This window comes from Myotis nattereri, assembly GCF_964212035.1.
Source record: "Myotis nattereri genome assembly, chromosome: 1".
NCBI lineage: Eukaryota > Metazoa > Chordata > Mammalia > Chiroptera > Vespertilionidae > Myotis > Myotis nattereri.
The window spans coordinates 17,027,907-17,316,264 of record NC_138075.1 but is presented as its reverse complement, the minus strand read 5'-3'; positions in this window follow the sequence as shown (position 1 = coordinate 17,316,264).

Sequence of the window (288,358 nt, the reverse complement as noted above, 5' to 3'; positions counted from 1 at the left end):
CTAGTATATGAAACATACAGTATAGATACAATTATGGAGGGAGAAAGTGTTTTGTTTTTTTGGTTTTTTGGGGGATTTTTTTGGCTAGAGGAGAGGCATGAGAATGACTGCTAATAGAGGGAAATTTTGGGGGGTGATGAATATGTTATAAACTTACATTGTATTATTATTTGCACAATTCTATAAATGATGAAAATTTTTTCTAGGGTTCACTATTTGTTCCTTAGGGGAAAATGGGGGACATCTGTGATACTCTCAACAATAAAGATAAAAGAGAAAATAAAATATAAAGTATATACCAAGTAAAAAAAAAAAATGAGGTTGAGCCTGCCTGGTGGCTTAGAGCTTGAGCATACACTCAGGAACCAAGAGGTCACCAGTTCGATTCTAGGTCAGGGCACATGCCTGGGTTGCAGGTTTGATCCCCAGTGGGGGCTGTGTAGAGGCAGCCAATCAATGACTTCCTCTCTCATTGATGATCCTGCTCCCTTCCTCTCTCTCTCTCTCTCAAAAAAAATGATATTTATATCATTTGAATATATATATATATATATATATATATATATATATATATATATTCGAAAAAAGAATGACAAAGCAGATTAAAGGCTTTTTAGTTTGTTGTGGCTTCCAAGTATTATTTTTTTAAAAACTAAGAGACTGGGTTGATGAAATTCGGGATTGATACTGAGAAGTTTCTACTCTAAAACTTTATCTAATAAGAAATTCAGGACTTCTCAAACACTATTTAAAGTGCTAGACAAGTATCTTTATACTAGGGGCCCAGTGCATGAAATTCGTGCACTGGGTGTGTGTGTGGGGGAGTGTCCCTCAGCCCAGCCTGCCCCCTCTCACATACTGGGAGCCCTCAGGCGTTGACCCCCATCACCCTCCGATCGCCTGATCGGCCCCTTGCCCAGGCCTGACGCCTCCGCCAGAGGTGTCAGGCTTGGACAGGGGACCCCCATCTCCCCCAGATCACTGGCTCTGGTCCCCGCCCAGGCCTGAGGCCTCTGGCCCAGGAATCATGCCTGGGCAGGGGACCCCCATCTCCCTCTGATCGCTTGCTCCACCCCCCGCCCAAGCCTGACGCCTCTGACCCAGGCTTCAGGCCTGGGCAGGGGACCATCATATCCCCCCAATCCCTGGCTCCGCCCCCCACCCAGGCCTTATGCCTCAGCCAGAGGAGTTGACCCTCATCACCCTCTGATCACCAATCACCGGATCGGCCCCTTGACCAGGCCTGAGGCCTCCGGCAGAGGTGTCAGGCCTGGGCAGGGGACCCCCAGCTCCCCACGGTTGCAGGCTCCGCCCCTGCCGAGGCCTGACGCCTCTGGCCTAGGCGTCCGGCCCGGGCAGCGGGGACCCGCAGTGGCAGTGGGGGGCGCTGCGATTGTGGGCTTCGCTTTGGGCCCAGGCAAGGGACCCCTAGCTCCTGGGACTGCCAGCTTCGACCGTGCCCAGCTCCCATCGCTGGCTCCACCCCTACTTCCTGCTATCACTGGCCAGGGCGGCAAAGGCGTCTGATTCTCCAGTCATGGCTGGGGGGCAGGGCAAAGGCGGCCCCAGGGCCGCCTTTGCCCTGCCCCCCAGCTCTTAGCTCCCCCCTGGGTTTCAGATCACTGTCAGTGGCAGGGGGCTTCTTCCTGCTTTCCCTTTCACCTCCCTGCCTTGTGCCTACATATGCAAATTAGCCGCCATCTTGTTGGCAGTTAATTGCCAATCTTAGTTGGCAGTTAATTGCCAATCTTAGTTGGCAGTTAATTTGCATATAGCCCTGATTAGCCAATGAAAAATGTATCGCCGTACGCCAATTACCATTTTTCTCTTTTATTAGTGTAGATGAGACTTAGCATTGAAAACATTCTGTGACGAAAGCTTTCTACAGTCTAGAAGAGATATATATAATTAGTAAATATTTCCTGAATCTTGGCTGTTTTTTTTTCTGACATTTCATATGATCAATTTTTTAAAATTATTCAAGTGGTTATTTTTTCCTCACACTGATAACATTCAAGTTCAATATTTGATGAGAGTTCTTACTCTGGGCCCTAGCAAGTAAAGACTTCGTTTTTATCTTTGTATTTTAGATTCCTTTATCACAGATGACTCTAGTCATGGGTGAATCCAATATTTTTAAGAAGAAACAAATGTTTATTCTGTAATATCTACTCAATATCTGAACTGGCATATGCCTTAACATTTAATTTAAATTGACATTGTTGTTCCAAAGCACAGAATTAGCTTCTATTGTGATTTTAGAAACCCTTCAGCATGAAAAATCAATATGATACGAAAAGGTTAATATTCTGTAAATTATATTGTTATGATTTGGCCAAAAAAGGTACTCCATAACTTCATTCAGTTTCTGCTCTGAAAACAAGTCAGATTGACACACAGCCAAAAGCAATGCTATGTTTATTTACAAAATCATGAACCACAAAAAATTGTAAATTGACTCACCAGTACATGATTTAATTAAAAAAAAAATAAAACTTCACATATTTTTAAACCTCTCCTTAAAAATAAAACTCCAATTTATTTTCTCACAAAGTCAAGGTAGTTCTTGAGTTTAACAGTAGTATACTCTGTGGGCCATAAAACATTGTAGAAAGAGTATATATTTTAGAAGTAAATAGGTATTGTTCAAACACTGTATCTTCATCTTAGCATATTTAATCGTGAAGAAATTAAACGTATCCTCCTTCTTATAATTTCTCCAAGGTATTGTGTGAAAGAATAAGATAAGGACACATTTATAAAATATTGAGCATGTTATGTTGAATAGCCATTGAAAAAATGTTCAATTTTCTTCCCTATTTATTTTGGGGTAGTTCTCTTCAAATTTTATTTCTTGTGTTTCATTGTGGTTTTATTGAAATTTTGTAGGATTTTATAATTTTTTCCTTTGCTTAAGTACATAACTTGCTTTTAGAATTTTCTCATTATTTCTAGCTTCTCAGGTGAAAAGAGTGGGTGCCTTTGAAAGAAGGAAAGGAAAAAGTAGAGGTGGCAAATAAAAACCATATCGAATTGCAGAAAATTGATTGAAACTGAACTCTGTCTTCTAAACAGACCCCGTAGTTAAAATATATGTTTTGGGGAATATTGAACAGTTTTATGTCAGTCATTATTTCTCTGAGTTCATATGTGAAAAGGAGTTCATCTTGCAACAGAGCAAAGTCAAAATCCTCTGGGAGAGAGGTATTCTCTGATTTGAGCTGCCTGTCTATAAAATGCCCTTGTAAAGCCTGTTGCAATCTCAGTTTCAGCAAGTCCTGCAATCCTGACCTAATGAAGATGCTCGGTATACTTCCTGTCATCAGTGAAACACCCACAAAGAGATCCAAAAGTAATCAAGAGGCCATCAGATTAAGTATAAAAACAGAAATGAGTAATGTTGAGGCAGACTGTATGGGGAAGTTTCTACCTGGTTTTGCCTTTTCTGAGCCCAAGAATATTGATTTTGTGGTCCTGGTAGGCCAAGCGTTATATCTTCCAGTTTTCTTTTAAATTAAGGCTCAAATTAACAACAAATATATATTTTTTAAAAATTAATAAACATACTTTGAAATTTTAAAAAAATCATACAATAATGTAAATCCACATATATTTTGATACTACCTTCTTGCTCCTTTTAAGTAAGAAACTATTAAATTTTCCAGTTTGACTAAAGTATGACTTTACCACTTCTGTATATATTTTTTTCTATTGCTGCCCTCTGAGAATTTCTCAGTCTAGGAAGAACTGAGTTACTAACAATTTTACTTGTCAACATTCTTCTACTTACCCAATCTATCGATCTTTCATTACCAATATCATGCGTTGTACTTCTAAATTAGGCAAACAGCTGACAAGCATTTAACACATCCTAGTTTCATAGTCTATTTTATTTCTTGCAAGATACAAAACTTCAAGAAGTAGGTGTCCCACTTGATTTACAAAGATGCTAACGAGGCCAGGGAAGTTAATAGATCTGTTCCAGAGCCTAATTGCATGAGTCAGATAGTCCGAATTTCAACTCCACAATCTTCTCAGAAAGTATAGGCTCATTCTACTATTGTACTGTCAGCATAATTGTATAGAAAACTACTATTTATTGGAGGCTTACTCATTGTTAGAAAGTGTGCCTCATTTTGGGGAAATCCAGGGAGAGGACAGGGTAGTATGATGTAGTCAGGAAGTATATCATATTCTAATTTGGAGAGAAATTTTTATACATAGATATGATAGTTCTGAGTGAAATAAAATGTTCTTTTTGCATCAGGTTCTGTGGTGATAGAAGGAGGCAACTACATCTGTGTGAGTATGTAGGAAAGGTTGCGAGAACATATGCAATGCTTTATTATAACTTGTATTTTCCACACTAGACTGTGACTCTTGTATCCCATGTACCAGGTTCGTGGTATATGCATAATAAACATTTGTTGAATAAATTAATGATAAGTGAATCAAAGGGTCAACCATCAGCTAGATTTTACAGAAAGGATAGCAAAGATTAGCCTGGTCCAGAAAATAGAAAGTGATTTTCAAATAGAGAATAGCATATGCAAAGGTAAACAAGGAATATATCAATTTTATTGCAAGGATGGGATTCAAGCGAACAACTTATTTATCTAGTCAGCTACCCTTTATGCAGTGTTTACTATGTTCCAGGAACTGTTAAAGGCCTCAGCAGTGAGCAGTGCACAAATTTCACTGTGTCCAAATGATAAAGTCCAGGGGGAAATGGTAGGAAATGATAGCTAGGTGACAGTTTTTTGACATGAACATCAGGGTAATGAGTTTTGATTTATACTGAGAACAGCATGAAGCAAACTCGCATTTTAGGAAGTAACTTGAGATTAAATTAAAGCTGGATTTTTTTTTAATGTACTTCATTGAATTTTACTTTGCAAAGTATATTTTGCCATGAGAAAAGTAAATACACTGATCACCAAAACTTTAAAAATAGATGAGCGAGAAATATTTGATATTTAGAAAAGTAACATGTTGAGTTGGAGGGAGATAAGCATGATAAGAGCCTCAAGTCAGACTGACAGAGTCTGGCAATCATCCAGTTACGAAATGAGGAGAAACTGTTAACAGGCAATTGTTGCCAAGTAGGAATAATTCTGCAGACGGTCCTGCGATATGATTGAGGTGATTGGATGACTGCCTGGCTATAGTGGGGCAATATGGAAGTTAAAGGAGGGAATGAGTTGTTGAGTTGTTGTTTTTTAGGATTTGTTTGTTTGTTTGTTTATGCAACATTGGCTGTGCAGAGTGTGGAGACATGGGCTCCGAGTGTGGACCCAGAGGAAAAAACAGACATGGGTTCAAGGACAGAAGAATAGCTTGTTTTAAATTTAGTGGTTTGAGTTGTATTTCTGTAGAGAGCTAAAAGTACAAGTGGGAAACGTCTGAGAAAGGCTGATGCCAGAAATGTACAATTAGACGTCATCATAATAGAAATTTTAGCAAAAGCCAAGAAGGCAGATGTGTCCACCCAGGAGACAGTGAAAAAAAAAAAAAGAAGGGAAATCAAAAGCATGGAAAGCGAAAAGTTAATGAGAGAGGGGAAGGAGACTGGAAGTGAGCGGGCAGAGAGGAAGGTGGCATCCTCCAGGGGCCTCTGCAGAAGGCACCTGATTAGATTCTTTTACAAGCCTGGCGGAGCAATAATTAATGCTGATGCGCTGAGTTGCTTGCAGATCACAGACAATGGTGTGCCCTTGACACTGGGAATTACAAGGCTCCCCGAAGATCTGGAAACAAAAAGCAGCCTCTGTGGAATTCGAAAGCCAACTTTATGAATAAAGCACTCAAGTTAGTCTAAATGGAGTCTGGGGACTTGCTTCAACCCTTTTCAAACAGGAGATTATTTTTTCTAGTTGCTGCTGATATCCACTTTCTTTTCCATAATCTGTGTTGCAAATGATTAAGACCAGCAATGACTAAGTAAAAGGGGTTCTTTCCAAATTGACTTGAGAAGTGGACATTATCTTTTAACTCTTTAATCAGTAGCTAAAGAAGGGAAAGAGACTGTGTGTGTCTCAGACAGATGAGCTCTATTATTATCATTTCTTTCCCCCGCCTTCCTAATGATGCTGGTTGATTTAGTTCAGAATAACTCATTAGTTCAGCATAGCTCATTTCCATAACAAACTTCTGTTTGTTTACTATTATGTAAACATTTTTTTCTCAGCATTTTAAAGCTCCCACCAATTTATTATCCTCCTAGAGGCCCTATGCACGAAATTCGTGCAAGGGCCTTGGCCCTGGCCCTGCTCGCCGCTGCTGCTGTTGCCGGGGCCTCTGCCAGGGCACCTGCCCGCTGTGGCTTTGTCCAGTAGGAAGGATGTCTGGTCTAATTAGCATATTACACTTTTATTATTATAGATTGGAGAAGACATTCTACATCTAGAGAAAAACTCCAAGGAATGCTCAGATAAAAAGAATCAATGGCTGCTCCTAATTCTGTGCCAGGTACTGTTGACAATTAGGGACAGTCTAGCTGCAATCATGATAAGCCAACAATTTATGAGTATAGATGTGTTCTCTTTTCTAACCTCCCCTGGGTCAGCATACCTACAGATAACCAGTTTGGCTGTGCTTTAAATTGAGAGGCTCTATTGAATCTGGTGCCAAAAGACCTAGGATTCACCACTTAATTACTGTGTCCCTAGGCAGGTTACTCTATCTCTTTGTGCTTTAGCTTTTGTTTTGTTTTTATTTTAATCTGTAAAATAGGGATGTAAAAAGATTATAGTAGGGAAGATAAGATTCTGTGTTCTAGCATTACATGAGGAGTAACATAGGTCATACATAAATACATTAAATGATTCATCTGTGTCCCAGTGCCATACAGGCATCATCAGTATATTCTAAAGCCTTCTGTATTTAACCTCTTGGTGTTTTTAAAATAGTTTAGATAATTAATCTTTAGATAATTTGAGCTGATTTAAAAGAAGGGGTTATTATAATTGTATTTAATAGCACTGACCTTCTATTTTCTTGTTAAATTCATTTTGGATATTCATTTACATAGTGTGTTTGGCCAGGCTGGGCACTCACAAGCTTCATAGTTTCTGACACATTTTTAAAAATTGCTTCTTACAGTTTTATTTATTTCATATTTATATCACTATAATGTTACTGTCTTAAGAACAATATATCGGGAATTTGACCATGTAGATTTCCACCCTGGCTCCTCTGTTTCTAAGGCCTTTGAAATTAAGGAAGTTATGAAAATCTCTTTGCCTCAGTTCTCTCATCTACAAATCACTATGATAATAGTAAGTATTTTGAAGACTAAGTGACAGCATAAACAAAGTGCTGAGAAAAATGCCTGGTATATGTGTTTGCTATTTAGTTTTATCTTTAATGAGTAATGACTTTTATTGCAGGATAGATAGAGCCACCATTTCAGTAGTACTTTGGGAATAAAGATGAAGTCACTGTCATGCTACATTTAAACTAATTAGTATGACTAGTAGTTCTAAAAATTTTAAGTATTTTGAAATTTCTTTTCAAATGGAGAAGAAAGAGTTTATTCTCAATGATAATGTTGGGATACATACTTGGTTTCAAAGCCCTAGGTCTTTGGGTTACTTAAAAAAAAATGAAGAATTAATATATTAATTTCAAGAGATCTGATCACTGATAAACACTATTTGGACCAAATTGTTTTTCAAATTCCTTTATTTCCCTTGAAAATATGCTCAAATTATTTATTTGCAGAGCCATTAATTTCAGGTGGGTAAACTCAAACTAATTTTTCTCCTGCTCACTTTTTAATTGGCAGATACTTCTAATGTTTGTTTTATATTTCTGACTTTATTATTTTCCTGGAGTCTCTACCATTTTACTAAATAAAAATTATAAATAAATTAATAAAGACCAAAAATGTTGAATTGATTAGCATTAACTACAACAAAGAAAATATGGCAAGAGCCAGGTAAAAATGTCCCCTCAGTTCACTCATTTATCATTAATAATTTTTCCTATGGTTAAATTATTTTGCTAAATTGCCCATTCGTTTGCCTCCTTACTTTTTATTTCTTTTTATGGTTATATGTCCTTGTTTCTCTTTCATCCTATGCTCTTGAAAAAATATACAGTTATCAATTTTGAGATGTAGAAGTGTCATTCAACACTGTCTGGCCCAACCTTTTTATTTTAAAATTTAAAATTTCATCCAGAGTAATGTTGTGACTAACTCAAAATCACGGTTGTTGTTGACTGCAGAACCATCAGTAGTGGCATCTGGGTCTCCAGACTTCAGATCTCATTTTACCTCTGGTCACTCATATTCTTCTTATGATCATTGTTTTTAAAATCTTAAAAAAAAATGTTTTGTTGTTTTTCCTTTATTATTTTTTGTATCCAAAATCTCTGTGAATGATTGACACTGATGAATTTACTCTTCAATAGAAAATGCAGTTATGGAAAACAGAATAAAAAATGACAAAATATAGATTTTTTTTTCTATTTCCATGTTTAATCCTTCACTCATTATTGATTTAAGCACCCTTCTGACAAAGTTTAGGAATACATCTGTCATTCCCTCCACATGAGAATTCTTTCTGCAGTTTGAAAAGCCCATGAATATGTCTGTTGCTACTTTTATTCATGAAAGAAAAATGCAGAAATGTGAGTATTTAAATATATATTAAATTTTAAAGAAAGTGTTCGTCAATAAGGTTTTCACACTCCGCATCTAGTTGACCAATATAACTCTGTGAATAATTTTTAAAAACTTAAGCCAGTGAACATAAGACATCAGCCAGATGATGAGAAGAATTCAAACACACACAAACACATAGGCATGCGACATTGTGAGCCTTCTAAATATAGTGAGGTTAAATCATGGGTCTATCACATTGTCAGAAACCATAGCCTGAGGAAGATACTGAGTTTCTTCAAGTTTAATTAGAGAATTTGGTGACTATTTTAGGAAATGTATAATTCAGTATAAGTTAGTTTGCCAGGATAGAGTTTTGAACTTTTAATTACTCAGATTAGTTTAGAAAAAATGTTAAATTTAATTTTTAAATTTGTTAAATTTAGATTTAACAAATATACAATGTTTTGGGTTTTGGGATTCACTATTCACGTCTTCAGTTCTACTAAAAGTATATGATGCAAATTTTCTGAAAGGTGGGAGCTCTTTTTTCTTCACCTAGGTCGGTATTTCCAGCCTATTATTTCCAAAATCACATTTTTACTGGACTTTCCTTGAGAGTGATTTGCATAAAGTATACATGTAATACATTATTAATTAATTGACCTCAGGTAATTTTGGACCTCCTGGCATGGACATTTTTGAAAGAAATGTCTTTTTTCCTCTGGATAGAGTTTTACTAGATCTTTAACATACTTTTGTATGTTAATCATTGTGTAGATTGTTAAGGGAAAATAATGGTACAGATGCTCACTTACATAGCGAAACACTTATGGACACAATTTATGTCTCCATATGACATTAGACTAGTGGGTAATGAACCATACAACAGATCACAAATAAAGGCAAGTGTTCAAATTTCAAATATAAAGTATTTATACATTTACATTTTTATACTTAGGATAATATTTTAAAGATAATGAATATATTTACTTTCCTCATATGTGCTTAAAGTTCCAATATACACAAAATAACTCATATTCATTCTTTTTATTAGAAAACAGTGATTTTTTTAACTGTGTCAATTAATTGTTTAACAAATAGACTCACAGAAATTCAAGAGTACTGCATTTGCAAACTAGAAGAATCAGGAAAGAATTTTAAAGTAGAGTATAATACATTAGCAGCTCTTTAAAATGTCTCATACTAACATTCTTCTCCAGAATCTGGCCCTCACTGAATTTTAACATTACTTAATTCCAATGAAATCCATTTTAGTGTATGTCATTTAATTTTTGTTTACATATATGCTACCCTTTTTTACTCAACCAAATTATAAGATGCTTGAAAGTAGAATCTGTGACTTACATAGTATTTCTTTTCCATTTTTCACAGTACTTAGCATAATGCATGACTTAAAAATTGCTTAATGACTGCTTGGAAGTATACTGGTGTTTGGCCTAAAAGTTACCTTAGGGATCATGTACTCATTCATAAAACATTTCAATGTTTATTGTTTTTAGTGTAGCATTAAGGAGTTGGATTCTGGAATTATGGATAATGGTTCTGTCATTTTTAGTTGCAAGACCTTGGACAAGTTTCTAAATAACCTATTCCCTCCATTTCACATGCTCTAACATGGGGGCAATTTAATACTTTTAAGAACCAATAGGAAGGCTCATTATTGATACACTATGTGAGGTTGATAGAACTGAATATCTCTTACATGATAAAACACAATAAAGTTACTCTTCTGTGACCATGATGATGTGTGATGATGATGTCAGGGACTGAGTATATATAGACTAAATTGTCCTTTTTTTATTTTAAAGAAATTTACTATCTGGAAGTAAGACCAAAATGGAGACCTCAAAAAAAAAAAAAAAAAGTACAATGTGATAAGCTATAATACAGGAATTTGCAAGTAAAATGGAAGCCTGAGAGAAGGGCACATATAGTTACCTAGCGAAATCAGTAACTGCCTCTCATATTGAGGGTACATTAATGAGATTCTTAAACAGACCAGCAATTTGGCAGGTGGAGAGACTCTAAGTCCTTGTAAAATTGGGTAAGTGCCTTCAACCAGAAAGAATGACAGTTGCCAAATATGGAGTATGGAGAACATGAGATATTCTGAAATCCAATACATTTAGTATCACAGGATCATATTTTAAGAAAGGTTGTCTTGTGAAGTTAGATTGAGGTAGGTATGGAGCAAGAAAGTAAAAATCATAAAACCAATAATAACAAGGACATAACTATCATTGATGGATCAGTTACTACTCTAAGGCACTAGTCTAAGTACTAGCTATACATAAGTTATTTCATTCAATCCTTATAATAACCCAACAAATAGATACTTTATTATTTATATTATAGAAGGGGAAACCACTGCTCATTAAAACTGAGTGATATACTCAAATTCATACAACTTTAAAGTGATAGAACCATTTTGAAACTGAGCAATTTGGTTGACATACAAAGTAAGGATTCACAAATAGAATAAAGTGTCTATACTACATAGTTTCTAAATAAAGACAATAGGGGGGTAAGGGCATGAGTGGGGGGGGGTGGAGGGTAATGTGGGGATAAGGACACATATGTAATAACTTAATCAATTAAATAAATAAATCAATATTTTGCTGAAAATTCTGTTAACAATACCAAGTAAGTATTAGAAGTCATTAATTTGGATCTTAAATTTGAGCCTGTGTTCAGGTTGTTAGGTTGCCATCACTCTATGCAAATATAAACCTTAAAAATATAATAATAACGATATCATTAATAAAACTTGAAGATTATAGAAAGCCTTAAGGTAGAAAGAAGAATACCTTTCTTCATTTTTCATAGCAATGAATCACTAAATACTAAATATAAAATATGAGTTTAAAAATTATAATGTGAAGCAATCTTTTAATTTTTATTAATCCTTCTTTTTATAAACTTACTAGTGGCTCAGATGCAAAAAATCCGTGCACTTGAGGGGATCCCCCAGCCTGGCTTGTGCCCTCTCAGTGCGGGACCCCGTGATCAATCAATCGCCCCAAAGAGGTAGGCCCCGCCCACCCATCCGGGACTCCTTGATGGATTGCCCCATGGAGGTAGGCCAGAGTCGGAAGTCCCCTGGTAGGAGCCATGCGGAGCAGCCACCAGGACCTGCCCCTGTGCTGTGCATGCAGTGTCAAGCCTTGCCCACCCTGGTGATGGACTGTGATGGTGTGAGGGCATCACGGCGTGAGGGCATGACTACCACCTACCAGTCGTCGGCAAACTGTGGCTCACAAGCCACATGCGGCTCTTTGGCCCCTTGAGTGTGGCTCTTCCACAAAATACCAACTTCTGCGCATGGGCCACGAAGTTTCAATTGCACTGTACATGCGCACCCGCATGTGGTATTTTGTGGAAGAGCCACACTCAAGGCGCCAAAGAGCCACATGTGGCTCCGAGCTTCAGTTTGCCGACCACTGACCTAGGCTATTATTAGTATAGATATGTTAATACTTACCATTTAATATTGAGTCTGTGGTCTTTCCTGAGCAGGATGCAAGGGTGGTTTCTTTCCTGGGTTCTTGTCCAGGTAGATTTGAAGAACGAAGCCACGGACAAAAGGTGGTAGATGAAAATGGGTGGAAATTTATTGGAAGCAAATACAGACTCCCACGTAGAGAGGGGCTCCCAAAAGGGGTAACCCACTCAACCCCCTTTTCCTAAGGTTTATAAAGGCTAAAGTTCTTTGTATCTTGATGTTGCCTTCGAATTGGTAGAATATCAACTTCAAAGCTCAAAACCCACATGATATCCCCCTATTTCTCTCTTCCTTTAGGGGCGGAATTCTCTGTCTCCTTTTTAAAATCTGTTTTCCTCTTTCTCCCATTTGTCAGCATTTCTCTATCCTCTGTGAAAGTTTATTTCCTCTTTCTCCCTATTCCCTGTGCCTTTTTCCTATCTTATGTGAAAGGTTATCTTCCTCTCCACTTATCCTGTGGCACCTCTTTTTTTTTCTCTGTGAATGTATGCCTTTTGGCAGCTCCAAGCCTCCACCTATGGGCTCCAAACCTCCCTCCCCTATAGGCCCTTTTTATTTCTAAAACTCCCTAAACCTGCCTATTTTACCCCCTAAATCTCCTTTCAATATCTATTTTTCTCAAGACATTTTCTATAAGGAGGCCACTGTTTTCTTTAGTTTCTCTTTAACTTGTTTCTTTGGTTAGTGAAATTAAATTTGATACTTTTATAATAATAGCTTAAGAAATATAATTACATTATGCAATGTTTCTGATTGTTAATATTTCTATTTGCCTTTTTTACAAGAAAACACATCTGGAATGATGTTCTCCAACTGTAAACAATTCAACAGACTTAAAAATTATTGTCATTGGCAAGCTTGCTTTGTTTGTCTTTGAAAACTTCGCATTGCTCGTATACTTTGTATGGCGAATATGCACACTTTGATACATAATACATTTATTTAAGAAACTTTATATCTAAGGTAGAGATTGAATACCAAAAAAAAAAAAGTAGTCCCTATCACTTATTTTGAGGCTCTGCTGGGTGGTGAGAGTGCACTCACTCTTCCTGCCCTGGCAGGTCTGTCTCCCAGAGACCCAGCAAGGGGCTCATCTCTGGCAGCTGCAGTAGACAGAGGCAGGCGCACGCAGACCTTAGGATTCACTCTTTCATTCATTCTTTCTCTAACTTCACACCAAATCTTGCATTGTCACTAATGTCAACTCCCAGGACTTCCTCAGGGCTCCATCTCTGTCTGCCCTCCAGGGCGATTATTAATCCCCCACCAGTGCTGAGCTCCCTGGTTCATTACCATCCCATCCGAGGCCTCCTTCTGTCAGGAGGTCTCATCTAACACTCACGATGTTTTTGCCTTCATCTATTCTTTGCAGGTGGCTTCAGTGCTCTGCCTCTCCCTGCTGCAGACAATTGAGTGTTACAGCTGGAAACAGTCCACAGACTTTGAGGGGGAAAGGTGGCTTTTGTTTTCATACCTCTTAACATCCAAGTCTTCCTCCGGTGGTGCCTGCCTCACGCGGTAGACCTGATTAGGCCCACTGTTCTGCAGCACTAACCACAAGAGAGAAAGAGTTGTAAAACTTTTGAGGTTTTCTCTTTTTTCTTCCTGTCCTCAACTCACATCTATAAATGCTTGAGTTTTATAATAACAGTGGTAGGATAATTAAAAACAAAAACAGCAGGAGCACACTATCCATTATTTCTTTCCTCTGTGACTCTGGGTCACAGTTATACTCAGATTTAGTATATTACTTGCAGGGCCAGAGCTTCTGGGTAGGATAAGAAATTCTCCAATCAGAATTAAGCTTGAGAAATTTGCTGCAATTATTTTTTTTTTTTGCAAAATTATTGAGATTGCCAAATTAATCCACAAATGACTTCAAAGGCTTTAGGGGGAAAATAAGAATAAACTTACTTCACTAAACCACACCTGAATTCCATTGAAGGACAGAAATGTCTTTTTTTTTTAATGTCTAACTTAGCTGAACTGAGTTAGATACTAAGGCTGCAGGGATATACTATCTGATACAGACCGGTTCTCAAAACCTCATATCCAATGGAGACAATTCCAAGGGCAGACAATTAAAAAATGAAATCCAAGGGGATAAGAACAATAATGAAGAATTCAGATCCATGGAGAAGAGCATGCTAACAAAGCCTGGGAGTCAGGCGTCTTTCCAGGAGAGGTGACCACTCAGCTGAGTCTGAAAGCTTCCATGGGAATGAGCCAGGTAAAATCGGATGAAATCCTCAGTGAGGAGATTATGTTTAAACTTCTCAATAGAATCCTCACAAATGGAAGTGCTACCTCTTTTCTTTTTGGAGCTTCGCTTCTCCCTGAGGCAATTATACAAGCAAATTTTCCTGTGGAAAAAAGAAGCAACAGGGCTTGGTTTGTAACTTGGCTGGATCTCAGTAAACCTGCGGCCACACCTACAGCTGGTGGAACCCTCCAAGGATGGGGAGGGTAAGATAATTGGGCCCTGGGCTGTTACAAGATGACTATTCCCGGGGCAGCCACAGAAATGCTGAACGAAGTGGCTGAGTTATCAGTGCTGGGAATAAATGGTGTCAGCCTTGACATTTTCTTGCTGGCAGAGACAGACCACCCTGAGGAAAAGACACTGATCTTAGTTGTGTTTATTCAATTGGGGGGTGATGTCTTGCCAGATCTTGATAAATGTGTTTAGAAAGTGAAAGGGATACGGTTATTGTGCAGCTTCTGCTTATTGCAAGTCGATGTTTCTTGCCTGTGTTTCACAGTGGGTCCCGAGTGGTGCATATTTAATACACATACCACCAGGAAATAATCACTGTGGCCAAATGCCTATTAAAGTATGCCTAGCGATGCCCCTCACACCTTCTTTATTCATTAGCCAGGCCGGGCTGTATCTGTTTCTATAGGATTTTAAGAAAGGCACCTTGTTCCCTGTAATGGCTGGTCACTGATGTATGAAATTCCTTTAAGTGAGATAAACTTTTTATTCTGCAAGCTGTAGCTGAGGCTCAAAATGCGAATGGCCCTATGGAGATAAAGCTTTTCATTTTAATACTTGCCTGTAAGTTTACTGAAATCTTATATTTTAAGAGCAAAAAATTTTAATGTGTGTAAGGACTGTGGATTCTTGTATGTTTGTCTGGATATGAGAGAGGAAAAGAAAGAAGACAGAGAGCAGAGGAAGGGGGGAGAGGAGAGGGAGAGAGAGAGAGAGAGAGAGAGAGAGAGAGAGAGAGAGAGAGAGAGAGAGAGAGAGAAGAGAGAGAGAGAGAGAGAGAGAGAGAGAGAGAGAGAGAGAGACCAAGTTGCAAGAGTAGAAAGGTGAAAGGTGAGGAAGGGTCTCCTGGGAGAAAAGACTAACACCTAATTATGAATCTGAGAAGCCTTGAAGCTTTGAAGCTTTTTGGGTAAATAGAGTTGTTGGTCGGGTGTCCTGGGCCATTTTGCATATAAAGAGAGGTAATAACTAAAAATACAAAAATAAATATATAAGAAACCTATATTGGCAATGGGGTTTTGTGGAGAAAAAGGAAGATTCTGTGGACAAATGAAGCTGTTGGCAGTGTGGGTACCTGTCCACGTTATCACCACCATCCTGTCAATGGGAGGTCTTCAATATACTCATTTTTTTTTTTGGGGGGGGGATAATTGATAGTAATTTGGTGTCAACAAAGTTTACAAAGAGGGCAAGGTGAGATCATTGAGTTACAATAGTAATATACAAGATGCGGACAATTCCAAAGAAAGCAATCTGTCTCATTCCAAAGTGAAACTTCCCACCCTAGCCAGTTTGGCTCAGTGGATAGAGTGTCAGCCTGTAGACCGAAGGGTCCCGGGTTTGATTCCGGTCAAGGGCATGTACCTCCATTGCAGGCTCCTCCCCAGCCCGGGACCTGGTCAAGGCACGTGCAGGGGGCAACCAATCAATGTGTTTGTCTCACATTGAAGTTTCTCTTTGTTTTTCCCTCTCTCTTCCACTCTCTCTAAATATCAATGGAAAAATATCCTCGAGTGAGGATTTAATAAAAAGCGAAACTTGCCGAAAGCTAACCTTGTGAACCATTTTGTTTGGCATCATTAAATGAGTGGCCCTAGAAGCAGTGAGGCATCAAGAAAATTCTGTGGCTTGAGAGTTAGGCAAAACTCGATTTAAACCTAGATGCCTCTACTTACTATGTGTGTGACCTTGAACCTGATTGCTAAATGATCTAGTTTTCAGTTTTCTTATCTTTAACATAGATATAATACTATTTTGATCATGAGAATGTTTATTGTAATAATATCAAAAGCATTTAGCACAGGAAGAAATAGATCTAATTTAATTGTTGTTGACATCATCATCATCATCATCCTTGTCATACAAAAAAAATCATTAGAAAAGGTCCATGGACTTCCAGCAGTGCTTCTGCTGTGTTCTGCCAAGTAGAGCACAGCCAAATAATAACTGATGGTTTTATTTGAAGAGTGAATGTTGATGCTCTGCTCTCCTGGGAGCTGGCAGAATGAAGGAGGCAGCCAATGCATGTTTCTCTCTCATCGATGTTTCCTTCTATCCTCCTCCTCTTCCTCCCTCCCTCTCTAAAATAAATAAAAACATACTTTTAAAAATAAAACAATTAATTATAAGTTTGTACTTTTGAGTCAAATGGGCTGATCCAAGTCCTGATACCACCAGCCTAAATGATTTAACTTTGCTATGCCTCACCTTTTTTTAAAATATAAAGATGTTTAATAATAGTGGAATTTTATAGAGATTAAGTGAGGTGATACCTAAACTTGGCATAGAGTAAGCACAGTAACATTCATTATTAATACTGCTGGGCTCTGTGTCCTGTTGCCTGTTTAAGAATAAACTGCAAAATAATTACATTGAAAGATTAAACGTATCCAATAGCAAGGGGGCTGTACTGCCAGGAAGATCTGTGCTCATAGATGGTGGTGGTTTACAGTTTCCAAGCTCCAGTTTTCTGATCTGTGAAATGGGCCTACTGACAAATAATATCTGCTTTGGGATATGGGAAGTGAAGGAACCTGTCAGGGATCAAAGAAGTGGGACAAGAATGGGAAGGAAAGGCAACCAATGAATGGAGAAATGTCACCTAGTTACCACTATGGGAGGCTAAAGCTTAATCCTGCTGGGGGAATTGTGGAGGTTTGTATAAAATGGACTCAAAAGGATGGGCAAGGGAGCAGATATAGGTACATGAACTCCTGTAAGCCATTGTTTGAGGGCTGTTCTGGAGTCATTAATTTCTTGCCCTTGTAGCCTGTCAAGCAGGTAGCAGAGCTGGCTCCAGAAGCATGACAAAGCCCCCAGGCACTGAAAAGCAGGTGGAGTTGTTGGAAGTTGGGCATAGCACAGTGCCCTGATGCCAGCAGAGTGGGGATGTGGGTGGGTAGCATCTGCCACGTAGAGTCTTTCTTCCTCTTTTCCCTTGGAATGGCAAACACACATGTGATAAATCATATCATGAATTATTAATTTATCTGCAAATTTTTGTCCAATTTTAGATTTATAAATATTTATAAATATTTCATTTATAAACATCTGAATTTTGTTGTTGCTGTTGTTATTGTTGCTGTCTGTGTGTTTTAATTGATCCACTAGTAAAATCTTACCTCTTTCACATTGGAGGGAGAGAGTGAGAGAATGAATTCAGGGTGCTAATATCAGGGTATTTCAATAAAACAGTCAGTTCTATTGGCTCTAGAATTCAAAACAAAACAAAACAATGCAATCAAAATTCTCTCTCTCTGATAACTTTATAAATAATTAGACCTGCTGTGTGTACGTTTTCTTTTTGTGTGTGTGTGTGTGTTTTTTTGTTTGTTTTGGTTTTGGTTTGTTTTTCTGGCTGCTGAGTACCATATTGGTATTTGCTTCTTTACACACAGGTATTTTTACAGTATTTTAGGGCCTTTTAATTGTTGGTTAGGAAGTTAGACCACAGGAGAGAATTAGTCTTGGTTTTAATACTGAAATTTGTAAAATATTACTTATAATACAATATAATTTACAAACATTGGGCTACAGTGAAGAAGTCTGGGAATAAGTGTAAATGTGTTAATAATAGGAAATAAACAGCTGCTGATTAAGACTGAACAGCTATGAAACCCATATGCAAATACGTTCCAGATCAAAAGCAATGATTCTCATAAATTTAACATATTTTAACGTTACATTTTAAAGTTTGATTTTTTATTTTAAAGGGGTGATCAGCAAAATATGTCCCATGAACTAAATCCTTTCTGCTGCTCATTTTTGTGAGGCCATAAAGTCTTACTGAAATGCATTTACATCCATTCCTTTATGTGTTGTCCATGATGCCACAATGGCATAATCAAAGAGTTGTGCTAGAGACTGCAGATTGAATATAATTACAATCTTGCCCTTTGCTGAGCTCTGTTGAGGGAGAATATTTTGGGAAGGACTATGCTGACTAAAACACACTCATGTTTCTTCTTTCAAAACACTATGCTCTCAATAGTTTTGGTCACCAAATGCGTGCTACTGTTTATTTTCCCCAGTCACGCCCAACAATCCTCCCATACAACTGGATGTCCTAAATTTAACTCTGTTCTGACATTAGACCTGGATATAGCATCAGATCCCACAGGTTAAGGGCTCAATAACTCCACTCTGCCTCCATGTCAGACGCCAATCCAAAGTACAGGTTGTCACTTGGGTTTCTGACTGGCTATAAATGGGAGAGTCCTATGACCCTCTCCTGGGGTAATTTGCTAGAATAACACATAAAAATTGTTAAAAAAAACCCAGTTTACTTACTAAATTATTGGTTTACCACTCATGAATAGGCAGACAAAATAGATACATAGGGCAAGGTATGTGAGAAGGGGGTGGAGTGTTCATATCTTCTCTGGGTATCACACCCTCTCATCATCTCCACATGATCACCAACCTGGAAGCTGTCTGAACCCCATACATCAGGGATTTGTATAGAGGCTTCATTATGTAGGCGATAATTATTGAAATTATATACAATTATCTTAAGGTAAACAACTTCTGTCACCCTTCATATGTTAAATCTGGGGTTTCCCAAAAGTATTTGAGCTGAGAAATGAGACATAGAAATAGACCAACGGTTTCCTAATATAGACACCATTCTATATGTATGTTTAAGTTGTGCAAAAATATTCTGACTAAAAAAGGCAAAGGGCTCTGAGTGAATTTTTGACTTCTAGAACTATATGCATATGGCTGTCTCATGACAATCTATACTTATGAGGCCATAGCACTAGGAAAATAAAGGTCTGTAGTGGAAGCTGGTGACATTTTCCACTGAGTTAATAGTGGTGAAGCAGTTGGTAGACAATGCAAATATTACATTTGTGCGAGTGTAATTGTGCTCGGAGGGTCACAGATACTTAACCACACAGGATGACACAGAAGAGGTTCTGTTAGCAAAGCAACCATCTGTAAAAGAATTGACATTAGAAATGTAGAAAATTCTAGTTGCAAATGGTCAGATTATTTATATCTCTACTTTTGTTTTTCTCTCTTATTTTTTATTACACTTATTTGGGGTGACATTGGTTATTAAAATTATATAGGTTTTGGATGTACAATTCTGTAATATATCATCATTTAATGAGAAAATTTACATTAGTAATGAACATAAAGTGCAATAATTTCAAATGTTTGGTTCAGTGAATGTTTAAATATGTACATACACATTTTACTAGATGCAAGATCAAGATGTATATTTCTGGCACCTAAAAGGGATGCTTATACTCCTTTTTATATCAGTGTTCCCTAAAGGAGCCATTGTTTTAACTTCTATTGCTATAACTTGTTTATGCCTGTTCTTGATATTCATATATATTAAGACATGTTATATGTAAGCTTTTGTCTGACTTATTTTGTTCAACATAATGCCTGTAAGTGGCAGAAATTGCACCTGTGTTTTTGTGTATTGCAGGTTATTCTTTTTAAAATTATTGTACAATATAAAATTGATACATACCTCAATGTATCCATTCTACTATTTGTGAATATTTTATTGCTTTAGTATCATCAGTGATTTATTTAACCAATTTTCTCTTAAATTTAATTTGTTTCAAAATTTTAGTATTGTAAATTGCATGTAATAAATGTCTTTACACATAAATCTCTGCCCATATTTCACATTTATTAGTAAGAACAGATTAATTAGGAATTTCCCTGTGAAAGAACTACTAGGTTCTTTTTTGATGATAATTTGAGTTCTATAATATTACCTACTTCTACCTTTAATTTGGTTGATTCATTTATGCCATAGCACTACCAGGAAAGATGATAGATTCGTTTTTTATTTACCTGAAACTCTTTGGAAGTGAATTGGATTTTTAAAAATAATAGTTGAAGTTTAAAACTCCAAATATCATGAAAGGAAAAATCATGATAATCTCTCTTTTGAATATTATCTTTCTAAAAAATATTTTATTTACCTTTTTTCTTAAATGGAATTTAATGGATAAATACTTACAACTCCCTTCATGACTCATTATTATGGAAATCAATTAGTGGTCTTTAGTTCCCCTTCTTGGGAGACAGCCAGCACTGTGAGAGCACCTTTATTCTACGGCTGATAGCCGTGGAATCTGGGAAAAACAACCTTTATGGAATCTCCTGTCTTTCTTCTCTGTCAAATGGAGACAATAATACCTACCACAAACAGATGATATGTGGATTAGAAGTACTTGTGATACCTATGAAATACTTAAAATCATGGCAGATGGCAGACTACTTACAGATGCTATAAATGACAGCTAGGAAGATTTTGCACTTGAAAACTATAAAAAGCCTGGGCTGTTTTTCACCGCAATAAATCATGTTTTTACTTTATCATGACTTTAAGTGATATGTTTATGTGTGTGTATAAACATGTATATTTATGCCCATACCTATAGATAATGTTAAATATATATAGCTTGTATGTGTGTTTGGTAATAACCAACAGCAAATTACCACATTTGCTGTTGGTAATAATATCTCCTGGATGTTAGCAGTCTCTTAAGCAGTCTCTCCTGAAAGTCTGGAAACTAAAGTCCCCTTAGCAGTATTGTGTTTAGAATAAGAGTAAATAAAAAGTCATTAAATGATGACATGAGAATAAGACCTCTGAGTAAAGTCATTAGACTCTAATGAAAGTCATTAAGCTCTAAATGACCCATACTTACTTTAGTAGTTAAGGGTCATTTTTACTTCGCTTCTTTATCTACTGGTGAGAATTTTGAGTAAGTAAGGTTGTAAGATAGCTGGTTTCCAAATGAATGCTATTAAACTGTAAATATTATGATATCTAAGAATTTGTTTATTTTACTTGGGTATTTATTTTTTAGCTCCTGGAAAGTCAGTGCTCTATGAAAGTCATTTGTCTCTAACTTTAGACCAAGAATAAGAAATTAAGGGTAAGAGTTTATTCAAAAGTCTTCTACAGATTTCAGAGCACTGTTTCTGGAATGGTTTAACTCTTCATTTATTTCTTTTTTTCCCATCAAGTCTTAAACCAGATAGTGATCATTATCAGTTAATACAAAATTTTAAACTAAAATTTTCCCCAATATTAAATTAAGAATACTCAATGGAAAGCAATGGGACCATCAGCGCAGCAGAAGAAGAAATGAATGGGAAATCGAGGTGACCCTACACCCTGTTTTAGTTCTTAGTGTGAGATCCTCCTCCAGAGCAATGCTTAGCTGGGGCCCTGTGTGCATGGCCAAGACAGAAAACACTAGACACTTATACCCCAGCACTGGGGAAGCAGGACTGGCTACATAACTTGTGGAGTCCAGTGAAAGATGAAAGTGAGGGGTCCCTTGTTCAAAATTATTAGAGATCTTGAAATAGTGACAGCAGAGCATGAACTCAAGCATGGTTGTCCATAAAGCTGGCCTGTGAGGAAGCACTTCCTTACAGTGGTCCTGGGGGTGACTTTACACCAGTGTAAGAGATGAGCTCTTCATCCCTTAGCTGTTTTCTCCTAAATTAGATCTTGCTTAAAGGAAAGGGGAGGGACTATTCTTTATTGATCTTAACTATGTATCCACAGAATTCTTGCATCTTATTTAATTCTCATAGTACTAGTAATTCTGCTAGGCAGATGTGGTCACATTTTTATATATGTCCAATAGAGTCAGGATATTTAAGTTTTCAAGGTCCTAAGAGTTTCGCACTCTGGATCTTTGGCTTCCTTCACCACACACCCTTTTCTTCTCAAGCATCTGCTGAGCTGGTCTTTCATTGACAAATGTGCGCATCTCTTAGAAAATGTTCTGGATTGTTGGGAAGCAGAGTGAGGCTTGGATAACACTGTAAAGTTCTTTCCATCTCTGGGTTTAGGTGATTTTCAAATATAGAACAAAAAACAAGTCAGCTCAGAATCTACGTTACAGTATTCTGAAGTTTTTCTTTAGGCTGGCCACATATGTAATTACTTAGCAAAGATCTACTTAGTGATTCACACCCAAAGCCCACTAGCAGTCCAGGCTTTGTGTCCATAAAAATAAAGTAGCATCTATTTATTATTTTCTAAAGGGTCCCTAAGATTTCTCATCCATTTCTATAAATGATTCTTAAATTCCCTCAATGAGTTAGAAAACTCACTTTTGAAATTATTTAGGAAACTATGTAAAGCTAAATCATTTTTCTTTCTTTTTTTTTGGATAGATACAAATTCCTGAGTTTATATAATTCTAAAGGATGTCTCTACAAAATATCTTTTTAAGAGGACTAAATTAAATAAAACTCAATATTACAAAAATTAAATTTTAAATGAAAATAATTGTGAGTAGGACAGAAATGAAACTATTCTATTATTTTTCTATTTCTGGCCTATACATATGATAGATCCAGTAAACTGCTAAAATTATCTAAAAATGCTGAAGGACACATTCTAAGTTACTTGGTAAGAAAAAAATGTAATAGAGAGTATGCATCTCTATCAAATGAAATAATAAGATACACTTTCATGAGTGTTTGTACTCCAAATAAGTAATTTTTTAAATTAGCTAAGTATTTTAGTACTATATGGAAATATTATATGATTGAAAAATGAGGTAAGACCTTGACTGAAATTTATCTTATTTTTTATTTTTTACTTTGCTCAGCATACAATAGATAAGATGAACTACAATAAGTTTAGTTGTTGGGAGTCTTTGTTTGGTATAAATATTCTGCTTTATTTATTTAGCTTTCAGAAAAATCCTAAATTGCTTTCAAGTCCACTTAAAGTTTATAGATTCCTTTGGAGAATATGTCTTTGTAATGGCTTTGGATGGTAAATTCTCTCAGAGCTCTTGAAAAGTGAGAGTAAGTACCTAGGATAAACTTTCAGAAAAAACAATGTACTAGAAGACACTCACCCTGATTTTTACAAAAGACTGTCATTTTCTGAATGAGACTAATCAGCTGAAAATAAATAGCATCTTTCTAAGTATGAATGGACGGTTTTAAAAATTGATATGTTTGTTTGTTTTCAGTTTATTTTCAATTATTGTCCACATAATCTTAACTTCTACTGTGAAAGAAGTAGAAGTAGAGATAATAACAATCTAATAAAGAACAGAACATTAAAATTTTACTCATGGATATGCCATTATATTCATTTACTTAACAACTATATATATTTCCTTAATTATTTATTTTAATCCTCATCGAGGATATTTTTTAGAGGGGGGAGGGAGAGAGAGACAAAGGGAGAGAAAGAAACTTTGATGTTTCCCTGACTGATCACTGATGTGTGCTTGTGTTTCTTTCCTAAGCCCCTCTAGTGTGGATTGTTTTGGAGTTCAGGGAAACAGATTGTGTCTCCAATGTCAGCACTTTTCTAAAATGTGGCTTTGGGGAAATAATTGAATCCTGCTGTCTGTGAAATGGGTGTCAACATTTCTTTCCATAGATCCCTTGAGAAAATTGTGCAAATAAGTGAGACCGCGTGAGATGGTTTATACTTCTTGAGGAATAGAATGCATAGGTTGGAAATGCAGGAATGCTGTTTCTGAAATTCATGCAAGTCCCCTTTGTCACTCATGGTTCCTTTTTTACTTAGGTATTCATTTACTTCCTGGGATTTATGGACAGTAGGTAGGCTTTTGTACAATATCAGTGAATCTAGCACCATTTTTTTTTTTTTTTTAGTTTTATTGATTTTTTAGAGAGAGAGGAAGGGAGATAGAGAGGTAGAAAAAATGATGAGAGAGAAACATCACCCATTGGCTGCCTCCTGCATATCCCCTACTAGAGATGGAGCCTGAAACCTGGGCATGTGCCCTGACCAGGAATTGAACCAGTGACCTCTTGGTTTCTGGATTGATGCTCAACGGCTGAACCATACCAGCTGGGCTTGAAATTCTTAATGGGCAATCCACCTTGCTGCCTCTCTTGACCACTTCTGTTAGGACATTTGCTGCTCTTTCACTGGGTGAGACTTCTGTTCTGCCAGTTAGTGTTGATTTTGATCGTTTTTAGTCTGTTGAGCTTGTTAGAGTGTTGTATATTAAGGAAATGTATATCAGTCTTCAATGATCTCATCCTTAGAATGAGGCATTATAGGTTCCTAACACCTTTCCTTCTGTCTCTATCTGGCACCCTGCCCTCCCTATCTTTCACTTTCAACCCAACATGCTTTTAAATACATCTTTTTTCAAGGCTCACACAGATTGAGCTGTGTGTGATCTGTAGTTCCATGTTGCATTAGCTTCTGATACTATCTGCTTTTATTTGCTTCAGCGAGAGATACCCGGAATAGGTTATTTTTGATGTGTTGTTAGTTACATTAAAGAAGGAGAAAAAAATAACAAAAGAGACTGAAGAACAAAATGGAAAAAGAGCCCCTGACAATGTGAATGTGCTTGTACAACCTTTTTCGTTTGTTGACAAATTTAAATGAAAATCTCAAGCTGCTTTTCTAAGTAACTGTCCATGTCTCTGTTTTCCAGTCTTCACATGGCCTGTTTCATTCCTCTTGACCCTTATCACTTGGTGTATGACTTCTCTATCCCATATTTCCCCAAGTATAGTAAGCACAGAAAGTGAATGACTACAACAACCATGGATTGTAGTAGGTGGATCAATCCTAGTACAATTGATCACAAGAATCCAACTTCATCAGCCTTCTAACTACCACCTCTTCCTCTCATCCTCCCACCCCCTTGCAATAAGAAGACCAACAATGAAGTGACAGCTTTCTTTTGACCTTTTTCTTTAAAAATTTCACTCCCCCAGTTGAGGAATATATTAGAGTGACCAATCTTCCAGGTTGGCCAGAGAATTTCCCAGACTTACCATGAATAGTCCCATGTCCTGGGTACACAGAGATGGTTGTTCAACCTACTTCTGATTCATTAGCAGGAGAACATGAAGTGAATGTTATGTCATACTGGGCTGCATTCAGTCTTTTTAAATATATTTTTAAAATTGATTTTAGATAGAGGAAGGGAGAGGGAAAGGGGAATGGAAACATCAGTGATGAAAGAGAATCATTGATCAGCTGCCTCCTGCACGTCCCTTACTGGGGACTGAGCCTACAATCCAGGTATGTGCCCTGATGGAGAATCTTACCATGACCTACTGGTTCCTAGGTCAATGCTCAATTACTGAAACAAGCTGGTTTGACTGCATTCAGTCTTTTAATTGAAATCAAGGTTGTGTCTTCTACCAGGTAGATAAACAATAGTCCATTAGTCAAATTCAGCCTGGAGCCTGTTTCTGTACAGCCATGACTTAAAAATATTTCTTATATTAATAAAGAGTTGTTAAAAAATGTGAGTATATGACAGACTGCATGTGGCCTACAGAGCCACAAACATTCACTCTGTGGCCCTTCACAGAAAAAAGTTTGCTGAACCACAGATCAAGCATGTCTTCCTTTGTTGTGCAACAACAGGGTTTGGGATGCTCAACCCAAGTCGATTTTTCTAATGAGGTGCAGGAAGAATATAGTGACTTTGATTATTGAAATCAGATTCCATATATGACTCTCATCAGTCCTTTAATTATTAATATTTTCAGTATTCTGGAGGGAAAGATAAGCAATGTATAAGGAGCACAAATGATACAGAATTTTGTTAAAAATAAAAATGTCGCTTTTAATTAATCTTAACAATAGTGACTGAATATAAGGAGCTAATAGTTTTCTAGTACATGTTGTCGATGATTTCCCTGTATCCATCTGCTATAATTGATTAGCTTAAACCAGCAAGCCTTTCCTGGTCCAGGGATAACTTGTATCCTAAATTGGCCAAGAGTGAAGGAAAGGACTTACCTTCCATGGACATTAAATAAAGGTATATGTGCCTGATAAGTTGAATGATTTTCTCTGCTTAGCCTGTGAAATAGTTTTCCTTCCTTCCTTCCTTCCTTCCTTCCTTCCTTCCTTCCTTCCTTCCTTCCTTCCTTCCCTCCTTCCTTCCTTCCTTTTTTTCTTTCTTCCTTTTTTCTTTTCTTTGTTCAGAGGAAGGAGGGAAATTTTGAAATCTTAGAATCTGTAACTTGTTGAGAGAGCTGACTTTCTGTTGCAGCTGGTAGTGGGTCACATACAGTGTGATTTATATTCTTAAATTTAGAATCATCCTTACTGGATCAGATAATCTTTTTGCCTCCTTACATTGGAAAAGGGTAATTAACTCTTTGATAATTAAAATCTAAGGACTTTCCTGTGTAGCTTTTCCCTTATTAAGATAACTGTCGGAATACTGAGAAATGAAATATTTGGCTGTCATACCTGCTTCATTTCATTTTATATTCTTTTCAGGAGAATATTTTAAAAATCACATACAAATCTCAAATGTTTCCATTTGTTTTCTTTTGGGACTAATAGCATTCTTTTTATTTGAATGGGAATATTTTAAACAATAGAATTATGAAGATGGATTCTGTTTATTGCTCTTTGGAATATATAGCCTATCTCCATTTCCGGTAGAATATCCTTTCCTGATGCTTAAAAGTGGCCTTGTTTTTGACAATTCTCAGCATCAAGATGACCCATGTGTGTGAGACTGACCTACTTTTCTACTTCTACATACCCTCTAGGTAAAACTTTTTTCGTTAGGGTTGAAAATTACATTAAACCCAGCTTAATACAGAGACCATTAACTAGTGGTCAGCTGATTCCTTATAAATTCATAAATGGGTTTGAAGAACTGTCTTGAAAATATAAGGTGTCCCCCAAAAATGTATGCACACACTTTGAATAGTTATAAAGGCAGTGTTCATTAAAATACACATCGTTTTCAAAATTGAGCTATCAGCTGTTAAAGTGTATATACAATTTGGGCGGCACCCTGAAAATGCATTGAATAGGTGGAAGAGGAAGAGGGTTGAGCTTTGATAACATTTTGAAGGGGAGCCTTGCTAAACGATAATACAAACATCTATGCATTCACTCTATAGACAGACAAACTGAGGCACCAGTGGTTATGGGAATGATCATGATCATAACTATTTAGAAGGCCGGTGTCAGGATCAAAATGAAGGACATCTGGCTTCCAGTCCAAGGCTCTTGCCACTTGATGAAAACCTTTGTCTGGGTGTTTTGTGTGTGAGTGTGTATGTGTGTGCATGTGTGTGTGAAGGGGGATGGTAAAACAGTCCTCAGACATGTTCTTGCCCCAAATCAACACGACTCTCTCTGTAGGGTAGGCTTTCCAGAAATGTGATTGATTTTACCAAGTGGTTTGGGAAACCTTTCTTGTTCTTCTGTGTGTCCAACCCTGATATATGACAGAGTTGGGCCCATATTATAGTGAATAGATTAACAGAGGATGTCATAATTTTGAATATTTAAATTTAAAACTATGAAACTTAGCTTGAAAATTAACTATCATTTAAGTTGCCATCTGTGAATACGTTGAAACCAGTGCCAGTCTAATTAGCAATCAGGAATATGATAATTGCTTTTGGCATATGAGCATGGAAAACTTCTCTGGAGTAAAATTATGCCAAGTTGTACATTTCTGAGTCTTTATTTCTTTCAAATTGACAGTGTTAATATTCTAATACTATATTACTTGGCATTCTGAGGATTTTAAAAAGTTTTGTTTTCATTTTTGAGCAAAATATTATCTATCTATCATCTATCATCATCATCATCATCATCATCATCATCATCATCATCATCATCTACTGGTCTCCTTAAGTCTAGAACAGTGTTTCTCAACATGGATACTATTAACATTTTGGAACAGATGATTCTTTGTTGTGAAGGACAGAGCTGTACATTTAAGGATGTTTAGAGGCGTCTCTGGCCAATACCCATTAGCTGCTAGAACCCATTCCCCGTAATCACAACCTTAAAAAATGTCTTTAGACTTTGTGCTGGGGTGAGAACACAGGTATTAGAGGATTTATTCCATATACCGATTTCTCGAACATAAGAGAACACATGACTAAAGCTTCTGAAAAAACGGATTCCTAAAGTTAACAGAAAGATTTTAGGGCTCATGCTTAGTTCATGTGCTGGCCAGGACATGGAAATGTTCCAAATATCTCCTGACCTCCCACATAGCAATGTTCAGCTATTTGCCTATAAAAAAGTCCCTCTTTGGAGAGTAATTTCATCTTTCTTTGTGTCACCTTGTTTGAGGAGCCATGAAATGCAATTATCCTTTGCCATGATTTGTGACGTAGCAAATGGAGTTGACATCTGTTTGGCAAATTCTGCAGACAGTCCATTTTTATTTTGTCCCCTTTGGAACTAAAGTCATCACCAATTTTGTCCTTTGGCCTTCTGTTGGTCTCTTGTTATAGTCTAAGCACGTTTGGCTTAAGAAACTAAAAGGAGAGAGACAAGGGGAGAGATCAGATCTGGCTAAACAGCCCTGGCTGGTTTGGCTCAGTGGATAGAGTGTCGGCCTGTGGACTGAAGGGTCCCACGTTTGATTCCAGACATGGGCACATGCCTGGGTTGCAGACTCGATCCCCATTAGGGGGTTTGCAGGAGGCAGCCAATCAATGATTCTCTCTCATCATTGATGTCTCTCTCTCTCCCTCTCCCTTCCTCTCTGAAATCATTTTTAAAAAGGCTGAACAGAAGCAGTGTTTGCCCCCAGCATTTTAATGCGAGATTGGGATATTTAAACAACCAGTGTTTTTATGGCAAGCTATTCACTTACTAATTCAACTATATTTATTGAACCTCTATATTGTGTGAGGTGTTTTTCTAGGTAGGGAGGGATGTGAATAAGACATATAATTTCTCTACTCTCATGGAGCGGCTAGACAATTAAAAAGTAAAGTAGTGTATAGGCATGATTATCCCTGAGAGCGGAAATTGCTCTGAAGAGTGTAAGAGAAGCCACCACGATAAAGAGAACAAGTGATGTCCCTTCAGGGGACCCAGAAACAACATTTAAAGTGGGTTCTGAATAGGAAGGAGCCAGCCCTGCAAGTGCTGGGGCAGGCAAAGGGGGCCGGAATATGTTGCTCCAAAATATGCCACTTTGGCATAAGGATTCTTTTGAATTGAAGGCAATTGAGAAACAGCAGAAAAGGGAGAAGTCCCCACCCTTCTCCTTTGTGCATAAAAGCAGGACACCAATTCGCCTTTATAAATGTGGCGTACATTTCCATCTGTCAAGGTGTTTTCCTGTTTCATATCAGGAGAGGAAAAAGCCTTGTAATCTCTGGAGAAGACTCTTAGACTAATCACAGGAGACAGCACCAGTCATCTCTGCATAACGCACCTCACTAAGCAATCCTAATCTACCATACATTTCCAGTCGCCTTTTCACAGCTTACCTCCCTGGGAGCCCACACTCTTTCTTTAGCTTTGTCTAGTCACTTTTACACAATGTATTGCCATTTGTTAAAGTGTTTACATAAGCTTTTGCTTCTAACCGCTTCTTAAAGTGTTAATTTCTTTTCTGTGAGGCCTCTCTGTATATAAAATTAAAAATATCAATTACATATGTGTGTTTTTTCTGCCCGGCCAGTATTGCTCAGTGGTTGAGCGTCAACCTATGAACCAGGAGGTTAAGGTTCCATTCCCAGTCAGGGCACATGCCCGGGTTACAGGCTCGATCCCCAGTGAGGGGCAGGCAGGAGGCACATGATCTTTGATTCTCTCTCATCATTGAAGTTTCTATCTCTCTCTCCTTCTCCCTTCCTCTCTGAAATTAATAAAAATGTATTAAAACATGTGTGTGCCTTTTCTCCTATTAAATTGTAGCTTGTTTGTTTAACTCCCAGTTCCTAAATACGGAACTTAAGAGAGTAAATGAAGAATTTTTTTCTCCCTTCCAACAGGGGAACATTCCTAAGAGAGAGAAATAGTGAGTTCAAAGTCTCTGAATCAAGGGCTACCCTGACATGTTTGAAAAGAAATTCAGTGAATGGGGTTTGCAGTCTAGGAAGGGGCCAGATTATGGGTGACTTTATAATCTATAGAAAGAAATTTGGGTATGTATGTATGTATGTATGTATTTATCTAAAGGGTTTGTTTGGCAAAAGTATCTTTACAGTTGTTCCTATGGAAAAATAACACAATAATAAATAATAATACAAGAATAAACTGTTTCACATACTCACAACTGTAAACATACTTTTGCTTCACCTTGTGTATGTGACAAGAAACTATTAGAGAAATAGGAGAATAACATAACATAAATTTTATTTATCTTAAGACATCTCACTGTTCTGGAAAGAATGATGATAGGGGATGAAAGGGCAAGGAGGGAGAGGATTCTGGGAAGATGACAGCAGTGTGAGAACAGGGTTTCCAGTCTTGCCAAATTGCCTCATAAAAAAAGTTAGAGCAACTAGATACCAAAACAAAACAAAAAACAATGAACAATATTTAAAACAATATTAGATGACAAGTTGTCCCCAAGCACCTCCAAATATAAAGGAGTAAAGACAACCCCCACACCCGCTGGTAGCATGTGCTTACAGAAGGGAGTGGAGGGAAGCAACAAGGTAGGTTGATTTTAGAACAGTAGCTCTGGATGAAGGGGTTTTCTCTCTCTACTACTGGGTGAGTACACGGGTCTACAATGAGAATGGCTAGAACATTCTAGTCCCTCTCAGTTGACTTGTTAGGTTCCTTCCTATGACGGCCCTACACTGAGGAGAACTGCTCTAGGAGTGGAATCAAAATCAAGCCATCCAGGGACAACAGAGATGAAGGCAGGAAACAGTTTAGCCCAAAATGATGGAGAGGAGCAGAGTGGGGACATCTCAGAAAGCAAAGTCACAATGCACTTTAACCCTGTGCACTTAAAACCAAGGGTGGAGGTCTGTAAAGCTAGAGAAGCTTTTCTCATTCCTGCCTCTTTTTAAAAAGTTCTCAAAAATGAATTTTAAATAAAATTATTTGTGCTGATAGAGAATATGGAGAAAATGTAGGTGATAATGATGCAACCAATGACATAGGTGAGTTTTCAATAAATAGTGGTCAAATGAGTCTACAGACCAAATGCTTATTTAGATAAATCCTAATGTATCAAGAAAAATAATTGATTTATTGATGTATTTACCTGGGCTCCTAGTAAGTTGTAGTTGCGAGGAACTGCCCTATGTGGTGCCTTTGTAGCCATTGCACATCCTAGCATACTCTTTTGCTGAGCTATAAATTCGGTTTTTAGAGAGAAGTCTGTGGAGGTTTGCACAGCATTTACATTTACCTTTCTTTCAATTTCAGCAACTTTTTAGCCAACCAAGTATGCATCACAGAAATCCTTGGCAGTGTAAGCTAAGGAAAGCGATGTTTGTCTGTTTTAATGTGCACTGTGTTGCGCTTTTAGATTTTTGACAAAGCTGAAGTGTGTAGGTTTGAAAATCAATCCCTACATTAAGTGATCATCATTTGAATTTCTTGTCAGACTATTTTTGTCCCTTTTGGCCCTACATGAACTGTCTAGTTGTGGTCTTTTGTTATATGCTGATTAACACTTTCATACACATTTTTTTGTTACAAAGCCTGTAACACGAGTTTTCCTCGAAAATGTTCCACCACAGAGTAAGCACTTCTTAAGCTACTGGGGGGGGGGGGGGAGCGCGGGTGTGGAAAGAGGAAATTTAAGAGAGAAAATAGGAAGATATAAAAATAAATGCTAGATATTCTCTTATTTAATAATACTTGATTGTTAGCTTTCAACTTAAATAAGCAGACAGCTACTTGTTGAGTCAGTTCTACCCAATTTCTGTGCCTTACATATGTGTTCCCAGGTGTCTTTTAGAGGAGCACCAACCCCTGCTATCAAGGGGCAAAGAGAGCTAATGGAATGATGCTGCCTTCCCAAGGAAGCCAATGGCTTTGAGGCCTGGGAACCAGCACCTCAGGGATTGCTCCCTCTGCTGGGAGCTATGGCCAGCATTTCCATCCTAGGGACCAAACTTTATCCAACTCCAATAGCACTAGTTAGAAGCTCTGACTCACCAAACTTTCTTATCCCACGGAGAGTGGTCCTTGCTGCTCCTTCTTACCGCTATTATCTTTCTCTGTCTCATGCCCTATGCCTGCTTCTCCTCTGAGGTTTTGCTGTAAACAGAAACCATTGAATTTCAAACACACCATCATTTATCATGTCAGGGGAACACCATGTATCCTGACTTTTGATTCAGAAAATGTGCTCATTCCACCTCTGGAATCCAGTCAGTATGAACGAAGGGGAAAATCTATTTATATTGTGCTGTGGAAAGTCTGAGCCTTTCTTGTTAGTGGAGGGAAGATAAGGGTCCATGAGAATTATCCCTGGCATTCCCTTTTGGAACCTGGGATTCATTTTGCCATGAAAATTAAAATGAAATTACTTTTAGTTAATTTGGGTGTTAGGGCTTAGTTAAATTATTTTAGTTAACTAATTTCTCCTATGCCATTATTTCTAAGAGCAAATGTGTTTTAAATTCTAAGCAGTAACTTATCAAACACCATTTGGAAGGAAGCCCGGTCATTGACTATAGGCTGCTTCTAAGAAACCCCCAATCTTTTCTGTGTCTCCTTCTTGTGTTGAAAACATACACACTGATGTCACATATGTACTCTAAATGTATACAGGGCGGAAGTTCAAATAATTATTCTTTAGTTAAATATTACCAAAGACTAATTTTGTAACCATGCAGGAAATATATGGATGAATAAAGATTTTAGCTCTGTCTTCAAAGAGCTCGTTTTGTGGGGGAGAAACTTCTTTCAATAGACAATAGTAGAAGGAAAGGGAAATCCTAAACCAAGTACAGTTTGCTATGAGAATTTACTCAATGGGGGAATAGTTCTGTCTGATGGGGCTGAGGAAAGCGCTAGAGAGAAGTTATATAAGCTAAGTGTCCAAGTATAAATGTGATTCTACTGGGAGGAAGGAGTCAGGGGGGCAGGCTATCCTGGGCATGAGCAAAGACAGCAAAGATGGGTCTTCTGTTTAAAACGTTGAGTGATATTCAGTTTCTGCTATTCACATCCCACATTTTAACTCTTTACTACAATCCAAAAATGGTTGTTTTCCTCTTTCATCCAATCTTTTGTTCAAATTTCTCAGTGCCTCTACATGTTTCAAATAGCCAAAGATACCGTCATGCTGCATCATCAATGCTGATGTCCCTGACATATCATTTTCTAGAAATAGCATGAGCATAAAAGGCATTAAGGTGCTATTCTGCTTCTGTTCACATTTCCCTACCAAAGCCTCCAAGGATTCTGCTTAGATAAAGGCAGGAAAGGTTGTTCTCACTGAGCATCCTGCAAATCTAAGTTCTATCCATTCTGCATTGTTCTCAAGCAGCAGCATGAACCGTACTTCTCTCCCCAAGATTTTGCATAACCTGTGCCTTCTGCCTTGAGCATTTTCCATCACCACTTAGCCTAGCTTATTCCTTTTTATTATTCAGAATTTAGTTTTGATGTGTAGCCTTCTCTGAATTTACAAGCCTATCAGAACATTGCATATTAGTTATCTCTACTTTATGCATGTATTGGGTGTCATATTTCTCCTATCAAATGACTCTGTGTTACAGTTGCTTGTTTAATTGTCTTTACTGCAAATGCCTTACAGTAAAGACAATTTGTCTTTAATTCTCAGTGTCTACCTATAAAAAGTAACTTCTCACTAAATATTTGCGGAATAAGTTAAGGAAGTTTGTATAATATCTTTGATTTATTCACCATTTGTTACTGCCAGATCCTTTAAATATATTATCTCATTTTAACTTAGTTTTCAGTATAATAATTTGTGAGAATTATTATTATTATCCATAGTTTTAGGTAAAGAAACTGAGACAAAGAGGAAACTTGCCAGAGATTTCACTGTTTCACATGGGGACACTTCGGCAGCTTGGTAAAGGTTTTTTTTATTTTCCTCCAATATAATTCCCTTTATAAGTCATTTCGCCTAATATCATTGTGTTGGTATACTCTCTGTAAGAGTTCTTTGTAAAATCCATCTTTTCTTTCTTTTTTTCCCCATTTTTTTTAAGAAATAGGAAAGTGCATTTGCCAAGAGCCAATAAACAGACAACTCGAGTGGTTTAAACTTGAAAGGTGGACCTCAGAAGCTTTAAGAAATTTTTAACCTTGACATTCTCCCAACCTAATTGACAAGCCTGGTGTTGGTTACTTGCTGAGAGAAGAGGGATTCTCAGTGTGTAATGTACAGGTCACTGGTTTTCAGTTGGGTCCATTATAATTTATTGGAGTCCTGACAGTTCTAGGTGATATAAAGAAGAAAGATTGGCTTTATTAGGTGATTTCTCCGTCTATGGTAGTGCTACTTTAATAGATAATAATGGTTAACAACTTGATGACATTTCCCTGGTTTCATTTTAGCATTTGGAAGGTGATGAATTCTAGGACTCACTAACGTTGAAATGAGCTCATTGTCCCGAATAGTGAGTCAGGGAGTCACAAAAAGTCCATTTTTCCTAAACTTTAGCCCTATGGCTTTCATTCCATGCCTCTCCAAGTACAATCTGACATTTGTGTCTGATTGGTTGAGAGCTCTGAGAAGCAATTAAGAGTATACTTGGATACCCATCTAAATGTTCCAACTTAATACATATCTACAGAAAGCCCAAGTGGTTTGCCAAATTCAAGAAGAAGGCTTTGGTATCAATTCATATTTAGAGCTAACCTTATGTATAAGCATCTTGGTGACCCCTTATTTGATTAACTTTTAGGGGCAACTGCAAGTACCCTGTCCCCCAAAAGCTCCTCTAATTTATTCCAAAATTCCAGAAATAAAATATGGGAAAAACTTTCCATGTCAAGATTTGAGGTTACAAATAGATGCAGAAATACCACCTTGGCTTACCATTATAATTTGACACATGTAATTGTAATAGTTCTTTGCTTAACTTCTTTGAGAGGGCAGGAGTGAAGGACATTAGAACCCTGGCCACGTGGAAGCAGAAAGGGGAAAGCTGGTTCATGGAAGGCAAGATGGTCATTTCATACTTGTTCTAAGAATACCCCTGTCCACTCCCATTTAGCTCCCGTCGTTCTTCCTCTCTTCCTTGTTTGGTCTTGGCATCATCTCTCCTAAAACTCTCTGCAAATTTTAATATAGGGCTTATTCATCACTCCAAAGGGCTGATATGGTGGGCAGAATTCCAAGAATTACCCTCAGTACCCGTGCCATTTGAGTGTAGGTGAAACCTGTGGAAATGTATCATTCCCTCAATTATATTTTCACATACAGTAAAGGTATGAACCTAAATTAATAACATGAGCACTTTAAAAGCAGAGTTTTCTATAGCTGGTGGCAGAAGGTAAAGTTAGAGATTCAAAATACTGAGGGGATATGGTGCACAGTTGCTGCCTTTGAATATGGAGGGAGCCACATGACAAGGGATACTGGTGGCCCTTTGGAGCAGTGAGTAGTTCAAGGCTGACTGCTGCATGGAAATGGGGTGCTCATTCCTAAAGTTATAAACAACAATAACAAAATAATTTTTAAAAACTGGGTTATGTCAACAACTGGAGAAACTTCTAGGTGGCTTTTCCCCCAAATCCATTAGATTAGATAAAAGCTTATTCCAGTCAACAACCTTGGTTTCAGCTTTGTAAGGCCCAAAGCAGAAAGGCCCAGTTGAACACACCTGGACTCCTGACCTACAAAACTATGCGGTAAAGAATGGATATTGTTGTTTCAAGTTGCTGAATTGGTGGTAATTTGTTATGCAAAGTCTTCTAACAGAATCTCACCTCACTCAGTAAAATCCAGAGTCCTCACTGTGAACTCTAAGGTCCTCCATGATCTGGCTCCTGTTATCTCTCTGTCCTCATCTCCAATTGCTTTCCTGCCTTATTCATTTTGCATCTACTGTAGTAGATTTCTCCCTCAGGGTGTGTGCACTTGTTAGTCCCAGCCTGAGATGTTTTCCCCAAGATATCAGCTATGTAATCACAATCCCACCTCCTTCAAATCTTTACTTGAAAGAGTAAATGAAGACCTTCCCCAATGCTCCTCCCTGATACTTCTAGCATGCACTGCACCATTTTATTTTGTTGTGCTTAATACTGCCCAGCCTATTTTTATTTATATTGCTAAGTGTTTGTATCTTCCACTGTGATGAAAACTTTATGAGGGCTAGGAGGATTGTGTGTTTTGTTCACTGCTGTAGGAGACAAATTTTTAGATTCATGAATTTAATAAAAGAATGGATCTTCAATTTATTTATGAACAAACTTAGGCTCATGGTGGTAAAGTAACTTTTTAAAGGTCATAAAATTAGTAAGGAAGTGGTTGAATGGAGAGGAGCAGTGTAACTAGATGAAGGTTTGGGCTAGTAAGGACATTTACAGCAGTGTGAACAACTCCAAGGAATTTGGACAATGGGTTGTTCATGAGGGATCATAAGGAATTTTGTCATGATGAGGGACAGAGATAGGTAGAACACCTGCTAGGGAGCTGAGACTAAGACATAGCAGAGGGTGATAAGAAGTGGAACAAACTAGTTTTGGTTGTGCTGGAAAAAAGAAAGTGATAAGTTTTGTTTGAACATGCTAAGAGGCAACTTTTATGAGTCTGTTTGGTAGTGTGTTTTATTTTGTTTTCTGATCAGGATAGAGGATGTATGAAGGAGAAACATAGCAGTTTAGATATTATGCAATTGGCTCTGTGCCTTAAATAAAAATACAGCCGTCATTTTTTTATGTTGTGATCACCTTATTTATAGGAAACTCAGGCTTTCCAAAATGTTCTCATTCTTACTTTGCCTGCCAATACACTTTCAATAACTTGCATTGGACAATGAAAACAGTGCTACAGCCTGGCTGGTGTGGCTCAGGGATTGAACATCAACCCATGAATCAAGAGGTCATCAGTTTGATTCCTGGCCAGGGCACATGCCCCAGATGCAGGCTGGATCCCCAGTAGGGGCCTGCAGGAGGCAGCCAATCTGTGATTCTCTTTCATCATTGATGTTTCTAACTCTCTCTCCTTCTCCCTTTCTCTCTAAAATCAATAAAAATATATTTTTTAAAAAAGAAAGAAAATAGTGTTACAATTATCTTGTTGAGCCCTTAGTGCCTCAGGGCTACCAATACTATGGGTCTTCTTAACTCTGGTCACTGTCATTGCTACTGCTAAGCTTGAATCTCAGGTGGTGGGCTGTCTTCAGAGATAGATATATGGTTGGGGATGGGTTGTATATGGTTCATTCTTCCTTTTGTAAAATGATATTCGCATATATGCTCTGAGTTCCTAGAATTCTCTTCACTGTTGTCTCAATATTGTTGTAGGTATGGGATACATTTTGTTGACAAGGATGAGAACTAGGGTTTCATCAGAGCCCTTTAGGTCTTCTCTACCATTATCATTGTTGTGGTGCATAGATTCCCTGACTTCCCTCACCCTTGCATCACCAGATAACTCTTTCCTCCCAGTATTGTTCTAGAGCCTCGGTTTTCAACCTGTGGGTCGCGACCCCTTTGGGGGTCGAACGGCCATTTCACAGGGGTCGCCTAAGACCATTGGAAAACACATATATAATTACATATTGTTTTTGTGATGAATCACTATGCTTTAATTATGTTCAATTTGTAACAATGACATTGGGGGTCACCACAACATGAGGAACTGTATTAAAGGGTCGCGGCATTAGGAAGGTTGAGAATCACTGTTACTAGAGTCTTAAAGGAACTGGGAAAGTTCCTCTCCCTCTTTCCAAAATCTCCATTCACCTTTAGCTTCCTGTTATTCCTTCAACCACCCAAACTCTTCTGAATCTCCATCTTTCCTTGGTACTTCTGAATTCCTCAACCCAAATTTTCCTTTAAGCTCGTCCAACCAAAGCTCAATTATCCAGATACATAGAAAATATTAAACTATGAGTATTTTTTTTAACCTGGCTTTTAGCATCACCCAGATACTCAACTATTCCCATCCTTCCTCCATCCCTTCATGCCTCAATTCTTTTTAGGATGTCACCAAAAAATTAATTAATTGAGAAAACATCAATTTGGTACTAACTATTCTGCTTGACACTTAAAATAAAAACAAACAAAAAAACCCCTAAAACCTTGCCATCCTTTTAAATGAGAGTCACCTTTTAGCTAGTAACATTTAGTTATTGCTTTACAGCTTACAAAGAATTTCCACATACATAACTATATATTTTTTTTCAGTTAACTACTAGCTGAAGCAGTTAATGCAATGATTATCTGTTTATCCCCATGCTATAGGTAAGGAATCTCAAGGTCATGAAGAACCTCTGCCAAATGTCACTCAGTTAACAAGCACCAGAGCTCAGACATGGCAAGGATGCACCTTTTATTATGTGGCTCTGCCTCAGCCTTGGAATGTAGAAAAGGAAATGCTCAGTGAAAGGTCTCAGTTAAACAGAAAATGTGTGCAATAAGGTCCAATTTGATGGGTTTTGTTTTTTTCAAAGGAGAGACAACAGCATCCACAGAAGTTTAATTCAGGGACTTGGATGACAGCATAATACATCATGTTTTCCCTTTGTTATCAGTAGGCTGCCTTGGCTGTCTGTGTTCATGGCTTGGATGGGGATTTTATAGCAGTGTTTACCCCACCCCGTATGTGTAATGTTTTGTGCAAGTCGTTTACTTGTGCTGTGAGATTCGGCATGGCACACTGTAGGTTACACACCTAAACTCCCCATAGCCTTACTGGAGAAAACTTCAGCATGATGAAGGCCCTCCAATCCCCAGTAGTTTCACCCGAGACATAATGTCAGTAGATTGGAGCTTCATCAGGGGCTGTTTCCCGTTGCTGCCTAGCAGGGGATCCATTTATTTTTCAGGCAGGAGACATGAATCCTCTGACAATAGTCTATTATGATGTTATCTCGAACAAGGTAATTTGATTTGATAGATGCAAATGCAGAAGATTGGCAGTTAATACATTTTCTCCCTTTTAAAAGGTTTTGGAGTTTTAAAAGGAACTCAGTTTAGGTGGAAAATTTAGGATTGCCAATCTCTTTAGTACAAACAGTAATGTTGTGAACGTCTTGCTATTCTGAATCCCAGGAACTAGTCTTTGTTTTTCATTTAAGTAACTCTTCTAAAACCTAATGTGCAACTATATAACATTCCCAATCAATTCAAGGAATAAAAATAGAAGGTGTAAAATGGGCTATGCAATATTATTCACAGAAAAAAAAATATAGTAACCCTGTGAGCAGCTGTAGGTTGCATTGTGGCTTTAGTAACTAGTGGTCATAGTATGAAGAAAGTAAAGAAAATTTATATATTCCCACATCCTGGGTTTCAGATACCACAGTGAAAATGTCTTAGTTTAGAGACTGGGAACGGGAACTGCTAATGAAATAGAAATAGTCACTATTTTTATCTCTGAACTTTTCATAGTATTTGGCAAACGTATATTTATTGAAGTAATTTTTTCATATTTTCAATTTCTAAAAAGTAAACTTATATTAGTAACTGTCAAATGATAACTTATTATTTGATGGCAAGAAGGAGACTTTGCTCATTTTACTTTGTTCCCTGGTTATGCAGATAACAGAGCTAAGTCTGAGAGATAGTGGATGATTCGTCCAAAGTCATAGGGTTTGTAGGAGACTGAGATGGAATTAGAATCCAAATGTTTGGCCTTAGCAAACTATGCAGCCCTAAACTACTGAGGCAGAAAGTCAGCCCTTTATTTAATAACCAGTAGCAGGTTATTAACATGTCATTTTTATAGACTCTCATGGTGGAACATATTAGAGGTGTCTGCTGCCTTCTTAGTTCTTAGAGTTTGAAGTCATCTAAGATTGTCCTATAATTTCAATAAGAAATAAAATATCCATTTAAAAATGTACATGATATTAGAGGGAACAAAGAGTTTAATTCATGGTTCTCAATTTTTCTTTCCATTCAACTCCTAAAATTAAGTTTTATTTTATTTAATGCTCATTTTTGGGATAGTTCTTTATTGTTATCAACACACTTAGGTGCTATTTATATTACTTCATTAAAGAAAGAAATCATACATTAAAGGAATAAATACTAATCATGAGGATACTGTTTTCTTTCCAGAAGTGGGAATAGAGTGTAGTCCGACATCCTTTGGAGGGTGACCTGGGAGTGAAAAAGGGTGGACATGGTGAGTCAGAGTTAAAAGCAGTAGTGAAGAAAAATGTCCCATCTCCCTCCTCATACTAATGGCCTAAATGTGTTTGTGATTGTGGTGATGGCCATTTCTCATGAGGTTAATAGCTGTGATGTGTCTCCAAAATGATTCACTACCATTCCTCCTCGCAAGCCAAATTATTCCCCCTAAGTGTAAGTCTTAGCTACTTCAATTTCCTAAATGGATAAACGCAGTCAGTTCTATGTTGTATAATCTTAAGGAGAGTCAGTATTACCTGCTGTAAACTATAATCTTGTGATGTAGCAGAAGGAGCAACCTTCTTCATATTTTAAATAAAGTGCCCATCATCTCCTTCCATGATACCTAGAGGAGTTTGAAAATGTGACCAATCATGTAATCAGCTGCTGAAGGAGACCTGCATCTGGCTGATGCATTGAGTCAATTCGTATTCTTACTCAAGAATGAGGTGGCCATAAATGCCAGCACATAAATGAGTCCTAAATGGAGGTGCCAACACATTCTTGTTCTTCCCAGCTATCACCCAATATCTCTGATACCTCATATATAAAGAAGCCTCCTTTTTTGAACCAATACAGGTAATAAAGTGCAACAGGAAGGATGAACACTTTAGAGTCCCATAGTCCAAATGGGGTTAAAATTCAGGTTTGCCCTTTGTATTTGTGTGATCTACGAGTCAATTAACTCTCAGAATCTCAGCTTTCCTATCTTAAACCTTAAAACTTGGGTAAGATTAGTTACCTTACAGTGCAGCTGTGAAAATGAATGCTTGTAAATGTTGGTTGTTATCCCATGTTAGTTTCTCTCCCACCCCAGGCTACGCTGAGAATGTGTTTTTCAGAAGCCAGATTCTGGTTTGGTAAGGATCAGCATAAGAAAATTTAGGGATTATTTAAAAATTAATGATCTTGTAACTGCTGTTTACCAAGTGCTTATGGCATGCTGTGCATAAACAAAATTCCTAACATTTATCCCTCACAAGACCCTACCATATAGTATCTCTAGTTTGCAATAAGAATAGGCAGGTCTCACAGGATTCAGTCTCTGACTCATTGTCAACTAATAAAAAATGAGAAGATTTATTCTACATAAATTTATGGAGCCTACTATGCATCAGATAATATGCTAGATGTTGAAATATATTAGTAAAGAAACCAGGAAATGTCAGAGATGTGATGTTTCTGTGGAACAAACAGACTATAAAGGATTAAACAAATTGTGATGAAGCCTATGAAAGAACAACAGTGGACTGATATGGAATGGGAGACAAAGGAAGTAGCAGGGGAGAGAAAAGTGGTAGAGGCTGGACTGGAGACAGGGCACAGGGACCACTGTACACACTCCCAGGATGGAACAAAAGGAAAAGGAGGCAGTAACCCCACATCCCATAGAGACTCATCTTCAGGGATTACCTGCCACCAGGGAAAGGAATTTCCAGGAGACTATCTAGACCCCAGGATTTGATGCAGAGATGGAAGAGGAAAGTCAGATGGAGATAAATAAAAAAGAGGTCAGAGGTCAGAATGTAGCTCAAAGGCTTCTGAGGGAGGGAAGAGGGCAAGAGGAAGGCGTTCCAGACCTGAATGGTTCACTTTGGGCTCTTGGTGGCTCAAATTCATTGAGAAATGCCCCAAATCTGCATCCCTTCCCCCCAGACTTTCAGGCATAGGCAAAATGTCTTTTCTACATTATGTGAAAGATATGGGCATCACAGAGGCACACAATCATGTAGACCTGATTCACTGCTCTTTTCGTGCTATTAAATCTCAAACACTCAATGTGCAGTCAATGGTGCTCATTTCCAAAGCGAGCGGGGATGATGACTGTTCCTATGCAAAGCACTTTTCCCACAGTCTATGGGAGTTTTCCAGTGGGCTCTGTGCATTCTAATGTTGGTACCTGCCCTTTGTTCTTGGACCTTGTCATTTATCTTATCTCTGACTTGCTGATCATTAAAAAAAAAAAAAGTCATTTTCCTTTTCTTTCTTTCTTGTTCTGTTTTTTGTTTTTTCAGACCTGTTGATCATCCAGCTGATGCTGCCTTTCTGCACAAAACTGAGAGTGCTATTTGTCCTGCAGTTTGAGCATCATTGACTCCCAGCTAAGCTACTTGTGGAGTATGGCAAACACAGGCGGGGGCACTCCTGGTTTTAAAGAGCAGAGTACTCCTACAAGAATCTTTTAAATTCTGACATATTTTGTCTTAAATAGCACTCTCTTGCTGGGAAATATTGAGAGTGAATCTCTTTCATTTATTAGAGGGTGGCTGGAGGAACACAGGGTCCTCAGGCAGGCGGTTAAGAGATGAAAGACAAATGAAACAACGCATAATCAGCCAGAACGCCACATGCACATAGTGTCAAGTGGTTCTGAACTCAATTTCAGGAGTCGGGGAGACCTGGCTCTCCCAGAGTTGAGTGGTGTGTGACTTTGGGCAAGTTGCTTCCTTGTAAGCAGCTTCATTCTGAGGAAAATGAAAGGAGATAATGCGTGTCAAATTGTCAGCATTCTGGTAGGCCAGTAGTAATTACTCAATAATTTTATTGCACTAACATTGTCCTTAGTGTTAATTATGATGATTACTGTTATTAAAGTACCGAGTGACAAGAAAAATGATGGCTTGAGGTCTTCATGTGGCATTTTGATTATCCATAAGGAAAGATTTTTTTGTGTATGTGTTTAATTTTCTAACTGAAGCACCAGAAATGATCTAGAAAAAGATGTTTACTGTGCTATCAATTTTCATCTAATCGCTTAATCTCCCATCCATTCTTAGTTTGTTTTTAGCACTATTTAGTGATTTTTAGATTTGGAAATAATGTGCAGAGAAGTTAAGACCTGTGTATTAGCAATAAGTTTCTTGCTAATCTTGAGGAAACTGAGAGAGTGGTTTGGGGTCTCCTCTCACTTGTACCTCATCAGCAGGGTGAAAACTGACTTCTCCATTTCTCAATCTCTGAATATATAGTCCAGAAATAACATTCCCTGCCTATCTCCAATGGAGGTAGATATAAAAATGACAACTTTTAAGATGAGATTAAAAATGAAAGTAAATCTGAAATGTTACTAAACAAATAGAGAGTTTTATTAATCTAAAAACCTAATACTGGGCTTGGATGCCTTATCAAAAATGAGTGGTTTATCTTCAGAAATAAAAGCAAAATGTCTATGAAGATGGTAACCTCATTAGTAAATAACTGGCATATAGAAGGCAATAGAAATAGTACTTTGTAAATAGATGCTTTTGCTCTGTGACACACTTCCTAAAATTTGGAGTGTTTGATTTCTCCAGATGCTATTCTGGTATCTATAAATGTTAATGCTATTGTGTGGGATAAAAGCAGCATGTGAGACCACTGTATGGTTTATGTAGAGGAGATCACTGCCTGGGAAGCCCTGCAAAGAAATAAATCAGAATAAGCAATACAAATAGACATATTTTCATATATTTATATATTTTCTTGATCTTCAAAACAATTAAACATTGGTTCCCTGGCAAATAGCAAATTTCTTTTCAAGAGGGAGCATTTTGAAATGACATCCATTTACATTTGAGAATAAGTGAGTTTCAGGTCCTTTTCCAATAGTAGATTGGGTTGTGTATTTTTCTGAAGAAAGGAGAAATGAGGAAACTTGTGAAAGACTAAAGACTTCCAAACAAGGAGAACAAACCACTTACCTTGACCCAATGGCAGAGACATATCAAGTAATAGAAAATGTAATTTTCAATCAAAGGAAAAATACCAGTAAATGGTAGCTAGGGCAAGTCAGAAATATTAGAAATTTTGAAGTAACAAATGACATTGTTTGAGGCCACATGCTTCATCTGTCCAGGTCTCAAATCTATTTTAAAAGTAAAACCAACATTTAAAATATAGCACCATCTATGTATCTCTATCTCTATCTGTATCTCTATTTGTATCTCTAGCTCTAGCTCTAGCTCTATCTCTAGCTTTCTCTAGCTCTATCTCTATCTCAATCTGTATCTCTATCTTTATCTCTCTCTCTCTCTATCACTGTCTCTATCTCTATCATCTATTCCTATATATATGTATATGTATGTGCATACGTATATGTATATGCATATCTTTTTTAAACCTATGCTTTAAAACAATAATATTATTGTCTTTCTCTGACTGGTTTATTTTACTTAGCATAATATTCTCCAGGTCCATTCATGCTCTTGCAAAGGACAAGATTTCCTTTTTTTTTTTATAGCTGCATATTATTCCATTGTGTAAATATAACACAGCTTTTTTATCTACTCATCTACTGATGGGCACTTGGGCTGCTTTCAAATCTTGGCTATTGTAAATGATGCTGCAATGAACAGAGGGATGCATGATATTCTTTCAAATTACTGTTTTGGGTTTCTTTGGATAAATTTCTAGAAGTGGAATAGCTGAGCCATAAGGCAGTTCCATTTTTAATTTTTTAAGGTAATTCCATACTGTTTTCCACAGAAAGTGTCACTCATATGTGGAATCTAATGAACAAAATGAACTAACAAGCGAAATGGTGACAGACTCATAGACAGAGAGCAGGCTACAGCTGTTGGGGAGGAGTCGGGGATAGAGGGACTGAGCAAAAAAGAAAAAAAAAGTTAAGGAAATGAATAACAGGGTGGCCATTTCTGGGGACAGGGGACTTGGAGTGAGGTGGGAGAGGGTATAGGGGAAATAGTGATGGCGGAGACTTGACTTGGGGTCATGAACACACAATACACTGTACTGGTGATGTTTTATAGAATTATACATCTAAAACTTGTATAATTTTGTTGACCATTGTCACCCCAATAAATTCAATAAAAAAGGGAAAATAAAATAAACACACATGATGAAAAAAATATTAAATTCAAACTGATTTATATTTAAAATCAATAAGTACAACTATCATACTTATGTACACTCACTTTCACACATACACGATTATTTGAGATAGAAAAGATGTGTAAGGATAAAAAGTCATAAGAGAGAGTGCAAATTCATGGAATATTTTTCCTGAGAAAAATGAAAATAAATCCCTATTCAAACCCCTTTCAGGCTTCTGAAGGTCCCATCTCTAGTATCGCTGGGGCCCTGAAGGGTTGGGTGACTGTGGGACTTCTAGCATCCCATGAATAATTATCTCTGTCCTGAGAGCTTGCCAGCATGACACCTTTTCATTTCATTAAGGGAAAGAAGGACAGGCTGGAATTGGCCATGGCAGAATTCATTTATCACATTTTAATGGAGAAGCCGCTCAGAAGGGCCGGCCTAATGAGAAATTTCTAAGGAAATTAGCCGGTTTCTATTAAAGGGCCATCTCCTCTCCGGCAGTGGTGGTGATGGATAGCAGGGCCCAGCATACAGAGATTTTTCACCCTCCTCTCTGCTTTGCTTTGGTTTTCTGAGGCTCATGATCTTTTTTGGATGCTCCATCTCACACATGCTTGAATAAATCATTATCACAAAGTGATAACAAATTTTAATACGATGAAAGAAGACCTGATTTGGTTTTCTGGTTTTAATTTATGGAGAGAGACATATCTGTACACTCAGGCTTGCCTTAACACTAGCATCGCTAACACTGCTCATGACTCAACCTTGCAAAACATAAAGTTAGCTCTCGCTTTTTTTTTAAAAAAAAATTATTGTTGTTGTTTTCATGCCCTTAGTTTGGAATAAATACAACTAAAATTATTCTGAAAGAATCCCCTTCCAAAAATTTCTAAAAATTACCAAAAAAAAAACCCACCACCCACAAACACCCAACTTTAATTTTATTTTGATTCAAACACAATCTAACAAGACAGAAAGTACTTAGTGCTTGTGTTGGTTGGCACCTAATCTGCATTCTATATCTTCTCTCTATTATTGCTCCAATGTGACTAGCAATAAGAAATTTTCAAGTGCATCCCATAAATAGGAATGAGTAATTGATTATGTGCCTGACACACCACTGTTGTTCCTTTATTGGAAAAGGAGTTTAATGCTTGCATCTTTGTGTAATAATTTACATGAAATTCAAAATAATAAGCAGAAAGTTAAAACAAACCCCCTTCACAAAAACTTAGAAAATACAATTGATGATGGTCTGTATTACAAAACAAGAGGCCAGACCTTGGGTGATTTACTTCTCCAACAAATAGTCACTGAGCATCTACTCTGGGCCAGACACTGCTAGACAGTGAGAAGATGTTAATGAATAGACAAAGATTTTGCCCTTAATACATTCTCATGAAGGACACACACAATAAGCAATAATACAAATAAATAAAAATAGGCTATGTAATGTTGGCTAACTCACTCTATAAACTTCACACAATGTTTACATAGTAAATATGGGGATGCTTTGAAAATTAAAAAAATGTATAATGAAATGATGTAAAATACTGTGGTCAATACTGAATCAAATGTATTAACATGAGATTTTTCTCATATAAGAACTTGAGAAGAAAATTTAGAATGAATATGAATTTCAGAGTATACAGGGTGGGGGAAAAGTGGTTTATAGTTATAAGTATGTGAAACACAGAGTTTATTCTTGTATTGTTATTTATTAACTAGAGGCCCATTGCACGGATTCATGCATCTGTGGGGTCCCTCATCCTGGCCTGTTGGGATCAGGCCGAAACTGGCAGTCTGACATCCCCCAAGGGGTCCCGGAGTGCAAGGGGGCACTCTGCAAAGTTGCTGTAGCTAGGGAGCTCCTGTGTTGAGTGTCTACCCCCTGGTGGTCAGTGAACGTCATAGCTACTGCTGGTCAGCCAGTCAGCCGGTCGCCTAGGCTTTGCTATAGAGAGATTATTGTATTATTTTCCATAGGAACAACTACAAACCTACTTTTGCCCCACCCTGTATGTCAAAGCCAAAAGAAGACCGATATAATATGAATAGTTTCAAAGGAAAAAAAAAAAAAGATGTGTACTTAATATTTAGGGGAAAAAAATGCTGAATAAGATCCTGGGGAAAGAAATCAGAAAGAAATCAGAGAGACAGACAAATTGGCAAGAAAGAGCAGGATCTTGGCAGAAATATGTTGGATGTGTAAAAGTGAACAACATAGCTAGGAAACAGAAGGTTACAATAAGCAACGTTGGAAATGTGTTGAGTATGAACTAAATGTTTGGCTTCCTGCCTTATCAGGTTCCATCTGTTGTCCAAACTTTGCAGGTTCTCAATAAACCCTAAATCATGACTTCTTTTTCCTACAAAAGTATGTACTTTTCTTGGGTTACCATAGGGAATTCAAGGGCTGTCCAATTCCTAGCCACATGTGACTTTTAAAATTTTTTATAAGCAAATAAAAAGAGTTCCTTAGTCTCAGTAATAGCATTTCTAGTGCTCAGTGGCCACATGTGCTTAGAAGCCACATGATGGACTTGGGCAGAAACTATAGACAACTTCTCTCACTGCAGAAAGATCTTTTGAACAGCACTGTTCAGGAAGGCCTGGGAGGTGGTTAACGTGCCTTTCACAGAGCAGGCGATTGATGGATCGGTTGAATGGGTGTCTAATAAGTGTAATGTGTACCTGCTCAAACTTCACCTCCCCAGAGATTAGACTAGAACCCATCCTATGTAACACACTCTTTTTGCCTACTGTATTTTTCCATATCATTTATAAAGTGTAATTAGTAATTACTTCCATTAGTAATAGTTAATATCTGCTTCCTCCACCTAATTATATGGAACTCTGACAACAAAAGGCCATCTCTTTCTGGTACCTTTCCCTACTTCTTAACCTTATGCACTTCAAGAATATGTTGTCTTAATGAGTGAAATAAAGTAAGGACTGGTATATTCTTATGAAATCAGGTATCATCACTGTACACAATTCTGAGTGCAGCTATTATGTGCCGTAGAAATACCTAAGCCAGATCAGGGACTTGCAGGCACACACACGTGTAGGTGATTCCTCTTTTGGGCTCCAGCCCTGCCTGTATGTCATACTCAGGTCTTTCTGATGCATTGAGTACCTCGCTAGGGGAGGGAGGTCTGGGTTGGACTTGTTTCACTGTCCTGAACCCTAATGAAAGATAACTAACCATGGAGTAGAAGCTGAACACACACTCTTTAGATGCTAGCCTTAGGAAGTCAAATCTGAGGTAAGGAAGTGTGTTCCCTGATCCATGAGCTGAACATTGGTGCCAGGGATGTGCCATCCTATAGAATGACTAATTATCCAAGAACAAATTGTGTCCCAACCTTGTGCTACACCAAGTAGAACGGTTTGTAGTTTGCCAGGACTCTGAGTTATGACACATTCCTTTTCTGTGGTCACAGTGAGGGAGGCTTGGAGGCCCTCCTGGCTGGGGAGGGTTAGTACGGTTGGTACAAATGCTGCCTTAAGAAGGGTAAATGTTCTGTTTGTTGGGGCAGGGTGGGGGAGGATATTCACTGAAAGAGCCAATGAGCCAATACGAAGTCTGATAGAAAAAAAAAAAAAAAAAAAAAAGCTCTAGCAAATGTGAAAGTGTGGAATTGGTTAAAAAATGAAAAAATGCATTTATGACTCTGTGGTCCAGCAGTGTGTTTCAACAAGCTCCCCCAGGCAATTCTAAAAAGGGCTGAGTTTGAGGACCAGTGGGCTAGAGGGCAGTGAAGTGTTGCTGTCCCTCTGCCCACACAGGGCTTCTGGATCAGAGCTCAATGATAGCGGTTGGGTGCTCTGCTTCTACCCTGACTATAACAGAAGGATTCACTTCTTAGACTAGCCTTGAGGAGAGATCATTCATTAGTATCACATGTGGACACAGGCTTGCCAGGGATCAAGTTGGCTTGTGCCGGGAGCATTGGCTCAGGTTTTATTCCTGCACCTGGGACATTGAGGACTGATGAACACTATGTTTCTTGTCTCCACAAAGATCCTCTTCCTTCTGAGGTACAACAACTTCTTTATTTCAATGTCATAAACCCAAATATATTGTCACATTGTCCCTCTTTCTGAAAAATACCTCCTCTTCAACTCCTTTCAGGGATTTCAGAATAATAATATTTCCCTGTCAGTCCTATACAGTTAAGTAGCTGGTCTTTTGTAGTACAAGAAGATGAACCAAAACCAACCAAACAAAATTACACATCTACTTAATCCCTGGTGTGGGGTAATTTTCTTGTAGAAAAAATACAACTTAAAATATTTGAACTCAAAAGGATCAATCTTTTCTTCCATCTTATTTTGGTGTATGTGAAGATCTGGCTTATCACTTTCTCCTGACTTTAGTCAGGAAATAAAATCATAGAGCTTGCCTTGGTTATACATTTCAGGCAGGAAGCTAATCTGATTTCATATAAAGCTCTGATCCTAACCATTTTTCCCTCTATCTACATAGTCAGTACTTAGTGGAGAAAGGAAACAGCTGGTCAACATCTTGTATGCAATTGCCCTAGGCATTGTGACTTACTTTTGGCAACAGAATTGTTTAATCATCAGCTATAGGGAGGTTTGGGGGATGGACACTGCAGAATATGACACCAGACCTCAATAAAATAAAATTTCCAGTGAAATGTTGATCAGTTCCTTGCTGGCAAAATGATTATAATTGTTTGAAAATGAGAATCAAATGGAAAGGTGATGATGACCGCATTCTCTCAGTGAGCTCCATCTGGCCATCAGCGTTTCCTTTGAGGGAAACGTGTCTGATAAGCTCCACTGAGAGAAACTACCACATCAAGGCGATTTCATTCCAGCCAACTTAAAACCTGATATTAAAATACTCCAACTTTAAAAACGTGATAACCTCTTACTGTAATGTAAAGATGAGAAGACAATAGGTCAGCATCTCTTTTGATATGCCTATGATGTCATTACCATTCATGGGTCTGATCCAAAGATGGTTGTTTTGAAATCATTGTAAGAGATAGGAAAGAGTCATTGTTTCCAAGCTCCTAAAAACAGGATTCTTGTAACAGGATCTCTGAATCACCTGAATTTTCTTCTTTGTTACTCTATTAGCTTTTGAAGACAATAAATGTTCAAAAGATGACACCAGAGACTATGAAATTCTTTGTATCAAAGAAAGATTAAATTATACTCATTGAACCATATCTGTAATGGAAGAGGAAGGGATTAGCCAAGTTTTAAGAGATTTGCAAACGAGATGGAAGTAAAAATGAAGTAAAAGAACAGGATCATCAAAGTTTGCTAAAATTATTAGATAAAATATTAGGAAATAGTATGGGCACAGTGTCAGAATATAACCCCATTGATGTCTTGACGGTTTCAAAAGAAAAATTATACCAGAGACATCTGAGAGTGACCACCTTAACAAAGTTAGTATCACTGATACAGACCATTCTGGCAGTCTATATCCTCCCATGTGGTATAACCTGAAGTTCACATCATCTCCTATAAATTAGTTTTACTAAAAGTCTTTGGCCTAGATCCCATCAAGCCTTAAGACCTAATCTCCATTATATAAAAAATATAGGACATAATTCTAGCTGGCGTGGCTTAGTTGGTTGATTGTTGTCCCATGCATCCAAATTGATCCATGTTTCACTTTCACATCTCGATGTTTCTTTCTTTCACCATCTCTCTTCCTTTCTCTCTAAAAATCAATTTTTAAAATCTTTAAAAAATATTTAGGACATAGAAGAACAAGTTAAATGGCACAGTGAAATAATAATTAGGCAAATCCTGAACACAGGACATTCTGTAAGACTACTGGCCTGGTCTCTTGAAAGAATCCATATCACACACTGTGGTAGGCTGAAAAATGGCACACCAAAGTGTCCAGGAATTAAGAACTCTTAATTCTTACAAACTTTAATACTACCTAATATGGGAAAATAGACTAGATGTGGGATTTAGGATCTTGAGATGGAGGGATTTTCCTGGTTTGTCTAGGTGGGCCATACATGCAACAAATGCTTTATAAGAGGAATGCAGAGGGAGGTTTGACTACAGTAGAGAAAAAGGTGATGTGCCCAAAGGGGCAGAGCTTGGAGGGATGTAGCCTGGAGCCACCGGCATGCTTGCTGGTAGCCTCTAGAAGCAGAACATGTGATGAGTGACATAGTTCACGGATTCTTTTGTGGAACCAGCCCTGATAACACCTATATTTTAGCCTCTTAAGACTCATTTTGGACTTTTCTCCAGAACTGGAAAAGAATATATTTGTGTTGGTTTAAACAACTGAATTTGTGGTAATTTCTTACAGTGGAGCAAGAAACTAATACATCCAGAAGAAAAATAATAATGATAAAGAGACAAGGGCAGGTGGTGCTCTTGTGGTGTAAGAGATTAAAGAGAGAATAACAACTCACTGCAGTGTCAGAATACAGACTAGAATCATGATTTAGATATTACCAAATTTGATATTACACACTTTTAGATATTATCAAATTTGAAATTACTAAGAATTTGAGTGTAGATTAGATGACAATATCAGTCATTATCATTATTTTTCTATCTTAAGAGATGCAGCTGGAGTATTTTGAGACAAAGCATTATGATTTCTGTATCTTGCATTCAAATAGAAGAAAATATAAGAAGATATCTCTATGCCCCTATAGACAGAAAATTATAAAGCAAATATGACACAATCATTATTGAAACTAGGTGATGGTATGTGGTTTCATTGAAAAAAATCTTTTGTTTTTAGCATATATTTATAGGTTATTCTTAATAAAGGGAGAAAAGTTCTATAATAAAAATGTGCAAAGTAAATTTTTAAAAAGTTAATCAGTTAAAAATTATGAAATAAAGCATCATTCTATTAGGGTAAGCTAATTGCTATAATTCAAAATCACTACATCTCAATCATATAACAATTTAAACTGGGTTTCAGTTCAAATTGGATTACTTGTCTGAAAGATCCCTTGGGCAGGTGACCTGCATGGGATACCCCAGGGCCCTGAATACCCACCATTCCCCAGGATCTTTTACAGCTGGTATGCGGAGACAGGAGAGACCACGGCTCATACAGGATGCTTCCCATGGGTCTGCTCTGGAAGTTTGACTCATCACTTCATTCCATATTCCACTGACTATAACTTAGTCCTATGGCCACATCTAATTGCACATCAACATTGTCATCCACTTGTATCTTCAGAAAAAAACTCTTGTTCTTTTTGTATGGTAATGTAGGACCACAATTTCCTCCAAGGAAACATTAGTGAAAACTAACCTGCTCACAGCATTTTATTGACCACAAATCTAAAATCTAATCATTGAGAGAAGTCATTAAAATAATCCTACTAGAAATTCCTATTAATGTTTTATCTGATTTATTTCCTGAGAATGGGAAGTTTATTGAATTTGGTTAATAGTGTTGCCTTATTTTTTTACACACACGTGCATGCACACATACACTCAAGCACAGCCAACGAAATAGAAATACGTTTTTAGATATTACCAATTTTTTTTTTCTGAAATCATGTAAGTGTAGCCACACTTGACTAATGGTCTGTAGAATGGTTGACAAGCTGGCCCTGTCTGCCCTGTGCTTCCCTTAGTCACACATTCTTCCAGGCTTCTATTTTGCAGCTTGAACCATGATTTCAGGCATCATTCCATCCTTCATTCTTTCAAATATTTGTTAAGAACCAGAAGTTGAACACCATGGTAGGAACTTCATAAGAATAGGAACATTTCTAAGGTCATCTAAAAAGTTGGAGGGAAGATGGGTTGTAAGAACAAACAGAAGTGTGATAAAATTTGAAGGTGCCCCCATAAGGTAAAAATGCAGAATAGAGAGCTGTCTATTCTACAGGAATGGATTGAGGTTAAGAAACTTTCTAGAGGCAGTGATGCTGGAGGGGAGTTTTTAAAAATGCATATGGTATTCACTAGGCTCATCAATGAAGAAGTGATTTGGGGCAAAATTTTACCTGGCACAAAGTGGCTACTATAGATGGGTGCTAATAATCCTTCTTCTAGGAGATTTTTTCTACACATTTCTTTTGGTAGCTTTCTGAGCACTATCTATAAGGATTTTGTATTCTTGTTCCACAGTGAGAACGCTATGACTCAAAGGGGTTAAGAAAATTGCTCAAGGGCAAATACCTTTTAAGTGTCAGAGATGGATTTTGTCCCTAATCTATGTCTTTCCAGAAACTTTGCCCTTATCACCATATATAAAGAAATTTCCAATAATATATACATTTATTATGTGGGTAGAAGGAGCAGGATATAGGCTATAATTTAATAAATGGCAAAAAGTAAAAAAGTTGTAACGTTAACACAAGTTAATTTTATTCTGTTGCAATTTATCTTCTAAAAATAATTGGGCATTGTAAGTGGCTTCTTTGCTTTAACATTACTACCTTCTAAATTTGCAAAACTGTGGGACGAACTTATAAACTGAACAAAAAATTATGAGAATATGGGGAAGGGGGTTCAACTTATTGTGCTAAGAGAATAGAGAATCTTGGGCTTCCAATATTTATTATTTTGAATAACGATGAGGCATGCAGGGTAAACAGCAAATTTTTTCAACTTGTCAGAGCTTCTGAAATATGTCTGAAAAGATTATAAACATGCACATGCATGCACACACACACACACACATTTCTAGTAATTCTTTCTATGATCCTGCTCTCAGAAATCCAACAGCCATCAGGCTAAGGGTAAAACTTAAATGTTTTTCAGAGGATTGCTGAGCTCAACCATGAATTTGTTACTACTGGTTGCTATAGGATTTATGATGTGGCATTTATTACATAAAAACATCTTTTTAATGAGGAGCTTCTTTTATTTTAATGAGATTTATTGCAAAAGATTTGTCTCTGACATTTTGGAAATTCTAGCCTCACCGTGGGAACTTGCCCTAAAGAATGACATGTCCAGATGAAGGTAATGAACCATCATGATTTTCCTACTTGACTTCAGTTACTCCCATGTACAGGGAAGACCATGAGTGATTGGCCTGGCTGCAGTCCAGCCATTTTGCTCCATGGAACCTCTCTCCCATGGTTTGTCTTTTCTACATCATTTGTGATCCTTGTAATTTACTCTTTGGATTTAACTAAGAAATAGATGTACTAAAGAAGTGCAGTCAACATAAACTATAGGCAGAAGTCTCCTGATTGCAGGGGGAAAATTACACTTGTTTTTATAAAGTACTCACTCTCACAAGGACTGTTGGCCTAGTTTCCAACAAAGAAGAGCAAATCAGGCACACTTTAACTGCCAATATTCAATCTATGACAGTGATAAAAACCAATCACAATTATTGTGATAAAGACACCTTTAAGAGCCTTTAGGAAACAACTAACAAGTATAAACAACAAACAAAATAACTGAGGTCATTTAAAAAATAATTTAACTTTCATATTTTTGTCAATGTACTGCGATATATAAAAGTTTTTGATGAGTTCCTCCTTTACAATACGCCCCCCCCCCCCCCCCCATCTAACCTTGATTTATTAAAGAGGCATGGGAATGTATTCTGTAAGAGTCTTAAAACCAATTCTTTCTTCTTTTTGTTTTTGACATGTGGTCAGAGAAATGTCAGTGAGGATGTAATATGAATAAGGGATCAACCTTAGATTTCATATACTTGACCACAAGTGCAAAGCTGATGGAAGAGAAAGAAGGAAGTCACGATCAACCTTTTGCAATGAAAATGTATAAATAATAAAATGAAAAAGTGCAGAATCCAGAGAAACAGCTACCAGATGTCAAAACAATGAGTGAAGATGTATAGAGCATATTTCCCTAAAATCCACTTAAGGAACATGTCACACTATTTAGAGCAATTTAGTTATTGATAGCTACTCCAGAAACAAACTATTGTTCTACTCTCATGCTTAACCTGAACTTTCAAATTTAAAACAATTCATGTTTTGCCTTATTTTATTTTTCTTGAACCGTTCATATAAGCAAGGGAGTGATCCCATGCAAAGGAATAGAAGATCCACTGTCATTTGCTTTCAGGCTACATTGCTCTCAGTCAGTTGGAAATAAATTGTTGCTACTCTATTTTTTGAGTGAGTAAGAGAGTTTATTTTTCTCTACAACTGACTAGTGCCTTTTTCTTAAATTTATTTTTCAAGGGTTATAATTTTCCCGAAAGTTTTGAGGTCATACTTATTAGAACCTGGACTCGCAATACATTATTCTAAGGTTCTTCAAGGGGACATTTCTTTCTTTTTTTAAAAAATAGATTTTTATTTATTTCAGAGAGGAAGGGAGAGGGAGAAAGAGATAGAAACATCTATGATGAGAGAGAATCATTGACTGGCTGCCTCCTGTACACCCCACACTAGGAATCAAGCCCGCAATCTGGGCATGTACCCTGACTGGGAATCAAACCGTGACCTCCTGGTTCATTGATCGATGCTCAAACACTGAGCTATGCCAGCTGAGCAAGGGGACATTTCTTTGTTCTACCATCTTAGCTACAGATAGCTATGATTAATAAACAAAACTATAAGATTATGTAAAGCATAACAGATAATTCCTAATTTGGGGCACCTTTTGTCTAAAACCAATGCAAATAAATCCTGAATAAACATCTAGGTATTTGTGTCCAGTGATTAGAAATCATGATACCTCAAAGCAATTTATGTAGGTAGGGGAAGGTCTTCCTTAAAAATCACTTATTTGGACTGTTGTGGATTTTTGACATCATGTACTACAAATATGTATGAAAAATATGTAAGCAGAAAATTATAAAATGACATCCTACTTTTATTCTACGTTATAAAACATTTTTATTGTGAAAAAAATCCTACTTCATAGCCAGAAATAAGGGTCTGAAAATGAGAAGAGCTCTGTAGTTTTAACTAATAGCCAAAACCAGGAATTACCTCTATATCTACCCAGTAGTAGAATGGATAAATAAATAATAAATTTTCTGTTATATTCTCACAATAGAATACTATATAGCAATGAAAATAAACACTGAAACTATACTCCACAATATGGAAGGATTCTTACAGACATAAAATTGAACAGAAAGTTGAATCCAAAAGGAGATATATGTGTGACTCCATTTATATAAACACACAATAACTATATTATGTTAATTAGCATATCGGATGATAATTTTTCATTGGTGAAATTAGTGAGGCTCAATATATATTCTTTCTCTTTCTTTTCTTTTTTCCATTGATCTTTCCTCTTTCAGATTTATCTTACTTATGGATCTGCTATTTGGTTGTAGTATATTATAATACAGCAATTAGAATATTTGTGAAGGATCATGCTCTGTTCCTAATAGGAATCCCCGGTCAATAAACAATTATTTAAGTGACTGACATACTTTCCTGTTGCTACCAGTGCTGTATCTGCTCCATGACCTAAATAAAGACTGTAAGTCTGGGCTGATATTTTGGTAACTTTCAAATGCATTACATGCACTGGACAGGAAAACAAAAATAGACCAATAAAAAGCAACCTTTACAAAAAAGTGATAACTGTGAACTTAAATAAAACCAATATAATCCATCAAACTGGTGTTTTGTTCCCCAACTTAATTTATGACATCCATTCCCATGCAGATTTAGATATTTTTCCTAATTGGCATATTTGAAGGTTGCAGTAGGTCTGTGACCACGTGGAAATCTGCAAAGACATAGAAAACAAAAGTAACAAGGGGACAGTGACAGTTCAAAGGGATATCACAATTCTGAGAAGGCAGAATAATACATTATCTGAGAGGATAGTGCTAAGGGGCCCAATTCTTACAGTTACTGTTTCTCTCTGGCACTGAACCCTCATTGCCTGACAGTGGAATTCTGATCTCAAAGAGGAAATTGGAGTCCGAAGCATTGAGTTCATTCTTATGTTCTGTCTTTACATTAATTTGAAAGGACATATGTCTTTCAAATTATACTACTGGACTGAATGGTGGTAACACGAGGTCAGTAATTATATGTATGATAGAAGAAAGAGATAGAAATATTTTAAGGGGGAAATCCCAAATTACAGCAATGAACTCCTCTTACAGAGATGACCATAAAGAGAATACCTTCAGAGATTGAAAGGTTCAGTTTGCATAGCTTTTATTTTTATTTTAATTTAAAATCTAACAGAAGAATCTTTGAGAGCTTGTCAGAAAGCATTACAAGGTTCCAATTATAACCCTGTCTGATTCAGGGAGAGGTCTGACGAGGCATGTTTCTTTGGTGCTTTGACAGCCCCTGTACTTAGGGTGACCCTTGACCTGTGAGAATCAATGAACCTTTATTGACTTCGTTCACCCCTTGCTGCTCCATTCATACATGGACCATGGAACTGCTTGTGTTTATTTCCACATGGAACTGAATGCGTTTACTTCCACCGCACTGTGAGTTCCTTATGGCCAAATTTACTCCATTTGGCTCTGTATTTCTAGCATCTAGCAAAATACTGGCTCCAAGTGGAGTTCATTAGTTTCCCTTACCCTTTGACACAGCATGGATGGACCTGGAGAGCATTATGCTAAGTGAAATAAGCCAGTCAGAGAAAGACAAATACCATATGATCTCACTAATATGTGTAATCTAATGAACAAATAAACTAACAAACAAAATAGAACCACAGGCATGGATACATGGAACAGACTGACAGCAGTCAGAGGGAAAGGGGGTGGGACACTGAATAAAGGAAGTTGAAAAGATTAGGCAAAGAACATATATACATAGACCATGGACACAGATAACAGTGTGGTGAAGGGGCAGGGGACAAGGCTGAGGGCTCGGTGAAGGTGGACAAAAAGTGGAAAAAAGGAGGACATCTGTAATAGTGTCAATAACAGTAAAAAATAGCTGAAATTGTAAATGGAGAGTAGACTATAGTATGTTGTCTCATATCTTCTAATTAGCCAAGGAATAGCTGATTTGCAACACAAATTTTGATAAACTTGTTGGTTTGGTGGTTAAGATCAAGAAAATTGAGGAGATGAGACTAATAGTGAGACCTAAAGGGCAATGTTAGAAGATAAAGAGGTATTTTGACACCAACATCTATTACTTTGTTTTTTTACTAGAGGCACGGTGCACAGATTTTGGCCTGTGGGAATTGGCCAAAACCGGCAGTCCTACATCCCCCAAGGGATATAGTAGTGAGCCACCCACCCCTGTTCATCCCGGCCCCCCTGCGCCTGCCACCAGCACTGCTCGGTAGGCTCGTTCCTGCTCCACTGCGGTCTCTGAGAGCCTATCGTAGGGCGATACCGGTGTGCCCATGACCACGAAGTGGCCTCGGGCTTATGCCCAGTCAGTCCTGATTCTGGTCCTGATCCTGGTCCTGGTCCAGATTGGGGAGGGGCACACAGGGGGACTGTCTGCGGGAGAGGTTCACACCGCCACAGCTGTACTTGCCTGCCATGAGCCTGGCATCTGGAGCCCATTGGTCAGCTGAGCGGCGCTCCCGTTGTGGGAGCACACTGACCACCAGGGGGAAGCTCCTGCATTGAGTGTCTGCCCCCTAGTGGTCAGTGCACGTCATAGCTACCAGTCGGATGGTTGTTTAGGCTTTTATATATATAGATTTTTATTGATTTCAGAGAAGAAGTAAGAGATAGAGAGAGAGAGAAAGAGAGGGAGAGAAACATCAATGATGAGAGGGAATCATTGATCAGCTGCCTCCTGAACACCCTACATTGGGGACCAAGCCCACAACCCTGGCATGTGCCCTTCCCAGGAATTGAACCATGACCTCCTGGTTCATAGGTCGATGATCAACCACTGAGCCATGCTGGCTGGGCATCAACATCTATTAATGCAAGCATTTATTCCTGATTAATGTGTGACACCAAATGTTCTGGATTTGGAAATTAGCAAAGGATAGAAAGAGTATTAAGGAAGGCAATGATTAAAATATATACCTCTATAGGGGAAATATAAACCATTAACATCTTGACAGTACATAAATACACAAGGAAATTAGATGCTGATAAATGCTATGAAGGGGACAACAGAAGGTACTGCAGCATAGAGACCTCATAGCTAGTGTGGTCTGAGGAGTGTTCTTTAAAGAGGTGACATGTGATTAGAGGTCTGAGTGATGAGAAGGAAGCTGGTATAGGAAGACACTGAAAGGGTTTTTGAAACAGGGGATGGCAAGTGGAAAGTTCTGATATTGAAAGAAGCTTCATATGCTCAAGAGACAGGGAAAAAGATGCCAATATGGATGTGTTTGTTGAATAAGGGGTAGAGTACATAGAAATCAAGTTGAAGAGGAAGGTTTATAGCAGATCTTAGGGAATTTCACATGCAGGACTACTATTCACTGGCACATACTGACAGGTACTGGTTGTTAAAAGATTGAGCTATTTCTGTATTGCTTGACAAATAGGCACTGACCAAAGCCCTCAGAATGCCTACTTCAGTGAACTCAGCCCGTTTCTGGTGCCCCCACAGTCCTCCTTAAGATTCAGCAACTAAAGAGTAAATGAGATCTACAGCAGGCAGCCTCCAGGGCCTTGCTCCAGCTCTGACCTGTGCATAGTCTGCTCATTCGTATTCCTGCTGCGCCACATGATAAATATTTTGAATATCACTGCTGATTTGGGCAAGGGAGAGAGATATATGTAGACTTTATTCAAAGGGCAATGGAAAGCTATTGGACTTTTTCAAATAAAGAGAACAATGACCTGATTTAAACTTTAAAAGCATTACTTCGGCTGCTATATGTAGGGTCTTCAGCCAGTAGGAGGAACTAGAAATGAGAGCCCCAGCAAAGGTGGATTATTTATAGGTGAGAAGTAATGGTGATTGAGACTGGAGTTGAAGCAATAGAGATAACAAATGGTCAGATTCAAGGTATGATTTAGAGATAAAGCTGTTTATTTTTAAAATTAATGTTTGGGATATTGGATTGGGAAGACAAAGATCAACAATGATCTTAATTTATTAATCTGAGCGCCAGGGTCTATAGTGATGGATTTTACTGGGCTTGAAATAAAGCATGGTGAGTTAAGAGCAGGTTTTTAGATGGGTAGGAATCCATAGTTATATTTTGATAATGTTAAGTGTGAAATACCTATTAGGCATCTAATTGGAGATGTTGAGTTGGTGGTTAGGTATTTAGAGATAGGTCTAAGCAGTAGAGAAAGGGAATAGGTCTTGAGTATAGGTGATATATACTTTTCCAGCATAGAGTACACTAGTATGTTGATATGATTAAAAAAAAAAAGAGGATCGAGGACCTGATCCTGGGAGATTCCAACCTTTAAATATAGAGAGAAATTCTTTAAATGAGATTGACAAGAAGAAGTTCTGTTTATTTAATATTTAAGATTTTCACTGGTGGGGCCAGTGAAAAAAAACAACAACAAAAATAAAAAACAAAACAGGAAAAAAGTGATATTAGGGAGTAAAATAGAAATAAATAACTTTCCGAGTTTGACATTTTCTCCCAGAATCTATTCCTCTCAATTTTCATTAATAGTGTCAGACCCACATCATGTCAGCTGGGAGCATGACCACCTAGCTAGAAAACACGTGTCCTAGTCTTTTCTTCTACCTAAGAGAAGCCATGGAGCTAAGTCCTGGACAGTGAGCTGTGGCCACAGTGATGTGGTGATGTGTGCAGTGTCTGGCTCAGACGCTTGAGGAATAAAGTACCTGTTCTGCACTCCTTTTCTTCCTTCATAACAGCTGGTGCAGTCTTGCACCAAGATGAAATCTTCATGTTGAGTAAGTGGCACCATGGCACCCGCTCTGGACTGCCCACATATGGCCTGCTATATAAAAGAAAAAAAAAACATTATTGAAATCCTTGTAGTTTCAGATCTCTTGTTACAGCGGTTAACTCATACACTAATTCTACAAGTAAGGTTGTTAGTGTCTTGCAGGACTATTGTTAGGGGAGCCCTTACCTGCAAGGAGCCCTTTATTGTGCAAATAGTTACTGACCTATTCATGAGGTTCTAGTAATCCTTTTAATTGTTTGAGATATAACAGTGAACAAAACAAAAACTGCAGCAACCTCAGGGAGCTCATATTCTAAGCAGGGTTTTATTTCTGAGGTTAACTCTTTTATCCTATACTTCTTAACCTTTTCCATCTTCCATTTGCATTGGCTGCTGCTTTTTGCTGAACTTTCTATGAATTCCATTAAGCAAGTTCAGCCCTCCAACCTCTGAGCATTAGTAATTCCACTAACAGCACATCTTTTCAATTAATTTTCACACTATAGTTGTACTTTGTCTTCCCATACCCGTGTAAACTACTGGATTGTTGGCATACCTAGGGTAGGAACGTGTCTTGTTTATCATAGTCCAAGTGCATGTGGAACATGCTAAGAAACACTGGCTGAAATTGTATCATTCAAATTATATCATTCAATATCTTATATCATTTACCATTCATTGATTCACCAATGATTGTCACTGCTATGACTATGCCTTAGATCTGGTGGACACATAGATTTGAACAGTAGAAGAGGTGGACTGTAATAAACCTGGAGAACCACTGATCAGCTTCTAGGAATATACAGTGAGGCCTTGACTTACGAGTTTAATTCATTCTGAGACCCAGCTCGTAACTCAAATTACTCTGTCAACTCAATGCAAAAAATCGGCCAAGAGACAGCTGGTATCTCAAAAAACGCATTAGTCGGGACACTTGTAAGTCAAGGCTCCACTGTAGTCAGCAAATATTTTCAGCTGTCACCTCATTAGGGATAGCCTGAACTGCAGAGACTTTCCAATAGCAAGGCCACACTCATCAGCCAGAAGCCTGTATTTCATATAAGCAGAACTAAAAAGACCTGGCCAGTTTGGATCCCTGCAGGATACCTGTGAAGAAACATTTCAGCTTCTGATCTTCCCATTGGGTTGGGGGAAACCATTGGGTCTCTCTCATTGGATCGTCTCTACCCTATCCTACTTCCTCCCCTCCCTTTTTAGTAATGATTTCAGTACCACTTCCTAATAAACTTCCTGAGCAATAAATTCTTTGGGACAGTGCTAATAGGAGAGTCCAAATTGTGACACACTAGAACGCCATCAATGATACAAATTGTCATGTAGTCCAGACACTTCGAAATAATTTTTAAAATTCCATAAGCAATGCTTCATATAAAATAACCAGATTAAACATTTTTCTACAAAAAGTCAAAATAAGGACTTTTTATATTTTATTTTAATGTTAGTACTAGGATATATGATATATTAATAAAGCTTACATCTAATAATAACAATAAAATCATAAATATTAACTAAACAGAACTTCATTTAAGGAGAAAATATTACTATTCAAAAACAAGTTCATTTTTGAAATAAATTTGGAACTTTTAAGCAATCTAATAAGAAATGTATAAAATATTTTCACATTTGAATCAATCTAATATTTTTATATTTTATTTATAAAGAAAGATAACATATTTTTAAAAAGTTAGCCAACTTTTCATATAAATTCAAAAATAAGATTCAATTTATGTTTTGGGTCAATGATCATATTCATTCCTTCATGTTAAATCTTTACTTAATTGCATCTTAATAGTGGAAGCAAAACAGCCCATATGGTGGTGAATGCATAATGTATTTATGAAGTGGCAATTTTCCACATACAAAATGTGGCAATTTTCTATGAAAAGAGAAATTTCTTAATTACTATGGTTGCTCCTACTCACTACTTTAGAAACTTCCTTTGCAATTCATGTCTTCTGGGACACAATTTTTTCATGCCAGGCAACTCTAAGCTTTAACACATATTTGCATATGTAAATTGGAACTCATGTTTGCACGCAATGCTTTTTAGAGTTAGCTTGGTAGTCTCATGCAAATCCATCGATAAAGCAAGTTTCATGTACATTGATGTGAAATTGCAGGTACATGGAAAGAATTTATTTTTCTTTAGGGTATCTGTAGAGATTAGTAAGATAGATACTTGGCAAAGGTTACTATACAAAAATAATCCATACAAAGTATGGAATATGCCATAGTTTTATTATGCTTCAATGTGTAAAAAGAATCATCCCTTGCCAGCATGGCTCAGTGGTTGAGTGCTAACCTATGAACCGGGAGGTCACAGTTTGTTTCCTGGTCAGGGCACATGCCAGTGTTGTGGGCCCGATCCCCAGTGTGGGGCATTGCAGGAGGCAGCTCAGCAATGTTTCTCTCTCATCATTGATGTTTCTATCTCTCTTTCTCTCCCTTCCTCTCTGAAACCAATACAAATATTGTTTTAAAAAGAGAATTGCCCCCTTTTTGTCATATGTATTGTTCAACTTTTTTCATAATTAAGAAATAAATTCCCAACTAATTTGAACTTGCTTGAATGAATCATGTTGACTCTATGGGTTTTGAACTTGTTTCTCTGGTTTCATATTTAAAGGTGTAATGGTGGTAGTGAAATAACAATGATCAGGATATTAACAATCTGAATACAGATAAAAATAATAGACATTAAATTTTGAGCTCTGAGGGCACAAATAGTTCATCTAATCTAGGTCTCTACACATCAAATACCTCTAAACTCCAGATAGATGACCCTATCCAGGTGTCAGAAAATAAATGTGTTAGGCATTTGTAAAAAACTGGGCGGAGTTTGTCCTTTCAAATGCAAAGAAAAAACAAGCAAACACATACTTCTGCTAGTCTTTGTCAGTGGGCTACCATTGGTGACCCTTGCAAGTTTGTTGATGACATTCCTGAGTATAGTGATTGCAGAACCTACAATATTGAAAATGGATATTTTCATAGGGAATTTGAAGGGGATGTTCTGAAGATGGCACTGAAGTTTCCTGACACACAATGTGGAGGTCTTTCTCTCAGGGGTTGATACCTTTGGTATTAAATAAAGTTTTCTCTCTTCAACTGAACATTTGCAAATTCCATTTGCAAGTTAACAATTACTTTCAAATGCAACTATGATAAACAGTAGCCTGCCCTTAGGGGATATGTCCCAGGACCCCAGTGGATAGCTGAAACGGGGGGTAGCAAAAAAACTTGCCCATACTGTTTTTCCAATATACATATACCTATGACAAAGTTTAATTTATAACTTAGGTACAGTAAGATATTGACAACAATAACTAATAATAAAACAACAATTATATCAATATGCTGTACTAAAAGTAATGTGAACATGCATTATTAAGTGAAATAAGTGACTTGAAAGCAAGCACTGCAATGCTTCAACAGTCAATCTGATAACTTAGACAGCTACTAAATGAGTGATGGGTAGGTAGCGTATACAGTGTGGATACTCTGGACAAAGGGATGACTTATGTTTCTGGCAGGATGGAGCAGGACAGCGTGAGATTTTTACCATGCTATTCAGAATGTCATATAATGTAAAACTTATGAATTTTTTATTTCTGGAATTTTCCATTTAATATATTCAGACCACAGTCGACCATGAGTAACCGTAGCTGCAGAAAGTAAAACCACAGATGAGAGGGGACTACTGTATTAGATTCACTACCCTCTAATCCAGTGATGGCGAACCTATGACACGCATGTCAGAGGTGACACGTGAACTCATTTTTTTGGTTAATTTTTCTTTGTTAAATGGCATTTAAATATATAAAATAAATATCAAAAATATAAGTCTTTTTTTTATTGATTAAGATATTACATATGTGTACCCTCTACCCCCCCCCCCCCCCCCGCTCATCCCCTCACCCCCCCTGTTGTCCGTGTCCATTGGTTAGGCCTATATGCTTGCATATAAGTCCTTTGGTTGATCCTTCCCCCTTGCCCCCACCCTCCCCTACCTTCCCTCCAAGGCCCGACAGTCCAATCAAAGCCTCTCCGTCTCTGGATCAGTCCTTGTTCATCAGTTTATGTTGTTCATTATATTCCACAAATAAGTGAGATCTTGTGGTATTTATCCGCTCTCCAGTTCCATCAATGCTGTGGCAAATGGTAAGAGTTCCTTTTTCTTCTTCCTCTTCTTAAAGAATACCTTTCAGCATTTCATATAATGCTGGTTTGGTGGTGATGAACTCCTTTAGCTTTTTCTTATCCGTGAAGCTCTTTATCTGACCTTCAATTCTGAATGATAGCTTTGCTGGATAAAGTAATCTTGGTTGCAGGTTCTTGCTATTCATCTCTTTGAATATTTCTTGCCACTCTCTTCTGGCCTGCATGGTTTCTGTTGAGAAATCAGCTGACAGTCGGATGGGTACTCCCTTGTAGGTAACTGACTGTCTTTCTCTTGCTGCTTTTAAGATTCTCTCTTTATCTTTTGCTCTTGGCATTTTAATTATGATGTGTCTTGGTGTGGTCCTCTTTGGATTCCTTTTGTTTGGGGTTCTCTGCGCTTCCTGGACTTGTAAGTCCATTTCTTTCACCAGGTGGGGGAAGTTTTCTGTCATTATTTCTTCAAAAAGGTTTTCAATATCTTGCCCTCTCTCTCCTTCTGGTACCCCTATAATTCTGATGTTGGTACGCTTGAAGTTGTCCCAGAGGTTCCTTACACTATCTTCATATTTTTTGAATCTCTTTTCTTTTTTCTTTTTCGGTTGGGTATTTTTTGTTTCTTTGTATTTCAAATCTTTGACTTGATTCTTGGGATCCTCTTGTCTGCTGTTGGATCTCTGTAAATTATTCTTTATTTCAGTCAGTGTATGCTTAATTTCTAGTTGGTCCTTTTTCATGTCCTCCATGATCTCACTATACTCCTTGAGGGATTCATTAAATTTATCGGCGGTTTCCATAAAATTCTTGACAAACCTTATAAACGTGGCCTTGAACTCTATATCCAGTCGTCTGCCCTCCTCCGTTTCTGCCAATTGTGACCTGTTTCTTTGTCTCCGCATTTTGGCTGCTTCCCTGTGTTGATAGAGTGTCCCTGCGCGCCAGGTGTCCTGTAGGGCCCAGTGGCTCAGCCTCCCCAGTTACCTGGGGTGGACACTCTTGGTGCACTCTTGGTGCCTTGGTTGTTGTAGGATCACTGGGAGGAATTGACCTCCAGGCCAATTGGCTGTGGGAAGCAGCTGTGTCTGAAGTGGGAGAATGGTCCCCCTCTGACCACTGGGTACAGTGGCTCCTGGATCTAAGGAGGTGCTAATTCAGCCCCTGCCTGAGGCCACACAGCCGGAGCCGCCACGAAGAGGCTCAGCTGTGAAGCAATGCAAGCCGCTGCGGGGCCTTGGGCCTTCTCTTGGAAGTTCCGGGTCTGCTTGGCTGGGCTGTAGTTAGGTACATTCACATGCAAAAGCCTCTGCTGCAGCCTGGGTGGGGCGGGGTCTCAGGGAGTCAAAAGGGAGGAGAAAGAAGCTATGGCTGATTCTCCGCGCCAGGAGTCGCGCCGTCTCATTGTCCCGGTAACAGCTGCAAGCACCTCTGAGGGAAATCCGCCCTCAAGTTCGCCCGCTGCCACCTGAGAGAGCAGCCTCTCCCCGTATGAGTCCTGGGTCCCCAGAGACTTCCTGGAACTGGAGTTCAGAGCAGTCGGGAGCTTGTGATTCAAAAAGACAGCCGCGTCCTCAGGTGCCACCCCCTTTCCGCGCGCGCGAGCCGCTGCCGTACCTCTGCACTCAGCCTCCGAAGCTCCTCTGGCTCTCAGCGTGCTTTTCTTTTCTTCTAGTTGTAGAGATTACACTCAGCCAGCCTTCCTGTTGTTCTGGACGATGTTTGCTCCGTCCTTTGGGATATTTATCAATTGTTGTGGGAGGCGACTATTTCCCGGTGTTTATCTATGCCGCCATCTTAGTTTCTCCCCCAAGTCTTTGTTTTACTATGGTTGCAAATATCAAAAAATTTCTATATGTGACACGGCACCAGAGATAATTAGGGTTTTTCAAAATGCTGACACGCTGAGCTCAAAAGGTTCGCCATCACTGCTCTAAGCTCCTTAGAACTATAAGAATTTAGATACTCTTTCCTGGAGTATTCAGATTGTGAGCAAATATGACACACGATGTCAAAAAGAAAATCTGTTTATATATCTCATCAGTGACAAATAATTTCTGTTTGAGCAATTCTGTTAATTTTCCCATGTGGTGGTATTTTTAGTTTCCAAGTCAGGCATGTCAATACGCAAGGAAGAAAAGCAATTTACAACTCTGCAAAGAAATACAGCCTCTTCCACTTCATTTGAGTTTCATCTTGATCATCAACACATTTGTCATCCCCCTGTAATTTATTCATTATTTTTACCAGAGGAATATGAAGAGGAAAAAAGAAGATAAGTGCACTTGTCAAAATGGGAAACAGGTGCTCTAACAATGATTGGAGACAATTAATGTTCTCAGGAAGAAGTAACAGTCTGGATTTGTGTTCAGCTTCAGATTTTTACAGCAAACAGACTCAGGGAAAATGCAAATGTGAAATAAAGGTTTTATTTTCCAGGCAAAGAAAAACAGTATTGTCTGACTACATTGTTGTGCATTTCTGTTATAATCTGACAGTTTAGATCTTTTCAGCAAAATCATTAAGAACAATGGGAGCAAAATGCAAATCGAGCAGCTTTGAAGAGTGAGTCAATGATTTTTCCTTCTGAGTCACCAAATAGAAAATGTCCTGTAAAGGAAATGGCTATGGGATGGGTGACTGATGAGCAGAATGAAGATAAATGTTTGTGTCTGATCACACTTTAAACCAGTTGGGCATAACAAAGTCAGAGTGTCTCCACTCATCTTGCAGTATTTCCATTTGTTCTTTCTTTTATCCAAGTGCAGGGATTTCAGATCCATTATCTTCTGGACTCTCATGATATTTACCTGCACCCCCACCTAGCTACTTACTCCTATGATCTTACTCTAGACCAGCTGTGGGCAAACTACGGCCCGCGGGCCGGATCCAGCCTGTTTAAAATGAATAAAACTAAAAAAAAAAAAAAAAAAAAAAAAAGACCGTACCCTTTTATATAATGATGTTTACTTTGAATTTATATTAGTTCACACAAACACTCCATCCATGCTTTTGTTCCAGCCCTCCAGTCCAGTTTAAGAACCCATTGTGGCCCTCGAGTCAAAAAGTTTGCCCACCCCTGCAGTCTAGACTTTGTAATCAATAAAATCACATTTCCAAACTATTACCTCCTATCCTTACATCTTACCCTATCTGCTCTCTCCAGTATTCCCAGTCTAACAATTTTTCAAACATGCGTAATTCATTATTGCTATAACCAATGTCTAATTATCCTCTGCATTAAGATTCTTGGGAGAATCATATTACCCCACAACTAGTGTGGACTCACTTTAAAGATATGATCATAATTATCAAAGGCACCCTCAACACTGACAGCCAATCCAATGTAGGGTAGGATAGGCTGTGGGAAAAATAGACCCCAAACGTACAATGGCTCGAGAGACATTTACTTGTCCTTGACACAGCAGACTGAGGTGAATCTTCTGGTCAGGTCAGGAGATGATTGTCCTGTAGGGGAAGAAACTTCCTCCCTCCATTCTGCTTTGCTTTTATCAGAGACTTAGCTTATTCATTGCCTGCTTCCAGGTGGCAGGACAAAAAAGGAGATATAGAGTTCCTCTGGTTCTTAGATGTCTTGTTTGAAAAGAATGTGTCCTTTTTGCCCACATGCTGTCAAATAGAGCATCTGAGCAATATTTACCTAATGTTGACCTAAAGATATTTTACTTCTGATATTAGGCGCACTTTATAATTTCCCAAAGGACAACCAATGTTTCTTTGGTAAGAAATAGCAGACTGAACACCAGTTTAATAACATCTTACTTTTCATTCTGTTTCTATTCACTTCTTAGGTTCATTATGGTCATGATACCAGATAGATTTTGTGCTCCAATCAAAAGCGTTAATCATCTTTATCATTCTAGTTGATGATGTGTTATTATTCTTCAACTCAGTATCACAAATGAACATGCATATGTACTCATACTGAGCTATATGCTTTCAGATATCATGAAAATGATTAACTGAACTCCAGGAAACTGTAATCTGAGGGAGAAAATAAGTACGTAGATATATTCAATCCTATCAAAACTGAGACTAGGCCCATGTAGATTGTGGCAGATATCTATTCTGGCAGTTTCTGCTTCCCCCACTTGATAGTCCCATTTGGAAATGTCATTCTTGGTACTCAGTTACCATACTATTAAACCAAATGAAGTGACCACATGTAGATTTTTAAATCAGGATCTTCAAATGAGATTCTAGCTAATACCCAGTATCAGTGGCCAGTCAGGTGTGTCATCCTGAATGTTCACACCAGAGGACTCCAACAATAGCATCTACCTGAGTGAACTAAATGAAACCCAAGTAAGAAAATGCACAGGCAAACTGAGTCAACCTACAAAATCATGAGGGGAAATGATAGTTTGACCTTGCCATCAGGTTTTTGGATAGTTTGTTGTATGAGAATAGATAACCAGAGGTTAGGCCTGAGCAATAACAATCACTCAGGTATATTTTCTACACCTGGTATCCCGTGGCCTGGTATAGGACTTGGAAGAATGTATTAAAATGTGAATATAAGGATGTTATTGTGATTGATATATGAGAGGTATAATTATGTGTGCAAAGAAAACAGGAACAACTTGTTTAGAAAAGTGTCATATGAGTTGGGTTTTGTACTGGGTATAGACATTATCCAATTTTTTTAACATATATTTTTACTGATTTCAGAGAGGAAGAGAGAGGAAGGGGGGATGGAGGGGGAGAGAGAGAGAGAGAGAGAGAGAGAGAGAGAGAGAGAGAGAGAGAGAGAGAGAGAAACAAACATCAATGAAAGAGAATAATTGTTTAGCTGCCTCCTGCATGCCCCATATGCGGGTTTGAGCCCACAACCCAGGCATGTGTACCCTGACAAAGAATTGAACCATGACCTCCATTTATAGGTGGACACTCAACCACTGAGCCACACCAACTGGGATCTAATTGCTTTTTGATAAGGCAGATATGGTTAGGGAATTTTACAAATAAAAAACAGTTTAAGAAAATAAACATAGTGACCAAAAAAACTGAGCTCTATTACTAGTAGCTAGCATTAATTAAATTGCTGCTAAAGTTTGGTACCTTTACATATATTACTTTTTGTCTTTGTGAAAACAGCCTAGCAAGGAACTGATTACATCAAGATTCAAATGTAGTACTAGAAATCTAGACTCAGGGAAGGGATAGGAAGGAAAGTGAGAAGAAGCTTTTAAATGGATTGGAGCATTACAATAAAGTCAAGGGCCTACAAGAGCTTGTCTTTAATCACAAGAGCAAATGGGCTGACCAAAGTTTCTCAGTAGAAACAGTCATGCTACTTAAAATATTCACAAGATTTCCTTTTTCAATTATTTTCTGATTTGACTGCGTAGATTTGATATTTAGATAGTCGTTGGTATCTTATTTGAGTAACAGAACTATATTCCTTAGTGATGTTTTGGCTTTATTCAAAAGTTAGGGTAAGGGACTCTTTAAATTTATTAAATGGGAGAATGAACTGATACATCATGAATTTAAGTTAATAAAGTGTGGCACCTCTTCCAACTACTTATTTATTAATGTAATTATTAAAATTATTATTATTAAATGATTGAAGCATAGATAATTCAACTATTATCTGGGTAACAGGCTTAAATATTGGTTGATTTTAGAATATTCATAGTCTGATGAGAATTTCTCTTTTATTCTTTTGAATTTTTAGATGGGAATATTTAAGCTCAAAATCATTAAGGTTTACACAAATTAGCAACAACTGTGATGCAGAAAACGATCAACTAGCTAACCAGGAAAGAAAACTACTATCCAGGTCATTTGACTTCAAAGTGAGGGTCTTGCTATGTTGAACTCACTTATGTTTAAAGATTTCCTTTGGAGAAGTCATTTATTTGTCTGTCTTTGAATAGATACAATGTTAGGAACATACGCACATCTTTATTTGATTTTCAGAATGAATTTTGAGGGGCCTGACAAAATACTCAGTTATGCTTATTTAAGATTGTAGATATATAAGGTGAAAAAGCCTTTGGTAAATCTTTGTTGGCTCAAGGCCATATCTTAAGAAGTTATATTAGGTCTTTGTTTAAAAGACTCTTTGATATAATCTTCGTTTTCTCTCTCCCATTTTTTAGTGCAATAGTTTAATTTTATGAAACTCTATTTGCATTTTTCTTTTATAAGGGGAAAATGAGTTACTATATTATTGACTATAAAAGTCAGGTATGCTTTTAGTAGAAAATATGACAACTACAAAAGATTACATAAGAAATAAAGAATCACCTTCAACCTCTGCATCTGGACCTAACAGTTTCAAACACTTTTGAGTCACCCCCACTATTAACTGACATCTTACTTCTTGAGCGTCTAGACTTTTATCTTATTGATTATCTTGTCTCAAGCATAGCCACAGTTTTTGATGCATAGTAAGAGCTCAAGATATATTTTGAGTAGAAAATATTGGAATTCATTCCCTTGCTCCTTTCTGCATATTTTAGATAGTTTGAATTGTTCTATATTCATGAATGTATGTCCACCCCAACATCTTTTGATGAACATATTGATATGTTTTATATAAAAAGTATTTATAAACATGTGTTTAATACTCTACATATGGTTCCCTCATATGGGTATTCTATATAATAAAAGCCTAATATGCTAAGTGTCCGGACCTCTAGTATTAAATATTATTCAGCTAAGCCCCTAATTTTAATCATTTGCATGGAGTTGAACAGTTTTCTAGTATCAATCATTTGCTTTTTAAAACTTTAGTTGGTATTGTTTTTTATATCCCTAAATCCATTACCCCCCTTCCCCTTCCCCTTTATTTTCATTGTAATGGAATTGTAATCCCTTGATATATCATTCAGGGACTATGGTTCCCAGACTGTCCTTTTTAGCTAGGTGTGCCCAACAAAATATAAATGAAAATGTTCTGTGTTTTCTTCAGGGCAAGCTCATAAGATATAAGTAACCTGGGCACCTAAAACTCCATAAGATGGAACAATCAACTCTGGTGATTACTAAAAAGGGAATTCTTTAATATTGAACCAACATTATTAATGAGTATTGTACAAGCAAAGCTGAATTGTTTGTTAGTTACTAATGCAGACACCCATCCCATCAGTACATACCGGGGTAGGCAAAAGCAGCTTTACATTTATAATACAAATAAATAATAATACAATAATAAACTCTGTTTCTCTTGCTCACAACAGTAAACCTCTTTTTGCCCCCCCTTTTGCTGGCTCCTCTGCTGTGATGTCAACTCACAAGTTGTTCCTGTCTCTAGCAGGGAACTGTGTTTCCAACAGTCATTTTTCCTGTATAATTTCAGATTAGAGTTTACCAATAAATGGACAATAGACTGGATGCTGACTTCCACTGGTGGATCATGCATATTCTTAGACAATGGTTCCTAAACTTTTGTATGTTTCAAAATCACCTGGAGGTCTTTTGCAGCACACACTGCTGGGTTCCAGAGTCTTCAGTTCAGTAATCTGGGGTGGATTCTGACATATGCATTTTTATGCTGTTATTGCTGTGCTGAGATTGTGCTTAAAGAACCACTGTTATTGAAGAACCAGAGCTCAGTTCTTCAAGAATGGCAACCAGGGGCAACAAAGAAGATAATACCTTCCCAAGTTCATTTTTGTGAATAGGTTTTAAAAGAATTTTATAAAAGTCAGTGTTCTCTCCATCCAACAATAATTATTAAAGCTATTTCACCTGTCTTTATATCTTTAACTAGATGGCAAATACTTTGAACACATACTCTTATTGCTGCCCTTTGTGTTTTTCTTCCCTGAGGCAGCTCTAGTGAACATGTGAAGGAGCTAACATAGCTAAAACCAGAAGATCTACATATCTACTGGAAGACTGGCCTGTGACAGAGAGGCTGTTACTCCCCCCTGAGCTTGCTCTAATCTCAGATGGTTAGCGTATCACTGATGCTTAACACTTTAAATGATCCACTTGTCACATAGGGCTATTAATCTTCATAGTTTAACAGAGGATTTTGGATGTCACAAAACGGGAGAGACATTTGACCACTGAAAGACCCAGAACAATACCTTTTGCTCTTGCATTTTTGCCATTTCATTGTCTTATAGAACAGAACTGCTAACTCAGAGTGTGGGAAATTAACATTTACAGGCGTATGTCAGACCTGCAAGGCATTTACTTGAAAGAGCAGATGCTTTTCATGTGAGATGGTAGACAGGCTCTCTGATGTTTTTATCGCAAGACTAAGTACAAAACCTTTGTGAATCATGTCACCGTCCCACTAAGGAGCCTACAGTGTCACCTGCACTGGCCTCTAGATCAAAGTGAAATTTTTCTGTCATCATTTTGCCAAATCAGGATGTGGCGCGAAGAGGGTATCTCAGCAATCAATACCAGCTACCTCTATAATGACTCATTAACAGTCATAACACCTTTGATGATAGGAAACAGATATCAATACATATTTTAGCCTAATTTTGATTCTCTGCAGAAAATATCCTATCTAATAAAAGAGAAACATGGTAATTGGCATACGAACGCTACCCTTCCCATTGGCTAATCAGCGAAATATGCAAATTAACTGCCAGCCAAGATGGCGGCCAGCAGCCAGGCAGCTTGAAACTAACATGAGGCTTGCTTGCTTCAGTGATGGAGGACTCCAACGTTCCCCGCCTGCCTTGCAGGCCTCTGAGCTTGCAGTTTAAGAAACATTGTAACAAATATAGAAGCTAAACAAAACCGCAGAAACCTGCTTGCAGCGAGCCCGGGATCTCAGAGCTGGAGTTATACATTGTTTCGATTATAGAACCAAAACAAACCAGATACCTTCTTTCAGCAGCAGAGGCCTCAGAGCTGAAGCCAGAGCTAAAGCTGGCCCAGAATAAAAAAAGAAAATGAAAAAAAGAAGCAGTTGGGAGCTTCAGTCAGCCTAAAAACAGCCCTCAGCCCCTCACCCAGCCTGGCCAGGCACCCCAGTGTGTGACAGGGTGCAGCGCCCCAACCGTCCTCCCCCCACAGGCCCTGCTCTGTGTGTGACGGGATAGAGCCATAACCTCCCCATCAGCCCTGCCCTGAGTGTGAGAGTGGTGGCGCCCCAGTGGGGACCCTCACCCTGAAGGGTGTGTGACCAGCTGCAAACAGCCATCATCCCCTCACCCAGGCTGGCCAGGCACCACAGTGGGGACCCCACCCTGATCCAGGACACCCTTCAGGGAAAACCAGCCAGCCCCACCCATGACACCAGGCCTCTATCCTATATAGTAAAAGGGTAATATGCCTCCCAGCACTGGGATCAGCGGAGCTGAGAGGCCTCCCCGTGCCGGGATCAGCGTGACAGGGGGCAGCGCCCAAACCCCCTGATCGCCCTGAGGCTCTGTATGTGACAGTGGGCGGGGCCACAACCTCCCTATCTGCCCTGCTCTGTTGGTGACAGGGCAAGGCGCCCCAACCCCCTGATCAGCCCTGCTCTGTGCCTGATAGGGGGGAGCTCCCCAACCCCCTGATTGCCCTGCGGCTCTGTGTGTGACAGAGTGTGGCGCCTCAACCCCCTGATAGGCCCTGCTCTGTGTGTGACGGGGTAGAGCCACAACCTCCCCATCAGCCCTGCCCTGAGTGTGAGAGTGGTGGCGCCCCAACCCCCTGATCGGCCCTGCTCTGTGGGTGATAGAGGGCGGCGCCCCAACCCCCTGATCCGCCCTGCGCTGATTGTGACAGGGGGCGGTGCCCCAACTCAACTATCGGCCCTACTCTGTGAGTGACAAGGGGGAGCTCCCCAACCCCCTGATCGACCCTGCTCCGTGCGTGACAGGGTAAGGAGTCCCAACCCCCCTGATGGGCCCTGCTCTGTTACTGACAGGGGGCAGCACCCCAACCTCCTGATTGGCCCTGCTCTGTGCGTGACAGGGTGTGGCACCGCAACCCCCCAATTGGCCCTACCCTGAGCGTGACTGAGGGTGGCATCGCAACCTCCCAATCCGCCCTGCTCTGTGCATGACAAAGGGCAGCGCCCCAACTCCCCAGTCGGCCCTGCTTTGAGCCCGACCAGGGGCTGCACCTAGGGATTGGGCCTGCCCTCTGCCACCCGGGAGCAGGCTTAAGCCAGCAGTGTGTTATCTCCCGAGGGGTCCCAGATTGCGAGAGGGTGCAGGCCAGGCTGGGGGACCTCACCTTCCCCCCGAGTGCACAAATTTTTGTGCACTGGGCCTCTACTCCTATCTAATAAAAGAGAAACATGGTAATTAGCATATGACTGCTACCCTTCCCATTGGCTATTCAGCGAGATATGCAAATTAACTGCCAGCCAAGATGGCGGCCGGCAGCCCGGCAGCTTGAAACTAACATGAGGCTTGCTTGCTTCAGTGATGGAGGACTCCAACGTTCCCCGCCTGCCTTGCAGGCCTCTGAGCCTGCAGTTTAAGAAACATTTTAACAAATATAGAAGCTAAACAAAACTCCAGAAACTTGCTTGCAGCGAGCCTGGGATCTCAGACCTGGAGTTAAACATTGTTTCAATTATAGAACCAAAACAAACCAGATACCTGCTTTCAGCAGCAGAAGCCTCAGAGCTGGAGCCTCAGAGCTAAAGCTGGCCCACAATAAAAAAATAAAACGAAAAAAAGGAGCAGTTGGGAGCTTCCGTCACCCGCGAGCCTGAAAACAGCCCTCAGCCCCTCACCCAGGCTGGCCAGGCACCCCAGTGGGGACCCCCACCCTGAAGGGTGTGTGACCAGCTGCAAACAGCCATCATCCCCTCACCCAGGCTGGCCAGCCACCCCAGTGGGGACCCCCACCCTGATCCAGGACACCCTTTAGGGCAAACAAGCCAGCCCCACCCATGCACCAGGCCTCTATCCCATATAGTAAAAGGGTAATATGCCTCCCAGCACCAGGATCAGCAGAGCCACGAGGCTTCCCAGCACCGGGATCAGCGTGACAGGGGGCATAGCCCAAACCCCCTGATTGCCCTGAGGCTCTGTGTGTGACAGGGGGCGGGGCCACAACCTCCCAATCCACCCTGCTCTGTTTGTGACAGGGGAAGGTGCCCAACCCCCTGATCAGCCCTGCTCTGTGCCTGATACGGGGGAGCTCCCCAACTCCCTGATCGCCCCGCAGCTCTGTGTGTGATAGGGTGCGGCGCCCCAACCTCCCCCCAATGGGACCTGCTCTGTGTGTGACAGGGTAGAGCCATAACCTCCCCATTGGCCCTGCCCTGAGTGTGAGAGTGGTGGCGCCCCAACCTCCTGATCGGCCCTGCTCTTTGGGTGATAGTGGGTGGTGCCCCAAACCCCTGATCCGCCCTGCCCTGATTGTGACAGGGGGCGGTGCCCCAACTCCCCTATTGGCCCTACTCTGTGAGTGACAGGGGGGAGCTCCTCAACCCCCTGATGGACCCTGCTCTGCACATGGCAGGGTAAGGAGCCCCAACCCCCAGATTGGCCCTGCTCTGTGTGTGACAGGGGGCAGTGCCCCAACCCCCCAATTGGCCCTACCCTGAGCGTGACTGAGGGTGGCATCGCAACCTCCCAATCCGCCCTGCTCTGTGCATGACAAGGGGCGGCGCCCCAACTCCCCAGTCGGCCCTGCTTTGAGCCCGACCAGGGGCTGCACCTAGGGGTTGGGCCTGCCCTCTGCCACCTGGGAGCAGGCCTAAGCCAGCAGGGCGTTATCTCCCGAGGGGTCCCAGACTGCGAGAAGGCTCAGGCCAGGCTGAGGGACTCCCCCCTTCCCCCCGAGTGCACAAATTTTTGTGCACCGGGCCTCTAGTATCATATATAAAACAAATTATCATTGTTATATAATGCCACGTTTCAGAAGACAAAGAGATAGTTACTTATAAAAATGAATTAAAAATCTTTGCACTTTTTAAAATATATATTTTATTTATTTCAGAGTGAAAGGAAGAGGGAGAGAGAGAGAGAAACATCAATGATGAGAGAGAATCATTGATGGGCTGCCTCCTGCATGCACCCTAATGGGAATTAAGCCCGAAACCTGGCCATGTGCCCTGACAGGGAATGGAACCTTGACCACCTGATTCATAGGTCGATGTTCAACCACTGAGTCACACCAGCCAGGTAAAATCTTTGTCCTTTTTAATTAAAGCCCAATGGGTTAGGTTGTGAGACTGCTAAAAAATTATTTACCCTTTACAATATTTTTTATATTACAAGCTCCATGATCTTCTAGGAGGACCAATGCATGAAAAGAAATGCAGTGTTCAACTATAAAACTTTTGTTGGATAAATATCCTCAAGGAAATAAATTGTGAGTTTCTAATTCAGACTGTTCAATTGTATGCATGTTACATACTAAATTTTCACACTTTTTATTTTGAATATAGTGCCACAGTATGTACTGGCCCTGAAAATAAAGCAAAGTCATGGTCATCCTATAATTTCAGATTGTAAGAAAATTACTACAGGTTACTCTTATGGCCAAGATTGAACATTTCACAGTTTTGCTTTTAAAAAAATTAAAACAGGTCACAGTAGCAGTGACAATTATTGGCATTTCACATCTTCCCTGAGGGCATCAACAAACTACATGTGTATATCATGGCCTAAGGCACAACAGCCGAAGCAGGAATCTATGAGACCAGCTTCAATGGTCCAGTAAACCTATGTTTAGGTTGTTGTGTGATGACAAGTCTCAGTGGGATAGGTACTTAGCATGGCAGTATACCTGCTATCATGCTTTTAAAAACTTCACATACCAACCAGAAAAAAAATATTTTATTCAAGGGGAAGGAATAATAATTATATCATATATTTGGTGCCAATCATATGAGGATATGGGAGTTTGGCTCTGGTGACATATCAGATCCTTCTTAAAGTTTGGGTTGATTCATTCTTAGGTAGTTTCAATAACTTGTCTTAATATGAAGAATGGCCCCCTCTAATATTGTGTTTTATTAGGCAAACACTTGATGTTGTCCCATCATGTTATTCAGAGCTCTGGAGGTCTGGGGATTGGTATCTCTGTATTGTCACTACTACTAGCTCCTTCATCTTGGACAAATGACATAAATCCTCTGCTTTAGTTGTGTCAGTTTTGAGAGAATTAGATGAGATAATAAAGGAACCACGCATAGAATAGTGCCTGATGCAAATTAAGTGGTTTATAAATTTAGCCATTATTTATTAAAGTATGGCTAATCTATTTACCAAACTGTGTATAAGGCTATCTGAGAGAGATTGGGGAAATTTTTACGGATAAATATATGTTTCTCATTGAACAATTGTTCGTGCAGAAAAATTCCTTTGTTTAGAAGGACTATATCTGATTGCCATGTAGATGCAACTAGGAATATGAAACTGCAGTTGTTATCAGTTATGCATTTTTATAAGATAAGTTCCATTATCATCTATTTCTGACAGAATAATGAGCTAAGAACAAATGTTAAAGGGAGAAAAGGATCTTGAAAGTCTCTATGTCTATAGAATGGGACAGGTGCTGTACAAGGAATTTGGCACATATTTAATCAAATTCTCTTTCTTTAGTCATTTATCCAACACATAATTGTTGAGCAACGGCAATGCATTAGCCAAATAAGCAAACATCTAGCAAAAAACCATATACATTACACTGTAAACTCATGTTCTCATGGAGTTTACATTCTATTTCAAAACTTTTCCAAAGTGCTCTTCCTAGTTGACTATGATCAATTCACTTCCACTAAAGTAAATTGTATATTTTTGTTTAGTCATCAAAGAACCTTGCTCTGGAGCTTTTTGTAAAAAAAAGAAAGAGAATTGAATAAATGCTCTTATTTATTTGATAAATGTTCATTATTGCTTACTATCTGCTGGTAAGTAGTAGCAACAATTATCTACCTTCTAAATATAAATGTATTTTATCTTCATAGCAAAGATGTTACATAGGTATTATTATTATCCCCTTATATAGAGAGGAGACTTAAACACAGAGTGATGAAGTAACTTACCTAAGGTCACACAGCTAGTAAGTAGTAGGGCCAAAGATTCAAAACCAGGCCTTCTGATTCCAGAGTATGGTGTCTGAATCATTAAAGTTTATCAGGCAATGCTACCCCTGATTCCAGTGTGAACAAGAAATGTTGGTCTCAGAAATGTGAAAATTTGTTCAATGTCATTAGGAATCTCACCTTCATTTCTAGGCCCCTCTCTTGTTTTGACTGAATATCCTCATTTTATAATGTATGGAGTGCCACTGGCTCATACTGTTCTTATCTTTGCGTTTCCTTTTTCTTGTTCCCCAAACAATCTCTATAGAAACATATTATTTTTACTTCAGTGTTAACATGTTGTCACTTAACATTATGTTTTATCTTTGCTTCTTATAATTTATTTCAAACTTTTCTTGTTTGGTTTTCTTTCTTACAGCTCAAGGTCAATTTATTTTATAAGGAGGTACTCTGATATAGTGGAAAACAATAGTTAATATATGTGAGGATTTTTTTTAGTTTGTAATGACATTGGAATAAGTGCTTGACATGTATTATCTCATTTAATTCTCACAATTATCAAATACATTTGTTACAGCTTTGATTTCCACTTACAGACTATAAAATAAACTTTTAAAAAACAAATAATTAGGTCAAAGAACTCTAAAGGATAGAAAATGAACATGTGAGGATTTGAGTACAGGCTCATGAGATGCCAAAGCCAAATGAACCAGGGGTGGTAGTTGAAAAACAAAGACCTTGCTCTATGTCTGGGTCCAGCTAGACAGCATGTTCTTAAGTCAGTTGCTCAAGTCTCTGTTTTTCAGTTTAGCTATCTTTAGTTTAAAATACAGAGCATTATTTTCATTTTTTTCTTTATTTATTAAGGAATTACATATGTGTCCTTATCCCCCCATATCCCCCCACGCCTCCCCACTCATGTCCTCACCCCCCTGGTGTCTGTGTCCATTGGTTAGGCTTATATGCATGCATACAAGTCCTTTGGTTGCTCTCTTTCCCTTACCTCCACCCTCCCCTACCTTCCCTCTCAGGTTTGATGATCTGATTGATGCTTCTCTGTCTCTGGATCTGTTTTGTTTTTGTTTTGGTTTTTTGGTTTGTTTTTTTTTATCAGTTTATGTTGTTCATTATAGTCCACAAATGAGTGAGATCATGTGATATTTATCTTTATATTTTCTTGTTTATATATTTATTTATAATACTATTACATGCCCAAATCTATGCTCTGAATAGAAGGTATGAGGATGAATAAAATATCATTCATTAATGACCTGAGAAAGTAATGATAAATATAGTATTTACATAATAAAATCATGTAAAAATTGAATTGATTAACAGACTAGCTCTGCAGAATAGAATCCATATGTTAGTGACACAAACACATACACACACTACATCAGTAAAAATTAAGGGTGGTCAAGATTGTATGTACCAGTATAGAGGAGGGTCCCATATAGACAAGAGCCTCTATGCGTTTACCTTTCAAGTCCACAGAGGAAATCCATACCAAGGAAAACATTTTGAATGATACCAAAGGTCAGCCTTGAAAATGCTTTTCTCCATGGACTCTGACCCAAAGTCACACATCTACAAAGAAAAGACAGTCGGTATTTCCCAACCATATATCAGAGAGGATGTGATTTGATACGTGAAAATGTATGCCAGACTACATGCCTTTTATCATTGGTTTGCTAGTCACATGTTATAATCTACACAGGTAAATAGATTTTTAATTAAGAGACTTTTAAAGATTTTTATAATTTCCACAGTATTAATAAGAATCAACAAATGATTAACTATGCATTAAGGGAGCTATAATGTGTTTGGAGACATGTTAGCACTAAGGACCACTTACTAGATATTATAGCATCATTAACAAAGAATACTAAACATTTGACAAAATAAAGATATTTGTCATCTCCTCAGAGGCTTGGAATGATTATGTTAAGAAGTATGGCACAGAAATCTAAATAAACTTCCACGAGTGACTAACGAAATTAAAGAAATTCTATGCAAACTGGTATTAATGTAAATATCATTTTCTTTCAGAAATATTTCACAGCTACATCATTTGTAATGTTCAATTTAGACAATTCTTGACCTATAATTATATTCTAAATTGGTACTTCGAGAACAGTTCTTAAACTAGCATTTTAAAACTATATTATGATGGGGTAGCATTGCATGAAAATTACACAAAAAAAAGAGAGAAAATATTGCTATATATATATTGCTGTGATTAAAAAAAAAAGAAAAACAAAATAGAGTGACATTTTCCTCTGTGATTTGTTTTGTTTTGCTTTGTCTGGTAGCTGATTCTACTTCTTGTCATGTACTTGGTTTTAACCTTTGGACTTCATCCCTTTGAGTTCATTTTTTAATTACAGGCCATAGAATCCTCTGGGCCTCATCCACAGCCTCTCTTGACCTCACCAACAGACTCAGAGCTCCACTCTCTAAACTTGACCTTGAGATGGATAGATTAGCTACAGAAGCCCAACTCCCTTGGGTTTAGCAACTCTTCATTTATGTTTCTAGTCTTGTGCTCCTGCTGCCACCTCCTTTGTGATTTGTCTGCTTCAGAGTCCTGTCCAGTTGAGTCATTTTCTCTATTATTTTCTCTGTGCCTGAGTCCCTTGTTTTAAGTGCTATCAAGTAAAATGAACTCACATTATTTTTTACTTATTTCTGAAAACTCATTTGGTTTGAAAAACAAACCTAATATTCATCTCCTACATGGAAAATAATAATCTCTCATCCTAAAAAAAATAAATAAATAAAAAATAACCCTAGCCAGTTTGGCTCCGTGGACAGAGTATCTTCCCGAGGACTAAAGGGTCATAGGTTTGATTCCAGTCAAGGACATGTACCTGGATTGCATGTCCAGGAGGCCACCAATAGATGTCTCTCTCACATCCATATTGCTCTCTCTCTGTTCTCCCCCACCCTTCTACTCACTCTAGAAATCAATGGAATATATCTTCAGATGAGGATTAACAAGAAAAACAAAAGGTAACTAAGGAATGAAATTCAGTGAAGAGAAATGTTATGTGATTGGTCTCTTCAGACATTGTTGCCGGTCTGAGAACTGTTCTCTATTTGATAATAATGGAGATTAGCATGGAATGGTGCGGTGTCGATAAACCAAGGGCCTCTTCTTTCTGACAATCAGACTGACTGAAAATAGCCAAGAGCTGAGTAAATTGAGATAGCCAGGCAGAATATCCATACCCTCAAATTCCTGAGACAAATTTTAAAAATCAGCAAGAAATATAATAACTACTAGCAACTAAATAAGGGTATGACAATGCAATCAACTTCTGAAATTAATGATTGGGAGTGGAACAGAAGATTCTGGAACTGCGTGGTAGTAATAAGATACCACTGCTTCCCTGGCATGAGTAGAAATAAAAATACATAAATGTTAAAAAATGATTGTTCCATTTTAAGGGATTAAAGATTCTTCGTTTATGACTGTGATATAACTTTATATAGAGTGTTCTGTTGATATTTCAGCATTTCCTTTGTTTGAAATGATACTTCATAAAACACAAGATACAAAAATTATTAAGAAAGATTATGTAAGGACTAGATCTGTGATTAATTGAGAAGTTTTTATATCACAAAATGCTTGTCTAGATGGTCTCTGAAGTTCATTTTAATTTATATACCCTAAACTATGCACAGTGTCAGTTACAAAATTCTTGCATACAAAGAGTTGCCAAAACTTTACACAATTCAAAAGCAAGTCCTTCCAAGCTGAAATTTTACAAAGCATATCTCAGAGGTAATGATATATTAAATAAAAGGTTACTCTAATAATAATTTTTTTGCCAGCACAGCTTCAATGCCATATAAATGTTTCCTATTCAATTACCTGCTCACATTTTTCATCTTCACTGATTTTGCAATGATCAGAATATTTCTCTTAAACCCACTACATTAATCCACCAAAGTGCTTTTTTCATTAGGTGATGAAGTTTCCCACCCAGAATATTGCCAGAGAGGATGATGACATTTTCTATTGTTCAGCCTCTAGACTGTTCCTTGTGAGGATATTTTTATTCCCTTGCCCTCCTGTTATTTAAGAAGCATAAGGAGTTCATTGTGCAGAAGGAAAAGCTGGAATCAACTAGAATCAGATTCCTTGAACCCTGCACACGGTCCTTCTCTGACTATCCTCAGCCCCTTGCAGATTTACTTAACTAATTACATTTACTTAAGGCAGGGTCGAGCTAAAAAAAAAAAAAAATGTGACAGAAAAGAAGAAATCCACATATTAGCAGGCATTGGGACACCAAGCAAGGAAGAAGGAAGATATCAAAAACTCCTGGAAGAATGTTAATGACTGAGAAGGATACACAAAATCCCTTGAAAAACTGAATTCAGTTTGACAGCCCCTTATACCAGAATGCAGGCAGAGTCCACTCATTTCTTTGATTCAGCTTTCATGTTGTTGGTTTCTTCTTTTGTTTATTACATTACCTTATGGTATCGATGACATAGTATTCACTGCTTTGCCAGGAGCATCATTAAGGTTCCATCCAAAGAAGGAATTATAAGCAATTGCAACAAAGTGTTACTCTGGATTGGTACTGAGAGCAAGGAATGCTATTAAATGAAGGGAAGTAAAATATATCTCTGTCTTCAAAAATATTTTCTTTTTTCCTCTTAGGACTCCTATATTTCCATCATTATTTTTTTAATATCTCATTGGAGGTTTATACACCTCAGCCTTTTGACAAAGTTTGTGAGTACCTGCTGTGGGGGCCAGGTCAGGTTTGACCAACATATTATTTTTAGATAGCAAGAAAGGTGGGGGAGTAGCACCATTGAAGCCTGAAGTACTGCATGATCTGTACTATAATATAGTTTACACTAGTTTTGTTGATCAAACAGTTCCTAAAGTAACAAGTATTTACTGAGCTACCTATTGGAATGTAGACTACTATGAGAAAGAACTCTCTCTATAAAAAATAAATGTTAGCTAAGAGAATGTGATTAAGATAGTGACTCAGTGCAATGGAGGTTTTTAAAAGGGAAAGTTCCACAAGAGTTAAAACAGAATTTTCCTTGGACAACAGTGAACTAGGCCTTGAAATAACAGGCAGAGTTCTGGGCAGGCACTGCTTTTGGATGTTGTGGGTGGGTGGATACAGAGGAGGGCAGAATGAGAAAGGCAAAATGGTCAGGGAATTCAGTAATGATCCTCTATAATAATAAAAGGGTAATGTGCTAATTAGACCAGACGTCATTCCAGATGAAGCCCGGGTCCTGGGTGCCAGAGGGAAGCCAGTGCCAGCAGCCAGGGGAAGGAAGGCCTACTCTTGCATGAAATTCATGCATTGGGCCTCTAGTAATAATATAAAAGAGGACCTGAAAACATGGTCCAATAGTAGGTGCTTATTAAAGGCATAAGATATCTTTAATTTCAAAAGGTATAGAGTGCCTTACAATTGCCAGTTGGTAATACCATTTGTTCAATTGCTCTGGCCTTTGCAAACAATCTTTAATACATTTAATTTTAGTACCTCAAGATTCATTACAATGCAACCCCTAATCCATAGGATTTATACCATATATATATATATATATATATATATATATATATATATATACATACATACATATATATATATATATATCCATCCCACATTCAAAGGCTGTTAAATTGTGTTGTTTACCCATATCTTCAGAAAAAAATCACTTCTACTGTCATGGTAAACAACCTGCTTTCCTATTTATAATGGTCTGGCCCTCTAGCAACTTCAGCGCGAGATTATAGCTAATTTGCCTAAAATGTCAGGTGGTCATAATAATCTGGCCACTCAGTGTAGTGTCTTATATAGACCACCCACTTATATTAAGGGACTTTGCCAATCTATTGACCACTATTTCACAGTGCTCAAAAGATTATCTGACACATTGATGGACTCAATATTGTTCAAATTAATAAAAACATTCGTCATTCAGACTGTACAATTTTGAAAATTTTGTTTTGGAAACGTCTTGCTGGTTTAGAGAAAAAGAGTCCAATGAACTAATTATATAACACTCTATAATTATAAGATAGATATTAAAAGCATCATGGAATTAAAGCAGTAGTATATTTACTTGTGTTCGACCTGAGTTTTAATCACTGACCATTAGAAAAATTACTTTTAGATAAAAAAAAACACAAAAGAAACTTAAGGTCTGTTTGCTTAAACATCTTTTGGGTGATTTAAGTTTTTAAGATTATTGTTGTTTTTATTTCCCTCATTTTTAATAGTCAACTTTAGGCTCCGGACAAAAATCTCAACATTTACAACCAACCTTTTGCAGGAAGGCCTAATATTGCAAAGTTTATCATTCATTTTGTGAGATTTAAGAGTTGTGGACAGTTTGAATTAGGTTTTGCTAGAAAAGAATCAGTGGGGGAAAAAAGAAATTAAATTATTTGTTTTTTAAAGAAAAAGTGACTTTCCTCCTTCCAATAAAACTTCTAAAAGTCAATCCATAGGACTTTGTTTTCAAAACCAGACATTAAAAATGGCAGATATAGGGCTGTTGAGGCAATGACTGGAAACAGAAGATAAAAGGAATCGAACAAAATAGGAACACTTCTGCAGGAGAACTGGCAATAAAAGTGTAATAGGTCAGGTCGAGGGAAACATCCATCTAAGAGTTGTGTGTGGCAGGTTTATTGGGGGAGGTGCTCAGGAAATAAGGAGGATGAAAGAAAGCAAGATTGGGCAGGAGGAAGGTGAAGTGCAAAGCTGTTGAAAAAGAGGTCTCAGGCAACCCCATGGGGAGTCATGGATCAGGCAAGAACCTTCAAAAGTTGTCCCACTTTTAGGCCAAGGGGCCAGGCCCTGATACAGCTGGATGAAGCAGTCCTGAGATCAAGACTGTTTCTGCAAAGGGGCATTATGGTGGGTTTGGCTGAGGATAAGAATGAAGAAGGCCTCAGCTGAAAGACCTTACTCAGCCCATTCCACCACGAGCTTAGGCAATGACTCAATTTTGGCAGAGAATCTGGGCCACAGATCACAGCATCCACAACAGAGTATTTTATATTATTGGAAAAGATAATTACAAAACACTTCCTTTGATTTTACTCAGGAAACTAGTGCACATGCCAGTAAAACACATAAAGTCAGGACATGGTGCTTCCTTAAAAAAAAAAAAAAAAAAAGATAAGAGAAGAGAAGAAAAAGCAGCATGGTGTAGTGAAAAGGAATGTCACAATGGAAGTGCCTTCTATCTAGTTTACCACTTAAGAGTATTTGAAAATTGCCTGCCACAAAAGTGGTCCAAGCTTATTGGTCAACATAATTAATGCATTAGGTATTCAATACCTACGCTCCTTTTTAAGTTAATGGAAATAATTTCCTATTAAAACAATAGCCAAATAGTCTCCTTCGGTTACTTGGTTGGAACTTTTGTAGCTTCCTTTCTGTAATGAATGATGTTTTCCATGAAAAACAGCCCATGCTACTGGAGGACTTCTAAAGCCTTCTCAGAAGGGAAAGGGAGGAATTTTTCGAAGGAATTATTTTTGGTTGTCTTCAGGCTCAAGTTAAATTCCCAGACATGCAGAACTCTCTGAGTCAGTTTGGTTTCAAACTGGACACAATAACTTAATTGCTCTGTGACCAAAATCAGGCTCCTGGACCTCTCTCACTCTCGGGTTCTTGACTGCAAAATAGTAAGAACCTTTCAGGCTTATTGTGTGTCTTTAATTATATTTGTCTGCAGAGCTAGAAGAGTACTTGGGAAATTTTATTAATAATTATATTGAAGTGGGAAATTCCCATTTACACAAAACACAGAACCTAGAAATCATAAAGGAAAAGTTTGTGTGTGGTACTTTTTTTAACTTTGCAGAGAGCTTTGACTTATAAAACAACAACAACACACATATTTGTAACATTTCAAAGAAGGCTAATGTTTTAAATATATCAAAACATGTTATAAAAAACAAGGCCAAAAAAACAATTTAAAAAATGGGAAAAGGACATACAGATGTGGTTCCAAGGCAACAAAATACAAGTGGTGTGTAAACATATGGAAAATGCTTTTATTCGCGTTGTGTTATTTCATGCCTCTATGCCAGAGACACTCTTCCTCCTGCTAAATTACGCTCTTCCTGGTTTTTTTTTCCAATAAAATATCCTTTTATCCCTTAATGTACAGCATAGGTATGATGTCTTTTAGAAGCTGTCAGACCAGATATCCTCATATTTCCAAAGGGGCTTCTGTTACTACATTTTACAAAACAATGAGGCCACACTCTGCATGTTTGTTTCTCCACTAGATTGCCATTTAAGGCTTTGACTAGTAGGACTGAGCTAAAATAAAGTAAGATCATTCTAGGTAAACATCAGGTGAACTAAACTGAATCTGATGAAAAAAAGAGCTGTAATTGTACTTGTGGGAAGGAACTAATATTTATTATTTACTTACATGCAAGTCGTTGTGATTTTCCTAAACCCTTCCCAAATTTTTAATAGTCTCTTCATTAAACTTTCCTTAAATTACCCACTCGGTGGAGCCATCTATTTTTTGCCAGAACCCTACTGATATGCAGTCTCCTTCCAAATTAATGACTGTGCGTTTATATTCACGGTAATTACGAAGCTGTGTTAAATTACTAATGTGGTTTGTCCAACAGTTCTTTGGTGTTCAGAATTGAGAGTATGTCCTCAATTGCTTTGTTTTGTATGAGAAACTTTGTTAGAACTCATTTATAAGGCAGTTCACACTTCTCTCAGGAAAACATTGTGAAAAAATGGTTACTTTTATATTCTGCCATATAAGGTAGACGTTATGGAGAAACCACATCATCATTCCCCTCACTTTTTGCAGTCTGTCCTTTGACTGTTCTTATTCTCTTCTACCACCCTCCAAAAACTCAGATCTTTATGTATTTATGAAGAAAGAAGTAGTTATCCATCAATTTATTCATTTAAAAGCCATTTCCCCATCTAATTTAAATTATTGGTTATATAGACTGAGATTCCTTTGTTTCTCAGAATTCTGAATTCCCTTTTTAAAGTAAAAAAAGTTGTATTTGAAAAAAGAATAATTTATTCCAATGCAACATTTCTGTCAACAGTCAAATATTGCTAATATTTGAAGAGAATGATTGATGTAGAAATAGAGAAGAAAATTGTATTTACATTGATTATTTGTCAAACTCTAATTATACATCTAAATTTAGACAAAGAGCTTTCATTGTTTCTGAAAGTTCTAGGTGAGAAAATCTGTCCTTTATCTGGTTGATGATGTTGCAAATGGATTAGTAATGCTAAAATAACAATATTATAAATTATCAACAATAGAATTAGAACAAAAAGTAGGAATGATTTATTCTAGGTTATAAAATAACTAATTAGATTTGTTTCTTTAGTGAAAGGGAATTAATATTATTTAATCACATTTTACTAGACATCGTTTAGTATTTTCACACATGGTACTTCATTTACTCTCCAGAACAGTGGTTCTCAACCTTGGCTGCACTTTAGAATCACCTGGGAATCTTTTTAAAATCCTGATTTCTGGGCCTCATCCTCTGGAAATTCTGTTTCTTTGTTACAAATGTTGTGGCCTCACCCCATAACAAAGAAACAGAATTTCCAGAGGATGAGGCCCAGAAATCAGGATTTTAAAAAGATTCCCAGGTGATTCTAATGTGCAGCCAAGGTTGAGAACCACTGCTCCAGAACCATCAAGTGAAAAGGTATTGTTATTTTTCTTTTGCTGTTGAAGAAACTATAGCTCTGGGAGATTTTCTATCTTGTCCAGACAATCAGTATAGGGCAGCTCAGTACTTGAATCTCAAACTCTATGTGTATTGGTGAAGATAGCATTACTAGCTGTTGTAACAATAACTCCCAAATCTTGATGCTTTGACACTATGCATATATACTGTAATTACATTTGTCTTACACATGGAGTAGGGCAGGGAAAGAGAATGCCTTGCTCCATGTAGTCATACAAGATCCCTAAATAGGGGGATCTGTATTTAATACATGGCTATAAGGTCAACCAGGACATCAATATCAGTTGGCCAAAGGAGATAAGAGAGAAGGGGAGAGAAATAGAGAGGTTTTATGGGCAAGGCCTGGGTGATGCATGTCAAACTCTTTCACATTCCCTTGGCCAGAATTTAGTCATATGGCCCTGGCTGGTGTGGCTCAGTTGGTTGAGCATCATCCCATGCACCAAAAGGTCACCAGTTAAATTCCCTATCAGAGCACATGCCCAGGTTGTGGGTTCAATGGGAAGCAAACAACTGGTGTTTCTCTCTCTCCTTTCCTCTCTTTCTGAAATAAATAAAAACCTTAAAAAATTAGTCATATGGTCAGACCTAAATAAAAGAAGGCCTAAAACATGAGATTAGGTGTATTCTCAATAGAAAAGAGAAATGGATGTGATGAACCACTACCTAGTCCCTTCCATAACAAGTTAGGATTTTTTTTTTTTAAGATTAAATCATACTAGCCTCTCATCCTTCCAGTGACCATTAACTTTCCTAGAAAACTGTGAATTGCATTGATGTGTAATCCCAATATTTCACAGCACTGGAGTAGGTCTACAGAACAGTACCAGAATTTGGGTCTTTAAGAGTCTCTATGGCTGCTTTATAGTTTAGGGAAGAGCCTCACTTATGATATGGGCCTTGTGCTTGTTATCATATTAACTTTGTAGGAGTGTGCAATAATGACTAGTATCATTGCCAACTTTATCTATGACTTATAATTTTTAATTACATTTGTGATAATGTTATCTAGGAAACTTTGACCTACTTCTACCCCTCCCTCAGCATAAGGATTTAATTTTTCTTAAGAATTAAAAAAGTTAATCACTTCCTTTAACTAATTCAACAACTTATTAGAGTGAATATGTTAGATTAGAACTTCTGAATTGCTACCTTTTTCTTACTAGTGTATATCAATGTTCATCATGAAAACAGGATCACTGTTTAAAAAAACAAACAAATGTGATAGAAGTCCCTTTCAATGGAAACATCAACAATACAGCCTTATCAAATACATTTTCATCTCATTTATAATACAAACATACTTTTTTAAAAAAAAAATTATTAAGTTATTATGTATGTGTCCTTATCCTGACATTACCCCACATCCCTCCCACTCATACCCTCACCCCCCTGTTGTCTGTGTCCATTGGTTAGGCCAATATGCTTGCATAGAAGCCCTTTGGTTGATCTCTCCCCCTTACCCACATCCTCCCCTACCTTCCCTCTGAGGTTTGATGGTCTGATCAATGCTTCTCTGTTTCTGGATCTGCTTTTGTTCATCAGTTTATGTTGTTCATTATATATGTCAGAAAAAACATCAGGTTTAAGAATTATAACTGATAAATCAGCAATTCTTGATCCTACTAGATTTAATAAACTTTTTTTATAGATATACTGGATATTTTCCATATAAAATGCATAATAATGATTTAGGTTTTTTGACCAATGAAAATTTCAACTATGCCCAGAAGAGACAATGATCATTCAACGAATATTCTAGAATTAAGATTTAGAAGTTGGAGTTAGGGTCTGAAAATGAATCAGGAATCAGAGAGTTTTTAAGAAGTTTGACTCAAAATTACTGAGGTAAGCTTCTACAATATCAGAGGTTTTTATTTTTTCCCAATGTCTAATAAATGACCACCTAAACATTTGCTTGCTTAACCACAGAATTAAACAGGTTTCCTCTTACAGTCATATTTTTACAGTAGAAGATAATAATGAATCAACCAAAAGAAAGCATTGTGTTTAATTTCCTAATGCTCAAAAAATTTCTTTAGAATTCCTTTTACAATATTCTGATCTTAAATAAATTTTTGGCATGCGTTTCTTTACATAAGCTTGCTGTTGTCTATGTAGGTAGGTAGAAATACTTATTTTAAAGTACATTTCAATGAATGTGAAATATAAAAAGACTAAAGACTGTTCAAAACTTTAACCTCTAAAAATTCTGAAGGACAAAAAATAAACAGGCAAGCTACTGCACCTACAGGAATACCAGTTTTCAGAGTCAAATATATGTGCAAATTTTACTTGGTTTATTTCATTCTAGAGGAACAGAAAATGCTTCATCATGAACAGAAATTATTTTATAATAGAACATTCATCACTGATATAATGCAAGCCCCTTCAGAGCAGACCAAGCACATTGTTACTGACAACTGAAAGGAGACTTTTGAAAGGACTAAACCTGAAGGTCATTTTGGCCTTTCTTATTTTCTAAGACTTCACAAAAGCACAGAAAAATTCCAACCATCATTCTTCCCTATTATGTCTACATAAATTAAGTCAGAAAGCTGATGACTGCACCTGTCGTATGAATTTCAGTGTATTTAAATAATATTAAGAACATTATACCATCCTCTCATTATTTATTTTTTTTTTTGCAATTGCTAACAAGTAATACAGGGCTTAACAAATTATTAAATAGAAATGAGTAATAACAGGACAGTTTATAATTGGACAGTTTATATAATTATCTTAAAAAGAGGTCAGCAAACTATAGTTCCTGGACCAAATCCTATAATCTACCTGTTTTTGTATATGTCAAGAGCTAAAATATTTTTTTACATTTTTTGATTAAAACAAAAAAAAAGAATATTTCATGACACATAAGAATTATATGAAATTCAAGGTTTTTTAAAGCTTTATTAAAATATAGCTATACTCATTTATTTACATATCATCTATGTCGTCTTCTGCATAAGAATAGCAGAGTTGAGCCTGGCTTGTGTGGCTCAGTGGTTGAGCACTGACCTGTGAACCAGCAGGCTATGGTTCAATCCCTGAGGTCAGGGCACATGCCCCGGTGGGGAAGCAGCGCGTCAATGATTCTCTCTCATCATTGATATTTCTATCTCTCTCTGCTTCTCCCTTTCTCTCTGAAATCAATAACAATATATCTTTTAAAAAGAATGGCAGAGTTGAGTTTTGACAGACACTATATGGCCCCCAAATTCTAAAATTCTTAATTTTTGACCCTTTCTGAAAAAAATTTGTTGACTTCTCATCTAAAGCATAGTGGAAGTTAGTGCATTTTTCATTCAGAAAAAAAAAGGTTCAGTGAAAATATGTTTTCTAAGACTAGTGTAATATGCATGGCACTGTGTACCCATGATGATATAATTAAGAATGAGTTTGCATTTTACATAACTGCTTCTTGTTGAGTCTTAACAACATTAACCTGGTAATAAGCCTGGTCCAACCTGATAATAAATTCCTCATATCTTCAATTTCTGAATCCTGGAGGAAAAATAAACGGGTAGAGGACATGAAAGGAAATAAAGTCCTATAGATTGTATCTATAATGAGTCACAGAAAAAAATACAAATATCATACTAATAATATAAAAGAATCAACACATTTCAGGTGGTTGTGATACCTTTGTAATTAACCTGGTTATTAATAATAAAAAGAGAGCAAAGGGAAGATAGATGCATGCCTAGTAAAGTTAGGGTGACATTGGGAAGGTATGTGTCAGTCAGTCACACCTGAGAACAAAGGTTGTTAGCCACAGTGGGCAAGGCCACTACAAGAATGTGAAATTTGGGATACTTAATTTCCTAAACAAAGGAACTTACTCTCTTATCACTTGTGTGCTCTTGGTTCCTCTTGGTGTATTTCACTTGATTCCTGGCTTGTGGGGTTCACTCGCTCCTGCTTCCTGAAATTTGCCCACATGGCCCAAAACCATATGGACCCCCCACACAATGGACTAGTGGACTGTAACCAGCCTGATGATGAGCTGGACCCGAATGCAACATGGAGTGGAAACTCTGGACACTGGCTTTGCTTTTAACTCTACTGAAACCCCAGTTACACTACTCCCAGGATGGATTAAGTGAAATGTGATTTTAGAGACCCAGGAATGGAATTTCATGACAATAAAACTTTCTACCATATCCATCTTCCTGTGAGGGCTTCTAGAAATACTTATTCCACTACTACCCCAAGAACCCCACTCCCACTAGCAACGGAGAGAAGCCTCCCAGGCTCTTCTCTGATATCAGTTGCATTTTTCTTTTTGTTTATAAACATTGCTGATTTAACACAATGGATATATATTTTATGATAGCGACAACTTGAAACCTTTTCTTAGGGGGATGTGTAGCATATTAAATGTGAGGAATGGGTATGAATTTTATAACTCAGTGTCTATAGTGACATAGGAATACAGTTAAGGAAAATCAAATGAGATAACACCAATACATAAGAATCTGAATAAAGCCTGGATCCTCTGTGGTTCTGTGATGTGGCTAAAATATCTTCATCTATCACTGAAACCTATGACTTCCAGTGTTAATTTAGACTTGTTGACAGTTGTGTGGGAGGAATGGTGTCAAAAATACAGCCATATACTTTGCACCCTTTAGTTAAATGTCACTCACATTTTCTAACATGAGCCTTTTATTGACTGAGATTTCACCTTAGAGGCAAAGATTGGCAGCCCAGAAAGCCTGGGTGCTTTCAATTGGCTATTTGTTTGATGCAGAGTCAAATAAATGCCTGAGTCCATCAAGAGATTTCCAAGTGCTTTTGAATGTTCAGGGTACAAATAAAGCTTTTCTTTTGAAAGGACAGAGAGTATAACTTCATGTTATAAGACCTACATCTATTTCATTAGAAGCACCATTTTTCAAATGGTTCCCATGTAGATTTTTTAAAAGGGGAATCCTGGCCAACATTCTCACACAATTGTTACCATTAGTTTATAAAGTGAATTGTTGCCTCAGGATATTTTTAAGGAATAAAATCTGTAAAGCAAGTGAGATACTACATCCATCTAAAAAAGCTATAGACAAAATGTGTTATGCATTGTGACAAATTCTGATGTGGATTTTAAACAAGTGACCCCCAATTTTCAGTTCCTACATTCTTGCTATTGTATATTCTGGGAATTATAGGTAAATTGTCTCAAAAAAAAAAAAAAAAACCACAAAAAAAAAACATTATTTACATGAATAACCATAGTGAGAGCAAAAAAATCTTTTCTTTACATTTTAAACATAAGCTAAAATATTTTGCATATAAAAGGCTAAAAATTAAAGTTCTGAAAAATTGGGCATACAATACATTTTAGCTTGTTATTATAAAATATCTATGTCATTATCATAAAATATCTATGTCCTTATATATAAAACCCTGGGTCCCTCATGACCAGAGGTTCAACCAACTGGAAGTCAGTCCTGCAATTAGCGCTGGGTTGCTGTGGTGACCCAGCGCTGAATGCTGAGGGGGCTGCGAATCAGGCCAGGAGAGAGGCCTGAAGAGAAAAGCAGGGTCCGATCCTTAGCCTCTGTGGCATCTGTTGATCAACACTTGACTCTCTCTTTCTCTCCAGCAGCTGTGCCTCCATTTCTCTCCAGGCCTCCATGGGGACTGCTCCTGATCAGGCCCACCTTTCTGATCAGGTCCCATTGATAGGCCTAGAGATGCTGACTGGCATAGAAACCGACCACTCAGAACCAAATCTGGGTGAACTGTGAGGAGCCAATGGCTGCCTAGGAGGTGGAGCTTTTGATGCTGACTGGCATAGAAACCGAACAATTAGAACCAAATTGGCCAGCAGAGGAGGGCAGTTGGGAGTGAGATCAGGCCTGCGGGGAAGGGCATTTGGGGGTGAGATGAGGCCGGCAGAGGAGGGCACTTGGGGGTGAGATCAGGTCAACAGGGAAGGGCCATTGGGGGCAACCTAGCCAGCAGGGGAAGGCAGTTGGGCAGGACCAGGTGGACAGGGGAGGGCACTTGGGGGAGAGAGATCAGGCCGACAGGGGAGGGCAGTTGGGGACAATCAAGCTGGCAGAGGAGCAGTTAGGCAGGCCAGCAGGGGAGTGGTTAGGGGGTGATCAGGCTGGCAGGCAGAAGCGGTTAGGAGCCAGCAGTCCCGGATTGTGAGAGGGATGTCCAACTGCTGGTTTAGGGCCTAAACCGACAGTTAGACATTCCCTGAGTGGTCCCAGATTGGAGAGGGTGCAGGCTGGCGAGGGACACCCCCTCCCCCCCCCCCAGTGCATGAATTTTGTGCACCAGGCCTCTAATATATATATAATCACCATCTCAACCTTATTCTGCCTAGCTGAGTTACAGAAAGAGAAGTTCAATCCAAGCTTTTATAATTTGTCTTGGATCATTTACTAAGTATTTTTTTTAAATATGTGATTGTAGTTTATGACTAAATAATGTAATAAACTCATTGGAATTGTTTTATCAAATAATGTCTTTTATTTCTAAATATATCAATTTTGAATGTGTTACTCCAAAGACATATTTTGTAGTAGATTTCTACTGTCCTCACAACCACTTTTCCATAGTGATATCTCATGACACCTTTTGCCTGTAGCTTTTAAAGAAGCATACAATATCTTCCTTGCTTTAATGTCCATGGAGACCTTTGGTCCATATTTAATAAAAATTATTCTCTTCTACAAGATCCGGGCCCTCACCCATTTACCAACTTGGCTACCAAAGCAAGAATGGCTATTATTGTTAATATAGCCACATGCAATTTTTAAACCAATAAAATATGATAGTATTTTAATGTATTAATCCTGCAGACTAAAAGTACAAATAATTGTGATGAGTTATTTTAACCCAGGTACATTTTCTATGCATGAACCTTTGGACAGGATCAAATTCAAGGTTCTTTGGCATGAACCAAATGTCTCCGTGGCTGTTTTGGATAGGACCAAATGTCTGCTAATTGGAAAAAGCCTAGTACTGAGTGAAACAAATATGAACTGAATTGATTTGTAGAAGAAAACCACACCAATTACATAATATGCATTTACCAGAACACATATAAATAAAATGAAGTGCACTGTACACACGAGAATGATCACATATAGGAGAGGATAACAGGAGGAATATGTGTTTTGCAAAAAGAGCAAATGAATACATGGAATGAGAGGAGCCTAATGCAAGCCGTTGATGACAGTATTTTGCTGGGGTCCAACCCCAGCGGGTCCAGTGGGTCCAGGGGTCCCCAGAGGTGTGGACGGAGTCGGCGAAGAAGGAATGACATGGAGACAGCGTTCAGTTGATCAGCAGCCTAGCCAGGATCTCCTGCCAAGTTCTGGTCTGGATCTCCAGCGAAGTTCTGGTTAGGATCTCCAGCCAGGTTCTGTGTCTATGGTCTCTTGCTAGGTTCTCCAGCCAGGTTCTCCAGGTTCTCCAGCCAGGTTCTGTCCAGGTTCTCCAGCCAGGTTCAGTCACCAGGTTCTAGTCAGGTTCTCTTGCCAATTTCTGTAGTCAGGTTCAGTCCAGGATCTTTTGACATGTTCTCTCCAGCAAAGTTCTTCTGTCTCTGGTTCTGTGTAGGTTCTGTCTTCTAGGTTCTGTCTTCTAAGTTCTGTCTTCTTAGTTCTGTCTTCTAAGTTCTCTGTTCTAAGTTCTGTCTTCTAAGTCCTGTCCTCTAAGTTCTGTGTTCTGCTGTCTTGTTACATCTGTATTTATACCAGTTGATTCCAATCCTATCAATCTCTATTACAAAGGTTAGGGCGTTTCTTATCTCCATTCCAGGGAGTAAAGATTATGTAGCTTAAGCATGATTGTTCGTAGTTAAAGTGATTAATTACCCACCTGGCACTTAGTTAAGAGGTTTTATTCCCTCCCTAACTTCAGGGGAAAATCCCTACCTGGGGAAGCAACCTTTCTCAGAGACCTTGGTTAAAACACATAGTGCCAAGAAGGTGAGCAAACATATTAAGAACAGTATGCCATATATGCCAGGTCCCTTGAAACAGCAAGCATGGACCGGCTCCCAGGAGTATTTTATCAACTAAGAATTAATAGTAGCTCAGGCTTATACACTTCAGAACCAATAAATAAATACACAGAAGCTAAGATGATTTATCCTGTCTTATTGTAGCAAATAGAACATTACTCAAGGGCTCTGATCAGAGAGGATGTGGTCAGAGTATGGGTGCTGCAATGTCATCCTTAGAAGCTCTGAAGGCTGAGCACATGGAAATGCACAACACCAGAGCCTGGACAAGAGACAGGTAGGGACTTACTATTACATACATAATGCTATCAGAATGCAATGGGAAGGCACCTTTTTTTTCTGAAAGCAAAAGCAAAATCAGACACAACTGAACACAAAAAGAGCTGCAGATCACCTTACCTGATTAACTTCAGCCATGCTCCAAACTGATTCCCTATGGACATAGGATCAAGGGGTTCCAGGCTGTATGTCTGCTCCCTCTGAGATACTTTTAGGTTGTGAATTATCTCAGTTAAATCAGTGATTCATGCATACAAAAGTAGATGTTGAAGTGTTTTCTTTTAACTTGCCTTTCTAAACATTTAGGAAGAATAATGTATTCATTTCTGAGCAACTTAGAAATGAAATGTAGATTTTGCCAATGCACCTGCTTCATTTCCGCATCGTTTGTCAACAAATGCAAGCAGCATTTAATCTTTAATTCCATCGACATCTATTAATTGTTTTGGCCTGACACTGAGCTGGGTGCTAAGAATATGGCTATGAGAAAGTTTGGGTCTTTTTCCTTGGGGAACTCCCAGATATAAATATTTTTCATGTATAATAAATAGAACCAAGGCTGTAAACAGAACGGGAAAAATAAACAAAACAGGAAAATCTGAGGACCGGGAAAGGAGAAGGAACACAGCAGATAGAGCTGCGCATACAAAGACAGAAGTTTGAAAGAGTTTGGCTCTTTAGGTATATTGAGAATTTTTTCTAGCTAGCAAGAGGAATTGGTACTTAGAAGGGAGCCAGGAAAGGGTGTAGTAAGTGCAGTTGAGTGTGGCTTATAAATTATTTCAGATGCCATGATCGTGGGTGTAAACATCATCAGAAGAACACGGAAGAAGTATCTCAGGTTCTTCGCAGAGAATGACATGATCCGTTTTACATTTTGAACAATAACCCTACCAATGAACCCTTTCCAGGTTGAAAATTAGACTATCGTACAAATATGGGCAGAGTGTCAAATAAAAAATGCATTTCATCTGTAGAGAAAAAGAATATACTCCTATGATTTCCCAACTCACCTCAATTTTAATTCCCTTTAAAAATGTGAATTTGGAAATCTGCAGTCTCATGGACATATCCCAAATCTTAAATATTTATTTACCAAGCCATTCCAGCTCAATATGTGGTGTATCTCTCTGCTCTTCAATTACAGGGCTTGTTTCTGCTGCCACTCATTTACTTGCTGTTCTTGTATTGGTTTTGAAGTTCAGAAACAAAATTAGGTTCTTATGTTTACTGAATAAACCCAACATGTCCTGGGGTGCCAAGAAGTTTGAGGATATCTAGCAAATTTTTTATTCCCCTTCCTCTAATTTCTACATTGAAAAAATAAACAACAGGAGTGTAGAATAGACAGTTTACATTACAAATACTGATCATTTACTGTGACAATTATTATATTTATTTTATTAAAGTAAGTTTATGCTTGAAATGTTGGGGAAATCATAGGATATAATAAACGCATTAAGAGTAATCGATTCTTTCCTCTCTGGTAATTCCTCTTGTATAAATCATTCCTGTCTTGGTTTTATGTATTCATGTATCTTACAAAGTAAAATTTTATTTCACTTATAAATAACACAGACATTTTCTCTATTGTAAAAAAACTATAAAGCATAATGTTTTATGGATGCAAAGTACTCTATAACAATGATGTTCTCATTTGATAAACTCTGCAGCACAGGGATTATGAACATGAGCTCAAGAGCCAGATTGCCTGAGATTTAGTCTCCACTTGACCACTATTAATATGTAAACTTGACCAAGTTCCTTAACCTTTCACTGCCTCACTTTCCACATATGAAAACCAGGAATAAAAAGCATACCTACTTCATAGGGTTGTTCTTCCAAATAGATTGTTTTATGGACATAGAGCAAAAGAAAACAATGTCTAGAATATGCCATATGTTATATAAATAGTAGATATTATTTATTTTTATTATCCTATAGGGTTAGACATTTGGATCATTTTTAACTTTATGGCCTTTTCAATAATGATATGCTTAACAAATTTGAGTATAAATCTTTCTAAGAATATCATAGTCAAATGATTTGTGATTTTGATATATACTGCAAAATTGCCTTCCAGAAACATTATAAAATTTATACTACCATCTGTCAGCATGGGAGAGACAACTTAATAAGCATTAAGATACCCCATAATTAAGTAGAATGTATTTTATTGGTAGCAAAAACAAATATTTATTTTTTATTGGTTAATGAAGTCTTTTTTTCTTTATTAAGTTATTACATATGTGTCCTTATCACCCCATTACCCCTCCCCCTGACTCCCATTCATGTTCTCACCACCCTTGTGTCTGTGTCCATTGGTTATGCTTATATGCATGCATACAAGTCCTTTGGTTGATCTCTCCCCCTTACTCCCTCCCTCCCATACCTTCCCTCTAAGGTTTGAGCATCTGATCTATGCTTCGCTGTCTCTGGATCTGTTTTTGTTCATCAGTTTAAGTTGTTCATTATAATTCACAAATGAGTGAGATCATGTGATATTTATCTTTCTCTGACTGACTTATTTCACTTAGCATAATGCTCTCCAGCTCCAAAATGGATAAAGGACTTAAACCTAAGATAGGAAACCATAAAAATATTAGAGGAATCCACAGGCATCAAAATTTCAGACATATGCTGAAGCAATATTTTCACCCATACAGCTCCTAAGGCAATAGAAATTAAAGAGAAAATAAACAAATGGGACTACATCAAAATATAAAGCTTCTGCACAGCAAAAGAAACCATCCACAAAACAACAAGAAAGCCCACTGCATGGGAGAACATATTTGCCAATTTTATCTCAGATATGGGTTTAATCTCCAACATTTACAGGGAACTCATACAACTTAACTAAAGGAAGATAAACAACCCAATCAAAAAATGGGCAATAGACCTAAATAGATACTTTCTGAAAGAGGACATAGGGAAGGCCAAGAGACACATGAAAACATGCTCAAAGTCACTAATCATCCGAGAGATGCAAATCAAAATGACAATGTGGTACCATCTCACACCTGTCAGACTGGCTATCATCAACAAATCAACAAATGACAAGTGCTGGCGAGGATGTGGAGAAAAAGGAACACTTGTGCACTGCTGGTGGGAATGCAGACTGGTGCAGCCACTGTGAAGAACAGTATGGAGTTACCTCAAAAAACTAAAAATGGAACTCCCATTTGACTCAGTGATCCCACTTCTAGGATTATATCCCAAGAAACTAGAAACACCAATCAGAAAGGATATATGCACCCCTATGTTCATAGCAGCACAGTTTACAATAGCTAAGATTTGGAAACAGCCTAAGTGCCCATCAGCAGATGACTGGATTAAAAAACTGTGGTACATTTACACAATGGAATACTATGCTGCTGTAAAAAGTTTCCTATTTTTAGAATTGCTTTTTCTTTGTGAATTTCTTCTTTAAGACACATTTTTAAAGTTTTAATATTTTATAAATGATAATGTTTAATTTGTGTTATTTATTGCAAAAAAGTCAACCAGTTTTTTGGCTTATATTTAAATATGAGTTGAGAGCATCTGTCTCATACTTTTTGCTTATACATACTTTTTAATACAGTGGGGCCTTGACTTATGAGTGTCCTGACTAACGAGTTTTTCGAGATACGAGCCATCTCTCAGACGATTTTTTGCTTTGAGTTGCGAGCTAAAATTGGTGTTACAAGCCAGCTTCAGACACCCCACCACTAGTTGGTGCAGCGAACATCACAGTGAACGCCACAGCATCAGCTCAGCATCACGTGTCATTGTAATGGTGAAAATTGATTTGACATATGAGTAATTTGAGTTACGAGCTCCGTCACTGAACGAATTAAACTCATAAGTCAAGGCCCCACTGTATTAATCTTATTTTATTGATTTAAGTGCTTTTCTGGCATATTGTGATCATCATCTCATTTTCATTTCTCTGGGTCATCTGTTTTTGACCATCTCTTGAAAATACCATACATTTGTTTTGATCCAATCCATCTTCTAATAGTAAAATGTAACCCATTCACATTTATTATTTTAATTAATTAGCTCTTGAATCTGATACCTTTTTTGTTGTATAATACATACCTTTCTATTTATTACCAGCCTCTTAATTTTATAATTAATATAACTAATGTCTGTCCTCCCTGTTCTCTCTGTAAGAAATTGTACTGTTAGTGTGGTTATTATGGTTATTATTAATTAAGTCTATTTTTACCTAATTTTAAAGTTAATACTGAAGTTTTTACTAAAACTTCTTTAGTTTCCCTCTAAAACACCTATAAAAACTAAAAGCAATTCTTTCCAGACAGTGAACTCTGGAATATTTGAGGAATGTCTACTACCCATAAGGTACAATCTGGCTGCCACAGGTATAACTTACAAAACAGATTATAAAAGGAAAAGGGAGTGGGAAACATTATGTACCTTTCTGCATGTCTGACTGACACAAAGCTCAGATCTTGAGCCACTGGGGACATTAGGCAGCTGCTCATTGAAAATGAAAGACAATATTATAGACATAAGCAGAGAGAGTGTTGCTTCTTTAGAAGAAAGAGAACAGATGGAACTAAATTGTCATTTATAATTTAAAAAAAATAACCTAGTCAAGAGGAACAATGGAGATATTGCAGGAACCCTAACTAGTAGCAGTAAAATCGTCACACTTCTAGGTCCAAAGAGTCTGATCATGAGAAAGTGAAGGAGAGAATGTTGGATAGAGCACAGACATGTACAATTTTATGTTGTTGTTGACAAAAGTTTACGGTGGGTATAAAGTATAGTAGTAGTCAATAGTGGCAATTACTGTGCCTAAACATATTCATCCTTTTGTACAAACTAGCTTGAAAAAGCTACATTTCCAAATTATCATGGAAGAAACACTAAATGTTTTTGTTATAACAAGTTTTAAGATATTTGGCCTCTATGCTAAAGGATAAATGTGTTTTTTTAAGACAATATATTCTGCCTCCAAGGAGATGGAATCATAAAACACATTAAAAGTGAGAAAGTTACGAAGAATCAGAGCTCTGAATTTGAAGCAGTATATAACTTGATTTAGTGCAAAAAATCTAGTTGGAGTGCTTCATTGATTTCCAAAAAATCTAGTTGGAGTGCTTTATTGATTTCCAATCAATATGACATGTACAGCATGAATGTGTGCCATTGAGGCCAATAAGATTTATGAATGATCATCAAATGCAGTGGATTGATCTTTTTGGGGAAAGCTGGGAGAAGGAACCACCTCGCTTGAAACCTTTTAATCTCCATGACTTCATTCAGAAAATTCAGATCTCATGTAATTAATCACCAGGGTCTTTTATTAAGGATAGTCATCTTCATACCTTCCCATATTGATTTGCTAAATCTTGTAGGCAAAAAATGAATGACAGTGATTACGATGAAAATGATAATAAAGCCAACCATTTAATGAGTCCTATAAGTACCTCATTCTGTGATAAGTGATTTATACATACTGCTGAGTTACACTTTATAATAATGTTATTAGTGTCTCCATCTCACAGATGAAGAGAATGCTGTGAGAGAAAGTAATTCATGATGACATGTTTATAAAGACATTGATTTGGAGTTAATAGAATAAGTTGATGACAAACACCAAGATTTCAATCTCTTAGATAAATTACCTCTTGGTACTATATTTATGCCATCTGTTTCTCTCTCCAAACAAGTTTAGTTGTACTTATAGAGAGGAGACTGCTATTAGCAAAAGTGTACCTTCTTTAAGTCCCTGGAAAAGACCTATTAACTAGGTAATATCTCCATTCTATTGCTAATATGGGGTTGGTCTTTCACAAAATTGGTAGGGTCCCTTCCGTAGTCTTTATCTAATTCACTTTTATTTTATTGAACCATAGCCTACTTCTTTAAAAAAAAAATCTCTTAAGGAAGGCTGGAGTATTTTTAATAATATATTATTTTTTAAATAAATCTTTATTGTTCAGATTATTACAGTTGTTCCTCTTTTTTCCCCCCATAGCTCCCCTCCATCCAGTTCCCACCCCACCCTCTGCCCTTACCCCACCCCCACTGTCCTCATCCATAGGTGTATGATTTTTGTCCAGTCTCTTCCCACACCCCCCACACCCCTTTCCCCCCTGAGAATTGTCAGTCCACTCCCTTTCTATGCCCCTGATTCTACTATATTCTCCAGTTTACTCTGTTCATCAGATTTTTTTTTCAGATTTTTTATTCACTTGATTTTTAGATTCACTTGTTGATAATGTGTAATTGTTGTTCATAATTTTTATCTTTACCTTTTTCTTCTTCTTCCTCTTCTTAAAGAATACCTTTCAGCATTTCATATAATACTGGCTTGGTGGTGATGAACTCCTTTAGCTTTTTCTTATCAGTGAAGCTCTTTATCTGACCTTCAATTCTGAATGATAGCTTTGCTGGATAAAGTAATCTTGGTTGTAGGTTCTTGATTTTCATCACTTTGAATATTTCTTGCCACTCCCTTCTGGCCTGCATGATTTCTGTTGAGAAATCAGCTGACAATCATATGGTTACTCCCTTGTAGGTAACTGACTTTCTTTCTCTTGCTGCTTTTAAGATTCTCTCTTTGTCTTTTGCCCTTGGCATTTTAATTATGATATGTCTTGGTGTGGTCCTCTTTGGATTTCTTTTGTTTGGGGTTCTCTGCACTTCCTGGACTTGTAAGTCTATTTCTTTCACCAGGTAGGGGGACTTTTCTGTCATTATTTCTTCAAATAGGTTTTCAATATCTTGCTCTCTCTCTTCTTCTGGCACCCCTATAATTCGGATGTTGGGGAGACAAAGAAACAGATCACAAATGACAGAAATGGAGGAAAGCAAACTCCTGGATATAGAGTTCAAAACCACGGTTATAAGGTTTTTCAAGAATTTTCTAGAAACCACTGATAAATTTAGTGAGACCCTCAAGGATATGAAAAAGGACCAACTAGAAATTAAGTATACACTGACTGAAATAAAGAATAATATACAGAGATCCAACAGCAGACAAGAGGATCCCAAGAATCAAGTCAAAGTTTTGAAATATGAAGAAGCAAAAAATACCCAACTGGAAAAGCAAAAAAGGAAAAAGAATCCAAAAATATGAAGATAGTGTAAGGAGCCTCTGGGACAACTTCAAGCATACCAACATCCGAATTAGTAATATATTATTAAGAAAAAATAGTTTTCAGCCCTGGCCAGTGTTTCTCAGTGGTTAGAGTGTTGGCCTGTGCACCAAAGGGTCAAGGGTTCCATTCCCAGTCATGGGCAGACACCTGGGTGACAGGTTTCATCCCTGGCCCCAGTCGACCCCAGTTGACTCCAGTTGACCCCAGCCAACCAATTGATATGTCTCTCTCACATTGATACATTGATGCTTCTCTCTCTCTCTCTCTCTCTCTCTCTCTCTCTCTCTCTCTCTCTCTCTTCTCTCTGTCTTCTCTCTCTCTCTCTCTCTCTCTCTCTCTCTCTCTCTCTCTCTCCCCTCTCTCTCCTTTTCTACCTCTCTCTCCTTCTCTCCCTTCCACTCTCTCTAGAAATCAATGGAAAAAATATCTTTAGGTGAGGATTAACAACAAAAAAATCAGTGTGTGTGTGTGTGTGTGTGTGTGTGTGTGTGTGTGTGTGTGGTTTTGTTTGTTTGTTTGTTTAAATATATTTTTATTGATTTCAGAGAGGAAGGGAGAGGAAGAGAGATACTGAAACATCAATGATGAGAGAGAATCATGGATTGGTTGCCTCCTGCACACTCCATACTGGGGATCAAGCCCAAATCCTGGGCATGTGCCCTTGTCTGGAATCGAACCTGGGACCTTTTGGTCCACAGGCTGATGCTCTATCCACAGAGCCAAACCGGCTAGGGCACAAAATCAGTTTTTTATCAATGAGATCTTATTTGTATTCAAGGGCTACAAGACAGTTTACTTGGGAGAGTATGGGCCTGATTTACCAATAATCCCCCCCCACCCCGGTTTGTTTGTTTTTTTGGTCTCCACATCATCAATTAACTTGCCCTGCATTTTCTTTTCCTAGTAATGAAACATGGTGATTGGAACACATGAGTTAAAAATAAACATTTTTAGAGTAAATTAGTTATATTTTAGTAGGACATTCTGAAAAACTGTTCTGTGATTCAAAAGACTCTACCTAGAAATGGCTATGTGGGCCTCCATAGTGGGATAGCAAAGGGGGCAATTTGGAGTAAAAGAATAAATCCATCGCATAAGCAACCACTTACTTTTAACTTGTGGATTACTAAATTTATTGCTTTTCCTCCTTACCAAAGGAGAATGGAAGGGAGCCAGTTGAGGCTGGAATCTTATAGACCTCTAAGAAAAATGACTTAATTAACTAATACAAAGTAAAACAAATGTTTATTGGACATAATTTTATAGCAGAGAACGTTAGCTAAATAATCTTGATGACTAAAGTCCTAATGCATCTATCTCTATCATTATGTTATATATTATTTTCTTTGGACTGCTATAAAAAAGTTACCACAAACTGTGTGGCTTAAAACCACAGGAATTTATTCTCTCCCAGCTCTGGGGGACAGAAGTCTGAAATCTAGGTGTTGGCAAGACCACCCTCCTTCTGCAGACTTTTGGGGAGAATCCCTCCTACTCCCTTCAAAATTCTGATGATGTCTTTAGGAATTCCTTGGCTTCCTTGGTTTGTTACCATATAACTCCCATCTCACCCTCTGTCTCCTTATTGCATTTTCCTCTGTTACTGTCATCTCTTCTTAAGAGCAGTCATCATTGGGCTTTAGGGCCAACATGGGTAATTCACAATAATATAATCTCAAGATTCTTAACAACAAGACCTGCAAAAACCTTTTCCCCCCAAAAAAGTCCAATTCACAGGTTCCAGGGACTTAAACATGTCTTCTTCTTTTTGAGGTCACCATTCAGCTCACTTCCGGCTGCATCTGCTTAAGAACTAGAATTTCAGTGGTCGTTTATGAAGGCAGTAGTTTCTGTACTGAACAGTATTGGAAATATATGGACCATGGACACTTATTTTTCTTTGACTTCTTCCTTTCTTGATTTTTTAAGTAGAATGTCCACCTTTCATGAACTCATTTGATATATTTTAGAGGTTGACAGAAGACATAGCATAAAAGAAAGCTAGAGGGGATGGATTTCTAGAAGTCAATGGAGACTAGATAAAGCAGCGTCTTAGAGGCCATAGGGGGGAAATAAAGTGTGAATTTTATTCAAAGTGCAATGGCACACTTACAATAATAAAAGAGGTCTATAATTTTACTCGCATTTCATTATGGTGTCTTCATACCTCTCTCCATATGTTGATGTCTAGGTTCAAGAATCCTTCATTTCCAGTGTAGAGTCAATACTGGAACTTCCAGTATTGGACAAGGTGAAAATACCTTCTATAGGGGCCAATGCAACATGGAGAGAAGATATGTTTCTATTTCTGTTTCCATGTTCTACAATATAGTTTTTCCATTTGTCTTGCTAAAATGATAGTTAAATAATTAATAAGTGGTTCTTGTTGCAGACACAGAGTGAGGGAACTGTGTCAGCATTTACAATTCTGCTATTCTTCTTTTTATTTCTCAACCCCTTCATTCTACATTCTATGTTGTAGACACCAGAAGGTACTAGAGCACCTCTCCCCATTTCTCTCTAATTCCCAATCTATGTTATACACATTTGGGTTTTTTTGTTATAGGTGTTATTAAAACATCATTCCCTTTCCTCTTTTGTTAGCCTTTACTCAAAACCATACCACAAGGTTACTGTCCTTTATATAGCTAGCTTCTAGAATCCCATTCCATTCCCCAACTAGTCAATGATTAATTGAAACACAAATCAGTGTCCCATGTCTATCCTACTCCTTTCTTCCTCTGCCCAAATACATAAATTTCCATCTTTTTGAATTTCCCTTTCACTCACCACTTCACAAAATATACTGATTTCAGTGTTCATATATGACATTGAATTTATTTTATGTTACTTTTTAATGTTTGCACAGTTGTCTGGAGGGGCTGTCCATCTTCCCACATTGATGAATTGGCATTCCACATTATGTCAGTGGGTTATTTCTGTGATATGAACTCAGATGGAATGTGAAAACGAGGCTGCAGAAAGTTTGATCCATATGTGCAACAAGAGAACATTTATGTTAATACTCATGTCATTATAAGACTATTAGTAGCATGATTGACCTGTATGGCAAGAATTTTATCGGAAGTAAAATACACAACTTCTTACATTTAGGAATTTGCATAAAGGTGAATGGACATCACCGGAAATAAGAAACCATGATGAGGGAATTGGAAAGATGTGGGAATGGTTGGGATCAGGGTGCCTGAATTATCCATCGATGTTGAAATCTGAAGAGTTTTGAAAAGTCACAGTATGTGTGGGGCTGGTCCTCAGGGAGCAGGGAGGAGGGTTACTGAAATTTGACTGCAACACTAATAACTGTATCCCCAAGTTTTCTATTTTTTATCTGAAAAATGGGGATGCCTGTTTTCCCTTTCTAGGACTACTATTGACATTAAATAAATTTGTATATGCAAAATATCTGGGATGTAGTAAGTTGCTTATATCTTAACTAGTGGCCCAGTGCACAAATTTGTGCACATTGAAAAGAAATTAATTGGAAGAAATATTTTAATATTTAAAATATTTAAATATTTTAATATTTAATATTTTAATATTTTCCCTTTCTCTCTAATGGAAGTGTCAACCAAATTCACAATCGACAATGACAGATTGAAACACACACATGCAATTGGCCCCAGCTAGAGTTTTATATGTATCACACATGCACTAGTCAACTTGGCCTTTTATAGATATAGAATAAACTTGCTTAATTAGACCTGCTTTCTGATCTAGCTAAACTTTTTCCAGCCCAGTGAAGCACCCCAACTTCTCTTTCAGGTAATTGTCAGCGACACAGCAGTAAATATCAACACGAAGCAGATTATTATTGTAGATCACACAGGGAGAACAAAGGGTAAAATATTTAACTGAAAAAGTGTTTGACTACTAGTATATTCTGCACAGTGAGAAAACCTGAAGTCATTTTCAAGGTCCACCATTTCTTACTTCTTTTCAGTCAGGTCAAGTTTCTAAGCTTTCTAAATCTTCTTTTCCCAGCTAATGAAAAGAAAATAGGATTTCACCAAGTCTCTTATCTACCTACTTCTGGACTTCTGTGAGGATTAAATGAGATGAGCCACTGGAAAATGCTTCACAGACATTTGGTTAAAATGTAAACTGTTTCCACCTGTGTTCCTGGGCTGAAGAAACTGCAAGGGGGCTAGTTGCTAGGGAGAAGAAGCTGGGCGTTGCTACATGACATCATTACCCGGACGGTGGGACACTTAACATATTAGCCTTTTTTATATATGTAGATTCTCTGCCATCCCCACCTAAACCAGGATGTAGACCTAGTGTCAATAATATAAGTTCAGTATCACAAGTTTTTTGAAGAGGGTTATATCAAGGTAACTACAGTAGTCATAGTTAAAAGGTTGACTAGCATCTAACAATCATAGTGAAAATGATATCTAACATATAACATCTAATGTATGCATATGGAATTTTTACTAGTTTATTTTTTAATAAAACAATTAATGACATCCATAGAACACTATACCTAACTGAATATATTAAAATTTAACCTTGAGGTGTCTTCATAAATACACTTTTCTGGTAATATTTAAGTTTTTATTATTTTTTAAGGATTATGCATTAAAAACTTATTCCTTCCAGCAATGGAAGAGAGTATGAAAGAAGGTATCAGAATTAAAGTAGATATGTTGAAACATACATTGCACAAAACTCTTGAATCAGATAGTCTGATCAAACAAGAATCAAACTGCTCCCCAATGGAAGTTTCTCAAGTATTTGATTGGAATTTATTTAATATACTAGAGGCCTGGGGCATGACATTCGTACACTCAGGGCAGGGGTGTCCCTCAGCCCAGCCTGTGCCCTTTAGCAGTCCGGGAGCCCTTGGAGGACATCCTTAGCGCTCCCACAGAGGCAGGAGAGGCTCCCGCCACCGCTGCTGCGCTCACAAGCCAGGCTTGTGGCTGAGCAGCACTCCCACCCGGGCTGACGCAGCTCGTGTGTTGAGTGTCTGTCCCCTGGTGGTCAGTGCATGTCATAGTGACTGGTCATTCCACCATTTGGTTGGTTTACATATTACCCTTTTATGATATAGTATATTCTAAATGACTTTTAACAGGTAGTAAGAAAACAGGCACCCACAAACTTGTTATGTTTTGATTTTTGACACCCTATAGGTCACTACCACATTACCATGTGTGCTGTTGACTACCTTTTGAATAGTCCTTGGAATACATCTCTTTCTGACATCTTCATGCACTTATTTTATCTTTTTAAATGTGTCCTTGATTAGAAAAAGTGTAGTTCTGCACTGATCTTTTCTTTAACCGAAGCCTATGCCCATCACTTATGTATAATTATACCAGGGAGTACACACGTGCAGTGTTCTCAATTAAGTGATGTGCTCAGAATCATCTGCTTGGTGCATGTTCTCCTCATGATGTCATAACCAATTGCAAATGAACATGTATGTCTCTGGCCACACAGGGATAATGTCACATTATAAATAGTATTGGAATTAACCATATATTTGGGATGCTGCTTCTCTGACTTTGCATTTATGATAAGGAATTTGAGCAGTTATACAACCTGATTAGTGAACCAGGATTTTTTTTTCTGACTTTTAATGTCTAACTGGCATTTTTAAAATGGATAAACTTCGTTTTATAAGAGAAGTGTTAGGTTCACAGCAAAGTTGAACAGAAAGTACAATGTCCCATGTACACCCTCTTCTCCCCTCCCCCAGTGACAGTCTCCCCCACTATCAACATCCTGTACCAGAATAACTCTGATCTTTTTTAGTTTTTATAATCATGATTTTTTTATGTTCAATTCTAATTAATCTGAAATTTATGGCAGCATATGGTGTGATGTATGGATTAAAGGCAAACCTTCATTCAATTGGATAATGTTGTTGTCTACTATTTATTAAAAATGGTTTTCTATTCTGTGTTATTAGGAACACACACACTCAGTTCTTCTCTCTTTTTAAAAATCCTCACCAGAGGATATACTTAGAGAGAGGGAGGGAAGGAGGGAAAGAGAGAGAGAGAGAGAGAGAGAGAGAGAGAGAGAGAGAGAGAGAGAGAGAGACATCGATGTGAGTGAGAAACATTAATTGGTTGCCTTCCGTATATGCCCCAACAAGGGAACTAAACCTGCAACACAGGTATGTGACCTAACCGGGAATCGAACCAGCAACCTTTCGGTTCACGGAACAATTCTCAACCAACTGACCCACTCCAGCCAGGATCATTTCTTCCTTTTGTACATTAAAAAACAAAACAAAAACTAAACCAGTGATTTTTTTGCATATAACATTCACCAACTTAAACATAAATATATATCTAACTTATTGTAATATTCTATAAACAGTGCTGGAGGCTAGAAAATGTATAATTAAATGTGTATTTTGTGTATGATTATATCTTTATGTATTTATTTTACATTAAGCTTGTTGATTCATATAATAATTCTGAAAATATAAGGCCATAATATGAGGCATATTATAAGATCTTTTCTTAAGTTAGAGAATAAATATCCTGGGGAATGAGGATAGAGATTGTGTGGAGGGACTGAGAAGTATATAAGAATATTATGTAAAGTAAATAAAAAGCAATTTGGAGGTCTTCTTTATGAACTAAAATAAATAGAAATAATTTCTATTGCATGGTTATGATATACAGTGTTTTCCCTGCTTACCTTGTCAGTAGTCTTTATTGAGGTGTCGAGAATTCTGCTGTTTCCAAAAATAAAAAATTCCTACTCTATCATAAAATATTCTTAGTTAGTGTTACAAATCTCTAAACCAGACCCTGAGAGAGTGAAACTATAGCCTTTGTGGCCAGCAAGGCATCTGCCATATAGTGGTGAGCATAGTGAGTTGAGGAGTCATAAAAGATGAGTCCCAATTTCAGGTCTACCCCTCCATCACTATTATAGCAGGCAATCATTTATCTATTTTAAGTCTCAGATTCTTCATCTCTAATATTGGGATGATATATGAAAATGGTATCTCAGAGCATAAGGTTCAAATGGCATGATAGTTTGGCATCAAAAGCATCATTTATTCAAATCAAATCACTTAACTCCTTTCTGCATCAAATCTAATCTCAACTCCAGACAAATGAGCTCAGGCTGAAACCCTATAGTAATAGATCCATTCTTACATAGATCTTCTATATAGCACTTTCAATGTGAAATCAGCCATGGAAATTATCCAGATATCATTATCGCCCATGCTTGGAGTAATATTTACCTTGATCATTGCCTATTTGAAAGACAGCAAATCCTGTACTGTATTATACTAAACTATGCAGAGATCTCATAATTTTTAACTGTTCACAATAGAGGAATATTATTTTATGTACTTCGGATTAACATTAAGGAAATAAGATAACAAATACAGGGGTTAGTAATGTTTACCTAAATATAATTCAAAGAAAGGTCTGTTGGGGGAGATTTATTTTCCAAATGTTAAATGTCTGACAATGTTATCAAAGTAATCTTGCAAGGAGCATGGCCTCGGATGCATCCCTTCCCTGAGAATCAGTATAGTATGATTGATGATGGTGTGCTATACCCGTTAGTTGTGTTGGGGTAGAAAATATTAGCCAGCCATTCTTTTTTGTTTTGTTTTGTTTTGCTTTTTTCATAAAACATAACTATCACTTATGTGGCTTTTGATAGCATGGCCTCTCCATTCCTTGAATTTTATTTTGATTCAGTAATATTCTTTATATACAATAATACCCATTTCACAGAGATTCTATCTGAAGTCATCACCAGGCCTACAAAGCTTACAAAATTGGTTTAAAACTCCACTCTTTAAGTACTTTCTCTAATTCCTCCAGCTCATTTACTGCCAATCTGACACTAATTTCATTGAGACTTTCAGTACATTAACCAGAATACTTATTTTCTATCATGAATTTTCTCCCCAGGTCTTTATATCCTTACTGGAACCAGATTCCATATTTTAGTATTAGGTACACATGCTTGAAATTTTATTGAATTTTCTCTCTTCTTTCCTAAGAAGTTCTTGCATGACAAACCTATGTTGCAACCACATATAGCATCAGAACATTCCTGGAAAAAAATAAAAATACTCTGATGATTGAATCCATTTCAAATTTATAACCATAGCTCTCAAAAGGATCCTTGACACTGCCAGACAATCCTATGATACTTACCTACTAAATTCATTTTCTTACTGTCATAAGGGTCTTTTAAAAATTCTCTCTTCTCAGATCTCTCTTATTCTTTCTCAACCTTCTCTCACAATTTGGAGCTGAAGGCATTGTGCTATCTTCTAAGAAAATCCATATGAGAACTGCCACAATGTCCCCAACATTATAAACTTTCACCTGCATATTTCGACTTCCCTCTTGCTACAATGGATATATCCTTTTATCTAAGTGCAATCCTTTACTTGTGCTACTGTTTAACATATTTTTGCAAATTTTCAAGACTGTTGTTTCTAAAATTAGCTCCTGTGCCTCCTACTTCAACATGTTCTCCTTCTCTACTGGGTTATTCACATTGACTTTAAAACTCTGTCACATTTACCCTTGTCATTATATCTTGACTCTGTAGTTCCCTCTAGTCATCCACAGAAACTGTTTGCTTCCCATTTCTGGGGAAAACTCCCCCAGTGAGTTGTCAGTGCTGGCTGTCAACCGTGTCTCCAATTCATTCGCATCTCTCTCCAGTTGGGTTTTTACCCCACCGCACCATAGGAAGGGATTGTCACTACGAATGAAAGTTTGTAAAAGCTAAATTTCCCATCATCTTCCTGAACTCTCAGCCAAATTTGATGCTATTGGACACTCCCATTCCACTTAGATGTTGTCCTCTAGCCTTTCTTGACTATGCACACATGTTTTTCTCCTGCCTTGCAGAGCACTCCTTCGAACGATTTATTTTCTCAGGCTTCTTACCTCTACCAGGTCTCTAAACCTCGCAGTGATCCTGGCCTCTGTTCTGAATCCTCTTCTCATTATACACCTATTCTTTAGGGCATTGTATTTAGTTCTATGATTTCAAAGACCAATCTCTAGGTTTATGAATCTCAATTTATATCTCCCAGTCTTACTTCTTCCTTACAATCCAGACACATACCCAAATGTGTTTAAAATACTTTCAAATTTAAAACATGTTCACACATGCTTCCATCCAATACACTCACCACAACATTTTCCTTGAAAAATAAATGACATCATCAGTTGCTCAGGCCAAAAATATAGAATGCATTCCTTATTCATTCATTATTTTTATTTCTCATACCATATCCAGTTGGTTCTACCTCCAAAAATATCTTAAAACTTCCAAATGATAAGCATATGGCACCCGTACAATACTCTCTAACAGGTTCTGTTATCTCCACTTTTGCATCTGGCACTCCCCACTGCCAGAGTTCATCAAGCACACATCTTCCACAGTGACCTTTCCAAAGGACAAAGTGCTCATGTAACTACCCTGTTCCCAATAGCTTTCCATTTTACCTACATTAAAATCCAAAACCCTTACCTTGGACAAAGCACTTTACATGAGCTAACTCTGTTATTTCCTAAACTCCAGGAAATAGGAAAATAATGATCTACAAGAAATATTTTTATTTCTATGTCTAAGAGCGTTCTCTTTATTTTTTAAATAAAATATCCTGCCCTAGCCAGCTTGGCTCAGTGGATAAAGCGCCAGCCTGTGGACTGAAGGGTCCCAGGTTCGATTCTGGCCAAGGGCACATGCCTGGGTTGCAGGGTCAATCCCCAGTGTGTGTGTGTGTGGGGGGGGGGTGTGTGCAGGAGGCAGCCAATCAATGATTCTCTCTCATCATTGATGTTTCTATCTCTCTATCCTCCTCCCTTTCTCTCTGAAATCAATAAAAGAAATATATTAAAAAATAAAATAAAATATTCTTATAGTAGCCATCCATAGTTTTACCATTAAGAATCAAGTAATGTTATTATCTGTCATGTGTGCATCTTTGCTTCAATATTTCTTCAAAAATAATCACTTTATTATTTAGTAAAACATAATACATGTCTAATATAAGAAGACACCAAGGAATAAAGGAAAAAGTAAAAGTAAAAAATTACTTTAAGCTCTGAAAAATACTATTATTAGATTATGTTAACATTTCTTTAGACATAATTTATATGTATATACAGTTAGAAGGGCAAGTAGAAGAAAGAGACCAATAGAAAATGGCTAGATATCACCTTAAATTAGACCATGTTATAAATACTAATTCTGAAGTAAGACTCCTGTGGAATCTCTCATTGCTGTATTCATATGCACTATTTTCCTGGTCATCTTCTTTAAGTGTATTGCGGGAGTTTGTGCCCTTTTTCTCAATTGGTGGTGATGGTGCTTTCTTTTGTCCCCATGTTTATAGGCATCAGGGAAGGGACAAGATCCAAGGACTTTTCTATCATCTAATTCAATGATAAAATCTGCCTGAATAATGTTTATTTCTTTAATATGAACAAGTATTCATATCCTCTGCCACTATGTACTAGTAGGTTAACTTCCTCCATACTTTAAGGATTGTTTATATACCATTTTCCCCAACCCTGATTCCTTACCTCATGAAATCAGTCCCAGAAAACTGAGCCCAAAGTGCTGAAAGACAGAAAAGTGGGTCCTGAAACTAATTGTTGTTTTTTTTCCTCTTTATAATTTCTTACTATTTCCAGTTTAAGCCAATTGGTGTCAAAAGAATGTCTGGGCTAGAGAAAAGCTTAGAAACCATTTAATTGTAAGGATCCCCTTGAATAAGAACCACCACCACTTTGTGACATTGTTAAATTATTTTACTGGACCTGTGTAAAAATTTTATGGACAGGAATGAAACATAAAGACATTAAGGTTTTCTATTATCCATAGTTGGGTTTGTATAGATGATTTTATAGTTATTTATGGTCAAAACACCTTTTATTTACCGTGGCTTAATGGAATAATTCTATTCTTCTCTAGAGAAAATCATGGACAATATAGATGTATGGCTTGCAAGATAAATGGAAAGTCTAACATGGAAATGCTATTGACTTCATATAATATGCACTTTTATTGACACATGGTAACTGCTTTAATAGATGAGCAGGTTACTTGTGCTCATAATGGTCTACATATAGATTAATAATTGAATCATATTCAATCCTTTGAACAGGATAAACAAATTCTTTTTAAAGGAACATCTTTATATGCTTTGTGACCTCCTATAGAAAATTCCTTAAAATGTGGATACCTGGTCAAACAGTTCTTGACTAGCTTGTGAAGTTTTTAGAGTGAAAAATCACAACAATTTGTATTAATAACTCTACTTACTCATTTATAGAGCCCATAAATTAGGATGCACAGACAGAGGTATGTTTAATGAGACTAATGACATAGTGTTCTGCTCATAATTATAATGCTATTATTAAAATATTGCATAGGTCATGACTTTCCAAAATGTAAAAGAACCTAAGGTTTTCCTAGCAATACCATATTAAAAGTGATATTTATCTTGAAGTAATCACAGCATATTTTTTGAGGCTTTTGCCAACCTTGCTGATACTTTTCTCTGCCCCTATCTTTCCACAGCTTCTGGACACTATCTTTTATATTCTTTTTATCTCTAAGTACCACATAAATCTTGACTTGAAAAATTAAGGCAACATAAATTCACTCTGTATTTTTATTCAGACTCTACTTTTATTCTATTACTAAATAGGTGCTCTCTATTCTCACTCACCTATCATCTCTCTCTCTCTCTCTCTCTCTCTCTCTCTCTCTCTCTCTCTCTTGACTTAAGATCAATTGACAGAAAAAAAATTAATAGAAAATTTATATTTTTGTACCATTCAGCAATCTTTTTTATTTTGTTGCTTTTTATTTTAGTAGCAAAGTTATTCAATGAGGACTAAAGACTATAAATGCTTCAAGTTTTATACCTGTTTGTTGTTTTTATACAGGTATAAAATGTATTATTTCTTATTAAAAATATTGATATAGTTTAAATAAATAAATTAGTCTGAAAGGAAAAAAAAAACCAAACAAACAGTGTGGCTCAGTGATTGACTATTTGTTTCTGGGTCAGGCACAGGCCCATGTTGCAGGCTTGATCCCCAGTGGCTACAAAACAATGAATAAATACATTTTTAATTTATTTGTAGTGAGAAGCCATTGCAATTGTAGCTTTTAAAAGCCCACAGAGTAATTTAATTGCCCATGATTTTTTTAGATTAGGTTTCTCGAAAGAGCTTAGGTGAAAGAATAAGATAATGTTTTGCTAAGTACACCGGCATTGCACCCAAACTCTTATATTACTATTGGAATTTAATGCAAATCAATCTTTTTAAAGTGAGATTTCAGAAACTATATTTAAGATTAGCACCACTGAGTGAAGTTTAATAATTATGTACATTTTCTATTCTCAAGAATAAGCCTTCTTGAGTTGGATTTGCCGATTTATCCTCAGCGAATGCTGGTTCAGTAAGACAACATTTTACTGATCAGGGTTTGCTCTGTGTTGTGGACCTACTTCTCCCCCTTCCTCCTGATCCTTTGGAGAAGCAATGCGTGCATATCAGACCCACCTCTAACACTAGGGCAGCAGCTAGGAGGGGCTCTGGGAGTTTGTTTTGCTTTTGCTTTTCATGTTTATAATCAAATGTGTTTTTTTTTTTAATGACAAAGGAGGCTCTTTCCTTTATAATTCATAAAAGGTCTACATTTCTATGTTTAGTTTCTTTGTTTTACTTATTTTCTGAATATCATAAAACAAATATGCATATAAGCTCTAACTCCATGGTTCACCCATTTACAATGTGTTTTGAAAAGGTCTTTATGGAGGCTCAATTATAATAAACTCACACAATATCAAAAAAATTTCTGACTCTGAGAGGTGCTCTGAAGCAGCTTTAATTTAATTAGATGAATTTTTAAGAAGAACATCCTTTGATGTACACATGTGTCTCCTGAAAATTTGTGTGCTAAGTCTGGCAACAAAAGCACCTTTGTCACTTCTAAACTTAAAAAGGAAGAGGAGGAAAAAGTGTATACAAAATCAAATGTAACATTCCTTAATTGCAAAGTTAAAGCTATGCATTTAAATAAATAGATTGACTAAAATAAGCCAAAATGTGCAGTCAGTTTGGACTTCAAATAGAAATAATAATAAATAGTTGTGATAACAATGACTCACATTTGTTTTGTTTTTTATGGTTTGCAAAATATTTAATAAGGAACATCTTGTATCTGAGGCTGGGAACAACTCTGTGAGATAGGCATTATAATTTCTATGTGATAAATGAGGGAATTGAGACCAATGAAGTGGTTATATATTAACTTGAGACCCAGTACATGAATTCGTGCACCAGTGGGGTCCCTCGGCCTGGCCTTTGGGATTGGGCTGAAAATACTCTCCGACATCCCCCAAGGGAGTCTCAGATTGCGAGAGGGCACAGGCCAGTCCAAGAAACCCCACCGGTGCACAATCAGGGCCAGGGAGGGATGCAGGAGGTTTGTCAGCAGGGAGGGACCAAAGGAGGGCTCCAGGGCAAGTCTGGCCCATCTCGCTCAGTCTGATTGGCTGGACCCCAGCAGAAAGCTAACCTACCAGTCAGAGCATCTGCCCCCTGGTGGTCAGTGCACATCATAGTGACCAGTTGAGCAACCTTAACATATCATTAGCATATTACTCTTTGATTGGTTGAATGGCCAACCGGATGACCAGACACTTAGCATGTTAGGCTTTTATTGTATAGGATGGTAGGATAGTGGATTCGTTTTATTTTCCTCATATATATTTTATAATTTTAAAAGTATTATATATTGTCTTTATAATCAGAAAAAAACCAAACCCAAAATCATTAATGGCAAGCTGTAGAACTAATTAAATCTCATGGTAACTACAAATCTAGAAGTATAGCTGCATAAGGCTGACAATGCTAGTTTGCTTTATTGAACTGAACATTCAATACGTACTACATTTCTGAAGGGATGAATTTTGCAGTCACTTCTCCATGAAGTTTCTAGAGAAAAAGATTGTGGAAAAGTCTCACTCTTGGGACAAACCTATCTCTGGGAGTTCATTTTTATTTCTTTCTCCTTTCCCAGTTAGTGAGCTTTGGTTTTTTATAATACAAATGTTGACCTTTTAAAAAATATTCCAATCTCTAATAGATTTACTTTTTCACAGATCAGACCCACACATCCTGCTATTGAATAGGAGCAACTTTACCATGGGCAATGCATTTAGCTGCTTTTAATGACTGCAGACATGGCTGGATTAAAATAGGTACAGAAAGTAGCCATTGGCCTGTCATTGTTTCACATGCACAAAATAGCCTCATTATACATTGTACAAATGGCTCCATTCCAATCATTCAAATGAAAGAGAATATCTATATCAGCTAATAATTCCCTCCAATTAAACCTTGACCCAAGTGCTAGACACAAAAAGTAAGACTTCAAAAATATTCTAAATTCTACAGCATAAGTCATCATCAATCCTATTATGAAAGATGACACAATGACCCTAGAATGTCATTAATTTTGTATACAATCCTATTCTGAAATCTGGAAAAGATAATACAGTTTTGTTTAAAATTAAATTCTTGATTCTCAAATTTTATATATACATGTAAACTACATTATTTCATTTGGACTCCATCTCTTCTCATTGGTCCTTAAATAGAAGACAAAGAGAACAGTAACTACCCTTTATAAACCACATGTAGTGATCTTAAATAATCTTAAATACATTTTACAGTGGTCTTTATAGCATCTTAGGCAGAAATTAAATAAAAGCAAATCTTTATATGCAGGGCAGGGCAACAGTAGGTTTCCAGTTGTCCATATGGAAAATAATACAATAATTAATGAATAATAATGCAAGAATAAACTATGTTTTATGTACTATCAACTGTAAACCTACCCTTGCCTGGCCATATGTAACCACAAAGAAGTTTGAATTTTGCTGATAACTCCACACAAAGAAGCAAGGGCAGTGATTTTTGGAGGGGTTAAGAAATGCCCTTGTGCCGAAACCGGTTTGGCTCAGTGGATAGAGCGTCGGCCTGCGGACTGAAAGGTCCCAGGTTTGATTCCGGTCAAGGGCATGTACCTGGGTTGCTGGCACATCCCCAGTGGGGGATGTGCAGGAGGCGGCTGATCGATGTTTCTCTCTCATCGATGTTTCTGACTATCTCTCTCCCTTCCTCTCTGTAAAAAATCAATAAAATATATTTAAAAAAAAGAAATGCCCTTGTGAGAAAGAGTGGGAAATGCATTAATAAAGCTTGACTTGTTGCTTACCACCTGGGCACCTGGGTCCCTTTTCTCACTACCTGGGATTTGGTTGTTTGCTTATTTTATCTAAAATGGAGAAAACAGGAATACCTGATTTTACTAAGTTCCAAATCTAAAAATGTAAGTGAAAGAATTCAATAAAGAAAACACTACATAAAGCCTTGTGTTTTTAAAATTATTTTTAAATTTTTTTATTATACCTTCTGAAAAAGAATCCTCCAATTTTGTGGTCACATATAGCAGCAAAATTGAATTGCTATTCTTCAATAATTGAAACTGTGTACTCAATATCATTTGAGGTGTTATCAGTAAAACCTTTCCATTAATCAGAGTAACCTCTTTGAAGGCATATTATCAATGTCTTACATTCTACCAGGAGGTATTTATTTCTTCAGTACCTGTTTATTTCTTTGGGGCAACCATTGAAACCTTTGTTAACAGGTGACTAAGAGTGGGCAGCAATTTACTACTTGCTGAAATGAAGCCTAACATACTTTTCTCCAGATAAATTTTGGAAATGGGGAATCATGGGAACAGTATAAGGATATCCTGCATGTGTGGTGATTGTAGGACAAAGGAGGACTATAAAATAAGTGCAAGAAAGCAATGTGATCTGACAAGAACATTGATTTGGTGTCATTGATTAGACATATGAACTTGAGAAAGTCATTGGACCTCTCTGAATTTTAAATTTCCCATCTTTAAAATAGGGCCATGAACATCTTTTTTACGCCCAAAAGCTGACTCTTAAGTGAAATAAAGTTTCTAGAGTGTTTACTATGCTAAAATATTTTCTATAACCTGGAACACAGTACATTCTTAATACATTTTGATCCCCTCTTCCTCAATAAAAAGTATAGATACTTAAAAGCTATAGATATGTTTTCTAACAATTACCCTCCTGTTGATGACTTTACTTGAAATTCATCCAGAAGTTTTCAGTTATGTAAAATCAACCTTTTTTTTTTTTTTTTGCCTTGGGTTTTTATAGCCAGTTTCTTGTAATGAGGTTTCATGTGCTTTACTCTTTCATAAACTTATCTATGATAAATTATATTGAGATCACATAGATATTATTTGGAAGATGTAAGTAGAATTTATAACGTGGTTGGCAATTAGAGTCGACATGGTATGGTCTCTGAAAGGTATTGTATCACATAAGCCCAAAATAGTATTTACCGTCTGTTCAATGTAAAGTGATATCCCATAAGGAAAAAAAAATTGGGAAGTGTAGAATAAGAAAAGTACAGAGTCCTTGTGTCTCAATGGAAGACAAAAGCTTTCCCTTCCTTCACTAGACATTGTTACTATGGATCATATATACTTGTCAAGTGTTGAAAAGTTCAGGTCATTATCTGTGACTCTTAACAGGTGCCGTTTATGTTTCTTCATTTTATTCTAAGTGGAGGTCATTTCATTTTCTCACTGACTCTGCTATCTTCATTGGCAAATTTTTCAGTGTATATATTTGGAGTAAAATACATTTTGAAGGAGAGTGTTTGAATTAAAGTTGTGTAATTTTCTCATTTGATGAAGCAATCTCAAGCTTCTTGACCCTTTTCACCTGAGTATTTGTTTATCATGCACTCAATTTACCCAAGAGAATTTTTGATAATTTATTTTCCACAGCTAAAGACTTCATATATACATGAACCCTGTCTGAGGGAGAATTTTTAATAACTGTAATATCATATAGATGAAGTGTTGCTTTCAGTTTGAAATTGTCAGTTATGAGAAGAGTTTTAGATGCCTTTATAGGTCAGACAATTGTTCAAGAATGCACTCTGAATAGTTGTTATTCTTCTGAACTTTAAAGAGAAATCTGAATAACCCAATCAACCTAAAGAAATAACTCAGTCCTATTTTCAAATTAGCTATCTAGCTATTATCTATCATCTATAGACACACACACACACACACATCATACACGCGCGCGCACAAAAACTTCAATCGCTTAAAATACACAGTCCAAATGTAGCTTCTGAGCTTTAAGACCCTTTGTATGTCACCTCAGCTTCCCCTTCTAATGATAGCACACCTCTGTTCTCACAGCAATTGCATCTTGCCTGTGACAAATTTGCTTGCTCACTATTCCTCAACTGTGAGCGATAAATGAGGTAATGCCTAAGTAAAATGCTTTCAAGCCAGTGACACATTATATAGCTTATGAGTTATTATTATTTTTATTTATTGCTCACTTCTATAATCTAGGTCAAGTCTGATTTCCTCCACCAAGCTCTTACTCACCAGCTGAGGTCAGGGCGATCAATCTTTTTTCTAACATCTCAGAGGAGGTATGGAACTTATTTGCTTCTTATATGACTCATGGCCCAAAGCGGACTGCAGGTTCAGCAAGAGAAGAGGCCATATATCGTTTATCTCTGAGTTCACCATGTCTGGCACAAGGTATCTCATACATCAAGATGAGTGCATATTTGTTGATAACTATGTGCAGTACCCAGATGCCAATTAAGGCCTTTTAATAAACAAGGTACTCTACTTCAATAAAGCTGTTGTGTGTGTTTTTTAAACTTCAGGAAGTTTGTCACAGAAAACCAATACACAAATACCAAGAATAAAATATACCTGCTGTTTGTGTGATGTACTAGGCATAAATGTGATTTTTAAGGTTCCCTTGTACCATTGCTTCAATATCTGTTCTTGTGCTGCTTAAAAACTCTACTCAATATCACACAGTTTGTAACCTCATGTTTTTCTGCTCAACCCATGCTTTCCAATGCCTAGGTGTGGATTAAAATCATCAGGAAGCAAACTGGCTCAAATGAAGAGTTTCTTAATATCATTTTCTTTCAAACACTTTCCATCTCTTCTGAGTGAGCACTATGTCCCCCCCAAATGAAAGCAGGCCATTCCATTCATGCTGTTATGGTTTTCTTTTAATGAGAAACTTTGAAACCAGAAAGAATATTCAAGAATCCCAGAGGCCTCCCACTCTGTACTGTATCCCTTTTCCTATGGGCTTTTCAATCCATTTCACACTGTCACCCCCTTCCTTTGCCAAACCAATAAATGATCCTTTTAAAATGCAAATATTGGTATTTAGAATAATGGAACATCTTTTTAAAATAGAATTCTGAGATTTATAGCCAAAGGGAAGTCTAACTGTTGGAAACTGCATCAACAACTCTCTTTTTATTTATTTATTTTAAAAGTAGGGTTCTAGGGGTAGGAGATAATTCTATTCTTGCAAAAAACTCAGTATAACACAGTATGTAGCTTTTTCACTTACCTCTAGATTAAATTTAATCTTAGTGTGGACAAGTACAGACTCTACCCTTTTATTTTATTTATTTATTTATTTATTTATTTATTTATTTATTTATTTATTTAAAAAGATGTATATTCTTTTCTTTAAATATATATTTTATTGATTTTTTACAGAGAGGAAGGGAGAAGGAGAGGGATAGAGAGTTAGAAACATCCATGAGAGAGAAACATGGATTCAGCTCCTTCCTGCACACTCCCTACTGGGGATGTGCCCGCAACCAAGCTACATGCCCTTGACCGGAATCGAACCTGGGACCCTTCAGTCTGCAGGCCGACACTCTATCCACTGAGCCAAACCAGTCAGGGACAGACTGTACCCTTTTAAACAGACTATATTGTTACTGATAGATCTCTGGATTAAAAACAAAGGTTTCAAACAATTTTTAAAAATTTACCCAGTAATGGGTGGATTATTTTTTTATTCTAAGTAAATTGATAAAAAATGAATAAATAAATAAAAATTTGTCAATTAAATTTGTGACCTTTTGTTACAAATGATTTGAAAATTAATACCATAAGTTTGTTACAACTTTGTAAGTACCAAATGCCAATGCATTTTCCATAAAGCTTCAGATGTTATATTTAATCAGCTCTTAATTATGAACTCTTTTTCACATTCTTCATTTTTAAAACAACCCTATTGAAAAAAAAATAAATCAAGATGTTACTCTTCTCTGATGTTGTATAGTTTTAAGATGAGAAATTCTGATATGGCAGAAGAGACTCCAATACAATTACAAATGTGACAGACAAGTTTCTAGACAGAAAACAGTCTTACCTCCTTTGCTACCAAAGGATTTCTTGTAGTTAATTTTCTTTTCATAATGTTGTCACCAGAAGTAGCACCAGGACCATAAATTTTACTTGACATTATTATGATGAATGGATTACTAAGACACTGTAAATGATATAAACATCTCAATAGCATTAGAAGTCAAACTCAAATGTTTATTGCAGAAGATGTGTGGTATGTCTAGACATAACAAAGCAATAAAGAGCTGCAGAGAAGAAAAAATTAACCCTACTCAAGTTCTAATTGCAAAAATTATGCATTAAATTGGAGCAAATAACTATACTTAAAGTAAAACCGAATTAAAGACATAGTAACAAAATCCTGAAGCCATTTGGTTGTCATACACTTGAAAATGTTATAATAGATATAAAGGGAGAATTAGAGGATAAAAATATTTAGCTATTTAAATAATAACCCGTATGTATGACAATATTGTTCACATTACCAAAATTTTATCTGTTTTGTGGTCCGGTCTAGAATGTTCATTGAACAATAATGGTAATTTTACTTCTGCTTCTGGTAAAGCAGAGCTGTCCCAAATCAATCTCTATGAGGCTTATTTTTAACTCTTAGAATTTTAGAAATTGTTCCTTTTGCTTTAAATATTATAATCTGTTGTGCAAATATACTAGTGGTTTATTCGTATCCAAACCATGGGAGTTGGCCAGGCCATCATACTGACCTCAGTATAAAGTAGTACCATTCATCAATTATAGTGTCTAGAGCAAAAATTAAATTTCCTGTTATTTAAACTCAATTGAAGTAAATGTAATAAACTACCATTACAGTAAGATCCCTTTCCCATACCCTAACACTGAGAAGATAAAATCTTTGTAAAAGAAAAAAAAAAGTAACACAAAACTCCAACCAAATGCTGGCTTACTTTAAATCATATTTAATAGAGTAAAGGATGCATCTGATCAAATATCTCTGATCCTAAGAACATGTTGAAATGGGATTGTGTTCCCAGGTTACCTCAGAAGAGGCAGCAGCTTTGTCTTGTTTTGAAATGTAATCAACACAGATAGAATTGTTCTTTTTGAGTTAAGCGGGAATTGCTTGGGAAATATAGTTTTGGTCAAATGCAATTTCAGACAGTTGCAAGGGGCAAATCAATCTTTTGGGACTTTGGGTATGTGTAGGTGTCGACTATATGGCGCTTAAGAGCCAGCCTTCCTGCATTTAAATCTTGGTTCTGCCATTTATTAGTTGTTTCTGTACATAACTAGTTTTACCACTTTGAGCCTCATTTTTCTCAGGTGAAAAGTTTGAGTGATACCAGGATGCCTGCGAGGTTTAAATATGTTGCTATACATTAAGCAGTTAGAAGTGTGTCTGGCACAGAGTTTGCATTCTTTACCACAAGTGTTCACTCTTACAAGTATGACTTTTTGCCATGATATCTGTAAGGCTTTTCATTATGTATTGGGAGCAGTTGAGGGTTTCACATCTGAACCTACAGAACACACACAAAAAATGATTTGTTTAACCAATCACCAACCATTATTACATTTTTCCCTGTGACAAGAACTTTTAATTCTACTCTCAGCAATTTTTAAAATATACACTACAGTATTATTAACTATAGTCACCATGTTTTACATTGCATCCATAGGACTTATTTTATAACTAGAATTGCTACCTTTGACCATCTTCACCCATGATTTGAATGCCTGATTTCTTTATTCTCTCAAGAGTGGTATATAACTAGTGCCATTCTAGATGCATAGGAGAGTGGTTAATTCATTACATACAATGGAGGCTGTTGAAGTCTACACAATGCTTCACCCCCAAAAGATATCTACCTTTTTCGTTAATGAGTTATGGTGTGTCTACCGAAGTCAGTGGTCGTCATAACTGCCAGTCAGAGCGCCTTCCCCTTGGTCATTGCATGTCATAGCTACCAGTTGGATGGCCTGTCAGTCGCTTAGACTTTTATATATGTGGATATTTTTTGTTGACTATCTACCTAGAAATTGAATGATGGGAGCATGAGATATGTCTGTTCAGTTTGGGCAATTGATACAATTTACAAAGTATCAATTTATACTCCTACCAACAGTGCTTGTGATTTTCTTTTTCTCATAAGTTTTGCCTTTCTGATGGTTGATAGTAATCACCTATTTTTAATTAACTTGATATATTATTAACATAAAACAAATTGCACTCATTTTAAGTATAGAGTTTAGACATATTTATCTGTGTAACCACCACCACAATCAAAATGTAAACATTTCTATAATCCCTTCAATTACCCCATGCTTTTGGAGTCACCCCCTCACCTTTGGTCATAGTGTACCACCCTGTTCTGTGACTATAGATTCGTCTTTACTAAAGGTTTATATAAAATAAATCATGAAGTGTATAATCTTTCATTCAGGACATTTTTGATATCCATCCTTATGTATATCAGTAGTTCATTCATTTTTATTGCTGAACCATATTCCATTGTAAAGATATACTATAATGTGTTTATTTCTTTAATTGTTGATAAACATTTGGGTTGTTTATAGTTTGGACAATTATCAATAAAGTTTCTATGACCCTTCTCATGCAAATATTTGTGTTATCTATTTTACTTTTTATAGTTAAATAAAGAAATAAAAATAAAATATTTGGGTTATAAGGTAAATATTTATGCTGCCTTGTAACACAATGCCAAATTCTTTTTCAAAATATCTTTATCAATAGAGACAAGGTTGACAAATGCTGCTCCAAGACTAGGTTTTCCCTATTTCTACTAAGCTATGACACTTCCTTGGTATATATTGAATGCCCCAGGTGATCCTCAAAGTCTTTGTATTTGGTCTTTTTAAAAAAATTATGTCTTTACTACAGGCCCAATGCACGAAATTCATGCAAGAGTAGGCCTTCCTTCCCCCAGCTGCTGGCACCGGCTTCCCTCTGGCACCTGGGACCCGGGCTGGCTTGCTTCCAGCCCTGGCATCATCCAAAAGGATGTCCAGTCTAATTAGCATATTATACTTTTATTATTGTGGACTAGAAGCCCGGTGCATGAAATTCATGCATGGTGGGGGTGGGGATTCTCACCCAGGCCCGCACCCTCTCCAATCTGGGACCCCTCGAACATCCCTCTCACAATCTGGGACCACTGGCTCCTAACTGCTCACCTGCCTGCTGGCCTGATCCCCCTAACTACCTCTGCCCCAGCCCCGCCACCATGGCTTTGTCCAGAATGACATCCAGAAGGTCGTCTGGAAGATGTCTGGTCTAATTAGCATATTACCCTTTTATTAGTATAGATTGTTGAAAATATTACATATGTCCCCTTTAACTCCCCATTAACCCCTTCTAGCTCATTCCTACCTCAGGCTTTCTGTGTCCATGTGTTATGCATCTATGCATACAAGTTTTTTGTTGATCTCTTCCAACCCACCTACCCTATCCCTCTTTCCCTCTGAGATTAGCATCTCTTTCAAGCTTATGTTAGGTGTTGGGATAGTTCATCTTTCTGCCCAGCTTTGTGCATTTTCACCTAAAAACATGCAAAATTTAATATTCACCTGCAGAGTCAAGGGTACATTATGAAGACTTCTAGAACATATATATATATATATATTTTTTTTATTTCTTCCTTTCTGGTATTCTGCCCATAAATCTCAGATGCCTCATACTGTCTTATGTTTCTTTATACTGTCGTGATATGGTCTGAAAATTGCCTTCCAGTGGAAAACTGAGGAAATCTTAGTGTTCTTTTTTAATATTCTCCTTAATATTCTCTGTCATTCTCAGGGATGACATTCTTGTGCTGTGTGTGGCCCAATGGTTGACAATAGCTGTTTTACATATTTCCCCAGATTTCTAATTAGTGGTAGTGAGAAGCTGTCTCAATTATTTCATTGTGGCTGGAATTTGAAGTACCTCATCTTTATTTGAATTTCATTTCATGATTAATTCTGTTGAGAACCTCTTTATTAATGTGTCCATTGGCTCTTTATATATCATATTTTGTGAAGTACTTATTAAATTGTTTCCCATTTATCTATCAGTTATTCTGTCTTTTAAATATTGATTCCTAGGATTTCTTTTTATATCTGAAATGCAAATTGTCTGTTGTAAAATTATATTCTCCCAATGTGTGACTTACTTTCTATTTTCTTTAATGTTGCCTTTTGATGAGAAGTATTTCTTAGTTTTATTTAGATTCCACTGATAAAAAAAAAAAAGTTTTTGTATTTTTTCTTCTCTGTTGGCATTTCAGGTTCTTTGCAAGGAGTCTTTAACAACCTGAGGTCATAAAAATGTTTTCTTCTACTTTAGTCTAAAAGCTTTATAGTTTTACCTAGCACATTTATGTTTATAATCCACCTGAAATAGACTTTTACGTAATATGTCCAGTTGGCATAGCAATTCAGTTTTCCCAGCATCATTTTACAAAAAGTCCATTCATTTTTCTTTGTGTTTCAGTGTATCATATATGTGTGAAGTAGTGTTTGCAGAGTCTATTCAATTAAATTGTTCACTCTATGTTCTTGCTGCCTTAATTAACATCACTTACAATAAAAATGACGTCTGTGTATAATTCCCATGGTTTATTCTCCCAGATACCCAAGATTATCTTGGGATATTGGGTCCTTACAAATTTCTATATAAAGTTTATAATTGGCTAATTTTCACATCAAAAAATATTGGCTGTGTGGTGTGTGTTTTTTAATGGGAGCATATTGATACTATAGATCAATGAATGAATATTTAACTTAGCAATATTGAGTATTTCATTACCTGAAAATTTTATTTTTCTCCAACTATTTAGATATTTATATTTTTTGTAGTGATTTGAATTAGTCAGTGTGGAGGTTTTACAATCTTTTACAAAAGTATTTGATTTTTTTTATGATGTTGTAGAGTGTATATATTTCTTTTTTTAAAATATATTTTTACTTATTTCAGAGAAGAAGGTAGAGGGAGAAAGATATAGAAATGTTAATCATGAAAGAAATCTGATCAGCTGCCTCTTGCATGCCCCAAATAGGGATCCAGCCCACAACCAGAGCATGTGCCCTTGACTGGAATCAAACCTGGACCCTTCAGTCTGCAGGCCAATGCTCTATCCACTGAGCCAAACTGGCTAGGGCAAATCTCATAATTTCTTTAGATTTTCTATGTACACATCATATTGCAAATTGTGACAGATTTATTTCTAATTTTCTAGTGATTAAACTTTTTATTTCTTTCTCTTACTGATTTCAATAACTCACCATTAAGGCAGATGTTTGTTAAAGGTTTTATGTAGATGCTCATTATTAGATTAAGAAAGTTCTTTTCTAATTATGGTATGTTAAGAGGGTTTTAAAAATCTTTCACGTTGAAATGTATCAAATGTTTTTATTTCATTTATTAAGATTGTCATCTATAATAATAAAAGCGTATATACTAATTCAACCAGATGTCCTTCCAGATGACCTCTGGATAAAGCCATGGCTGCGAGGGAAGCCCGGGGCCCAGGTGCCAGAGGGAAGCTGGTGCTGGCAGCCAGGGGAAGGAAGGCCTACTCTTGCACGCATTTCATGCATCAAGCCTCTAGTGTTTCTATAAACATGGTAAAAATAAACTGGTTTATTTGGCTTGATTTTATAAATTAAGGTCCAATTTACCTATAATAGGTTACATTCTTTTTATACATACTTCAGCAAGTTATGACAAATCAAATAGTTACATAAACAACATCACAATCAAGATATAGTACATTTATACAATATAAACAATTTTTCTTTGCCTCATCAGAATCAATCTCTCCATACATCCTATGGAAAACATTGACCTTTTGATATCTGAACAATTTTGACTTCACCGATGCCGTGTAAAGGACAGCATACAGTGCATACTCTCTTGAGTCTGCTTTCACCAGATAGATACATGATTTGCAAATATTTTCTCACAGTCTTTGGGTTGTTTTAGTTTCCTCAATGATATTTTTCAAAGAGCAGAAGTTCTGTATTTTTATGAATTGTAATTTATTATTTTTTTGGTGTGTGTGTGTGTGTGTGTGTGTGTGTGTGTGTACCATGATTTTGGTCTCATATCTAAGAAATATGTATACACACATATATATGTAGATATGATTTAATATAATTTTAAAATATTTAAACCTATTCCCATCCTAGAATTCATGTTAGATTATTTTGAAGATTACCATTATTGGGTTAAAGTCCTCTTTATTGATTTTTGAGGTTTTTTTTTATCTTAATCATAGTTTGCTGTCACTAGGCACTACACATTATCCTCAGTAATTTTTTTTTCCACCATGAGATCAGGAATTTTACCTGCTTTAACACTTTCTCTGATTACCAGATTCTAAAGAGGCTTTTAAACATAGTGGACACTCATCATTGACATCTTCTAAGTCAATGAATAACCAACATATTTCCACAAAAATAGCTAAGTTCATCAAAATATGTCATCTTATTTTTAATGTGGTAACTCTAATTTATATTTTATGTCACTGTTGTGTTCTAACATTTATTGGTAATTACAAGTTTAGTTTCTTTACAATTTTGTGGGTTTTTTGTTAGTAAGAAGGTATTCTGTCACTATCTTATTACTGATACTCTAAAAAGAGAATGTAAATGAAGGCAAAAACCTGTTTAAACATACGTTTAATTTAAGAGATTTTCTGAAATTATGCAGACTGATTGATGATATCCCTAAAAAAATGTTTGAGTAAATAAAGGTGAGAAGGTAAAATCAGAATACCAGTGAATATACTCTCTTGGATAATGTATTATAATGTACAAATCATTTAGTTGCATATAATTCATATTAAACTATCTTGATAGATTTTCCCTAAATAAATGACTGCAACAGAAAACAGAAGGGGAAAATTGCCTCCTGAAAAATGCTTTTATTTGGAAAGATCCAGTCAAATTGATTCCCCTGGAGGTGACTAAAATCAAGGCTAAAGATTGACTAGAAATATTAGTCACTAACAGAATAAAAAGATATTTTTATGCAATGTTTATTACTAGGCTCTGACACAAATCCAAAGAACTTGAACTTTGAGTTCCTCGCATAAGCAAGCACTTTTGAATTGGTATATTACCTTTTATTTGACTGAGAGTATAGCTAAAGAATTAATAATTATCATGAAACAGCGAATTTCCATTATCAGACAGAGAATGCCTTAGTAGGCACAGAAATCATATAATAATGAGCCTTCATTTCACATATTCTAAGATGCTGAGGGTATGTGCCTGCATGTGTGTGAGTGATATCTATTTTTCTTACATAAATATTTATATAATGCCTGGGAGAAACCCCCAATCATTGCTTTTATTTCCCTTTAATGTGTTTATTTTCACCTTAGACTCACTGTCGACATCACCGGCTATTACTACATTTAAAAGAAATAAAAGTAAAGGACATTTTCCTAGGTTTAGCAAGTAAAAAAACAAAAAAAATTCTCAAAGAATGAGTTCTCAAAAACTAGACTGCAACTTTTGTGTTACATTTCACAGCATGAGATAAGTGCTTTTATCTCTCAATCTGAAATATCCAAATGACCCTGGCTTGCTCATTGTAAATTACAGCCCTTATGTTACCACTAGTGACCCTGTGCGCTTGAAAAGAAATTAATTAGAAGGTGGCCAGCAGGGCAGGACTGGGCGAGAGGGGCTGGATTTGCCCTGGAGCCAGCCTCTCTGGAGCCAACCCGTGGGCACCTGGGGTGGCACCCTGGCTGGAAATGCTTCTGTGGAGTGAGCAGGGTCCCTCAGGCAGGTAGGATTCCTTGGCCTGGCCTGCAGGGATCTGGCCGAAAACACCTCTCCGACATCCCCTGAGGGGTCCCGGAGTGCAAGAGGGCACTCTGCAAAGTTGCTGTCTTACAGGGTGTGGCATGCAAATGCAAGTGTGCAGTAAACCAGATTTGGGCCAACTGTGCCCCAGCAACAACATAACCCACTGTTAAAGGTGGAATTGTGTGACCCCATGAGGAATAGGGCTCCGTCCTCTCTGGTTTCAGGGTGCATCACCCGAGAACCGCAGCTGCCAAGTCACTGCAGCTTGGCAGCTCCTGTGTAGAGCATCTGCCCCCTGGTGGTCAGTGCGCATCATAGTGACAGGTCGGATGGTAGGAGGGACACTTAGCATATTAGCCTTTTATATATATAGATTCCCTCTGGCAGCACAAATCCATTCTTTATTTTCCTGAAATACCATCCTGAAAGAGTCCAGGGCTATTGTTTAAGAACATTTCAAAAGGAAAGCTGACACTACCAAATAAACACATTTAATGAAGTGTGACTACTAGCCACTGAGGCGCTAATGAACTGCAAGATTAGTCTCAGCAAACAAAATTTCTCCCCTGTCCTCTCCTGGCAATATCCTGGACTCCACCTGGAGAGATAAGATGTGGACTCATCATGTTCAACACTCCAACAACCTAGACAGAGTTTTCTTCCTCTGTCGCCCTGCACTATCAAGTTGGCAGCTGAAGCCTGGCTCAAAATGAGTATGAGGAGAGACATATGCAAATTTGATTAATTTTTTGTTTTACTTTTATAAGGAGAGTTCTTCTTTAGAGACTTTGAAATATCTAATATAAAGTTATATCACTGAAATTTTTCTTTTATTTTGCCAAATTTCTTCACCAATAGGATTCTGTTTTAAATATATAGCATTATTTATTTACATAGAAGAAATACTGCAAAATAGTCTAGGCTTACTAGTATACGGGCCAAAATGGCACGATGAAATTAAACACACAAAATCCAGCAATGGTGTGAATATTGCCAAAGAAACTGCACAGAGTGCATTTTACCTTAACACTACACACACACACACACACACACACACACACACACACACGTGTTCACGCACGCATGTCTCCCCACCCCAAGACTGGCTGAAAGAACACTGTTCTGTGTCTCTGTGTGCATTAAACAAATAATTTGTCTGTTTTGTTGATGCCTCCTTTGCCAACTGCCTGTCTCAGAGTATGGTGGGAGGCCAATAAATGCATTCTTAGATGCACTAAATTATTCATGCATACATGCACAGGGGAAGTAAAGAATGAGAAAAGAAAGAAAAGCTAAGGAGATGGACCAAAGTAGGAAGGGAGGGAAGTAAGATAGAGTGGCAGAAGGGAGAAAAACACAGGACACAGGGGTCTTAATTGCTCTGCTAATCAAAGACACAGGCATAGCCTATTGATCAATTTAACACATTAAGTGGCAGTTATGCATATATATTTATCACATTAAGTGACATTTATGCATATAGTTGGAAAAACATACCTTGTAGTCTGGTAATTTTGGTTGTCTAAAGAATTGTTGTCTAATCAATTTGGCTGCAGCAGGCGGTATTGATCAGAAACCGACAGATTGGTGGTCCAGGAGCATTTGCTCACTTACTGTGCAAATTAGTGGCTGTTTAAAATGGAAAGAAGTTATGGAAGGGTTCAGTCCATTAAAAGAAAAACACAAGAACTTCTGCATGACAATTATGTTGCTAATGTAATTTCATGATCCAGTCTGTACCAAATTCCTATTATCGTAATGCTCACATGGCAAATATACTGGGACTAATACAAGTAACGCACCCGCATTATAAACATGACACATGTCCCCTTGTTTCGTTTTACTCTCGCTATTCATGCCTGCTCTGCTGGAGCTCTGTTGGAGGAGCGTCACCATAATGTTGCTTAAAATCATAAGTTCAACATATTCTGGTTAAGGAGAGAAAACAAGCTCAACATATTCTCCCCATGGGATCAGATAGGTTTTGCAAGATTTCAGCGGTTCAGTTATTTCCATCCTGATGGGGGAAATTCAATGTCAACAGCACATTATTTTTGGTACATTCTGCTTGCCTCCCACCCTTGTTCTGCAAGCTTCCCGTCTTTCAATTTTCTGTACCTGCTTTTATTTCATCTCTACCTGGTCGTGAATTCCAGCTTCTTGTCCAAAGAAAAAAACTTTCCTTTGTGAATTTCCCTTCATCATATCCAGAAGGGCGTGCCAAGGAAAGCCCTTCTGGAGTTGGGACTGAGGGACAGGTTAAATGTGCAACAAAGGAGAGCTACCATTTGTACCTCTCCTTTCCTTTAGCAATGACAACCTTGTCTATTTGTATTTTATAAACAGTCTCATATCACAGATCCTTTCTAGACTAAGGCATGGTGCCTGGCCGGCATGGATCAGTGGTTGAGCATAGACCTATGAACCAGGAGGTCACGGTTTGATTCTTAGTCAGGGCACAAGCCCCAGTTGCGGCCTTGATCCCCAGTCGGGGTCCTGCAGGAGGCAGCTGATCAATGATTCTCTCTCATCATTGATGTTTCTATCTTTCTCTCTTTCTCCCTTCCTCTCTGAAATCAATAAAAAAATACTTTTGAACAGTGGTTCTCAACCTGTGGGTCACGACCATCGGAAAACACATATAGCATATCAATATTTACATTATGATTCATAACAGTAGCAAAATTACAGTTATGAAGTAGCAATGAAAATAACTTTATGGTTGGGGTTCACCACAACATGAGGAACTGTATTAAGGGGTCGCGGCATTAGGAAGGTTGAGAACCACTGCTTTAGAATAAGGCATGGTATATTGGAAGTGCCCGGCTAGCTCAGTCGGTAGAGCATGAGACTCTTAGAATAAGGCATGGTATAAAAAAGTAGATAAGGTCTGACAGTTTGGGAATTTAAACCCCTTTATACTAGTATGTAATCCCGCCAATTGGCTCCATTTAACCACAATGTTACTTAAATTCAGAGGAACTATGTATCTCTCCAAATATTACCTTTTACAGTTTATAACCTAATGTCATCTAGAAATTAAAGTATTTTTTCAGTGTTTGTTCTTGGGGAGTGAGAGGCTTCAGAATTACATTTGCAATTGTATCCTTTAAGTCTAATTCCAAAATTAGGCAAATATTAAGGCTTCTCAGTGACTTTCACTTCCTTCATGTTTTCAAAATAACAGGATTTATGTCTTTGTGATTCTCCAGTTTGCTGTAGAAACTGCTTTAATGACTTCTGAAATGAAGTCTCCTGTTTCACTTTAGCTGTAGCATTTTTAGAAAGAAGCATGAGAACTGAAGAATGCTTCAGCAGAATTTGAAATAAAAGGGGAAAAAAAACACAGGGCTTTTAGTGTGAAGATGTCAGATAATAGTGTTTCTTTGTTCTTTCTGGGAACTGCAAGTGATAAATATCAGAGACAGAATGAAGTATATGATAAACAAAAACAAGATCTGAAGCAGGAAAGTAATCTTTGGTGGTGCTGATAGTGGCAATAAAATCCCACCTATGCTTACATGTAAAATGAGAACTTCTTACTAAAATATATGAAATATTAGAAATCACTCAGAATTTTTGCTTTATTCAGATGTAATGAAACTTTTCACACAGAACCAGAGATTATCTCATAAAAATACTTCATCCCCTTTGATTTACCCGGGACAAAAATATGATCATTCTTTCCTGATTATCCATCTAGTAAGAGCTTTTTCTAATCTCTAATATCTATAAGGGTCAAACCAGTACTTTGGACAAATATTTATGATGTCAAGGTTCTCAAAAGAGCTTTTACACACCCTTGCTTTTTTTTCTCCCTCTGTCTGCTTCCAGCCCATAAAAACTTTATTGTTAAAAAGTGACAAAATGTCTTCGTGCCCTTTGAGGGAATTCTGAGCAACCAGGTAAATGAGACCGCAGAACACTTTTTTTTTTTCTTTCACTTCAGTGAATCTTAGAGTTTAACATAAATCTGACAGTTTCCTAATTTAGCAAGATACTTACTTTTCCTGTGTCACAATGATTTGTGTCAGACAGCAGGCATAACTAAGAGGTAGAGTGTCCTGTTTCCTATAATTTTGCAAGTGTTCTGCTCCTGTGAAGACAATGTTAGCACGGAAGTCAGGTAAACAGACATTCCCCTTCTGAGTCCACTCTACCAGCTATGGGACCTTCATTAGATTACATACCATCTATGATCCTGTGCTTCCCCTGTCCATGATGTGGAATTTTATCTTCACTGTACAGAATTGTAGTGGGAATTAAATTAATGACAAATATAGAAACCCTGGCATCATACTATGCATCATAATATTAGCTCCTTTGACTCCCCAGTTTAACCCAATTTCATGTGTTTACATTTCTGGGAACATGTAACTTTGGAGGGCAGTGTGCAATCAACACACGGAAAAGAAAAAAGGCATTTATTGGAATCACACAGATTCAGGCAATGAAGGGCTTAACCGCTGACTTTGAGAGTTGAGCAGTTTTTTTGAATCTTAGTTTCTTCAAGTATAAAATAGAGATAATGACTACCTAACAGGGGGTTCCAAGGATCAAAGGAGATGATATACAAGAGTATTTCTAGTACGATGCATATTATAATGGCTTGGAAACAGTATAAACCTATTTTCTAGTAGGAATTTTCACATTTCTGGATATATACTCTACATATGCCATCAGATTTTTCTAGCACATTTAGCAGGACATCAAACCGCCCTCTCTGGACTGGCCCTGACTCCCTCTTAGACCTCATCTCCAGGACCATGCATACTATGCTTCAACCATCAGGGTCTCTTTGCTGGCCTTCTATCAAATCAAGCTTGTTACCAACTTAGGAGGCCTCCCAGCTGTTTTCATTTTCTCATTTCATGTATGACTCTTCCAAATATCTACTCCACCACATTTAAAATAGCACCTCACTTTCAAACACACTTTGTAATACTTTTCTATGCCTTATGTGTTTTGATATACATATAATAAAAATTTAACTTACACATGTATCTGTTTTTATTTATTATCTACATCGCTTAGATAAGAGTGAGGTCCTTAACAGTTTTATTTCTCTGCATCTATAGTATAAAAGAGTGCTTGATGTAACAATCAGTTGGTACACATGTGTAGAATGAAGGAATCTATCAATAATAATTCATAGTACATCTAACATTCTTTTCTGTCCAGTCATTTGGCAATATTTTGTCTCTGAACACACATGTACAAAGGAACGCTATATTCAACAAATAACATTTATAGTAATATATCCTATAAGGCAGATATCTGTAATGTTTACATCATAGTTATAGAGAGTCCCAGCGATGTTACTTGTGTATGAACACTACTGCTAATGGTGGACTGGGAAGAAATAATTATCCTGGTAATGAATTTTGACAACATAAATACATTTTTTTAAAAATGCCACCATGCTCCCCTAATCTAGGTGATGTTTTCGAATCATGCTCTTGCCTCCTAACGGTATCCGTGAATTTCCACAGTATTTTTTTATATTCCACAAGCTAGGAAAATAATAATAATTGTATTTTTAGCATAGTACCTCCTTTACCCTTTAGTTTCTTCTAGTACAATCAGAGAAATAAGTGGCATTGGAATTTACTACATGTAGATGACTTCTGTTCTAACCAAATATTTGGGGTTTCTCTCACTGTTTAGTTATCCACAAAAGCAGTTTATTGCCTTCTCTGCTCCTCTGCCATACATGCTAAACTTTAATTAGTTTGGCAGTTCCTTAGGTTTGAAGCCAGGATCTCTGCATAAATATTCTTTTATATATTCTAGTAGTGAGTGACTACTATTTTACTTAATTTGGGAAATTGGCAGGATCAAGAAAAAGCAAAAATTCTGGACGAAGGATGCAAAAAATGCAGTGAAGTGTAAATTGAAAGATCACAAAAAACAAAACAAAACAACAAAAAAAAACAAGAGCAGCATCATTTTGGCAGGTTATTAATCTTCTTATCTAATAAAAGAAAAACATGCAAATTGACTGTACCTCCACTACAGGCACAAGCCACACCCACAAGCCATGCCCAAGCAAGTATGCAAATAAACCCAACCAAGATGGCGGTGGCTATGGAGCTGGAACAAACAGGAGGCATGGGTTGCCCCTGGCTATGGAGGAAGCCAAGCTTCCTGCCTGCCCTGGCCAGCTGTGGGCTCTGCTTAAGGCTACAAAGTTTTAATTATAGAAGATAAATAAATCCCAGATACCTGCTTCCAGCCGCTGTGGCCTCTGCTCAAGGAGAGTCTGGGAGCCTGGGTTGCCTGGGGCTGTGGCCAGCCAGCAAACAACCACCAGCCCCTCACCCAGGCTGGCCAGACACCCCAGCGGGGTCCCTCACCCCATTGGGGTGTGGCCAGCCTGCAAACCATCACAGGCCCCTCTCCCAGGCCACCCCATGCCCCAAGGAAATCCACACCCTGATCTGGGACACCCTTCAGGGCAAACTAGCTGGCCCCACCCATGCACCAGACCTCTATCTATACTAATAAAAGGGTAATATGCTAATTAGACTGAGAGACCTTCCAGGAGACCTTCTGGACATTCTTGTGGACAAAGCCATGGTGGCAGGACTGAGGTAGAGGTGGTTAGAGGCCAAGAAGGGAGGGCAGTTGGGGGTGATCAGGCTGGTGGGGGGGTGGGGCCGTTGGGGATAAGCAGACCAGCAGAGGGGCCAGTTGGGGGCAAGCAAGCCGGCAACTGGGGGCAGTTGGGGGCGAGCAGGCCAGCAGGCAGAGTGGTTAGGGGCAATCAGGCAGGTAAGCAGGCAGGCAGGTGAGCAGTTAGGAGCCAGCAGTCCCAGATTGTGAGAGGGATGTCCGACTGCTGGTTTAGACCCAATTCCTGTAAACTGGCAGTAGAACATCCTTCAAGGGGTCCCAGATTGGAGAGGGTGCAGGCCAGGCTGAGGAACACCCCCTTCCCCATGCATGAATTTCATGCACCGGACCACTAGTATATGTAGTAAAGAGGAGTAGACATGTGTTGGCTTCAAGAAAAAATGTGGATGTACAGTGGGGCCTTGACTTACGAGTTTAATTCATTCCGAGACCGAGCTTGTTAAGGAGCTCGTTAAGGAGCTCGTTAACTCAAATTATTCTATCAACTCAATGAAAAAAATCAGCTGAGAGACAGCTGGTATCTCAAAAAACTCGTTAGTCGGGACACTTGTAAGTCAAGGCCTCACTGTACATCATATCTATATAAGAGCATATTATGAATGCCCATGTGAAGGAATGCTTGTAGAAATCACTACAGTCTCATTGAGCATCTACCACATGTGTTGTTCCAGGTAATTTGCCTAGTTCCTATTGAATCCCTTCCCATACCATTTAGCATATGATTATCATTCCCCTTTTATACAAAAAGGAAGCAGGCTCAAGTAAAAAAAACAGGTATTAGGTTGTAGAAGATCCTTGATCTGAACCCACCACACCTCAGTTTATAATACAGTGGGGCCTTGACTTACGAGTGTCTCCACTAACGAGTTTTTTGAGATATGAGCCGTCTCTTGGCCAATTTTTTGCTTTGAGTTGCAAGCTAAAATTTGAGTTACGAGCCAGCTTCAGATACCCCACCACTAGTTGGCGCAGCGAATGTCACAGTGAATGCCACAACATCAACCCAGCATCACGTGTCTCACCCGTTCACTTTTTGATTTGACATACAAGTAATTTGAGTTATGAGCTCTGTCACGGAGTGAATTAAACCCATAAGTCAAGGCCCCACTGTATATAAATTTGCTATAGAGGAACTTAAAATGTGAAAGGGGCTAATCAGTGTGGCTCAATGGTTGAGCATTGACCTATGAACCAGGAGGCCATGGTTCAATTCCCGGTCAGGGTACATGCCTGTGTTACAGACACAGTCCCCAGTAGGGGGTGTGCAGGAGGCAGCGGATCAATCAGTTTCTCTCATTATTGATGTTTCTATCTCTTTCTCCTCCCTTCCTCTCTGAAATTAAGAAAAATATGTTTTAATTAAAAGAATGTGCCCTAGCCAGTTTTGTTCAGTGGATAGAGCTTTGGCCCACAGACTGAAGGGTGACAGGTTCAGTTCCGGTCAATATTATGTACCCTGATTGCAGTCTGATCCCCAGCCCTGGTCAGGGTGCATGCAGGAGGCAACCAAACGATGTATATCTCTCACATAGATGTTTCTCTCTCTCTTTGTCTCTCCCCCTCCCTTCCACTCTCTCTAAAAGTCAATGGAAAAATATCCTCAGGTAAGGATTAACAATAACAAAAAAGGTAATTATAAAAAATGTGAAACGGAAACATAATAAAAACATTAATATTTGTATAAGAAGGCGATGAGAGAATGTGGGGAGATTTCACAGAGGAAGTGAGATTTGTGTAAGGACTTGAATGATGTGTTTCTAGTAAATCTGCTTAATGATGCAAAGTAATATCTACTGAATACTTACTCTGTATCCATTTTTAATGTAATTCCTATAGCAACAACTCTATGAAATGGGTACTATTACTAGTGCATTTCCCATTTTACATATGATGAAATTAGGCACAGTAGCAGTTTATGCCACTTCTGACAAATTATCTAATCTCAATAAACATAGACCTTTAGGTTAATCTTCAGTTTATATAATTTATTTCTAATTGGCCATTACTGCCTTAGAATTTAATTTATTTAAGAATATTTTAAGTTCTGAATAAATCATCCACAAGTGTCTATTAATTTCAATCCATAGGGCTGAGAATTTCTAATACATTTTCAGGAGAATTTCTGCTTGACATACTTGGTTAAAACGTTAGTTTATTCCACATATAGGTACTAAGTAAATTGTATATATCAGTTTCTCTGCTAGGAGAAACTTTGCTGTGCATTAAATGTAATTATTTTTCCATAGTACTTACTAATTGATAGATCACAGGCTTTTTCTTTTTAATTTTTTTTTCTTTTCTTTGACACTATATAATAAAACAAAGGTCATCTTGTGTTTAAAATTCATTCACCTTGGGAAAAACTGTGATGACTTACATAATTTTAATGATATGACTTCCATTAGGAAGAATAAAGTTCTGTTGTCACGAACATTTTTTATGCAGACATTAACACAGTGAGATGGGATCTTTGTTTGCCTCCTGCTCATGGCATAATTCTCATGTATGGAAGATTGGTGTTTACAATTGAACATAACGGTTATTCAGACAAAATATGAATTCATGGCTTGGGTGTAGGATAGTAAAAAGGTCTGCATAATTCATATGATTAGAGTATAATTATATAACTAGGACCCAAAGATTTTAGCAAATTTATATTTTAACAAATTCATCATCACTTGATAACTCTTAATTGAATTTGATGCTAGATCAATGATATGCAAATAGTAAGTACATTATGGGTTTTCTAAAGATTTCAAACTTATTAGTAAGATCACAGAAGCAAACTATGTGAACCTCAAACCTGTTTATGAATAAATAAAAAGAGAAGAAAACACAAAAATCAAACAAAAAATTCTCAGCGCAGTGCTTTCCAATCCTATCTAATAAAAGAGGAATATGCAAATTGACCATCACTCCAACACACAAGATGGCCACCCCCATGTGGTTAAAGGGATCAGGCCTAAATTGGCAGTCGGACATCCCTCTCAGAATCCAGGATTGCTGACTCCTAACTGCTCACCTGCCTGCCTACCTGATCAACCCTAACTGCCTCGTCTGCCAGCCTGGGTACCCCCAACTGCCCCACCGCCAGACTAGTCATTCCTAACCCCCCACCCTGCCGACCTGGTTGCCCCTTACTGCCCCCCCTGCTGGCCTGGTCATCCTCATCTGCCACCCTCTGCTGGCTTTGTCACCCCTAACTGCCCCTCTGCTGTTCTGGGCTCCCCCAAACCCCCCCCGCCCCCACTGGACTGCTCGTCCCTAACTGCCCCCCTGCCAGTTGCTCCTTACTGCCCACCCCCCCACTGCCTGGTCACCCCTCACTGCCCCCTCTGCTGGCCTGGTCACCGCTAACTGGCCCCCCTTGCTGGCCTGGTTGCCCCACACTGCCCTCCTGCCGACCTGGTCACACTCAACTGCCCCTGCCAGCCTGGTCACCCCCAACTGCCCCTCCTGTTGGCCTGGTTGCTGCCAACTGCCCCCCTGCCAGACATGTCACCCCCCACTGCCACCCTGCCGGCCTGGTCACTCCCAACTGCCCCCCCCCCCAGCCTGGTCGACCCACACAGCCTGCTCTTCAGTCATTTTGTTGTCCCTCACTAACCCCCCTGTTGTCCTGGTTGCCCCACACAGCTTGCTATTCAGTCATTTGGTCGTCCCTCACTAACCCCCCTCCCAGCCTTGTCGCCCCACGCAGCCTGCTGTTCAGACATCCATCCGTTTTTTTTCAGTCATGATGGCCCCTGGCTTTTATATATTAGGATTCCACATAAGTAATGTAAAACTTTCTAGTAGCTATATTAAAAGATAAAACAAAATGATATAATTAATTTTAATAATATAGGTTAACACAAATTATCCAACAGATTTTAACATATAATCAATATAAAATTGTTGAGATAGTTTACATAATTTCATACTGTCTTTGAAATTTGATATATATTTTTCAATTACAGCAAATCACAATTCAGATTCTAAATTTTTGTTAGAAATATTTCATCTGTACATAGATTTCTTAAAATTATAATTTGAAAATTAGATTCACCTATTCAATTTATTCTAAAATCTTATAGGATTCCAGGAATATAAATATACTCCAAAAATAATTTTACTTTAATATTTGCATCTACCTTGACATAACTGGTTCATCTCCTTTAGAAGAATTGATTTACTTTTGAATTAACAGCGTATTAGTTTCAAAGTCTATCTTTTAAAGATAAATAACTCTTGTGTCAACTCAATAATATTAACTTTGACTTACGATGCACAAATTAAAAATAAACTCAAAAATGATAGATATCACTAAAATGTTTCTTAGAGTTTTGCCACCAATTTACATAACAATGTTAACTAAAATAAAATAAAAAGACTTCTGGATATTGATCTTATTAGAAAAAAATGTATAAGTCATTACTATTGGTTTGTATCTTGAAAAGTTTCAGTATCAACATAAATTCACTTACCTGTTTAGCTAGTTCATATGATTTTTTTTTTCTTGGAGCTTCAAATTTAACTCACTTTTATGACACTAAAATTGCTGAGAAAATATAGCTCACACAGCCATTATTTTTGCCATTATTATAAAATATTGGGAAAACATTTCTTTTGTTTCAAGAAAGATTTGAATTGTAGTTAACGACAGTACAGTAAATCTTTGTAAAAACACTTTCATGACTTACTGAACAAGCATTATTATAGAGAACAATTCTTAATTCATTTTCTTCTATTTCTATCAATAGTTCCATAATATTCATAGCATTTCTCCTATATACCTAACAGGGTGACAACTATACTCAAAACAGCTCTTTTAGAATTTGTTTCAGAAAACTGAGAAACATATTTTTAATATGCATTATTCAGTGAAATAAAGAAGTCAGATGGACTTCAATCGGTTATGTTAGAAACTTTTTGTATCTACCTAAAATTCCCCTTTAAAATATATAAAATAAAAGAATATCTGTGATTTATAATTTATAACAAATATTAGTAGAATCTTTAGGTAGTTTTATATATAAGACTAGCATCTTGAAAGGAACTGTGGACCGTGAGGCTGCGGTGGGCACAGGGGCGGGTCTCGAACCATCCTCCATGCCCCCTTCAGGCCCCTCCTGCTGCAGCCCCTGGGTCCACTGTCTGCCAGCAGCCCTACTCCCTCTGCCGCCACTCCCAGCTCAGTCTCCAGACCCACTTGCACCTCCTGATGGTGTGGAGTGATTGGGGCTGGTGCCAGCACAGGGTGCGAGTGAGCTGGTGCCATCAGTGGGTGTGAGTGGCAGCTGCTGCCCCGATTGCCCCTCAGGAGCAGGGGGAGGTGGAGAAGCCCTGAGGGGCGATCGGGGCTGGCAGCCACCACTTGCACCCACTGACAGTGCCAAGCGATATAGTATAAGCGGGGCCAGCGCCGGCAGCAGGTGCGAGTGCCAGGCAGAACCTTGGGGCTCGAGAGCAAAGAATTTTCAGTAACCACCAGAGGCTCACCCTGATAACAGTGACTGGCACCCCACCTTGGTCTGGTGCTCCCACCTGCTCCACCATTCTGCCTCGGCTGACACTGGCCATGTTCCGTGCGTGCCCCCTTGTGGTCAGCACATGTCATAGCGACAGGTTGTCTGGTTGTTCAGCCGTTTGGTCTATTTGCACATTAGCCTTTTATTATATAGGATTATATCATCCTTAGTTCTATTTTGAATGCCTTTATTTTTATATCTCATTACTGTCCAGAACTTTAAGTGTTATGTTGAATGGAAATGATTCAAGTGGGCATCCTTGTCTTGTTGCTGATCTTAGAGAAAAAGTTTCAGTCTTCCACCATTTAGTATGGTGTTTATGGTGGATTTTCCGTATGTCTTTTATTATGTTGAAGTAGTTTTCTTCTATTTCTTTTGTTGAATGTTTTTATAATGAAAGGTTGTTGAATTTTGTCAAATGTCCTTTATGCATCAATTGAGGTGATTATGTTTTTTTTGTTTGTTTTACTTTATTCTGTTAATGTGGTATGCTGCATTGATCAATTTTGTATGTGAAAATTTCCTTGCAACACTCTGTCAAATCTCAGATGGAGAGTGGGGGTGGTTGAATGGGAAGAGAACAACTGAAGAACTTGTATGCATATATATATATATAATCCTTGGACACAGATAATAGGGTGGTAAAGGCCTGGGGCTGCCAGCGGGATAGAAAGGGTCAATGGGAAAAAAATGGGGACCTATGTAATACTTTCAACAATAAAGATGTTTTAAAAAAGAACAGAAGTTAGATCACTACCATGCATGGGCCAAATCTAGGCCATGGCTTAGTTTTGTAAAAATAATAGAAAAAGATTGAAGTTTCTGAAGACTTTTAGTGTGGTTCTGAATCATAAGATTTGCAATATTTTATAGAGGGATTAAATGTACCTATTTTTTGGTAATTATGCAATAAAGGATAGATATTTTTACAGATATCATTATTGTCAGAACTACTTAAGAGATACCTTAGTAAGACACCTATGAGATCATTTTAATGCAAAAGTAATGTATTAAGTAAAAGGAAAAACATCATTTTGATACATGAGCTTTATTTACCTTTATTTCACCATAAATCTATATTTCTCAGGTAACTTCTCTTAGGTAACTTCTCTTATTTTCTACATAAACTCTATATATTTTTTGATTTTGTTATTAAGCAGACATTTTTTTATGGTGCCTAACTAAACTAAATATAAGTGTATTTATCCTGATTCTTTCATGAATAATTTTTTTGAAATAAGCATGGAAAGTTAGAAAAATAAAGCTTTAGATGGATAGACATAGACAGGAGTTGGCAAATGGAGTTAAACAAATCTTTTTAGTAAGTTGCTCTTCGGGAATATTTTTACTGGAAGAGAAAAATTCTGTAATTTGCATGATTAATAGATATAATTAGTTTACAAATGCTGAAAATCAAGGTTGTCTAATAGCCAATTTACTCTCTAGTACAGCCCTGACCATGATCAATGTGATAATGATCATTCTTTTTTCAATTGAGAGGCATGAAGGGCAATGTATATGTGCTTGTTTGGGGGGGTGATGGCATTGGTAGGTTAGGATGGGTCCAGAGAAGAAGAAAGGAAAGCATCACTTCTAGATTGCCATCTGTTAGATCTCCAAGGCATTCAAGTACAGATCAGAAAACACTGAGCTTACCTTTTTTGAGTCTAATTGCTGTGAAGCATAGTGAAAGATCAACAAAAGATAATGAAAGCACATGTTCCCTGGTAAAAAGAAAAAAAAAATTTGTCTTTTTCATTGCTGTTAGATAACCTCTGCACATTTAAGAAGAGAGATCTATTAACTAAAATCATTCACATTTAATATCTCTAGCAAGGCTTCAAAATAAAATGAAACATTTAGTACAATTGCTACAAAAAGATAGAAATTACATAAAATATGCTCTTTGGAAATGTGTTTCTAGAACTAAGAAATAAATGTTATATACTGTCCTGGTGACCCTGGGTAAATGACTTAACTTTTCTGATCCTTAATACTCTTTTGTGTTTAATAATACTTAATAGGATTTATTAGAACTGTTGCATAATTCATATGTCAAAGAAATAGGCAGAGAATAAAGAACTAAAATATTTATTTTTGTAATCTATCTTATTACGATTTTTAGATATCATGGTTATCTCAATAACAAAGAGGTAGGATACTATATATAAATATGTAGATATGTATAAACTAAAGGCCCAGTGCACAAAAATTTGTGCACTCGGGGGGGAGGGAGGTCCCTCAGCCCGGCCTGTGCCCTCTCACAGTCTGGGACCCCTCGGGGGTGACCACCTGCTGGCTTAGGCCTGCTCCCCAGGGGATTGGGCCTAAGCGGGCAATCAGACATCCCTCTGGCAGCCCGGCAGCCCTGGGGGGATGTCCACTTGCCAGCGGGGAGAAGACCTAAGCTGCAGTTGGACATCCTTAGCGCTGCTGAGGAGGCAGGAGAGGCTCCCACCACCACCGCTATACTGGCAGCCATCAGCCTTGCTTGTGACTGAGCAGAGCTCCTCCATGTGAGAGCTCACTGACCACCATAGGGCAGCTCCTGCATTGAGCATCTGCCCCCTGGTGGTCAGTGTGTGTCATAGTGACCAGTCATTCCCAGTCTTTCTGCTGTTAGGGTCAGTTTGCATATTACCCATTTACTATATAGGATAGAGGCCTGGTGCACAGGTGGGGGCCGGCTAGTTTTCCCTGAATGATGTCCCGGATCAGGGTGGGGGTCCCACTTGGGTGCCTGGCCAGCTTGGGTGAGGGGCGGATGGCTGTTTTCAGGCCGCCTGCACCCCCTTCAGGGTGGGGGATCCCACTGGGGTGCCTGGCCAGCCTGGATGAAGGGCTGAGGGCTGTTTTCAGGCTGCCTGCACCCCTTTCAGGGTGAGGGTTCCCACTGGGGTGCCTGGGCAGCCTGGATGAGGGGCTGAGGGCTGTTTTCAGGCTGCCCGCACCCCCTTCAGGGTGGTGGTCCCCACTGGGATTCCTGGCCAGCCTAGATGAGGGGTTGAGGGCTGTTTTCAGGCTGCCCACACCCCTTTCAGGGTGAGGGTTCCCACTGGGGTGCCTGGGCAGCCTGGATGAGGGGCTGAGGGCTGTTTTCAGGCTGCCCGCACCCCCTTCAGGGTGGTGGTCCCCACTGGGGTGCCTGGCCAGCCTGGATGAGGGGCTGAGGGCTGTTTTCAGGCAGGCCAAGCCTGCAACTGAAGCTCCCAGTCTCTCCTTTTTTCATTTTTTTTTTTTAATTCTGGGATTTATTTACCTTCTGTAATTGAAACTTTGTTGTGGCTCCAGCTCTGAGGCGGGCTGGCTGAAAGCAGGTATCTGGGGTTTGTTTAGCTTCTATAATTACAACATTGCTGCATCCTGAGCTCAGAGCTGGGCCGCAGCAGTTGGGGAACCTTGGCTTCCTCCATCGCCGGGGCAACCAAGCATCATATTCGCTTCAGTTGCATGGCTGCCTGCCGCCATCTTGGTTGGCAGTTAATTTGCATATCACACTGATTAGCCAATGGGAAGCACAGCAGAGGTATGGTTAATTACCATGTTTGTCTATTATTAGATAGGATAATAGGTGAATGGATGAATAGACAGATAGATGATAGGTAGGTAGATAAATCGGTAGATGATAGAGTGTAGTATATAGTATACTATAGTATATTAGAGATTTCTCTTATGCTATTAAGTGTATTTTTTCAAATGGTGATTTCTCTAAAAGGTGGGATATGGTGGCAGGATCATTACCCATTACTCTGAAGTCTTGATTTCTACTTTAGCTCTGCTGTTTGTTGATTGTATAGATGTAGGTAAGTTATTTGCCTTAAGTTAGCCTGAGTTTCTTTTATAGAAAAAATATATAGACCCAGTAATACTTTCTCTGGTCTTCTAAAAAAAGTATTTGAAGATTGAAATAAAAAGATGTCAAGTATTTTATATTTATGTAAATTTTTCTAATTTTCAAATGATGTTATCAATAGAAATGACATTAAGTGAGAGAGAAAGTACAAAGAAATCACTAACACAAAATAATTAATGTAGAAATTAAATATGTTTCAAGGAAAGTTAGTATCTAACTTGCAAGAATGGAGGGGTTATGTTTTTAATCTCCTTAGACCCTATCTGGGTGTAGCTCATCACCATCACAATGGTCCTGATTTAAATTCCAGTAGAGCCATTAATGGTCTAATACATTGGTTTACAGGATTGCTTTAAGAGTATAAGAAAATGTGTTTTTAAAGTACTTAATACAGTGGCTGGGACATAGTCTCAATAATTGCAACTAATAAAATTAATTGTGGAGTGATTCCTTATGCACAATTTAAAAAATAAATCTAGAGATTTACCATGCTTTGGTCAATGAAAAGGCAGAATTTCAGAGGTATGTGGTCATATGGTATAGCTGTCCCAATAATTCAGCATAACAATACAGTCAGTGCCATAATAAATTAAAGCCAGAGTCATAATACCTACAAAAGTAAATACAACAACTTGCAATAATGACAAATATGAATCACACTTGGAGAGTTGCCTCTGAATTGAAATTGCTTGGCCAGGTAGCACCTCATTAATTTTCTTACCCTCAAGATAAATGAATCAATTTTATAATCTTAAGAACATTGAATTATATTTCAGAGAATAATCAGAATTACTGATAGAAAAGGACATTCTTGCAATCTTCCTGACTCCATAAGGCTTCCCATTTCAATGCAAAGCCATGGCTTTTTTAGAGGTTGAGTTCTATTTATGGCTGGACTTTTTAAAATGACTTGATTAAAGGGGAGAGGATTAAAATGCCTCATAAAAGGGCACGTGGACATCAAATGGGTCTCAGTTGACTGTGTCTTTATGACTTCAGAATGAATTAATCATAGGCATAGAGGTAACATGTCCCTTGAAATATATTTTTGGTTTTTAAATTAATAGGATAATATGCTTGGAAAAATTACCTTTGGAGAAGATAACTGTAAAATTCAAAGTATTTTCAAATAGTGTCAGGCACCAAATCTAACAAAAAACAGGAGACATTCTCCTGAAGCAAACCTCAATACTATTGAGATTTGTCTCTTACTAATGTTCTTTTGGATTGGTTCCTGGAACTTTGTGATTAAAATTGGCCTTGGAAGGAAATATATTAATATTATATGAAACTTGGTTTAATTTGAAAATATACAAATTTCAGATAGTATTCTAGGCAGATTGTGCTCTGTGAGACTTTTGGGAACGTGAGAGCTGGGGTAGCTGAGAAGAACTGAGGGGAATTGAGCCTTATACCCATGCAACATGACAGCATCACCTGTTACCTCTTATAAGTATTGGATGTTCATGAAAGAATTCATGTTAGGAGGTAAAAAATTACTTGCCAAATAAACTTGAAACCCATCAAATTTGGAGATGGAATTTACAGGCAAATGTCTATAAAGGTAGTCCAAGATTATGGAGCACAATTCAGATTGAAAACTGGGAACTGGAGAAATCTTTTAAAATTCCTCATTAAATTATTTTCCATGTTGTCTTTTTATTGAAGTTTTTGCCCCTTAGTTTTTTGGCAGTAATGAGGAAGAAGGGGTGGTGGAGGAGGAGGAGGAGGAGGAGGAGGAGGAGGAGGAGGAGGAGGAGGAGGAGGAGGATGGTGGTGGTTGAGAGGTGGTAGTGATAATAATGATAATATTTAGAGCTGTTTTTACATGATTTAACCCGCAGTAAATCTTTTCACCTCAACCCCTTTTTAAACATTCACAATTTTCCTTCCACAGAGAAATTATGGCTTTGTTGCCTAATTTCATATTATGTTTTTTTTTAAAGAATGCTCCCGCTACAGACACATAATTGAAAGCTCCTGTGTTTTATTTTAAATATATTTTATATAGACTAAACCATTTTTAAATATCTCATTCATTAGGAAGATGTTACCAAAAATTCTTATTTCCAGATCAACCATTGATTTGTATGTGTAGGTTCAGTGTGCCAATTCTCTCTGCATTGTGAGAAACAGTATTACCAGGTAGTCATGTCAAGAATGTGGATCATGGCATAGAATATGGAACAAATGATAAATAAGACTTTAAGAAGATACCCGACACATTATGTTGCTACATTTGTGGGAATCTCACTCAACGGAAAGCATAGTTAGGAATTTTTCTAGACTTATCACCAATAAATATTCCTTTCCATACCCTTCTATCAAAATCTACTGTTTCCTTACTGTTCTTTCTCTCCCTCTTAGAAAAAAAAATGTCTGATAGCTTAAATTATCATTTTCAGAAATAGTTTCATTTCACCAAGGGGTAAATCTTCTGTTAAAATGATGAGAGAAATAAAACATAAGCACAGGGTTATGGCATTTGCTGGATATGGCATTCAGTTAGCTGAGATACTTTCAAAGTATGGGGGAAAGCTCATGTACACATATCTGGATTGGATTCCTGCTTCATAACGACATTCCTGTACATTTAGGAAGTCACTTGATTGTTGCTTCAGTGTGTCTTGCTGTAGTAAATTAGACAGTCTATATGAAAATACCTAACGTCTGGCAAGATGGTAAGTACTCAGTACACAAAAGTGTCCCCTTCTTCCTAATACGTTGTACCTGAGAGGCAGTTACAAACATCTATTGTTCAGCCAGAATGACCTCAAAGTTTATTTTTGCCCTGACAGATAAATGATATATTGGTTAGAAAAAGTCTAGAGATACATTTTTTTCTGCTGTAAATAACTTGTAGATGTAAATCATGCCCTCTTGTTTTCAATATTGCAATACAATTTATTAATTGTAGGCACATTGTTCTCTCTGCTTGGAAGTGTTTCTCTGTATCCTTAGAATTTAAAAACAAAAAATTGACAAGACTCTGGAACTCCATAAATCTTCTTAATCTATAGACACAGGCCTTTCTTCAGTTTAGGGAATTTATTTTTTAAATGTTTTTATTATCTTCCCCTATGCTTCCTTTCTCCTTCTGGAATGCCTATTAGAGATATTAGATTTCCTAGGTAAGTCAAAGATATAGCACTTTCTTCAAGATTTTCATCTCTATATATTTAGGTTGACCATAATTTCCTTCCATCCGTCTACTAAATTGCTCTAATGGTGAATTATATTTTAATCTCTAGAAAGAGGTATTTTGGGAAGGATAAAAGAGATCCATGTTTGAGTCTATTATATAAAACCTATAATCATCCTACTAGTTTTCTTTATTAACTTACCATTGGAATATAACACATATAATGTGCATAATCATAAGTGAATAACTAAATTAGATTTACACACATGCATCCAAATTATAATTAATACACAGATTAATATGTAGAACTATTTTCCCAAAAGCTTCCTTTATACCCTCATACACTCAACAAACCCTTTCAAAATGAAGATTCTGACTTCAGCCACCATTGAATAGTATTGCCTATTTTTGAATTTGCTATAAATGGAATAATATAGTACATATTCTTTTGTGTCTGGAATAAATTATTATGCTTGTGAAATTTCTCCACATTCTGTATAGCAGTAATTTATCATTGCTGTATGCTATTGCATTGTATTAATAAACAATACATCAGGAAAACATTTATTTAACTTAATGTTAATTTGGGGCATTTAAGTTGCTTTGACTTTTTGCCTGAGTAAAGCAGATATGATAATTTTGTATGCGTTTTGTGTAACACATATGTACTCATTACTATTGAAATTCTGGAATAAAATTGCTAGACCATCAAGGATGGACATTTTCACCTTCAATAGGTACCACCAGTTTTTTAAAGTGGTTGTACCAGGTTTTACTCTTACCATTAGTGTATAAAAGCGACAACTAAACTACTAAATATTATTAGTGTTTTTAATTCAAATTCAATTTCTCTTTCTTCTAAAAGCTCTTTTTAATCCAGTGGCTCCAGGACACTAAGCGCAGTTACACAGGGACAGTGTCAACCTGCCCATTGTGGTCAACAGATACCTGGAGGCTAACTTCTTCCCATCAGGAGGTTACAATCCTATCATCCAAGCTCCACCCATATGCACATGTGACAGAGCCACACACTTCTCATTCCACTTAACCCTTGTAAACCATTTATGTCTCTTAATGTAATATGTATCTTGATTTTCAGCAAGCTACTTACTCCGGTAAACCTGCTCTCTCTCCCTAATACATTTTAGGTTCTGGAGCTTAAATTCCAAGATTAAGATTAAGATGTCATCACGTTTGGTTTCTTCTGAGTCTTACCTGCTTGGCCTGCATATGGCTGTCTACCCATTAGGTGCTCACATGATCTTTCCTTCGTGTGGGCACATCTCTTGTGTCCGTTTCTGTGTTCAAATTTTCTCTTCTTGTAAAGATATAAGTCAGATTGGGTTAGGGGACACACGAATGGCCTTATCTTAACTTAATCACATCTTTAAAGGCCTTAACACAAAATAGAGATACATTCTCACTTACTCTCCTGGGAATTAGAGCTTCCACATACAAATAAATGTCAGGGGGGAACACAAGTGCTGCCTGATTGTATTGACAGGAGGTTGTTTGTAGGCACTCAGGGCTGGTCAGCATGCTAGAGGCTGGGGAAGGAGATTCACCTGAGCTCAGGAGTGCTGGGCTGCAGTGTGCTATGCCGGTAAGGTATCACACTAAAATGGCACCAGCATGAGCTACACCAGGAACAGAAGACAAAAGTCAAGAGGACCCTGAGATAGTCTCTTTGTGACAATTGTTCTAACTCTCAGTTCTCACTTTTGAAAAATAAGGTTCTTATAATAATTAAACCAGATAATACATGTAAAATACTTAGTCTAAAGCCTGGCAATAAAATAAAACTAGTATTATTGCTAAAATCCCTAATCTTTTAGATGGGAAGAGTTATTTGTTGGGTTAAGGATAATAAATGCAAGAAACTAAGAGGTTGGGACATAGTTTAAGATAGGTAGATTTTTGTTATTATTGCCATTATTATCATTTTTTGAATTGTTAAGCTCTACATAGGTTAAAACTATTTTTCAATTAGGGAGATTTGGAGGACCACCAAATTAAAATGCATTTATAAAATCTCTGATGAAATGTCAGAAGAAGATGATGAGAAAAAGGAGAGATTATTTTAAAAAGTGTTCCTATTGGAGAAAATTCAACAATAGGGCGGGGGGGCTCTCTTAAATCATATTTTTCTATTGCTTTTTATATAGAGTAAGCCAAAATAGATAATTAAAATGCACCCATATGCATGGAGTCACTGCATTTTTATTAATATCTAATAAGCACCCTTATTTCCAAAAGATTTTAAATACCATTTTGATATTTACATGGTATTCAGAGTTTGGCTTAAAGGAATATAAGAAACTAGGCAGAAACCTTATCATGGAGTCCCAGACATTGGGTTAATGTCTTATAGGAAGTTCTTATGTAAAAAAAAAAAAAAATGCAGCTTCTCCTTCTACATAGCATTTTGTTTCTTACTAAGAAGAGAATGTTTTAACATACTAAGTTCACTATTACAGAGCTTTTTGACCTGAATACTAATGATATTTTGTAAAATAATCCAGAAAACATTGAGAATTAGTTTCAGAAGTATTTATTTGGGGTATGGAGATGTAGCTGTTACAAAATGAAGTTAATGAAACATGTATGTACAGGTATTAAGCTGAGATTTAAAAAAAAAAAAAAAGCAAAATACCTAGTGAAGAATGGAAGACCTGGAAAACCATTATGCAATTAGGAAGAAGGAGGTCACAGCTGGGAAAATGCTTTCTAAATAAGCACCATAAAGGGAAAGGCTTCCAAGATTTTTATAAATTTTATTAGAACTTTTTCTTAAAAAATAGACACTTGAGACAAAGATTTTCTTGAATAGACAAAGAAAAAAGAGTAGAGGCATTTCATAAACTTTAAAATAAATCTAGTTCTCTTTTTAATGGGTTTTCATTACGGTAGAGAAAATTCATGACAATTATTTAGAGTGGGTGTTTTCTTAAAAAGACTTGGTTGTCAAAACAACATTTATTCTAGAGATGAACAGTGCAGAATGGCTTTGAAAATCTCTTTTATGGCATGTCAATCATTTCCCCTGGGAGATGCTTAGACATTTGTACAAGAACATCTATTAAAAATTGAGGATCTAAAAACAATTTCTATTTCCTTTTATTTAATTTTACCCCATTTTATTTTACCATATATTCCATTAGATTATTCTAGCTTCATTATTAAAGATAGAGTTTTGATGGTAAAGGCACACTTTAAAGCTCCCCAAAGTTTAAGTCCCTTAAAATATTATCCCTTTTTGCAGTGTTATTTTACTTTATTCCTGTTAGTGTACCAGATATGAATGAATTGCTGAATGAATGTATGTAAAGTATTGTCTCACTCCTATGTCCATCCAAAGTCCAAATTTGTAAAACCACCTTACTGTTGACAGAAAAACACTAGGAGTGTAGTAATTAATTTTCTGGAGAAAGATTTAAATTGACTATTGAATTATATATAACAAGTGTATATGCTATTAATATTTTTTACTTCTTTGGGGTAAAATAAAATCCTTATAATTATTTTAAACGATTTCTTGTTTTTCTTCTCCAGTGATCTGAAAGTACACAAAACAATAATGAATATTTACATGTATTGTGTGTTATGTTTGAATGCTTTAATTCATTATCTCATTTCACTCACATTTAATAGATGTTAATATCCCTATTTTACAGATGCAATCACTAAGGCCAAACTGCATTTTAGTATGTCTTACAATATTATGTTGACAAAAGATAACCTTTATTCATATTTAGTTATTTATCTTGGCCTTAATGCCTACCATATGAAATGTATTTATCAATAGGTATTTTATGTTAATTGACACCAGATATCTGTCCCTAACATACCCCAAGTAGTTCATTTCACAAACTACTAAATACAGTTGTCCCAAAACCTAGTACAAAATGTAGAATGTCCAGGTGTCACTTTGGCCAAAACAGTGTTTCTCATTTAATACTTATATTTCTCAGATTTGTGTATTTAGATCTAATTTAAAGAACATAACCCAATAGATAAAAAATAACAAACGATAATAGGTAGGTTTTAACCATTGTGCTCTACACTCAGCAATAAATAAAAACAATACATTGATGATCCCAGGAGAAAAATCAATGACTTTATATATTCTGCTTCTCCTCTTGTCCCAAAATGCTTCACTAATTAGCACATAGACTCCCACCAGGAGACTATGTCAAGAAGTGTGTGAATATACACTCGGCAGGGTAATGTTGAGGAGGAAAGTAAATAAAATTTGAGATAGAAGACTTAATAAATACCCATAATATAAATCTTGGAGCTTTCCCTGCGTACCTATATACCAATTTCTTAATTGCACTCCATAGTTACCTTCAGACCAAAAAAAAAAAAAAATCAAGAGTTTGGGAAACGAGAGTTTTCAGCTTCTTCTTTTAATAGTTTTGGATAACTGGATAAATTCAGAAATTAGTTTTTAGTGTGCATCATAAACTATTTGCTATGGGGAGGAAGGAAGGGAAATGAAAGGAGTGAATGAGGGAGTTTGTCATTAAATGCAAATAAATGAATTCACAGTGTTCAGAATTTGAAATCAAATACTATAGAAGTTCCAAGTTTGGGAATTTATTAAATGGTACATGTTTTGAATCACGGGGAGTGGAGATGGGCTTCTCTGAAACAAAAAGCATGAGCACCTCTGTCCATTACACAGTCTCACATTAAACCTTCTCTAAGGCTTGCTTCTATTATCACAGAGGTTATAAAAACTTTAGGGCATCTCAACATGTATTTCCAACTCCAAAATCCCTCATCCAATTGTTAGATTTTGAAAGCAAAGATTGCACTGTATTCACTTCAGAACTACTGTGCCTTTTGTGCACGGTGCCTCCTACAAAGCAGGATCACAGCAAATGCTTGTTACAGTCAACCCTGGCTTGCATAATGTAGAGATACAGTACAGAAAGCAGACAATGACATTTTTATGAAGATTTTTTAGAGTTTTAGGTTCTTAGAAACATTGAAGAGGATGGTTCAGAGATTTCCCATGTAGCCTACGCCCTGACGCATGCATATCCTCCCCCATTATCAACACCCCCCATCAGAGTGGTACATTCATTTCAACTGATGGACCCGCATTGACACAAAATCACCCAAAGTCCATAGTTTACTTTAAGGTGCACCTTTGGTGCTTTACATTCTGTGGATTTAGACAGATGTAAAATGACATATATCCATTATTGCAATACCATGCAGAGTATTTTCATTGCCCTAAAAACACTCTGTGCTCAGCCTGTTCATCTCTCTTGCTAACATCTGGCAACCACTGTTTTGCCTTTTCTAAAATGTCACATAGTTGGAATCATCATCATGTACCTTTTTCAGATTAGCTTCTTTCACTTAGTGATATGTGTTTAATGTTCCTGCAAATCTCTCCATGGCACGATAGCTCCATTTTCAAGCTCTCTCTTCTTTCTAGAGTAAAGGGGGAGAAATGCAAAAATTCCAAGCTTCTGGTGAAGGCATGGGCTGGAGTTGCAACCAGGTGGAGGGGGACAAGGTGGGGAAAAGGGGACATCTGCAATACTCTCAACAATAAAGATTAAAAGTAATTAAAAAATTCCAAGCTTCTAATCATGGCTTGGTTCTTCTGGCAGCCAGTCCCTATCTAGGAGTCTTCCAGGAGCCCACCCAGGGTCACCTCAGTAGAACAAATGATGCCCCGAGTGTTGTTATTACTTAGAAAATTACAATGGTTTTAGGTGTTCTATGCCATGGACCGGCAGCAGGGACCAACATTAATTTTCTACTACCTTATATTGATACATGCAATAACATGGAAGAATCTCAAAGGCAATATACTAAGTGAAAGAAGCTAGGGTTATACATAGTATATAATTCCCTTGATATGCATTATGGAAAAGGAAATATATTAGCTTAGAAAATAGATCAGTAATTGTCATTGCATGGTGATAGAAGGAGAGAGTGGCTACAAAGCAGCACAGTACAGTAAATTTAGATGATGGAGCTGTCCTATATATTGATTGTGGTGGTGATTATACAACTGTAGGGCATAACTCATGGAACTGTATTCTACAAAGGATAATTATTATAATATGTACTATACCTCAATACCGTAAACATGTACATATTATTAAAATTTTTGAGATACAAGTCTAATGTAAAAGGAGGAACACATTTATTAGTTATTACATCCCTGCTTGTATTAGTTTACTAGAGCTGCCATGACAAATTTCCACACTCTTGGTTAACCAAAACAACAGATATTTATTATCTCACAGTTCTGGAAGTTAGAAATCTGAAATCAGGGGATCAGCAAGGCCATGCTCCCTGTGAATGCTCTAGGGGCCTCAAGGCAGTAGGACACCAGTTTAAGGGTTCAAGGCCTATCCTAACTCATTGTAATTTAACCACTTATCTCTATAAAGACTCTGTTTCTAAAAAAAAAAGTCACATTCTGAAGTTCCAGGTGGACAGGTATTGGGAGATGGGGGTGGAGGGTATTCGACATATTGCACTCCTTGTGGAATTATATAGATTCAATTACATTTTGGATGGCAATTTTTGTAGATATTGTAGATATTTTTCAATACAATTAATTATCTTTTGAGAAAATTGAATGGCTGAGATTCCCATATCCTAATCATGTATAACAAATTTTAAATTGAGCAGAGATGTGAATGGGGCCAGGTAGGTTAGGTTCAGCATTCAAATGGAGCAGCTGGGGCCCATTTGGCAAAAGATTAAAATCTACGCAGAAATTACAAGAATATTTTGAATAATGCTAGTGTTTTTTATGAAAATGTCAGAGGACCATTTTATATTTGGTCAGAATTTCTGTGTAGCTTTTATCTTCAAGCAGTAATTCCAGCAGTGCTGGCTCAGATGGGTACTTTTGCCAATCCCCCCAAATCCCATCTGGTTCTAGGACTCTGGCCAAATCCATACAGGAAAGATAATTATGGTTGCATAACCCATCCCTGAGTAAGGGCAGATAAGCTTTCACTTCATAATAAGAACATCAACATTTTTCTTATATTCACCACTTATTCACAGATTCATGTTTCCTATATAGAAATCCAATCCTAATTCTCCACCAATACCATGAAGCAGAAATGATATTTTGGCAATTTCAAGCCTATGTCTCAAATGGTTACATGCTGCCACTCTTTGTCGCTCCTGGAACCAAGCTAAACAAATTAGGGCTAGACTGCAGAACAGAAAAGAGAAACATATTGCCGACTCATTTCATAATTTCATTGACAATCAATTCCCAGGCATGGTAGTTCAGCTATCATTGTCCAGCCGTCCCCAGGCAAGCTGACCTTCATGCACAGGAACAAGTAACCAAGGACAGTCAAGCGTGGCCCAGATCAGCAAAAATGACCTGCTTAACCAAAGACCAGGAAGCAAAAACAAATGTTAATTGTTTCAAGGCACAAGTTTTATAGCAGTTTGTTGATAGCATTGCATATTGGTGCAACAGCATTAAAAATATCCATAAACACCATAAAAGAATATTTGATGAGTACCTGTTAGATCAATTGCAATATGCTTCCATATTTTATTTTAGTACAAAAAATATGTGGGAGATCATTAGCACTTAATTAATCAAGCCAAACTTTCCACAATCAGCTCTTTCCTAAATCAATATACTCAACGGTCAATGATTTGCTTTTCATTGTGGCTTTATCACTTGATTTTTATTAAACTGAGATTTTAGAAAGTATTTACATTAAAACATTGCATTTATTATTCTTTTCTGTTCTACTTTTTAGTGTATCTTCCTTTATTCAAAATATGACCACAACAGAAGTACTGTGTTCACTGTGACAATATCCAACAGAATCATTCAACTAAAGTAATGGTTCTCAACCTTCTGGCCCTTTAAATACAGTTCCTCATGTTGTGACCCAACCATAAAATTATTTTCGTTGCTACTTCATAACTGTAATGTTGAATTGTAATGTAAATATCTGATATGCAGGATGGTCTTAGGCGATCCCTGTGAAAGGGTCGTTTGACCGCCAAAGGGGTCGCAACCCACAGGTTGAGAACTGCTGAACTAAAGCTACCAAAACACCTCATTTAGATTATGGAGTGAAGTTGTCACCATGAGTGATTGAACCTATGATCTTTCATTAAATCAATTGTGCCTCCTTGAATTTTTTTCTCTATAGCCACCTAAATTGTTTGTCTAATTATTTTTCCTTTTCACTCTTCACCTGTAATCTCTTCAGTGAAAGACTCTCACAGCAGTCATGTTCATTTTTAGGTAACTTATTTGCAACTTTCAGTTCATGTCAAAATTTTAGCAGCTAAATTATTTTCTATCTGCCTTAATATTACAGAATTATTTTTCTCAGAGATTATTTCTTCCATCTACCTTCTTGAACAAAGCAGAACACAAAAGTCACCAGATATTTTAAGGGAAAATAATTTATTTCATTGTAATATGTTATTTCATCATGATGATTTGGGTAATGAAACCTAACCACTTCTAAGCCAGCATGTGAATCATTTCCACTGGAAAGATGACCTTCTTTGAAGAATGGCATTTCATGATTATTATTTATTATCAGTGTCTTTTCAGATATAAAATAAAGATGCACAACTATGACAGATTGTTGATATATACACTATGAAGTTATACTTTGGGATTTTTAAAAAAATTAATGAGGAAATACAGATTTTTCAGAGAAAATAAGATTGGCATTGCTATCCAAAGCCCTCACCCTGTCAGTAGCTCCAATCAAAGCTACTCATGTTTAAAGGTCAATTACTGTTTAGTGATTATGGCTTGACAAATAGACTGATATGGTCTGATTCCAAAGGTCTGTGAATCTCTCTCACATTTTCTGACATTAATTGACCCTCCTGTGTCTTTACAGAGGTCAATAGTCAAATAAACCTTGGAGAATGAGCTCCTCTATCACTGATATTGTTCTTTGCTTTATTAGTAGACACAACTTAAAAATATTCTCTGTCTTATTACTGCATGCAAAGTGTACAAAAATTGAAAATCACTTTCTGAGATGAGAATAGAGCACAACAGTCAATTCCATACTTTTATGTCTCTGGATCTCTTTTGTTCATCAGTTTACAGACTGACGACTCTCAGAGGGAAGGGGCAAGGATGGGAAGGGATTAACCAAATAATTTATAATGCATGTATGGGTGACCCATGAACACAGACAACAGTGCGGTGAAGCCCTTGGGAGAGTGGTGTGGAGGGGGTCAATGGGGAAAAAAGGGGACATCTGTAATACTTTCAATTAAGATTTTAAAAAAGCACAACAATAAAAACAAAATCTTATTTCTAATCATGATCATTCTAAGGTTATGTCTATCATCTGTTTCAGTTCTCCATAAAATTTCTGGGAATATTTTCAAGCTCTGTTTATTCTTCCCAGGATTAAGGTATTCTATTATAGGTCCTATATGAATTTCAACACCTTTCGTCAATCTTATTTTTATACAAAATAAAATAACCCACCCATATCTTAAGTCATTTTATTGTTCATTTTGGCTTTCTGTGACAACTATCATCTCTGGCAATTTCAATCCTGCCATTGTAGTCCAGATTGTGGCTCCAGAAATGTAGACTCATTGGAAATGCACAGCACAATTCATCTTCAAGTGCTCATAGAACAATTCTATGAAGGAACGCTTGGAAGATCTTCATAGATTGATCTGAACCTAGTTTTCTCAAGTACAAGGCTGCATTATCTTTGTTGATCCAATATGCTTCATGTCAGAGTGTAACAGGTTGCAGCAAGGCCCAAGGATAAAGCTACATTACCTTAATTACACATCTCGCAGGCCACTACCCTTTAGGGAAAAAAAGAGATATTTGCAATTTAGGATATCTTTATTTTCCTTTCTTTCTTCAAAAGCTACATGATTATTCCTTGCCACCCACTTATTATTATTTTTTCTTCTGGCTGTTTTTCCTAATTATCCTCAAATTAGTTTTCATAAAATTAGTGTTTTTTGAAGCTTTGCATATTAAATGATTTTTATTTAAGGTATTTTTCCTGTTAGTTTTGAGTATTTCTCTACCTGATTTAACATTCCATGAACATTCAAAAAACAAAAATACAAATGATAATTTAGAATGTCACTGTGGGTTGAATTAGTTATTCTAATGGAATAAGAGTGAAATTTAGGTTGTTTGAAAAAGTTTCGGGATAAATTTAATGCTTAACAATCAAAAGCTGTGCACTGGCATAGATCTAATGACAAAAGTAAGTGTAGATGAAATAGAAAGTGATACTGGGAGGAGATAGGTAGTTCAAAATATAGTTTCTGAGAGTTACTCAACAAAAAAGCAAAAAGACAGATGGGGAATTCTGCAAGGTGGCTTACGCTGGGGATTAAGAGAAGAGTATGAAAGTTAATACTTTTGTAATGTCTGATCTATGCCAGTTTGTATTGAAAAGGAGATATAAAATAGCAAGGATAGAATTGACTAATATTCAGCAGAAAACTAGGAGGAAAGATACAACTGTTAAAAACTCGGGTTAATCACCTACTCTTTCACCTGAAAAACTCATATTAAAAGATACCATTAGATAGATGCTGTGTGGTTTTTTTTTTTTTTAAATATCATTGTGGTTTGAATGAAAGTCTTATAGATTTGAACATATCAACCAAAGGGAGTCAGAAACATTATGGATAAATGTATATCACTTATATTTAAAGAGGTAAGGGGAAAGTATAGTACTCAAATTCCTGTTTTTTTTGCAGTAGATACCAATGTGCAATGTTATAAACATTTGTGAAATGATTTATGCTCATTAAAGATTTGTGACTTGAGTGAAGATAAGTTGTTTACTGTGTGCTTTGGCATGTATCTTGGGAATATTTATACAAAACGTTTTATCTAATCTATACAATTTATTACAAAAATTAGTAATTCATTTTAAAGCATTACCTTTACCTCTTTGATTCTACCTGCTACTCTTGAGAAAGCAGCCATGAAAACTTGAGGAGCACTGGGAAGTGGAATCCTGTGTCTTAGAAGGAAGGTTGTGTTCCTGTTTGTGTAACTCAATTAACAGTTTAGAGATGAATCTACAAAAGATTATGGTTAAAACTGTACAAATTCACTTTATGGCCCTGGCTCAGAATTCCCAAATTTAATAAGTTCCTGTCTGTACTGTAATTAGTGCTGAGGTATGTCATAAATTAGATCATACTTTATCCCAAGTGGTTTACTATTCTTAATTCTGCATTTTTCACCTATCATCTGTCAGCACTTTGTGGAGAGGCAGTTTATAGGCTACTCAATGTAATCAAAGGACTTTGTTATGTGATGTACAATTAGACCTGGGAGGATGGGTAGGGGTTAGGAAGAGGGAGGAAGGAGGGAGAAAATGGGACATAGCTATAATACTATTAACAATAAAAATATCTTTAAAATATAAATAAATAAGTAAATAAATAAATAAATGAAAACATTTAACCCACCTGGCACCATGCATAGTTATTACAATATTATTGACTATATTCCCTATGCTATACTTTACATCCTGTGACTATTTTATACTCTCCAATTGTACTCCTTACATAAATGTCTAACCACTGTGCTGTGCACCAGAATCTAATCTATACATATAAAAGGCTAAGCGACCGTCCAACTGTCCTACCATCCAGCCTTCTGACTGGCCGATAGGTATGATACGCACTGACCACCAGGGGGCAGATGCTAAATGCAGGAGCTGCTGAGCTGTGGTGACTTGGCAGTGGTGGTTCTCAGGTAATGCACCTTGGAACCAGAGAGGAGGGAGCCCGATTCCGGGGTGCGTCACCGGAGAATCGCCATCTCTCAATCTGGGACTCCTTGGGGATGTCGAGAGCTGGTATTGGCCCAATCCCCTCAGGTCAGGCCGAGGAACCCCATCTGCCAAAGGGACCCCACTCACTCCACAGAAGCCCTTTGAGCCATGGCACCACCCCAGGTGTGGCTGGCAGGGGAAAGACCTGGGAAGGTTGGCTCCAGGGTGAGTCCGGCTCGTCTCGCCCAGTCCCATCCCACCAGCCACCTTCTAACTAATTTCCTTTCAATGTACATGAATCTGTGCACCAAGGCACTAGTATAAAATATTATTGAATGCCAAGTGTTATTGAAAAAATAATAAAAAGACACACTTTAGTTCTCAACCCATTCCCACTGACACATCAGTGATCAATGACATGCACATCCAGGGCACACTTTCTTTTATAAGTGCTCATATGCATTCCCTATACCATCTTTTTCTTTTCTCTCAAGAAAACCTATTCCATTGCAGCTGAGAATTATATCATTATAGGGAAACTGTTGAATGTGATGTTATTAAAAGGACTAATCATTTATAAAAAATAAAAATAATGAAATACATCTAACTTCAAAAGGCTGGTAATATTCAGCTTTTCAAATTCTCTCAACTGTAATAGATCAGGTAATTGATTTTTTATTTTCCTTATTTTACACATAAATTTTTTAAAAGGAGGGCACAACTCAATTAACTTTCATCTGTTGTTGCTTTTGTGCATAGAAGCTCTCCCAAAGAATAATACTAGCTTCATATTTAAGAATCCACAATGGTTTTCTAACATTTACTTTGGAAGGCCTGAAAAATACTGCTACTCAGTTCCTATTTTAAACATGTTACCAGAGGAACAGAATTGTTTCAATACAATGATAGAGTGCAGAGCCTTAACCCATTCTCTCCTAAACCACTCAATAAGTGGTTAAATATAGCTACTATTTGAAAAAACACAGAACTGGATCCTTAAGGGATTTAGAGGGTATGAATACACAATTCTTACCCTTGCCTACATAGAGAAAATTATACAAACTAATACATAAAGACACAATTTAACAATATCTGTCTGCGATTTTAATAAATTCTGTAAGACACCTGATACCAATTCTGTTACTAATAGCTATAAATTCTTAAGCACAAAATTTACAGTTTCCTCAATTAAAATTTTATTTATAAATATTTATCCAATTTATATAACTTAAGCGTAATGAGATTTGTAACTTCCATGAAATTGAGACATTCTAAGAGATAAATGGACTTTAAGAAAAAATAAAATAGGCATATTTATATCAGTTCCTATGAGGGATAAATTTGGAATTCAATGGTATTACCCTTGGGTGAACCCTTTTCTCTGTTTGAGTTTTCTTCCTGCCTGATCCCGTCTGTGTGTAGCTGAGTTATGTCTACTTTGCAATGAAGGTGCTATGCTCATTTTCTGTGAACATATTCAACACAGCAGTGGCCTTGAACAGAGAACTGTTAACTACCCACTATAGTGATAGAAATAATATAAAATTCATTATTCAGTGAAATATGATTTTCTTTCTAAATAAATATGACTTTCCATTGCTTAATTTACAAATTACGAGAAGGGTTCAATCACAATGAAAGTATGGAAGAAATCAGAATTATGAACACTACACGAATTATAGTAAACTATTTGAAATCAAGCACAGATTATTAAGTGTATCAAAAAACAAACCAAAAAAATCTATCATCAAAAATTATTACAAGCATCATCAGTTAAGACCCAGGGGAAAAAAAATCAATATCTCTTCTCAGAGAACAGCACAAGTGGCTTGTGTCATTAAATTGTCCAGATGTCACCCAAAAAGTCAACCTAATAAAATATGTTGGAAGAGTAGTAAGCTCTTCAAGTTACATTTCCAAGAAGAACTGTACTTCAGAGAACAATTAATCATATCCAGGTGTGATATTCTTCATTCTGGCGACAAAAGTCTGTGACAAAAGAACATGAAGGGAGCATTAGCCTCTCATCTTATGGGAAAACATACCAGAGGTAGAGTTTTGAAAAGCACATGGGCTATTTGTATGCGAACATGTGTATTCACGTGTGCGCTCTGTGTGTGATGTATTTAATTTTTTCCTACAAGCTTATTTTAATTAGTTTAAAATTAACAAGCCAACCTTCTGCTGGTATCTGACCTTAAATATATTCATTTCTTGTTGGTCATCAAAAACATAATGTTATCATAAATAAGTTGAGCTTTAATTTCAAGTTTAACAAAATATAAAACTAAAAACAAAAGGCAGACAACATTAATATCACATATCATAAAGCAAAAACTTTCCTTGGGGAGTGGGGTGAAACAGAGATGGAATAAACCCGGTAATTCTCATCCAAATATAGAACTGCCCAGCGACCTCAATACTAAAAGAGGTCTCTGGGTAGAAGAAAGAATTAAAACTCATCCTTGCAATTTCCCTGGACTGACACATCCGTCAGTGTCTTTTCTGATCCTGCTGACCCTCCTTGACAGAGAGCCCAGCTGTCTTTTCAGGATCTAATGAAGGGCTGTTCTGTTGTGCTGCTAAAGTTAGGAGCAATCTCACATTTCATATCGTGGGTTAAATGGGACAGAAGCAGGTGTTGAATGAGGCTGTGGTTTTGTTTTGCCACCAAGGCTGATCTTGTGACATGCCTTTCAGCTGTTGGAAGACAAACTTAAAAATAATTTTAAACTTTTCATAGTTTGCCTGTAACTTTGACCCTACAGGATGAGAAACGGCTGCAATATTTTTCAAGATTATTGTCATTTGACAATTGCTGCCAAAATAGCAAAGATTCCAGATGTCTCCGTCTGTACTTGATATGGATAAATCTGCAGGCTTTTATTCCCACAGGACACATTTCCAAAGAAATTTGGTCGTGCTTAATATTTTAGGACTAATTAATTGGAGTAGGTCTTAGGTGACAGTTGGTAGTTATAAGTGATCAGCACTAAAGTTCATTTTCTACTGAGGCCTGGATACATTTTTGCTGTGCAAATTGGAGATAGGGCAAAATAATTCTGCTGCATATTTTTAAATTTCTCTTGAGGTAGCTATTGTAATAGATGAAGCTCAAGTCATGACCAGCCTTTTGGCTAAAGGTAAAACTCCGTTTAGTAGAAATGCTATGTGGCTATTATTTGGCTTTATTTTTTTTTCTTCTTTCATTTTCCATTTCAAAGATTGTCTTTATCTCCCAGAAACTGTATCCGTGGTTCTCCGGCTGAGCTGTGGGGAAGTCATTTGATTCTTTTCTCTTGAAATAGACTTGAAAAATCAGCTCAAATGGACTGAGATAAACTGGTCACCTGGATTATGAGAGGAGGTGGAAGGTGTTTAGGAGATTTTCACCCTGGGGTCAACAAACTAGGAAAATTCGAAAAAGGACAATTACATTGAGCCTCCCTAAATCTTCCCAGCAGAATCTCTATCCAATATTTCTTCTCCATGAGCTATTGCCTATAAATTGGTTACTTTACTCCCACGTTATTTCTGTGGGGTATTTATCCTGTTAGGAGTCCTGGGCGGCTTCCGTGCACTTGGTTTAAGTTTTCTGATGACAGACACCAAGGAATTGGTCTTCTTAGTCTTTAGAATCTGATTTTCCTATGGAAAAAGTGCTCCCTTTAAAGAATAAAGTACTCCAACACACACACCTTTACTCAACTTACTGAAATGTATGAAAACAAATTGTACTTACTTATTATTTCCTCTCAGAATGAATGTGGAATTTACTTCACGTCCTGCTGAAGTCTTTAGAAATGAACGGAATAAAAGATTCATTCATATTTTTATATCATTTAGTAAATGACAAGATTGGTCTCTTTGCAAAATCAATACTATAGGTAACATCAAAATTATAACTGCCGCCTTGAAAGAGTAGAGATCAGACAAAACAAATAATGTGTCACGTTCATGCCTTTTTTAGTGTGGCTTACTGATTTAGAACATCATAAAATTACATAAGTATATTATTTTTATATGTATTTAACATTTTTGATGAAGCACTACAAAGCATTCATAGTAATGCCAAACATTTATTAACCATTTTCTGTCAGGCATCATATTAAGAAGTTTCTAAGTATCGGCTTATGGTATCTATCAATTTCATTATGAAGTAAATAATCCTTCTATTAAAGATGATGAAATTTAGGCTTAGACATATTAAGTAGCATACTCCACATTCACAAAGCAAGGGCATGGCAGAGCTGAGAGTTGGACCTGGATAATTGGGACTCCATGATATCTCTGCATATTATGTACAATGTTAAGAGTTCAATCCAAAATTGAACAACATTGGATATCTATCCTTATAAAGCTAACTGCGCTTAGGAAGAGGAAAATATTAATCTATAATAAATGATAGAAAGTTATGTGATATGATACAGAAATGTGCATAGTGTAATTCAAGAACACAGAAGAACACCTAACCCAGGTTTATTGCTAAGAAGACTACTCAGGGAAAGACATTTATACCAGGAACCAAAAGATGAACAAGCCCATCCTGAACTCAGAGAGCACCAGGCTTGTGATGTGATCTAAACAGGGCACACTCTGGAAGTGTATCTGTGGAACCGCACCTGTACCAGAATGACACTAAGAGATGGTCCCAGCTTCTGTTAAAAAGCCTTTCTCACCTGGGATAGCCTGAAAACAATTGAAAAGATGACATTGCTTCTTGAAGTTTGGCTTTGACAGAAACAGCATCAAGGAGCAGATGTGGAGGGTCATCTAGAGATAGTGCCCAGGTCTCTGATAAGGGCCTCCTAGCCATTTTCAGACCAGTCCAGGAATGACCGCAAAAGTACATGCTGCTAACCCCATAGATATTTATATGTCTGTACCCAGGTAGTTTAACCCTGTGTTAAAATCCCAGCAACTTGTAGCAATGTTAAGCTACCAGGTGAAGCACTTTGCACAGCTTCAGTTGCCTATGTCAATTTATGTTTACATATGTGTTTTTCATTCTTTTTCTTAAAATTATTTATGTGGTTAACTATAAATAAAGATGAGGATGTAAAGAATTTTCTAAGTGAGACATCAAAGAATAACATCTTACCACCAGTGTGGGAGTCCCTCCCATTCTTACCCTAATAGCTTTTGATTTTTTTTTCTGTATGTGAGTTTCCTATTATATTAATTCTAGAGGCCCGGTGCATGACATTCGTGCACTGTGTGTGTGTGTGTGTGTGTGTGTGTGTGTGTGTGTGTGTGGTGTTCCCTCAGCCCGGCCTGTGCCCTCTCATAGTCTGGGACCCCTCAGGGGATGTTCAACTGCCGCGAAGGTGTGAGAGGCTCCCGCCACAGCCTCTGTGCTCTCCAGCCCTGAGCCTGGCTTCTGGCTGAGCGGTGCTCCCTCTGTGGGAGCACCTGACCACCAGGAGGCAGTTCCTACATTGAGCGTCTGTCCCCTGGTGGTCAGTGCACATCATAGCAACCAGTTGTTCTGCTGTTTGGTCGATTTGCATATTAACCTTTTATTATATGGGAATCATTCTATTTTATTTATAAAATCTTTATGTTGTATTATAGATCTTAACATTTTATACTTCCTGTGGTTGTTTGCCTTTTTATTTATTCACAGACCTTGTTATTGTCAAATAAATTAAGAATTTTTTCTCGGCAGTCTTATGTTGGGTTCAATGTTTACTTTTTTGTAACACTTCTTGAAATATTGGTACCAACCAAATTAGTATTAGTACCTTCCAGAGGTCTTACTGTTCTTTGCTTACACAAATTTTGGAAACACTGAACTAAAAGAGTATCCCTTAGTATCGCAAAGTTAGTGTGATTTCCTACAGAGGAAAATTAAAAGGCAGAGAATATATATATATATATTTTTTTTTGGAAAAGAAATAGATCTAAATGACTAATGACCAGGGAGTAATATTTAAAGAACAAATTCATCTGAGAATATTTTCTTCAGGGCTCACTTTATTAAAAATATCTCAAACTTGTAATGAAAAAGGCTGTCCACAAATATTATGAGAGTTTCATGAAAGAAAAGGTTCAAACAATTGAATCATCACCACAGTTTTCTAATTTTACTTAGAAAACTCTTTATGAAAATCATTCAGCTTACTTTCTCTCTGAATACTAACCAACTGAGTTAAAGCATTCTTACACCTACCTCTTAACTAGATGGAAGAACAGTCATATGATGATACTATGTGTCCAAACTTCACTTTAGCGAGGGGGTCAGACAACAAGCAAGGAATCTCTTCTGAACTGAGACCCTCAAACCAGCTTTAGTTTTCACTGGAGCAGCTTTCCTATTGCCTTTTATTAGTGCAATTTAGATTTCTGGGGCTTGTCGGTGGCAACAGCTCTGAGTACTTGGTTAGGCTTTGACAGGTCAGGGTAACGAGGCAAAGGGAGGAGGATGAAGTGAGTTGAGCCACAGGTGGGAAATAACATTGGATTCTGGCAGACAGTGCAATGGGGTTTTAGCTGCTGAGTGCTGAAATATCCCATTAAAAGTTACAGTCTGGATGACCTCAGCCTATTATTGCAATGGGACAGATTATTAGATGGATGGTTTCCTTTGCATTGCTGGGCTTGTTTCGGGTGACGCTGGGATTTTAATATTGTATTCACAATTCAGTAGTTTCAGAGCAGGGAGAAAAGGAGGAAATAGCTAGCTCTGAGCATAACTGACCTAATCCTGGGTGATATTCATATATATGTATATATATAGCTTTACCTAGAATTCCATTGAGCAGTGTGCCAAAGAATGACTTATATACCGGAAGGAGAACAATTGAACAAGTGCTGCAGTGTAGCCTGAGGCTTACATTAAATCTGGACAGAGGCAAGATTGACGGAGGCAATTGAAGCTGCACAAAGTGCCCATCTGCAGCAGATCAGGAGAGCTGGGAATTAGAACATTTTAAAGTGGTCTGTGAAAGACAGGTATAGGAAGCCCAAATCAGAAAAAATGAAATTTTTGTCCCAGCTTCACAAGGAAATGCCAAAAAGTCTACTTTTGTGTTCCCAGACTTAGCAGATAAAAATACAGGCATCTTCCCTGTATTTAAATTTCTGATAAATGGTGAATAGTGTTTTAGTATAATTATGTCTCAAGTATTGTGTGGGACACAGTACTTATATTAAGAAGTTATTTGGGCCCAGCCAGCATGGCTAAGTGGTTGAGCATTCTATGAACCAAGTGGTTTAGCCTCCTATGAACCAGGAGGTCAAAATTCTATTCCCAGTGAGGGCACATGCCCAGTTGAGGACTCAATCCCCAGTGGGGGTGTGCAGGAGGCATCCAATCAGTGATTCTCTCTCATCATTGATATTTCTATATCTCTCTCTCCTTCTCCTTTCCTCTCTGAAATCAATTATATATATATACATATATATATATATACACATATATATATATGTATATATATATGTATATATATGTATATATATATAGTATATATACTTATATATTTTATATATATATATATGTATATATATATATTTAAAAAAAGAAATTATTTGGTGTTTATATGAAATTCAGAATTAACTCTGAGTCCTGCATTGTATCTGGCAACTGAACTCCAAACCAAACCCTACTTTCCTAATAATCCATGATTATGAGCGTTAGTAATCTGGAATGGCCTGAGAGGCATTGAATCTCTTGAAATTTTGACATTTCTCTGTGTTTGGGTGAGTCTAATATTGCTGAGTGGAGTAAGCTGAATAAAAGATTGGTTTACTGCAGTTGAAGAAGTTAATGCAAATTGTGATTAGGAAACACACAAATTTATCTGAATTATGGAACACATTTTTATTGATATTATCAATGAAACCAGGTTAGCTATCTATTTTATTTTTTAAAATTTCTTAATAGTGATGGTAGAAAATACCATGTAGGCATTGTTGGAAAAATTAGGTAGTTGGAAATATTTCAAATGGTCCTATTTTGACCTGTAGATTAGAACCATTTGACATCTCAGATAAATAACAGAGTAATCACAATAATTCAGATCACAGTAATCTTGATTTCCCAAAACCTCTATAAATCCTTCTCCAGTTATTGCTGATCTTCCTTTATTCTTTAGTGTGCAGAAAGTCATGCACATACAGTCATGTATCAAATAAGTTTGCCCATCTTGACAATGAGACATCATCAAATGTTCATGTGCATGTAATTCAAGTACATGCATGTTATTGTAGAACTTCAGAGTAACTACATTTTAACCGAGTTTGAATTCTTGGGTAAAAATTTATTGTGAAATAATTAATCTTAAATAAAAAATAAAATATCATTGCTTTGGTGATACAGAGAGACTGAGACACAATGAAGTTTAAGCTGTAGACAGGTCCTCTTCCCAAATCTGCCTGGCAGCATGGAGTCAATAATTCATTGGTCCAGATGTGCACCCTCTCTCTTCCTGTCTCTGCACACCCCTGCAGAGAGTGGAGAAACAGTGTATACCATTCCCAGAATGAGACACGGAGCTGCATCTGCCACCCACTCTGACTTTCCTGACTGAAGGGACATTAATTCTCCCAGGTGGCTCAATCTCTACTTATTGACAATGATATCACTTATCAGCTTTGGCTGTAATAAGCTGCCTTATTGACTTCTGCCTCGTCCTCCTCCCGCTAGCTCCCTGTCACAGGCACCACTGCCTTTGCTTTATTGGCTTATTGATAGTCCCATCCATCTTCTTCAAGGACGTTGACAGGCTGGCATTTGACTCTTCTGTGTTTCTGCGATTTTTACAGCCTGCAGGTTGGCTGCCTGAAGTCTTTGAAGCTTTGCCCAAAGGGCCAGTGTGCAAAAGACTCCTCCTCATGACACCCAGGGATGCTGCACATTCTTTATTGCCGAATATGAGGTTGTTGATAAATTTTGTCTGCCAGTATTGAGGTGCAAGAGAGAACTAATTTTTGACCTAGTAACTATTCCAACACAGCTTCAGACTGTTTTCCCAGGTGCTTCCTGTGGGAGCTCTCTGATGGTGGGACTGACAGAGCCATGCTTCCCCAGGTATTCAAGCAGAGCCAAATAGCTGCAGGGGTGTGAGTTATTCCCTTCCGCTTTGTACAACTTCAAAACCGTGTCGGGGGCTCTGACAAGATTATTTGGGATGGATGGAAAGAAAAACCTAATTTCTAATACTAAACTCATTGATTTTCAAAGACAGGATAACAACTCGATTTTTTTTTTTAATTTAACATCAGTGTTTATGCCTCTGGCATGTAGAGAAATTATTTGACTTGTAAACTGAGTATGTTTGAGTTGGAACTATTCAAAGAATGAGACAGCATGATGTAATGAGTTTTCATGGGAGGAAAAAAAAAAACAAGACCTTTAGAATAGGAATGCTTTCAGGGGTCTACACTAATGTATATTGTTAAACATGCATTTTTATCCCATACTTTCTAGATCTTGCATGAAAATCATCTAGGCAACATCTGTAGGAGATAAATTAAGGAGTTATATCAGCTGCAACCAAAAGTCTAGAAAAAAAAATGTTTCTTTCACTCTAATTGGTCTCTCTAGGAATTTCCTCTACCTCCAGGGTGAGCTTCACAACACAGCTCTAAAACATGCTCTTTTCTTTTGAAGAACTACAAATGCCTCTTAGGAACCAAAAAAAGTAAAAAAAAAAAATAAAAGCAGGAGCTTCCACTAATTATAGAATGACTATTATCATCATGTGATTATCACACGATTTAATTGTCATTCAAATTCTTATTTAATTTGTAGAAGGTAAATATCAATTTGCCATTACCAGATGAAGAAATTGATGCTTCGTCAAGTTACTGAAGCTGCCAAAGACACACAGAAAGTAAGTTCCTCTAGGAATCAGTGCTACGCTCTGTCTCTGCAAAGCCCAGTCTTGTAACTGCTGTGTGTCTTTATCTGTACCCTGTGCGCACATTTTCCTTTTTTTAAAAAAAATATATTTTATTGATTTTTTACAGAGAGAAAGGGAAAGAGATAGAGAGTCAGAAACATCGATGAGATAGAAACATTGATCAGCTGCCTCCTGTACGCCCCCCACTGGGGATGTGCCCTCAACCAAGGTACATGCCCTTGACCGGAATCGAACATGGGACCCTTCAGTCCACAGGCTGACGCTCTATCCACTGAGCCAAACCGGTTAGGCACATTTTTCAGTGTTTTATTATGCAAGTTTTGAAACAATAAAATCTCAATATCTAAGGCAGATTGTGTTATGCTTTGGAAAAACAATAAATGTGGACTTTTGAATATGCTTTTATTGATTTCAGAGAGGAAGAGAGGGTGAGAGAGAGATAGAAACATCAATGATGAGAGAGAATCATTGGCTGCTTCCTGAAGACCCCTACTGGGGACTGAACTTGCAAGCAAGGCATGTGCCCTGACCTGGAATGAAACCGTGACCTCTTGGTTCTTAGGTTGATGCTCAACTATTGAGCCACATTGGCCAGACAAACATGAACTTTTAAATAGTTTGATATTTGAGGACTGTTAAGAATCGAGGCTGAAAAAAAGTAATTATGAGAAACTGTAAAATATCAATAAATGCATTTTAATCTTTGAATCCAAAAGATGGCAACATTCATTTAGTTTCAAGCCATTGCTCCATGATTTTACAAAAACATCTAACGAATCCCTACCCACACCCTGCCATCTTTAGGAGTGTCTTCATTAGAGGTTTACTGCACACCGCTAATCTTTTGAGAAAACAAAATATATTCCATACTCACTCTTTTCTATGTTATGAAACAAACATTTGTAATTATTTGATATTTTGCTTTGCATTTTGTTCTCAAGTGGCATGATAGAAAAATTTTAATGGCATGGTGCACAGAACACAACATTATATGTGAATAGCTTCATATCCACAGCAACACAAACACATTATACATTCTACCAGCCACCTGAAGCTTAGAAAGGTATCCTGAGATCAGAAACCAATGGAATTACAGAATAGTAGGCCAGTGTTTCTACAAAGCATTGGTAAAATACAACAGTGTCAAACAATAAGAAATTTGCTTAACAAAGTTAGCAACAGAGATCACCGTAAAGCCGTGTGCTGAGGGGAAAATGATGAGCACAGTTACACACCAGAACGATTACTTCAGCCTTGACAACTGTGTGGAGCCTCATTTCTCTCATCTGTTATCCTGGTGTAAAGAGAGCACTGAATTAGGGCACAGCACTCTGCATATGTTGGCTAGGGCTGCCATAGTAAATTATCTTAAACTGGGTGATTTAAACAAGAAAAATTCATCTCCTCACAGTGCTAGAGGCTGGAAACCCCAAATCAAGGGATGAGCAGGCCCTCCCTCCCTCTGAGTGTGTCATCCTTCCTACCTCGTTCTGGCTTCTGCTGGTGGCCTTCAATCCTTAGCATGTTTTGCCTCGCAGCTGTGTCACTTTGATCCTTGCCTCTGTCACCACATGGCTGCCTTCACGGTATCTTGCCTCTGTGTATGTGTTTTTGTGTCCAAAAGGACAGTCTGGACACAGCAGTCACATTGGATTAGGGTCCACCTTAATACTTGGTTTTAGCTTTATTGCCTCTGTAAAGACACTATTTCTAAATAAGGTCACATTCAGAGGTACTGAGGGCTAAGTCTTCAAATGATCTTTGCTGAGGACACAAGTCAACTCACAACACAAACCATAAAGGGCCGAACAAATGCACTTCGTGCCACAGTAAGAGGCTAACATCACACTGGTTGGAGGCAGAGGTGGGGGCGCATAGGGGATGGGGCGGGTCTACTTTTCCTGTTTCTGCTAGTCTTAGAAACCTCCTGTCAAAACAGTCATGATAGCATCCCTGGCCGGGTTGCTCAGTTGGTTAGATGTTGTCCCCATACTCCAAGGTTGCAGGTCCAATTCTGTTCAGGACACATTCAGGAAGCAACCAGTGAATGCATAAAATGGATGGAGTAGCGAATAGATCTCTCTCTCTCTCTCTCTCTCTCTCTCTCTCTCTCTCTCTCTCTCTTTCTCTCTTTAAAACAATAAATAAAATGTATACATAAAACAGTCACAATACCCTTTTCCTGAATGTTCTCTGCTCTCTTTTTGCGGGTCAATACATGTTAGGGAAGAGCCCATCTCCTCCTACTGAAGGGCCTCCTGCATCAGCCCTCCTCCCTTGTGAAGAAAATCCACAATCTCCGTTCACTTAAGGCTGGAGCAAAAGAAGTTTAGGGACAGACAATGGAGGGACGCTTTAGAGACCATGAGTGCTGACGCCCAATTGCTTCTTGTTAAGGTAACACGATTCTCATTTATATCACAGAGAAATAATCAGTCCTTGAAGTTAGATGGTGTCTGGGTCATTTAACATGAAGAAATAATGGAAAGAGAATTTGCTTAATCTGAATCGTGTGGAAAGGGACTTGTTTTAGTCTGACCTCTGAAAAAGGAAGGAATTTTGATGCCCTACTGCTCTTCAAAGGGGGGGCATGATAAGCATCTTTACAGCGAGAAGCAAGTGAGAGCCCAGGGGTCTGCACAATTTCCATTTGTCTTTCACATCAGGGCAGAACAGACAAGGACAAAATTAAGAGTAAGTTGGAGACATTGTGACACCAGGAGAACATTCTCATTTACTAAAAGTGAATAAAGTGGAAAGCTGTTCATTATTAATATTGAATTATGGTTTTATTTTGGAAAAAGTGGCATCCTATTAAAAAGAGCATAGCAACTCAGTTTGTTTTCTTGTTTTAATATTTATTTACTGAAAAAAGTATTTTGAAAAGCTGTGTGTCTACCCAGTGTCTGAAGTAGGATTTGCTAGAAATCAAACGAATACATATTTACTAAATGCCTACTGTGTTCAAATTCATGTACGTGGCTCTTGGCCTGCCTCAAGGTCCTTTTAAATGTTTTAACTGTTTTGTATGGTGCAATTTCCATTTTAAGCAGTTCATCACAACCATACAGATAACTGCTTTAAAGGCAAGGGAAGCCTTGGCTGTGTTATTCTGTGGTTAGAGTGTCACCCAGTCACTGAAGTGTAGCAGGCTTGATTCTGGGTCAAAGACACATACCTGGCTTTTAAACCAGAGATATTTGTGAGCACAGTTCTCTATCTGCTAGTCTTCCTTCTCAGTAGGTCTGAACACTACTTTGAACAATGTTTGTGATTTGTTAGGACAATGATTCACTCTCATGACTTTTATCAAGTCTTATTCACATGTTCCTCTTCAAATACACCTAAAATTTTCACAGTTCACAGGACCTGTGGTTTTGACTCAGCCGGACAAGAAACTCCCTAGCAACTATCTCCATTTCTCTATTGGATAGTCCAGTGGTGATTGCAGAGGGGAGGGCATAGGTGGAGGTGGAAGAGAGCATAGAGGGGATAAATGGTGATTAAAAAAATGAAATAAAATAAAATTTTAAAAAAGAGAGAGAAGCAATAAAAGCACTAATGATGAAGTGTGTACTGATCAAGTAGTTGGTTGTCTAATTTTTCCTTTGTGTCGGTGGCATGAAGAACAGTGAAACTCATGCCAGGCTTGGTAGATGATTGGATCTTTTAGGTAAAGCTAATCAATGCAAAGGCTAATAAAGCATCCATCTGAGAGTTTTGCCAATGCTTTTTTTCTAGTTCTTCTAATGACATGATCCTGACCTCCTCTGAGATATTTGAAGAAGGGAAATGTTCTTACCAATGAGCCTTCTCTTTCTTTGCAGTGAGGGCCTTTCTAGTTCCCTTACTGTTACTGTCTTCATTATTCATGTTCCAAGAATTTGAAGACTATAAAAAGACCTACACTTGTCACCTCGCTGAATTATTTGCTCTCCAAAACCTCACAAATTAGCATAACAACTTTTTATTTATAAGAGGCAATAGACATTAGTTCTTTTTCTCCCCATAATTATCTTTTCTATTATCCTTCTCTCTCAATTTTTTTCTCATTAGCCAAAATATCACTAACTGTCTCCTTTAGGGATTCTGATTATAGCCAGTCTCCCAAGGATTCTCTTGTCAATGGTGCTATACTAGCCAGGGCTCTTGGTTGCAAAGAGCAAAAGCCAGTTCTACAAAGTTAAGAAGAAAATTTTAGGAGAAGCTAAAAAAGATCTCACAGGTGCTAAGGGAAGCCTGGAGAATCAACCTGTGCAAGTGGGAGCCATCAGTGGTGGGAAGTAGGGAACACCACAGCCCTAGCCCTTGCAGAGAAAATAAGGAGGGTTGAGATGTTGTTGTCACTGTCACTGGGTACCTAATCCATGACTGCCACAATCACACTGCCAACACTGGACCCTGTCTGCTGCAGTCACCCCTGCTCACTGTGCTTAAATAAATTCTCCATACTCCCACAGGCCACTTACTCCAGGGTCAAAGTTGCGAGTGGGAGTAACCAACTAGTTAAATCAGCCTATGATTCTGCTGCCAATAATCCAGGAGACTGAGTGGTGGGCATTTGCAGTTTTTAAAATAAGAATTGAGGTTCTGCCTTCCACCAACATTCCTACAAGAGTTAATCCCCAAGAGGCAGAGGAGTATCATATCAAAAATGTCAGTTCCTGGAAAAAGGCTACAACATAGGCATATTTTACAGATATGCCTAAGACATGCCTCTGTCCTTGAGAAAGTTTATTTGGAGAGAGTCTTAGACCAAAAAATCAGAAGGCGATGTTCTTGAGTATGTCATGGGACATTTCACAGATTACTTTGGGATGAGAGATGTAGGAGGAAAATATTCTGCATATAGTAATCTGGGAAGACTTCACAGAGGAGATAGTATTTGTTCAAAGTATAATGCCTGTGCCCATTTAATAAATGATATTATTCTTAAAATACTAATATACATAAATTCCTCACATATATTAACATTTTCTAACCTCCTCCTAGCAATCAGAGACCAGTGTAACTGTGGCCATTCTGCAGATGCTGACCAAAGAAATTTACACAAGGTTAAACAGTTAGTAAATGACCAAATCAGAATGTAAACTCAGACTTTCATAGATTGCCTTTGCCTTCTAACCATCATCTATAATAACAAAAGGGTAATATGTTAATTAGACCAGGCATCTTCCGGACGTCATTCTGGACGCCCTTCCTGATGAAGCAGGGGCCAAAGAGAAGCCAGCCCAGGTCCTGTGTGCCTGCCAGCAGCCAGAAGAGGGAATCCCGGGTCCCAGGTGCCGGAGCGAAGCCGATGCCAGCAGCTGGGGGAAGGAAGGCCTACTCTTGCATGAATTTTTGTGCATCGGACCTCTATTATAGAATAAGAGAAAACAGATATGACCAAGTCAAGCTTAGTGTTCGTAAGGATAAGAGTAAGAACTATAAAATGGCCTGGAGATTTTGGGAAACTATGAAAAGTCATAAAGTAATAATAACAAATACTTTATTCAAGATTACTATATGCTAGACCTGGATCCAAGAGCTGTCCATGTCCTGCTCATTTAATACTCCCACTGATACAATGAATTAAGTATTCTTAAAATTTTAATTTTGGTAATGAGAACATTGAAACTTGATAAGGTCAAGTGACTCTCAAGGTTTCATAGTTGGTATGTGTTATAATAATCTATTACTATCAAACAAACTAAACTAAACCTTAATTGCTTAAAAACAAATACCCTCACCCCCCCCCCCCAAAAAAAAAGCCAAGCATTTTATTTATTTATTTATTTTAAGATTCTGCGACTCAACTGAAGATTTCTTTTATTTGAATGGGCTGGAATGTTTGTCATGGCTCACTGACATACCTGGTGCCTTGTGAGGAATGGCTGGAAGGTTGAGCCTCCCTCCCTAGTCTCAAGGCCTCTTATCCTACTTGTGGCCTCTCCACGTGGTGGATATCTCCATTAGCTCTCTCAGTCAGGGACGCTAGATCTCTCACATGGCAACTCAGGGATCCCCATAGCACAAAAGCAAAAGCTGTAAGGCTTTCCTAGGGTTCAGGCCTGGAACTGGAATAGCATCACTTCAACTGCATTTTACTGACAACAGTGAGTTATAGGCCCAGATTAAGATTCAGTGTGTGAGGAGACCTACAAGAATATGAATTTGGGGAAGAAATGTATATGGGGACCACTTTGGAGAACTGGTTTTCATAATGTGTTGTGTAGCTTCAACCAGGTGTCCTGACCTGGAGGCTATACTTTTTCACATAAATTCTATGAAAATCAGGAATAGGAGAGGGTAGGGGAGTGAAAAGGGATGACATGAGACAAGTTGTAGGGTCATACTCTGAGGACAGGGTCCAAGTGACCTGGAGAGCAAGCTAAGGCACTGCCCCTTGCTGTTCACTTCACCACCAGCAATTTATGCTTACACTTATTCTTCAAAACTATGCTCTCTGTTGGAAGTGAGGAATAAGTTCTTCAGGTTCTTAAAATGATCATCTTTCTCGCTTGAATTAGGAGTGCTACTTATTTCTATAGTTTATGTTCATGGAGAAACGTGCTGGGTTAAAAGTAGTGGAAGGTAAATAATCTTCACTGATGAATTTGTTCAGGAAGCAGATTCTAAATCTTTCTGTGCCATCTTTCATTTTCTTCCTGTCATAACATTTCATTCTACAAGTGCAAAAGAATGTGTATTATCATGTTTTCCATGAAGAAGTATGATATTCCCTCAGCATTTATTGAAATCTCTACCAGTACCTAGTTTTGGAACACAAAATTAAGGGATTTAATTGGGGAAAGAGAAACAGTGTGACCAATGAGCCATAGAAGGGAGAATATGAAGGGCATCAATGATTGGTGTGACCCCATTGTAAAGAACAACAATACAGAAAATGAATAGGTACATAATTGAGTTCAGTTGATATGAAGTTTAAATATCTGATAGTTGTAGAGTTGATGCACAGATCTGCTAGAAATTTTAAGAGTCTAAAACTTTTCCATCTGAAAATACATTGTTTTAATTAGTGTCACCTGCTGATAATATCTGCAATTCTTCAAAATCAAATTCTAAACTCTCACAAATGAAAAAGAAATAATTTATTTATTAATGAGCAATTATATTCCAAAACATTTTTCATGTATTTAATACCTTTGTCTTAGTTTAATTTTAGTAATATTTTCATTTAAATGTATAAAATTTTCATTTCTTAACAAAATGTGTTGCTAGTTTATCCTTCTTAGAGTCAAGTAGCTCAGAAGTCCTTCTAGATATTATATGCGAAAGGAAGCCTACAAGTTTATGTTTATGAAAAAGAAAAAGTTCCAAGCTGAAGAGACGTATCTGTGTTAGCTTCAGTCAATGGTCTATACAGGAAATAGATGGAATTGACTTGAAATAAAAAAAAAAACACACACACACAATCTTGGTGAATTTTCTATTAATGAATAGTTCCATCAAGGAGATTACTCTGTACTTGCTAATTCCAAAAATATTTAGCAATTAATTCCATAATAATTTATCTTAAACCCTCAAATAAGAGAGATGTATATAAGAGAGATATTTCTAAGTGGTCTATTTTTCATTAAAAAAAGTTCTATAAATTGCAACGGACTGAATCAACAATTTTCAACCAGTGTGCCTCAAGAATTTTTAAAAGATGCAATACCTGACTATTTAGTCAGGGGCACTAACCTTTTTTTTTTTTCTTAGATTGTCAAATAAAAAAATGTCAGCAGCCAGCACAAGAACAGTATTCAGAGTAAATGAATCAACATTATACCTATTTTTTTTCTTGTCAGATCAGCAAAAATATATATTTTGTGTGTGTGTGAGTGTGCCACAGAATTTTAGTAATTAATTTATGTGTGTCATGAGATGAAAAAGGTTGAAAATAACTGCACTAAATGTTCATATTCCCCCAAAATGCATACATTGAAGTCCTAACCTGTAAGGTGATGATATTAGGATATGGGGCCTTTGGGAGGTAATCTATATATATAAAAGCCTAATGTGCAAATTGTCCCCTTGGGTGTTCAACCGGGAGACCAGGAGTTCGCTCGCTCCCTATGGCGTGCGCTGACCGCCAGGGGGTGGTGGGGAATGAAGGAAGGTCCCTGTAGTCGGCAGCTGGCAGCCACTAGGGATCCTACCCATGCACAAATTTCATGCACTTGGCCTCCTGTTAGATCATAACAGTGGTACCCTTATGAGTTCCCTGCCCCTTTCACCATGTGAGGACACAGTGAGGAGATGACTGATTCTGCTGATGCCTTGATCTTGGATTTCTCATCACCCAGAACTGTGAAAAAATAAATATTTGCTGCTTAAGCCATCCAGTTTATGATATTTTTATTGTAGTAGTCCAAGGTTAGTAAGAATGGAAGTCAAGAGAGATACCAAAATATCAAGTATGTGCCAGAAATGAGCAGGCATTCTCTCATTCTAGATTCTTTACAATGCTTCTCCATTGAATTTCTGACACTTTGCATCTGTCTTTAGGAAAGGCCAGGCCTTTTAAACCTGATTAGCTTAAGCCCCTCCTCCCAGGATAATCCCCCCATGAACTGATTTGGAACCCTAATTATATCTGCAAATTCTCCTTTGCCATATAATGTAACAAACACAGTAATATATCTCATCATATCTACAAGTTCTGTCCACATTAAATTCTGGGTATCACAAAGGGTCAAGTGTCAAAAGGTCAATTGTATTTCCGCCACTGCACATATACTTGCTTTGGGGTGATATATTCATATCTTCCAGATATAGATTAATAGGTGATAGATAAATATAATTTTTAAAGTAAATATATGGATAGCTTTATAAATACATTATGTGTGTGATCTGCAGTGTGTATATAAAATCCTATAGCTGTATAAACTACATATGAATATATATTAAAAATATCCAAATATTCAAGATTTTAAAGTATTTTTAAAAATAAAGACTTCATTCTACATGTTATCAAGTAATTTTTCTGAGGCTATGAAAGATAATCAGAGATTTTCTAATTAAGACATAAATATGTATATTATATCAACAGATATATTTTATTCTAAAACAAGTTCCCTTTAGACAGGGCATGTCAGCTATTTAATGTGCCTCTAGACTATGTCCTAGGCTTAAGTATTTCTCTGTCAGTGTTCATACGTAAAATTGGACTTCAATTTTCTTTTTTGTTATCTTTGTTATCACTGTGATGCTGGAATTTTTTAGAAGGCATGTTTTTTCTGTTTTTTTGTTTTGTTTTTTACTCTCTGAAATAATCTAAATACACTTAACGTTATTTGTTCCTTAAATATTTGAAAAACAATAGTGAAAATTATGAGCATGTTATTTCTTTTCTGTTTCTCTTTGGTATTGATTGGTCTCTTTAGAATTTCTACCTCTCATTGGGGAAATGTTGGTAATTTAGATTTCCTTGAAAATCATATCTTTTATCCAGATTCTAAAATTAATTTACAGCCCTAGCCAGTTTGGCTCAGTGGATAGAGCCTTGGCCTGCAGACCAAAGGGTCTTGGGTTTGATTCTAGTCAAGGGCACATGCCTCGGTTGTAAGTTCCTCCCCGGCCTTGGCCCTGGTTGGGGCACGTGCAAGAGGCAACCCATCAATGTGTTTCTCTCACATTGATGTTTCTCTCTGTCTTTCCCTCTCTCTTCCACTCTCTCTAAAAATCAATAAAAAAATATCCTCAGGTGAGGATTAACAAAAATTAAATAACTAACTAAATAAATAAAATGAATTTACATATAGCAGAGAAGATTGTCGCTGATGGCTTTTTAATTTCTCCCTTGTCTTTGGTGATTTTAACATTGTAATTTCATGCTTGCATATTTATGCTTTCTTTCCTTGTTCCCTTTATTATTTAAAGATGCACTTTTTTGTTTTGTTTTTGTTTTTCCTCAGTGAACCATATTTTGGACACTTATTAGTTTTAAAGAATAGTGTGGTTTTTTTGTTTCATTCCAGTTCTTATTGGATTAATGTCTTATTTTCTCTCTTTTTCATTTGTTATTGTTTTTATAATGCTTGAAGTCTAATATTTATTGACATAATTTCAAGCTCATTAATACATATTTTAACTGAGTTGTCTTTTTGGCCTTATTTCATCTTCTAATATATTCTGATTTATAATGTCTGCATTATTGTCGTTTTACCCATATTAAACAATTTTGTTTTAATTTTTATTTGAAATCAGTGATGCTGATGCGTGAGATTGCTTTTTTATTACCAGGTGGTAACATTTTAGATTTTATGCTTTTTGATTTGTATTGTGTTTCCAGTTCTGTTAATAATTTATAGTTTTATTGCACTGTGAATACAGAATACTGGCCACGCAATTACTCCAGTTTTGGAATTTATTAAATATTCATTTCTAATTGTAGTACTATTCCTTTCAAGCCTTCTCCTCAAAGAAAAGACATTAAAAATTAAGCACACCAATCTAAGAAGGGAAACTGGATGGAAACACTACCCACACGTTCCTGAGAAATTTCTCCACCAGCTCCTTCACCAAAGCAGCTGCAGCCTAGAGTGCGCAAAGAGAAAGTGAAAATGGCCTGACACTCACTAAACAGTTACAAGGTGTCGTTTAAAGAACATCAAATTCACACCCACGCAAAGGCCTTCCTGGAAGTGTGGGCTGTCATCTTTGTATAGATGTGACTTGACTTTGATTTCCAGAGTTATTTTTCCCAGTTTAGAAGGAACACTTCACTCCTCAAGCATGCCATGGCAGGCCAATGCTTGATTTCCTAAGATCAGAAAATACTTATTGTCCCCTTGTCATTCTGTCAACTGTGTCGCATTCCTTGCCTTAGTTTGAAGAGAAAGAAAGAAGTAAACAAGAATCATGTGATAATATGATAACTCAAAGTATAATACTTTTTTCTATCATCTGCCTTCTTTTAATGGTCTAAGATAAGGTAATGTTTGCATTACATATTTCTTAGCTAAAACTCTTGCATTATGCTTTCTGGCTTCTGAATCCCACAACATAACGTGGTTCGTAGACAATGGGTGATAGCATACAATTTAGAGAAGGGTTCAAAGCAATCTGACATGCTGCTCCTTATGTGTGTTGTTTAAAATTACACACACACACACACACACACACACACACACACACACACACTGAGCTGTAATGTTGCTACCAAAAAATAAGCTTAAGTTCTTTGTTATCTGATTCGATGACATTCTCTCTCTAGTTGGCATCTTTTTCATCTGTTAAAATGGAATAGCCCTGACTGGTTTGGCTCAGTGGATAGAGCGTCGGCCTGCGGACTGAAAGGTCCCAGGTTCGATTCCGGTCAAGGGCATGTACCTTGGTTGCAGGCACATCCCCAGTGGGGGGTGTGCAGGAGACAGCCAATCGATGTTTCTCTCTCATCGATGTTTCTGACTTTCTATCCCTCTCCCTTCCTCTCTGTAAAAAAATCAATAAAATATATTTTTAAAAAAATGGAATAGCTGCCTGGCCCGTGTGGGTCAGTGGTTGAGCATTGACCTATGAACCTGGAGGTCATGTTTCAATTCCCTGTCAGGGCACATGCCTGGGGTTGTGAGCTTGATCGCCAGTGTGGGGCATGCAGGAGGCATCGATCAATGATGCTCTCTCATCATTAATGTTCCTATCTCCTCTCTCTCCCCCTTACTCTCTGAAATTAATAAAAAGAATTTTAAATGGAGTAGCCAACTCCTCACTGTGTGTAGCTAAAATTCATTCTAATAAAGAGAGGGGAAAATTCAACGATATTTAATCTAAAAAAATCCAAAGACAGAAGACTTTATGTTCCAAATTTACGATTAGTTTATATCCATGTCTGTTCTCCTTCACCCTCACTTCCTGGTAACATGAACCCCATTTCTCCCATTTCTCAGATCCTTTGGATGCACTGATCTACTCTTTACTCCCTATGGGAACTGACAGTATTTTGTTGCCTTAAAGACCAAAGAAAATCCAAAACTGGCTATTCTCTCCTGACATAAACAAAAGGCTCCCATGATTTATGTAAATACAATAAACATTTATTGGGGAAAGTTTTATCCTGGAGTTTTAAATTTTTTCATGTAAGATTTTATTAGTCTCATCATTCACATATTGTAATGAAGCAAGATGATTTCTCTCAGAAATTTGTTCTCAGTGAGAACACAATTATTAAACACCATCATCGCCGATGTTCATTAAACTTTATTACCACAGTTAGAACCCTGTCAAATCGGGCTCTCCATATGGGTGACTGTGTTTGAGAGGCTTTAGAAAAGGATTTGGTGTCCAGTACAGTGTTCAGACTAACTGAGCACCTGATCAGGGGCAGAGCCTCAGAGTCTGAAGACTGTGCTAAAGCATTCTTTGGACAGGTTTGCAGCAGACTGTGTCCTATTCTTGCTGCCTTTAACCAGTGTTTGGAAAGGAAATTCCTCCCCAATAAGAAATAAGAAACTGAGGATGAAAGTTAAAGCAGGTTGGAAGGTGACAGAGATGGGCTCATTAGGAGAGAATGAATGACAGCTATTGCTTTTATTTAAAGTATCAACTCACTTTTTTCTCATATTTAAAATGCCTAGCAGGAGCTACATAGGGGCTTATAAAGATGAAGTGATTTGCCAGAAATCCATTTAGCTGATAATTGTTGCAAGCAGTATTTGAAAGGCGCGCCGCCCGCCTCTCCAGGCGGTGCGGGAGGAGGAGTCTGGCCGCTGGGCTCTGAAATCCCTCTACGCCCGCCATAGAGCCTGGCCTCCCCAGAGCGGGTCCGAGTGTCTGGACCGGCTGCGTGGTGGCCGGCGGCGGGCCGAGGGGTGGGGCCGGGCGGCGATCGACCATGGGGGAGGTCATGGGAGCAGAAGGCCTCACCGCCTGGCTCTTTCCTCCCTTCCCCCGTGGTCGGCTCCCCGCTTGCCCACACTGGGGCCGGGGGTCCATGCGGCCCTTGGGGCCTGGTCGGGGGGACCGGAGCCTGCATGGGCCGGCCACCGGGCCCCATTGGGGGGGGGGGCGTTGGCTCCCCGGACCACGGTGGGAGCCCGGCACAGGCTGCCACCCGCCCGCTGCCCCCCGGACCGGGCCCGGTGCAGCGGCAGCGGCGGCAGCGGAGTGGGGCGCCTGCCCTAGCTGGGGGAGGCCGCCATGCTGCAGTGCACCGGCCCCATGGGCCGGGCCTGCTCCGAGCAGATGCCGCTCCTCCAGAGCTGGGCCACTCCACCGGCTGCGCCCCGTTTGCTGGGCCTGTGCCGCCCAGGCGCGCTGGAGTCCCGGTCTGCCCGCAGGCCAGCTGCGGGTGCTATGCGGGAGGGCCATCCTGCCTTGTGGCGGGTTCGAGCAGCAGTAGCAGGAGCCGGACAGGGACTGCGCCCTCCATCTTGCCTTGGGTCCTCCATTTTGGGACAGAGCCATGTGCTTCTTCACGGGAAGAAGCCACTGCTAGCCACACCCAGGATTTCTCTGGACTAACCAATAATAATCAAGGGAAGTGCACGCCATCACTATGACCACATCCTGTACCGACTTGTGCCTGGCCAATCGGCGGGGCCCACAGTCCCCTCTCCTGCCCTCACTCCACCCCCCTTTAAAACCCCCTGCCCCATCAGGGCTCTCTCTCTCTCGGCCACTGGAGCTTACCATTGCATCGGTGAGTGTGGCAGGGGAGCCAAACCTAGGTTTGAAAGAAATGACTCTTTGCTTTTGCATCGGACTGACTGACTCCCTGGAGGTCTTGGGAACTTTGAAATCTGGGCACAACATATTCAAAACCAAGGCTCCCTGATGCAAGGTATATGTACGTTTTTTCAGCTGCACTGTACTATCTTTTATTGATGGAAGGAAGAAAAAAATATATGTGAAGGAGATAAATGAGCAAGAATATGCTTACACTGTGTTGGTAAATATTTGGTTGCAGTTAATTTTAACTTGGCTGCTTAACATGCACAATTATTAGCCTGGTTGCCTTATGGATAACTTAAATGAGGATGCCTGGACTAAGATCGCTGTGATGAGCAAAGACAATCAAACATGTGAAGTTGAGAACTATGATGCTAAGTGAACAGGGAAAAGCAAAGTACAAGTTTGCATGCTGGAGACTTAAAATCAAAACTCACCTCACTGGGCAATCCATGACATGTTAATTCAGCCTGGTGGAACCTTAGGTACAACCTCTGCCTTTCTATGCATAGGATCTCACATGACCACACCAAGTTAGAGGCACAGTAATTATATGTTTGCGATTCTTATCGATGCAGAATTTTAAAATCCTCATTTCCTTTGGGGTATTATGCTTAGCCCCTATTATTTTCCTTGTGTGATGTGAACTCTTTAGATTCCTGCTTTCTTAATTTTCATAAAATATCAGAAATAAATTGCTCTAATTGTCACCCAGACACAAATCTTTGGTACCGATTCTGGAGAGTGAACCAGCCAACGAACAAAAAATGAGAAAGCTTCAACAAATGGAAACATTTTTCATGACTATGAATGTCAACTTTTCTACTATCAGTCTAATTGGTTAAAATGAAAATAAAGATAGGGAGCACTAGATAGCTTCTTGAAGGTAGAGAAATAGCAGTGAAGTAATAGCAGTGAAAGGAAGGAGCTAGAAGAAGATGTAGAAGGAAGAGTCAGTTCAAAATGCAAAAAGCGTAAAAGTGAAAGAAATGTGTTAAGATTTATGATTCACAATATGGTGATTTCAACATCCTGGAGAACTGAAACAGGAACAACTTCTAAACCACTACACATGTTTTGTTTCATTAACCAATCTGACATTTCATGTAAAGAGAAGAATTGCTAACTGATAGGTTTAGGTTGTTAATGCTAAAACTTCAGGTCATCTCCTCAAAGTTAGTTTTAAAAAGAAGAATAAAGAGGATAATTGGAGAAAAAAAAGGAGAGTGCTTCAGAAGGGAAATTACATTTTTACTTTATAACATGCACTATGAATTTCAAATAAGTAGTCATTTTCTAGTGAGTTCAATGGAGGATCCATTGAACACACACACACACACACACAGACAATCCCTATTGTTCTTCAAGTAATCTTTATTCAGACCACTATTCAGCATGTATACTATAGGTTATTAGGCAAGTCTCTCAGCCGTGAACCATGTAGTAGCCAAAGAAGCGAGATTTAGAGAGAAAGTTGTCTAAAGAAGAGGGCTTAAGGCCTAGAGGTGGAGGAGACCCTGGGAGGGTCAGAGAGGCTTCTTATTTTTCACCCAGGGTTTTCCTCCTTCTTTAGTCTGTTCCAAAAGTCTTACTTCTCATAGTCTGTCGCCATTACCCCTCTCTGAAGGATGTGTGGGCTGCTGTCTGCAGGAAGATTGAGGCTTCATCTTTGACAGTGATTCTTTTGCAAAGTTAATCTCTACTTCTGTATCCCTTTACTTAGAGTATTTCTTTTGAAATTCCCCAGTGTAAACTTTCTGTGGGTAATCCTCAGGATTTGAAATCTTATGTCCCAATGAGATAACAATTGAGTTCTGTTCCCTAGATGACATCGATTTTATAAGAGAGTAATTGACCTTTAAATAGGTCTGTCCTTCTGATGAGATGGCACATACTGTCCATTAATGTAGTGAAGTTAAGTGATCATCAAAGAGATAATGGACCCCATGATGAGAGCAGCGGAGCTTAATTTACAATGTGCCAAAATAAAGGCTGCTCAAGAGTAACTCAAAAATTGACCTTCTGAGGCACCTTAGATATGTTTGCCAATGGCAGCAAGAAAAGGTGGTGAAGCCACTCTGAAATGCATTCTACAAACTCCATCTGGAATAGAGAAGCGCAGCTGCTTTCCTATAGACAATCAGAAATATTCCATGAAGGTATTGAAATTTCAGTTTGGGGATTTTCATTTGCATGGGTCCCCTCTTGGGCTCTAAACTTTTTTTTTAAATTTCTAATTTTGCGTTCTTTATAAAATGGGTCTATATTACAGTATGAATATTCATGTCTCTTCCAAAATTCATATGATGAAATTCTAATTCTCAAAGATGATAGTGTTAGGAGGTGGATCTTCAGGAAGTGTTTAAGTATGAGGGTGAAGCCTTCATGAATGGTATTAGTGTCCTTATAAAACGGGCTCCAGAGAGATCCCTAACACCTTCCACCATGTGAGAACATAGACTGAGAGAGTTGCCTATGCACCAGGAAGAGATCCTTCACCCTACTCTGCAGAAACCTTGATCATCATCTTCCCAGCCTCTAGAACTGTGGGAAATACATTTCTGTTGTTTATAAGCTAACCACTCTGTGATATTTTGTCATAGCAGCCCAAACAGACTAAGATAGTCTCCAAAGTTATAGAAGTGACAAGTAGTGTCAACAGAATTAGCAAAAACAAACAAACAAATAAAAAATCAACCAATGGAGCAAAATAGAACAATTCAATATGTTCAGTTAAATTTGAATTTCAGATAAACAGTGAATTTTTTTAAAATGTAAGTATATCCCATTAAATACTTGTTATGTAATATTTGGGAAGCTAGAAAACTTTAGATCTGGAAGAAAACTTGGAGATCGCTTTGAACTTTTCCAGTTTATCAAGAAGTACCTTGAAGCCAAATTGCTAGTCTTGGGTTGATAGTTGTTAATAGGTCTTCGGAGCTAGTGTCATTTCCACTACATCATTATTTTTCCATATGAACATTACAACAAATTGTCGATTACTGGTTGTTTCTTTTTTTGAATTTTGATCAGCCTGCTATTTGTAGACAAAGCCTCCAAGTAAATTAATGATAGGGTAGAATCCAGGAGTCCACTCACATTTCTTATCTCTATAATCTCTGGTAAATACATACAATGAAGCTGTCTGTGTGTCTGGCTAACTCAGTGGTTGGCAAACCATGGCTCACGAGCCACATGCGGCTCTTTGGCCCCTTGAGAGTGGCTCTTCCACAAAATACCACGTGTGAGCGCGCACGTACAGGAAACGTTGTGGAGTGAAAGAAGATGTAGTGTCGAGGATTGAGAAAGGTATGTTGAGATGGTTTGGACATATAGAGAGGATGAACAAAAGGAGACAGACGAAACAAGTATACAAGATGAGTGTGGGTGGGAGAGTTGGAAGGGGTCGACCTCAGCAAAGGTACCTCAATCCAATTGAGGATGTTTTTAGCAAAGGCCAGCTTAGGAGTACCCTAATTAAGTTAATAACAATGTACCTACCTGTATAGTTTAAGTTTAAAAAATTTGGCTCTCAAAAGAAATTTCAGTCATTGTACTGTTGATATTTGGCTCTATTGACTAATGAGTTTGCCGACCACTGGGCTAACTGATAATGCACTATTCTATCATTTCATTTTTTTTCTTTTAAAGTAAATCATATAAGTCTAATTAGCAGAGAGAATATTTCTGTTTTTCCCCAAGTGACACAAGCAGCGATGTCACAGTAATTTACTCTTAATTAGTACAATATTAAAAGAAAGCCCTATGTGAATGAGGTTTAAGAGATCAGGGGGAAGGTGATAGCTAGCTTTAAGCTTTTAATTCCTAGGGTTCCATAATGGTCTTAGCATTGAGACTAAAACATGAAAAATATGTAACTGGAAATAATTCATGTAATTATTTTGTTAATAAGATTTTATTTGTGGAATAGGGAGGGGATAAAGTAGCTAAGAAAATAAAGTTCAAGTTAATTCCAATTCATAACTGTCATAGCATTTGATAAATCTTCCTGGGAAATAAATAGCAGCAAGGGATAGTGAACTGGGGTATCTTTTCTGTTTCTTTGTAAATGGAGGCAATATATTAAAGCCTAATTAAAAGCTTTATAATATAATTAATGCAATTTTGAATGTGTCTATCACTAAATATTAATTATCTTGTAGCCACTAGAACAGAAAATGATGATATCTTTCATGATGAGAGTGGGGTGCATATTCTGAATATGAATGCTATCAAACTAAGCTAAATTGGTTTCCAAACTAAGTATTTTTTAAACAGACATGTTCATTAATATTAGCTTACAGTATTAAAGGATGGTGAAATCTGCCAATGAATATCTTTATTTTTACTCCTGGACAAAAACCAAGTTTATGGAAAAGTTTAAGGAAAAAAGTAAACTTAATTTAAGAAATAAATATAACAGAAAAAGAATATGATGGAAATAAATGAATGCCATAGGAGAGAAAAAAACACAAGTCCTTTAAAGGTAAAGAAAAAAGGCTATAGCTGTTAATTTAAACAATGAGACTATTAGATAGTGGTGGTTCTAATACCTTAGCAGTCTATGTAAGCAAACCAAATCAACTTATAAATGCCTCAAGGTGAAGAAATTGAAACCTAAGGACAACTAATCACAGCCAATTAAGGTTTTCCCAGATTAGGTAACCACATAAGCCAGTCAAATAATTTCCTGGCTTTGCTTTGTTGTCCTCTATTTCTTTACCCTAGCTCCTGTCTGCGGAACGCTCCTAACTACTTCCGGTTTGGTGCTGCCTGACTGAAAACATCTTTTGCTCAAATACTGAAATTTTTTAATGTGCTTTAGTTCATCTTTTAGCATACTAAATTAGAACAACTCATTTTTTAAATTATTCTTTCATTTATTCTCTCTATTCAGAGCTTTCATAATTCATATGATTTCATTTTGAGAAGAAACCTTCAGAATCTTTGAATTGAAGAGTAAAACACCTAGCAAAATTCTCATGTCTTGGAATTTTTTATAGCCCATTTTAGATTTTAAGTAAATAAAAAATTATTAATTCTAGAAGGCTACATACTTTAGCTTAACATGATTGTAAAACTAGTGCTATTACAATGTGCTAAGCTCTCCTCATATCTTTCTATATCCCACAATCCTGTGAGGTAGGAGGTATTAGAAAGCATTTTACAGCTGATAAAGCTGATGAGAGGGTACATAATTGACTCAGAGCACTTGGCACAGACAATTACAGATCTGGGATTTGAATTGCAGATGCTATTGAAGTTGGATGGTAAATTTCATGATACGTTCCTAGCTTTATTAAATATTAACCAAATATGTTGCCCATTTATAAAATAAAATGACTCAAAATTGAATTACTTTTTTACCACAAGACACTTTTATAGGCTAAAAGTAACAACATCATAGAGAAAACAGATCATTTTAAAGTGTTAGATTTTACATAGGAAAGCTCCTAATGAAAACACAAATTCCTGAGAAAATGTAATCCCCCCACACTCTGTCAAAGAACAAAATTATCCATGAGTCATGGTTTGTATGACTTATTTCTTGAACTATTTAACAATCTATCATTTTTGTTAGACACATGTCCCGTCTGTACTGGCCCCATGGCTGTAGCTTCTGCATGGGATGACTGTGGCTGGAGCCAAATAGGTTTTTTTTGTTACCTCTGGACTTCAGTTCTGCTACAGTAAATCACCATCTCATCCCACTTCAGAAAGGAACAAAGTGGGTTTATGGCTCATGACCAACTGCATTGTTATTATTCTTCAGGGAAGACCAGATTCTCTTTGGCTTTTTTTTTTCTCTATGGCTTTTCTATTAGAAGCTAAGACTAAGTTTCCATTGGCTTACTTTCCAGGACTCTGAGAGGTCCAGAAGTCTACATGCTCACTGTTTTCTTACTTAAAATCGTAATAATTAAGAATTAAATATTTATGACTAAATTCAGTGATAGAACTGGATCCCAAAAGAACAAAAATCTTAGCAAGAATAGTGGAAATAAATACAAGCAGGTGATGCAAAGATGTGTTCTCACGCCTGTGGCAGGATAGCAAGAGGCTAGGAAAATTCCTGGGGAAGTGGAAGGAGAAACCAAGACAAGAAAATTAAAATAAGCCAAACAGCTTAGGCAGCTTGCAGTCAGCTTGTGAAGGGCAAGACATTATCTTCCCCAACCAAAGACACTTGAGAGCAAATGGTTAATACCTCCCCTCCCTAACCAAGGAATACATAGCTTAAATCACCCTGGCCTGGAAAAATAAAGAACAAAGGTGCAATTAATACCATTTGTGCCAGATAAATCCAAGGACAAGCATCATTTGGGGGATGTTAGGCAGGCAGAGGATAAAGGGGAAAGGGTGAGTTTAATCTCACCTACTGAACCAAGAAGTCAGCAGTCTTGGGGCTTGCCAAGATAAAATCACTAGATGTCTCATAAATTCTGGGAAAAGCCACAAAAAAGTAAAAGGGGAAACATGAAATCTAGTCTGTTGCCCAAGATATCAGGCAGAAGAATCTTGAAACCTATAGACAAAAAATTATAAAACCCCTAAACATCCACCAGGTAGGTGCTCAGACCAGCTAAGTTGCCCACTTGTGCTTTATGCCAGGTGTATTTTTAATAAATTTGCTTACTTTGTTTCAGTGCTGCTGTCTGTCACTTCTCTCAAATCTCTCTTAAGAGATTTACAAGAACTGAGGAGGAGAGAGTCTCCCCCCTCCCCCGCCCCCCGACTTAGGGGGGCTATTCAGTAACAATGTCTATATTACACAATAGTTAAACTTGCCTGTTGGTTTGTCCCTCTACAAGAGTGATGGTGAGCCTTTTGAGCTCGGCGTGTCAGCATTTTGAAAAACCCTAACTTTACTCTGGTGCTGTGTCACATATAGACATTTTTTGATATTTACAACCATAGTAAAACAAAGACTTATATTTTTGATATTTATTTTATATATTTAAATGCCATTTAACAAAGAAAAATCAACCAAAAAAATGAGTTCGCGTGTCACCTCTGACATGCGTGTCATAGGTTTGCCATCACTCCTCTACAATCACAATGTAAAAACTCATTTTCAATGTAGAACACCAATCCTGGGAAGCAGGTTCATTTCATTTTTGACATTGTACAGTTTGCAAGTTTAGCTGTTACTTTAAGGTAGAAAACATGATGGATTCATCTCTGTGTATCTGAGCCACAGAGTACCATGAGCCATGAAAATTAATAATGCTATATTAGGTGTTTTTGAATGCTAATACTATATAACTAACAGTGGAAATATCGGTGATCTATTACAATAAAAATGGATTTCACACACATCTGCAGCATTCAGCATGAGATTGTCTTGAGGCTGTGGATAACTGGACAGCTCTGCTTCACATATTCTTATTCCCCCCGCCCTGAGCCTAGTAGACTCAGGCATGTCCATCTTTTGGCCATAGCAGAAACTCAAGAATGAATCCAATTGAACAAGTACTCCCTATGAAAGTACTTTTTCCAGTAATCTCATGCCTGTTGACATTCTATTGGCCAAAACAGGTCAAATGATTGAGTATAGATTCAAGGGAAAAAATACACTATAGGGCTTTAGTGAGAGGTACTACAAAGTCACATGACAAAGATCAGCTTCTTAAGGAGGGGTGAAAAATTGAGACCTTTAATGTAATCTATTACAGCAAGAAAGAAACATATAAGCAGCCATAATGAATGTAAAGAGTCAACATGAAAATGACTCCCCCCCAAAAAATTTTTAAATCACTGTATAATTAGAACAATTAGATATCATCACATGTATTTATTATCTAGTAGAGGCCTGGTACACAAATTTTGTGCACTTGGGGGGGGGTTCCCCCAGCCTGGGCTGTGCCCTCTCACAGTGCAGGAGCCCCACGATTGATTGCCCCAAAGAGGTAGGCCTCGCCCTCTCCATCTGGGGCTCCTTGGTGGATTGCCCCAAAGAGGTAGGTCGAAGCCGGGGGTTCGGCCTCTGAGGTGGGCGCGCAGGACTGCGGGAAGCCCTGAGGAAGCTGCACGGAGCCATTGCGCGTGAGGGTGTGATGACTACTTAGCCTTTTATTAGTATGGATTGTAACTATGTCAAGGTTGCAAATTACTTACAGAGAAAATGTGGGCAATATGTATTAACTTTACTTCTGATTTCATCTTTTTTTTCTACCTTTATCTTCTTCAGCTCTCACTTAAAAATGTGATTTTGCTATTTTTACTTCCTTTGCATATCTTTGAGAAATTAGGTAGTGTATAAACAAATTATCAATAAAAAATCATAGAATCAAAGTGAAAGTGGAAATTAGCATATTGTCTGTTTTTCTCCACACATTTTAGAGGTAATAAAACTGAGGTACAAAGATGTAATATGACTGGTAAAGATTTAGATAGGATAATTTGGAAAAAAAGGTCTTCATTAATGACCTAATATCACTTTATACTTAAGTTTTATTGATGGAGTTCAGGATGAAGACCTACTTTGTTTTGCTGTTTTTCTTATTCTACATCATAGATAGCTATTCATCTTTATGTAAATGTCTACAAAAATTATGAACTGAAAATATTGATTATAGTTTATTTTTACCAACACAAATTAGTTTGTAATATATGTTTTAGCTTTAAGCTTCTAAGTATTAGAGGTTGCTTTTCTCTTTTTAAATATATTTCAGGAATTTAGATAAGAGTTTAGTCAAAATTCTTTGACTATATAAAAGAGATATTTTTGCTTATACACATGTCCATAGCTAAAACCCAAAGTTAACAGATTTTAAGGATGGAGATATTCCTTGGCACTATCATTGCCTCCTAGATTCACTGAAATGCCAGTGCTATAAGAACCCATAAATAAGACCAAGATGCATAGTGATATCACCTGAACAGGGACACAGGGATTCTGAAATAGCCATGGCATACATAGGTAGCTCCAATTATTTGCCTCTCAGACAAACAAAAACCAAGACCGTTGAAATAATATAAAAGAGGATTGTTGTAGGGTTTTACCCCATGGCTCAAGGCAAGCATTTGCATTATTTAGACACTCAATGTCTCTTCTGACTTATGATTGCCTTACAACCTATGAAATATATTTAATGTCCCCTTGGAAGCAATTACACGTTGAAACATCAAAATATATTTACTTAGTAGGCAGTATTTTCATAGGTCCCTGCAGTGTACTTTAACAGTAGTGGAAGCAAAAATTTTGGAGTAATGTGTTTTTATCTATCATTCAGATCAAAGAAAATCCAGTACTTGTAAATTTTAGAAAGCAATTGAAAATTTCATGAAGTTGTAGAAAGTAGTAATGGGGTAGAAATTAATTAAAAGTAATAGGATGTAAAAGTAGTAAGTAGAACTGTTTTTCTTATTGGGGTAAAATACACATAACATAACATTTACAATCTTAACCATTTCAAGTGCATAATTCAGTGGTATTAAATGCATTTACATTGTTATGCAGCCATCACTACCATCCATCCCCATAACTCTTTTCACCTTATAAAATTAAAATCCTGTTCCTGTTAAACAACATTTCCCTCTTCTCCCTTTCCTCCAGCCTCTGGCAACCACCATTCTACTTTCTTTCTCAATTATTTTGATTATTCTAACTACCTCATGTAAATAAAATCATACAGTATTTTTCTTTTTTTGATTAGCTTATTTCACTTAGCATAATATCCTCAAGTTTTATTCATATTGTAGCATGTTGCACTATTTCCTTTCTTTTAAAAGGCAAATTAACCTTCTATTGTATGTATACACCACATCTTGCTTATCTATTCATATGTTGATGAACACTGGGGATGCATTCAACTTTTCGCTATTGTGAATTATGCTGCTATGAACATGGGTGTATAAATATCTCTTGGAAAGCCTATTTTCAATTCAACTGGGCATGTACCCAAAAGTGGAATTGCAGGATCATATGGTAATTTTTATTGTTAATTTTTTTACAACTATACCATTTTATATTTCTACCCACCAACAGTGCACCAAGTGCTTGAACTTCTCCACATCTTCACTTGTTTTCTTTCTTTTTGTCTTCCTAGTAGTCATTCAAATGGTATGTGATTGTAGTTTTGATTTGCATTTCCCTAATTCATGATGTTGAGCATCTTTTCACGTGCTTGTTAGCCACTTATATATCTTCTTTGGGGAAATCTCTATTCAAATCCATTGCTCATTTTTGAGCAACTTATGTTCCTAATGTGATTCTGAGAATGCATAACTCTTGAGGTCCTATCAGTGAGCGCTCAGGGAGAAAAATGACTTCTGCAGAAGAAACCTCCTAAAGATCATTCTGCGGAATCAGAGAATGCGTGAATAATTGCCCTACGAGCAAGTGGAATTTTTACTAGAAAGGACTTACTCACTTGGAATGAAAATAGTACACCGGAGGCTAACATCACCGATCATACAAAAAAAGGATTATAGAGTCAGAACTGGGAAGAAGTGCAATTTATTAGATCCGTCCTCAAGCTCCAGAGAGAATTATAATTAATTCAAGGACTGTGAACTAAAAATTGCTCCTAAATATTGTTGAACAGAGTTACTTTCCCCCCCTATGATTTTAAGATTAATGCCATGGGATTCTGTAGATATTCAATAAATATTGATTATTTAGTCAATTCTTCTATAACTTCAGTGAAATATTACAATCCTTTTGGGGTCTAATATAAAACTTTTCTGTGACAACTAACACTAATCTCTTCTATACTTGTTGTAAATAAAACTTATAAATTAAGAATGCTTAACAGCCTCCTTAAATAGTCGCCTTTATAAACATGGTCATGTCATGGCCACTGTTTTCTCTGGGTTTCAAATATTTACTATTAGTCTCCATTTTTAGTCCATCATTTTCTCCTTCCTTAATGAAGGCAATGCCAGAGAAACATTATTAAAAACTACTCACAAAAATAAATACATAAATAAATAAATATAAAAAACTACTCACTATAAAACATTCCTCTGCAACAAAGTCAGAGCATACAAAGGAAAACTGTTTTTTATATTTTTTAGTAGTAACATTTAAGAAGGCCCTTTCTGAACATTTTAAATGTATACCCAATATTTATATTCCATTGTCCAACCATCGTTTAGTGCTCTATGTGCATGAAGAGGAACACTTTGAGTTTTAGACTAGGCAAAACTGTACCTTCTTAAATTGTAAACTCACCTGTCAATATATTTGAATCTTCTCAGAACTTCCTCATGTCCTGAATTACCAGTTCTGGCCTTTTGCATTTCGTATAGTTCATGCTGAGATTGGAGAGCAAGAACATTTGGCTACAGACTAAAATAAAATAATTGAGATCTATTTGAGTGTCTTGTAGATACTGGAAGGGAAAGAAAAACTCATCCAAATATATTATATAGAAAACAATGCTGCAGTGCTTTAATTCTTGATAAGTTTAAGAAATAATTCCATTCTAATTTTATTTTTAATATATGAATATAGGTTAGCAATGTCCTGGGCATATATATCTAATGAGGAAGTACTTTAACTTTCTAGATTGTTATTAATAAATCTAGGGAGATACAACCCTATCTTTAATAGCTTGGAAAGTGATGTTAAAAGGTGAATTCTGCTTGTGCAAGATTTTGAGGTGTGTAAGGCTCTTTAAAAGCATCATACTTCTTGACTCAGATTTATACATTTAGTCTAATTAAGGTGGAGAAGGGACCAGACCTGGCTTAGTACCAGATAGAATCATGCAATTTTGCAGCTATATGGTAGAATCTCTGTCTTAGAGAATCATACTGTACATTAGTATAGAAAGGTTGTGGGTGGTCCTGTAGTAAATACAAGTGCTTAACTTTCTTAACCAGATAATTTACATTGTATTAAATCTTTTAACATCTATCATAACTGTGTTGCTCAGAAAACCATCTATAAAAGCTAACCTAAGCCAAACTTCCTTTTTTTACAGATAAAGAAAGCAGAAAAAATAATTAGCTAAATATGCTTGTCCAAGATTATAGTCTGTTAGTGGCAGAAATTGATGTCAACTCAAATATCCTGACATAGATACAAAGTCTTCTGCAATTATAAATAAAGTCACTTTTCCAAATACACTAGTGATTATTATAAAGTTATCTTCAGGTGAGTTCATAGCTACAATCTCTCGAAGAGTTTCCACCTTTTAATAATGGCACGTTTGGTACATTAGTACTTACATCAAATTGAGTGAGATCGATTGTCTTCCATAAAAAAAAAAAAAAAAAAAAAAAAAAGATATAGTGCTTTTGTGCTTTTTCAGAGAAGTTTCCACAAAGTGGAAGCCCAGATATTTTTTTCAGTTCCTATATCTTGATTTGGACAAAGAACTTTACTTATATCACCAGATATATGTCCAGTCTCTAGGTTTATTTTAATGTTTGTTTTACCTGTTTACAATGGCCTCTGAAAAGAATCAAATAGAACAAAGTAGTGCTAGAACTCCTTTAATAAAAAAAGTCATTTAGAGTAGTGACACAAATATTTTTTTTTTGGTCCACTTCCTGCTTGTCTTATAACTTGGATAACTCAGCCAAAGCCTTTACCTGGATCAGCCAAATCAAATAGAATGAAGCCATTTTTATTTTTTTTTTTCATATCGTATGGGGATAAATCATTCAGTGATGAAACCACCCCCATTCTGAAAGAGAGCTCATTTTAAGAGGAGCCATTCATATTTCCTCAAAATATTCATTTTATATAATTTTTCCAGATTGTTATTAGATGCCATCTATCTAGCAGTCACTATGTTTATGGTGATAAAACATACAAGTCCAGTTTTCAAAAATGTCATATTTTTAGAAGAAAGATGATAAAGAAATAATCTATTAAGTTGTGGCATCGTAAGTGCTATATAATGAAGTGTGCACAGGTGGCCAGGGAAGAGAGAGAGCAATTCTAGAGGACTCAATGTCAGTTCTGTGACGAAGAATTTCAGCAAAATTTCCCCCATTTTCTTTTTCAACTTTCTTTTTCTGTTTAAAGAAATTAGGGGAAAAATGATTAACAAGTATGTGTTGGACAAGCATGTGTGTGTGTTTGTGTATATGTGTATGTGTGTGTATCTTAGTAAACTTTAGTCTGAAGAATATTTGTTCGGAGCAAAAATCATAGATTTTCATGTCAAGAGAATAACTTCATCTTAGGAAAGGTCACTGATATTTTGCATATGAAAAAGCACCCCTTTTCTTGGAGCTCCTGCCCTCAGTGGCCCCACTACAACCCCTACTTGGCAATGTTAACATGAAGTGCTTTTTCTCTCCTTGCCCGTGAGTACATCCATCATGGATTTTATTTAACTTTCCCACAGGCTACATGAAACAGAGAAGGGATCTAAGCAAAGGCTCTAATCCTCTCTCTTACAGATTCAATAAACACTCTAAGCAGTCACTCATGTAGTTGATAACTTGTCCTCTACTGGATTACCTTGCTGCTGAACTTCAAACAGGACTCCAGACCAACACAAGCAAAGGCTGGGGAGTAAATTTATAACCTTGACTATTTAGTTCTGTTGGGGTCCTATGAGCAAGAACTACTTAACTGCTTTTAAATTGTAAGATTCCTAATGTCATAGAGGGACCCCATTCTGTTCCGTAACTAATTGAAGAAATGAATAAGCCTAAGACTTGTATGATTTTAAAACAACTCATAATCCTTATGGAAAATGCCCATATAATGAAATAGACTTATGATGGATCATTTTTCTCTTCTCTCTATAGATCTCCAGTAATAATAATTGTAATAATGTTAGAAAACTGAAAATTAGTGTGGTAAAATGATTTAACTGCTAATATTGAAAGTGCCTCCATCCTTTATCAGGGAATGTGGTAAATGTGTGTGTCAGTTCTGAAATTACGTATTCTTTTTCCATCCCTCAATCTGTAATTAAGACATCAGGCATTAAAATCAGCAAATGACCAGAAACAGAGCCCGAGCCCACACCACATTACTTCCTTAAAGTACAAAAATGCTTGGTGGCTGAATGATCTAGACTCGATGTGTGTGTTTTTCCTATCGAGGATAAGGCAAGCATGGGAAAGGACAGCAAGGGGAAGATGAATTTCTCTCATGCTGTTTCAACATTGTCAGGGGCAGTGAGGTCTGAAAGAGACAAGGTTGACCATGGGATTTCAGCCTTTTCATCCCATTAATAAAAGCCCATGAACACCAATTTCATTGCAATTCCCCTATTATCTTATATACTATATAATTGATATTTTATGTGTGCAAATAGGAGTATGTTGAGAGCATCAGATCTTTACAGAGGACATCTAGAATATTTGCATTCAAATTAGCTATTGTTTAAAATTCAGAGCTGAACTTAAGGTATAAGTCAAGCTATTTTCAGCTCTAAATAACAAAATAATATTAAAGTGACAAGCAATAAAGAAAAGCTGCTGTTCCTGGACATTGGATTAGCAAGCATCCTGTTCCCAGATTTTCTTGTATCTTCTATTTGCTTATTCTCAACATTATTGATCTTGTAGTAGATTGGTCCTCATGCTTCCAATGAAATTCAGTAAACGCCTGGGGGGGGGGGGTTTAAATAGAGTTAACCACAATACATGTGCATTTTATTTTTTATTCTTAACCTAAAACAACACCAAAAGTTTCAATTCAATGTCATTTTCAAATATTTAGATAATGTTACCCTTCCATTCTGAAATACATCACCTTATGGCTGGGGCAAAGACCTGAAGTAGATTACAAATAACGTGACAACAGGCAAAACATAGACAATTTCAATACAATAGCCCATTGAATTTCACATAAAACCTAGGTCAATCCAGTTGAAGAAATGCATGGAAATTCAGAATTATTACTTCTTAATCATTCACAAGGAAAAACGGCTAGGTATTCAAGAAATAGAGACAAAATAGAATAATTCAAAGCAGAATTCTGCTTACGAATTAGTTTTGTTAAAGCCTTGTGAGTCTCTTTAAGCTTTTCTTCTCTAAGGAAAATGATATATTATTTATATCATGGAACTTATTTAATTTTTTTTCTCCATTCAATTTTGATTATCACTAATCCAAAAGATCTGAAAAAATGTCATGGTTCCAGGTTGCTTTTATATATGACCAGCTTAACAATAAGAGATCTCAAATTGTTTAGGGATATATATTTTTTTCAGATGAAGCAACATACAGAATGCTCTCCTCAGACACTTGGCAGTTTCTCTGCCTTCTAAATAAGAACCTTGCTCAGCATATGTGGAAATTGAGAGATTATACACATTGGTTAAACTAAAATCCATATGGTCAACCAACATGTGGAAGACATCAGCAAAAGTTATTCCAGTGATCTCACATTGGCAAAGATGGTGCTATGACGGTTTCCAGAATAAACAGCTTATTCTACTTGAGTGTGCACACCCATGTGTGAACACATGTAGACACATGGGAATTTGAAGAAACAGAGTAACTGGGATAGAGCAGCAACCCAAGAGAGAATGAAAGCATGCACCACTGGATGGCTATCATCTTGCAAGATAACCTGTAGTGTTGCTCAAATAGGTGAGTCATAAAAGATGGAAACTCCATCAAAGGAAAAACATTATAAGGGGCGGGGGGAGGGTGCAAGGAGAGTAAAGAAGAGGAGGAAGAATCATTTCTTACTTCACCTAAATTCCACTCATACACAGGGAGAGCCATGCTAAGATTTTAAGAATTAGTTCAGCTTGGAATCCAAATGACCATTGCTTAAGATTCATCTTGGTAAAATGCACAATTGGGTTGTAGATGAGGGGAAGGGCAGGGATAAAATACACTGACTGTTTAGATAGCAACCATACTGGACTGTTATTTCCTGAAGAAATTTGGCTGCCTCCTTCTACTGACAAGTTCACTTAAAAATAATATTAATGTGAGAAGAAAGGTACTTATGTATGGCAAGCCCCCGACCAAAGAAAGCAGGAAATACCTTGGGCGTAGCCAGCCTTTGGATCCTCTTCAAGGACTCTTGAGGGTCAAGACAGAGGTTTGGCTTCATGCAAGTGATTTCTTATTTGAAACATTACTTTTGATTTAGAAAGTCAGTTACTAATGTTACCAAGACTAAGAAAAAGATATTTGCTAGCCTTTTGCCCATTTTCTTTGTAAAATAGCCATGTGATAGTTTACTGATCTTTGGGGAAGAAATAAAAAATTGAAACTGCAGTTTGAATTGTGGTTAAAAAAAAAAAAAAGTGTTACCAAGAAAAAGAAATCCCAAGTCACTCCCCTATCCACCACCTACAGCTGCACATATGGCTGTAATTTCACATCATTCAGTTAATACCATCTCAGTAATCACATGGCTTTATCTGTAAAATGGGAGTCATACTATTATCATAAATTTTTATAGTAGGAGTTTGGGCCAAAGCGCTTATTTGATCTCAGTTAAGTAATTCTTAAATAGGGCCTAGTCTATCAATGAATTTCATATTTTTTTAAAATGCAAATTCTAATAACAAGGAGATTGGATGTGGGTGAGGAAAGAGAATATTTACTTTTTTACATCTCTTGAGTTTTATTATTTTCATTATTCTTTTTTAACTTTAATATTTCTTGAAACATTAGAAACATATAATGTAGGAAATGCTTCATGCCAATTAATTTGGTTCTTCTGTGAAATTTTTCAAATAGGTAAATTAGCTAATATTACATTTATTTGGTTGTAAGAAAACCCCACATTTCCATAGCCTACACAAGATAGAAGTATATGTATTGCCTATGGTAATGGAGGTAACCAATCCATTACTGCATTGAAGAACTGACTGTGAAGTCCACAGGGATAAAAATTACTTCCAGTTTACTTTCAGCTTTTTTATGTGCAGAAAGACAATGTTTATGATCATAATTTCAAATTCATCTCAGCTTTGAAGAGTATTTCAACATTCAGGAAAAGTAGAATAGAAAAACCAGTTTCACTCATGTGCAGAAAGTCAAAATGACATGGCAAAGTTGGAGCTTTGAACAAGCATGGGTATTACATTAGTCCTCTACTATGGTGTATTTTGATGGTGCTGATTATTGCCTTAAACATTCTTTCTTGATCTTTTGAGGTCTATATTTATTTTTGAAATCAGATGATGGTGGTAAATAAAAGTAACAACAAAAGCAAATAAGGCAGAGTGCCATTTTTGTCAGACCAGAAGCAAAAGTGTAGCTTGGAAGTACAGGTCATGACAAAATATGTTTTATTCCAGCATGCAATTCGGGAAAGGCCAGCTCATTTAGAGAGAGAACGGTGAATACCTGCCTACTGTACTTGCATCGTCAAGGGCAAAAGCAGTCATAGCAGAAATATATAAGTGGCTCCTTTCTGCTGGTTAATTCTGGGAACTCTTTTCAGAGACTAGTCCTTCGCATTATCTGAGAGAAAGAAATTAAATGTACCTATTACTTAACCACCTATCACCCTGTTCCAAACGAGTTTTCTAAAGCTTTGGGATGCCTCAAAATTAGAATCCTCAAAGGAAATCAAATAGCTAAAATAAGAGCTCTTTTCATTCCATGGCCCTGTCTGATTTTCAAGAAGCAAATTAAATATCTTATGATCATTAATGTTTGGTGATAATTCAGCTGAGATTCAGACAAGATAAAACTTCCAGAAAGGGTTGATAGCAGGAGGTATTAGAAATAGCAGGTTTCCCATGAACATAATTTCTTCAATCTGCAAGTTGACCAGGATGATAGAGCACAATCCACAAAACAATCCATACCTTGTGCCACTAAGATCTACTTGTATAAGGTCTGGGAGTAGCTTCTCCAGAATGTGCGGGCCTCTTTTTTGGGGGGAAAAATCTATGGTAGGAAGATTTGTGCAAAAATCCATTATTCTCATAGATGGATCTGGTCATATGGTCATAATTGATTTCCAGTGTTTCCTTCTCTACAACCATTTCTGAATTCCCCTCGGGTTTGACCCACATCTTTATTGATCTTGGTGACTTACACAGCGGGGTCACATAGACTCTCGACAAGGATCTGAGCTTGGTCATCATGTTCTTCTGAGGCCATGCCTGCTACATTTTCACATTTATCATCAAAACTGTGGAAGGGACTAACAGTAATCCTCAAGTGGATCAGTTGAGAGTCAAAAACTTTCTTCCTCGACCCCATGGTGTAACAGAAGCCTTACTTTAGCTTTATTCTAGTTTCTGTATAGAGAACAAATTATAGACAGGTGAGCATGAAAGCAGAAGTGCCAGTCAGCTACTATTCAACCGCAGAACAGGAAAGAGGTTATGGGACTTGCGTCAAGGTGGCAGTAATGAAAATGGTGGGAGGTAATCAAATTTCAGATATATTTTGAAGGTAGAGCTAACAAGATTTGTTGATAGAGTGGGTATCAGGTGTGAGATGAAGATCTTAGTCCAGAATGATTAGTTTTTAAAAGGAGAAAAATGTCTTAAGAACTGCACTTTTTTGTCAGTGAGCTGCTTTTATATACCAACAGATTCATTTTAGAAACAAGGTTATTTTCTGTTCCTCTAGAATGGGATTCCTACTTTAGCAGTATGTTTCTAGCAATAACCTAACCATATTCTCTAGGAATATAGAAGTACAATCTACTTGGTTAATATCAGTTCATCTCATATAAGGTCTTTTGGCTAAATCAATGTAGCCAAAGAAATTATATAAAATATAATTGAACATGACATTTCACAAGTTACTCCAGTGGACTGGTTCAGCTCTATCTCTTACCTTTTACTAATCTTTATATCTTATTTTAACTTATACTTTCTGCTCCAGGGACAAAGAACAAATTGCAGTGTGTGAGAACACCATCATCTCTCTCACCTCTATGTAAAACTCTCTATCCCTGGGACTTTCCTTTAAGACTATGCTGTGATGTTAATTCCTCTCACTCTTCCCTGAAGTAATCATACTATCGTGCCTTGGCTTGTCTCTTGACTCATGGCATTTTTTTCTAATAGTATTGTAATTGAATTATCTCTACATTTAGAGCTCCCTGAAAACAGAGAATTGATCTGAATAGTTACTCTTTTCCTAACACTTTGAGAGTTTTCTAGCATAAAGACAACACTGAATAAGTACTTTTAATGTATATGGGTGACTCCTATTTTATTTTAAAGGAGAGAGTACTTCCTACCTACTTAAGAGTGTATCAAAAAAATTATGTGGACTCCAATATAGAGCAGATGTTTAAACTTCATTGCTCAAAATAATGACCTAAATAATTGATAAAAAGATTAAAAAACATTTTCAGAAAATTTTGAGTTTGTATAGTTGGAGTGGGGCCACTGATGATTTTGATGCAGGTTTTTAACAGACAACATTTAAACTTATAGATAGTCTAGTTTAGGGTGTCTAAAAGAAAACCCCCAAAACAAAAACTCTTCCTTCTCTTCCATTCATTCAGGTAAAGTAGTATAATTGGCAGTTGGAATTATGAGGAAGAGAAAATCAGAATTCTGAATCCTTATTTCTATAATGGAAGGTCAAAATCTACTTACAAGAAAATGTTTACTAAAAGGCCTATAATTGAATCGCATTATGACTAACATAAAAGACCGGCCAACTTCGTGTTCTTAATGCCTATAAACTTAAGGACCTTTATTTTCAGAAACATTGATTTAGCTAAAGTTTATTGAAAATTTCAATTGTTAAATAGAGAACCTTTTCCAGCTCCAAAGGATAACCTTTTTACACAAGAATCAGGTACATTTTCATCAATTCCTCTTTCTTATAGTGAAATATAAGAGTAGGTACTCTCTCTTGCTCTAGCTGTTTTGGCTCAGTAGATAGATCATTGGCCCGCAGACTAAAGGGTCCAGGGTTTGATTCTAGTCAAGGAAACATACTGGTTGCAACTTGATCTCTGGCTCTGGTTAGGGTGCATGCAGGAGGCAACCAATCAATGTGTCTCTCTCACATTGATGTTTTTCTCTATCTCTCCCCCTCTTTCCCCCTCTCTCCAAAAATCAAGGAAAGATATCCTCGGTGAGGATTAACAACAAAAAGTAGGCACTCTTTCTATAAATTTATGACTAGAATTCTGTTAAGTTTAGATTCTCCCTGTATTGCCTTTTCAAGAAAGAAAATAATAGCTTTTCTATAGAAAAATATTCCTAAAAGTGGGGTGTGTTTTAAATGTATCTTTGAACAGGAAAAATAATGACAAGCATAACCATCCAGAGTGAAAGCACCTTGAGATATATGAGCTTCTTTATTTTTTAACAACATGAGAAGATACTGAACTGTATGTACCTGGGGAAAACTGAAATGCTGTATGTGTTAATATTTCTATTTCCTTTGTATCAGTCAGTTCTAAGTAAATAGCCATAAGGCTATAAGTTTACTTTAGTACACAAAGTTTCACCTCTAAATATTATGTTTTGGAAGTCAAAAAATATATATATATGCCAAGGAACTTTTTTTTTCTCAAAGAGACAGATCTCATATTCTACCTTGAATTATTCAAACTATCTTGACTTGCCAATAAATTAAAACAAACCTATACATACGTGGACCATTATCTGGAGCCACTCAGATTTCAATGTCATCCTAATTCCTTTTCAGGTGCATTTTATTTATTCTCCTGCCATATACTAGCTGGTCCTACACAATCATTTAGCATTGTGCCACCTCCATCCATTGCTGTAAACCCCAAATAAGTAAATGGAAAATAGGAGTAGAATTGATGAGGAATCTTCCGGTTCCTCATTTTATTACTTCTGCTTTATCATGGCAGGCTTCAAATGACTTTCCTGCATCTAGTTTATCCTCAATTTATTTCCTTCTGTAGCCACAGGCAGATTAATCTTCTACTTTGATCATATCATCTCCTATTCCAGAATTCACATGACTACCCATTGCTTATAAACTAAATATGCTATATTCTTTTCTTGCTATGCCTTTAATCACACTATTCATTCATATAATGCATTCTTATTGAACCTCAACTGTTGTTGATTAAAAAACATAGCCACACATTTTTTTTCATCTCCTTCCATAAAATGGAGAGGCAGTTTCTGCACTCCTTGAATATAGATTGGTGACATGACCTGCTTTGATAAATTCATGCTGCGGAAGTGATATTGAAGAACTTCTAAGGCTGGGCTGTAGAAGCTTCACAGATTCTGTCTTCACCCACATGAAATGTGGCCCAGAGAACACCACATAAGGAAGCCAGTCCAGCTCAGTGGAGGCCATGTGGTGAAGATATGAGGCCTCCTAGCTTAAAGCCAGCACCAATGGCCAGGCATAAGTGTGGTTCTCTCAGACCTTCCAGCTCAGGTGACCTTCCACCTAAATGCAGCCACTGGAATAAGACTGGATGAAACCATCTGAGAAACCACACACCATGCCCCAAATTATGATAATAATAATGTAATGTTATTCTAAACCACTGAGTATTTGTTGTTCAATATGGATAATTTATTTTGGAATAAAATAGAAAATACATCAAGCATGTGCAAGATTATATATATATATATATATATATATATATATATATATATATATATATACATACATACATACAGTGGGACCTTGACTTAAGAGTGTCCCGACTAACGAGTTTTTTGAGATACCAGCTGTCTCTCAGCCAATTTTTTGCATTGAGTTGATAGAGTAATATGAGTTAATGAGCTCCTTAACAAGCTCGGTCTTGGAATGAATTAAACTCGTAAGTCAAGGCCCCACTGTGTGTGTGTGTGTGTGTGTGTGTGTGTGTGTGTGTATTGTTGATTTCAGAGAGGAAGGGAGAGGGAGAGAAAGATGGAAACATCAATGATGAGAGAGAATCATTGATCAGCTGCCTCCTGCATGTCCCTCACTAGGGACTGAGCCCGTAACCTGGGCATGTGCCCCGACTGGGAATTGAACCATGACCTCCTGGTTCATAGGCCCATGCTCAACCACTGAGCCATGCCGGCCAGGCTAGATATTATTTTTAGGTTATAGGCAGTCTTTAGTAAAAAAAGATGGAGAATAATCTTAATTTCATAGAGTTTAAAGTCTAGTAAGCAGAGAATGACAAAATAAATAGATGCACAAGAAAATATCATATGTTAGTATATTAAATAGTATGCATTTTCCTAGGGAAGTGAAACAGAGTGACATAAGAGATATGTTGAAGGTAAGGAAAGGGCATTTGAAGGTCATGTAACAAATGAGGTGACCACTAAGTCAAGTCTGTAAGAAAGTCTTGGCTCAATTGCATAACGTTGCATTTTATTTCTCTTGCTATTGTCGTGCTTTAAATAAATGGGAATCTTTTAAGTGGAATATGCCCTCTTTAGTAAATCACAAGCTTCCCTAATCCCAAGTGTATTAGATCTAGCCTCTTACCCCAGCCTACAGTTAAAGCAACTGCTTGGTTGAAATCCTTTCGGGAGAGGAATAAAGCCCATGGAAGTTTAGAAGCCGAGCTGATATTCAAGCTTGCTTCCAGGTGGAAGAGGTCAGTAAGCATAACCACAAAGCACTCCCTAAGCCAGAGCCAAACCACTGCCTCTTGCTAAAATGACTTTTCTCTTGCAGCTGTCTCTATATATTTATTAATCAAATAGAAGACAATGCTGGAAAGTAGCTGTCCAGCAAAGTTTGTATTTTCCTTCCACTGCCAAAATTTCTTAACTGTCCTCTATCCTCTTAAGTTTTACATCCAGCTTTTGCTGTTGCTCCTATAACTCATCTCTATTTCTGTAAAAGGTACGGGCTTATTGCAGGTTTCTTCACAGTCTTTGTGCAGTGCCTTAATTCTGCAACCATAATGCAAAAGTGGCCATAGACAATACAGAGTCCAGCGAGTGTGGCTATGCTCCATTATAACTTTATTTTAGAAAAACAAAACAAAACAGGTCATTGGCCAGATTTGGCCCATGGCCTACAGTTTGCAATCTCTGTTCTAAGGTATGATGGAGTAAACATTTAAATACATTGGGATGGCTACACAAGTGGATTTTAGGTTTCGGATATCAGAAAGATTTTGTAAATAAATAAAAATTTAAAACCAAGAAGCCAAAATTGATTTGTGTCCATTCATTTTTGTAAATTATATTTCAAGCATACTATGAATAAAACACAGATTTGGGTTAACTCTAGTGACACATTAGGAGTGTTGGTATCAAATATTACTGTCCGAGAGATAGATATTTGACTTTTTAAACTCAGAAATTGAATGGGGCATATATAGGATGATTCAAGGCCAGAGACTATTGATATGAATATCATTAAGTTAAGTCAATGCGTGGCAAGGATTGAAGTCCTCAGCTTCCTGGCCACAGAGATTTTGGAGGGGGATTGTAAGTGAATCAAGCAGTGGTGGCCTTGAATATAATAAGCAAAGGTTCAAGGTTATCTTTAAGCCCAGCCACTGCCTCTCAGGCTATGCCTCTCTCTTGCTCTCAGTTTGCTTTTAATTAAACACTAAAAATAAGAAAGCAGTACAAATAAAAGGTTTTGTTGAGAAGGACTTGAGGCAACATTCCCCGAGTGTTCAATAATAGTAATTATACATTGTAAAAAAAACCATTTTGATTAAACTCTTTGAGGATTGCAGAGTTAGAGTCACACATAACAATGTGCATTTTATGTCTCCAAAAAATTTATCTAACATTCAGATGATTTAAAACTTTTTGACAGTTAAATTCCTTTATGTTTTTTTTTTTTTTTCACAAAACATCTTAGGAAATGATTCATGAGACATATTTTGAAACATGCTGGCATTATTTTGTGATGGCTGTTATATTAAAAATTATATTTTTGAAAGTGGATATATCATCAAGAAAGACTCAGATTATGTCAAAAAGAACTTTGGCACCTAGTTATTCTCATAGGTCTTACTGTAAACATTGTGGTTTCATTTCTAAAAAAATGATAACAGTCATCATAAGGTAGAAAACAAAAACCACAAGAAAATGCTATCTTATAGTGTTACAAAGATTTCATGGGTCTGAGAAATTTTTTCACAAAGAAATTATTTCTTTACCTTCTTATTTACCTCTTCTTTTAACCTTTAAATACTGCAGAGTCCCTCCTTTCTCCTACTTAGCCCAAGAATTATTGCCAGTGGACTCCTTCAGGTCTCACAGTTGAGAAAGAAATTAAAGAGTTACTGTACTGTTTTTAATTTTGAAACATGGCTTCTAAAATCAAGATTCAATATTTGTTTAAATTTAATTAATATCTATGACCAGAAGGTTAATGTCATCCCTGAGGAAAAATTATCTTTGTTCAAGTTAGGACAGAATCTCTCACCAAAGCCCTCACATTAACAGGGTAGATCAGAAGAGCAGAAATATCACCTGTGCATTTCACAACATTTTGGATGTCCAGATCCAAAGGTATTCCTTAGGGACAAAATGAATCTAGTTGCAGAAGGAAGATGCAATTGCAGGACTCTGTTTTTGCTATGGATACAATTTAACAGTGCAACAATAATAGTAGCAAATACCCTATGTAATAAAAGGGTAATATGAAAATCGACTGAATGGTGGAATGACTGGTTGCTATGATGAGCACTGTCCTCCAGGGGGCAGACACTTAATGGAGGAGCTTCTCCCTGGTGGTCATTGCGCTCCCACATGGGGAGCACTGCTCAGCCAGAAGCTGGGCACATGGCTGGCAAGTGCCGCAGTGGTGGCGGGAGCCTATCCCACCTCTGCGGCAACGCTAAGGATGTCCAACTGATGGCTTAGGCCCACTCCCCCACCGCTCCCTGGGGGAGCAGGCCTAAGCCATCAGTCAGACATCCCTTGAGGGCTCCCAGACTGTGAGAGGGCTCAGGCCATGCTGAGGGACCCCCGCCCCCTGAGTGCAAGAATACCCTGCACTGGGCCTCTAGTATCCTTAATAAGATTATTTGGTTTACTTGACACTGCAAAGTTGGGGGCTGAGAAGTACATTCACACCTTTGTGTTGTCATTTGTCATGTTTGCATTTTTAATTGAAGAAAAAAAGTAGAAATGTTAATATACTTTTCTTGTGTGACCCAACTAATACAATTTTTGAAATAGAATGGGTATTCAATGGTAGTTTTTAACTTTTTTTTTTTTATTACTAGCTTTTAAGCAACTGACAGTTTTCCAGTATTTTGCTGTTGTTACTGTTTTGTTTTTCAAACACATAACAACAAAGTGGTTAATGGGGAAGATTAGTGTCCTTTTTTTGAAGGTGAGAAATAGGGATGATGGTGGCAGGTGAGAAGTGAAGTTTATGGAGGAACTACATACACATTATTGTAGAGTTTCAAGAGATATGATGGCTTATATGTTACAAATACTATAGCATATTGAAAATAGTTATTTTCTAACTATACTAACCCCTAAGCAAGTTGTTATGTAGAAATCATCCATCACTGAGGAAAATAAAAACTTTGACAGTTGATAAATGGGTATCCAACCAAACTACCATACAAAGCTAAACAAAGAGAAGTCTGGAAATCCACAATGTTCCATTTGAGTATTCTACTGATACTGATCAGCACTTGCATATGAGGAAATGACACTGGGCTGAGAAAAGAACCACCCAAAAGGATTAGTGGGAACAATGCTTGGTATTCACATAGGGCCTGGATTAGTACTGAGTTCATCAGCCAGACTGGAAAACCTTATGATTCATGGGGCGTTGCGTAGAGCCCCCAGATGGTTTATGTGTCAGAATCGGGGAATACAGCCTAGAATGAGCACAGCTCTGGTCCCTCCTAACAGATATTAAAAGCAAAACCTCCTCTTCCATCAAAATCAAATTGTTCCCAAATAACATAATTATGCCATAGAACAAAGTTCAAGTATACTAATAATATATATTTTTTAAATCTAGCTCTAAACAGGTAAAATGAAAAATGTTTGACATCCAACAAAAAATAACAGGCATTCAAAGAAGAAAATATCACGTATAACTACATGAAAAGTCAAATACTAAAAACTAGAACTGACCTAGATTTACACTGGAACACACTAGGATATTAAAACAGGGATATAGTCAGATGGACTGGTGAAGCAGAATGAAGGAAGTAGAATTCTAACTCAAGTTAAAGGTGTCCATCCACAGTGCTATTTACCTGCTCTGCACTCCCACTAATGACAGTGGGAGGTTAATGGATGAGTAACCCAGTTGGGGCAACTAGGAGGCTTACTCTTTGTCTCCTACGAGCTCTTTAAGGTGAATGAGTTCCAATTATATAAAGTGGGTACTGTATTGGTAAGGCATCCTTTTCTTTGATTCTAGATCTCCCTTTCTCACTCCTCTAATTATGCCTCATAAAATCATCCCCTAAAAACTACTTAAACTCAAATCCTTTCTTTGGGGTCAGTTCAGGAGAAATCCAAACTATGACAATGACTATTTTGGAATTTTATGCTAAATACTTTTCTATAGCACTTGCTGCTGTTGTTAGAAAAGTGAATGATGACCTGAGTCAGAATTCATATAATTTAGACCCCAGTTTCCTTTTTCTTTTTAGTATTTTGAAATTTTAGGTAAATAAGTGATATTTCCATCAATTTTTTTCTCTCTTCTCACAAAGTTGAATTCAAACTCTTTTATTATATGCATAGTACGGAGACAGTAGTGCAGGATCCTGAACAATCTGTTTTCTTTCCTATTAAATACTAAGATTAAATACCAGCAAATTTAGGATTTAAAAATATTCTGATGGCTTTAGAGTTGAAATACCCAGTTGCAAACTAGGACCTTCACCATTATCTCAGTTGAATTTTTAAACAAGGATTTACCAATATATATCTTAACTCCTGTATTGGAAAAAAAGAAAAAAGAAACTTTATTCCAATTAAATATCTTCCCCATTTCTTCATTTTCCTATAGGCACCAGAAGTCTGTTGAGATAAGACTCATGGAGTTATCTACAATTTTTGTCATTCTAAGCTAAAATATTAGCATTATTAAAATGGCTTTTATTTTATTAATGAGAATTTCATCACTACATTTCATCTTAGCAAAGGTTAAGGGGATGACTTCTTTGTATGAATACTTGACGGAGACAGTGGGGCAAATATTACATGATAAAGAAAGAGTCTTTTGTTGACGGAATATACACTAAAACTTCCTACTATAATAATAAATAACTGATAAGCACTTCCCTTATTTTAAATAAAAATAGTATGGGGAGTCCACATCTCCTTAAGTGTTAGGGAAGTGATTTTAAATTTTTGTTCCTTAGAAAGACTATGGTTTGTTTGAAATTAGTTTACTCTTTGATGGAATAAGCCACTCTGTTTCAATTTGGGAATTACCATTTAGGCCAGTTGCCTAGAGCCATGTCCTAGGTGCTATATGGAATAAATACTTTCTACAAGGCAATGAAAAAAGGGCTCAAAAATCTATAAAAGGGATTATTCAGAAGAATATGCAACTAAATCATTTTATTATATAACTGAAATGTCAATAATTAATGGTAATTACCTATACTTGTTTTTTATAACTCTTTAAGTGAGGTTTCTTTTCTTTAACTTTTTCAAAGACCCAAACATAACTGGAGTCCCTGCCCACTGCACCTCCCATCATCTTTGAAAGGATGAACCAAAAAAGGTTCATTCATTATCTAACCCTATGAAGATGATCTTATCACTACTTTTCTCCCTACGAGCAAACCTAGCTTTTTCTTTTATTCCCAAGGTGATTGAGAGTAAGGACATACGATTATAACTTGTCCTTACTGATTAAAACAAATTATTTCTAACAAATGTTTTAAAACAGCTGATATACATACATAAACCTTAAGTCATATCTTGCAATGATGTAAATTAAAACCTATGGTATTGTGCTCTCCTAGTGAGAGTATATCAAGTCTGTTTTCCCACAAATGAAGCATGCATTGCCAACAGAAAAATTGCTCAGGAGTACCCTTACTGGCTGATGCATTACATCATCTAAAACAAAACTCATGATGCTTCAACTATTAAATGAGTTCATTTATGCCAGGCATTCAGAATGGAACCCAAAATATACAAAGGACTCAGTGAGTTAATTGCTATTATTGTAAACCTTTGCATTTGAGCAATATCCAAGGCAAAATGAAAGAAAGAGGTCTTTGTCTTCCTGGCTTTTCAACAGTATGGGTTTAGTAAAATAATGGTACCACAGGAACAAATGTCCAAGGATGGCTGGTATGGGTGTTTCTGCACCTAGCAGATTCAGATCATTTCAAAGTGTTATTAATTTGGGCAATATGTTTGCTTTGGAATTCACTTTATGAATTTTATTTCCAACTTTAACTTCTTATTTTGTGTTAACTTCTTATATAATGAAGATAAATATATTTCATCTGAATTTCAACCAGAATCAGATGATCTACAAGCCAGGAATGCTTCTAATTCACCAGGGATCACTATATTAACTATGACTCTTATTTAATGATCAAAACACTGTGTGCTTCTGAGATGTCCACTTTTCCTCATCTAAAGAGTAAAGCTAATGATTAGAAGATCCCTACATGAGAACTTTGAAAGTAAAATTAATCTTCTTAATTTCATAATAATTCTCTGGTTCAGTCTTAAATAGACTATTCTTTTCCTAATATTAAAATAGATCCACTATGCAAAACATTTTCTCTTATGTTTTATTTTAATCCAATGACTGATTTCTCTCATTTCTTCAGTAGAATAGTTCTTTCTTTCTAGAGGTAAGTGAACTTTCATATAGTCTAGTCTTGAGCCTCAGAAACTTTCCAAGTTTATAAATGGATATTATCCACACTAAATGAGTTTACATCTAGATATAACAGTTAACCATGCTTGGAAAATAGGAAATACATAATTGGTTACTGTGATTATTAAGGATTGGAATATTCGGCCAGCCCCTTGCTCTGGCATGGGGGCTGGTCTGGGTTCAGTTCTCTCCAGTAGCACTGGAGATATCTCATACTGTGCTGCTTCCCACTAGAAGATAGAGACTCTTATTCTAGACCTGTAACTGTGTGTGTGTGTGTGTGTGTGTTAATAAACCATATAATTTTTATTTCAAATAATTATCATGTCTTATATTTCTCATGCTGCATTAAGCTATAAAGTCAGTCTTTCTTGGGGCTCACAGAAGCTGCAGTTTGTTCCCTGTTAGCTCATCTATTTGGCTAAAGTAAGTTTTATTTTATTTTATTGGTAAAGGAGTGTACAATGTCTACCCAAACCAACTTGTTCTAGGGTGCCTGACTCAAGCGGTGAGGACAACAAGGTTACAGTTGTAGCAGTGCTTCCCTTCCCTGAGTGTGAGTCCACTTTAGTACAAACACCATTATATATATGTGCTTCCTAACTGCAATCCTATAAAAATGTGGGTTTCCAGACCCAATAGAGTGAGAAATTAAAGTTACTATTTTATTGGAAGTTCATTGATAGTTTCTTCACTCAGCATGTCTTACATGTCTTACAAAAGTCACAGGCCCTGTATGCTTCTTTAAAATATATATATATATATATATATATATATATATATATATATATATATATATATAATTGATTTCATAGAGGAAGGGAGAAGGAAGAGAAAGAAACAGCAATGATGAGAGAGAATCATTGATTGGCGCCTCCTGCACACCTCCTACTGCGCAACCCAGGCATGTGCCCTTGACCAGAGTCGAACTTGGGACCCTTCAGTCCGCAGGCTGACACTCTATCCACTGAGCCAAACCAGCTAGGGCCCTGGATGCTTCTTTCCGTGGAAACACGAGGGTCTAATTTACCAAAAAGCTCTAAAAGTTGCAAAGGCAAAGACACTGAGAATCCCAAAACTCAAAGTTGAAGAAGCAAATGTGTTCATGTTCACACATTTGGGATGGTTGTCCTGACTCTCTCACATGTAAATCCAGGACCATCTGTTGGCAGGAGACATGCACGCCACACCCCCATAGCCAATACTCACCTATCTTCATAGATGGAGGGAAGATCTGCCTGGAACTTCACATGCAGACACCTGTGTGTGTTATCACCAAAAGTGACAGAGAGATCTACACAGGAAAAAGCTCAGTGTGTTCCCTATAGTTGATTACATGAGAATAAGACAAGGTCTGGGTTTTTGTGTTTTGTTTTTTTCTTCTTGTCACCAAAAAAGAGAAAGGAAAAAGGTAGAATTTTGTTGTTAATTGTCACTTGGGAACATTTTTTTTTTTTTTTTTTTTTTTTTTTTTTTTAGTGAGAGTGGAAGAGAGAGAAAGACAGAAAAAAAAAATCAATGTGAGATGGACTGGTTGCCTCCTTCATGAGCCCCAACCCCAACCAGGCTGGAGAGGAGCCTGCAACCAAGGCATGTGCCCTTGACCAGAATCAAACCCAGGACCTTTTAGTCTGCAGCTCATGCTCTATCCAGTGAGCCAAACCAGACAGAGCTAGAACTTTTGATTTGAGATTGTTTGGGCCTTTGTGAGTATGGCTATGTGACATGTTATATGGTATACAAAGCATTTTAAGGCCTAGTGAAAGTATGTGTCTTTCCAAATTTTACTTATTTGGCATACCCTGTTTTAGTGTGTTTTGTTTTATTGCACTTTCCAGATATTGTTCCTTTTTTACAAATTGAAGGCAAAACCTTCCACCCACAAAGTATTTGGAGTATCTAAAGGCTCAGAGGATAGCATTTTTTAGCAATGAAGTATCTTGCAATTAAGATATATACATTTTTAATATAATGCTATAGCACACTTAGTAGACTACAGTATAATGTAAATATAACCTTTATATACACTGTGAAACCCAAAAATTCATATGACTCACTTTATTGCGATATTTGCTCTATTGTGGTGGTCAGGAACTGAACCCCCAGTACCAGCGTGGTCTGCCTGTATTCCCTCCCCCAAACTCTCCTCATGTATCTGTCACTTATTTAAGCAATTAAAATGCATCTGTATGAATTTCTCCTAGATTGAGCCCAAAATCTCCTCAGGGGTAAAATATGATTGCTAGACATTTCTTCCCAACGGTATGTTAAAACACCTACTTGGTGCATTGTTTACTTTCTGTACTAGTTTGAAGTTGAGTTGCTTTCTTTGAGAGGCCTGGGTTTTGGTCCCTCTTCCTTATTTTCACACGATAAACACAGGAAATTTTTTGTTGTTGTTGTTAATCTTCTTTAATATTCTCTCACTGCTCCTTGGTCAAATAGAGCAGACAAATGCACCTTCTTTAAGTGTGTATTGTGGACAACAAGGGGCGCCATGCTAACCTGACATGCTCAGGGAAGGCCTGCGTGGTGGCCTTGCAAACTCAGAGACCTGAAGTAACCACAAAGGATGGTCTGAAATTAAAAGTTTTTAAATTAAAAAGCAGTCTATGGTGGGTAGTCATGTTCTATGCTGGTATCTTCCCTGGAAAAGATCAACTTTGATCTTAACTGAGCCTATTCTCTTTTTGCATCTAAGATAACATACAATTGAAATGTCAGGGCAACTTGTAACTTCCCTTTTTCCAGACCCCTTAGGGCACAACCAATGCACCAGGGCAAATTCCCTCATTGTTATTTTTATCATGTTCATTGTTGACTGTTAAGTATACTGTACCCATCTAGGTAACAGTTATTGGAAGAATTATTTTATTGCTTCTAGGAGAGGAGCAAAATATATATTTTTAAATGTGATTAGCAATCTCCTGTCCCCAACTTCACTGCTGTTTTTATTCTTGATTTACTTAGCAGCAATGGCATGAACCTGAGGGCAGAGATGACCTGCTTTAAGAAACAGTGAACTCAATGTTAAGCAACTGGTATAGTGAAAATCCAAATTTACTTGTATTAGCCAAATCTCAATAACTAATTTTGAAACTTAAGTTGGTAGAAATTTTCCGAAAGACAACTTTCAACTTTGAAAAAAAAAAAAAAAAAAATATATATATATATATATATATATATATATACACATATATATATGTGTGTGTGTATATATATATATATATATATATATATATATATATATGATCTTAAAATGTTAAAATAACTGATTTTGGACCCAGTATTTTTATCTCTGGGTCATTTGCACTAAGAAAATAATTAGCTTCTTGTACAAAAATTTTATCACGACATTTTTACATTGTTCTTAAAATTCAAAATGTATGAAACACCTAAATTAATGGTTTTCAACAGGGTCATGTTGGCACTTTAGATGGGCAGTTCTTCAGTTGTGTCCTGGCCTGAGCTTTGTAGGAGATTTAACATTAATCTCCTTCATCCATTAAATGCCAGAAATGCCTCCATACCAACCTTTGTGAAGCTGAATTCATCTCTCTCTCTCTCCCCACCCCCATCACATACATCTCTATCCCCTTAGAGGACTAGTATTGCCCCTTTGGAAATTGTAGTCTAAACATTTGCAAGATGGGGCTGGTTAAATAAATGTTGGTAGAGCCATTTATGAAGCTCTCTAATATGTTTTAGATGATTATTTATTGACTTGGGAATATAGTTTGCAATATATCTTACGTACACACAGAGGCACATATATGCACATGGTTGCCAAATATATTTGGGAATATATCTAGATGCCTCCAATACTCAATGCATACACAATCTATAGGGTTTATTTTACTAATGTGTCTAGAGCAGTGGTCAGCAAACCGCGGCTTGCGAGCCACATGTGCATCTTTGGCCCCTTGAGTGTGGCTCTTCCACAAAATACCACGTGCGGGCACGCACATACAGGGAACATTTTGGAGTAAAAGAAGATGTAGTGTCAAGGATTGAGAAAGGTATGTTGAGATGGTTTGGACATATAGAGAGGATGAACGAAAGGAGATAGACGAAACAAGTATACAAGACGAGTGTGGATGGGAGAGTTGGAAGGGGTCGACCTCAGCGAATGTACCTCCATCAGTTTGAGGACGTTTTGAGCAAAGGCCAGCTTAGGAGTCCCCTAATTAAGTTAATAACAATGTACCTACCTATATAGTTTAAGTCTAAAAAATTTGGCTCTCAAAAGAAATTTCAATTGTTGTACTGTTGATATTTGGCTCTATTGCCTAGCGAGTTTGCCGACCACTGGTCTAGAGTGTTGTTTTTAGCAGACTAGGTAGTTTCTCTCAACCAATAATACCATGTGGTTTCTTCCTCAAGGTCACAAGATAATCTCCAATTATAGGAATCACATCATCATTCCTGGAAAGAGAAATGAAAAAAATGGGACTTTGTGAACATCCCATTGGTCAGAATTTGTTCATATGTATACTATAACTGCAAGAATATATGGGGAGTTGAATGCTCGTGAAGGGTTCTTTGGCAACAGAAACAAAATCAACAATTTGTTTTATTAGAAAAAAAGATCCTTAAAGTCAGATAAGCTACCATCATTCTTTCACCTTTATAAACATATAAAACTTTCCTCTCACCATCAATTGTCTTTTTTTAATTTTCATTTTTCTTCTTGATTATGCAAACATAGCATGCATTTTAGTTCCTCACTAACTTCTATTCAACCTCTTCCTATAGTGTACACAGGACAATGACCTTTGACAGAAAGAAATCATTTTGCCTCATTAAAATGAAGTTAAATACAAGCACAAGGAATGATGGGAGAGCATGGAAGGATCATGGTCCCAAAATGGAAGCAGTCCACTTCAACAAACATGAGGAAGCAAGTATCCTGGGGGTGGAAATGAGAATTAAGAAGACGCCGTAGGAAAATATGGGAACACTTCCCAGGCTAGGATCAAATGCTAGCACACAACCGGAAGAAAACATTAGAAGCCTCAAAAGAAATGAGCAATTCGTATGATGCCACCAAGTCATTAGGCTTTCTTTGCAATATCATTTCAATAGTCTGAGACCTGGTTGCCAAATCAGAGACTAGAGAGTAGTGTGGTAGAGGCTGATGATGTTGGACTTCCTGAAACATGTTTCCTGGTTAAAATCTAATCTTATTACCACACTTTATTTCTCCTTTTTCCCCCTTCTCTTGAGGGACTCCATCATGAATGGTATTTATGAAAATGTGAAATGACAAAATGCTACTTTGAGAAGAATTTTTGGATAAGAGGAAAATGGCAGCCTTTGATACTTTATGCTTTTCAAAAATTTCTCAGGGATATTTTCAGGCTTTGAAACTGCAAGCCTGTGAATTTAGCTATTTTAAGGAAGTAAAAAATGCATGCTTTCCTATTCCTTCAAAAAAGCCACAATGCATCTGAAGACTAAATGATAAGAAATAAACGTAACCTTTTTTATTAAGCTCTTTGCCAAGAGCCTAAATTAAGCTCTACACTTTTATTTTTTATCTTTCATTAATCTCCAGGAGGCAAAGAAACATTAAACCTACACAAAAGACTGAAAAAATTATGAGGAATGGAGGTATTAAGCATATTGTTCTTGATTAGAAGGCCCATTGGCGAAGGACTGACTTTTGTTCCTTACCCTTCCTTTTTAAATATTGGAGCCACCTCTTTATGACTCAAACTATTTAGAATAGCCTTAGAAAGATCAGTAAAGCAATTGGTTTTGTGAACTCCATGATAATTTTAGTTTAACATTGCTATTTCTTTTTTAATTCAAGTATATTTTTACCAGAAATTTTGTTTCATATCTTTTTTACTAGGAATTTTGGTTGCAACTGACATAAAACACAACCTAGACTAGTTTATAATGAGTCTTTGACAATACATTTAGAAACTATTCTTGTTCATCTTTCCTGTTTCTTGGTGTTGGCATAATTCTCATTCAAGTTCTCGTTTCATAATGACAAGAGACTATGAACATCTCCAAACTGACATATTTTATGGTGACAAGTTCACTGGGAAAGGAAAGGTACCACTCTGTTTATTGTAGCCATTGCTAGTGTTTCAAAATTGTTGGATCAATTGATTAGTTGGGAATGCAAAACACTGATTTAGCCAGATCTAGATCCCAAGTATTTATCTGGAATAGGGTGAGGTCAGCCTTTTTCAAAACAATATGGTTCAAGTTAGGTAGTGATATTAAAAGGTAATTCCTTTCTCCTCTTCCTCTCAAGAACAAAAGTCATATTTATAATAACTTCTGAAGATAAACCTGAGTAAAATCTGATTTGGGAGCTAGGGGATCTTGGTTTTAGAACTGACTTGCACACTTGCTATCTTGAACATTTTTGTGAAGTTATATTTCCTGAGTACCTGACTTACCTTCAAAACTAGTACTTTGAGAAAATAGTCAAATGTCTTCCTTGAACTGAGGCGATTATTCTAGGTTTTATTAAATTCTTCTTTGCTGTAAACAGATTAAGATATTTCACCAAACTTATATTTCTTCTCATCATAAGGTTCTAATAATCAAATTTAATGCTTTTTCAGGGGAAAACAAAATATGGAATTAACTTTTTTTTTAATTTACTGGGTTCCCTGTTTGGTACTCCTTTTCTTTCTAGGCACTTTTTTTCATCCTTTTCCTTGAAATAAAAGACCCCCGGCTTCCAGCATGTGGTAACTGACCTCGACCAGCTTAAAACTAATAGCTACAATCCTGGATCTTTGCCCAACTGAACCAGAGAAGCCCACACAATACGTTCCTGTCTTGGAAAAACCTCTGGAAAGAAAATTAACACAAGTTTAAAAGAGAAAGTCTTTTAAAATTCCCTATGTTTGTTTCAACATGCATAGCGAAATTTGGTGGGCATGATATTAAAACCAAGTAATTTGCTTCAACCAAGAAGAACAAGGTAGATATTACTAAGGCAGTTACCGATGAATATGCAGAAACATCCAAAATACTGTATTGTTCTAATTTCTCAGCACTTTAGAGCAGAATAAATATTTTCCGTAAAAGAGTTCAATTAAGAAACATACTTTTGACACTTGAAGAAGCACCAAGTTTGAGGACACACACTTCCCAATTTCAAAGTGTAATCAAGGCAGTATGGTTGTGGCATGTAAATTATATCTCAGTAAAGCTTCATATCTTAATAAGAGGAAAATGACTAAGGCAACCACCAATACACAGAAAGAAACAGACATAGATAACTTTAAAGCAAATAAATATTTTCAGAGAAGTAGTCCAATAAGAACACTTGAAAACATTTAGACACTTGAAAAATGTGAGCATAAGTAATTCATTTTTTACCTGTGGAAAATAGAAATTTTGTGTTCACTACTCTACTGTAAATTTAACTGTATGTATTTAAAGACTGTTGGACTAGACATTATACCTCGGTCATTCCAATTTCTCAAGTCTGTTGAATACATCTACAGTATAACTCCTAATTATTATATAGGTATAGACAGATAAAGCTAGAAAGCTGGATGGTGGATTGATAAGTAGACAAATGATAGATAGATAGATAGATAGATAGATAGATAGATAGATAGATAATAGATAGATATAGTCTGACCAAAATGGTAAAGGAGTTGCTTGTGGAATGAAATGTAAGGTATTATGTATGAGGTGTCTTTGGATTCTGGTTTTATTACTGTGGTATTTTAAATGTTCAGAAAGGAATATCTTCATAGTAATATGGATTAATTTTTGTCAGTATAGAAATACAAGGATTTATGTATACTTTTGTGAAAATAAAATATAGAATTCTGGCATCTATCTAGCCAGCATGTTTAACTAACTTTGTTTAAGAAAAAAGGCTTTCTCCAGAATAAATCAGGCATTAATTTTGGCTTCAAATATATTTTTCTAGTCTGAGTTTTGCCACATGGCATGAGGCCAGGTGTGAGAATATTTACTTTTCTTTCATGATGTGTTGAAAACTGGTTTGATCCAGAATTAGAGAAATACTCACAGGTGCTGAAAAATAATTTATAGCCTAAATACATATGCAGCTTCTACAGACTTTTGAGGCACATTAATAACCTCAAAATGGCTGAGACTCTGACTATGTTGACAGAGATATCCCTTCTTTCCTGTCAAATTCATGCATATAGGTCTTCTAGTGTATTATTCCATATGTTATAAATATGGATAAAATCCCTACTCTCCTCCAACTTAGCATGAATGGGAAACAGGAGAGTTTACATTTGACTATCCATGATCCACTATTACAAAATGGCGACAGCAGATAGATCATACCAGTTACAAAATATAGTCTTTCTTTACTATTTTGATCTAACACACATTACACTGACTACATATGAAGTAAAGTATTGAGCTGAGATACACCTATATTTTAGACAAATTAATGAATATTTCATAAAACTTTTCTCCCTTAGTTGTGGTAAAACAACGGGCATAATTTAATTGGTCTTATGTTTTGTTTTAATATCTCCTCTCACATAACTATGAACCCACATCCACAGACCTGATGTCTCTAACACACACACACACACACACACACACACACACCATTTAGCCTTAGTTTTGCCAGGGATATAGAAGCATCATCCCCAACACACACATACACCATTTGTTCCTGTTTTCTTCCAGGGACATAGGAGCATCATCATAGAAAATGGTAAACTTCATTTAGTGAATTAAATTTCTGAAGGTAATAGATCTTTAGTTGTTAGTGTCCTTTACTAGGAAGTACTAAAGCCATGAGAAATGGAAGGGTCACAAAACTTTCCTCTTACCCTGGGACACACAATGAGGATAGTCCCACCAGTAGAGGGCAGTGACATACCACGTACAAAACCTGGCTGGGGACAGGCTTCTAAACCTGCTTTGCAACCTGTAGTTAATAAAGAACTGGGCAGGGGTACAAAATAACTGGGTTTAGGGGAGATTTATTTCAACTACATAAGCAAGAAAGTTATACAGCTCCCTGAGAAAACTCCATCCACGGAATTCACAGCAGGACAAAGTGTGCCAGTGATCAAAGGCTACGGTGAAGCTCTAAATCATGGCTGCTAGCTTCCACCCACATGGTGAAACCCCTGAAGACTGGCTCAGTTTTTATAATTTTAACAACAAAAAGGGGATTGACTTTGTGATCTCTGATTTGGAGAAGCAGATAATTCATAAATAAATCTGAATCAAAAAGCTAAGGACTCTCTCCAGACAAAATTAAGAAATGTGTGTTATTATATCAGCCTTGCTATTATCTAGGGATGTGATGATAGTGAAGTCTCTTAGCTTTTCTGAGAGTAAATTTAATGGTTTAAAAGTGAATTGCACTAGCCAATTGTGAAGGCAAATCTAGCCCTATTATCTCTTTGCCTGTGTCTCTGTGCTGGGAAGCCCCTGTCAGCCTTCCTCTCAGTACCAGTATATTCTGAAGAAGAATACAATTGTATATTCAATATCTTTTGAATTGATGCTGCAGGAAGTATGTTTAAAGTGAGGTGCTACTAACTTAGATTCAGTGTATAACTAAGGGGTGTTGAAACTCCCCTGTTGTTCCTTGGTGATTTAAATGGAAGAGATTCCTACTTCTCCCCCCCCTCCCCCACTCCACTCCCTTTCTCTTCCTTTACTGCTGAGAGCTGCTTCCATATAGCATTGCCTGACAGCTGAATCAAGTGCTATCTATCTGACAATACTGGCCAAATTAAGTTCAAATATGTGCATTTCATTTGGTACAGACTATAGTATTGATTTCTTGATTGTTGTTGGTTTTTTGTTATTTTTTAATAATTTGCCAACATTTAAAAATTAAGGCACTTACCCTAAGAATCCTGATTTCCAACTTCTTTGAAAACAGATGTAAGGCAGTAGGGGGAACTCATTCCCAAGTAGCAAACAATTTCCAGAACTGAGGGATGCTGCTTCCCTTAGAGTCTACCTCCTTGATTCACCTGAAACTTCAAGCTGTGGACTTCTCTCCCTTAAATTGTCATTCCTGGCCACTCTAAGCATTACAATGTGAACCCCAATACCAAAGTCTGTCTCCTGGTTGGGTTTGTTTGTTTGTAAGAAATTTATTCCTTTGTTTTCAGTTTATTGGTTGAGTCAAGGTCTCTAAATCTCCTCCTACCTCCCCCACCCATGTTTTTCTAGCTCTAATAGAAGCTTTAGTTTATTTTCCCCACTTAATAATAATTGATAACTTACATGCAGGTTTAAGGCATCACTAGTCCCCTCAACTAAAAATCACACACCTTAATCCCACCAGCATTTTAGTGACTCGTTCTTAAAAGTTCCAGCTTTGGTGATTCAAAAGAAACAAATATAGTACATCTAGAGGCCTGTTGCATGAAGAGATTCATGCAATAGGCCTTCCCTTCCCTTGGCTGCCGGCACTGTTTTTTCCGGCACCCAGGACCCAGGCCTTTGCTCCTCCGGCTGGAGCCTTCAGTCTTCGCTCCTCTGGCTGGAGCCTTCAGTCTTTTCTCGCTGCTTTGTGCCTACATATGCAAATTAACTGTCATCTTTGTTGGGTTAATTTGCATACTCTCCTGATTGGATGGTGAGTGTAGCAGAGGGACAGTCAATTTACATGTTTGTCTATTATTAAGTACGATAAGAACAATAGAATTGGGGGGCAAAGAACCCTGTACTCAGCTCCTCAGATCATACCATCAAGACTATCCACACTTGCCTGACTGGTTTGGCTCAGTGGATAGAGCGTCAGCCTGCAAACTGAAGGGTCCCGGGTTCAATTCTGGTCGGGGGCATGTGCTTTGGTTGCGGGCATATCCCCAGTGGGGGGTGTGCAGGAGGCGGCTGATCAATGTTCCTGTCTCATCAATGTTTCTAGCTCTCTATTCCTCTCCCTTCCTCGCTGTAAAAAACCAATAAAATTAAAAAAAAAGTCTATCCACACTCAAATAACAACAGTAAATATTACAAATATATCCACTATTTACTGATCACCTGTTATGTGCCAAACCTTTGCTGGGTTAACAAAACACACATTTTATGAATGGAGACGTACAGACTCTGGGATGTGCATTGCTTCGCAGAGACATGCAAACTTGAGGAATAGGAGGGTATTTAGGCCATTTAGTCTAACATCTTTGCAAATGAGAAAAATAAACCCAAAAAGGTTAAGATTTGAGAGAGGATCCTGCACTGTACAGGCCCAGGGATCCAAGTGAGTATATTGAAGGTAGCTCCTTCTATTTACCTACACTGTCCCTGGGAATTCTGTTTTATTAATCCCCTCTGTTATTTATGTTTATGCCCCTCTTCCTAATGGAAGTTTACAGCCTTTGGGGGACATGGTCTATATGTCATCTGCCTATGTATTTCCCCTCAATAATTCTCATGCAACTTACACCCTGATATTTTTGGCTGCTAAATCTTAGACTACAGCAGGGCAGGTACCCAAAGGCTGTGGCAGAAAGATAAGTGGCTGTATGACAAACGTTGCAAAACCAAATGGAACATCTGAGACAGGCATAGTAGGGGCTCTCAGGATGACAGCTGTACACACAGCTCCAGCTGAAATTCTCCACGTACGTGTGAGGAAACAGAAAAGGAATAAAATGACATTTGCAAATAAAATGCCCTGTGGGCGCATTTTGTATATTCAAGCTGCCATGCCTGGAAAAAAGCAGAGTCCATTATAAGAGGAATCTCCACCAGTCACCCTTTCAAGCCTCATTGATTTTTATGCACAAAATGATGAAATATACAAGGATTGGTTGCCTCCCACACACACACCCTGACCAAGTTTGGGGAATGAGACTGCAACTAGAAGCACCTTCCCTTGACTGGAGTCAAACCCAGGACCTTTTAGTCCAAGGGCCAATACTCTATTCACTGACTTAAACCAGCTAGAGCCATGGAAATTTTTTTTATTATTCTTTATTGTTTAAAGTATTTCATATGTCCCCTTTTTCCCCCATTGACCTTTCCCTGACCACTCCCACCCTCCAGCATATGCTCTCACCCCTCTATTTACACTTATATGCATGCATACAAGTCCTTTGGTTGATCTCTTAACCCCCCCTCCACCATGACCTCCCCTGCCTTCCCTCTGAGATTTGATGGTCTGTTCAATGCTTCTCTGTCTCTGGATCTATTTTTGTGTATCAGTTTATGATGTTCATTATATCCCACAAATGTGTGATATCATGTGACATTTATCTTTCTCTTAATAGCTTATTTTGCTTAGCATAATGCTCTCCATGCAAGTCCATCATTGTTTTCCCAGATTATCCCCAAGTCAGATTTTTAACTTTGTTGTTGTTGTTGTTTTTTAAATCAGCTTTATTGAGGTATAATTTACATACAATAAGATTCATCATTGTTAAGTATACAGTTTGATGAGTTTAATATTTTAAAGGCTTATACTTCCCTCCCCTTTCCTATTGGAGAGGGTTTGCAGAGAAGTGACCAGCAGAACAGACCTTGGAGTTAGATTGCAATTGTTCTGTGACTTTGGGCAATTTATTAACTTCTCTGTGCCTTGTTTTCTGAGCTGTAAAATTGTGATAACACATATCTACTTCATAGGGTTAGTGTCAAGATTAATTTATATGCATATACTAGAGGCCAAGTGCATGACATTTATTAATGGGTGAAGTCCCTAGGCCTTTTTGGTGATCAGGGCCTATCAGGTTTCCTTGCCTACCTGCCTCCCCACCTCCCCCATCCCCCTCTCCTTCTTTACTTGCCACCACTGTGTGGTTCCCTGCATTCCTGTCTCCCCCCTCTTCCTTCCCTCACTGCCCATGTCTGCCACCACCCACCCTTGGTTCCCCATCCCAGCCTGGGGCCCGGCCCCGATGGGGCAATTGAGACCTGCTGGCTGGGGGTTGGCCAGCAGGCCCCATTGACAATCAGGGCCTGCGGATTGGGGCAGTTCCTGCATTGAGTATCTGCCCCCTGGTGGTCAGTGCACATCATAGTGACCAGTTGTTCCAGTCGTTCTGGTTGTTCTGTCATAATGGTCGCTTAGGCTTTTACATGTATAGATAAACTATATTATTTATAACTGCTATATGCATATATAAAACAAGTATCTGCCATATAAGTATTATTGCATTAAGACATATCTTACATACATATGTGTTTTTAGAGAGCAAGGAAGGAAGAGGGATAGAGAAATAGAAACATCAATGAGAGAGAGAGATCGGTCTGGCTGCCTCTTGCACAACTCCTACTGGGGATGGAACCCACAACTGCAGCATGTGCCCTGACAGGGAATTGAACCTGGGACCTCTTGGGTCATGGGTCAACACTCAACCACCAAACCACACTGGCTGGGCTAAAAAAGTTTTTACCCCATTCTGCAGCACTGATTTCACCTCAGAAGAGATAATAGGATTCTGCTATCACATCAGTCATCATGGTTAATCCACAAACAGTTCCAGTCTGTCCATTTTTTTCAAATTGCATTATATATTTCTGCAAAAACATATGAACTACTCTGAGGCACAGAAATTTGCTCTATCATAAGAACTCACTGAATTTCCTCTACTACTTTGGACTTGCTTTTAGTTGTACCTCAGATGATAAAAATCAAGCAGAATTTTCCAGGGACTGAACATTATCTGTAGCTTTATAGGACATGGAAGAGTGGGACTCTGTGGAGGCGTGAACATTTTTGGACACTCTAAAATTACACTAGTGTTCAAGGAGTGCTCGCTCTACTCTGCAAATGTGCCAACACCTTTTCTAAATAAAGCTGTACTCCTGAGTGGTGTTAATAATGATAAAACAAGGCTGTGCCACGAAGTGAGAAGCGTAAGTGGAAGGCTCTAGTACTGCCCCCGCCTTCCCCACCCACATTAGTCCTCAGTGTCAAGTGGAGGCCCGAATGTCAGGCCAGAAATACAAGGAAGTCAAGGTCATTTCAGCCTGTTAACCACAAAAAGTCATAAAGAGACCATTTGGACTTGGTTGGTGTGGTGAAAACAAACAAAAAATACCATTAATGGGAATTTCTCTGAGTTTTAGTTGAGACCTTTCCTCTTTTCTTGAAAGTAGTAATCTTATTTTCAGGACATATCATGCCAATTTGGAGACTTGACAAAAACACTACTGTGGCCACACTGCCACGTGGTAGGTAGGAATGAATTCCACTCCCATTCTTCTAACTATTCAGTCTCTCTCTCTCTCTCTCTCTCTCTCTCTCTCTCTCTCTCTCTCTCTCTCTCTTCTCTCCTACTGTAAATAAGAACATAACATTTTCAAATGATTTTCATAAAGAGGCTTGGGAAGAGCGGATGCCATCCTATCTCTGACCATCATTAAGTTTGCTACCTTAAGCATGTCTCTGAACACTCCCACCCGCCCCCCCGACCCCCGCCACACACACACCCCTAAGACACTCAAGACTTCAGGGTTCTTCTGTATCCAAGGGGGAGGCTGGGTCTAGGTTCATTTCTAGCTCTGACATTCTGTAACTTATATTATCTCCAATAAAGTTGTTTGCAAGTGTGTGGTGTTGGTCAGGGGAATAAGTGGGTAATAGCAAAAAAACTATCAAGGAGAAAAATAAGGTAGGACTGGATAAGATATCAAAAAACTTAATTGCAGCATCCAGGGGTTTGACTTGAGGGTAAAGCACTCATATTGGGAGAGTTGAACGATGGTTTATCCATTTGGTTTAAAATGTTAATGCACAATGTAGTACAAGAGAATTATGGAGGTAAGAGGAAACTGGTATTCATGTCTATCTAAACATGAATAATGTTTTGTGCTGCTATTCGTAAATATGTTTGTGTGTGAGTGTCTACACCTTCATCTCCTGTCTGTATATGTATATACTAGTATGTATATGTATATAGGGTGGGGCAAAGTAGGTTTATAGTTGTTCACATGTTTTTCTTTTTAATGCCTGCTTTTAAAAAAAATAAATAAATAAATAAAAAAGGGGGAATTTGCCGGGAGCCAGTCCATGCTTGCTGTTTCAAGGGACCTGGTATATATGGCATTCTGTTCTTAATATGTTTGCTCACCTTCTTGGCACTATGTGTTTTAACCAAGGTCTCTGAGAAAGGTTGTTTCCCCAGGTAGGGATTTTCCCCTGAAGTTAGGGAGGGAATAAAACCTCTTAACTAAGTGCCAGGTGGGTAATTAATCACTTTAACTACGAACAATCATGCTTAAGCTACATAATCTTTACTCCCTGGAATGGAGATAAGAAACGCCCTAACCTTTGTAATAGAGATTGATAGGATTGAATCAACTGGTATAAATACAGATGTAACAAGACAGCAAGACAGAGAGAGAGACAGAAATTGGCACAGAACCTACACAGAACGTTCTCTAGAGACAGAAGAACTTCGCTGGAGAGAACATGGCAAAAGATCCTGGACAGAAACTGGCCTCAGAACCTAGAGACAGAACCTAGCGAGAGAACATGGCAAAAGATCCTGGACTGAACCTGACTACAGAAATTGGCAAGAGAACCTGACTAGAACCTGGTGACTGAACCTGGCTGGAGAACCTGGACAGAACCTGGCTGGAGAACCTAGCAAGAGACCATGGACACAGAACCTGGCTGGAGATCCTAAGCAGAACCTCTCTGGAGATCCAGACCAGAACTTGGCTGGAGATCCTGGCTAGGCTGCTGATCAACTGAACGCTGTCTCCGTGTCATTCCTTCTTCGCCGACTCCGTCCACACCTTTGGGAACCCCTGGAACAGGATTCCCCTAGGTAAGCCCCCCCCATTGAGAACCCCCACATTCGGGATGGATAGGACTCCACCAGGGTACTTCAGACCCCCCTATAGAGGATAAGTAGGGTAAGAAGGTGGATAGTACAGAACTTAGATTGAGAAGATGTGCCATACTGAGTCCAAAGAAAGAAGACTTTGTATTGATTCTTAGATTGAGAAGATGTGCCATACTGAGTCCAAAGAAAGAAGACTCTGTATTGATCTTTAGATTAAGAAGATGTGCCATACTGAGTCTAAAGAAATAAGACTCTGTATTGATCTTTTAACACATATGCTTGCTCCCAGAGGAATTAAGGTTACTCCTAGTCAGACAGAACGTTTTATACAAGAAGTATGTCCATGCTTTTCTGAGGAAGGAAAGGTAAATGTAATGGCATGGGAGAAGGTAGGCCCAAGGAGCCTTATCCTTAACCCCACTGCAGCCTTTCCACCCTGGGAAAGTGCAGGATTGGCAAGCTCTCCCTGGGGTGATAGATCAGGACTCAGGTAATAGCGGAAAGCGCCAATCGTACTCTTAAAATGGATACAAGAGAGCATTTGGGGTTTTTTCTTTTTAATGCCTGCTTTTAAAAAATAAAAAAGGGGGAATTTGCCGGGAGCCGGTCCATCCTTGCTGTTTCAAAGGACCTGGCATATATGGCATACTGTTCTTAATATGTTTTCTCACCTTCTTGGCACTATGTGTTTTAACCAAGGTCTCTGAGAAAGGTTGTTTCCCCAGGTAGGGATTTTCCCCTGAAGTTAGGGAGGGAATAAAACCTCTTAACTAAGTGCCAGGTGGGTAATTAATCACTTTAACTACGAACAATCATGCTTAAGCTACATAATCTTTACTCCCTGGAATGGAGATAAGAAACGCCCTAACCTTTGAAATAGAGATTGATAGGATTGGAATCAACTGGTATAAATACAGATGTAAGAAGACAGAACCGAGAGAGACAGAACCTAGGCACAGAACCTACAGAGAACGTTCTCTAGAGACAGAAGACCTTCGCTGGAGAGAACATGGCAAAAGATCCTGGACTGAACCTGACTACAGAAATTGGCAAGAGAACCAGACTAGAACCTGGTGACTGAACCTGGCTGGAGAACCTGGCTGGAGAACCTAGAGAACCTAGCAAGAGACCATGGACACAGAACCTGGCTGGAGATCCTAAGCAGAACCTCTCTGGAGATCCAGACCAGAACTTGGCTGGAGATCCTGGCTGGAGATCCTGGCTAGGCTGCTGATCAACTGAACACTGTCTCCATGTCCTTCCTTCTTCGCCGACTCCGTCTACGCCTTTGGGAACCCCTGGACCCGCTGGGGTTGGACCCCGGCAATAATATGATAATTAATAAATAATGTTACAGTATAAACTCTGTTTCACATATTCACATTGGTAAGCCTACTTTTGCCCCACCCTGTATGTGAATCACTATAAATCATATAGACAATAAACATGTATTAAAAATTCTTTTTTTAACTGTAGAAACCCAATAGAAAATATAAAAATAACTTGTCCAAGAGTAAATAAAGATGCACAATAAACACATAATGGGTGCTTAACCTAATTGCAACCAAAGAAGTACTTACTAATAAAATTACAGAGAGATACAATTTCTCACCTACCATATTGGCAAAAAAAAAAAAAAAAAAACAAAGACTAGTACTCCAAGTATTATTCAGGATGCAGAACAAAAGGGCTGAACCAAGTGTTGGTAGGATATGAAGAATGAGAGTTCTCATATACTGCAAATGAACTGCTTCAGAGCTAGTTCAATTGACGATGCCCATAAAATATAATCTATCATGTCTACTTCTGGGTATATAGCTTTGAGTATCTTGTGCATGTTACATGTGCTTTGAATATTTGTATCTCTTGGTAATAATCTTTGGAAACCATATGGCCCACAAAGATAACTTCTGTTTTTCTTGTTTGTCTCATTTTATTCTATATTAAGTTAAAAGATCACTGTCAAGTTCTTTAACTGATTACTCCTGATAAATACTAAGGGAAAGACTTAAGGATCCTGGATCCTAAGCAGTAGACAGAGTATTAAAATTGTGTGGCAAGGGGCTGAATAAAGCAATGCCTATTTCATAGGGTCCCTGAAGGTTTCTGCAGAAAGATATGATACTACTATAGCAGCATTTATCAGAACTGCGTCATTTAGACCTATAAGTACATGCATCCCACCCAAGAACCATGTCTACCTTGAACACAACCAGCTAGTGTTGACAAATCCTCTTATGATTTTTCAGTGAGGACTTTTTTTTTTCTACATCATAAATCCTCATACTTCTATTATGTTTATTATTCCATCTTTCAAAGGGGTTAAAAGGAAAAACCTATAGTACAAAGTTTTTTTTAAGTAATTAAAGCTCAGTCACAGAAATTGGAATCATTCTTTCAATTAAAATGCAACATCAGTTTTCTACTTTAAATTTAGGAAAAATTACTACTATGTGCAAGAATCTATTCATTCAGCATCTATTCTATTTATAGAGCTCAATTGTGTGCTAATGTAATTATTTATTGGATCAAGGAACTGATTCTAAATATTATAAGGATGGGGAGAACAGATATGGATTGTCTGCCACACTATTTTAGACATCTCATTAGATATCCTTAGTGCATAGATCTTACTGCCTTGGGTTTCTTTATAATTGTGGATTGCTTGTTTATTTGTTTGACATAGAGACATCTTTGAATGGAGTGGAAAAAACTGCCAGGTGTCCTATTGCATACAAAGCCTACTCCCATAAAATATATTCATAAGTTAAAAATATATCCTATCTAATAATAGACAAACATGGTAATTGACCATACCTTTGCAACGCCTCCCATTGGCTAATTAGCGAGATATGCAAATTAACCCAACCAAGATGGTGGTCGGCAGCCACACAGCTGAAGCGAGCAGGAGGCTTGCTTGCTCCAGTGATGGAGGAAGCCAAGGTTCCCCGCCTGCTGCAGCCCAGCTCTGAGCTCCGAAAGCAACAAAGTTTCAATTATAGAAGCTAAACAAACCCCAGATACCTGCTTTTAGCAGGCTGTGGCCTCAGAGCTGGAGCAAGCAGGAGCCTGGCTCTCAGCTCCAGTGATGGCAACAATGTTTCAATTATAGAAGTTAAATAAATCCCAGGAAAAAAAAAAAAAAGAAAAAAAGAAGAGGCTGGGAGCTTCAGTCGCTGGCCAGCCTGAAAACGGCCCTCAGTCCCTCACCCAGACGGGCCAGGCACCCCAGTGGGGACCCCCACCCTAAAGGGGGTGTGGCCAGTCTGAAAAGAGCCATCAGCCCCTCATCCAGGCTGGCCAGGCACCCCAGGGGGGACCCCCACCCTGAAAGGGGTGTGAACAGCTACTAACAGCCATCAGCCCCTCACCCAGGCTGGCCAGGCACCCCAGCGGGACCCCCACCCTAATCCGGGACACCCTTCAGGGCAAACCAGCTGGCCCCCACCCGTGCACCAGGCCTCTATCCTATATAGTAAAAGGGTAATATGCAAACTGACCCTAACAGCAGAAAGACTGGGAATGACTGGTCACTATGACACACACTGACCACCAGGGGGCAGACACTCAATGCAGAAGCTGCCCTCTGGTGGTCAGTCGCTCCCACATGGGGGAGCTCTGCTCAGCCACAAGCCAGGCTGATGGCTACTAGTACAGCAGTGGTGGTGGGAGCCTCTCCTGCCTCCTCAGCAGCACTAAGAATATCCGACTACAGCTTAGGCCTGTTCCCCGCTGGCAAGTGGACATCTCCCGAGGGCTGCCGGGCTGCCAGAGGGATGTCTGATTGCCAGCTTAGGCCCAATCCCCCGGGGAGCGGGCCTAAGCCAGCACGTGGTCATCCCCTAGGGGTCCCATACTGCAAGAGGGCACAGGCCGGGCTGAGGGACCACCCCCCCCCCCGAGTGCACAAATTTTTGTGCACCGGGCCTCTAATATATATATATATATATATATATATATATATATATATATATATATTCCATTTTAATGTAATTATAGGCTAAACTCTTATAAATAAAATATGTCATAATTCATATTAAATAGCATCAACAAACAAATTTATCTACTCTACACACATCTCAGCCATTTACATTGCAATTCTTTCTTCATAGCCCACACATTTGTTCATGAGCTCAACAAACATCTATGGACTACCTCTGCTGTTAGCGTGTGCTAGCATCGCCTGGCCATAAATAAAGGCAGTATGATTCCTGACTTCAAGAAGCACGGCACTCATTTAAATCCCTGACTTGGTATTTAACATGAAAAATATTTAAAAGCGGATTCAGGAAATGTAAAATCTCTTCCATACCAGTTGCATTTATTTGACCTCCTTATTAATTTAATGTTTTTGTTTACTCCCTTTTGTCATCCACTACTTTTTCTTCCTGTTAATATTACATGAAGAAACATCACAGGTCATATGCAGAACACTGGATGACAGAAGAAAGATACAAATTGGAGATTACATTTGTTACAGAATAAAGGCAAATGATAACCAAGACATTTGGACTTTGCTATGTGAGAGGCAGCAAAAGGATGAGGACATGGGAGGGGATAGTCTTATTGGCATTTGTATTTCTGCATTACATTACTATCTCCATCCCTGCCTCAAACTATGCTGTAGAGATGGAACTGAGTTAGCTTTCTGGAAAGGGAGAGGATATACTTTGAAAACAGTGTTTTATACTAACTTATGTGAGCTAATTTTATCATTTGAATCCTTGTAAGATATTTCACTTTGCTATAGTAATGTTAAAACAAACTTATAGAAAATTTATAAAATATAGAACAAATGTAAGAAATTCTGTTACAGTATAAGCCCCATATTTAGTCATAAACATTTTGAATATGTTTAAAAAGTTTTTTTAAACTGGGTAAACATCCTTGAAAATTTCACAAAATCTTATAGAAGTAAAGCAATGTTATCTACAAATCTTGCTATTTTTCTTTTACTACTTATGCTGTGGTCATTTTACCATTCAATGAAATATTGTTTGAAAAATGCTTCGCATCTTCTAATTAATATAAAATTCTATGTTAGTGTCATGATTTATATATGTGAGCAGAAACTAGGTGGAACATAAATTTCAGAACACTTTCTAAACATTAAATAACTGTGCAAAGCATCCTTTAAAAAGATCAAAGATAATTAATCTGCTCTCAACTGTGTTAATTGCTTCAAATATTTTCATCATTAATTAGGAAAAAACCAGTGGGATCTTAGAACCCTGCTTATGTGCTGCAGCAGGACTTCTTTAGTAGACCCATTAATTTAAATTGTTTCTTTTGACTTTACTATTGTTTTTAAACACATGAAAGTTCTGTGCTTCTGGGGAAGTGATCTGTTTACAGATTCTCTGAACTCTCATATCTGTTCCTTATTGTTTTGATTTTGAGAACATGTTACTTTAAATAGATGTGATTCTAAGTTTATAAAATGTGTTTAAACCCATTATCTCATGAGCTTTCTAGCAATTTGGCTTTGTTGTGGATATTAGCTCTTTGAGACACCTAGCATCCATTTCCCCTTACTTTTTGTAATGATACTTCTATTTTGTACTGGCTTTCTCCTTCTAAGGTTTAGATAATGTGATCTGAGAGAAGCTGATTCTAACACGAGCTCTAGGAGTGGCTAAAAAGCCCCATGCCTGTGACCCTACAGGCTGCTTGATTTAGGCTCTAGACTTATTTGGGGACAATGACTCCTGTGTAGATGTTTGCTGAGATCCTTTCCCCTTCTGAACTAATTGAAAAGATGCGTTCCCAGGGTGGATATTATCAAGCAGGAAGATATAGCTACCAATCCCAAGTGAGGATTCCAAAGGACAGCAAAGATCATAACACTGTCAACCCACAAACTAACAGCCCAAGACCTGACCCACCATATCTCCTGCAGGCTGGTAGTTAGCAGGATGACTCAACACACAGGTTGGAACTACACTTTTCTCAGAGAAAGGAGAAGAGAGGCAGTGAGTTCAGTGTCTGTGTGTGCTCTGGTCTCCCATGGCCAGGGATCGCTCCTGATGGCCTGTGCAGGGTGATGGACTTCACTCATCCCTCTTCTACTGTGAAGACCTCATTCCCTTCCGTCAATGGGGGTAGGTGGCATTCTACTGGTGGGGATGGTAGGTGCCATATGACCCACATACTTAAGCAAAATAAGAAATTTCATTGGGTTCCCAGAAGTGAGGAAAATTTTCTTCTAACAAGAAAGAAGAATCTGGGGCTGAGGAACAGCTTTGTACTCAGCTGCCATGTAGGTGAATGTTTCAGGCCCGGGATGCTGGCTGGATGAACCCAAAGGGGTGATAAGTCTTGTGATGTCTGCCTTCCCAACAGATGGCATTAAAGAAATGGATAGTTCCAGGAGGGGGCATGTTTGTAATTCCACTTCTGACATGTTTGATCCTAGATTTCCCTATTGTGTCATTACCATAGCAATCAGGGTTTTATTATTGCCATGTTCTGTCCTTTCATCCCATTCTTTTGTTGACAACTATGTTGGATCAAAAAAGCAAACGTTGCTGAGAAAGAAGCCAAAGAAGATATAAAATAGAAGGAGAGAGAGAGAGAGAGAGAGAGAGAGAGAGAGAGAGAGAGAGAGAGAGAAATAATGAAATAATGACCCCTTCCAATGATTTCAACTGCTGGATACAATTTTGCCTGAGCACTTTTCAATACTAAGAGCTAATGAATTTCTCTTGCTACTTAAGCCAGTCTGACTTGGTTGTTAGACTACTTGCAAATTTAATATCCCAAATGATACCGACATTAAATTTGCAAAATGTGGCTTAAAGAAAATGGACATCAGTAGAGATGACATGCCTAATATAACAAAACAAGAAGACATTAGAGCTAGGACTTAAATTCAGGAGTTTTGGAGTCTGAATCTAATGCTTTACCCTTTCTCATTCCTCAATGCTTGATTAGATATACTTGGGGTTTAAAAAAAATCAAATTGAAAAATCAAATTATTACTCTCAGAGAGGTTTTTTGCTTGGTGTTTGTTTTACAAATACGTCGGTGGATGTTCATGAGCCATTGTCTGTTGTGTGACTAAAGAATTGGGCTAAAGATTACATGTTTCCCTGACCACCAGGAGCAGTTGAACACAGCAACCAGATAAAGCTGTTTTTCATCTTTTTCTTTGCAGGGGATGGAATGGAATTTGGTGACTTAGGTTGTTGTTTTCAACTTCAATAGCTAAACCCTTAGACCTGATGATGGCCCCTCATGAATCCTGTAATTTTAGTCTCTGCAAGACCAACAGACCAACATACGCCGAAGTGAGCAGGGTTTCAGAGGGCAGGGCAGCTCCCCAAGTAATCAGTACCTCACACAGGCTATCCCTTCTTGGAAAGTAGTCATTTGTCTCCATTTTACTCCAACTCTGCAGGTAGCAACAGAAGTTCAAAGGCCTTTCCTTGCAGACAGGTGCTCTCAAACCACAGGGCTGCTCTCCCTATACCAGGGCCACATTCTTCTAGGCAGGGCCTGGGGAGAAGCCTAGTAGGGCGGAGATGTATTTTTCTTCCTGGCTGGAATTGTTTTCACTGAGAATTCAGCGAAGCCATCTATTATTTTCTGCTGGTTTTCAGTGTGGGCTGAGGGAGATGGATAGACAGCCTGAGCTCCAAGAAAGAAGATTTTTAAGTCAGGCAATGTGGATGTTTCTTTCCAAACCCCATACAGAAGGTCCATGCTGATCGGCGTTTGCCTTGGGTTCTAGTCCTGCCCAAAGCTTTATAGCAGTGAAGGCTGATTCTCTAAATCAGACTCTTCTAGCACTGTACTGTGATGTTTTCAATCTTATATTGTTTTATTCTGCCAATTCAAGTTGTTTTTATTAAGTTTTAACTTATGGATTCACTCACTTTTAATACCTTTGTATTTTATGAAGTCTTCCATAATATTTTCTAATGAAAATGTTTAAATCTACATAAAAGTTGGAAGACTTGCCCTAGCTGGTTTGGCTCATGGATAGAGCATTGGCCTGTGGACTGAAGAGTACCAGGTTTGATTCCACTCAAGGGCACATGCCAGGTTGCAGGCTCCACCCCTAGTAGAGAGCGTGCAGGAGGCAGCCAATCAATGATTCTCTCTCATCATTGATGTTTCTATATCTCTCTCTCTTCCTTCCTCTCTGAAAACAATAAAAATATATTTTAAAAGAAGTTGGAAGACTTGAGCATGAACATACATATACACGCTATCTAAATTTAGTGACTTACTTTTGCTATATTTGTATTATTATATAGCTACCTATCCACCTACCTTCGTATTCATTCATCAGTCTATTTTTATTTTGGTGCATTGGAATTATGTTTCAGATATCAGTTCTCTATACATCTAAACACACCATCAATATTTATAGTTTACAGTTCTTTTTTTCTTGGTATAACATTTATATATAATGAAATGCATAAGTCAAAAGTATATCATTGCATTTTGACAGATGCATACAGCTGTGTAAACCAACTCCATCTTGAAACTGAGACAATTGCCTATATCCCTTTCCAGCCATGCCCACCTCATGTCCTCAGAGAAAACTATTATTTTGCTTTATTTTAAAATAGAATTGTCTAGTTTATTCTAGAACTTTGTATAAATGGTGTCATACAGTAGGTACTCCTTGGTTTGGGGCTGGTTTTACTCAGCATAATATTTTTTAAATTTATCTATATTCTGTGGATCAGTATGTTGTTTCTTTTCATTGCTGAGTAATGAATTTTAGTAAGTGAGCATATTGGTTTGCTTATCATCATCATATTGATGGATGCCTACTCTATTTCTAGTCCTAGGCTATTAATAATAAAGCTTTGATCAACATTCTTGTACAAGTACTTTGTGGACATATATTTCCTTTTGGGGGAGAGGGAGTAAGTACCTGAGAGTGAAATTTCTGGATCACAGGTTTAGCCTACATTTAATTTTATAAGGATATGCCAGACCTTTTTGAAAAATGGTCTTACAATTTTACATTCCCACCAAGAATAAAACATCCTGAGTATTTTAGATACTTGTCAATATTTGATGGATATCTTCAGTCTTTTTTTAATTTTAGCTTTTTAGTGGGTAATTGGTGGTAGCACACTGTGGTTTTAATTGTATTTTTAATGGTTAATATTGAGAAATTGTTCAAGAGCTCATTGACCATCATCTTTATTGTTGAAGTGTCTAGTCATATTTTTGTCCTTTCTATTTTTATTTTGACTTAATAAATACTTATTGATTTTCTCTTATGATGTATTATTCAGGGTTCTCCAGAGAAACAAAATTAATAGAATATAGATAGATGATAGATAGATAGATAGATAGATAGATAGATAGATAGATATAGATGATAGATAGAGATTTATGATGGGGTATTGGCTCATATTATTATTCAGAGTGAGAAGTTCCATGGTCTGCCAATTGCAAGCTGAAGGCCCGGAAAGTCAGTGGTGAAATTCTAGTTCAAACCCAAGACGTGAGAAACAGGAGAGCCAATGGTGTAAGTTCCAGTCTGAGTCTGAAGGCCTGAGAACCAGAGGGTCAGGGATGTCAGTTTTGGTTCAAGTGTGGAGGCCTAAGAGTCAGGAGCACCAGTGTCCAAGGATGAATGTCTCAGTTCAAGCAGAGAGAGCAAATTTGTCTTTCTTCCACCTTTTGTTCAGTGGACTGGATGAAGACAATTCACATTGGTGAAGGAAGGCAATGATCTCTACTCAGTCTAACAATTCAAATGCTAATCTCTTTAAGAAATACCTTCATTGATACACCCACAAATAACATTTTACCAGCTTGCTGGGCATCTTTTAGCCCAGTCAAGTTGACACATAAAATTGACCATCACAAATGGTAAAAACAAACAAGCAAGCAAACAAACAAACAAATAAACAAGCATTATTTTTGTTCTCATAGAGCAGATGATCTGGTTGGATAGAAAAATAAGTAGAAAAGTCACAGTTGAGTGATTCATGGGAGTGCATGCATTAGTGGGGTATTTGACTCTATATAGTTGGCAGGAGGTTGAAGAGGCTGTTGGGACAGTCTCTCACTGAACATGATATAGTAGTAAGTTTTGCCCATTGTTGATAGTATATTTATTTCCTAGGGTGGCTATAACAAATTACCACAGATAGGTGGCATAAAACAAGAGAAATTCTGAAGGCTAAAAGTCTGAAATTAAGGTGTCATCAGGGCTTTTCTCCCTATAGAAAAATATTTTCTTGTCAATTCCTAGCTACTTGTGGTTGCTAGCAATCCTCATGGTCTATGGTCTACAGATACATCATTCCAATCTTTACCTCCTTCTTCACATGGTCTTCTTCTCTTGGTGTCTCCTCTGTATCAATATGCAAAGCTCCCTCTCCTTTATGTTATATAGATACCAGTCATTGGATGAGAATGACCTAGTTTCTATAACAGGTCACATTCACAGGTAACATGTATTTGAACAGATCCTTTTGGGGGACACCTTCAACCAAGAACAGATACTAATAGAGTTAATTCATGGTGAAGAGTGAGAATCCTCAACCAGGCATCTGGGGACATCAAGTCCTCTTTTAAGGTTTGCATCTCTCAGGCTCTGAGAAATTGAGGAATTCATTTCACTCATACAGACCTCATAAACTTCATTAGAAAAAAAAATGACATTAGATTAGATCATTTCTAAGGTTATTTCCAAATCCAGGCTATAAGACACTATGTTATCTTGCTCTTGTCAGCTACCTCTCTACCCACATAAAAATTTGCGTGCCCCTCCTGAGGGTCCTAGAGGACCCTAGGCTTATCCATAGCACAGAATCTAACACAGTGTCTTATAATAACCAAAATATAATATGCAAACTTTCCTTTGAAAGAAAAGCAATGATGTTATTTTATTCTAGTTCACTGAGGTTGCCATTTATTTTGGATCAATTTCATTGCCTCTCTCATTTTGTATATAGGAAATATATTCTAGGATACTCAAGTATCAGCAAATGTACTCATTCGCTCTGCTTCTCACTCATTGTTTCATGTGCATCAGTTATCTTCCTATGCTGGCTTTAACCCCCTGAGAGGTTAGTATTCTGACTGCTCAAGAGAAGAGAATATCTGATCTAAACAGTCAACTCTCATCACACTTGTTCTTTTATTTTGACAAGTGTGGTTTAGTTTTTTATTTATAAAAATGCCTCCTGGTCATCAGTAAATGTACTGCAATATACTGTGTGAAAATAACAGCATCTGAGTAATATGAGCCAACACAATTTCTGGAAAATAATCTGTTGTACATATTGGTCAGGAAGATTAATGTGGTTTGCATAAATTTTCAAATTTACATTGCATATGCAAACTAGTCATGCAGATACTCTTGTACTAGATTCCTAAGAGAAATAAAGAAAATAATTATAAATTGAGGTAAATGCTAACAAGGAAATAAATAAAGGGCCGAAGTAAGAATTAGTCATGGTGGACTACTCAGAGCAAATGAGCAGGAAAGATCTCCCTGAAGAGGTGATACTAAAGCTGAGATGTGAAAGAGGAGCAGGATCTAGCCACGTGCAAAGTGAGTGGGTATATTGGAAGAGTATTCAAAAGAGTGGGAACACAACATGCAAAGGCCTTGTATCAGGAAAGAGTGTGACATGATAATGATGTAGTTAGACTACCTGAGTAAAAGAAGTTGCATAAAATAAGGTTTTAAAAAAAGCAAGGGCCTGATTATTCAGGACATTTTATATCATGCAATAATTGGGATTTCTCCTAAGTGTTCGGGGAAGATACTGAAGGGTTCTCATATGAGAAATGGTCTGATTTGAATTTCTGGAGAAAAGATGGTGGGATGAGTTGGATCAAGTTGTAGGGGTAGCTAGATTGAAAGATGGTTTATAAAACAAAATGCCACAAGTGCTCAGAACTTGAAGGTCAATCAGAGGCCTAAAAGCAAAACAGGCTGGGTAGTGCAAGCTATAGACATGGGTGTGTCTCTGGGAACCAAGTAAGTGAGTAGAGTTTGAATGTATATTTGCAAAGGCAAATAAAAACTATCCAGCACAATACCATGAATTTAAGTGAGCTAGTTGTTTTGATCCATTTTCTTTGTTTTCTAAGTCTTCTCATTTCTAGTTGACTTTATCCTGTACTTATTTATAATTTCTAGGTAATTATAAGTTTGGTTTACTAATTTTTTGGTTTGCTAATGGTTTGTGGTGGACTCTCTACCTTATGTTTTCTTCATGATTACTTTGCTTCATGTTCGGTCACAAATTGCCTACTTTTCACTCTTTTCCACTTCAACTTTCTAAGTAGAATCTCTTTGGACCAGAGGTTCCTTGTTGGATAGAGTTTTAACAGGCTTTTTAAGCATATCCTTTAAAAGAAAGGCAACAAGATTGCCTCAGAAAGATGATTCGGAATTAGCACTTATGAGATCATATATTTAAATTTTTAAAGAGCCCTCATGTGCATTAACTGTTGTGTGTAAAAGATACGTATGGAAACATACATGTTAGATGACTTATCTAAAGTAATTTAGAAAAATATAGCAAAACCATAAAGAGAGGAAATTAAGCTATATTTACTAAAAATGTGAGCAACCCAGCCTACTAGTAGAGGAGTAAATTTGAAAACTATTGTCTTATAGTATGTGGAGACAGGGCTATACAGAAAGATATTATAAGGAGATAAAATATTCTCCCAGGAATTATGATCTCTGGTGAGATGACTGGACCCTAATCTGAAAAAGTCCAGAAGAGAGGAGGTAAAGGGATAGAAACATGATGTGAATAGGGAATTTAACATTTGCAATGGCACATAGTAAAATATTTTTTTAAAAGACAAGTCTCTCATATTTCTTTCCTCCTAAATTTTTGATAAATTTAGGACAAACTTGGATCAAGAACTTGAAGGGACAATGTAAGTCAAAACTATATGATATAGTGAGACCTATGATTGATGTCCCCCAGCATATGTATAGCCTTATCAGTACAAAGTCCATCTGAGGCGGACTGAGTTAGTGAGGAAAGTTGAGGGTAATATTGTTTAGAAGGGAAATGGGAAAGAACAAAAGGGGAAGGAAGAGCCAGGACTGTTCAAATCATGTGCTGGGAGAAGACAGGCCAGATGGAGAGTCCAAAGATTGGAACCTGGGGCCTGTGCTCCTCCTGAAAATGGCATTGAGTCTGGGAGTTCAAAAATGAGAACTATCTTAGGGAGAGGGGGCGGAAAGGACAGTGAAAAAGAAGAAAGAACTCACAGGGCATTATGAGACTGAAAAAACTCAGATAATGTGTGCTATAATAAATAATTCTAGACATTTCTACATACATTGTGTGCACAAAACTGGATTCTGTACTTGGAGTTAAAGATAAAAACTAGCCCTGGACGGCTTGGTTCAGTGGATAGAGCATCAGCCTGTGGACTGAAGGGCCCCAGGTTCAATCCTGGCCAAGGGCACATGCCTGGGTTGCAGGCTCAATCCCCAGTGGGGGGTGTGCAGGAGGCAGCCGATCAATGATTCTCTCTCATCATTTATGTTTCTATCTCTCTCTCCTCTCCCTTCCTCTCTGAAATCAATAAAGAAATATTTTTTTTAAAAAAAGATAAAAACTAACCTCAGTGATGTTAGGTGTTGCATTAGATATGTGATTAATCCTTGCTTAATCCATGATTAATCCATGTTTTTTCTTTTTTAAGAAAAATACCTAACATGCTCCATATTTAGTTGCTTACTGGCATTTGACCTATGACTTGAATGTTAAGGCTTACTGTGACTGATAAAGGATAAAGCAGAGCGAATTTTGTCCAAGTGTTCCATGAGAGATGAAAGCAGGATAGAATAAATGGAATAAAATGTAATTTTATCTAATTGACAGTCTGTGATTATTTTGCCTTTTTATTTAGGAATATTTCTCCTCTTTCTTTTGCTTTTTCTTGTCCTTCTCCTGCTCTTTCTCCTCCTCCTCCTCCTCCTCCTCCTCCTCCTCCTCCTTCTCCTCCTCCTCCTCCTCCTCCTCCTCCTCCTCCTCCTCCTCCTCCTCCTCCTCCTCCTCCTCCTCTTTCTCCTCCTCCTCCTCCTCCTGAGCTATTTCAATTGTTGTAAGGCTGTGTAAAGGAATCTCTCATCTTGAGTCATTGCCTGACTCAAAGGAAATGCTCAGTCAGTTCTCTCCACTCACACTGTTCATCTCATGTAATAAAGCCATTTGCCATTTGAAATAAGCCCTTTGTGGACAGAATGTCAATTACTGAGGAACTAGCTATCGAGAGAATAACCTTATTTTTCTTCACCAGTGGTTAGACTCCAGCTGGGCTGGAAACACACAAGAATATTTGTCATCTGAGCTTAGAAAGTGCTGGTACCAAGGGTCTAACATGGTCTGATCATAGATATATTTAATCTAGAATCATAAAAAGTGGAGATGGGAAAACAAAAGACTTCCCAAAGAATCCCTATCTGATAGAATTACATTTTAAAGCCCACTATTTCCCTTATTTCAGGTGCTCCCCTTGAGTCTTAATTCAGAAATACTGAATTGTGTCAGTGATGGGAGCAACTTCCTTTTTCTTTCTTCAAATAACCTTTGTGGATCTATTTTAAGGTGTTAGGACCAAAGTACAGTGACGTACATATTCAAGGCATTTTGATGTGCAAATATAATAAAAAGGCAAAAGGCCTCCAGTTTCCTCATCTGTTTAAAAAATAGCTGGAAGATCCCTTAGTATTTTTAGTTTTGATAGTTCTATTTAGGCACAGACATTTCTGAGTTTAGTCAATGAAGGCAGAGAAAATTATAAATATTATGAAGATATATGCATTTATATTCTCCAAAACACCCAGATCTCTGACTGGCCCTTTAAAGAAAAATACCTAACATGCTCCATATTTAGTTGCTTACTGGTATTTGACCTATGACTTGACTGTTAAAGCAAGGAAGACCATGTCTCAGGATAGTATTTTCTGGTGCTTTACTCTTTTTCTATGTAGAGTTATGTGTTTTGATTCTTAACTTGTAAATGAAACCTATATTTCAAAAAGCAAAGCAAAGAATAAGAAGAGTGGGCTGTAGAAGGAGATGGACACTGCTAAAAAATGACAGCCAATGAAATGATGAAGCTATTTTTCCTTCCCTGGAGGCCTTCTGCCATCAGCTGATTTACAGTTGGTCTCAGATTCTAAAGATGTAGGAAATGCTTTCTTTTCATTTTCCCTATGAAGGGAAAGGTGTGCTGCCAGCGGTATTTCTCAGAGCACATTCATCCTATGTTTCTGAGAAGCAATTTTTTTGTTGTTTTGTTTTCCCGTTGGGATCCTATTCCAGGAGAGGAAAAGCAGACCTGATGGGAAGTAATACCACGGCTTTTATGGGCTGTAATTGATGAAAGAATGAAATGCATTAACTAATTGAGAACAGAAAATTGGAGCCCAGGATCCCATTAAAAATCTCTTCTATTTCCTAGATCTTTTTAAAGATTTCCAAAATACTTTTGATTGGCTGCCTCATTGCTTTCCATCTGTTTTGTTTTTTCCTGCTAGCTTCCCTGAAACTAGGAATTTGCTCATAGAATCAAGTAGATAATGTTTTTCTGAGATAGGTTAGAAATAATGAAAGAATATTTCTTAATTAGTTAATCATCCATCACTTCATGAGCCCAAGAACTTACCATTAACTCCTCTCAATACTAGGACAGGGTGAAAAATGAAGCAGTATCACTGGGTTTCACTGGAGCAAGAATGTTTGCCCTGAAGAAGTCTTTATGGTCTTCAGTACGCTTATACTAGTCAGTGGTTGTACTTTGGGTGAAAGCAGGATTATGACTACAATACAGAACTTTATAAAATATTTTACCTGCTTTATTATATTCAGTCCTCATACTGACCCTACAAAATAGCTGATATCCATCCATTTTGCAGATAAAGAAAGTATGGCTTGAAGATTTAGGAGAATTGTCCAATGTTATACTACTGGAGGGGGCATGCAAACCCAGCAAAGTTCTATCTCCATTTCAGAGGAAGATGGTTTATGACTCTTGGACTCTGGGGAAAAGAAAAAGTGACTTAGACTCATTCTGTAGAGTTCAAAAGCACATGCCTAGGGCAACCTGTACTTCCTTCAGAAAGATCTGCTCAGAATGAGTATTTTATTAATTAGCATTATAGTCTTATCTCTGTTTTGTTTCCAGGTTGTGACTCCAATTCCCAGAAGCCTCATAGCCCCATAGCCTGAAATTTTAACCAGGAGAATTGGCATCACTTGGATGTGCTTAGTTTGTGAAAAATTTTCAACTCCAAATGGGAAAGAGTATTGTCTAGCTAATAATTTTAGTGTTAACAGGAGGTTGGATATAAGGATGTTCGTGCTACATTTTGAATGCTAAGCCTAAATAAACAAGGACATTGTGGAGAGAGGGCTAAGTCTAATTAGAGCTCAACTCTAACACCACAAGTATGTTGATTATATTAATATATGGGATTTAACTTCTCTTGTCTCAATTTATTCACTTAGAAAAATATGGCCATATAAATCCAATGAAATACCAATTGCTCTCTTGAAACTCAAGTCACCTTGTAGCTTTCTTTATAAAACCTTTTCTACGAATCCTCCAGCCATATTGGAGTGACCACCGCTTCTTTTCTATCATCAATATGCCCCTCACATATATATCATAAATTTATAGGGGCTAATAGTTACCATCATAGATACACAATTATTATCCTCTGCATGGAAATAGAAATTCAGAAAAATCAAGTGACATATCCAAATGCAGCTCAGGTGAGCAAAGGTGAGGACTTACAGTCAATGCTGGCTGATTCCAAAGCACCTCCTCTTAATCGTATGAATTATATTGCTGTCTATACTAACATTCCCCACATAGTTTCTTGATGATATCTATTAGCCTGAAATTCAAACCCACTGCTTATTCTGGTTACAACTTTTTAAAAAGTTAGATCAACAAATAATCTATAGCAAAATTATAGAAAAATTATATAATAGATCTGAAAATATCTAACAAAAGTACTTAATGAACATAGTTGACATGGATCTGAAAAGAGTTATAAACATAATATAAGTGGAGAGTAAGGCTATCATACTGGGCAGCAGAGGAGGGCTGTGACCTCCTAGGCAAGAGAGGGCTTTTCTTTCCTCCCTGTAGCAGCATTCAGTGGGGACACTCCTGAAACCTTACCTAATTGTATATGCATAGGCAGCCAATCTTCAACTCAGGAATCAATTACAGGTGATTAATCACTCCCAGGCACGGTATCATTTAACCCCAGACAAGTCACTTAATCTCTACACTTTACTTGCCTCATTTTTGAGAAAATACTGTAAATAGATCTTTTCAGAGCGAGTTATTCTCAAGAAGTATGGCTTGTTAAAATGATCTCATAGGTTTTGAAAAAAAAAAAAACACAAAACACCCTGCTGCCTACACAATATCCCTTAACAAATTAATCAGAATTTCTGGGGCTGGAATCCAGGTATCACTGTTTTTAAAACTCCCCCAAATTTCAAAATGCAATAAAGTTTGGGAACTAGTGTTCTAAATTTTCTTTCAATCTAGAGATTTTTGGAGCGTCCTGTAAGCCCTGACAGTGGTTTCCTTTGTTTTGTAATACAAGTGCCTGATTTCAACCTTGACTGCTGATGCACTCATTGCAGACTGGCATCCACATCAAAGATGGCTGTCTTGAATAAACCCATTGCCAGCCAAAGGACTAGATAAAGAGCTTTGTCAGCCCAGCCGGCATGGCTCAGTGGTTGAGCATCGACCTATGAACCAGGAGGCCATGGTTCAATTCCCATTCAGAGCACATACCCAGGTTGTGGGCGTGATCAGCCAATCAGTGATTCTCTCTTATCATTGATGTTTCTCTCTCTCTCCCTCTCCCTTCCTCCCTGAAATCAATAATATATATATATATATATATATATATATATATATATATATATATATATATATAGAGAGAGAGAGAGAGAGAGAGAGAGAGAGAAGAACCTGGCCATCCACTATCCCCACATTGTTTTAGCATCCTGGTTAATTTTGTTAACTGACTATTTGAGTCACTTGTTTGTTTTTATCTTCCAGTGCTTTAAATTCCTGCCCATATGTTTGAAATTCACCAGTAAAACAAGAGCCTGTAAAAACAGGCCCTCATCTTAAATGCCGATTAGAGCAGGTCCCCAGGCCAGCACCCTCTCTTTGTCTTTCTCCACCTGTGACCTTCCTGTGTGGCACCAGATGTGCCAGGTGCTTTCCAAGACGTGTGAACAATAAACCTTTTCTTTCCCCCCCCCCAAAGTTTCCTGATGGTTATTGCTGAGGGCATCTTGCAATAATAATAAGAACCACAAGAGCCTGTGCAGCCATATTGGTTATTGATAGGCTGGGACCAGCACAAAACAAGGCAAAATGGTGAAAAAGTTAACAGAACATTGTAGAGTAATTACATGAATTATTATTTTGGTGATTATGGTGATGAAAGTTGTAGCAAATATATGATGGATTAGGAATAAACACATATGGAAATTTCTCCATCCCTATTTTTAACTAGAAGTGATAAGAAAGTTAGAATGCTAATCACCATGAGATTATATTCAAGCAATTGAGAGAGGGTGAAACTGGAATTGAATTTTTATTCTCCCGGTTAATGGCTTTGTTTTCTTAGCTAAACCACCTAAACTCAAAGGAGCTGAAAAAGAGAAAAATAAAGAGAAATTTAGAGTGTTTCTAGGGTATAAGTGCTGCCTATGGTAGAGTTGCATGCCATGGAAGACATCTGCAGAGAACCACACTCAAGAAAGGCTTCAAAGAGGGAGAAATTGCAGAGCTGAATCCTGAAGACAGGTGGTATTAATTAAACCCAGGGCAGAAATGGAGAAAAGAATGACCTTGACAAAGGATCAAAGACATGTTCCCATTAGAGGTGACCAAGAGCATGGCATGTTTAGGTGGGAATACAAGTTATAGTGCGCTGAAATGAAGAAGATAGTTGCTAGTGGAGATAAATGATACTGTTGGAGTGAGCAAGAGTCAAATGATAAAGGACTTTATGTACCGCAAAGACCAATTCTGAATTGATCATGAGGCTAATAATCAGAAATATCTGCATACTGCTAAGCAACAGAAGGGTCTGATATACATTTCAGGAAGACTCTTTTGATTTCAGTGTAGAAAGTGGATAAAGTTCTGGAAGAGAAACAAAAGGGCAAGCTGAGGCCGGAGTCCAAGAAAAGACAATGAAGGTTTAGAACAAAGAAGTATAGATGGAATTAGGAAATATTTAGATGAGAATCAATAGGTCTTTGGTGATTAATTGGCAGATGGTGATATTGTAGACCCCGTTAGGAGACTTGGCATTCCTGTAGGCAACATGGAGTGGAGTGGAAGAACCTGGGTCTGGAGATTGTCAAATTTGAATTTATATCTGGTTATGCCACTACCAGCAACTTGATATTAGATAAATTGCTTAGTATAAATGAAGGATATGATTAGTGCCCTTGTGATAATGTTGTAAAGAACATATGAGATATATTTGTAAGATGTTTAACAGAGTGCGCTTAGTGGATAAATGTTTTTTTATCAAGATGAGGGGTTTTTGTTTGTTTGTTTGTTTTGTGATTTTTGTCAATATTATATTTTAGGGCAACATCCTAGTTAGTCAAATCAAATGTTTACTCTTGTATGCTTATTATTTAAGAAGTGTGTGTGTGTGTGTGTGTGTGTGTGTGTGTAGAGGTAGGGAGGGTTATCATGGTTGGACAATGCCTCTACCTGTGCAACAATTAAAAGTTAATGCTAAGGCTGGACTAAGCACCACCTTCTTCATTGTTTGTTTCAACAATGAGCAGATTCCTGCACTGAAACAGCCTTGCCATCATGTTTCCACATCACCTAATACCCTGCCTTACAGTGTACATTGAGGGACATATGCATTAATAGCTGTGCATATGTTTGTAAAGTTGTAAACCTTGAATCCATATCTTTGCATCTTGCCTCTTTGGCTTTAAGCGGATGGGAAATGTTAGAAAGTCTTCCTTTCTCTCTATATCAGATTTTGTGCAGATGCGCCAACATGAAACAAAGTAAGAAAAGACCATTACTGGCAAAGAGAACAGGACAGCAAACATGAAAGTTATGTGCCTCCAAAACCTAGGCTTACTTTTCAGGCAGAATATAAAATATTTACTAAATATTTACTAGTAAGTTAAGAAATTTTTAGCAATGATAACACCTGAGCTATGTTTTCTGATTGATGCTAGATTAGACACTTGAAGAAGGAGAGAGATTTGGGAGCTGGGCTGCTCTACCAAGTCTTTTCTTGTGATAGGTTATGACCATCAAAATAAATTCCTTGTCAAACCAACAAATCCCCCGGACATGTCAGCAGCACTGAAATCAGGTTTTCCTAATTCCTTCTAAAGAAGAGTGGAGCCTTATGACAACCTCATCCTTCCATTAACTCACATTTTATTTTTAAGGCCTATTACAAAATTATTTTTTATTACTTGGCACCACAATATAGGAATCAGTTAAATACACGGGAATAAATTCAGCATCTCCCTAGGCATGTTCTACTCTTCAGTGAACATTGTTTGTAGCTAAACCTGCTCTCTGTGACATGAACAAAAGCATCCTCGGCTACTTGGCATAGCTTTTCTCTCTCCCTCCTTTCCTGCCTTCTGTCTCTGATACAGCATTCCCGACAACTGAAGTTGTGGATTCATTTTTTTTTATCTTCTGCTCGGTTCTTTAACTTCTTTGTTCGCTTCACTTAATAACTTTCTTGCTATACTCGGTTAGTCATTTGTGTGAAAGATAGTGTGTTTTGCAATGTTTTAAACGGGTATGACATTTATAGACAACACTAGCAGTTTACACCTGAAAGAACTGAAATAATTGCATAGTTGTTTTTTGTTATTTTGAAAGCACAGACTTTGCCTTTGAACGGACCAAAATTGAAACCTCGACTTTAGCAATCAAAGCCAGGCAACTAGCTCTTTATAAAGCTAAACTCTCTGAATTTTTATGTGGAAGAAATCAGGAGTATTTTTAGGGCATTTTAGTCATTAAGTGAGATCATCACTATAAAGTGTTTAGCGTGAAAAACCTGGTAAAATCGATTCTAAATAAATTGATAATATCATTGAAACAGATTGCTCTAATTTATGAAACTTTATTCTGATTTTGGTATAAAAAAGCAAGTACAGAGGGAGGTATTAACGCCACTCTAATATCAGAATAGTGTTGTAGGAATAACACAGAGCCATTGGTCAGATTATCTGGTTTCTATTTATACTTTTACCACTTACACATTTGATGACTTCAGGAAAATTATTTAAATTCTTCTTGTATAACACTGTAACAATAATGCTGAATTTTCCAAGTAATCTGAAGCGCATAAACGACAAAGTGTTCAACTATTTGTTGTGTAACCCAAGTAAAGAGGGTTATATGTACATATATGGGTGATGCTCCCCCAGTTGGTCTCATGTAGACAAACTAGTGTAAATTTTCACCTTTCCAAAGAAAATTTAATTAGGCTCTTCTCCTATCTAAGTCCATTACAAAATCCCCTCCTATCTATAATAGCAACCCCATAAAAGAAGAAATCAGCCAGGGATCTGATTTATTTATTTGTCCTCCACCCCTGTCACAGTGCCAAGCTGCTTATAGGAGCTTCACAAGCTTTCCCCAATGAATAAATGGATTAAAAAGAATATTGCTGTTCTGCTCACTTGGCAGGCATACTTTCTGGATTTTTATATTAAGAAAAATTTATCATGATCTCTCTCTCTCTCTCTTTCTCTACCCAACCTTTCCTGGACCTTTGATCAAAACAAGTGAGGTTTCATGGAGTAAAAACAGTCCATGTTTCTAGACTTCATCCTGTCATGAATTAACTAAAAAATTGAGACAGGTAACTTAAACCTATGTAGACTTCATGTGAAAATCAAAGAAACTATATCTTTAGGCTGTTTCAGCTTCCAAATGATGTCATCATTAGTATTTCTTGGCTAGAGTTCAAAGTTTACTATGTGATTCCTGAGCAAAGCTGACTGACCAAGCCAGAGGCCAGACTCTTAACCTCAATGTGCCAAGTCCTCAGCTTCTGAGATAAGTTGTCCTGCTTAAGTACTGACTTTTGACAGTTCTTATCAAAAGCCAAGAGAAGTCACTAGTTCTCCAGTCTTCAGGCTCTGCATTCTACATATAAGTCCTAAGCTCTTTCTCAGAGAATGGCAGAATTCATTAACTCTTTCCATTGAGATAAATAGCAATTGCAGAATAAATAATGAGTACTTTTCTGTAGAAAATTTCCTCTTCTGATTCTTCGGGGACTATGGACATTTTTTTGTGATCCATTCTTCTGAAAGTTGAGTGTAGAACAGGAAAGGTTGAGACCTTTATAGAAAACAGTCTCCCCCTCTGAGAAATCTGGGCATCATAATAGTTTTCACCCAGCAGTAATGAGCCAATTTGTCTCTTGCTCCTCAAAGCCTTCCTTGTGTTATTTTTAAAGCAGTTTTTTTATATATATATAAATGAGAGTAAAGTCTTAACAATAGAACATGCAATTAAAATATCCAGAGTCCAAAAAAGATCAGATTAATGGGGAAAAATGAAAAGTCTACAAGGTACAAAATGCTCACTTAAATGATTTGGAATCAGGCCTCACAAAGGGGACAAAAGTGTTGAAAAACTTTAGTAATAAAAAAGAATTTTTAATTTGTGGAGTATTTTTATTTCAGAAAGGCCAAGAAATATCTCTTAATCATATTATTATGTTGACTTTATAGCTGCAAGTTTTCATCCAAAGTGTTTTTACAACACCATCAAGAATGAGAAAAGAAACTCTTATCCCCATGTCTGATCATTTCTTTTTATTTGGCTGACAAATCTATGATTTCTGTGTGGCGATTTTTGTTTGTAAGAGATGGTGCCATTATTATCCACGACAAGCTCAATCTGGTTAAGAAATGTAATTATAATCACACAGACCATAGAAATACTAGTATAAGCTTAAGAAAAGAAAATAGTATAATATTGTAAAATAATTGGAACTATTGGTAGAATCCCTAATAATAGGAGTAATACAGAACTAATACAACATTTTATTTTAATGCATATTCTCCTTTTTAATTTTTTAAAAAGCAAATGTTAAAGATAGATAATAATCCTTTTTTTCTGAAAAGGGGAAAATAATTATTACTCTATAATTTTATTTTGTTGTATTTTTAATTAGGCACTATGATTGTATTGCCTTACAGAATTAATAATTTAAATCAGATAAATTAATTTTAATATATAATTATTGTAAATAATTTAAAAATTAATATAATTGCCTTTTATATTTTGCTTTGAAAGATGATACTATTTATGTAATTAGAACTAAATTTTCCTTTAAATAAAATGTTTCCCAGTGTTCCAAAATGTGATTTATGAATTCCCACTAATGCCTTTTACAAATATATGTGATACTAGAGGACCGGTGCATGAAATTCATGCACAGGTAGGGTCCATAGGCCTAACTGATGATCAGAGCTGATCAGGGCCTTCTGGCTGCTGGCTGGGGCCTCTCTTCCCCTCATGACAGCTGCAGGCCAGAGCCTCCCTTTCCCAGCTGCTGTCCAGGGCCTTCCTTTGTTCCGTGCCGCCCCCTGGTGGTTAGTGCATGTCATAGTGAGCAATCAAACTCCCGGTCTCCTGGTTGAATTCCCAAGGGGGCACTTTGCATATTAGGCTTTTATTTATATAGATGATTATGATTTCATCTTGATGTCAGGGTTTGAAAGCACATGATTCTTTCATTTAACCACCGGCAGAGTTTCTTGTTTTAACAAGTAAATATATACTAATTTTCAGCTGAAGAAATATGAGATCAATGGCCATAAAATTGAGAGTTTTTTTTTTAAACATAAAACTATTTTATAATGTCACCAGAACCTCTGACCAGTTAAACAAGGAAAGTAAAAAGAGATGGCCTTTTTTATACCAAACAAAAACAAGGTTTTTGTTTTTCAAATTAAAAATTATTTAATTGTTCTTTGTGAGGTATTGAGTACCAATGCAATAATCACCTTTGACTTATGATTAGGGATACTTAATCACACAACTAGGTAATTAATTGATATTTTTATTTTAAATTGAAAAAATGATTAATAAACACCACTCTAATCAAGCCTTGAGATCTCCATTTAGGATATTTTAAAATATAAACAGCATTTTCTTAGTAACAGTAGTAAATATAAAATTATACTTATAGAGGTGCCAAATGTAAAATGTGGATTCAGAGGACTTAGATCAACACTAACTGAATGTGTGTGACAAGAAAATCTGAAATGTCCTTTAGGGGCTTAAAAATATGAAATAAAACATTCTAGGGTAGCTACATTTCATAACTATATTCAAGTCAATTGCATCCATGTAAAATTAACCTGTACAATATTTTCATGTCAGTCTCTTATCAAAGGGATAATCAAATCTCACCATTTGCCGTCTTAAAGGTCATGCTTTACTCACATAAACCATCTTAATAGAAACTAAACAGTCTGCCAGTCAGATGATATTTTATTTATATCATAGCAATCTGAAATAAGATGAAATTAAAAGTTAGTCAGATAGCTATATGTTTTCATTTAACATTTTCGTCCCAGTATCAATATGTTTTGGCCAGTTTCTCTAATTTTATCAGACATTACCTGACTGTTAGTATAAGGTGATTATATGAAGGAATAGACCACTGTTCTCAAATTTTCAAATTATATGGAATTCATGTTTAGAAATCTAACAGGGTAACAAGTAACTTTTGCAACACTATTTTTGTATTTATAGGATAACAAAGAAAATAATTTGAATCAACAGTTATAACGATGGTGATTATTGTGACTGTGTCAGTGTTTATCTTGTTTATTCCTACTATGTGTTGGTGCTATGAAATACACTTTAAATAGATGATTTCTAATCATTAACACAACCTTTAAAGGTAGATTATTTTTCTCCAAGTTATGAATGAGGAAACTCATACCGAGAGATAATAAATGAATTCTCCAAGACAGGACACAGGAGAAAAATAGTTGCCTCTAAACCAGACTTTATCCCTTGAATCAATCAGATAGAAAAACATAACTATAACAGTCAAAATAAATAAAACTGAATTTAGACAAAGTTATTAATTCACCCATTGACATTTATTTAAACAGAGTTGAGCTCAGTAATAAAATAAAGAATGAATAAGTGAACTATAAATGCAAGTAAACTATTACAGAATAAATTCGCTTATTTATGAAAACTCAAAACATGACTAGGACAAAGGTACTTAAAAAATATTTCTTAAACATCATTTATTTAAATAAAACCTATATTTAATGTTGCCAAAATTGTGAGGGCATATTTCAGTTTGGATTATTATTAAAATTGTAGCTGTTAAAATATATGAAAACATTTTACAGATATGGAAGAAAACGTTAGGTATCTCTTGTAAGCTGAACATAAACTCTTGGGGAAAAGGATGTGATAGACAATTGCAGGTGTACTAAGTTGAAATAATACTCTCATGAAACCTTTCATCTCTTTCGGGGATATAACATGAAACCTGAGAGGAAATTAAATAAACTTGCTTTGTAGAATTTAAAAAAGAAAAATAAGTAACTAAGTAAGTCTACATGTGCGTTGAAATTGGTCATGCTATGCCATAAGAGTCAGAAAATGCTACTTAGCTAATTCATTTGCCTCTTTTCCACCTTGGCCTATTTACATAAACAATGAAATAAAAATGTTGATCACAGAAGTATGCTCACCTTCAGTGGCACTGAGTTAAATACTCATTACTTATCTCTCTACTGTTAGGAAAAGCAGATTCACAAAATGTTCCCATAGTCAGGGGAAGTACAGCATTAATGTGAAAAGCAAGTATTCTCTAGCAAGACCTGTGTACCTGCTGGAAATCACTTTCCTTTAATAGCACTGTGATCTTGGGCAAGATACTTCATCACTTGGTGCCTACATGCAATGAAAATAATTCAATATTTCCTCATAGGTTTGTTGTGATAATGAAATCAATGGTTGAAATAAAGTGCTTTTAACATTGTTTGACACATTCAAATCTGTTTCCATTATTATCATCTTGCTGGGTCTCCCGGCTTTGAAACAGACACCTGAGTTGTGAAAACACTGGGCAACAGTGAGTCATTATGAGTCTCAATCAATATCAATCAATAAAGTGATTGCAGAATGGCTGATAATCCTGAGTGAACAAAATGTGAAAGGCAATCCTTGGAACCAGCTTAATGAGAAAGGTGAAGAAAGGCAAGATTTTCAATAGAGGGAGAAGAGGATGGTCACCCAACAGGGGGAGAAGAAAATGTTGCTAATTTCCAATGCTCAGTGGTTCCCATGCAGAGTGAAATGAATATTGCTTATCTGGAGAAACATCAGAGAAATACATTTCACAAACTGACGGTTTTTCACCATGCAAGCACAAGGTGTAGAAGATCTTAACATTAGCATGATGTTTATAATTTATTTCTTTATTTTTATTTAAACATATAGTTGATGATGAGGATGATGTTTAGAATAATAGATGCTCATGCTGCAAAAATTAATTTAAAATGTACAAAATTGCATAAAAAATAAAATGCAAAGTTATCCTTGGTGCTGCAAAGCCTATTCAATGCTACTCATGTAACCAGTAGTAAGAGTGTGATCATGATGTTTTATAATGGAGCACATATATGCGTGGATCTTTACCCAACAGGATACCAGTATTGGATTATCTGCCTCCATTTCCAGTGAATTGCTCATACAGTAGAGACCAACCAGTATGTTAAAGTTAATATGATACAATCCCAAACACCACTGTATGTATATGGAATTTATTACAGGAAAGGAGAACAGTTTATGATTTTGAACCCCATAAATCACTTAGAGATTATAGAAAGATAGTGAAAGTGGAGAAAATATTTTCAGGATATTAGAAAAGAGATTACTTTCACAATGATGGACACACAGGTGAAAGAATCAGCTTGGCGTCACTTAGGGCCTATAAAATTGAGCTTTGAGGAGATACAAGGTGATTCCAGCAGATAAACACTGTAGGAATATCACATAATACTCAGAGCTGGAGGAAGCGTCAGCTTTTAACCATCTTCTTGGCCTGTGGTGCTCTATATCTCATTCCATCTCATCCATCCCCTCCCAATGTTTTCACCGTATCTGGGAAAGAACAGTCAGCAAAGGAGTGAGAAGAAAGGAGAGCTTTGGAAGTGCAGAGATTCATCAAGATCACATCTTTCCTCACCAGTGCTGCCTTCCAGTCTGAAGCAGCTCTTAACTGGAGGCGGTGGGGGGGGGGGTTAATATATGTCTAGTTAATAATTTCCATCAATATCTTTGACTGAAGAACACATTTGGAGGACTGATTCTACCCAAATTCAAGGCTTACTATAAAGTTATAGTAATCAAGATAGTGTGGTATTGGTGAAAGAACTGACAATTACATCAATGGAATAGAATAGAGTTCCCAGAAATAGATCCACCTAAATGAAGGCAAATGATCTTTGACAAAGGAGTACAGGCAGTATAGTAGAGCAAAAACAGTCTTTCAACAAATAGTGCTGGAACAATTGAACATCCACATGCAAAGAAGAAGAAAAAAAGGATCGCAACAGAGACCTCACTGCCTTCACAAAAATGAACTCAAAATGGATCATGGGCCAAAAGTGAAATGTAAAATTATAAAATTCCTAGAAGATAGCATAGGAGAAACCTAGATGACCTCAAGGATGGTGATGACTTTTTAGATATAATACTAAAGGCATAATCCACAAAAAATAATCTGGGTCTTATTAAAAGTATAAGCTTCTGATATGTGGAAGACAATGTCAAGGGAATGAGAATACCAGCCATAGAGTGGTAGAAAATATTTGTAAAGGACACATTTAACAAAAATGTGTCTTTTTTATCCAAAATATACAAAAGAACTCAAAACCTAACCATATGAAAACAACTTAATTAAAAATTGGCCCAAAGACTTTAACAGACTCCTAAACAAAGAAAATATATGGATGACAAGTAAGCGTATAAAAAATGCTCAACATCATATCTCATCAGGGAACTACAAATGAAAACAAGATACGGTAACATATCTATTAGAACGGCCAAAATCTGGAACACTGACAAAAGTTCCACATGGATGGAGAGCACCAGCAATTCTCATTCATTGCTGCTGGGGATGCAAAATGGTACAGCCAATTTATAAGACAGCTGGTGGTTTCTTATAAAACGAAGCATGCTCATACCATATGATACAGCAATCATACTTCTTGGTGTCTACCCAAGAGAGTTTAAAAGATGTCCACACAAAATTGTGCACATGGATGTTTACATGACCTTTATTTATAATTGCCAAAACTTAGAAGCAATCAAAATGTTCTTCAAAGGTGAATAAATAAATTATGTTACAACCAGACAATGGAAAATTACTCAGTGCTAAAAGAAATTATCAAGCCATGAAAAACCATAAAGGAACCTTAACTGCATATTACTAAGTGAAAGAAGCCAATAGAAAAAGGCTACATGTTATATGATTCTACCTATGTAAAATTCTGGAAATTATAAAACTATGGAGGCATCCTGACCGGTTTGGCTCGGTGGATAGAGCGTCGGCCTGTGGACTGAAGGGTCCCGGGTTCGATTCCAGTCAAGGGCATGTACCTTGGTTGCGGGCACATCCCCAGTAGGGGTGTGCAGGAGGCAGCTGATCGATGTTTCTCTCTCATCGAAGTTTCTAACTCTCTATTCCTCTCCCTTCCTCTCTGTAAAAAATCAATAAAATATATTTTTTAAAAAAAAAAAAACTATGGAGGCAGTAAAAAGAGCAATGGTTCCCAGGGCTTAAGGAGGGGGAGAGATGAAAACAGGAGCACAGATTGTTTTGAGGACATTAAAAATACTCTGTATGATACTATAATGACTGACACATGTCAATATGCTTTTGTCCAACCAAAGAATGTACAACACAGAGAGTGAGCCTTCAGGTAAACCATAGACTTTGAATAGTTATGATGTGTCAGTGTAGGTCATTAATGTAAGAAATGCAACACTCATTTTGGGGACATTGATAATGGAGGAAGTTATGCATGTGTGAGGACAGGGGTCATATGGGAAATCTCTGTACTTTCAATTTTGCTGTGAAACTTAAACAGCTCTAAAATATTAAAGACAATAAAAAATAATAGCCCAGTGAAACTAGCACCTAGATCAACAGAATGCTATGAAAACCCAGAAGTCTTCCTTGTGACTCTTTCCATTGAATAGCTCAAGGTAGCTATTACCTTGACCTCAAACATTTCCTATTTTTGTCCTTCAGAGAAGCTGAATTATACTGCATGTACTGTTTTATATAGTTTTTTTCTTACAATGTTATATTTTTTGTGTATAGTTGTAGATCATTCATATTTTATGTGGCATTGTATTTTACTATGTGAATATATCACATTGTAATTTTTTAATTATATTTCTTATAAGTGTTTTTCTTTATAGTTTTCACTCTTACAAATGATGCTGCTTTTCACATTCTAGTGAATTCCATTTGAGGTATATAGCCTTTGAGGTATATAGCCTCTTTGTAAAAAGAGGGAAATGCATTTGAATAAAACCGAATGATATTTTAAATAGCAGCCTTATAATGGTACATTTGAGTAATAGGATAAATTAAATCTTAAATTAAACTCTTTAAATTTATAATCTTGAAATGATAAAATAAGAGCTCTAGTGAAAAGGAAAAAATAACATCTCTTGAAATAACAAGTATATGTGCTAAAGTAATATAAAGAAGCTAATAGCACTCCTTCTAAATCAGGATTGCATCAAGTCTTAGCTCTTTAAAATTAGACAAATTATCATCATTTCCTCATGACACAGTTTCTCTATCTGTACAGCAGGGTTCCTGTACAAATCAAATAATTTAATACATGTGAAGGGCTTGGAACAGGACTTGGCACGTGGTGAGTGCTAATAAGTGTTTATTTTATTGTGCTGAATAAAGGCTTTAGCTTAGGAAAATATCCTGAAGCTATAAATAGTGTATAGCAATGTAGCAATTACATAATAATTGTGAAGCAAAATTTATTACAGTAGAATAAAACTTACTAGTTTAGAAATTCTTTCACCTGCCTCAGTTGTCTTCGGGGGGAGGGGAGGGGTATTACTCCCATTTTAAAGAGGAGAACGCTATGTCTCAAGGAATTTATTTATTTATTTAGAAGTTGACTTTTCCCCCTTAGACAAAAAAAAAAAAAATAGAGACCTATTAAAGAAATGATTGCAACTTTTTTTATTATTTTAAATTTTATTGGGGTGACATTAGTCAACATGAACATGTAGGTTACATGTGTGGATTACTAATTTACAAAATCCGTATATAGGACCATGTGCCCACCACCCAAAGTCAAATCTTCTGTCATCTCATATTAGGACCCCTTTCTTCCCCCACCGCCCTCCCTCTGGCAACCACCACACTGCTGTTTGTGTACATAAGTTTCAGTTTTATATTCCACATATGAGTTAAATCATATAGTTCTTAGCTTTCTCTGTTTGACTTATTTCACTTCACATAATGTTCTCAAGGTCCATCCATGTTGTAAATGATGCTATTTCATCCTTTCTTATGGCCGTGCAGTACTCCATTGTGTATGTATACAGCATCTTTTTATCCAGTCCTCTATCATAGGCACTTTGGCTATTTCCAACTCTTGGCCAACCTGAATAATGCTGCAACTCTTTAAATTAAAAATGCATAAAGAAATCTGGGTAAATGGAATAAATAAGGGTAGTACTGTAAGATAAAGGAAAAGGCCAATTTAGCTCATAAAATACCATGCATTCATGTATAGTTACTAGAGGTGAAATGAAAATCTAATTCTAAGTACCTTGGTGGCCAAATCAAAGAAATAATTATAATTGGTTTTAAGATTTATTATGCTTTTAAGAACATATACACTCACAATCACACACACATACTCGGTTTCACATACACATCCTCACTGTCACACATTCACTTAGATTCTGATTCACACATGAATTCACACACACTGATACACACACATGCACTCACACACAAATAGTCGTGGCTCGGTATGTGCACACCTTTTCTTTGTATTGACATTCCAAAAAAAATTTCTCCCTTTTGTAGGAGCGACACAGTGATATAAAGTGTCCTCCATTTCTACAATCATCTATACAAAACATGAAATACTTTTGCAAGCAACAGACATAACAACATATCCTACTGTAGTGACATCGACTCTCTGAGGGGATGATCTAGTCTATCAAAGACATAGCTCTCAGGTCTGTAATGCTTTGGCTGGATACAGAAATGATTTTCCCTTTAGTCATCACCAATAGTTCACAATGGCAATAGAGAAATTGCAGTCCTTTACCCACAAGACATCTAATTTTCAGAAATATAACAGATGCCCTGCTGGTGGCTAAAGCGAACTCCTGATGTGATATACCCCACTATGTCAAGTTGCTGGAAAGAAAACAATTAAATAGCAGAGGAGTCCTGGTTTGGCTCTGAAAGAAGAGGGATGGTGCCCAATTCTAAGTCCCACCTCTTTTTAGATGGGAGACTAGTTATTTAACTGCTTCCAATTTGTTTCCTCATCTGTAAAATAATAATATTAACATTCACCTGGCAGGGATGTTAAGAGGATTAAATGAGATAGTCCATGTAAATTGCTGAACATAGTGACTAGTACATATTAAGCACTCAGTGTTGGTAATTATTGATTTTGTTGTTTGGGGAAAAAAAATCAATACTTGAGAAAAAAGTCATATTCCTTAGTCTGGGCATCATTTGGGGAAGAGAAAAAAAACAACACTGTTCTTATCTCTGACTTTAAAGGAAATGAATTTAGTTTTTGAAAACATATGCATGGCTGAAACATTGGCTTTTGCTCTATTTTCCAAATGATGTTTATCCCTGTGGCCAATCTAGAGGGTTGCTTTGTCATTTTAATAATCAAATCTGCAAATATCCACTTAGCATCAAATCCAAACAATCCAATCTGAAGGTGATTGACATCCCTGCTTGTGCATCAACATCTATTAAACCAGATGTTTTACCTCTTCTCTTGCCAAGAGTGAGCATCTTTTTATGATCAGTTGTCAAGGCAAGCCTGTCAATCGAGACATCACCACTGTTTACATAGGAAAGCCTAACTCATTCAACTGCAGTCACACTCTACCATCTATCTAGATTGTTACCATTTTGTGATCTGACTTTTTTTCAAGATGAAAAGCAGTTGGAGCTTTCCCTGAAAAATATTTGCTAATGTCAAAAAGTGCCTTCTGACCCTGAACATTATAATCTTCTGATTGCAGTAAAAATGAAGCTTTTATTTATGTGAGGGAATAATTCGGGCACCAAGATGCTAGGGACTCTGAAATGTTTCCTCTTAAATTTGGAAGCCCGAAACAACTTTTCTTTCTCAAAGGACTGTTCCTTCTCTGATGGAATGGGGGCGGGGGGCATTTTAAAAATATATATATATTGATATGGAAAGATTTTAAAGATATATTATTAACTCCAATAAATAATATATTAGCATATCTAAAGGATGCGTGTGGATGTGTGTGTTTAATATGTGTAGAAAATTTCTTTAAGGATATTCAAGTTTTTCTTCTAGTTGTAAAGGAAAAACCTATTTTTGTATACAGTTTAATTTCAATTATTTTTATAATGTGCATGCATTATAAAATGCATTATTTGTATGATAAAAGTAATCAAATCAATAAAAACTAGAATTAGTTATGTTGACTGTGAGTGCAATGAGAGTTCAGACCAAAATGCGAAAAATTAGAGAGAACTCTAACAATTCATTGGATGTTGTGACAGGTAAAGGCTTTGAAGACTTGATTGTGCAAACTTTAAAATGTAGAAAAATGCACCTAAGTCAGCCCTTTTTCTGTAAAAGTTGGCTTAGACTTCATAACTTTCATCTAATTGTCCTAAATTATTCATAAATTGTTCTTTGAACTTGTAATTATGAAGTTCTTGTGTTAAAAGGTGCCTGTGGGATCATCTAAAAAAAAAAACTTACCATTTTATAGATGAAGAAAATAAGAGAGAAAAATGACTTTCCCTGAGTCACACATAACCAAGGACATAGGTGGGACAATAAGGCAGGTTTTCTGATTACTCTATTAGCCATCCTCCCTCTAAATGATGGGGAAGGACCTCTTTGTCATTAACAGAGAGAGCCACCCAGCTGTAATTGAGTAACGTTACTGAGTTACTTGTGTTTGTCTTATTGTTTCACTGCTGAGAACTGTAACTATGGGACATGTTCCAAAGGAAGCCAAAGAAAACAGAAAATGGAGAGAATGATAAGACATGTGCTTATGCATGTGCATGGTGAGTTGTGCAGAGGCATATTTTGACTATCTTGACAGAAATAGTGAACAAATTCACCTTTACAAACTCACAGCGAATTAACCTGAAAATTAAGTCAAATGAGTTTTATATGTAGTCAGGGCTTCAGTCTGAATTCCTTCCTGTCTGCACATGGTCTGAAAGCAGAATAAGTGAGGTACCAATGGCCCAAGGGGGTTGCTTTGACAGTTTCCATGATGAGTGTAAATGTCACCAGACAGCAGGAGATAAACCAAGAAATTCGTTACAATATTTCCAATAACACTTTTCACGTATAGCCATGATTGTTGACAAAAGCCTGTATGTTACCTGTAAGAATATTTTTAATGCCTCTAAACCACTTCCGGTCTCTTTCTGTCTCTCTTCCTAAATTCTTATAGGTTTCCTGTCACTTTCAATTTCGATAAATACTTTATGAATCTCACTGTGCCTTTAACCCACCTAGGGACTCAACACACAATGTGTGACTCAAATTGTTATCAAAGACTTAGTTGGGAAAATGGGCCCAGTGACAACAAGGCCCTTGTTTACCACCACACAGCTGGTTTTGATTGTGAGTATCCTGATGTGTCAATCAACAGCTGGCTGCCTAGAAGGATGGAGAGTCACAAACCCGGCTGTCCTTTCCAACAGAACTCCAAAGAAGGAATAACAAAGAAGGACCAGACTCTAAATGACCCTGAGCTCCTGCTATCCATGTAAATACTGGGACAATAAAAACTTCAGCACCTCTGCCCCATTACCCCCATGTAGCTGAGTCTATCCAGGGAGGCGAGAGATGGGAGAGGATGAGGAAGAATGATTTGTTCCAGAGACATCCTTGTACAACGGGTAGATGTATGTGCTTCAGGGATGATGAGCGCTGACTGGTCTAGCTCACTCAGGTCCTGGAGGGATATCCAGTCCAAACCACTCTATTGGGATTCCCTCACAACATGAAATTGGCCCAGTAGATTGGCAAGCATAGGGCAGACTTCCTAGACTCATTTGTGGCCTCCTGAACCACAAATGGGATGGGAGGTTCTCCTGCTGGGAAGTTAAGATATAATGGCTCTCCTGGGGCAAAATTCAATACAACATAAAATAAAAATCAATAAGACATCTACTGTCACTTTAATGGACTTGAGCTATGGTTATTTTATCAACTCTCTTTCTTACTGAGTAGAAGTTTGTAATGGAGCCGTGATTCTATTCTTTTTATTTGTTGACTCTATTATAGATGCCCCTCATCCCCCGAACCCATTTTTAAATGTTTGTTTCAGCTCATTATTTTTTTGGTTTTGTGTTCAGACCACCACAGTGTAACATAAAGTCTGAGTGTTCAAACATCATTCTTTAAAATGTTATTGAAGTTGTTAGATTTGAGGCACATATGACATTTAAACGTGGCTAAACTCTTAAACAGTGAACTCGTCTTTCTCTATTGTTTCTGTAAAAGTCACACAAGAATGTTGCCAGCTTCATTCATGTTGCCCCTTGTATATTTGCAATTCTTGGGTGAAATAATAACAGCTACCACGTCTACAGCATGTCCACATCAGAAACTCTTCCAAGGATTAAAACCATTAACCCTTCCAACAGCCCAGGGAGGAAGGTACTGCTATATTTTCCATGTTAAAAATGAGGAAACTGTGGCAAAGAACAGTCAAGGTCCCCCAGCTGAGAAAGAACAAAACCAGACTCCAATGATCATAGTCCCTGCTTCTAAGTGCCTCTATGGAAAGCAGTACAGGCCTTCCCCTAAAAGGGTTCACGACCTTTACATCACAGAGAGGGCAAGATAGAAGTAAAACCAGCACCCCAAACTGGACATCAGTCATTTATACCATCAGTTTCTAGGCTACCAGTATATATATATATATTTTTTTTTACTAGAGGCCCAGTGCATGACATTTGTGCACTGGGCATGGGGGGAGGTCTCTAAACCTGGCCTGCACCCTCTTGCAGTCCAGGGCCCCGAGGGGGATGTTCGACTGCCGGCTAAGGCCCACTCCTTAGCTGGAAGTCAGACATCCCCCTCAAGGTCCTAAGTGCTGCCATGGCAGGAGAGGCTCCTGTCACCACTGTTGTGCTCACCAGCCAGAAGCTGGGCTTGCTGCTCTTTAGGGCTACCTCAGAGGTGGGAGAGGCTCACATCACCTCTGCTGTGCTTGCCAGCCATGAGCCTGGCTTCTGGCTGAGCAGTGCTCCCCCTGTGGGAGTGCACTGACCACCAGGAGGCAGCTTCTGCATTAAGCATCTGCTCCCTGGTGGTCAGTGTGTGTCATAGCAACTGGTCGTTCCACAGTTTGGTTGATTTGCATATTAGCCTTTTATTATATAGAATTGATTTCAGAGAGGAAGGAAGAGGGAGAGAGAGGTAGAAACATCAATGATGAGAGATAATGGAACCACAACCCAGGCATGGGCCCTTGATTGGAATCGAACCCAGGACCCTTCAGTCTGCAGGCTGACACTCTGTCCACTGAGCCATTTCAGCTAGGGCTAAGTCCCCAATATTTTATGCATTAAAAGTGCCTATGATCTAATGGACTTGGCTCTGTCCCTGCAGTTTTGCATGATATGTATCACTTTTCACAAGATTCAGAGTATCAATAGTTGCCTACTGAATCAGTTTGTATTTTGTGCACTTCTTCACCTCATTGGCTGGCATGTCCTTCTGTGCTTGTGTCCACTTAGCCAGAGTTTCTGTGCCCTCCTGTCTATGAGAAAGCAGCATGGAGTTTGGGATAGTCATGTCTATGCCACCTGTTGGCACTGTCTTTTGCAGCCACAGCCCTAGCCTCTGCATAAATTTCTCTCCTCCATTCTATTATTATTTAGAAGATAATATGATCAATGGGATGGTGGCTTCAATATTTTACTCTCTGCAAAGTATTTGGATGTTGTTATGGTTTGTTTTTAAGAAGACTCTCTGATGAGGCTCTAATAAAGCACAAAAGCAGGGTGACACAGGGCAAGGTTTAGCTAAGAAACCACCTTGCTGATGTTTGGAATCAGACAGTGTGGTCCGCTCTCTACTCTGTCTACCTGTATAAGCCTGGTCTGATTTTGCGAACAAGCCCTGAGGAGGAGTCCTGAGACTCCAGCTGCCTTTTTAAGCTAACCATCAAACAAGGGATTAGAATTAGATCCTGAGTTACTTCTCTGACCCTATGGTCATGCTTGGCTCTTGGTATTTCAAGATCTGGCCTCACAGTGCTGGCTGCATTTTCCTAATATGCAATGCTCCTGGAATAACCTTCCTCTTCTTGCACCACTGCTCCCCCAGTTCATCCCTGTCCCCTATGCTGAGGGTGGTCATAGGCAGGACACAGTCTCAACATGAACTCATCCCTCAAGGCAGCATAAAATGTGTTTCCCTTGTGTTCATGCCTCTTGCTTATCTCCTGAATGTCCCTGTAGGGTCAACAGTGCACCCTGCAGTACAAATAGCCAACAAATTGTCTCCATGTATAGTTTTAGAACATATGTAGGCTCTGATTTTTACCTTAAGTTCTCACATGTCCCTTTTCTTTGCCTTGTATTTGTCATTCTCCAAATGCAATGCATATTCTCCCTTAAGATGTATGAGAAGTGAACTCTCCCATAATAACTCTACATACAAAAGGCAATTTAAAAAGAATTATATTTTTACTGTATTTTATGAGGGAGGGAGAAGGAATTGCCTACAAAATTAACTTACATCTGTAATTCTTATTGTCCATTATGAGCTCCTACTAAGGAAGTTTTTATAATTAAAGATAAAATAAGAAATAAAAGCAAAATGTATTTTCAATAATGTGTATTTTAGTTCAATTTGATTCTTACTAAGTACTTACTATGGCCCAGTTGCTATTCTAAGAATTAGAAATACACAGCAGAATAAGTTTGCAGCAGAGATTAGAAAGAAAAAAAAGTAACAATGGATCCAATTTAATATGCTTTTTTCAATGTAAATTTTCAGAAATCAAAATGAGCTTGTAAGGGAGGCTGACTTGTAATTTATTTTGAAACCAGTTTAAGGATTTATTTTTCCAGTTCAGGTTTACAAATCTCCATGATCCTCCTCCATGAATTTTACTGTACGCACCCTTTGTGAGAGGCTCTGTAGGCCTTGCTAACAGCACATTCTTGAAGTGAAATCTTTCTTTTCCCTCATCTTAAAATCCAGTACTTTGTTCACTATATCTCTAATGTTTCATTCTCTTACATTATCATCAGGAAACCCTTCTCAGGAATATATTCTTTCTGGGGGGTGGTCTTGGGATTAAAATTTTCGCTATACTTTGGTGCAAATAGATAAGCCAACCTGTAGATTATTTATTCAGGTGGTTTAGAACAAATAGAGTGTGATACCCTTCTCCATGGGGACATGGCTGGACATTAGGTCATTCTTCCTCTGTTTCCTGTATTTTCTGAAGTCACTCAAGCAGCAGCAATAGCCATTCTGAGCTTGCAGAAAGCACTTCTTCACCAGGTGCTGTCCCCTAATCTAAGCACTAATGTTTTCCTTCCATATCCTGAGGATACTGGTCAGCGCTTGCCAAGTTTAATATTCTCCATTTATGTAGAAAATAATTTTCAATCCTTATGTCCGTCTGAGCAGGACCTAAGAACTTCTAGAATAATTTTGCCAGATTGAACATATTCTATTAGGAAGCAAGAGAGTCTTATGTAGATATTCTGATGTTTCATTTTATTAGTGAAAAATATCACTTACTAGGAAAAAAGTCATAAACAGGAGAGTTTGGTAGCCTTAATATTTAGTGAGATGTGTTGGAGTAATTGATATTCCAGCCTTTTTTTAAAGGAGATAAACTGCTTCATTAGAACAAAATGTATGTTATTGTTAGAACTGAATAGAAGATCAAAGTCTAGTCAAAGGAATATGGCCAAAAACAATTTGAGTTATGGACCTTGGTCTCTAGGTAAGAATTACTCCATTCTGCTCAGGTTGTATTGATTAGAGTTTTAATTCCCTGGATTAGGAGAGAATTAATCCCAGAGTCTGAGCTAGCTTTTGACCTGTGTATGAGAAACAAGTGACCTCAGCTATGAGAGACGAAGGACCAGTGTGGCAGGAATCATATTTCTTTGTGTAAAACAAAGATAATCCACATGTGTTATGGCCACCACAGTCTCTTAGAGGCTCTGAAAAGGATTGTCAATAAAGTCATCCAAATATTGATACTGGACTTAGACCTGCACAATGTAAGAGCTGATGTTAGTAAATGGAATGATAAGGCATAAAATTCCTTAGGTAATAAAAGAGGATGACTTCTCCAAGGGAAAAGAAACCAAATGTAACATTGATCAACAAACAAGATGTATTTCATATGAACTCTATTAACACGATGCTTTAAATGTGGTGTATCAGTTTATTATTTGGATGAAATTCTGAATTTACCTTCCCTTTCAAGTATGAAATTTCATGAAATGTATTTCTTAGTTTATATTATTGTTAGGAAGAAAACAAGAATTTAAAAGAGATATAAAGTCACTTGTAATATTTCTTCACTTCAAATGCAATACATATAATTTCTAGTTTCTTTAAATTGCTCAATCGACTTTGCCACCTCCAGACTTTGGGATTTTCTGATCACTCTTTCAAAAATTATGAGGCCCACCTGGTTGGTGTGGCATATGCCTGGGTTTCGGGCTTGATCCCCAGTGGGACAGCCAATCAATGATTCTCCCTCATCCTTACTTGCTCTTTTATTCTATCTCTACTTTCTAAACTTGAAAATCCTATCACTTATATGCGACTAGAGGCCCGATGCACGAAATTCATACAAGAGTAGGCCTTCCTTCCACCAGCTGCCAGCACCAGCTTGCTCTGGGACCCAGGACCTGGGCTGGCTTCCCTATGGCCCCTGATTTGTCTGGAAGGACATCCAGTCTAATTAGCATATTACCCTTTTATTATCCTATCTAATAAAAGAGAAACATGGTAATTAGTGTACGGCCGCTATCCTTCCCATTGGCTAATCAGGGCAATATGCAAATTAACTGCCAGCCAAGATGACGGCCGGCAGCCAGGCAGCATAAACTGAACATGAGGCTTGCTTCCTTCAGTGACAGAGGACTCCAACATTCCCCACCTGCCTTGCCGGCCTCTGAGCCTGCAGTTTGAACATTGTAACAAATATAGAAGCTAAACAAAACCCCAGAAACCAGCTTTCAGCCTGCCAGGATCTCAGAGCTGGAGTTGATACAGAGTTTCGATTATAGAACCTAAACAAACCAGATACCTTCTTTCAGCAGCTGAGGCCTCAGAGCTGGAGCCAAGCCTCAGAGCTAAAGCTGGCCCAGAATAAAAAAAGAAAAAAGAAAAAAAGGAGCAGTTGGGAGCTTCAGTCCAAGCCTGAAAACAGCCCTCAGCCCAACACCCAGGCTGTCCAGGCATCCCAGTGGGGACCCCCACCCTGAAGGGTGTGTGACCAGCTGCAAACAGCCATCATCCCCTCACCCAGGCTGGCCAGGCACCCCAGTGGGGACCCCCACCCTGAAAGGTGTGTGACCAGCTGCAAACAGCCATCATCCCCTCACCCAGGCTGGCCAGGCACCCCAGTGGGGACCCCCACCCTGAAGGGTGTGTGACCAGCTGCAAACAGCCCTCAGCCCCTCACCCAGGCTGGCCAGGCACCCCAGTGGGGACCCCCACCCTGATCCAGGAAACCCTTCATGGCAAACCAGCCAGCCCCCACCCATGGACCAGGCCTCTATTCTATATAGTAAAAGGGTAATATGCCTCACAGCACCGGGATCAGCAGAGCCACGAGGCCTCCAGGCACCAGGATCAGTGTGACAGGGGGCAGCGCCCAAACCCCCTGATCGCCCTGTGGCTCTGTGTGTGACAGGGGGCAGGGCCACAACCTCCCTATTGGCCCTGCTCTGTTCCTGACAGGGGAAGGCGCCCCAACCCCCTGATCGGCCCTGCTCTGTGCCTGATAGGGGGGAGCTCCCCAACCCCCTGATAGCCCTGCGGCTCTGTGTGTGACAGGGTGTGGTGCCCCAACCCCCCCACCCCATGGGCCCTACTCTGTGTGTGACGGGATAGAGCCATAACCTCCCCATCGGCCCTGCCCTGAGTGTGAGAGTGGCGGCGCCCCAACCCCCTGATCGGCCATGCTCTGTGCGTGACAGAGGGGAGCTCCTCAGCCCCCTGATTGACCCTGCTCTGTGCGTGGCAGGGGGGAGCTCCCCAACCCCCTGATCGGCCCTGCTCTGTGTGTGACAGGGGGTGGTGCCGCAACCTCCCCATGGACCCTGCCTTGAGTGTGACATGGGGTGGTGCCCCAACCCCCCAATTGGCCCTACCCTGAGCATGACTGAGGGTGGCATCACAACCTCCAAATCCGCCCTGCTCTGTGCATGACAGGGGGCAACGCCCCAACTCCCCAATCGGCCCTGCTCTGAGCCCAACCAGGGGCTGCACCTACCGGGAGCAGGCCTAAGCCAGCAGGTCGTTATCTCCCGAGGGGTCCCAGACTGCGAGAGGGCACAGGCCAGGCTGAGGGACTGCCCCCCTCCCCCCCGAGTGCACAAATTTTTGTGCACCAGGTCTCTAGTTATAGATAAGCACTTCCTCAATCCCCTAAAGGGCTTATGGTCAATGGCTTTATTCTCATAGCACCAGGTACAATTCCAATGGTCTTCTTCTGGTCAAATCTGTTTTGTGTATTTATCACAACTAATACATTTTAAGAGGCCTGAGAGCAGGTAGTGTTTTTCATCCATATTTACTTCCCAGTAACAGCTAGAGTAGATTCTGGGACCTGGGGTTGTTCAGTAACTCTTTCAAGAATTGAATGTCTATATGACTTAAACTCTAAGAGCAGTGCAAAGAAGATCAAGTCCTGAGAACCAGCTGTGGAGAACCAGTTTGGTTGGGAAATGCAGCTGATATCAGTGAAGAAAAAAATAATTTGATTCAGATATTCATTTTCAATTTTTAATACAGAGATATTATTTTCAAAACTCAGGGGAATTTGCAAAAGACACATGTGAACAGTTTGGAAAGTTTAGCATCTAACCTAAGTATATGTAGTACATAGGGAAAAAATGTAAACAGAAATAGTTTCCTGAAAATAAAGTCTCAAAGTGGCCCATGACAAGTAAATATGCATGGATTCAAATAGAAATTTAAATAAAATCACCATAAATGGTATCTGCATCAAAGAGCATTTTCTAAAAATATATATTTTTATTGACTTCAGAGAGGAAAGGAGAGGAGAGAGTAGAAAAACATCAATGATGAGAGAGAATCATTGATCAGCTGCCTCCTGCAGGCTCTCTACTGGGGATTAAGTCTGAAACCCTGGTGTGTGCCCTTGACAGGACTTGAACCCGGGACCCTTCAGTCTGCAGGCCGATGCTCTATCCACTGAGTTAGGGCTCAAAGAGCATTTTTATAACTTAGGTGTCTCCTGATTAAAAATATAAATTTGAAAGAGTGATTTTTATGATAAACTTGCATTTCTCAGGACTTTTATATATAGATTGCAAAATGCTTGCTAGTTATTTCTGTGATATACCTCTAAAATGAGACTCAATTATCATGGTCTTATTACTACATAAAATTTCCTTCTAGTATATCACAGATAATCACTACTGTAGCAAAAAAGCATGAATACCCAAAGGGAAAAATTTATGAGGAAGATATTTGTTAACTGGGAGAAACAGAATAAGTGCAAATCAAGTATAAACAGTTGATTATTAGAAAAAACTTCAGTCGTTTCTCAGTCAAAATATGGCATCTATTTCTTTTGGGACTAAATCAGAATAACTTGAAACATTCCAAACTGGTTTGTCTGACAAAAAGACTAAGCTGGTTTTTATGGACTTTTGCAATTTAAAAATGAGTTACATATGCATTTTATCATTTGATTGTTACATTTTTTCTGCAAGGTATATAGGCTAAGAATTATTATTTCATTATTTTACAGATTACATAACTAAAACACAAAAAGGATGTTTGTCTAGTCACAGGAAGTAATCGGTCTAAAGTCTAGAATTCTATTACTTTTTTTTTTTTTTTTTTTTTTTTTTTACAAATACCAACATTAGCAGTTTTGAATAACTGAGTTTTAATAGAACATGAATTTTTCTGCTGTTTCCTATTTTAGGTTGTTTAGCAAAAAGTGTTTTCTTAGAATATTTCAGGGTTATTTTTCGTTTTGATTTCTACAGAATCATATAGAAGGTTAAGAATCAAGTTGCTTGCCCTGAAGTTGACAGATAATAAAGATAACTAATAGGAGATAAAACTATCATCATCTAAAAATGTTTTCTCTTGATATGAGTGATGATTACACAGGAGATACACATGTAAAAAAATCAAGCTCTGTTTTTAAGATTCGTACACTTCACTGTGTAAGATTTATCTTGATAACAAGGTAAAAATGAGTATATGCATTTTTTACATCTATAATGATTCCACACATACATTGCGAATTTTTCTATATATAAAAGTAATGTTACAATGGCAACTTTGTCCAAGTCTCACTTCATTGCATAGCCAAAGACAAGTTACTTTTTTATGGTACATATGATCAATAGTTCAAGAAGAATGTAAAACCCATTAATAGTCACGAGTAAAATAGTCAGTTTACACAATTACACCTTTTTTGGACTTGTTTTGCATTTTCCATTTCTAGTACCTAAGAAGACCCAGGGACACAGAAAAATACTCAATAAATAAATATGTCCTTCCTGGATGCCTGGCCAGTTAAGACCAGATGCCTCACCAACATCTATTTCTTCCCAATAGTGTGATTGCTGCATGGAGGACACAGTCATGGATTAAGGTTATGGATGCAGATGTAGGAAATTTTCAAAGGGATAAAACAGATTTCATTAGCTGGAAGTGGCTGAAATTTGTTTTCTCTACAATAATAGTAAGGTCATAAGTCTGATTAATATATTCTTCTGACACTGGACTAGATGTTCCACATGCATTGCTTTATTTAGTCCTTGTAGAAGCCATGTGAACTTGTCAGTATCCCCATTGTACTGATGAGGAGACTGAGGTTCAGAAAAGTTGAAGGTTTTGCTAATGGCCACCCTTCTTGGGAGTACTGGCTTTGCAGTTATAACTGAGATCTTCCTTAGTCTTGTTCATCTTTGATAAATAAAGCTTTGCAAGACAGTGGGAGGTAGGGAAAATGGGCTAGTCAGTGAATACAGTTTGGCACCTGGATGAACAATAGTAGCTAAAGGATAGAAAACTGTTGACATCTAACTTTTTTCCCCATTAACCATTAACTTCTTTTTTTTTTTAATGTGATAGAATTTTTTTTTAATATATTTTATTGATTTTTTTTTTTTACAGAGAGGAAGGGAGAGAGATAGAGAGTTAGAAACATCGATGAGAGAGAAACATCGATCAGCTGCCTCCTGCACACCCCCTACTGGGGATATGCCCGCAACCCAGGTACATGCCCTTGACCGGAATCGAACCTGGGACCTTTCAGTCTGCAGGCCGATGCTCTATCCACTGAGCCAAACCGGTTTCGGCAACCATTAACTTCTTAATAAAATTATAGTGGACTACTTGATGATCTCTAGAACAGGCATGATCACTTTCCCAGTATGCTATTGTCATAACCAGATACCTCAAATAATTTCCAAAATTTCTAATAATGTGTATGCCATTTGATAAATTCAGCACCCTGTTGTTTGACCTTAAATATCTCTAAAGAGTTAGTAGCACCGCTCTTTCAAATATGTTAGGCCCATTTATAGCAGCTTGTTCTCTAAATTTTATAATCCAGAAGGAAAGAATAAAGAACTAAAAATATGTGGCACCGTACACATTGCAAGCCATCTGTTATTGCAGATGGTGGGAAATACAGCCACCAACCCAGGTATCCTGTTTAGAACAAGTTAAATCCTGGAGGCAGAACAGCAATTTCATGTTAAAATATTTCAATTCAGTGAAGCTCACACCACATATGAGTGAGTAGGGGAAATTCTTGAATAATTCAAATGTCATTGCTTTTCTTTGTGTTCTCCATTGCTACAGTGCCAGCTGCCTGCCACCTTTTAATTTTTATGATATTTGTAAGACATATTTGCAAAATCTGCTTTAACATTTTACCTTTGACAGAAGCAATATGGTTATATACGGTTGGGTCCAAATTGTCTCCATTATGGAAGAAATATGTGGACTTCAATATAATTATTTTCTTTAGGATAAACCATGAAAGACTTTTCAAGGATGCGGGATGTCTCCTGTAAACAATTTCAGCTTTACAGGAACCTAGGCTACTTCAGTGAATTGAATGGAAGTTTACTTTTCAAAATTAACTCTTTGGGACTACAGCTTATTACCTTACTGCATTGATAGGGTCAATATTCAACAAATGTAAATTTGTTGTCTAGTCTTACATCATGCATGGCTTAGAATCAAATATTTTTAAAGGGCAGTGCATCTGAAGAACTAGCATGTCCGATCATTTCGATCTGTGAATGCAGGAGTCAAATCCCAGAAAGAAACAAAACAAAACAAAACAAAACTGCAGTATGTTTTGTCCTAAAGTTGCAATGCAGGGGAGTAGCAAAGTTGGGACTTGAACCAGCATACTTTGTACTGAATCCATTTCTCCAGGCAACTCCTTTAGGGTCACGACTGGTGTACAGGGGAAGAGCTGAGACTTTAGTTGAAAATACAAATATGCAACATGTTTACAGATAAACTATACCATCAAATGAGGCTTCTGTTCCTGTTTTCTACTCTTTCTTAGAGAAAAAGCCAAATGTCATTGGTCCTTGTTTAATTCACTTAATTTAAGTTTATAATGAGAACATAAGGTTCATTCTATGATTTTTTTTCACTAAAGGCCCCTTATCTAGAATGGCATTTTTGTGACTTATTTGTAGGTTAATTTTGAATGTGTCCTCAGAGCAAGCAAAATATGCATGTTATCATAAATGTATTCAATGATCAGATGCCAGGAAGAGAAAACTCTAGTACATTTGTCCCTTATGTCTTATGCTTGAGTTTATCTCTTGTTTTTTTCTCAGGAGTCCAATAAAACTAGGGAGCTAGCTACTCAGTTCCGACATGAGAGCCACATTCCATGGTGAGAAATGAAGCTGTGAGGAGGGAGCCTGGCTCTAACTGCTTGCTCAGCATTTCTTTTCTTTTCTCTCCTTTTCTCTCCTTTTCTCTCCTTTTCTTTTCTTTTCTTTTCTTTTCTTTTCTTTTCTTTTCTTTTCTTTCCTTTCCTTTCCTTTCCTTTCCTTTTCTTTTTTTTCTTTTCTTTTCTTTTCTTCTTTTCTTCTTTTCTTTTCTTTTCTTTTCTTTTCTTTTCTTTTCTTTTCTTTTCTTTTCTTTTCTTTTCTTTTCTCTATTGATTTCAGAGAGGAAGGGAGAGGGATATAGAAACATCAATGATGAGAGAGTATCATTGATTGGCTGCCTCCTGCATGCCCCACACTGGGGATCAAGCCCACAGCCTGAACATGTGCTTGACCAGGAATCAAACCATGATACCTGGTTCATAGGTCAACACTCAACCACTGAGCCACGCCAGCCGGGCCTCAGCTCTTCTTGAGTGTCCGAGATCTGCTTGCTCCCTAACCTGATTGGTGTTCTTACACTTTCCTGGGGGTCTTCCTGATTATTTCTGTCCATGAAATAGGCCTCCCTGTTCCCTGAATCCTGCATCTTGACAGGGGCATTAAAATTCCATTACACTAAGCCAGTTTTATATTGATGCTAAACCATATTCTTATGTATTAGAAAAATATTTATATGTAAAGAATGATATATTTCAGAAAACCTTAAAAACGACAAAAATATACTGTGTCCTCCATCATGAAATGCTTGTACAACCATTCAATGGAATTTACACAACTGTTTAAGAAGTATGTGAAGGCTGCAAAAACAGAAAAGTGTGTGGTATATGAAGTAAAAGAAGCAGGACACATAGTTTTACATCAGTATGATAGTTATAGAATGAAAAACCTTTGTATAAAAATGCTGGAAGCATTGACACAAATATATTTATAGTATTTTCACATGGGTAGTGGTATTTTGGGTGATTTAAAAGCACTTCCTACTTTTAGATATTTCTCAGATTTGATTTCATTTATTTGTTTAACAAATATTTATAGAACCCAAAATATGCATCAGGTTTCCTGCTAAGTGTTGCAGACACAATTAGGATTAGACAGGCAAGGGGAGTTAGCTCACTTTGTGCAAGGACTAATTAAAAAGCAAGCAATTCAAAAGCAACTGGAGCAAAATGGATTAAGTTCAATGAGGGCGGAAGCCAAATTTTGTGAACATAAGGAAGACCACCCCGAATTTGGAAGGCAAGGCAAGGAGGGGGTATTCACCAGTATTCAGCTGCAAATAATAGAAGTTATGATGTAAAGTGCTTTTTTAAAAAAAAAGAAATCTGATGGTTCATCTATGTTTGATTATGTCCCTGAACAATATACGTTGAAGTTCTAACCCCTGTATATATGAACCTTATATGAAAATGGGTTTTGTGACAGATGTAATTAAGTTAAAATGAGGTCGTTCTGGATTAGGGTGAGCCCTAAATTCAATGAAAGGAGAGATTTGCAGACAGAGAGGCAGAGGAGACACACGCAGAGGGAAGAAAATCATGTGAAAATGGAGACAGACATTAGAACGCTGCAACTGCCAGCTAAAGAATACCAATGATTGTTAGGTATTCCTTGTTAGGGCCTTCAGAAGGAAACAATCCAGCCATCACCTTGATTTTGGACTTCTGGCCATGTGAACTGTGAAAGGATGCATTTCTGTTGTTTTTAACTGTGCAGCTTAGGATACTTCTTTACAGCAGCCCCAGGGAATCTGATACAGAGCATGAACTTGGAAGTCCAAAATGTGGATGGAATTCAGAGTTAGTGTCACTCAATGGCTGCTATTCTATTTATTCTCTTGAGGAACAGCCTTTTATGGCAGAATATAAAGAGGATAAAGGAGGTGTCTATGTCAGTGCCAATTTCTTTAGAATGAAGAAACAATTTCCCAGAGACCCTCCAAAATTTTTTCATTGTGTTTCATTAGCCCAAGTTAAATAACATGCCTATCTCCAAACCTATATGCTTGGTTAAGGGAATGCTGTGAATAACAGTGATGGCAATAACAGACAGCATGGCTGTTTTAAAATCAGGCCATCCCAGAACATGTCAAGGTCCTCTACTGGGGCACATGGATTCTGGGGGCAAAGTGGACCCCTGAAGAAAAAGCAGTGCTTTGCCAGGTAGGGGTTCTGGGTGGAGGTGAAAGAATGTGTGCTGGGAAGGCAGCAAAGAATGCCACTTTCCAGCTGCGGTCAAGGCCCAGCTGAAATGGGAAAATGGACAGGATTAAATGGCAAAATAGAGAACAGCAAGTGAGAAGGCTTATGAAGGTCTGAGGATGTTTAGGAAAAACCACTGGCCGCTGTGGGAAAAGACTGGAATGCTGCAGGATGAGGGTGGTGAGCAGGGCCTTACAGACTCCCAAAGTCACTTAGACATTATCTTAAGAGCCATGAGAAAGTTTTGAAGAGAATTATGTAGGCAGGTGATAATATCAGATACGTGTTTTCAATAGAGCTTCTAGTTTCAATATGATGAGTATATTTTTAGGTCTTAAATCTATAGATAATCCTATTGAGGGAGGGAAGTTATTGCCGTCACTAAGAGGGAATCGTGGCCTAGAGTGTTGCCCTTCAGGGTGGAAAGAAAGGGATGAATTTGGATCCATACGACATGAGCTGTGTGCTTACTATTAAATATTACAACATGGACATGTGATGTAAGCAAGCAGGTGTTTTGTTTGTTCATTTGTTTTATTTGTTCATTTTCCCCCCAAAAAATATAGGAGGTAAACATTTACAGATATTGGGTTGAGACATTCAGTAATGTTATCCCGGATTTAAGAATGTCACCCAGTCTTGTTTATTATGTTGGTGTTACTCTCTTGCATATGACAACATTATTATCACCTCAGACATTATGTTCATGTTCAAAGTCAATATAAAAGGGGAGACAGGTAATAGTTATGCCTTAACATTTTCATTAGAAAAGGAAAAGATTTCCCAGGAAGCTTCAGTTCATCTCATTGAACACCCAACGGTATCCCTAACTGGCTGAGTAGATTGCACTCATAAATAAAATCAGGACTATATTAGTACAGAATCTGGGGGGATGGTTATGGGTTATGCAACTGACAGTGTTTCCAATTCACTAATTGAGAAATCAAAAAGGGGAAAAAAGTATTTCCTAATTGTTTCCTATTACTTGTCAGCAATCTCTTGTACTTACAAGCCCAGAAGTTACTTAGACACTGCTAAGACAGAACAATAAAATGAGTAACTTAATATGACTGCACATTGATGATGGATTTTACATTCATTATTTGATGGTTTTCCCTGCCATCTCTGTTTATCAAACACTGATTGGCATCAGGGCTTTACGCTTCAAATTTACAAAAAAAAAAAAAAAAAATCTTGGCTCTTCTCCTGTTTATTTTCTATTTATACTCTGAATGAAAATAAACTTCAGCTATGAGTATAGCCATATTCTGTCAGGGTTGGTGAGTTTTGATAACACTGGACAAATTCTAAATTGAGAATGTACACTCGAGTGTTGACTGTGAAGCCCAAAGGCATAGCAGCGTAAACCTCTCTATAGTCATTCCCATATGTGAAGGGAGGGAGCAGTGATGGTGGGGCTTGGGGACAGCCTTTTAGGTAACTTATTTAGCAACCTGTCATTGACGATGGTGTGTTCAGCTAAGTAAAATCTATCATACCTTAACCAAAACGTCTTACAAAGTGCAAAGTACAAGCAGGTAGGAGGAAAGAGGGAAGAGATGATGTGACTTTGTACAGTTCCTCTTCCTAAACCATTTAAAAGCAGTGATGCATGTGAGCTCTAAAGTTAGAATTGATAAAGCATTGAGTCTCTATATTTTACTCCTTTGGGAGAAGGACAGAGAAGGCCAGTAAAATCTAGGTCATACTCTGGCTTACTTTGGCATCTACCACTTAGCAGAGGTCACATTTGCCTAATAAATACCAAGGCCTTTTGTGGTAGTATAGACTATCTGATTATGAACAAATATGTTATAGCACTTATAATCTAGTGTTTATTGATTGGTCTGTTCAGATTTAAGCCATCTAAAAAGATATTGTCATTTTAAGTTTTGTGTGTGTGTGTGTGTGTGTGTGTGTTGTTTGGTGTGGAATACTTAGTAATATACATTCATTCACCTGTTCTTTCATTCAATCACCACATATTTGCATCCTCTGATTTTAAGAAAGTCACAAAAACCAGGGTACTTATTTCTGAGTCAGTCTTGCTAAGAGAGGCTGCCTTGACTTAATCCAATTACCTTAATCTCACTGGATAGTCAGAGAGATTCTGCCAAAAATCCCCAGTTCTCCCTTCTGCATGCTTTCCCTCAGTTCTGCGTCCCTTTGCCTGAGTGATGGGCACCACTGAACTGTCCTTTATCACCTGAGGTTGCACTGGTATTTCTGCTCTGACCATCAGACTTTAAAGCAGCGGTTCTCAACCTGTGGATCACGACCCCTTTCACAGGGGTCACCTAAGACCATCAGAAAACACACATATAATTACATATTGTTTTTTGTGATTAATCACTATGCTTTAATTATGTTCAATTTGTAACAATGAAAATACATCCTGCATATCAGATATTTACATTACAATTCATAACAGAAGCAAAATTACAGTTATGAAGTAGCAATGAAAATAATTTTATGGTTGGGTCACCACAACATGAGGAACTGTATTAAAGGGTCGCGGCATTAGGAAGGTTGAGAACCACTGCTTTAAAGCATCGTGAGGATCCTGAACCAGCCCTGGCAGAGCGTGCCCTTTCTGGTCCACCACCTGCCTGTTGGCTCAGCCCCATAAACCGCTACCCGCACAGTGGGCGAGTAATGCAATTACTGAAGCTTTGCTGGATGGCTTAGCAATGCATTCAGTGCGCAGGGGCATTGGAAAGGGAGGGGCCGGCAAGGGGGAGAGCAAGTCAACAACTTTGGAGCTACCAGCGCTGCAGTGCAGAATGACTGATTAAATTCCTTTTGTCTTTTCAATCAGAGCTTTCACCTAAACAGTAAAGAGCATCTCACCTCACTGCAAATCTGGTGTCTTGACAGCCCGATTTAATTTGGCCTCGCTTTCTGCCTGATGCAGGGTGACACACAATCCGGGCTGGACTGGCATATCAGATGAATGGGATCGCAGGTGGGCTTTTCTCAGCTCCACCGCCTCCCTCTTTTCTGATCTCAGACAAGAATGGAGGTGCAAGGTACTGCAGCCGGGGGCCAGGGATGCAGATGACACCTTCGCTTGAGAGGCAACTTCTAAAAGCAGAGAGTGGAATTGAGTTGACAGGTGACATTACTTTTCAGCTTTCTTCTGCAGCTCCGAGTCGTGGTAAAAAGCCCAGCTCTGAATTGGATTCTGCCACTTTCCAGGGGTGCCCCCTTACTAACATTATTTCACACCTGTCTGCCTCCGTTTTCTCATAGCAAAAGTAGGGAAAATTAGTTCATACTTCACAGGGTTGCAGTGAGAATAAGCCCTAGCATTTTCTTAGCAAAATATCTCACACAGACTATGGACTATTAAATAGTGTTAGCCATCAGCACAATATGTTGTAATTTAATGTTAATAATATTGCCAATAGTGTGCACTATCCCGTGGTTCATAGATTAGAATGATTTAGGCACTTGGGCGACGCCATCCTATAGTTTAAGTCTGCTGAATGGAAACTGTGACTTTGACCTCTAAGAAGCCTTCAGATTGTCATGCTTTATTCAATATCAATAGATTCATATTTTGCAGCAGCCTCGGTGGGGCCTTTGACTATTAGCCTATAAAGAATCGGAAATCTTAGGAAACCAGGCATGTTGGGTGCTGCTATGAGGGTCCAGTTGGCAGTCTGGGTGAGGGTAGAGGCCTGTGATTGTTCACTGAATAGGCACTCCAGGAAACAGATAGGAAGGGCGATGCTATTTCTGATCCTTGGGTGATCCCTCTTATAGTGTCGCTTGCTCTTTAAATGTCACATCATGCAGATTTGCATAGTAGCAAAGGAGAGTAATATAAAGTCTAAGAATCAATGTGAAGTTCGAGCCATTTTGTTTCTTTAAATGCCAAGGGAACAAGCAACTTTGGAAAACAAATGCATTTTCTGCCACCAAATGTTTCTGCTTATTTAAATTGGAGTAACAGAGGCTTTACGAATTGAGCAAAATAACTAGGAAAAAAAACAGACATAAAAGGTACATTTGTATACAAATAGCTACATGTGTGATATGCTTTCTTCAATGTGTGTGTGTGTGTGTGTGTGTGTGTGTGTGTGTGTGTGTGTGTGGTGTGCGCGCGCGCGCGCCTTACATGTGTGTAACCCAATGTCTCCACCTCCTCTGGCCTCTGGGGTCATTATTTCCTGTAATTTCTGCATTCCTGTACCCTGGATGGTCCGTGCTTGCTCAGGTGGGTGTGGATTTCTGTCCTTGGGTGTTGAGATGCCTCCAGTGCCGCTGCCTTCTTTTCCCCAACCCCAACTGCTTACCCCACCGGCTTTTTTGCATAAAGCATCACTCACCCATGATCAATTCATGAAACAGACTTTTACCGAGACTTAAAAACAGTCCTAAAAAGGTAACAGTTTCCAAACTCAGTGCCCTAAAATATCTCAGTCTTTTCTAATAGGGTAACTTCTACCAAGTTTTGTTTTATTTAACCTCCTACCTGCCAATAAGTTAATATACTAGAAATTTTCTCCAACTGTCGAATTGAATAATTTCTTACCTTGCTCCTATTTCCTCCTTCCCTACTACCACCCATCTCCACTTTCATTTTTAAAATTTTTCTTTAAAAAAAAAGTATTGATTTCAGAGAGGAAGAGAGAGGAAGAGAGAGATAGAAACATCAATGATGAGAGAGGATCATTGATTGGCTGCCTCCTGCACACCTCCTACTGGGGATTGAGCCTGAAACCTGGGCATGTGCCCTTGACCAGAATCAAAACTGGGGCCCTTCAGTCCACAGGCCGATGCTCTATCCACTGAGCCAAACCGGCTAGGACACCACTTTCATTTTAAAAGAAGAATTAAAGTTATTATTACTTCAGTATTAAGTACTAGAGGCCCAGAATGCTTGCTTCTGCTTGCCTCAGCTGGCCTCTCTGCCCATGGCTGCTCGTAGCTTGTGCCTAGCCCTCCAACGCTGTAGCTCTCTGCTGCTCATAGCTTGCACCCCGCCCTGCCCTGCCTGCCACAAGAGCTGCTGCTAGTTTTGTCGTGACAGCATTACAGCGTCATGGCCACAGACCTTTGATTAGTATAGATGTTTTAGCTTCCTTCTTCTACCATGTTCCAGAAGCATATGTGTCTATTTTAAAAGTTGTTAAAGTACTATGCAAAGCCATAAGCTCATCTATTCTGAGTTCCCCCTGCTTTTTTAAGTCATATTGTGCTTCACATTTCTCAGAGATCATCCTTCCCACCAGAGCACTTCCCAGAGACAAGTGTGAAAATGAAAAGATATTTTTCATTGAGAAGAATGCAATAGATATGTCTGTGATAACAGCAACTACTCACACGTGGAGAGAGTTTGCAGTGTGCCAGGCATTGCACCAAATGCTTTATTCGCCTCAATTAATAAATCCTTGCCAAAAGCCTTGGAGGGGAATGCTATGATATTTGCCACCTTACATTTGAGGAAATTGAGATTGGAGAAGGGAAGTCGTTGACAAAAGGTGGTAGTGGTCAAGTTGGGGATGAAGCCGTTATCTGATTCTCATTCCTGTCACTGCACTGCTCCCTTGTGTAGCTTTATGTTAACTGGAATCATGGGAAGGTACTGGGCCACACAGAGGAATCTTTGCTCATTCATAACGGACTCGGCCTTGCCCTGTGTCCCCCTGTCAACCCTTTGGCTTCCCATTTGTTTTTTAACTTTTGTGCAGTAGGGTGTTTGGTGCAAAGATAACTGGAGAGGATCATGGTTGTATATATACATACATGATTATATATGACATTAGAAAAGAAAAAAGACTTTAAATATACCTGGGTCTCATTTTTTCTCATCTAGAAATTGGGCAAACAATAACTTTCTAACTTGCCCCTATATTGTGAATCAACAAAGTGGAATTTGAAGAAAATATGAAAAATGTCTTTGAAATTTTAAAACTCTGGAGAAATTCTTGCAACAGAATTATTATTAGTATTTTATTGAATTAATATTATTATTATTTTATATGGTTCCATATATCCATATGTGACTACAAATGACCAACCTATTTCCTTATCTTTCTGAGGCTTTGCTATTACTTTTTAAAAGCCGCAGTTCAATTTATGCTAAATTTAGCACAACATAAAATATATGCATATTAATTTGTGAAGAGAAAGCTACTTAGGCATTGTTTCCCCAAATTCATTACCCTTTTTCTTTGCATCAAACTCTCAGTATAAGGCAGTTTGTCCTGCTCCATGTGGAAAACCTGAGGAAAATCTGGTATCAGAGAAGCTTCTGACTCTCTCACTCATATTTTAGTAACTAGCCCACAGAAACTGCCTCTATCCAAGTTGCAAGCATGCTGTTGGCCTTTGGGCTTATCTGAAGTGCTAGGATCTTGGATTCTCTTTGCAGAATTTACTTTCTGGGATGAATTTCAAAGCAGGTTCATTGTCAAACATCTGCCAGGGTCACTTTGAGTGTGCCATGGATATTAGCATTAAGTCAGCATTGAAAAATCAAAGACATATGCCTCCTTTTTACTTGAAAAAGAAATGGATTTTTATTTCCATAGTATGTAATTTTATTTCTCTTAGTCAATCAATGTATCCCCTTCTACTGCTAGGAAGCAGAGAGAAGACCCCCAAACTCATCCTCCATAATCAGAGCCATTTCAATAATATTTGTATTAAATACACTACCCCTTGTTTCTAGGGGTTGCATGTCCTGAGTATATATCTTCTTTCTTGACATTCCTGAGTACTTTCCAGATCTTATGCCTAATAAATACCAGCACTATAGCACCAATTTTGGGGGGTGTCCAACATCAGTGTCTCTTTGAGTAGCTGGAATTACAGAGTGGCTTAGAGAGAAGTTGGGAAGGATGACAAAGCACTCCATCAGTTAGTGACATGAAAGCCCTAACTTGTGCCTGAGTGCCAAAGAGCAGGACAACAAGGAAACAACCAAGGTTATCAGCTTAGCAACACTTTGCCATCTCTGTGTACTTTGCCAGCTGCCGAGCAAAAACTTCACCAGACAGTGCATTGCACAAAGTGAATGTAATAAAACAATGAGTAAAGGAATAAATGATTGATTAACATAAAGGACAATTCTATCCCTAGTTTGACATTCCCCTCTCAAGCTGCATCCTCCTCTCCTTTAATTTCTTCTCTCCTTTGCTTCCATTCCTGAAGAATTGTGCAGTTCATGTCAAGCAGGAAGAGATTACATACACACACAGACACACACACACACACACTTACACACACACACACACTTTGGCTAATCAGGTGGACTAAGAGCATACTAAGGTTTGTCCAATAGCATGTATGCTCTTAAGAATGACCTTGGCTTTACCCAACAGCACTTAATTCAGCAACTGAGCAACTGCTTTCACTGTCCAGTCTTGCATAAAGCAACCCAGATTGAGGAGTAACTATTCTGTATTTTCTCAGCTGCTGGTCTCATGTGTCCCTGGCTAAAGGCAGGGGGTTGTCTCCAGCAAGCCTTTCTTTACTAAAGACAATAATAGGGATAATGAAGATAAAAGTTTAAACACAGAGAACATGGGCCTGGCTTCCCTGGCTTTGAGACGTACTATCTTAAGTAAGAAGTGCATACACAGGTCATCTTCTCAATTACAATTTATTCTCAGCCAAAGGGCTATAAGAGAAGAAAATGTTCTTTAATGAGATTTTCTAGAAGTGCTCAAAGACATAGAAACCTGAGTTGGTAACTTGTTTCAGAAGACTGCAGAGTAGTTAGAAATGGCAAGTATCTATAAAGTTTTTTTTTTCTACTTCTCCTTGAAAATGCCTGAGGGCCTTTAATTATATTATGTTTAAGTGGGGGAAAATATATATGTATATTAGAATATATAGACAAGTGTATGCCTATTATATATACTATATTACATGGATGTGTGTTACATATAGTAATATCTATATATACAAAATAGGAAAACATTTGGGCTTTATGCATCATGGAAATAATTCCTAACTAATTATACGGAGATTTCCAAGAGTTCAGTGTGCACCAGCTGATGTCTGGGTTAGAGCTGCAAACTGAATGACTAATACCATGAATAACAGAAAATGAGTAAGGCATTTTAAGGGACATCATTGTCCACAAGCCCATTTCCAAGGTGGTGCTAATGGTTGAAGGTCTTTGAAACCTGCATGAATAATGATGCTATAGAGCATGAATAATGATGCTATAGAGCCCGACAACACCTGTAACTTTGCAACTTGAAATGCCTTTTAAAACAGTGCTGGCAGCCAATAAATTAAGTTGTGGACAGGAAATTCAGATTGCATTGTGCCTAACCAAGAGTCCATGTTTGGTCCACTCACAGGTGAAGAGTTGGAGTTATCTTCCCAGACCTCATCATGCACACTCTTCTTCAAACTTCCTGGTTAATCAGAGCTGAGAAGACAAGGGCATGGCTGGCATGTCCCTGTTAAAATGCATGGCCAGTCAGACCGCAGCCTTCTCCTCCCGCTAAATGTATCCCATATACCTCTCTATTAGCTTCCAGCAGCATTTTTTCTTTAGATGGATTTACTTTATTTCATTTTGTAGTAAGAGCTCTGGATTTAGTATCAGATAGGCCAAGGTTTTAATTCCACTCCCAATACCAGTTATGTAACTTTGAACAGTAATTTTATTATTATTAATTATTGGCACTATTACAGATGTTCCCAATTTCACCCCTCATTCTCCCCACCCCCAGCCTTCACCACACTGTTGTCTGTGTCCATAGGCTATGCATATATGCATAGATGTCTTTGGTTAATCTCAACACTAGAAGAAGACTAGCTTGGTAAGAGAACATCTGATCTAATAAGTCTTACCACTCAGTTCCCACTAGCTCTTCCAGACCCAGTAACCCTCTTCTCTTTCTCTCATTTGCTCATCCTCTATTAGATAGTGAACTCCTCAGAACAGATGCCATGTCCACATAGGCACTGAGCCCTCATAATTTATCATTTTAGTTAAAATCTACCTGCCCAGGAGCTTTTCAGCTATCTCTTCCATTCCCTGTATTATCCGTCAGATGTTCTCTCTAACTTTATTATTCCACTAGAGGCCCGGTGCACAAATTTGTGCATGGGTGGGGTCCCTCAGCCTGGCTGGCAATCAGGGCTGATAGGGGCCATCTATTAAAGCAGTGCTATAATTAAAATCATAGAAGAATATGAAGATGAAAATAGGTGTGATCTTGCTCTAGAAAAGTCTGTGCCAAGTTGAGTAGCAATTTAATATTTAGGTCTCCATTCCTATTCCAAGGGCCCCAATATTAATCATCCAACTCTTACAGGTTGAAAATAAAAGAGAATGTTCCAGTTGGAAGGACACTCAAGAACAATTAGTCTGTTTCTTGTTTTATAGGTATAGATGCAATCTCATAGCAACCTGTGAGTGAGTGGGAACTACCATAACTCATGGATGTTGTTGCTTGAGCCTGTATTTCCTTTAAGTCAGGCTGCCCCTCTTTGTGCTTAGATTTCAGAAGTTGTGAGGTATTATAAGGAACTGTGGCAGTACATTGAATAAGAATAATTTTCAAAGTGGATTCGGGACTAGATTCTTTAGCCCTTTTAATATGCTGTATTGCTTAAATAAAAGTGATCATCCCTTCTACCAATTTTTTTCTAAGAAGATAAAATCTGTGAGTTTGGGTGTTATAAAATAAAAGAGCAGAAGTGGGAGGAAAGAATGCCTCTTCTTCCACTTCTACTTCCAAGTAGGACACTCTCAAGAACCACCCAGTTTCTTCTTTAGAATAGATGCAGCTGAGATTGAGTGTGATGCCAATGGACTCTGTAGGTTGGGACTTGGTTGCACATGTACTTGGTTGCTTTCCTTGTTGTCATGCGAAAAATTACTGTTAAGTCAGTTTCCAGTTATCAACAGGAGGCAGTCTTAACTCTATTTTCTATCTTTCCCTGATCCTGAATGTATCTGACCGATCCTAAAACTTTCTACTAAATCAGAGGGTTACTGATCATTGGCTTATTTGTTCCTAAGATCTAGCTGGGGAGGTAAGTATCTATAAATTGTCATTTACTCAACTTTATTCTCTCACCTTGGAAAATAGTGTTTGATTGATATTCGAACACACAATGTTTTTTTAATCAGATCCTGGTAACCAGTAAATAGTTATCTTTGATGGACACTAAATTTGAAAACAAATGTACACAATATATAGCCTTAGCATAGCGAATGCTTCATTTCTATTTATTTTTTTAAAAGGGGAACAATCAGCCCTGACCAGTTTGGCTCAGTGGCTAGAGCGTTGGCCTGTGGACTGAAGAGTCCCAGGTTCGATCCCGGGCAAGGGCATGTA